Consider the following 288,358-nt stretch of genomic DNA (forward strand, 5'->3'; position numbering starts at 1 on the left):
GAGGCTATCCTCTTAACCTTTATGCTATAATACTCTCAAAATGACAAATGCAGTTTCCTTCTGTGAATGAAAGAGAACTCTTATTTTGAATTTCAGTCAACTGGATTTGCAGTTTAATCATTCGAATGCATATATTATCAGAACAAAAACGCTGTTTTACAGTGAATTACTCAACTCTTATTTGAAATTTATTATAGGATTTTTGTCTTTACTTGTTTTAATTCCACTCCCTGGTTACAGAAACTTTTTTTAAAAAACGTTTTACATGCCTCTATTAGAAATCGAACATTTTTAGAAAAGAATCAAATTTTCATGATTACCGTTTTAGCATTTGGAATATTTAGCATAGGGTCTAAACCAGGAGAAGGTATTCAAGAAATGTTTATTAACTGCTGCAATATTATTCAATGTTATCTTGCTTCGATAAATATTCATTATGAGTGAAAGGTACATCTATCAGAGATACTTACTGTACTATGTATATATCATAATAGGAAAATAAAGTCTATGAATTTTCTAAAATATGGAAAAATTTATAAGCTAAAATGTATCTTAATCATTAATGTATTTTTAAAAATCATTGACAATTCCTTAAGTTAGTATAACTAAGAAAAAATGGAGAAGTAGTGAAATTGTCAAAATGATAAATTCAGGATTCTTAAGGGAAGGGAGCTAGGCAATATGTTAGGCACCTTCATAATTACCTTATTTTAGCCTTCCAGAAATTCTAAGAGGCTATTTTGTTATTCCCATTTCACAGATGAGAAAACTGAGGGTTAGGGAAGTTGGGTAAATTTTCCAACTAGTCAGGATTTGAATATGTCTCGTTCCAAACACCACACATTATCTCAATCCAGAATGCATTCTACAGTAACAGAACTTGTGTGTGGTGGTTTATTTTCTCACGCAAAAGGCAGTCTGGAGGCACCTGGCCGCTGGCATTGGTCCAGTGGATCAGTGCTGTTGGGGGCAGCAGTGCTGTGATTGTCCTGGCTGATTCCTCGTGGCTGCAAGACTCAAACGAGGAAGGGGGAGTGGGAAGTAGGCAGCGCTTGCACCCCAAATCCAAAAGCTTTTCTAGGAATCCTGTGGCCAACTTCTATTCACATGCCATTGGCCAGCACAAGGGAGGAGGATGGTAAGAGTTGGAGAAGCCAGAGAACAGTGTCTACACAATCATGTTGTGTTATTTGATAGTAGATTCCTGTCCAGCCCCCTCAGCAGAGTCGTGGGGGTTAGCTGACCACGCAGCCGCTCAGAGCTCATCTCCAGGGATACGTGCCGGCTCAGAACAACTGAGTTGTCAAGTGCATTGGGCTACGTGGTTGCCCTTGTTCCCGCCAACACCACCTTGTCCTGGTGTCTCTAAGAGGACATGCTGGTAAATGCTGCCGCCAGCTTTCATGTGCTTCCTAACAAGTCCCCTGTCTGCAGCGCAACGCCATAAGGCTGTGGGCACTGAGCTCTTCCTTTTTCTGATTGTTGGTTTTCAGGTGGCCGTTGAACAAACATCAGACAAGGAGTCAGAAGACTTGCATTCAGTCCAGCTTTGTGCCCCCCACCCCCACCCCGCCCCGAGAGACTTGGACTAATTCCCTTACGCCCGATGAGACTTTATTTTTTCATCTGTACAGGGTGCTGGTAATTTTCTTGTGTATTCATCAAGCTTGCAGAACATCCCGGTAAACACTCTGAAATCCCTACGATCTTATGTAGAATAAGAAGCTGTTACTATTACTAGGTGCCAAGAAACCCTCTGGATCCAAGGACTGCTGTGACCCTCTGGGACATGAGGCTGTAAGATCCCACAGGGCAGAGCTGTGTTGTTGGCTCAGTCTCCCCAGAACTAGCACTATATTGCGCTTAGAAGGAACTCAGTAAATGTTTATTCCATGAGTGGCTGAGCAGTGAACGATGGGATGTGTGGAAGAGTGAAAGACGCATCATCCTACAACAACCCAATTTTGGCCTTTCACTCTGCCTTTGCTCTTGCACGTCACCCTGCCTGCTGGAGGTCATTGCCTAGATGTCCAGAAGCACCTCAAAACTCGATCCTACCCCCAAGGTGTGGTAGCTGTCATCTCTGCACAGAACTGTGAGCACTTCCTATTCCTGCTAACAACATCCCTCTCCTTCAGCCCCTTGGCGTGCAAATCCGGATTTATATTTTTCTCTTTATTTCCCCTTGTTCTCAACAGCCTATCATTTGAAATGTCTTTGAACCTATTTCTGTGATATTCAGGCATGAGGCAAACCTCAACCACCGCACAGTTTTGCAAAGAGCTGCTCTTGATTATGAGACTTGATCTGCGTTCAGGAAGTACTGACAATGGGCAGGGCCGGCGGCCTTATCGCTGCTCCTGGGAGGGTGGAGTCAGGATCTTGCTCTGAGGCAGGGCTTGGGCTGCATGTTCTCCCACAGTTCCCTCTTATCTTAGATGCTCCTGCCTACGTGGCTTTGGTGTTTTACAAGCAAGCATTGCCAGCAGCAGACTTGAGAGTTTATATTTTCTGAACGAAACAGCTGGTGGGTTAGACGATGATAGTGCGTGTTCAAATAAAGCACCAAAAATTATGCCCTCGGGTTGGATGGGAGATTCCTTTTCGCTTTCACAATGTTTGTTTCTGTATAGTCACTTTTAAGACAACATTTTAAGATACAATTCACATACCATTCAATTCACCCATTTAAAATGTACAGTTCAGTGGCTGTTAGTGTAGTCAGTTACGCAGCCATCAGCGCAATCAGTTTTAGAACATTGAAATCACCCCCCTCCAAAAACAGCCCTTACCCATTAGCAGTCACTCACCCTCCCTCCTCCTTCTCTCCCTGTCCTCTCCCCCCACCACCCTAGGAAACCACTAAGCTACTTTCCATCTCTATAGATTTGTCTACTCTGGACATTTAATACAAATGGAATCGTATATTATGTGGTCCTTTGTGACTGGCCTCTTCTACTCTGCATAATGTTTTCAAGCTTCTTCCATGTTGCAGCATGTATTAGTAATTCGTTCATTTTCATTGCTGAATAATATTCCATCAGATGGACGTATGGTATTTTATTTATCCACTCATCAGTTGGTGGATATTTGGGTTGTTTCTATTTTGGGGCCATTATGAATAATGCTGCTGTGAACATTTGTATACAAGTTTTATGTGGATGTATGTTTTCATTACTGTTGGGTAGCCACCTAAGAGTAGAATTGCTGTGTCATATGATAATTCTACACTTAAACTTTTGATGAACTCCAGACTGTTTTCCAAAGTGGATGTCCCATTGTAAAGTCACTTTAGCTTGGTGGCATTATTAGCATCATAACAGAGATGGGCGTTTAAAGTGGGAGTGTTAAGAGGCTTGAGATTTAGACGTGTCAAAAGAAACACAATTTTATTTTATTTTTAAGTACTGTGCATCTGTGCATTTAGAACTTGTGTCCATCAGAAAATCTTGCAGGAGACAAGATCGCATTGTGTTTGTCCATGGCCAGAGGTGAGATGCTGGGTTAAATATCCTTGCATTTAAAGTCACCTTCACTGGAATGTGGTCTTGAGCCAGCATCTTTCTCTGCACGCACACACACAGACACACACACACACACACACACACTCACACACACTCACACACACTCCACCGTGCTCCTTGTTAGGAGATCCAGGGACAGCTAGCCTCGGTCCTTCTGTATTATTCCAGCCCTGGAGCCAGTGCTCAGCACAATCTTGTGCGCACGGATTTTTTCCATAGTGGGCTATGGAAGAAAATTATGTCATGGAGACAACATCTTGACCTCTCCACAGAATGAGAGACAGAGAGAGGGAGAGAGCAGGCTGTAGTATGCCAGGAACAGGGCATTACTCCCAAAGCAGTTAAAGTGAGAAGAGAAGAAAAATCTATTTTCGTGACTTTAAGAGTCTAAAGTGTATGTTCCATAACTCTGAATGCATAATCTATAAATGCCATACTCTGGGTTTAATTATGTTGGCTTACTTTCACAACTGAAAAAACCAAAATGGAAAGAAAAGAAAGAAAAAGACCTCATGGTCCATTTGAGCTTAACCTTTATTTAGACTCCATATATCTCGCCTCTGGGGATGCTGAAATTAGATGAATTTCTTATTTTAGCAAAGAGGAGATGAAGCGTTTCGCTAACAGATCTGCATGTCTCCTTAAAACCGTATTGCCGTCACTCCCTGTTTCTTCTTGTCAAGAGTTGGGATTCAATGGACATAGTTTTAGGAAATTGATAATAACAATAAGTTTTTGAACCTACAGAATGCTAGAAGTAGAGACGAGGCAGCTAGGGAAATGGAAGCCCACAGAAATTAAACATGTTGCCCAAAGTCTCCTGGTCAGCAGTGGCCCTGGATGCACGCCCAAAGCCTTTGACTGGCAGTCCAGTGCTCCCCTCATGTACCACAGTGCCTTCCACTGCTCTGATGCCGTGACCCTGACCGTGGATGGGGGTCAGCAAGGAAGAGCCTTCTATCCAAGGTGGGCACAAGCTCCCTTCCCCCAGCGCTGATGTTACAGTTCTAGGAATGTCAGGCTCTCGTACTGACCCTTCAACTTTGGGGGCTGCTACTGGCACAGACAATGCCTTTGTGTGAATTAGAAAAATTCATCGTTCCTCAGGGTGGGTGAAGCCCTGTGCCAGCGATTGAGAGGGGTACAGAGGCTCTATCTCAGCCCCACTGTGCCTCTGCCTAGGAGCTCTTGTGCAGTCCCCAACCGACACAACCACACAGGGTGATCCCATTAATCTTCAAAGAAGCTTACTTTCATCATCTGTAAAATGAGGACAACATCAATAGTAAGACTTCTCTAGTAAGGATCTGTGATGACTGGGCGAGACTCTGTTCGTGAATGTGCTTCATAAATCAGAAAGGATCACCACAGGATAATTAGGAATACTTGTGCATGTGTGTGCACGTGTGGTCACACACACATACACACACACGTGGCTTTTGCCATTTTTAAATGTCTAGAATAGCATGTGCTTCAAGTCCTATAGCCTAGTAAATGCGCCTTTGTAACCAGTGAAATGCCCCTGGTTCTCAGTTTCAGAGAGATTCTGAGTAGATATCTCAGCAAAAGATGAAGAACAAAATGAAATTTATCCCCTAACCCCATGTTTCTCAGATCTGGCTGCGTATTAGAATAATTTGGAGAATTAAAAAAATACAGTGGCTGGCCTGGTGGTGTAGTGGTTAAGTTCACGCACTCCACTTCGACGGCCTGGGGTTCAGGGGTTCGGATGCTGGGCGTGGACCTACACACCGTTCATCAAGCCATGTTGTGGTGGCGTCCCACATACAAAATAGAGGAAGATTGACACAGATGTGAGCTCAGGGACAACCTTCCTCACCAATAAATACATACATACATACATACATACATACATACACACATACATACATACAGATACCCAGCCCTTACCCCCGGAGATTCTGATACAGTTTATTTTGGTAGATGTAGGGGGTGGGTAGAGGCAATCACAGGTAGTTTGTAAAGCTCCCGAGGTGACTCCAATGCACAGCCAGGATTGAGAAAAACTAGTCTATACCTGCTGTTCAGTAGTCATCTTAACTCCTGTTTCCCTCCCAGGCCCTGGGAGGCCAGGCAATGTTGCCATCGACAGCCAATCTCAGGCTTCCCTTGACACTGCTGGAAGTCCCATCGCCTGCTCTGTCACCTTGTGATTGAGGTGGGATAATATCACAAACTTAGACCCATGACTAAATAAGGGGCCGGGAGCCATTTTGGATTGTAGTCCTCCATATTTGAAGAGATCAGTGAAGTGACCCTACTAGTTTGCTGGGGCTGCCACAACCAAATGCCCGAGTGAGTGACTTAAACAACAGAAATTTATTTTCTCACAGTTCTGGAAGCTGGAAGTCCAAGGTCAAGGTGTCAGCAGGGTCATTTCCTCTGAGGCCCCTGACTGGCAGATGGCTGTCCCCTTGCTGACTCTTCACATGGTGGTCTCTCTGTGCATGTGTGCCCCTGGTGTCTCTTTCTCTGTGTCCGAATTTCCTCTTCTTACAAGGACACACCTCAGATTGGATTAGGACCCACCCCAATGGCCTCATCTTCACTCGGTTATCCCGTTACAGGCCCTATCTCCTATACAGCCACATTCTGAGGGACTGGGGGTTAGGGCTGCAACAGATGAATTTGGGGGGCACACAATTCAGCCCATAACAGTGACCCAATTAAGAAACCGAACGGTATCCCAGTGACAGGAGACCCCGTTGGTCCCCTGCAGAGTGCCAGCCTCTGGTAGCATGCAGGACTGGGAACAAAAAAGCGAGTGTGCTCGGGACACCCTAAAAGTCTAAGAAGCTGTCATCTTCTTTGAGGGGACTAATATTTCTTTTGGAATTAGTGTCCTTTCATTTAAAAGTATTACATGTCTTCTTTTGAAAGTTGTGGTGGCTGGGATTTTTAATCTTTGTTTTGGCAAAAGATAAAGAGGAAAAGTCAATTCTTACTGTCAGTATGAGAGGAAATAGGTTCAAACACTAAGATCAGGACCTAATCTGTTTGCACACTTTTGATCATGGCAGACTTTAGCGTTAGAGGCATTATGCCTATTGCCCTCTCCTTAGATGAATTCTGTGAACTAATATAAAAAAAATACTATTAGTTGGACTCCCCTGGTCGCCCTAAGGCGGGTTCTCCAGAGAGCTCCCTGCCCACTGCCTGGGACCAGTAGACAGTTTGGGCTCCCAACAACTGTGACAGCATTGGAAGTATAGGGGCAGTTATGGTAGAGAAGGGTTGGGGGTCAGGTCTCAACTTGAGGGAGGCCCCACCCCTTCAGAGCCCAGAATCAAACCACACTCTGTGTATGGCCTCAGGCAAGTGGCTTTCCCTCTCTGTGCCTCAGTCTCCTTGTCTGTAAAGTATGGATAATACTCCTGCCTTATGGCATTGTTCTGAAGATACTAATAGTCCCCCATAAAATTAATATAAGTAAAATGCTGAGCACAGTGCTTGGCACATAGGCAATGCTCAATGAATATTTATTAATATTTTTATCATTAATATCCAAAATGTTTTGTAATAACTGCCTTCTAGTTCAGCAGTGCTGCAAAAATCCTTTGCGAGTTTGGATTGATGTTATTGAGCATGGTACCTATAAAACAGAGTGAAAGTTCACCTCTCTAATTGACCTAAGCTGCTCAGAGAAGAGCGTTATCCCAAAGATTTAAGCATGAGTTAGGGGTTGAGATGGTGAATCCATCTCCACAATTATCTGCAATAATGGCTAAGAACCATCCTTCAAGGCAGGGGGCTTAGGCAGAGAGACCCCCTAGTCAGATGGGAGGATGGTTCTCCACTCAGGGTGGAGGGTGCAACACCTGGACTGAGGAGTCCTGAGAGTTTACTCACCGTGACCATAGCCAGATGACTTGCCTGTCAACTGAGTATCTGTAGGGCTTTCAATCATTCCTTCAACAAATATTTATTTTCTAAGCCCTGTGCTACACCGTGGGGATATGATAGAGAGCCCAAAGGAGGTATAGCCCCTGCCCTCATGGAATGCACGGCCTAGGGGTCCATCCTTGGAAAACCTCAAGTGAGGCAAGAGGCAAGAGAGTTCCCCACCTCTTTCCCTTTCCAATCACTTTTTACCCCCAGGGAAATGTCCTTTGTTTTTTAAAATTAAAAAAAAATTTTTTTTTTTTTTTTGAGGAAGATTAGCCCTGAGCTAACATCTGCTGCCAATCCTCCTCTTTTTGCTGAGGAAGACTTGTCCTGAGCTAACATCCATGCCCATCTTCCTCTACTTTATATGTGGGACGCCTGCCACAGCATGGCTTGTCAAGTGGTGCCACGTCCGCACCCGGGATCCGACCTGGTGAACCCTGAGCTGCTGAAGCAGAACGTGCACACTGAACCGCTGCGCCACTGGTTGGCCCTTTTTTTTTTTTTTAAAATATGTCCCAGGTCTCCGGCTTTGTTTGTCTTTAAATAACCTTGGAGCAAAACTTCCATCATGGAATAAAAGATAAGGAAACTTAGGGGCCAGCTGGGTGGTGCAGCACTTAAGTGCGCATATTCCGCTTCGGTGGCCAGGGGTTCGCCGGTTCGGATCCTGGGTGCGCACATGGCACCGCTTGGCAAGCCATGCTGTGGTAGGCATCCCACATATAAAGTAGAGGAAGATGGGCACGGATGTTAGCTCAGGGCCAGTCTTCCTCAGCAAAAAAAGAGGAAGATTGGCAGCAGTTAGCTCAGGGCTAATCTTCCTCAAAAAAAAGAAAGATAAGGAAACTTAATAGGATATTGAAACTAAAACTCTCAAAAGAAGTTCCAGCCAGACTTCCCTCCCCTAAAAAGCTTTGAGGCTGCTGGAAATACATCCCAACAGCTCTCTGTTCTCTGCTACCCCTTCATTCTCACAATTCTCCAAGCTGCCTCCTCTGGCTCACCTGTCCCCATCCACCCAAGGCTGCCCTCCTCCAGCATCAAATGTGTGATGCAGTGGGAGGAAGAGTCAGCAAACAAGCATATTCTAATCTAATCTCCCACCTTGAAAAATAAAACCCAATACTCATAGCAAGGAGCCCTCCATGACTCTCTGCATATCTGTCTTATTTTTCTGTTCTCATCCCTAATCAAAATTCTCAGGAGTAGTCTACGTACTCTCTCTCCAGTTTCGTACTACTCATTCACCCTGCAACCTACTGCAATCTGGCTTCTACCCCCTTATCTCCACCCACTGCAATTACCAAAGCTATCGATTACCTCCAGTGGTCAAATGAGGTGACTTTGTAAAAAGTGTTATTTTTCTTTTTAATTAAGTCTAATGATGTCTGTGAATGTTTGTGCCTCCCTGGAATTCATAAATTGAAACCTAATCCCCAGTGTGGTGGTATTATGAGGTGGGGTCTTCAGAGTTGACTAGGTCATGAGGGTGGAGCCCTCATAAATGGGATTAGTGCCTTTATAAAAGCGACCCCAGAGAGCTCTCTACTCTCTGCCATGTGAAGACACAGTGAGAAGGTGGCCATATATGAACCGGGAAGAGAGTTCTTACCAGATACGGTATCTGCTGGCACCTTGATCTTAGACTTCCCAACCTCCAAAACTATGAGAAATAAATGTTTGTATTTAAGCCCCTTAATCTATGGCATTTTTGTTATAGCATCCTGAACTGACCGAGACAAATGAACACAGAGAAGTGCAAAAAGCGTAAGCATGCAGCTTGATGAAGTTTTTGGAAATGATAAAATCCATTTAATCATCACTAAGCCCAAGAAACAGGACATTTTCAATACCTCAGAATTCTCCTTGCACCCCTCCCCAAGCTCACAGCTATTCTGATCTATTGACAGATTAGTATTGCCTCTTCTGGAACTTTAGGTAAATAAGAATAAATAGAATGTGCTTTTTTTGTGTTTGGCATATTTGTGAGATTCAGCTATTGTGAAATTGAAGTATATTCATACCTCAATTTATTAATTTATTCTATTCCTGATAAATTGGGTTGTTTTCCATCATTGTCTATTATAAATAGTATTGCTATGAACAGCCATGTGCATATGTGTGCATTTCTGTTAGTTGTATACTAAGGAGTAGAATCAACAGATCATAGGGTATGCATAAGGAGACTGACAATTTTCAAAAGTGGTAGTACCACTTCACACTCTCACCAGCAGTTCATGAGAGTTCCAAGTGCTACAAATATTCACTAAGGCATTTATTTTCACCCTTTTATATTTTTCCCATTCTGTGGATTTTAGTGGTATTTGACTGTATTTTCATTCCTCTAATAAATACCAAGGTTGAGCACCTTTTCCAAAGCTTATGTACCATTTGATTATCTTCATAGGTGATGAGCCCATTCAAGTCTTTTGCTCATTTTTTGAAATTGGGTTTTACTTCCTTTTCATATTTATTCATAGGATATCTTTATGTTCTCTAAATATGTCCTTTTTTGGATATATGAACTCCAGAATCTTCTACTTGTGGCTTGCCTTTTCTTTCTGTTAATGGTTTATTTTGTTAAATAAAAGTCTTCTTTAATTTCTCTCAACAGTGTTTATAGCTTTATTTGGAGGTTTTCCCATATCTTTCATTAGATTTATTCCCATGCATTTGATGATTTTTGGTGTTAGTGACTGTGGTATCTTTTTTCTTTTAGAATTTCATTGTTTTTTGCTGGTATATAAAACTGAAATTATTTTTGTATATTAACCTGGCACCATCCAATTTCTAAATTCACTTATTAATTCCAATATATTTTAATTTATCTGAAGACTATTTTTTGTTTTCTAGATATACAATAATGTCATATGTAAATAACCTTTTATTTCTTACTTTTCAATCTTTATTACCTTCTATTTTTTCATCTTGCCTTTTGTACTGGCCAGTAGGACCTTCAATAAAATGTTGAATAAGTGTAGTGATAGCAGAAATTCTTGTCACATTCTTCATCTCAAGGGAAACAATTTCCATATATCTTTATTAAATATAATATTTGCTCCACAGTTTTGTAGATATACTTTATTAGATTAAAAAGTTGCCTTCTATTCATAATTTGCCAATAATTTCTTATCTTAAAAGAATGTTAGGGTCAGCCCAGTGGCGCAGCAGTTAAGTGCGCAAGTTCCACTTCGTCGGCCTGGGGTTCGCCGGTTCAGATCCCGGGTGCAGACATGGCACTGCTTGGCAAGCCATGCTGTGGCAGGTGTCCCACATATAAAGTAGAAGAAGATGGGCACGGATGTTAGCTCAGGGCCAGTCTTCCTCAGCAAAAAGAGGAGGATTGGCAGCAGATGTTAGCTCAGGGTTAATCTTCCTAAAAAAAAAAAAATTAAAAAACCAAAAAGAATGTTAACCTTTTTTCTGTATTCATTAAAATAATCATATGATTTTTCTCCATTTTATCTGTTAATATGGTTAACTGGTTGATTTTTTAATGTTAAACCAACCTTACATTCCTGGAATAAACCCAACTTAATTAATTATCCTTTTTATTTGTAGTTAGATTTGATTTGCTAATATTTTGTCTAGGATTTTTTGCATTTATGTTCATGAGAGAGGTAGGTGAACCTGTAATTTCCCTTTCCTGAAAAGGTCTTATCAAGTTTCAATATCCAGGTCATTCTAGCCTTGTAATATTTGTTGGGAAATGTCCCCCCTGCCCTTTAAAAAATTTTCTGGATGAATTTGTGTAAGTTTAGAATAATTTACCAGCAATGACATAAGGACCTGAAGATTTCTCAGAGAGAAGGTTTTAATCAAAGATTCAATTTCTTTAAAAGGTGTAATACTCTTCATACCACTAGGCAAGGGAAAATGTGGAATATAACAACCTGATCAGGTCAGACTTTTAGAAATTCACTCTGGCCTTACTTCAGAGGTTGGATTGAAGGCAGCCAACACTGGACAGAGACACCAGTCAGGAAACTGTGACAACATTTGCTCGTTGACATCAGTGCTAGCCAGTGGCAAAGACGTGGAGAAGAGGGGAACAGGTGAAAATAAACATTTAAATTTTTTTCCAAAAGAAATTATTTAGAAAAGAGGGTAATAAGACAAGGATGGTCAATCTTAAAAGTCTGAATTAACTGTGTATTTTTTTTACTTCCATAACGAGAATCAGAGAGCTGGCACCATTTCACAAGGTTCTTGGCCAGCCTGAAAACTATGACCTTGGAGCATCATTTATTCAAGTTGCTAATCAAAACACAGGACATCAAAACTAGTCATTTTTCACCGGATGGAAAGTGATTCCCAAATATAATACAGTATTATTATTATTATTCCTTGACTGAGGTGTAGGCGTGGTCAGGGTGGACCTTACACCCGTGATATATCCTTCCCATCTCCCCGTTCCCTTCTCGAGTTTCTTTTTGACACTTCCCACCCATCCCCATCTGGGCCCTGCTCATGACTTGACAGGACACAGGGGTGATGGCCATTGGAAGCAAGTTGAGCTAGGAGGTATTACCTGGATGTTCCTCCTATAATTATCCAGGGGAGAAGGAGAAAGAGGAGAACAGGAGACTTCTTGACTAAGTCAAGCTAGGAACAGAGATACCGTTAAGCAGAAAGGGCTAATAAGTGAGTCTAGAGAAAATAACACAGGGTGTTAAGGAGGACACAGTGGGCAGTGAGGGGTGAGGAAAAGACTTAAGATTTAAATCTGCAGTGCTGGACTGCTATGCAGAGTACCTGTGTGTGTGGGCTCTGTCATGTCTCAGGCTCAGATTCTTTAAATAAAGAGCCCTAATGAGCCCGACAGTCCCCTCCCCAGTGTCTGCCTTTGTCGGGTTTTACTCTGGCTTTTCAGTTCCCCTCTATCTCACTTTATCTTTCCTTCTTCTAAGCCCTTAATCCATTTAAGCTTTTTTCTCAATTAGTTGATGTTGACTTCTTATTAAACAAAATGTGATCTCTACTCTTTTTTGGGGGTCAGGTGGGGGGAAGATTGACCGTAAGCTAACATCTGTTGCCAATATTCCTGTTTTTGCTTGAAGAAGATTGTCCTTGAGCTAACATCTGTGCCAATTTTTCCTCTATTTTGTATGTGGGACACTGGCTCAACATGGCTTGATGAGCAGTGGGTAGGTCCATGCCCGGCATCTGAACCTGCAAACTCTGGGCCACTGAAGCGGAGTCAAACTTAACCACTATGCCACAGGGCTGGCCCCGGTCTCTACTCTTAAGGAGTTAAAATTCTGATGGAGAAACAAGTATAGACACAAATGATGTCAAACTCTTCATGCTAATTAGAGAAGACCCAAGGGCTCTAACTTCGTACGGCAGGACAGCGGAGATACTGTGAGAAGGGGGTGTCCTTGATTGTGTGCCACAGGTACACACACTCACTGTAGCACAGAAACACATGGGGACGTTTGTTTCACACAAGACTTACAAAGGTGGTCTAATCAAGAATGTGTTAATGTGAAGGCCCCGTATTGACACTGTCCTTGGTAAGCATTTTGTAATTTATATAAAGCAGACCTTGGGTTTTCCAGACACTTCATCTGCTAAGTGTCAACAGAATACAGCTGAGGTTGCAATGTGTCAGCAAGGATGTCAAGGGAGAATTCAGAGGGTCAGATCTTCAGGGACTTGGCTTTCTTGGCTCACGTGGTGTTCTTAAAGTGTCAGTGGCTCATTCTGGCTGGCAGCTTGGAGAATTAGTCAGGATCAGAATTAAAAATGTACAGGCCACAAAGAAGGCAGCAAATGATTGGAGATAGCTTACTAATACCTTCCAAAAGTACCAATGCTGGTAATTGGAAGTCCGGAAGCTTCCACATGCATCCATTCCCATAGGTTGCTCTTGGCTAGATTAAAAAAAAAAAAACCATCTTTCCAGTGTTTCTCAAGTGTCATTTTGCCTAAGAATCACCTGGTTCCTGTTCAAGTGAACGTTCTGGGCCCCACACACAGACTTTCTACAGGACTTTCAGCGGTTAGGATGAGATATCTACATTCCTGCAAGCACACCAGGTATTCCAGGATCAGGTGGTCTGTGGACCACATTTTGAGAAATGCTGCCTTCAAGTCTTCCACGCTCCCCAGCTGTCAGATCACTGTGCGAGGGGCCGTAATTCAATCTATTTCCAAAGGGGTCTGGAAGTAGTTTTTCATTCTCCTCCCACATTCCATCTGTCATCTCCTTCTGCCACTCTGTTCTAACATTTTCTTTATGTTTGTACCCTCTTCTCAAGCACCTCACCCCAAACCATTATCTAAGCTCGAGGCATTTCACACGTGGGCTGCTGTTCCACTTAAGTCAGCCCACACCAGGGCGTGCAGCCGAGAAGTGCACTGAGTAATTTGGGCCACAACCTTCTTTTGACCCCATTACTGCATAACTCAATTTGCCAGAGGTGCCAAAGTGATGACCATAGGCTGAGTCTTATAAAGGGTTGCGTTTTTTTTTTTAATTTGAATTTCTTGTTAATATTTTAAAATGAGAGAAACTTCCCATAAGCATCCAGATTTCTGGCTATTTTTAAAATATCAGAAGATCTGGCCACTCTGGCTGGTTTCCCTAAGGGTAACAGTCAGCGGGAGTTGAGGAGAGGCTGTCCCCTTGAGACACGGAGCAGAGGTGCATATATTGTAAAGATAAGGAAACTCAAGCATCAGGGCCCAGCTACTTCAAGGCCCTTGACCTAATATTGTGTTTGTAATTTTGTATTTCTTTCTTAAAGAGGCCTCCACAATTGTACAAGTTTTAGACTTCACGAAACCTGGATCCACTCCTGCCGCTCTGCTGTATGTACTCCCCACACTGAGGCCAAGGATTGGGTATCATTTATCATCAGACTTGCCAGTAGCTTTTCTTAACATAGAGAAGTAGTTCTCTGAACTCATGGGTCTATAAAGACAAAAAGATCAACAGAGGGCCTCATACTTCAGGCTGAAAGGGAAAGAGCCTGTCTTTTCGCAGATGTGATCTGGCCTGTATCCCTGGCGTTTGATTTCATGACCCAGTTCGCCTTCTACAATTCATGATTTGGTAAATTCTCTGTAGCTGGGCCAACATTTTTGTACCGAATCATCAGGCTTGCTTTCTTTTCCATTTCTGCAAAGACACATTTAAATCTCATCAATTTAATTCTTATTTGGAGGGTGGCTGCTAAGAATTTCCACGTTGAAGAAAGGAAAATAAAAGTGATATCAGCCTATAGCAAGAGAATGAGCTGTATATCTTGCTCCTTTTGAATTAAATGTCCCAGCGGGAAAGGACTGGATCTTCTCTGTGTCTGTTACTGCAAATGTTTGTGGGCATGGCTAAATGTTCTCTGAGAACTCAATCAACATTCACTGATGCTGATGAGAACATGTATAGAAGAGATGACAGTGCATGTTCTGCAGTTACCTTCTCAGGTTTGATTTTTCTGTATTGGTCACGGCTGGGAGCAGATCCTTTTATCCCATGGCATTAGAGCTCTGTGGAAATTAAAATATTTTTGTTGTAACAACATGCTGTAATATTGGGAATTTAGTCACTGCATTTCCCCTTCCAAGATACTATTTGCTTTACTTCAATGTTTCTTGTGTTGTTCATAATGTTGTTTTAAAGCCTCATTTTTCACTCCAGATTGTTAAGGATTTGGTGATGTTATCTGTGAACATATTTATCACTCAGCAAGAACCTACCTCTGCTCCTCTGTGGAAATGGAGGAGAAGGGGCGTGCACTATAGATCAGCAGGCAGGGAGTCTTCCTGAGCAAGTTATTTGAAGCTTATTTTAACACTCTCTATTTGCATAGACTGCTTGTCATCTCTTCTTTTTAGATAACATCTTATTAAAAGGAAACCCCCTTTTGAAGGTGTAAAAATAAGACTAAACATGAACAAAAGGGCATTTTGTGAAATGTGGTAATTTGCCATATCTATTTTTTAATTTTTCCTGGCTGGAGGTGTAGTGGGGGATGTGACTTATTATTCTGAGTCTGAGCCATTAACTATTTTTTTTACAAAATAATGGGTTGAGGGGCTGGCCTGGTGGTGTAGTGGTTAAGTTCGCATGCTCCACTTTAGTGGCCCGGGGTTGGTAGGTTCAGGTTCTGTGCACAGACCTAGCACAGCTTGTCAAGCCATGATGTGGCAGCATCCCATACAAAATAGAGGAAGACTGGCAGATGTCAGCTCAGCAACAATATTCCTCAAGCAAAAAGAGGAAGATTGGCAATGGATGTTAACTCAGGGCCAATATTCTTCACCAAAAAAAAGGAGGAGGGGGGTTGAGAGTCAGTGCCCATGGGGTCAGTATGGACATTTGTGGATCATGACTATGGAACTCGTCAAGGAGTTGATTATTTTAATGATGTTATTAGTGGTACTAGCTTAATTGTTCAATAGTTTCTCATCTTAGTTATATTTGCTTGCATAAATGTCAATCTAACATTTTTTCCCATTTTTTAAAAATTTCTACATCTTCAATACTGTCGCTAGGCACTATAAACCCACTTCCTGATTACTTTCCAGTGATGAAGAGACTGATTTCTCTATTAAGAGAACTGTTTCATCCTGAATAAAATCATTCAATAGACAACTTAAATTCTTATTCAGCCATATCATCAATGGTATGTTGCAGTTTTCCAAACTTTGCTTTGAATCTACCAACCCTTGCCTCACGCTGGAGAGAGGCAGCTCTTTGCAATGTGAACATTTTGGTGACCACCAGTGAATCTCAGAACCTTATTTTATGCAATCACTGAATTACTTAAAAGCATCCTGGACCGTCTGATTCCAGCGATGGTGCACAAAGAAATTGGGTCAATGTTTTACTAAGGCCAACTACTAGTGCTGAGAAAGGTAGTTTTATAAACCTGCTTCAAGGCATTGGAGACTGAGGGCAATGAAAGATTACCAGACCATAATCCCAGAAAAAGATGGGAATCTACAGAGGTAAACACGGATTTTGGAGCTGCTTTTCCTCGGGGAGCTTTGCAAATTCTAGAAAAGGCAGCTGATAGACTGAGAGCTAAGCAACACTTCTTAAAGTTTCCAGAGTTGACAAAGACAAAATTTGAAGTCTAAGTCCTGCCAAGGCGATGGTGGTGGGTAAATCCAGTTGTGGCTTCACATCCAGAAGATCTGCCCCTGGGGATGAGAGCAAATAGGCAGTAGGCTGGTGGCCCCAGGGACTGCAGCTAGTTTGGAATCATCTCTAGTCTTGAAATTGTACTAAGATGATTCTAGAATGCTTGTGCCTTCAGACGTCTGAAAGAATCAAACAAAAATCCTGAAAATGATATTACAAGAAAGGAAAATGATAGGCCGATTACTCTTATGAACATAGATGCAAAAATCCTAAATAAAATATTAGCAAATGGAATCCATCAATATACAAAAAGTACAAATACAATATGGTTGTTTGTTTCCCAGAAATGCAAGGTTATTTCAATATTTGAAAATCAACCAATGTAATTCACCAAGAATAAAGGGGAAAAAAAGACTATTTGAATAGAGGCAGCCAAAATATTTGATAGAATTCAACTATGTTCATAAAAAACTCTTAGCAAACTAATAATAGATAAAATTTCTTAAATATAATAAAAGGTAACTACAAAAAAAGAATAAGCAGATATAGTACTTAATGAGGAAATATTAAAAACTTTCCCCTGAGATCAGGAAAAAGAAAGAACGCTTGCTATTACCACTGCTTTTCAACACTTCTCTGAAGATCCGACTCAGTGCAGTTAAGTCAAGGAAATGAAATAAAATATCGGAAAGGGAGAAGTAACTGCCATTCACACATCACATGCTTGCCTTCATAGACAAATTCAAGGAATCTTTAGATAAACTATTACAATTAATAAATGAATTTATCAAAGTCATTGAAGAAAAGCTCAGTACACAAAAAAACAAGTATATACTTATATACAAGCTCAAACAACTAAAGAATGAAAGTTTGAACATACTTAGGAATATAGCTAACAAAAGACAAATAAGAATGAGGCATGGAGAGAGAAAAAGGTGAAAAATACAAATGAGAAGTTAAAATATGTAGAAAATACAGTGAAAAGGTCTAAGACATGAGTAATTGTAGTCCCAGAAAGAATGTGGCAGAAGTGATCATTGAAGATGCAATGGCTAAGAAATTTACAACACTGGTGAAAGACACCAAGGCATAGATCACGAAGTCCTATAAACTACCAATAAGATAAATAAAAGGAAATCCACACCTATGCACATCACAATCAAACCGCTAAAAACAAACAGCAAATAGAAAATCTTAAATGCAGCCAGGGGTGGAGAAGAGCAAAGATATATTACCCTCAAATTACAAAAATTAGACCGTGAGCTGACTTTACATGAGAAACAATGGTCTCCATAAGAAAATGGGAAAATATACATAAAGTACTGAAACAAAACCATGCCAACTTAAAACTCTATTTTCATCCTTAAACAATGTAAATGAAATGAAGACATTTTCAGATGAACAAAAACTTAAAGGATTCAGCACTGGCATACCTATTCTTAAGAAAACACGAAGAGATATTTTTCAGGCAGAATAAAAATATTCCCAGATGGAAGGTGGGAGAAGCAGGAAGAAAGGAAGAGCAATAGAAAGGGACATTTATGAATAGATTTGAATGAATATTGGCTGTATAAAACAATAATAAAAATGTCTTATAGACTTAAATTAGGAGGCAGGTAAAAGGAATTAAAGTATTTTAGTATCCTTGCCTTGTCCGAGAGGCAGGCAAGAGTATCGATAAACATATTCTGATAAGTCAAGAATGCATGTTGTGGGGAGGGCAAAAAGGGTAAAGCGGCACATATATATGGTGATGGATGGAAACTAGACTTTTAGTAGTGAACATGATGCAGTCTATATAGAAGCCGAAATATGTTGTACACCTGAAATTTACACAATGTTATAAACCAATGTGACCTCAATAAAAAAAAAATGCATGTGATAGTCTCACAGGTATCCATTAAAAAGAATAGTAAAAGGGCTTATGACTTTGAAGCTAATAGCAGGAAAAAAATGGAAAACAAACTCTGAGTCAATCCAAACAAGTTAAGAAAATCAGGAATGAGGAAGACAAAACAGGTAAAATAAATGGAGATCACAGAGTAAGAGTATAGCTTTAAACCAAATACATCTGCAATTATATTAAATGTAAATAGACTAAATAATTCAATTAAAAGAAAAATTTCAGACTAGATTAAAAGTACTATATAAGGTTTATAAAAGATACTCCTAAAATATAAGGATACAGAAAGTCGGATACACAAAGACTAACCAAAAGAAAGCTAATGGATAATAGCCATCTTTTATCAGTATTAATATCAGATAAAGTATTTTTCATTAAAAAAGTATTTTAAATAAAAGACATGATTAATAAAGAATAAAGGGTTTTACTCACCAGAGATATATAATAAAGCTATATTGTATGCAGCTAATAAAAAAGCCTTAAAGTAAATGAAGCAAAATTTGACAGAAAGTACAAGAAGAAATAGATTCGCATTCATAGTAGGAAATTTTAATTCAGTTATTGATAAAATATATAGACAAAAACCAATAAGCACATAGAAGATTTAACAACATGATTAGCAAATAACCAATAGATATACATAGAAATATACAACAATTAAGAAATACACTTCTAAATAGAGAAATATACTTCTAAATAAATGGGTCAAGGCAGAAATCATAACAGAAATGAAAAAATATTTTGAACAGAATAATTAAGTAATTACATATTAAAATCTGTGGGATACAGTTAAAACTATGCTTAAAGGGAAATTTATAACTTTATATGCAATGAGGGATGTCTGAAAATCAATGAGCTAACCATTCATCTCAAGAAGCAAGAAAAGAATATCAAATTAAATGTAAATTAAAAGGAAAGAAAGATAAGGACAGAAATTAATGAAATAGAAAACAAATGTAAAATAGAGAAAATCAATGAACCGAAAATTGCTTCTTTGGAGAATTTAATAAAACTGGTAAACCCCTGCTGAGACTAATCAAGAAAAAGAAAGAGAAGGCAAAAATAATCAAGGTCAGGAATGAAGAAAGCAACATCATTATGAACTCAGGACATTAAATATATAACAGAATATAATGAGCAACTTTATGCTGATATATTTAAAAATTTAGATGAAATTTACTAATTCCTTGGAAAGCAGAATACATTTCATGCAAAAGAAATAGAATAGTTCTGCAAATATTCAAAACATAAAATCTATTGCTTAAAACCTCCCACAAAGAAAACTCTGGGCCTTGATGGTCTTAGTAATGAATTCCACCAATCATTTAAGAAAGAAATACCATTGATATTATGGAAACTCTCTCAGAGACTAGGAAAAAGAGAACACACCCAACATGATTCATGAGACCAGCATCACCTTGATACCCAAACCTGACAAGGACTCTAGGAAAAAGGAAAATTAAAGGCCAATCTCATTCTTGAACAAAGACAAATAGACTAATGGAATAGAGAAAAATTACCTGTGACATATATAACTGACAAAGGGATTGATTCTAGAATATATCGAGATTGTCTACAAATCAATAAGAAAAAGACAATCCATTAGGGGCAATAGATTTAAATGGGTATTTCACAAAAAGAATATTCCAATGGCCAATAAAAATGTAAAATGATGCTCACAACTTCATTAATAATCAGGAAAATGCAAATTAAAATCATGAGATACTGCAATATATCTACCAGAATGGCTAAACAGACGGATAATACCAAGTTCCAGTGAGGATGTGGAACAAAAGGAACTAGTCAAACATTGCTGGTGAAAGTGTAAATCAGTGCAACTCTTTTGTAAAACTATTTGGCATTATATAATAAAAGTGAACGTACACTATCCTGCAACTGAGCAAGTCTATTCCTGGGTAAATATATCCAACAGGTATGCTGGCATATGTGTACCAAGAGTGTTGCACACAAGAATGTTCTCAACTGCATTATTTGTAATAAAACAAAACTGAAAACAGCCCAAATGTTCACCAATTAAGAAAAAAAAAAGGGGGCCAGCCCGGTGGTGTAGTGGTTAAGTTTGCATGCTCTGCTTCAGTGGCCAGGGGTTCACAGGTTCAGATCCCGGGCGGAGGCCTAGCACCGCTTGTCAAGCCATGCTGTGGTCGCATCCCACATAAAATAGAGAAAGATTGGCACAGATGTTAGCTCAGGACCAATCTTCCTCACAAAAAAGAAAGAAAAAAAAATTCCTACAGGAGAATATTCCACAACAGGAGCCAGGGAACTTGAGCTGGTAAAAGAACAAGTCTGAGAGTGATTCATCCTCTAGTGTAGACAAGCTTGGGTGAGGGATCTTGATTCAAGATGGAGAGGATGGATTAGTCCACATCAGCACGTGTCTGCTCTTCACAAAAACCTATCTTATCTCTAAGAAGTGCCATTTAGTGAAAATCCCTTAAGGGACATGTGATCCTCGCCAGCCTGACCTTCCTCAGATTCCACTCTTCACCATGCAGGCCCATGAGAAAGCTTCATTTTCATACTTCATCAGTTTACCCTGAAAGAATTTCCTTTTCCAAGTTGTGTTTAGTGCTCTTCTCTCTGCAGGAAGACAAGCCTACGTCCTGGCACGTGGTTCTGGGGCAGGAGAAGCAGAGCTGGTAGAAGAGTCTATAGAGACTGACAGAGCTGGGTTTGAATTCCTGCTCCACTTCTTACCAAATTGTAACCATGGGCAAAATTACTTGATCTGTCCAAATTTCAATGTCCTCATGCATAAAACGGGGGTTAGAATCCACACAGCATAGAGTTACATGAAGATTACATGAGTAACATCTATAAAATGTCATGCACAGAAAGATGCTCAAATGGTAGCTATTGGTATTTTATGTTGACTGATTCTTACCAGCTTCCATTTTAGAATGTGTGGTTTGACCTTGACGCAGACCATGCCCTCTCTCCCCACTAACTACACTAAGAACTCCAAGAATGAGGTAAGTGGTTCAAACCAAGCCATATTGGACCAGAGAAGTTGGGCTCAAGCCTAGATGAGCTGACCAAGGAAGGCATTTGTGTGACACTTGAATGCAGGCAGATTTCCACGGACAACAGCTGGAGGGGGAAGGGAGGAAAGAAGAGAGCCGGGAGGCCATCCAGGCAGAAAGAACAAGATGAACCTCTGGACTTTCTTTTGAAAACCAGACTCTGATGGTGGGGACAGAACTACTATCCTGTAAATGTTTTATAGCCTTCCTGTACCTTGCTAGCCAGAGGGGATTTTCTTTGCCTGCTTTTTTCCATCCTTTTTAAGGAGCTTCTGTCTTTGCTAGCTCAGTTCCTAGGTTTCTATGTTGTAGTATCAGGCAATGTGCACAAAAACACAAACTGGATTCTGGGAAAGATAAAAGAATAGGGCAGACGGAAAAGAACAGTGAAAGGAGACAGCAGGCTGGGTGTCGAAGAGCGTTTTATTTGGAGTTGAGAATCGGAGAAGGGAGGGAGTTTGGGGGAAGCAATAGATGACAACTTCAGAGAATGCTGTAAGTGGCAGAGGTAATCATACAATGACAGAATGGCCAGTCCAGGACTTGGAACCACTTGTGCATCCTTCACCACAGTCCTTTTTAGAGCTTTTTCACTACCCCAAAACGAAGGTCCACTCTCTTTAGCCATCAACCCCAATCCCTCTATCCCCCCAGCCCAAAGTAACCACTGATCTACTTTCTGCCTTCATAGATTTGCCTATTTCAAAAATTTAAATAAATGGAATTATGCAATATGTAGCCCTTTGTGACAGGCTTATTTCATTTAGCATAATATTTTCAGGGTTCATCCATATTGTAGCATGTATCAGTACTTCATTTCTTTTGTTGCCCAATAATATTACACTGTAGGTCTACACCACATTTTATGTATCCACTCATCAGTTGACAGACATTTGGATTGTTTCCATTTTTGGCTATTTTGAAAAATACTGGTATGAAATTCACATACAAGTTAGTGTGCACATATGTTTTCATTTCTTTTGGGTATATACCTTGGAGTGGAAATGCTGGGTCATAAGCTAACTCTGTGTTTAACCATTTTAGGAACTGCCAGACTGTTTTCCAAAGTAGCTGCACCATTTTATATTCCCACAATTTGTGCAATGTATTGAGGGTTTCAATTTCTCCACATCTTCACCAACACTTACTATTGTCTACTATTTTTTATTATAGCCACACTAGTGGGTATGAAGTGTTATCTCATTGTGGTTTTGATTTGCATTTCCCACATGGCTAATTGACTGAATTTCTATTTAAGATACTTTTTGGATACAAAATTACTGAATTAAGGGTACAACTTTTAAGTTGATATGTAGTGCCATATTATATGTAATGCTTTTCATTAATTGTACCCATTTTACTCTGCCTACAAGTATATAGAACACTCATTTCATAATATCTTTATCAAAATAAATATTATATTTAAAATCTTTGCTGATTTAGTGAAATTGGAGTTATTTATTTTAACCTCATTTCTTATGATACTGCGTTTTTCCAAACACATAATAATTATTTATATAACTTCAGGGAGCTTATATTCTTTGTACATTTTCCTGTTGAGTCTTAGTTTTTGTTTTTGAAATTGTTCTTAAAATAGCTGACATTCATCTTGAATAGTTTGTTAGATAAACTTTTGAGTAAATTATTGCTATAAAATATTTTTAGAAAAAGCAGTATTTCAGAGTCCTTGCAAGAAAAAACCAGAGTAACCCTTTTCAAACTATTAAAAGAGATTTAGAAAATTTTTAAAGTTGATATCTGGTTGTTTACATAATGCAAAATATTAGACAAACGAAAATTAAATGAGAGAGAACACTTTGATTACATGAGACATATCAGTGCTTCTCCCTGAATGCAATTGAAAATTTGATGATAGTTTATGTTCAATGAAATGGAGGAAATTAGAAGTGGTAATTATTTTGGGTTTGATCCTTTCATTTAGCTTCTTAAGCACTTCAATTGCATTTATGGAAATAACTAGAGCTTTTAAAATATTTCCTGGTGTAGATCTCTCAACGTTTCCTTGTGTTTAAAAGAATTTCATGATAAAATCTAGGTCTGAGCCCTCCATTCCTTTTTGGCTAACAGCATTCTTAAACAGAAATCGCTGCCGTGTAACGTGCACCCTCAGGCTAACAGTGCTTCCAGAAGACTGAGTGTGAGAAGTGAGCTGGTGGACACTGAATCACCAGCTCCCTCTCTCCCTCTGATTGTTTAGTGCTTAAAGGTCAGAACTGCTCATAAAATAACGGAATTACAAATATCTCCAGTTTTTCTTTAGGAAGATCTGTGAGCCCAAAGGGCTCATCCAAAACTACAGAGTAGTTCTGAGTTTATAGTCTTCTGAATTTACGTTCTCTTTTTCCAGGCCTAATGAGTCTCCCTTCCTACCCAGAGCTGGTTGTTTCGTATGGCTAAAGCCAGAAGGAGCACAGAGTTATGTGGGATGGAGGATGGACATTATGTTCTTTTCTTTAAACTGTATCTTTAAATAGCTAGATATTGATCCAAGAAATAGGAGGAAACTTTTTATTATGTTTAAAGATACCATATATGGAATGGGGAAGAAAGGTCTCAGAAAACATCCTGAGTTAATGTATGAGAACATCATTGGTTTGGGGACACACTGTGTGAAGGGAGTAATTTAACTCTTTGTGACTTTTTCTCTGCCAGCGGCATTACATAAGGCAATTTGCCAAGTGTCTCTGTGTTCCTGGTTGGGGAGGTTATTCAAGAATGTTGAGGAATGACAAGTGTTCTCAACAGGATTCCTGAGTTGGGGCCCTGTTATGGGTTGAGTTGTTTACCCCAAAATGATCTGTGGCAGTCCTAACCCTCACCGTACTAGAGAATGTGACTTTATTTGGAAATAGGTCTTTTGCAGACGTAATTAGCTAAATTAAGATGAGGTCATACTGGAATAGAGTGGGCCTTTAATCCAATACGACTGATGTCTTGATAAGAGCAAAACTGAGACACAGATATACGTAGTCTGTAGAACACCATGGAGACAGCGGAGGAGACTGCAGTGAAGCATTTAGAAGCCAAGGAACACCAAAGATTGCCGGCCATCACCCGAAGCTGGGTGAGAGGCACAGAACAGATTCTCCCTCACAGCGCTCAGAAGGAACCAACCCTGTGGACACCTTGAGTTCATACTTCTGGCCTGCAGAACTGTGCGAGAATGAACTTCTGTTGTTTCAGGCCACAGTTTGTGGTAATTTGTTACAGCAGCCCTAGCAAATGGACACAGGCCCCAAATCTCCAGCCAAACTGCTTAATACTTTTGTTTCAATTTCATTTCTTGTAGAAAATAATAACGCCCACCTATTCAAGGACCCAATGGGCCTCTATAAGGGAAAGCTTTTATGTTTGGCTGACTGAGCCTTCTGGCCTTAGAGGAATTCCCAAGACTTCCACCTCTCTCTCTCGGCACTAACACTGCAGCTTGGAGACCAGTGGCTCTTAAACTGGAGCATGCATCAGAATCACCTGGGGGGCTTGTTAAATCAGATTGCATGGCCCCACCCCAGAGCTGTTCATCCAGTAGGTCAGGGGTAGGGCCTCAATAATTTGTTAATCTAACAAAGTTCCAGGTGATGCTGATGCTGCTGGTCTGGAGACCACATTTCAAGCACTACAGGATTAGACACTTAGGGAAGATTTATGGTGGAAAAATAACACAGTCAGCCTCAGAGGGAGTCCTGAAAGGGTGGGGGCTTTGCATCATGTGCAGATAAGCCTTAAATCGTATTATCACAAATGGGTCTCAATCACTTTGCCCTTGCTCCATGCCGTAGCACCCGAAAGTCTTGAACTATCTTACTGGTTACAGGTTCCTTTCCCAACTTCATTCTGAATTTGGAAGTTGTTTTCTTGTACCTCTGGGCTTGGGCTTGAATGTCTCCCTATTGTTCCATCTTGAGCTTCCCTGAGTGATGAGATTTGAGATCTGATTGAAAGTTAATTTCAGGATCCTTGTGCCACCTCCCCCATGAAGCCTGTTCACCATGACTCCGCCCTTCCTTGGGTTCATAACACATTCTACATATTGCTAGGTGCTGCATCGTACCTACATCAGTGGAACCAGTTTCATGTGATGGTCACTAAGTGACCTTCTTGTTGATTTGTGGGGCCACACATTCTGTCAAGCTAGGCCGCGGAAACTAAGCCATCATCGTTCTTCAGAAACATTTTAAATATCCTTTAAGTCTTAATAAATTTCCCCAATTTTTTCCACCCACTCATTCATTCGTTCATTTGTTCACTCATGAAATACCTTGTGAACACCTGCTGTGCACCAGGCCGTCAGCACTATGCTGGGCATGCAGTGGTGAACAAACCCCCACAGCACACGTGCTCCTGGAGTCTGCAGAGTAGTGAGGGCAGCGGGGAGAGAGACATAAAAAAGTCACATTAATACATGCAAAATCACAGCGGTGACAAGTGCAGCAAAGGAGAACAGTACTCAGCTATAAAGGACTATAAGGGTGAGGTTTGGCCCTTTTGAGGGGTCAGGGAAGGCTTTCGATTGATATCTGAAGTATGTGCAGGGAGTTATCCAGGTGTAAAGCAGAAAACAACTATTCCAGGCAGAGAACAGTGCATACAAAGACCTGGTCAGAGCAAGGAGCGTATCGGGGACTGATCTTTGAGTGCAGAGAAGTAGGGGCATCAGGTATGTTAGGGGTTCTGGGTGCCCAAGGCTGGAGAAGAGGGGAAGAAGCCAGATGGTGTAAGGCCCTCAATGCCGTGTGTTCTTAGTCTGGGCAGGTACTGGCCCTCGGGCATCTCCCTTGCTTCTACTGACTGCTCTCCCACCTGTCACCACAACTTCCCCCCCTCAGTGTTCCGGCTTCACCCCTCCACAGCTTCTCCCCACTGTTCCGTGTCAGGGAAGTCCTTCCTCCTGCTTTACCAGGTGACTTCTCCATTTGGACTTTTTTCTCTTCTGTCCTGTATCCTCCAGTGACTGAGCTCTGTGAGCCCTTTAAATTTCCGTGTGACTCATGTCTGCCGTTCAACTGACTCCTTCCCTCTGTGAGTGAACATGCCCAGATCTCCCAGCTTAAAAGAGAAAGTTAATCAGATCTCTTGGTATGCCCTGACTTAATGAACTATTCTCTCTTCATCCCTTGACTTCTATTGGGGTGGGTGGGGGGCAACGGGGACATCTGTCTTTGCTCCTCCCACTTCCTCTCCTCCACTGACTCCTCAGTCAATTATCTCTTGACCAAGAAAAGACTTTCCTCACTGTTACATGTGCTCATGGGTCTTATGCTTGCAGGCTGGGATGAGCTTACCCTCCCCCTGTAATACACCTTCAAAGTTAAGGGCATCTTAAGAATTGGTGTCAAAATTCTCCCAATTCAACTCAACAATATTCACAGGAAACAAAATGTTTTCAAGACCTTTGTTCTAAGGAATTTCCTACTTGGCAAACTTCTTGGGACTGGACCTTGAAAGACAACTGGCATTCTCCAAGAGGGTGGTGTTTTAATGTTAACTTAAATGTTTTAAAACAGTGCTTTATATTTGATTTTTTGTCTCGAAGTTAGCTTTATATGTGTGAGCCAGAGAACATATAAGCTGTACACATTTACTAAAACCACCAAAAATTTTTTAAAAGGCAGAAGAAAAAGGGTCCCAAACAAAGATAAATGATCAATTTTTTTTCATATATGAAGCTGATGCTGACAGAATATTGGAAAGTTGTACTCTGAGTTCTGAGTATTTTTGACGGGTTTTTGTTGAACTAAGTTCTCTCTCCTTTCTCACCTAGACTTTTCTGTAATCAAGAGAACACAAGCCGGAGATGACAGGGTAGAATGTGAACTGTGACTAAGGAATAGCGCTTCTCTGCCTGGCTAACTAGCTACTAACAGAACTTGGCCTCTTTAACACAATGCTTTACCAGGCTAACTAGCCAGATCCTATGTTCAGGGTTAACAACATGCCTTCAGAATCTCTAATGATAACATCCACCCAGGAATAGAATAAATCAGCCGGTGGTAAAGACGCTCTAACAATTTACACTTAATGAAGGTTGTTCTCATTCCAGGAGCAGGCACTGCTGTCTCAGCTTGGCATTTATTTACCAGCATTCAGCTGCCAATTCCCAGGGGCTGGGGAGGTTCAGGCCCTGGCAGCCTGACTCATACTAATCAAATAAACAAAAGGTTTGATTTGTAAAACAGAAAGTCAGTGTCTCACAGGGAGAATTGACACTTGCTAAAGGACTATACTCCTTGTCACTCAATCTGTCCACCCTCGTCTGAGAAGGAAGCCTAATGCAGTGCTTAGCAGGAACTGTAGTTGCCTAAATTGCTGTATTTGAGTGGCTAGGTCTGAACAAGAAATGGAACTGAGCTTTGAATATTATTGCAGGGGTTGAGAGTGGGGGAGGATAAATCACTTAGAGTTTGTTGATTGCAAGTAACAGACAGTGACATTGGCTGACTGAACAAAGGGGAATTTATGGGAAGGTCATCAGGACTCCCCAAATTGACAGAAAGTTGGAGGTCCAGGTGTGGACACGGCGAGGGAGCAGCAATGAGGACCATGTAAGCAGTCTGCTCAGATGGAGAGAAGTTCAGAGAGTTCCAGGCTTTCTGGCCTTCTGCTGGCTCTAGCTTTTAAAATTTCATCAGCCTTGTAAAATTTCAATTAGCCTATATCTAACGGGTGTTTATATTATCTGCTAAGCGTTGTAAAAGTAAAGATAAGACCCTGCACTCAAAGAGTTAAGAATCCAATACTATATATCGATATCTATAATACATGTTAGACCGTGTTCACAGCAGAGGTGTGTCATCAGGGCTTTGAGAGTCCACAAATGAAGAGAGGACACGGAAAGGATGGGGAAGACTTCAAAGGAAACGCACTAGAGATGGGATTGGAAATGACAGGATTTTGCTAGGGAAGTTGGAAGCATTTCAAACTGGGATGTAAATAACGAAAGGGGCCCAGATGTTAAGAGCCTAATGTAAGTCACCCACTTGGTTAAGATCCCTCCTCCGCCTCCTCCTCCTGTGATTGGATTAATAGGGTTTAGCTAAGCGAAGAGGAAGTTTTTTCAGGGAGAGGCCCCTGTGCTTTGGAGGGAGGAGGGCTCTTTGGGACAAGTGGAAAGCTGAGGTGGGGAGAGAAAGATCCATACATTCCCCCTCCAAGAGACAAAAAAGTGTGCTTCTCAGTGTATCTGTTGGAGGGTGAGTGGTAGGTGAAAGACCTGGAAGCAAGGAAATAAAGATGGTCTTTCCCTTGATTTCCCATCTCTAGGAAAGAGCTTGTGAGCCCTGTCCATGCTAGGTGGGGGCCCAATGCTACTGGCAGCATCCAAAGGCACAAAATCTTATGCTGAGCGCTATTCACACCAAAATGACTGTCTGGGTCCTGCACAATCCATATTTTAATACAAGGCTGTCTGGGGAAGGCCGTTGAACATCAGACCCAATGTGATGAGCATAGCATCAGTGGCAGTGATAAATTGTTCGAGCTTTCATTCATTCATTCCAATCTGTGTTTATTAACACTGCCCTAAATTGAAACTTAGAGGCTGGAGGAGAAAAAGTTATGATAAGTAAATCACTTCCTTTCATTGCTTTTGTTTTCTCATCTGTAAAATAAGAAGTTGGGATTTAATGCCTTTGATTTGCTATGTTTCCTGGGCTTAATGAGCTTACACAGAAAGTCAGTTTGCCCTCGTGTGGCCCAGAGGAGCAGCATTGGGCTGAAGGGCGAAAAGATGAGAGCTGCTGCTTGTCTTCTGCCTCCTTGGAATGAAGGGCCCTCTGAAAGCACCAGGGATGCAGTGGCTCTGTGCGAGCTAGAGGTCTGGTATTTGCCAGGAGCTTTGCCATAATGCAAGGAGAAATAGTGCATGAATGATGTGATGGAATTATTGCTGACCATGAATTTCCTGTCCAATTAGTGAGGTGAGGCTGTGTGGGGGTTTCATTTAATTGGAACTTTCCTGAGCAGATCTAGGTTTATTTACTATTTTGCATTGATTTGATCTCAGGAGATGAGAGGGCAGCATGTTGAATTACAACAGCCTTTTATTAAAGTTCTTCCTCACTGACCTTTGGTTCCCCTTTCCCTTGCATTGTGCTTCTGCATTTTTCCACAGAGCCTCTGTCGTGGCTTCAGTGCGACCGAAGGGGCACTCCTGTTTGAAATTTTTTCAGTGTCTGGTGCATTCGTCCCTCTCTATTCAAGTCACAATAGATGTCTCTAAGACGGGTTTTCTGAGTTGCTAGACTGGAAACTCCTCGGGGTTCAAGGTCCAGTCCACTTGGTATCTCACCTTTCCATCTCCCCACATGTTCCACCATCAGGCCTGCTAGTAGGAGGACCTCAGCAAATCTCTTTCAAAACATCTCAAAGGTCTTTACAGGTATAAAGTGTGGCCGTAATAGAAATACTGGATTTACATGAAATCCAGGGGATATCTGGGAGAGTTAACTATGGTTTCAAAAGGATTTAAAGTTCTTTCTCCCAAGGTAGTTCCTTTGAAGTATAGCAGGATGAATACTCTAAGTAGGTGGATGAAGAACCAGGGAAAGAGAGAGACTTGTTTGTGTAAAATGTAGGGCTCAGTTAAGTATGCAAAGTTCTAAGGAGACTCTTCAGGTCCCCGCTTCATACCTTTCATAGTTTCATAGAGACCAGAGCTCATGAATCCCAGGCCCTTCCGCTTTGTAGATTACTTGCTATCTGTTAGCAACTTCAACCAAGGCCCATCCTTCTGTGAAAATGTTCCATTGTTGAGATCAGGGACCAGGTAGGAAAAATTACCTATAAAATACTTTTTCTATTGTACAAGTAATGGGAAAACATTTTACAAATTGGGAGAAGAGAGAAAAAAGTTCACTCCTAATAGCTCTACTCTAGCCCAGGGGTTTTCAAAGTGTGGTCCCCAGACCAGGGCATTAACATCCCCTGGGAACTTGTTAGAAACGTACACTTTCAGGTCCCACCCAGACCTATTGAATTGGAAACTGGGAGGTGGTCCAGCAACGGGCGCTTTCACAAGTCCTCCAGGTGATTCTGATGCATGCTAAAGTTTGAGAACTGCTCTAGCTGCACAACCATTGTTAGCATTTTATGGTAATCTTTTCATGAGTGTGTTTGTGTGTTTGTGTGTGTGTGCATGCAGCCTTCACCAAACTGTCAGAGTACAAAAGCAGTCATTGTAACACTAACCCCCAAATCTCTCTAGCCTAGAGCCCCACCTACTCCTGTAGTGAGTCCAAACTCCTGCTTAGTGTCAAGCATCTTAGTGCTTTCTTAGTGTCAAGAATCTAGAAATCACCATGGTGGGCCTCATAGATGCGAGTAACTGTCCCTAGGCATACCACTTCATGGGGCCTTTAACGATTTGTCCTGGACTCATGGATCAGTAGCCCCATCTATCTATCAGCAGCTTTTGTCTTTCCCTGTCTGATGTTTCTCTGAGACACAGATTGTGCCTTGCTCTGACATTTCTTTAGAATTCCCTGTGGGTCGTCAGAGCTTACTGTTCACCCTCTCTAGCTGATAAGAGGTCAGGGTATGGTCAGTACATGGAGCCACCATTCCCTCTGACCTTCAGGCCTGGGGACTAATTCTGCCGACTGCTTGGGTGAGGTTGCACAAAAGAGAACACACCTCCCTAAACGTCACTGAGGCTTTTTGTCAGAAAAAGGAAGGCTACTTCATGGACATCTAATGACAAAAAATAAAATACATGTGGGCCAAGGCAAGAACTGGAAAACCTCTTTTCATCTTCTGAGAAATGGGAAGGCATTTTCTCAATGTGCTTCAGTCAGGATAGACTAGTTTTGCCACAGTTGCAATTCCAGACTCAGGGAATTAAAATTACTCGGTTTATTTCTCACTCATGCTAAACATCTGCTGAACATCAGCTGTGGACTTTGCCCCTCTTCGTCATCACTCTTGACTCTGGTTGACAGACCACAAATATCTAGAACACCGTTGCACAGGCAAAAGAGAGCTTTGCAGCATCTCATATCAACAGTTAAATTCTCTGCCAAGAAGTGACAGTCACTTTTCTTCCTAACCCACTAGTTAAAACTTGTTGCAACGTCCCACTTAACCACAAAGGGTTTGGAAAGTGCAATTCTTCCGTGATCTGGAAGGTACATGAATATAAATAATGACTACTACCTGGAGATTTTCTCCTTTTGTCTGCTTTTCTCTGCAGACGGTCCATGTCCTCCCACTGCTCCATTACCCACCACTATCGGCTTGAGTCTGCCTTTATGTGTTTCAGTTCACATCATCAACAAGGACTAGGATTGGTAGAACAGCCTATGGACAGGATACCTCGTATCAGATGTTCACCTTGTGCCCAAGCAGTCTGGCTACCCGGTGGGAGTGGGGTCTGTGGTTCCTCCCAGGCAGCAGGGGTTGTGGAGGAAGCTCCCATTCTGCCACGTGGTTTCCTTATTCATCCTTGGAAGTCTCTCTTATCTTGGCTTCTGCCACTGGTTTCTCCTCCTTGTATCTTTGGTCCCTAAGAGGGGACAGCGTTCAAGTTTTTTCCTATGTGCTCCTCAGTGCAAGAAAGACCATAGGAAGCGGCTCATTTCCAGAACCCAGAAGCCATGCTCTGCTCTCAATTCACCTAATTCCATCAGTTTCCTTTAGTCCAGCCATATACACTTTGTTACATATGTAGCATTTGTACAACTTAGTGACATGCTTTTTTTACATTATATAATGCTTATTTCAGATTGAAATTCCTAAGTCTGCTATCGTAAGTGAACAGCAAGTTCATATTCGTACTTTGCCATTTCTATAAACAAAGGATTAAATGCTATTTCTGTCTTAATATCCCGCTTCGATTCTGTTTACCTGACTGGCTTTAAGGGTTTAAAAAAATTTTTCGTCTGAAGTTGGTAAATTGTATCAGACCAGAAAAAAACAAAAAGAAAAAGAAGGCGTCAGTGGCTTTCCCTAACGTTAAGTAGGCTTAAGGGATATCGAAACGAGGGCAGAGAAATGTTTTCTGTGACCAGTGAAGCGGGGCCAGGGCAGAGAAGGAGCGCTGACTTAGTCATTACCCCAGAGAGCGCCGCTCCTCCAGTGCAGGCTGCGGAGAGCCTGCCTCAAAGGGCGGGCGGCCGGGCGCAGGCAGCGCCGCTGCGGCTACCTGGAAGCCGAGCAAGTCACCTGAGTCGCGCCGGTGCCTGGCCTGCCAAGCTGCAGCGACCGGTCCGCAGTCCGCGGGTGCACGACCGACACCCCAGCGGCGGGAGCCCGCCCTCGGCCCTCTGACGAGGGGGCCGGCCCGCCGGGACCGCGGAGCCAGTCGCCGCGGCAGCGGCCGGTGCCCAGGTAGCTCGTACCGCAGCACCTGCCCAGCCACCCCCGCGCCCGGGGCGGGGCTTCCCGCGTCCCCTTTAAGAGGCCGCATCACCCGCCCCTGACGTCAGGGTGTCTCTCCGCACGAGCCCGCGTCCCGCGCCGCTCCGCGTCCCCGCGCCCACAGCCCCGGCGGCGGCACGACGAGCGGCGGCCCGGCGAGCGCGCCGCCCCGCTCGGCCCTCCTGCCCCGTCCGCCGCCTCCTGCCCGCAGCCGCAGCCGCCCGCGCGTCCTCCCTCACCATGTCGGTGGCCGGGCTCAAGAAGCAATTCCACAAAGCCACTCAGGTAAGGCGCGTGACAGGTGCGCCGCGGGCCGGTCCCGGGCGGAGCGGCGAGGGGCGCGCTGGGCGCTTGCAGCCGGCGGGGGTCTTGGGGACCCCGGCCCGCGCCCAGCCCGCCCCGGCCGCGCCCCGCATCGCCTCCTGCCCTCCGCGGCGGCCCGGGGCATCCCGCGGCGGGGAGCCCGCCCTCCGTCCTCCGTCCCCCGCCCCACAGCGGCGCTGCGGGCGCCCGCAGGTCCCCGTGTCCCGCCTCCGAGCCCCGCGCGCCGCCCCCGCGCCGCCCCGCGTGGGCGCCGCAGGGAGGGGACGGCGGCGCTCAGGTGCCCGGGCGGCGCGGCGCGGCGGGAGATTATGTAAAGTCGCCGCTTCCCCGGTGACCTTGCGGTGTCGGTGCGCCGGCTGTCCCGGGATGTGCTGGCACGAGGGTGGCCCGCACTGGGGGTGGCTGCGGGGATGCCCGCCGTCTGCGCGCTTCGCCTGTGGCCCCTGCATCCCTCCTTCCGCCGCATTCGCAGGCTCCAGAGGAATGGGAATGGGGCGTTCTCCTGGGAAGCACATGCATTAACTTTTCCTTGGAGAGCTCGGTGGTGAAACTCCTCTGAGGCCAGGGCTTGACCAGCACTCTGCGTGTCTTTAAAAATTTCCCGTGGGTTTTGCAGCCTTAACGTAACCAAATTGTTGAAGACTTAAAATCATCATTTATTTTAATGTGTTATTTTTAGTGAGCCTTTTACGTCTTGATGTGTTCATCTTTCTCTGTGGGGTTAACAAGCTGTGATTATAATAAAACTTTAATTCAGATTCTAATACTTTAAATTTCACTGGGCTCGTTGAACAATTTTATATAGGGACAAATAAGTGAATACTTATAATGTGACCTATTTCTTATATAATAAGTATGGTTACTATTTTTTTATCTTTCTGAAACAGTTCTAGTTTAAGGGATCTTTAAGTAAGCACTTTGTTGGTTTCTTTAAATATTTCTCATAATTTAGCCTTAAATATTTTTTCATAGATTAGCCTTAATTAATACTGAGCTTTCTCGTAGTTTCTCAGAAGTGAGGTTTTTCCCAGGCTACCACAATAACAGTCCTATTATAAACCCCATACAGAAAAGGTGAGGGTTGTGTTATATCTTGGTTAAATTAGAGTGGCAGATGCAGCATGAAGTTCATCTTGTCTGTACCCACATGCCATCTTCATCACCACAGACTTGCCTTTGTAGAATCAGTTATATCTGTGAGTTTGGGAAATCAAGAATCCTAAGACGATTTCAGTAAAAAAAATGCCCATTAATTTTTGCTTTTCAAATTGGATCTAAGACCTCTCTGCCGGAAGTGTTTGTAACTCTAAGTGCCTTGTTAGTGTAATTTGGAAGACCTCTAGTGACTTTATACTTCAAATTCCTTCAGGTTTACAGAAGCGGCATGTGTGCTCCCCATAAATTCTCAGGCAGGACTTCATTGATGTCACCAGCCTTTTTTTATTTCAGGTACTTGTCACTTCTGTAAAGCAGACCTCAGCACTGAATTTACCAACAATACATCCTTTTTTTCTCTTTGATTCTGAGGACTTCCTTTGCAAGTCTTGGTGCCCTAAAAGGCAGTTAGGAACCTTGGCTATGGAGTGGGAAAAGCTAAGGCTTGACCCGCCTCTGCTGTCTGTGACTTTGAGCAAGTTATTTAACTTTTGAATCTGGCCTTGCTAAAATGAAGATAATATCCGTTTCTTGGAATCGATATGAGGATAAATAAATTTGTAGAGCAAATGTAAAAAGTGTTCAATAAATGGTATTAACGTGCAGGATAATTTTATAAATATAAAATACTGTCTGTTATGTTAGTAATAATGAGACAGGAGGAAATTGCAGAAGCAATAATTTTTAGCTTTGCTATCTTAACAGAAAATAATCAAGGGGCTCCACTGCAGCTAAATCCAGAAGTTTTACCCAGCTCTGAAGTTCACAATAAAACGTTTGAATTGTGATGTGAAAGAACTTAGATCCTTAGAGGAGGTCTACCTCTGTTAAGATGAGATTAGTATTTATCACACCAAAGCCAGATGCGGAATCACTGCGTCATTTTCTTCTTTTTACTGAAAAGCTTTTTATTTTAAAGGTGAAGCAACACACAATCTCTTCTTATCTGTAAGTTACGGTAGCTCACTCTTAGAAAGCCCAAGGCAAAGGTTATTCTTCCTGTGCCTGTACGTGTATTTTGAAGGGTGTGTAAAGCCAGTGCTAATGTTTGTTTGTATGTAGGGGAAAAAGCCATGTCCTACTTTTTTTTTTTTTTTTAAGGAAGATTAGCCTTGAGCTAACATCTGCTGCCAGTCCTTCTCTTTTTTGCTGAGGAAGATTGGCCCTGAGCTAACATTCATGCCCGTCTTCCTCTATTTTATGTGTGGGACACCTACCACAGCATGGCTTAATAAGCCGTGTGTAGGTCCACACCCGGGATCTGAACTGGTGAACCCTGGGCCACTAAAGCGGAACATATGACCTTAACCGCTGGGCGGCCGGCCCCCATGTCCTACTTTTTTTTTTTAATTGTTTTTTAAAGATTTTATTTTTTTGCTTTTCCCCCAAAGCCCCCCAGTACAGTACGTAGTTGTATATTCTTTGCTGTGGATCCTTCTAGTTGTGGCATGTGGGACACTGCCTCAGCGTGGTTTGATGAGCAGTGCCATGTCCAAGCCCAGGATTTGAACCAACGAAACACTGGGCTGCCTGCAGCAGAGCGTGCGAACTTAACCACTCGGCCACAGGGCCAGCCCCGCCGTGTCCTACTTTTTAAGCCATTTTTCCCCGTGCACCTCTATGAACCTGGTCTTATCTGTAGAGGAAGCTTTGGACTTAGAATTATTTCCTTTTGAGAATGGATATGCTAGATTAAATAGACTGAGTTTATAAGTGGAAGGCCCCTCTTCAGGCAAACATTTCTCTTTCTATGAAATTGAGTTTTTTGCTTGTATTTGTGAGGGATGATATTTGTGTTAATAAAGCAGTATACCTTTAGTGTTTACTACCGATTTGAAATCTCTGATTAGATATGTCACAACTGTTCTTTTGGTTTAGAACTGATTATGTCTACCTTGTTGCTGACAGTTATTTTCAACATCTTTGCTATCTGGAGGCTTAAAAAAATGCTTTGCCAAATAAATCTTATTAGAGGGGAAAATCCTTTCAGCTTGCGAATATATCAAAATAGTAAAAATTGATCATCTTTTTACTTTAATGTACTCTTATTAATTGCTCATAAAGATATAATGTACCATGCATTTAGAATAAATATCCTTCTTTTTTTACTGTAAAATAGGGCAAATCAGCATGTATTACTCTACTTTTAGTAAATTTTATTCATATTGGGATTTCATTTTGGCAAGAGTAATGTCACTTCTTTTCACTTGGTTTAAACTGGCAGAAGATTAGGTAAAAATAGCTCCTGGTTCCAGTTAACATGCTGTTCTTACAAAATCTACCCATTTTTTTTTTTCACTCTATCAAGCATTTGATGTGGACATCCCTTGCTTTATAGTAGCGTGAACGTTTGTTACAGAGTAAAATTTCTTAGGTCACTATTAGTTTGGTAGAGTTGCTGTAAAAAAGTATCACAAAATGAGTGCCTTAAACAACAGAAATTTATTGTCACGTATTTCTGGAGACTTGAAGTCTGCGGTCAAGGTGTCAGTGGGGCCATGCTCCCTCTGAAGGCATGAGGCAAGGATCTGTTCCAGGCCTCTCTCCTAGATTCTGGTGGTTTGTTTTCAGTCTGAGGCCTTTCTTGGTTTGTAGACACGTCACTCTGATCTCTGCCTTCATGTTCACACAGTATTCTCCCTGTCTGTCTGTGTCCACATTTCCTTTTATCTATGGACACCAGTCGTACTGGATTGGTGGCGTCCCACCCTATTCCAGTATGACCTCATCTTAACTAATTATATCGGCAATGACCCTATTTCCAAATAAAGTCACATTCTGAGGTACTGGGGGATAGAACTTCAACATATGAATTTTAGGAGGGCAAAAGTCAACCCATAACAGTCCTTATTGTGTAAAAGGATTCATTAAAGTATTGTATTTGATTCAACATTTAAAAGGACAATTCAGTCTGTAAATAATAATTTTCTGTTGCATTAAATGAGATATGTTTTCTTTTTTCAATGAGTTTGGTTAGGATATATACCAATTATAGACTATATCTTCTGATTTTTTTTAAATGATAAAACTCATATTTGATTAGGTTGTGTGTTATGATATAGTCTGTAATTATGTATAGTATGTAATTATTGTCACACAGATTCTTCAACTGGAAAAATTTAATTACATTGGTATTTTATGCCTTTCTGTTTTAGGTAATTTCTTCATGCTCTCATCGCATTTAAAATGTTGTGTTTTATATAGATGCTTTGCTCTGGAGAATGTTACATAAATCTGTTTATGCATTTGTTGATGTCGTGAGACTTAAAACTTGTTAAGGTATTTAATTAAATATTTTATTAGTTGTGACTTTATCCGAGTGAGGCTCTCAGTTCCTTAACTGCCTGCTCTAAGCAGTAAAGTCTCTGCTGCCTTGTAGACCTCCAGTGTAGTGTACTGGTTGATGCGGGCTTCCCATACCTGCACTCTTTGTCAGAGTCTTAGCCTGGGGTCCATAATAGGCTGCAGAGGGCCTTTATATTTTCTAAAATTGTGTGCCACATTTTATGTGTGCGTTTTTCGGAGGGAGAAGGTCCTTGGCCTATCACCAGCTTCTTAAAGAGATTCTTAATCTCTATCCCACCTGCCCCCTATAGTAAAAATGCCTTGTAAGAAACTGATCATGTCATTAGGAGAGAATGAAGTGGTTCTTACAATAACAGTCTCTCAATCCATTCTATTACTGGGCTTTAGAATGTATGATCAAAATGCAGCCTTCTCTGAACCAACTTTAGGGGTGGTCAAATATAAAAAGCCTCTCCGGGGGCTGGCCCTGTGGCCTGGTGGTTAAGTTTAGTTAGCTTAGCTTCTGTGGCCCGGGATCAGTTCCTGGGTGCCGGTCTACACCACTTGTCAGTGGCCATGCTGTGGTGGCAACCCACATAACAGAATAGAGGAACACTGGCACAGATGTTAGCTCAGGGCAGTTCTTCTTCACACACAAAAAAAGAAAAACAACCTTTCCGGAAGTGTCAGAATTGAATAAGATGATGTTTGCATAATAAGGATAACTTGAACCACATAAAAAAGAACAAAGTTGTTAATGAGCTCTAACTTACCAATGACCTTGGCAAATGGACCGATGGGGTGTTTGAAACGAAAGTGGCAACTGAAAATAATTCCCCTAAGACTGAGATTCTTCTTGATTAAAGTTTTTATTGTTGATGTGGTTATATTTTTGCAAGGTTTTTTCCCCATAGTGATTCTTTAATGTTTTAAATTGAGTTTATATGAATTTTGGTTTCAATTGACTTAGAAAATTTTAAAGTACCTCCCAAATTAATTAGCAATACTTATGAAAAAGGGATGACTTAGTTGGGGAAAATGGTGACTATTTTGAGGAGAAATGTCATTGGCAGGGGAGGAGCTTAATGTTGGGGGAGGAAGCTTGCAGAGCAGATTCCATTCTTTCAAGCCTCTTGTGCTGCGTACAGATTCCCAGGGCATCAGGCAACACTAGGGCTTTCTCTAGCGTGGGTAGCTTCAGGAAGTGAGAGAGAAGCGCAAGACCCATTGTTAAGAGAATAATGAGAATTGGCGAGGTGGAGTGCAAGACCAGCTCCAGGGTTGAAAGTAGTGGGAGCTTCCTGGGGATGAGCAGTCCTTCAGAAGTCGAGGCCAGATGGGCAAGATACTAGGGCTTTCCTTGACTTCTCTTTTTCTCCCTTTCTGTTCTTTGAATTCTCTGTATCCTTGTTCTGTATTTTATGTGATGACCAGTGGGGTGTGGCCACAAGAGAGAACAAATAGAGGTGCAGGAAAACAAAGTTTATTGTACTCATAGGTCTTAGAGAAACGGAGTCACTGCTCACCAAGAGGGGGCCACATGGGAGGAGCACCAAGGGAACAGGCTTAACCAAGCAGGCGGGGAGCCAGGAGAACACGCGGATCCTGGGGTCAAGGTGGAGTATGCAAAAAAAGGCGCAAGGGAATTTCCTTGATGTGTTTGAATGTTACCAGGTCATGGTCCGGGGCGGGCAGAGAAAGCAACTTGTGTGGAGGCACACCTTTTCACACTGGTGCCCTTGGTCACCAGGTGGGGTGCTCACCGTTTGTGTGTCTGGGGATATTGAGGCAGCAGGAGACAAAATATGAAGTTTAAAATTTCACAGTACAACCTTTCTGAATTTTTTTGGTTTAGATTTTGTCTGTTTGCCCAATCACTTTGGAGTCCAAATGTCTGAGAGTGATTTATGTGGTCTATAATGAATAATAAAGACTAAGAAGAGAGCTATAGCTATACCTATTAAGATGTCATTATTAAAATGTCATGATTGTGAGACCCTCTCAAGTGTTCCTGAAGACTATCAACAAAATATTTTCAGGTGGTACTAAATCATCAACTGCGTCTGATGCTTCAGGAAATCATTTTACTGTTTATGAAGCTTTTACATCTAGTATGACTTCTGAATTCAGAATGTGATGTTCTGGTTGCTTTGCTCTAACCTCCCCCTCTTTAGTCCCTGTCTCCCATCCCAGGTCAAATTGTGTCCGGTATGGATGACTATGGAGAAGCTGTGTATAGTTCTTGAAACCACCTGGCTTCTAGCAGGTTTGCTTAGATGCTTAGGTCTCTGAAAGCACTAGGCAATATTTTGTGGCCTATTCTGAATTATGATATCTGAAAGAAATATAAATATCTTCCCTATAATTCAAGCTGAGCTTCCCCCGTGGATCCTAATTGGAGCAGTTTGGTAATGCTAAAGGGCGTCTCAGTATCGAAGTACAGTGTCTGTTAGGCACATACGAATAGTCTGCTTATGCTTTTTAATGTACAAAAACATATCCTCCACAGTGAACACTCCCATTTGGGAAAGGGAAGAGTGGGAGTCATGGCAGTCATTGTCCATAATAGTGATGCCACCTTCTGGGTAAGCATTGTGAAGTCCCCAACCCCTACAGTAGAGGCAGTTCCTTGGTTTTATCCTGGTTCTGCAACCTGGGAAGAACTCTTTTGTTCTTTCTTCCCTTTGGTCAAATCTAAAGAGGGTGGCAGGGATTGTGGCCTCGTGGGGAGCTGCACAGCTTCTTTAGGTAGCTTCCTGTTTATTTAAATTTGGGGGTCATTTTACAGTCACAGGCTTTTAACTACTCATGGCTCATGGCTGATTTGGGCAATAAAATTCCTTCTGAAACTTATAAAAGTTCTCATCTGTTTTCTTCCTGCTAGTTCCATTTGCCAGTTACCACAACGGAAGTTCTTTTTTAGATCTAGTTTTCAACCAGTAGGTTCGGGTGTATTAATCTGAATTTTGCAAGAGGGCCTAATGCTTGTGTTTAACCAAGAAGTCTTAATGGGTCTTTGTTGCTCAAAGCTTGTTTCATTCTTATTTCCTGTTATTTGCTTCAGAGATCCAGGATGACTGGGGTTCTGCCATCTTTAACACATGGTTTTCAAGATTGCCAAAGGGAAACAGTATGTTGGAACAAACATGGGAGATATTTCATGGGCCAGGCTTGGAAGAGGAATGTGGCAGGCAGAATGCTAAGACCCTCAATGACCTTCCCTCTTGTGTAGTCCCCTCCCCTTTGAGTGTGGGTCAACCTGTCACTATCAAGATGTCACTCCCGGGATTGTTACTTCATATGGCTAAAGGGAGCTTATATTGTTGGGATTAATCTAGTCACATGAGCCCTTTACAAGCAGAGAATTTTCTCTGGCTGGTCGTGGAAGGGGAAGTCAGAAGGATTGGAAGTGTGAGGTGGACTAGACATGCTGTTGCTGTTTAAAGATAGAAGGGCCGGGTGAGATGGAATGCACTCAGCCTCTGGGAGCAGAGAGCAGCTCTGGGATGACAACTGACACAGAAGTGAGGACCTTAGACTCACAGCCTTAAAGAACTGGATTCTGTCAACAACCTGAATGTAAGGGAAGTCTTCCCCAGAGCCTGCAGATAGAAGCCCAGTGTAGCTGACATCTTGATTTTGGCCTTGGGAGACTCTGAGCAGAGAACCCAGTCAAGCTGGCCCAGACTTTTGACCTGTAGAACTGTAAGCTAATATGTGGCTATTGTTTTAAGCTGCTGAATTTGTGGTAATTTGTTATGCAACAACAGAAAACTAATAGAAGGAGCATTGGCTTCTGTTTATGTTCATTTGGCTGGAACTTGTAACATGGCCAAACCATGGTACGCCTAAGTGTGAGGGAAGAATGAAGGAGGCTGGGAACTGTAGTCTAGCAAGTACCCAGGATGTAGAAGTGGGTGTTGGTAAGAAGCTAGAAGTCTGTTCCACCCTGTGTCTATAACACATTCATTTGTATGTGTGTTTATGACTGTGTGTATGTGTATATACACATATATACATACACCTGTATAAATTTTAAGTCTAGTTTGCTCAATTAATCTTTTCTTATTAGGTTCAGTGTTCCATATGTCTTTTTGAATATATTTTCTATTTTACAGTTTTTTTCCTACAATGTTTGGGTTTTTTGATATTATGTATTTTTTTCCCCTAGTGAAACACAAGTTTCTTTTTGGGGTTCCTTATCAATTTTAAACAGTGAGGCCATTAACTACTTCCTGAGCAGCCTCTTAGCTTGGTGCGCTGGTAGTACATTGACAGCTTCATTAATCTTCAAGTGGAGAGACTGGAACTATGAAGGGATTCTTGAATTATTAGTCTCCAGCAAGGCACCAGGGATTTTTACCAGTGAGAGTAGAGTGCTTGACTGTTCTCCGTACATCTGTTTCTGTGCTTGTGGAAGGCAAATGCCAACACAGACACAGTGAAATGATCTTATCTAATATGGGCACATCCGACAGTTACATGGTAATTTGAAGTTGTTCATTAAGTTGTTGAGGGTTGCAGATGTGTGTAGCACACTTGGTGGTGTTTGTCTGGGATGTGTTAACTCCATGCTCTTTGATGTGGTTTGTGGATCCTTAGCTCTGAGTGGGTTTCGGGTTGCAGCTGGTGGACAGTGCCGGACATGTTTTGGAAAAGATGAGGTCTGGCGCCTTGAGATGTCCTGTAAGGACTTGGAGTCAGTTGAGCAGCTTGGTTGGGGAGAGAATAGTCAGGCATGGTTCTGTGTCTGAGTGATGCACTGACCTGAAGCTTACCCTGGTGTGCTTCTTTATTGTTGAGTGAAAACGTGTACAGTGATTTGCTGGCCATATTTATATTATTCATTAAACTGCTTAAGTGGCTACTTCTGGGCAAGAGGGACCTCCAGACCTTCTGCTGTGGCTATCCTCCGTCATGTTTGTAGACTGACTGAAGGAAGTGCTTTCTGGAGATATTCCTCATCAATACCATCGTCAAGGTTTTACTCATCAAAGTTAATATCCTATCATCCAGAGATTCTATTCTGCTTCCTTTTAAAAAAAATTTTATTATTATTTTTTTGAGGAAGATTGACCCTAAGGTAACATCTGTTGCCAATCTTCCTCTTTTTGCTTGAGGGAGATTATCACTGAGGTAACGTCTGTGCCACTCTTCCTCTGTTTTGTATGTGGGATGCTGCCACAGTGTGGCTTGACAGGCGGTGCCAGGTCTGCGCCTGGGATCTGAACCTGTGAACCCCAGGCCACAAAGCAGAGTGTGTGAACTTAACCACTATGCCACTGGGCCAGCCCCCCGCATTCTGCTGCTTATGCTCAGCCTTGTACTTAAGTCCTGTCTCCTGTTACACTTTTTAATTAAGTTTAGCAAACATAAAATTGTTTTCCGTTCAGCTCTCTTCTATTCATCTCATCTATTACCCTCTGGGCATCTTTGGTCCCTTTCAAACTCACAGATCTAAAATCTTGAGATTTTCCCTGCTTTTTTGGTTGTTACCTTCACCTGAAACCAAATTTTCCAGAGAGATGCTTATAGTGCTCATCACCCATTTCTTGATGTAGACATGGAAAACTCCTTTTTCCTAGCTCCAACAGGGAAAGCTTATCATTGCTGATGAAGTTTAAATTGTTTAACAAGTATTTTGTGATCATTTAGATCCATATAATTCATTTCTTACAAATTCTTTCAGCTACTTTCTGTGTCTCAAGATGTATACATTTAAAGCATTTTGATCCATTTTCACGTAAACCACCTTCTATGAAAGGATGTGTCCTAAATGGAAAGCTTATCATAAAATCTCAGTGCATTTGTCTAAATGTTATGACTGTTACTGTACTTCTATGAGGCAGTGGGTTATGCTGATATCATGTGATATGTATTGGCTTGCTCTTTATAACATCTCAATTCTTGATATCTGATGTCACTGCTGATTGCTGCCATGAATGATTCAGGTGAATTTAGGCAGTCAACTTCTGTAGACTCTTTGCATGTAGTTATGGTGGAATAATTTGACTGTTTCCCAAATTTGTCATTTGATTTTATCTTCATGACTTTCGGGCATCTGAATTCATCTTTAAATTACTGACTTTAAAAATGAATCATTGTATCACTTTCATAAATGGAAAAACCACTATCATTTATCATAAATAGAGGTGTCGGAAATTATCACACACAAAAACATTAAGTCCTATACTCTTGCTTAAGTAAATCTGTGAGCTTGAGATTTATTCTGCTTTTGTTAAAACAGGAGATTAACAAGTGTTAGACAAGCAGTAGAGGGTCTAACAATACACTGAGACTTTTTCCTTCACTAAATCAGAATGATTGAAAGAAGAATAAAGCGAATGACCCTCATTGAGGGAATCAGTGTTATTGAGGACACAAGTCAGCACCAACTGTATTTTTCAAAACTTGCCCCCTCCAACAATTTGACTGTATAGATGGTCAGCCATTTCCTGACCATCAAGGAATTTTCTGCCCCCCAAAGGGGATTTGATTATGTATCATAAAAGAGAAGATCATTTGTTTAAAGCAGCATTGAGTCATCTGTTCTGTGCCTAATGTTTGGAAGGGAGGCAGAGATGCAATTCAAGAGAAGCTCTTGAAATCCTTCAGAAAATGTTGAAAGACCACAGGTCATTAGGCTGTATAGAACATGATCACTAGGAGCCCAGGACTTCAGATCTCTTCCAAGTTTTCCCGTGCTGAGGCCCTGTGAGACCCCACACAAGTCACTGGTCGCTTGATTTTCAAACCCCTCTCCGAATTCCTAAGTTTCTCTGCTGAGGTATTAGGGTCTTGGGTGTGAGTTTCGGTTCTGACGTTTTATATTTCTGGTCTTGTTCCCCTCTGATTCATGTCTAAGTGTAGCGATAGTCGTCTCCGTAAAGAGCAAATCCAGTGTTGCTCCTCTGCTCAAAACTCTTCAGTGGCTCCTATGGCTCCCAGTATAAAGCCCTTATGAGTCCTGTTAAGGAGTTTGGAGAGTGTTCTGACCCTCGTGTACAGACCTAATCTCAACTCTCACAATTCTTATATGTGTGATTATCTTTTACCTCTTTCCTTTGTACCACACACACTTACCAGCCTTTGAGCCCTTGCACCATGCTTTCCTCTTTATGGAAATTCCCCTTCCCTCTCTTCCACTGTGTACTTGACTAATCACTACTACTCTTCAAGGTCTCAGCTTAATAATTTCTTAGGAGATTTACCCTTCCCTCATTTGGTGTGGGTTAAATGCTTTTCCATGTGCAATCAAAGTTGCCCATATAGGCAACTTTCCTATTATTTCCCTTAAGTATAGGGCTTGGCCACTGTACTGTAAGCACCTATTTCCTCGTTGGTATTCTCCAGGGTGAGTATAAAGAAAGGGACTCTAGGGGCCGGCCTGGTGTCACAGCGGTTAAGCACGCACGTTCTGCTTTGGCGGCCCGGGGTTCGCCAGTTCGGATCCCGGGTGCGGACCTGGCACCACTTGGCAAACCATACTGTGGTAGGCGTCCCACATATAAAGTAGAGGGAGATGGGCATGGATGTTAGCTCACGGCCAGTCTTCCTCAGCAAAAAGAGGAGGTTTGGCAGCAGATGTTACCTCAGGGCCAGTCTTCCTCAGCAAAAAGAGGAGGTTTGGCAGCAGATGTTAGCTCAGGGTTAATCTTCCTTAAAAAAACCCACAAAAAACAAAACAAACAAACAAAAAAAAGAAAAGGACTCTGTTCTGTCCTTCATTATGTCTCCAAGGCCTGACTCAGTGGGCGTCCAATAGATGTTTGTTGACTGAATCTCTCCTTCCTGTTTCTTTTCTGTTTATTCATATTTATATTTTGGGGTTATCTTGTGCATACATTTTAAAGTTTGTTTATTTCTGCTTAAGAATACATCACATATTCTTAAGAGTTAATTGAGAAGTTAAATTAAAACAAGCCCTCATAAAATTGTAAGTTTGTAAATTTAAAATAAACTTCCTTAATTGTAAAAATGGCTAGCATGGCTAGGCACTATTTTAACTACCCGTAATGACTCTATTAAGGACATTATTATCCCCATTGTACACATGAGGAAACTGAAGCACAGAGAGGTTAAGTAAGTTGCCCAAGGTTATGCAGCTTCAGTGGCAGAGCCAGGATTTTAATCCAGACCAGCTAGTTACAGAGCTGATAACTGCCAATAATTCTCAAGTATGAGTCCTATTCCTGCCTTAAATGTCAAACGAAGAAATATCTAAAAGCATTTAATAATCAGTAAGATAAAAATGAACACCTTAATAGAAAAATTAAAAAAGAATATGGAAAGGCAATATATGAAAGAACTACAAGTGGCCAAGATACAAATATAAGAATCATGGACATCAGACAGCAATCCGAGCCATTTTTCATTGTTTAGATCGGCATAGATTGGAAGGATGGTAGCATTCTGAGTTAGCAGTGGTGCAAGACCATGGCTCTCATTTGATGGTGGGAGTGTAAACTGTTGTAACACTCCTGCAGATCAGCAGTGCTCTTCCTTGTAATTCTGTTTTTAGGAATCTGTCCACAGAAGATAAATGTATAAGCATGTACAACTTGTGTACACAGTTCACTTTAATAGTTATTGTAGTGAAAAATTGGAAAGAACCTAAATGTCAAATGATAGGGCATAGGGAAGTAAATCATGGTGTGTCCACATTATGGAGTGTCTGTAGCCATTTTATCCATAGGGCAGTGTTTATTGGTGTAGGGGAATAGTCATGATTATTGCTAAGTGAAGAAAGCAGGCCATAAAGCAGATATGCATTAGGCCTGATGTTGGAAAAAAAGAGCTATAATAGTAGCTAAAGTACACTGAGAATTTATATGCCAAGCACTGCACTATATTGCTAAAAGATTATTTTTAAAATTGACGTTTAGACAATGAGTTTTCCTGGTCAGTGGGCTTATGGACAAGCAGTTTGTGTTTCCGCATTTTCTGCCTCATCTTTTGTAATTAGGTGTATCCAGCACTAAATTTTCTTTCCACTCCATCCTCGTTACCTTTTATTCCAATCCCTACTTCCTGAGGTTAAATTGAAAACAAGGGATAGAAGAATCTTACAAGTCATCACTGGGATTGGGTGCAAACCCAATTTTCAGCCAAGTTCTGGAACTATCAATCAATGCGGGTTTGCTCCATTAGGCATTTAGCATTAAGGCTGTTAGAACACCTGCCTCGCCCTCCATAGAGCCCTGAATTAAATTGTGCTGCTTGGGTTTCTTCTGAGTACACAGCTGCTTTTCTTGTTTCTCTAAGAAATGTAAAGGCATCACAAATCAGAAGGTTGCTAGTGGCTTTTGCTGGCGTTTGTTTTAAATATTTTTTTAAATCCCAGCTCCCTAGTCTTATTCTTAGCAAAGACAGGGTCATGGCTGTGATTCTGTGTTTTGCATAAAGGGAAGGAGGGCAGCTAGGAAATGTACTGATGGTGTAGAAGAGAGCTTCTGCAAGATGTTCTCAGTAACTTGGTGCAAAATGTTCAGCTTCGTTCTCCAGCCCTTGTAGCAGGAAATTCTGGGCATCTATCACTTTTTAGCTTCTCTGTAAAAGGCTTGTAGGCAATGCCATGCCAGCAACGAAGAATGAAGTGAGATGGAGATACCCTAAGAAGATAGGAGATATTCCCAGTGATTCCCTTTGAGCATGAATGCAGAATACTATCAGTAGCCTCTTGTGGGCTTCTATTTGGGGGACAGAAAATGCAAAGTTTAGGAAGCTGTGAATGGAAAAATAATACCCTGTTCTCTCCACCCCAAACAAAATAGAACAAAATGGAAGAACCACTACCATAAAACACAGCCTTGGTAATGAGATGGGCAGGCCACTCTCAGCTTCCTCCCAGAGAGGACGTGTCTGGCAGGATCAACCAGAGCACTGAGGGTGGCTGCTGGTTGGGCACAAGTGTGCCTTTATGGATGGTTTGGCTTTCTCTGGGGCCTGGCACTGTTTAATGGCATCAATGAAAAGTGCTTCGAGCTCTGAGACAAATAGGCTGTGAAGTCATTTCTGGAGGAAAGCTTGTTTTTCCAGCCTCTGCGGAATCTCTTTAAATTTCTGGAGCCGATTAACTTGTAAATTGAGAAACAGCGTTGAAGACTCTGCCTCAGAAATTTGTCTCCCTGCATTGTAATCTGGTGGAAGCATTTGCTAAACCGATGCTTTTATTTGCTGCAAAACTTCACATTTTGGCCCTAAGTTTTTTTAGATTTCAACATTTAAAAATATCACTATAAAAGAGTGATTTTTGAATTAAGGTAGATGTATCATAATGGAACTTTGTTATGTGTACATTCTGCACTGTCCTTCTTAGGGTGGCTCTCAAGAGCAGAAGGGGTTTGTGGGGCACTTCTCTCAATAATTGGGCATTACCAGTGGAAAGTGAGGTGTGAGTCTGTTTGGTTTGTAAGTTATTTTATTCAGGTTATTAAAATATGCTTTAATAGGCTACTCAATAATTTTTTGATTTAAAAACTCTCTTTATGCAAATAGATTCTTGTTCGTATCAGTACGTTAATCTCCTCTTGTTCCTGAGTGGAATGTTGTCCTAAAGTCTTGATTAGTACAGTACCCATGGACTGGAAAAAGGGCGTGCAGTTCTGTTTTTGTAAATTAAATCACTCTACTTTTCTTACATTAAAATTTGGAGGATGCTTTCCTTTTGCCTCATGCTTCGTTTAGTAGTGATTCTGACCCTGGCCTAGCATCTCTGCAAATTGTTTAAAACCGCTTAAGCTGATGCAGTGGTTCCAGAACTGGGCTGTGGGGCACACTTGGTTCCCACCACTTAGAGTCTGAATTGGGTCTGAGGAGGGGCACAGACATTCCTATTAAAAACTTGACTCAGAACCACTCCTCAGCTTTCGGGACTGCTGTCCACAATGTCTTCTATTAGTAGATAGAACGTGGGGGAAGATACATGCCGGGACCAAGTAAGTTTGAGAAATCATTAGATTAAACAAAGTTAAGCATGTTTCCACACTGCAGGACTTTCCAGAGCCTAATCCTCATGAAATACTCAGGATTCTTACAGCAGGGTATGGTTATGTACAGTTTCACAAACTTAATTGATTAGTACATCCTCCTGCCTGTCTCCCTCCTCCTCTCCCTCTCTTCCTCTTTCCTTTTTTTCTCTCCTTCGTTTAAAAAAAAAAGCTCAGAAAAAAGATTTGTTATAGATTACCCATACATCAAATAAATAATATTTCTCCTTCAAAAGTTCTTAAAGTTTGGTTTTGAAATGTGTTTCTTTAAGTGGAGCTGTTACTTATGTTTTGAAACAAGTGTTAGGGTCTTTTGAATAATCCCCCTGCCAAATACAAGTTCTTTTTCTTTTTTCCCTCATTAATTTTATTGAGATCATGCTGGTTTATAACATGTAATTTCAGGTGTATGTTATTATTTGTCAGTTTGTGAATATATTTCATTGTGCTTACCCCCAGTAGTCTACTTTTTGTCTGTCACCATGTATATGTGCCTCTTCACCCCTTTCACCTATGCCCAAGCCCCTTCCCCTTGGGTGACCACTAGTCTGTTCTCTTTATCCATGTATTTGTTGTCTTCCACATATGAGTGAAATCATGCAGTATTTGTCTTCGTCTGGCTTATTTCGCTTAACATCATATCATGTTGTTGCAAATGGGACGATTTTCTCTTTTTTATGGCTGAGTAGTATTCCATTGTGTGTGTGTGTGTGTGTGTGTGTGTGTGTATGTGTATACATATGTGTGTGTGTGTATATATATCACATCTTCTTTATCCATTCATCTGTTGTGGGCACTTGAGTTGCTTCCACATCTTGGCTATTGTGAATAATGCTACAATGAACATAGGGGTGCATAAATCTCTTTGGATCATTGATTTCAAGTTCTTTGGATAAATACCAAAGTATTTAGTGGGATAGCTGGATCGTATGGTATTTCTATTTTTAATTTTTTGAGAAATCTCCATACTGTTTTCCATAGTGGTTGCACTAGTTTGCATTCCCACCAGCAGTGTATGAGCATTCCCTTTTCTCTATATCCTCTCCAACATTTGTTGTCTTTTGTCTTGGTAATTACAGCTGTTCTGACTGGTGTAAGATGAAATCTGATTGTAGTTTTGATTTGCATTTCCCTAACAATTAGTGTTGTTGAACGTCGTCTCATGTGTCTGTTGGCCATCTGTATATCTTCTTTGGAAAAGTGTTCATATTCTCTGCCTATTTTGTAATCATGTTTTTTTGTTGTTGTTGAATTGTATGAATTCTTTATATATTTTGGAGATCAACCTCTTGTTGGATATATGATTTGAAAATATTTTCTCCCAGTTAGTGGGTTGTCTTTTTGTTTTGTTTCTGGTTTCCTTTGCCTTGCAGAAGCTTTTTAGTCTACTGTAGTCCCGTTTGTTAACTTTTTCTTTTGTTTACCTTGCCTGAATAGACATGGTTTTGGAAAAGATGCTGCTGATGCTAAGACCAATGTCAGATAGTGTACTGCCTATATTTTCTTCTAGGAGTTTTATGGTTTCAGGTGTTACATTCAAGTCTTTAATCTATTTTGAGTTAATTTTTGTATATGGTGCAAGATAATGGTCTACTTTCCTTCTTTTGCATGTGGCCGTCCAGTTTTCCCAGTATCATTTATTGAAGAGACTTTCCTTTCTCCATTGTATGGTCTTGGCTCCTTTGTTGAAGATTAACTGTCCATAGATGTGTGGTTTTATTTCTGGGGTTTCAATTCTGTTCCATTGATCTATATGTCTCTTTTTGTGCCAATACCATGCTGTTTTGATTACTGTAGCTTTGTAGTATATTTTGAAGTCAGGGTTGTGATGCCTCCAGCTTTGTTCTTTTTTCCCAGGATTGCTTTGGCTATTCAGGGTCTTTTTTTGTTCCATATACATTTTAGGATTCTTTGTTCTATTTCTGTGAAGAATGTCATTGGGATTTTGATTGGGATTGCATTAATCTGTAGATTGCTTTAGGTAGTATGAACATTTTAGCTATGTTTATTCTTCTGACCCATGAGCATGGAATATCTTTCCATTTCTTTATGTTGTCTTCAATTTCTTTCAGTAATGACTTGTAGTTTTCAGTGTACAGGTCTTTCACCTCTTTGGTTAAGTTTATTCCTAGATGTTTCTTTTTCTTATGGTTATAAATGGGATTATATTCTGGATTTCTTTCTGCTAGTTAATTGTTAGTGTATAGAAATGCAACTGATTTTTAAAAATTGATTTTGGTACCCTGCAACCTTGCTGTATTTGTTGATTATTTCTGATAGTTTTCTAGTGGATTCTTTAGGGTTTTCTACATATAGAATCATGTCATCTGCAAATAGCAAAAGTTTCACTTCTTCATTTCCAATTTGGATTCCTTTTATTTCTTTTTCTTGCCTAATTGTTCCAGCCAATACCTCCAGTACTATGTTGAATAGGAGTGGTGAGAGTGGGCACCCTTGTCTTCTTCCTGTTTTCAGAGGGATGGCTTTCAGTTTTTCACCATTAAGTATGATGTTGGCTGTTGGGTTTGTCATATATGGCTTTTATTATGTTGAGGTACTTTCCTTCTATACCCATTTTCTTGAGAGTTTTTATCATAAATGGATGTTGGATCTTGTCAAATGCTTTCTTTGCATCTATTGAGATGATCATGTGATTCTCATTCTTTGTTTTGTTAATGTGATGTATCACATCGATTGATCTGCGGATCTTGAACCATCCCTCTGTCCCTGGAATAAATCCCACTTGATCATGGTGTATGACCCTTTTAATGTATCGCTGTATTCAGTTTGCCAATATTTTGTTGAGGATTTCTGCATCTGTGTTCATCAGTGATATTGGCCTGTAATTTTCCTTCTTTGTCTTGTCCTTGTCTGGTTTTGGTATCAGGGTAATGTTGGCTTCATAGAATGAACAAATTCTTTACTTAAGTCAAATAATGAGATCATCATGATTTGACTCTTTAAGTAGTAACTACTCAGACACTTGCTTCTCTAACATTTGTCTCAAGTAGGAAGCTCTTTTCTCTCTGTTGATGAGTGTGGAGTGACACCTTAACATTTTATACTGTGTGTGTGCTTATTTTACTCCTCCAGCACCTCTCTAGAGAGAAGCTATCTTGATTGGTACCGAACCATTTGACATGGAAAATGGAGGCCAAGTACCTTGCTTGGAGTTTCTGCAGAAGGGATGGAAGTATGAGAGTCTGGCCCAAACTTCTTGTCCATTCTTCTTGCTGGTCAGCAGGCTTGTTGTGTCTAAACTACCACCAGCAGTGCCGGATGTGCTTATGGCAGCTGTGAGGGATGGGAGGAGAGAGAAGCAATGTACAAGCGTGGTAGGGATGCCTTATGACATTCCCAAAATGCCTCAAGAGGCATGGCTGTAGATGGCCTGCCCCTGCCTAAAAAGCCCATTCACAGATACAGAAACTCATTCCCTTCTCACATTTGAAAGAACTTAAAAATATGTTTCAGAAATGTTATGAGGATTGAGGAGTAAGCATTCAAAGATCTGTTTTTGGTAACATTATGGGAAAGAAGATTTACAATATATTATCTACTGGTTTTCTTAAGAGTAATGAACCATGGTGCTGTTGAGTTACACATATGGCAGTGCAAAGGCAGGGAGGCACTATGCTTTGTGACTTGATTTCACATTGTTTGTACGTTCAGTATATTTAATACACAGGAGCTGTCTTCCCATGGTTGATGATTAATGTCCCTCATGTGAGTGAAATGGCTCAGAACTGGACTCCTCTGTGGGGAATAAACTTTATTTCAGTTTACACTCCCATTTTGACTTTACAGCTTCCCTGATTACAATGACTTGTCTCTGCATGGTACAATCTCACATTTTCTACTGAGGTTACTACTCATGTAGAATTTATTTTTCTGATTCCAAATCTATGCCTATGAAATATTGGCACTTGTCATGATGTCAGTTTTGAAATGCTGAGGAAGTTCCTCAGATAGTCCACTGCTCACCTCTCTCCACCTCGCCATCCTAGTCCAGCCTCTGACCATCTCTCTGTCTCCCAGCATTCCCTCCTGCCACTAGTCAGGTCACGTTTTAGCCAGAGTAATAATTTCAAAACCTGAATATGTCCTTGCTGCTTGTGTGCTTAAAACCTTTCAGTGGTTTCTGGGTGCAATGGCAAAAATCCTCAATAGTGAACTGCAAGGGCTGCCTGATCTGACCCTTGCCTGTCCACCCTGATTTAGTGTGTTTTTCTCCCCCAGTGTGCTCTGGCCATCATCTGTCTTACAAACAGTATGTTTTAAATCGATTACCTGCCAGGCTCTGTGCTATGTTCTGAGTGTAGAAAGGTGAATAAAACACTCGTTCCTGCCCTCCTGGAACTGGGAGACAGATCAGTAGTAATCATGCAAATATATAATTAGACATTGTCACAGTGCATCAAAGAAACGCTAGGGTGCCATGACAGGAGGCCATGTCTGATGTCGTGTTGTGGAGAGAGACCACATTCTCTCCAGCATGTGGAAGGACTAATAGATGTTTATCAGGTACAGTGGGGAAGCCTAACCAGCAGAGAGAAGTCCAGATGTGAGAAAGGTACTATTATTTGCACCTAAAAAAGAGCAGATGATGATTTGACAGACACTTGCATATTTTATTCAGAAAGGACAGCCTTGAGGCTAAAGAACGCCTCCTTGTGTCCTCCTAAAGCTACTAGGGTCTTGGAATGTCTCCGGCTGGAATATCTTCTGTTGAACAAGTAAGATTGTGTGATATGATTTACATCATTATCTTTCTTACCAGAGACCATATCTCTGGCTTTTCAGAAGTGGGTGATCATGGAGTCTCTCTCTGAGGATGTAAATTTAAACTGAGTTGACGGTGAGAAGACACCAGCCCTTTGTGAGGTTCCCACCTGAGGGGACGGCACGCAGGAGCGTCCCCAGAACAGGCAGATGTGGGGCTGTGCCGTCAGGCCCATGTGGCTGGATCAAGTGCCCACCCTCCCATCACCCTGGGGCTCCTTCACTCCTGCTCATCCTTTAGCCCTTAATTCAGATGTTACTTCTGGGAAGCTCCTTCTCTGACCTGCTGGATTGAATGAGGTTCCCCAGAACCTTATCACTGTGGTTCGTCATTGTGCATTAATTTTGTGGCCGTTTGGTTAATCGTCTCCTTCATTGGTCTCTAAATTCCTGAAGGCAGGGGTCACATCTCTCTTGGCTTACTTTTGAGGATGATGGTAAAGATAAGTAACATTTATATAGTGCTTACCATTTAGGTCAACCCTATAAAAACCCTATGGGGTAGGTGCTGTAATATCCATTTTACTGATGAGGAAACTAAGGCACAGAGAGGTTCAGTGCCTTATCTAAAGGAGCACAGCCATTAGTTAATGTGGAGGCAGAATTTTACACCGGCAGTCTATCCTTTGGATGCTTGAATAGACTTTAAATCGATCATTTAATAATTCATTTCAATAAAACAGAATAGAAGGTCCAGTAGTAAGTAGTACAGGTATATTGTGGTGATTTGGTATGTGATAAAGGCAGCATTTCAAATCAGTGGAGAAAAGATTGGACTATTCAGTAAATGATATTTAGATAGTTATCTATCCATTTGGAAAATAAAATAAAACTGGATCCTTTATCACTTCTTATATTAAAATAAATTCTAGGCAGTTGGAGAGCATGAAGGTAAAAGAATGTAAAGTATAAAAGGAAGATATGAATTCTCTTGAGCTGGAGAAATACTTCCTGAACGTGATTGATAAGATGCAGAGACTGTAGAATTTTTTCAGTAATTTTTGCTACATAAGAATGAAGAACTTTTGAGCAGCAAAAGCATCCTAAACATGATTGAAATGATGAATGAAATTAAGATATGCATGCTACAACTAAAAAATAAAATGGACAAGCCAGCTTGGGCAAGGGTGTGGGGGCAAGGGTGTGGGGGCAAGGGTGTGGGGCCAAGGGTTACTCCTGTGTGGGAGCCAGTTAGGCAATGTGTGACGATACGTAGATTCACTTTGATTAAGGCACTTCTTGGGATTTATCACAAGTTGGAAAATTGGAGATGTGCAGAGACATATGTTAATTCATCACTCTGTTAATGGTAGTGAAATATTAATACAGGCGTACAATGGAGTTGTATGTAGCCCTTAAGAATGATGTAATCTGCATCTGTTCACATGGACACCTTTCCTTGATATGCTGAGGGTGGGGGCAGATTTTAGCAAGGCGTGTGTAGCATGAACCTAGATGTAAAATTGTGGCCATGGGCCATGTCCAAATATGTGGCTGGATGGAGATTTGGAACAAGGCTCACAATGTTAATAATTATCTCTAGATGTGAGTTTTTGAAAGTTTTCTTTTTCTTAAATTTTTTTGGATATTTCTTTTTCTAAAAAAATACAAACATTGAGCATATACCTTTTGATAATAAGAAAACTATCCAGGATATGAGAATAAATATTATTTTTTTGTAACCTGAACAGTTTTCTAGCTTATAAAGTAAAAAATTGAGACTTTTTTTTAATCCTTTTGTATTTCAACTTTTATATCATTTATTTTGGCTCCTATAAATGCTATTTCCACTTTGACCTTCCTAGCCATCGTAGAGGGCTGTTTGAATATTCAGGGTACCGAACAGAAGGTCAAACACAAAAAAGGAAATGGGTTCAGAAGCATTTTCATTAAAATTGCATGAGTACTGGAGTGTATCCTACAGCACAGAGCCTGCCTGGGTGAACTGGATCAATGTTTAGTAGAAACACAGCCTTGTAAGCCTCGCTGTTCTTAAACTCTTCTGTTTTTAATTAAATGTCCTATGTTCTTTAGCCTTAAAAGACAGAGTAACTAAGACAAAGGAGAGGGAAAAAAACCACCAGTGTTAAAAACAGGAGTATAATCTTGAAGGGAGAATTTCAAATAAATGCCTACACACACGCATGCACCTCCCTCAGACATGATATTGAACAGCACAGCTGGTCTTGATTCTGATCTTTTCTTGGTCAGATCTTCAGAGAAGAGTGTAATAAAGAATTAGTTATGTAGCAGCCCTGCCCATACTGTAGACAGGGATAATCTAGCTGCATAATTTTGCTAATAATATAGCTATAGAACACTACTTCTATCCTAGTGTAGGGTATCTGTTTTTTAGTTAGTAGGGGTTTGCTGATTTCAGAATTGCAAGCAGTATTTGATACTTAACACTCTGTCTGGTTCAATGAGTATGTCCCTCTATTTTGGATTTTGTGGGGAATGACTTTAAAGATTGGTTTCTTGATAATCCACAGTGTGGAGACACATTTGGATTTTTTTTTTTTTTTTGTGAGGAAGATTCATCCTGAGCTAACATTTGTGACACCTTCCTCCATTTTGTATGTGAGTCACTGCCTCAACTTGGCTGATGAGTGGTGTAGGTCCATTCTTGGGATCTGAACCCACAAACCCCGGGCTGCTGAAGCAGAGCATGCTGAACTTAACCACTACATCACAGGGCCAGCCCCACATTTGGGATTTTTAAAAAACTCCTTACCCATTGTCTTAGGCTGGGGGTCATTGGAAGGCAGAGCAGAGGGAAGAAAGGGATAAATTGTCTGTGCAGGTGAAAATGCCACGTGGATTTAAGGTTCAGAGTTTAGGACATGGAGATTGTCATGTATTGTTGGAGCCGCAGCAGCTAACAGATCTCTATAAATTTTTTTCTGCAATTTTTTCTTTTTCATTAGCTCTGCAATAACCATTGTGATTGTTTTCCCCTCATCAACATGTCCCTCAGCATTTTGTAGCCGTCGTATACATGTACACCAAGCTTTTCTGTGGATGCCTTGTGTATGTGCTCGTGTCTGCAGCTTTCTCGCACTGCTTCGCATCTTCAGCCGATAGCCCAGGCCCTGTTGGGGATGGTGTGTGTCTCATGCATAGGTTCGTTTCTTTTTGGTCGTTGAGGCTCATGTTGTCTTAGGTGGTCTATTATTCCTAATCTGAACTGATCTCTTACCAAAGGAAATATGCACGTGTAGCAAAATGGGCGAAAGGTGGAAGAAATAAACACAGGGCTTAATGTTCAGAGGATATTTTTAGACTTAGAAGCAGCTTGCTGCTTTCCATGAAATAGTCAAGTGTAATTAATGGCTCAGGTTTCTCTCTTTGGCAGTTTTTCTTTAAAGGATTAAATGCTGGTTTTAACTCCGTGTGTGTGTGTATGTTCTCTAGGTTCATGAGTGTGGTTATTTTGTCTAATGGCTATGTGGATAATACTTACTTTTACCCCTTGCAAAGTATCTTTTGTAGTTGTTACAGAAATCAAATCTTTTTCCCACGTAGGCTTCAGAAAAGAAGTTATGGATTAAAATAAATCATGACAGTAATTAATTTTTTTTTTTTTTTTTTAATATTTGGGGATAGTAGAGGAAGCCAGTGAGTAGTTAAATGGCGTTGTTAGTTTTCAGGTCCTCTAGGATGCTTGAGTAGAAGTAGAGGTAGTTTACTCAGGTCGTTGTGAGTGGTGCAGTTCCTTTGGTGACTGGTTGAATCCGCCCTTCAGAAGTCGGCATATGGTCTTTGGGGGAGAGAGCCTCATTGTGGGAAGACTTCATCTTCCTGTAGAGGATTTGATTCTGTCATAGTTCTAGCGGTTATGAAAGAGAAACGGTCAAGCCTGGGGGTCATGAGTTGGATTTTTGAGCTGAGGATCTTACAGATCATTTCACACATGGCGAGCTGAGACCTCATCATTTTAAGGGCATTGCGGAAAGCCTTTGGTTTAACTTGATGAAACCCAACTCTTACTTTGCAGACCGTTTTTCCCTGCTTTTGAAAACCAATTTGGCATTTGTTATATAAAGTGCTAAAAAATGAAGATCTCTGTTTATTGGATGATATGACTTAAAAGAGGAAAAGACTGAAGAATGACAGTTGGACATCGTTGATGTTGTCCTCTGGACTCAAGGCAGGATGCTCTTGGCACCCAGCACCTGTCCCTGAGATCAGGACAGCCGGAGACAGAAATGGTCTTAATTCATGGGACCATGACTTGAAATGGGGCTGCAGGGCTCCCAAGTTTTTTTTAGTTGCTTGCAGTAACCTCTGAATTTGTTCTCCGTGCACTATCTAAACAAGCCTGGTCAGTCCTGCCTCTCTCCTGCCCTGAAGCTTGGCTGCTTACAGGCTGCTTCAGCCCACTCGGTCCTTCAGAAGCGGTCGTGTACCTGATTGGTCCTTTGCTCCCGAAGATGCTGCATCACATGCAGGGACATTTCTTTAGCTTATTTACCTTGAAAACCCTGTCAGTGGAGTGTCAGTTTGATTGCTGTTGCCTGAACTCTATTGTTTTTTTGGGAATCAGTGGTGGGTCACAGTTGAAGTCAATACCAAGTGGCTAGGTTATGATGAAGCATACGAAACTGTCTCTGGTTTGGTACAGTTTAGCCAGAACTTTTTTGTGCAGTTTTTGCTTCTCTATTTCCAAGTGTTCTGTAGTATGTTCTGCTGTAGAGGCCACCAGCAGCCTTATCTCTTTCACCCCCACCTGCAGGAGGGTGGCAGGTCTGATGACTCACAAAATGGTGGATCTTACCTTCTAGGTGAGACTTGACGAGTCATACATGGGGGCTGGTCCCATACAGACCTAGTTGTGTAAAAATAACTTAAATATTACTGATTTGCAAAGGAAGGATTACAAACAACAGTAAAAAGACAGTTGATTGTCCTATTTTCTTCTTTATTCTTCCTTTTTTTTGGAAAATGTAGTGAGGAAGGTAGGAAACACCTGCACCAGAATGAAAGCACTTCTTGTTGGATTAACAAAGGATTTCTAGGACTGAATCACTCCTTTTGTTTTTTATGTTTGAGCTAACTGCAGGGTGGTTAAAAGAAATCCTCTGCTTATTCTGGAAGTTGATGTGCTGTCAAGAACACTTCACCTTAAATCTCCTGCAAAGTGCATTCAAATCCTCTCTCTTTAGTGGGTAAAGGAAGGTCGCTGTGGGCAGGAGGCCTCGCGTCTATGGAGTCCTGGTCTCCAGGAGCAGTACTGAGAGCAGACAGGCTAACTCTCATTCGGGCTGAGAATGGAGAGATGTTCTCTCGCGCCCGCTTTCCAACGCCTCCTGAGGAAGAGGTCACCCGACTCCTCTAGGTCAGTTGTCCCCAGAAGTTGGTCAGCCTGCGGTGGAGTTTGGCTTAGTTCAAGGCAGGGACAGAGGTATCATCTCACAAGTACTTTTGTTTCTGACCCTGGAGGATAAACATCCCCTCACTGCTGACTCATTGTCTTCTTAGCTCTTTTTATTTGCTCAGCCTTACCAGCTTACAGTGGAAGACTTCATTCAAATTAGGTATTGCCAGGGAGCTCATTTGTGCTCAAGGAATATTCATCTGACAAACAAGCATTGAGCACCTGTGTGCCTAGCAGGCGGTAAGCGGCTGGAGACATAAAAGGGAATGAAATGATCTGCCCCCGAGGCCCTCAGCACTCTGCAGTCAGTATACAGTCCAAGCTCCCGAGAGCTAGAAAAGAGCAGGCAGAGGTGTTTATCTTGGCCCAGGCAGCTCCTTGGTGAGGGGGACTGGGCCCAACATTGCAATCATACCATGTATTATTTAAGTGTGTGTGTATTTGTGTTCACTGTGTATGTAAATCTTCCCATCTAAGTGAAATATATATGATAAACTGCATATCATAAAATTCAAGGTGTGAGATTTGTCATAGTCTATGACATCCCTACTTAAAGAATTTCTCAATTTTATGGACATCCAAACTGGGTGAATCCAGAATGACTTTAAAACTCTGGTGCCAGAACAGGCAGAGGACATGGCTTCCTGTCTGGGTGTTTGCACACTCGCTCGTATCAGGCCCAGGCAGTTAATGGATTTATAGTTTTATCAAAGTCAACGAATTATTTTGTCTGCTCTAAAATTTCTACGCTTGACCACATGATCACCTTCACTAGTGGCTTATTTTTTTTTCAAGTAGTTTCACGCAGTGTGAGTTAGCATCACTTGGGTGAGCTTTAAAAAAAATATTCAGCCACCCCTCCCCAGACCAGTTAAACCAGAAGCTTCCCAAGCATGGGTTACCAGCTTGATACCAGCATGCAGCCTGAGTTGAGGACTATCAGCCTATCCTTTGCTTGCGTAGTGTCTGCTTTCCTGTTTGATTGATGTGAGCTATGCCTGTCGTCTTGCTTTAATCATCCATGGCCATACCCCTTGGACTTCTTCTTGTTAGCCATCCTAGAGGTTTGATCTAGGAAACAAAAAGCTAAAATCACTTTAAAATGTTTAGATCAGATTTAACTGATGCTGTCTGGTGAAGTGAAAGCTTGGTATTCTCCCAAAGTCTGAGCTGCCTAACATTTTCTGTTTGATGTTTTCCTTTTTCTTCATTAGGAGAATAAAGGAGGAATTTAGTGTGAGGTGTTCTCTGTCCTGCAGTGTTACCACAGCAGATAAGTAAAACTACCACAGCAGATAAGAACAATTATAAAATCCGAGATGGGTCTTGACTGCCTTCGCTTCTTGTCTAGGCAGCTTCTTGTCTGGCAGTGAATTGGCAATTTAGAAGTGGAGCATCAGCAGTTGAGAACGAGGCCTCACTGTGATGTCCCGTGAATTCTGTGTAAGACGGAAGCACTCCTGCAGACACACAGTGCTTCAGAGGAGCATGTACACCAGCTGATGCCCTTTCTTTCTCTTCTTTATAAGGGCTGATATAGGGAAAGAGGATTTGTGTGTCCAGGGAAAGAATAATGTTATAGTTCCTTAAAACGGTGACACATTTAGTTGGACAATTAAGTAGAGTAAATCATGTTGAGGCGTTTTCCAGGTTAATCTTTCACAGGCTCACACTTCATAGTCTTTATATACTTGCATCATGTTATAGCATGTGCAATTGCATTTTTGACTTATTTCTTCAAAATTTTAATGACTCCAACTTCGAACAGGCTCCAAGGGCTTATCTTCTGTGATTGTGTTTGTTTCAGTCCATAGCAGAATTGCCTCTGTTGAATTTACTTGAAAATAATAGTGTGAAACTTGGTACCATCACAGACTGATCATCTAAACTCATGGGTTAAATACAGTTCATTTCATGATTTCCTGAATGCTTTTCTGTCCCAAATGCTTGTGCTCACGTGCAAGTGCTAGACGTACCATGATAGGAAATGTTTATTACCCTGAAGAAATTCAAGATTTTTCTTTCCCTTTAGCTTATCTGTTGAATTAAAATGGAATCCTTGTGTTTGGGGACCTGACTTGCACTTATATACATAGCTGAGGAAATAAGATGTTAAGAAATCTTTTTTGAATTTGGAATTTGAACTCTTTGGGTCAAACCTTATTGTAGAAGCCTGTTCAAGGAAACTTTGATAAATAGGTTTGCTTCTCCCTCACCCAGATACGTGGGAAGCAACAAGTATGTTCATTTTGACTCATGCTTTCTCAAGTGCAGTGACAATTTGTTGAAGCATGAAGCACAGTGATATTTTAAGCTGCTTTGACATTCCCTAGGCAGAGGATTGTCAGGAACAGAGCCCTGAAGTTTGAGAGTTGTACATACTTTCATGACTCTTCACTCTCTCCTTACATAGACATTTCAAGAAAGCAAATAAAATTATTCAAGGCTCAAAGCAAAGGAATTGTCAGCTGGATTTGAGGTTGAAAATTAGATAGAGAGAAACATGAATTATTTTCAGTAACATAGAAGTGAAAACAATTTAACCAATCCTTAGTCCTAGTGAATGTAAGACACTTAAAATCCATGGAGGTGGCTGTATTGCTCTTAATTCATAATAATTTAAAAAATAGCAAATTTTTAGTAAAGCAGCTTTGTTTTGGTTGCTTGAGATCTCAGAGACCCAGTGACACGTAAAGGTGGTCTGTCCTTTCACTGTTCTTGTCCATGATGGTAAAGTGATCCCAGCATCTACTAGTTCTGCATCACACTGGGGCTGTGGGGATGCAGAGCTGATGAAGACTTGGTCCTTACCCTCAGTGGGCTTCAGTCCAGCAGGTGACAGTGTTAGTAAGCAACATTACAGAGCGCTTAATGAACAACAATTCTCACAGCCCAGGGAAGTAGTTACTGGTGGCATCCCCATTTATAGATGTGGCAGTGGAAGTGCAGAATGTAATAACTTGCTGAAGATCACAATTTATAACAAGGAGAGTTAGAGTTTTAATCCAGGTAGTAAGGGTTGTACAGCCCAAGCATCAAGTAAGTAGTTTAGTAAGTAAGAAATTTTTCGAGGGAGGGTTGGGACTGAAGAGAAAGAGTAAAGATGTTCAACTTTGTGTTTAAGCAGATCTTGAGCACTTTTTGGGTCAAAATCTCTACCTATAAAGCTCTGTCTAGTAAGGGGTTGCAAATCAAATGGCTGCAGAAGTCAGGCAGGTAGAGGAGTGAAGCCTGCAGATGGGGCAGTGATGGATGGAAGACTCTTGATGGGGCAGCCTCTGTGCACTGTAGCCATGGGAAAGTGAGCCTGGTATGGCTGATCTTTAGAGGGGCAACTGATTAAAGGTTTGAAAAACATCTGTGGGTCATAAAAATAGATCTTTGGGCCGTATCAAGTTTGCGAGTCTCTAATATGCAACCCTGGACATGTACTTAAAAGTAGTTTGGGGAGAATTATTGGGAATCTGGGAAAAACACTTAGTTCTCTAAAAGAAAGTTACAGATCACATTACAGAGCTACGGCTGAGCTCTGTAAGGCCACCCCTTGAGAATGTCATGGTCTTCCCAGCTCATCCCTGCCTGGGCTCCCATTCGTGGGGTGGGAGACTCTTGCAAGTCACAGCAAGATGCACCACCCCTGTGCTTCTCATGGAGTCGTTTTGCTGCTCCTGAGAGCACCAGGCCACTAACAAGGGTACTTTCTGATGCAAGTGTACTGCTCAGGTATTTCTTTGCTAAGTTAGGATGGAAGCCTTGGTACCACTAAATCAGATTTTTCCTAAGTTGGTCAGTGTGTATGCAGTTGTAACCTTATGAGTCTGGATTTGATTTGAAGCCTCACCTTATTGTAGCTATGCAACTGTGGGCAAGTTCCACCTTCTCAAAATTCAGCCTCCTCAGGGTATTGAAAGGATTAAATAATAAAATGCATATAAGGGTCTGCCATACAGCAAAAGCTAGTTTTCTTGCTTTTAATCCTTGGTCACTTGATTTATGGAAGTGCTAACAAATGAGCTTTCTGAAGCTCAGTGCTGTGTGTGAGCAGAGGGCTCTGATTCTATTTATGGTGTGTTCTGGCTGACAGGCACCTGTTAGGGCATTAGGGGAATTAAACATGGGAGTTAAAGTCCTGTTTCTGTTCTCAAGGAGTTTATGACTTAGGATGAAAGACACATGAAAGCTGATGTTTGTTGGATTGGTTTAAGTGGGTAGTGCACTTGGAGGTACCATGATGATTGTTTAATGGAGATGAGTGCATACTGTAATGGGAACTGAGAACTTTGGAGAACCCTCAAAATGTTAAAACATATACTTAAAAAAAAAACCAGGGTGGGCCTGGTGGTGTAGTGGTTAAGTTCGCACAGTCTGCTTCGGTGGCCCAGGGTTTGCGTGTTTGGATCCCAGGTGTGGACCTGCACACCACTTGTCGAGCCATGCTGTGGCAGCGTCCCACGTACAGAGTAGAGGAAGATTGGTGCAGATGTTGGCTCAGGGACAATCTTCCTCACTCCATACCCCCAAAAACCAGGGTGTATGCCTTGTGCTGGTTGAATAATGTCTAGATTTATTTTCTTTTTTTTGGGTGGAGAGAGAAAGGAACCTAAGTGTCACACTAAGCAAAGCCAATCTAAGAACTCTAGATTTTTTTTTTCTTTAAAGATTGGCACCTGAGCCAACAACTATTGCCAATCTTTTTTTTTTTTCCTGCTTTTTTACTCCCCAGCTCCTCCCAGTACATAGTTGTATATTTTAGTTGTGGGTCCTTCTAGTTGTGGCATGTGGGACGCCGCCTCACTGTGGCCTGATGAGTGGTGCTTTGTCCACGCCCAGGATCTGAACCGGCGAAACCCTGGGCCGCTGAAGCGGAGCGTGAGAACTTAACCACTCGGCCACGGGGCCGGCCCCTCTAGTAGATTTTTTAAAGCTTTATATTTTTAATTGTCTTCTGTAAACTAGTTTGCTCACTCACAGGTAGAATTGTAATAAAAATCTGGTAGTGCCTCTTCAAAATGAGGCCTTCTCTTATGTTCTAGGAATACTTTTTAAGATGAATACATTATAATTAATTATCTCTTTCTTTAGGTTGTAGACTCCTTACCCTAAAGTTAATGCGGTGAAAAAATTACTGTCTAATAAAGAGATGTTAATAATATCAGGGTATTAAATAAGGCTCTCCTTTCTTTTCAGTGAAAGTTCTTTCTTTAAATTGGCAATTGATTATTTCTTCCCTGCGCTTATTCATTATGACAAATTTCATTCCATGACAGATGGAAATAACTTCTTTAATTAGTTTTTGGTGTTCGTAGTGTAGATGTGTAATAAATATAACCATACAAATAGGAAGATAGGCTTTATCACTCTTTTACTTCATAAAGCTTGACAATTATTTTGCTATAAGGAAATACATGGGTAGAGTAACTCCATCTCATTTTAAGACTGTCTTGTAATAAGTGGATGAATAGTTTTTACAGGCCTTCTAAACTTGTGTTTGAAGCTGTTTTTAGAGAAATACACCGTAAGTTCTATATTTTATGAATATTTTCATGATTATGAAAGTAACTTCTGAGATTAATTTTTATGGGATAAATAGGGGTACGTGATAGACATATAGTAGGTTTTGGTTTCTTTTTTAATTTTTGCTTTTGGTTGAAATTTCTCATGAAAACTGAAATATATTCTACAGCAAAATACATTTTTTCTTATCCTCTCAGGGCACTACAATTTCATAGAAAGGAAAGCTCATTTAGAACTTTATTGGCCTCAGTTCCTTCTGGCTACAGCATAATCAGAGACCTTGAATTTTTGTGTCATTGCAGTGATGTGCTTGCAATGTGCATGAATTGAGTATGGGATGTCATATCTGAGACTCAGTGGTAACCAGAGCTCCCTGTTGTTAAGTTTATGACCTCACACTGACATTCTCACAGGAAGCTGGTGGATCCCTAAGACATGGACGAAAGCTTTTCCCGCCTCTCAGAGCATGTCTGGTTAACTTTGGTTGCTGAAGTCTTCCTTCTCTGGGTACTGGCCTTGCCCTCACTAAACCTTATTAGAAGGGGACAAGAGCGGGGCATTGCCTTGGCCTCTGTCATCAGTGCCCACAGAAGGAGGCAGCAGGAGTTGCTGGCCCCCAGACTCTGCCTGACTTCTCTTGTCTTTCATGTCCATCAGGGGAATCAGAATGAGAACTTGCCTGTCTCAACACTTTTCCGCCGCCGTAAGGTAATATAATAGTTCATGGTTCTTTAAACCCTTTTCACATGCATTATCTTACTTCACCCTGGACACAACTCTGTGAAATTAGTAGCTAGTATTATAGACTCCATTTGTACATAGGAGGAAATTATCTCAGAGGAGAAGGTGCCTGGTGGAAGGTCTTGCAGCAGCAGAGCTGGCATAGAAGGCAAGCCTGTGACCTGTCCATGTGTACGAAAGCCCAAGTGTTCAGTGGTGACATTGCTTCTCATTCTCTCTGTAGTACTGTGTATGGGAGGGACAGAGAGGAAAAGTCCTTTCTGGGATACTCTTGGGTGTGGCTTGTGGCTGGCCTTGTGGCAGTAGCTCTTGCCAGCGCTTAGTGCTTTAGGATATGTTGAGTCCGTATATGTGGTACTACATCTGTGATGTGGAGAAGGCACAACTCTCCTAACTGTGCCACAGCTGGGAGCTTGCTGTAAATGCAGAATCTCAGCCCCTCCCCCCCAAGGAATTGTAATCTGCACTTTAACAAGATCTGCAGGTGATTCTTATGTACACTGCGTTTGTGTAAAACCAGCTCTAGAATACAGAACACAAGAGATCCTATAGTTGAAAATAAGGTGTGGGGGGTTGGGGGCGCTGTATGTGTGTGGCTGAGAGGATGCATTTCATTTTTTGTATGTTTGTAAATATGAGTGTGTGTTCATCTCATTTACCTTTTTTAACATAACAGATTTAATGAGATATAATTCACAGGCAACATAATTCACTCATTTAAAGTGTGCAATTGAATGGTTTTTGGTATATTCACAGACTCGTGCAACCATCAACACAGTCAATTTTAGAACATGTTCATCATCCCCAAAAGAAACTCCATACCCATTTGCACCCACTGGCCATTTCCCCACAAAGCCTACTCCCCTTCCTGGAAGCCCCTGACAATCACTAACGTACTTTTGCCTTTATAGATTGGATTTATCTATTCTGTACATTTCATATATGAAAGAAATCATACAATATGTGGTCATTTGCATATCAGTACTCTGAACATATATTTTCATAATGATGTTTTCAAGCTCCATCCATGTTGTAGCATATATCAATACTTCTTTCTATTGCTATCATTTTACTTAAATTTATTTTTAGCAGGAGTGAGGAGATGCTGCCTTTTTTCTTAGCCTTGATGAAATTGAGACAGTCTTTTCATTGTCCAGTAAGAGTCAACAAAAGTAATTTCTTAGTGTAACCGTTGCTTTCTAATGCCATAAGCTCTAGGATCTGAGAATTCTGTGACAGTGCAATACTGGGAGCATTGTTATATGCTTTCAGTTGAAGAAATATAATATTGGTATTTTCCATGTTCTCTCCAAGTAAAGTTTTGCTTCCTTAATTTTCAGCCACTTTTTCCATGAAAGCAGTGGTTTCCCGTTTATACTCTGCTGGAAACTGTGCTTGTCTTTACAAAATATACAGCTGATGTTGGTGAAAATTAAAATGACAAAATATTGTGATCAGATAAATAACAACAATGGCTGTATTTTTGGCAAGAAACCACACAATTGTCCATCCCCCAAGCCGTCTGTTCCCTGCAGTCCTGAATATTCTGCAATTTTCAGCTTCCCAGAGGAAGACAGCATTTTCTCCTTTGTTGTCTATTTCGGGCTCCAAAATTTTTATTTGTCAAATAAAGGACAAATTTGTTTTCCTCTAGATATCTAAAGACCTTTTAAGAAATCTGTCCTGCAGACTACCTTCCTGACTGGGAAAACCTTTGCTGGGTCTTGGGTTTTCCAGTGATCATTTCATCATGCATGTGATGTGTGGAGACCGGGAAAAGAGCAGCTGGAAGATGTTTTTATACCTGCACAGACGTCGCTTTAGCATTTTACTGTTCTGATGCTGTTACACACTCATTTGGAAATGTTTATTTTGGTTTTAACAACGTGAAAAGCTTTTCCTTTCCCTCTTCTCCCTGACTAAGCTCATCTTAATGCCACTAAATTACTAGCGCCTTATTTGGCTGGCTGCCTGGTAAATCAAATGACTGACGACAATACTGGAGATCTTGTATGGTCACTTTCTAAGGGGTTTTGTACTTCCTTTATGTGCTTGTCTCCCTCTCTCTCTTTGGTGGGTAGACTCAATTATTTGACTCTGTTTGAGAAGGCTCTGGGCAAAATGCCATTTATCTTTTCAACTTTTGGGGACATGCTTTCTTAACAGACTTCTTTGGGATATAAGACTCTTTCTTTAACGTGACTACTCTTTTCCTTGGTGCTATAAAGTGCTGATCATTCTCAGCAACTCACAAACATCCTGTTCTTCCTCAATGTTCTGACAAAGTTGCTGTTGTGTGTCTGTGCATTTGTGTGTGTAATGCTGAGAAATGCATGGTTTCCGAGAAGAGGAACAAAATATAAAAATCCTTGCTTCTTTTAGACTGGGAAATTAACATGACTGGGTTAGCCAGGTCCCTCTGTTGGAGGAAATAGGAAAGATTGGATTGAACCCTTATGTCAAGGAAATTGACTTGGCTGTATTTCAGGGAGCAGGTTGGGCTGGCCCACTAAAGATCTGTGTCAGTATATTTAGTGGCCTTGGAATTGGGACAGATTAGCTATTTTTTGTAGTAAGTCAAATTCTGGGGAGAAAGGGCAGGCAACCAACATCAGCGAGAACCTCTTATGTGTCAGGGAGTATTCTATAAACACTATCTACTTTCCTGTGTAAAACAACAGCCTTGTGAGCAATGTATTACTATTATTATTGTATTATTACCATCAGTACTTCATAAATGGAGACACCAAGGCCACAAAGGTTAAGTAAGTTTCCTAAAAGTTCTACACCTTGGAAGTGGGCAGCAGAGTTGCTGTTCTCAAAGCCCATGTCTTTTCCTACTAAGAGAAGTTTGTCTTTGCTTTGTTTCTGCCCATACCCTTTAAAGGGTGTAGTTGTTACAAAGGTGATGCGGCTGATGGAAAAACTAACAGCTGTAGGACCAAAATACATGATCCCTTAACAGATTCAAATTTCCCTGCGCCCAGGTGGCTATACTGTAGCATTTCCAGGTACAGGGGAAATCCTCCTTGATCTCAGGGACCACCCCCCCAAGCCCCCCATTAGTGTGAGTGCCCCATCAGGTCCATCAGGGTAGAGAATGCCCCACCTTCCCTGCCCTAGGATCCCCTGTCCTTGTGGCCCCTCCCAGCTACTCTGGACACTTTGGCTGTGTGGTGGCTGCTCACAGGTGCTAAGTGACTGGTAGCAACCCACTGCTGAGTGTTTCTTGCACAGTTGGTGAATCAAAGGTTGACATCCTGGTGAGCACCCTCTAACAGGCTGAGGCTTAGATCTGCCCAAAGTTTGTTTTGCAGGAGGTGTTTTCCGGGACCTTTTAGCAATTGTCAAATAAAACCATGTAATTGACCAGTTATATTTTCCATGAATAAATTGGGACTTTTAAAAAACCTGTATAATCTTTCCATCTGTGAATTTTCTCCTTATAACACCTTATTTTTTATTCTCCCTCCATGAACACAAGCTTATTGTGAAAAACTTAGAACAAAAGTTAAATGAAAAAAAAGCCACTACCCCATTATGAAGAGATCCTCATTAAAATATTTTTATATTTCTTTTCTATAGAAAAATGTTAATGCTAACCTTGTCGAACTCAGTCAAATGGCAATGTAATCATTTTAATCGCTTGATAATTTGCTCTAGTAGTTTAAAAAAGTTTCCCACCATTTTGCTTTCTCTACTGCATGGCAGGTTGTAGTCCTGTGAATAAGAAAGTTGAAACTTGTGCTCAGTGGCAGGACCCCAAAGAGGCAGGTATGGGAATCGAGATTTTGAGGCAGTCGACATTTTGCTTCCTCCAGGTCTCCCTAATTAATGACACTTTTTTTCAGTAGTGGGGAGTTACTTATCGTTTTATTTATCCTTCATCAGACTTAATGTTTTGAGGAAAATTTATTTACTCAAGTATTTGGTATAAACCTGTATCACACAGTGGATGAAGCACTTAGGTTCCCGGAGAAAAGATAAACTAGGAAGGCTTAAGGTTTTTAAAAAAGAAAAATAATGCTAAAAGATGCACCATGACTTTCTGTAATATACACAGCGAGTCAGTGACCCATTTTTCAGGAAGAAGGCAGCTGCATTTTGTACTGTTAGCAGGGAAACATAATACATGGGTACAGCTTCAACTGTAGCTAATTGGTTGTAGTGATACTTTTTAAAAATTGGAACCAACAAGGAGAAATCTGCCAAAAGTAATTCCATATGCACTAAACTAATAAAAGCAGCTGTTGTATTTTTTTGTGCAGGTAGTGTTTGCATTTTTGTTTTTGTGAAGTGGTGCAGGAGAGAGGGAGGATGCTGCAAATGTTAGAGCAAAGTGAGGAGCTGATTATGAATCTTTGTGAAATCATGAAGGGGAATAAAATATTGTTACTGCCTTATCCAAAAGTATTTTCTCCTTATTTGTTCTTTAAAACACAACAAGGTGTCAGCCTTTGGCATCATATCACTGATAGAAGTTTCCTGTGCTGCTTCTTTACTAATCGAGTCTGCAATTTTAGTAGATTATTGCATTTTAACTTCTTTAATTTCTGTTCTAAAGAGACTGGTAAAATTGGTTCATATGCTTATTTTTAACTTTAGTTTCCTTTCTGAATATATAATGCAGTCAGCACAGTATAAAAGGTGAGACAGTGATGGCTCTATTCTGCTCCTCCCTCTGGCTCGTCTCCTTCCCCAGAGGCAGCCAGTGTTACTGTTACCGTGTGTTTCTCTACAGAGGTAGTCCATGCATATTTGACAAATTTGTATATTTCTCTTCCCCTCCCTCCCTTCCTTCCTTATACAAATGGTGGCACACAAAATACAATGTTCTGTGTCTGTCGGGTTTTTTTTCTCTTCGTGTACCTTGCAGATTATTCTATCAGTACACTAAGAACTTCCTCCTTGTTTCATGGTGGGCAGTATTGTGTTGTTGCCATGACTTACTTGACCTGTGTGCTGTTGGTGGATGTTTGCAGTTTGCTCTTTTGAGTAATACTGCAATTTATAAAATTGTACACCTAGGTAGATTTGTCTAGAAAGAAGTGGAAATGAATAGGTGAACAATGGTTTTAGAAATTCTCCCTGGAGGGTAGATCTCTGTCATTGTTTCCCAGACTGGTGCTCCTTGGAACCCTCATCAGGAAAGTAGATGTTATTGGAGCAGAAGGAAAATGGGATTTAATGGCCAAATAAGCTTGGGAAATGCAGGGTTCTCGATTTTCTCTTGGAGCTTCATAAAAGAATTTACATATTAAAGACTTAAAATACTCATGTAGTTTTAACAACAAAAAGAAAACCTGTCAAAGATAATTTTTCAGACTTATTTGAGCATCACGTATTTCAAGATGCTTATTAACGTTTGTCAAGACAGTTTCTGGGAAAAGCTAATTTGGGAAATGTTGACCTGTGTGATTCCTCCCTGTCTCCCCAGTTCTTTTTTTTCTTCTTCTTCTTGTCCCCAAAGCTCCCCCAGTACGTAGTTGTAGGTCCCCCCCAGTTCTGTAGATAGCAGTAACTAGCTAAACCCTTGATTTTTTTCAGCTAACAACTGGCTTGCTGTTGGAGTCACGTTTCTTGACACCTGTAGCTTGCTCACCTGTCTGGTCCTAATGCGTAATGTGAGAAACACCTTATTTGGCAAGCTGCATGTCTGGACCATCTTCTGTTGGTGGGCATGAAGCCTGGTGGATCAGATATTCTGGGTGGAGCCCAGTGTGAACTAAGGCCTGGAACTGTGAAATCATGTTGTACTGGTGAAATCTTCTAAAGCAAGAAGTTCATTCTGGCTGGGGTTTGGGGTATAGTAGTGGTTGAAGGAGAGTGGTGAGACTTTCTGAAATAAGCAGCACTCCAGCAGAAGTTGCAGTTTGGCGTTCTGTTGTGGAATAAAGAGAGGAAAGCAGTAGATATATTTTACTCTACTGCACTGGTTCTCAACCAGGGGTGATTTTACCTCCCAGGGGACATTTGGCAATGTCTGGAGACATTTTTGGTTATCATGACTGGGACGGTGCTGTTGGCATATAGTAGAGACCCGGCATACTGCTAAGCATCCTGCAATTATACAGGACAAAACACTACAATAATTGTCCAGTCCAAAACGTCAGTAGTACCCTGTTGATAAACCTGCTCTAGTGGGATCCTTCCAGGGTTGGGGATTTAGTAAATTGTCATTATTTCTTTGTCCAAGCATCTGAAGTGGCATAGATCGGCCGTGTGGCATTTTGGACTGCTGCTGCTGCTGTGATGCTAGCATTTGATAATTTAGATTCAGAGTTCCTTATTCACAGTTCAATTTAAAAATCTCTTAAAATGTAAAGTTTCTTAATAATTTATTTAGCAGTAAAACCTTACCTGCACTGACTTAGACTCTTGATTCACTTGATTTTGTGTGGATGTTAATGTATTTGATTGTAGGATGCTGACCCAGACCTGGCTTGGAGTTTTATATAGAATGGTCAATGCGCTATATAATCTTTTTAAAATCTGAAAAACTCTGTATTTGAAAACACTTTGAGCCCCAAAGGTTTCTGATAAGTGATTTTGGATTTATATATTGAACTAAATTTTTGCCTAATTTGATTTCTTTCAAGAAGGAACGTTAGTGATATTTATTGTGGGTTTTGTTTTGAGCTAACATCTGTGGCAGTCTTCCTCTATTTTTTAGTATGTGGGCCACCAGCACAGCATGGCCACTAACAGAGCGGTGTAGGTCCACACCCGGGAACAGGCCACTGGACCTGAACCAGGTCCAGGCCGCTGAAGTGGAGTGCTCCGAACTTAACCACTAGGCCACCGAGGCTGGCCCCTATTTATTTTTTTAATTCCAAAAATGATATAGGATCATTGTGAAGAATTTGATAAGTGCAAAAAGGTATAATATTATCAACCATCTGTGTGCAGTGCTTACTGTGTGCCATGGGCTGTTCTCAGTACTTTACCTGTATTAACTGATCCGTTCTTCAGAATTCTGTTGTTGTTGTTTACAAGAGAAGAAACTAACTTGCCCAAGATCTCATACCTAGTAAATGGCAGAGCTGGACTTTTGAACTGTGGGACAAAGAAGGAAATCGTCCATAATCTCAACAGTTACAGAGGTTAACTGCTTAAACAGTTAAAAGAATAGTTGAGTGCACCATAATTTATTTAAGCAGTCTTCTGTTATGCATTTAGACTGTTTTCAGTTTTTCACAATAGAACATTGGCGTGAACACGTTTGTGTGTAAATATTTGTCCACATATTTGATTATTTCTTGAGGGAATATTTTTAAAGGGAGTCACTTACTCAGAGTATATAACTCTCACAGACGCTTCATAGATGCTGCAAAACATGCCATTTTTACTCCCACTAGCATTCCACCCTCATCAGCATTGAGTGTTAAAGTTTTTCCCCCTGATTTCTGATTCTGAGATGTAGTATCTTGCTGTTTTCTGAGAAGATGGGACAGATGGCTGGACTTTTAGTAAGATTTGTTAATTTATCAAGATACTAGAGTTAAAAATAAAAAAGAAATTTCCCAGGAAAAAAGCTCCCAAATTAAGTATTTGGAACAACTTTCTTTTCAGGTTGATCCATGAAGTTAAATTGAGGCTCCATTTCAAATTATTATGAAGAGTTGGCAGAAATAAGGATGTCCAGTGTGAGGGGATGGTCCGGTCAGACTCTTATTGGTATGTGATCAGTGTATGACTGAAATAGCCATTCGGTGATTTATGGAGCGTCTACTGTGAACCACACACTGTACTGCACGTTGGGGACACAGTGAGGAATAAGTTTATATTAACAGTAATAAATGCTTGTAGTGCTTCTTAGGTGTCAGGCCCTGTTCTAACCGCTTACATATATTAACTCATTTAACCCTCTCAGCAGTCCTTTGAGGTAGGTACTGTTATGTTATCTCCACTTAACTGATGAGACTGAAGCACAGAGAAGGTAAATAACGTGATCATAGACATATAGCTACTAAGTGGCAGAGTTAGGATCTGAACCTAGGCAAAGCCTGACTGGACTAGTTTGAAGGGTGGTTATTAGGGGGTTGCTACAGTAATCTGCGCATGAGAAAATGGAGGCTTTAGCCAACAATCCAGCAATGGAATTTGGGAGAAATGGAAAGATCAGAAAGGTTTTTCAAGATGGAATTAATCAGATTTGGTGAATTCACCAGAATTGGATGTGAAGGAAGAGGACGAGCCTACGTTTTCTGGCTTGAGCGACTTACTAGGTGGTGGTACCATCAGTGGGTTGGAGAAGACCAGGGGAGAAAGAGACGCATGTTTTTGGGGAGGTGGAGATGATTTTAGTTTTGGATTGGTTGAATTCGAGGGGTCTGGAAGGTGGAGATGCCTAGAAGGCTATTATCTCCAAAATATTTGAGAGTTATGAGCTGTGAAGATCACCAGATCTGCCCTTTTAGGTATTTATCTGAAAATTATTTTCTTCAGATACTTACAATGTATAGTTTATGGGAACGTTTTACAGCTTTTAAAGATGTCAACAAATTGATGGCTGTGGTTGTCATGTATCAAACATGTAAAAATTTAGTTGTGTAATTTTAGTACCCCTTGAAGAACTCATTTTAATGCCTATAGACAACTTTATAATGTGGTTATATCATTATTTCCATAATTAACAGTCTGTGAATGCATAGGTTATTGCCATTTTTTCTTTATTGTAGATAATTTTGCAGTGAATGTCTGTGCATAAGACACTTTCAACATTCAGAATTATTTCTTTGGAGGTAGATCAGAACTAGAATTGCTGGATTTTAGGACATATTGCAAAATTACTTTCTTTTGCTAATTTATGTCCACCAAATATGTGCAAGACTTACCTCTTAATCTGCCAGTGGGTTGAATGTTTTCCTGCTGATTTTTTTGACACCATCATTCACTCCCTACTTTTTATAACACATCCTATAATCACAATCCTGTGCTGACTTTGTATACTGTCTTTATTTCACTTTGATCAATACCTGATTCCACAGAATATTGCGAAGAATTTTACAGATCTAATTAGATAAGAATGTGGAGATCATGATCATTGTTCTTTTACTCTGTCTAAAGTATTGATGCCGGGATGATACTTAAAGTCAGTTGAGATTGTCTGCCAAAGTCTGGCTCACGATGGTGGAAACACCTGGAATTCAGTAAAAGATGCCTTTTCTTCAGTATGCATTTTGTCTGCTTCTATGTGATATGTGGTGGAGAATTAAAGCCATTATGTGGGAAATTCAGGACAAAAAAGATTTTTACTATAAGTTATCCAGTTGTTTTGGGCAAGATTAGGATGACGTTTTGCCTGGAATTAGGCAGGTAATGGCCTCACTTTTCTACTTTGTTTTCCACTTTGCCCAGTAGAAATTTTACTCTCCAACCTTTACTTTCTGTAATTTTTCCACCTTAGTTTTCAACAGCCAATAGCTCTATTTTGTGTAATTTTCTTAAAGTTGCTAATTTCTGCCTCCAGAACCATGGGATCTGGCTTCTTTTGATTACTTCCAAATGAAATTTTGGGAAAACTAGAATCACACTATCATTTTGTAGTTTTCTGCATTGATAAACTGACCTTTTCCTTGTGACCTTTTAATGAATTTGCCTTATGAGTTGTTACGAAAGTTTATGGTTTATGGATTACTTATTAGCCTGGTTACTTGCCAGAGTGACACATTAAAAAAAAAAGTTTGTCCACCCATCTGCTTCTTCCCATGTCCCCCAAACAGTCATCAACTAGGAGAATTATAATATGCAAATAAGCCATCTGCAGTGTCCAAATGGGAGGATAGCTTCCAGTTCTTAGTCAGAGATCTGCCAGGGGCTGGGTAGTAATTTCGGTAGCTTTCTTAAGAGGGAGGGGATCTCTTAAGAAGTAGCTTGATTAAAAATGTTCCCATAATAATAGGGACATTTGGAATTGGGTGACCAGCCTCTGATGAAAAATCTCCTGTTTCCAGATGCAGCTTTTGCGATGCCTATGTTTCATCATAGGTGTCCTTAAGTTTACTTTTTTTTAATCCCTTTACAAAGACAAAAAAAAAAGTGATACCAACTGAAAAATGTGAAAGAATAATACCTGTGGTTTTCTACTGCAGTCCTGGGCCTGTTTTGTTCCCTGAGAAAGTGCGTTCCCTCAATGTCCTGAATTTCAAAATGAGGAAGTTGAGAGGCGGGGATGGTGAGTAAAGAATAATGGATCTCAAGCCTGGCCTGCTGGTCCCTCATCTCACAGGGTATGTGCTTGGGACAAGGGAGCAAAGACTTAACGTTGTGACATCCCTTGCTGTAGTTTTTGGAGTGAGGACTATACTGGCTGTAGTGTTGCAGAGTGATTTCATACCTACTCTTTTCTCAGTTCTTCTCTTTCTCTTGAGGTTTTTGGTAATCATTCTCCTTTAACTTGCTGTTATTTGCAAGTATGAGATAAAGTATTGGTTCTCTTCTTTCTCCCTTCCCTTCCATCTGAGTGGCCCCTTTAGTAGTACGAGTGAGGAATAAGAGGTTGGTGTTTGCTGGTGTTACTTTATCAGGCCCCAAGCTGCGTCTGAATGTTCCCCAGATGTCAAGCTGTGTCTCATCAGTCAGTGTTGGGTCGTGTTTGAGGAGGCTGTGGGGATCTAGGTGAAGAGGTTCAGTAAGTAGAGTGGTTTGCAAATAGGGACCTTGGTGGTGGTGTGTCTGTATGTTCAAATTTTGGATGTGAATGAGCTGGTATGTAGACTGAGAACAAGAGACCCACTGATTTTAGGGAAGAAATTGAAGAAGAGTTGCCTATAAAGGAGAAGTCAGAGAGGAAGTAGGAAATCCAGAAGAGAATGATGTTCTGGCAGCTAAGACGTGACAGTGTTTCAAGAAGAATGTAATCAGAGAATGAGAACACATGTGTTTTTGTTTTTACTTTTTATTTGGAAATAATTTCAAACTTACAGAAAAAAGGTACCAAGAATATCTATGTACTCTCTACCCAGATTCACCTGTTGTTAAAACTTAACCCTATTTACTTTATCTTTTCCTAAATACACAAGGTATTTTCTGAACCATTTTGAGGATATGTTACATAGCCTTTTACCTCTAAATATCTAAATATATATTTCCTAATAGTTGGGATATTCTCTTATATAACCACAGTACAGTTATCAACTTCAGTAAATGTAACATTGATGCAGTGTTGTTTTAATCAAATGTAACATTCTAACTTGACCAGTTAACCAAATGATGTCTTTCATAACATTTCCCCTCCATTACAGGAGCTAGTCTAGGATCAGATATTTCATTTCATTCTTTAGCTTCCTTTAATCTGAAACACTTCCACAGCCTTGTTTATCTTTTATGACTTTGGTAGTTTTCACCTATATACCCCCTAGTAATAGAATGCTCCTAAGTTTACAGTTGTTTCATGCTTCCTCATGATTAGATTCTGGTTGTACAGTCTCCGTTTGAATATTGCCTAGGTGATGCTGTGTCCTCATCAGGGTAACATCTGGAGGCAAATAGTGCCCATTGGTGCTGATAATTTTGTTCAGTACATCAAGTTGTCCAGTTTCTTGACCGTATTACTCTTTTCTTTTTCCTACCTTGCAACTAAGAAGCAGTCTATGAGGAGACATTTTAAGATCTTGCACCTATCTTTCTTCTCACCAAAATCAGTGCAATATTTAGCATTGATTGATTGATTGATTGATTCTTACCAGATCCAGTCTTTACTATGATAGGTGCGAAATCACAATTTCCCAGCTCGGTACTCCTCCCATGTTTACCGGTCAGCCTTCAGCATTCTACTGTAAGCAAGAGCCCTCCCTTCCTTCCTTCTTTCCTATCTATCTGTCTATCTATCTATCTTTTATTGATGTGGACTCATGAATTCCTGTTTTCCAGTCGTTTATAAGTCACTACTGAACTCAGTTATTTTAGGGTTCAGATTGTCCCAGAGTTTGCCTTTGGGAGTCCCTTCCACTTGCCTCTTGTGTCCAGGTGGTATGTGTTCTCATTTTTTTTTTCCCAGAGAAGTTTTTTTCTTTATGGCATACTGAGATGTTCCAGGCTCATCTTGTACCTACTCTGCCGCAGCCCTGGAGTCAGCCATTTCTCTCAGGAGCTCAGGTTCCTTTTAGTGGAGAAACCATCCAGCACTTTAAGGAGCATGCTTTCAGCCATCCTCTCTGCTGTGTGAAGTGTTGGGCCCAGGCTGTGGAAACTCAGTTTATTGGTTGATGAATTTTGGATCAAGTAGAAATCTTGGAGGTGTGAGGAAGGGCAGTTTTGATTCACATTTGTTAATCGAAGGTATGTATTCAGAGTATGTCTGAGATGAAGATCGTTCTTGTATTTAATTTATTTGTGAGCCTTGGCTAGAGTTAGCCTGACAGATGGTGTCCCTTTCCCTCTGGTCATCCCTTTTCGGGAGGGTCTGGCCTGCATTTTAATGAACATGCATATTCTGGTCCTCTCCCATGCCTGTATTTTTACTTATCTTGTTGTCTCTCCAAGCTCCGTAGGCTCTCCTTTAACATTGGATCATTGTGTGGCAATGAGCGGGCAGAGGAGGTGAGGCGGGGGGTGTGTTCTGGCTCCCTCATGGAGGCAGCCTGAGGGTGCTATTTAAGCCACATCTATTATTCACTGGATCCTGTTCTGGGAGCCCCACCTTATAATTCTATGTAGAATCAACAGAATTGTAATTGCAGGGCTGTGGGAATACATGGTGCCTTTTTTACAACCCACCTCCTCTCATTGTCCCTCATTTCCAATTCATGTGATGATTTCTGACATTTTCCTACCTGTTTGGAGCTGTTTAAAAAGTACATCCCATCATGGGATCCTCTTGACTGTAGCCTTGGTGATAACTGGGGAGAGATGAATTCCATTTTACAGGTGAAGAAGCTAGGGAAAGAGAGGAACTTTCCAAAGGGGAGACAACTAGTAAGTGGCAGAACCAGGACTTCAGCCAGCTTTTTTTGTCTCTCAATTCTGTGCTCCTTTGCCTTGGTCTTAAAAATTCAAAGAGTGAAGAAGGTAAGTGAGCCCTCTAGAAGTGGCCTAGATAACGGAAATTGGTGGGGGTGGGAGATGGGGTAGATTTCCTCTTTCTTAATTAGCTTCCTATATGGGGCTTCACATATCAAAGGTACAGAGAAGCCAAGGTCACTCTCTTTCTTCATGGAGAACCAGACGTAGGAAGTATGTCCAAACGCTAGGGCTACCCCAGGGCAATTAGGGAAAACCGTATAAAGGCGCCAGTCTCATTGCTTTGGGGTTGATGAAGCAGAGCAGAGAAGCTGTTCTGTTCTCCTTGTCTTTACTTTGGACTTCCTCGCCTGATCCTCCTTGTCTGAGCTGATGGGCTCTCTTGCGGGAGTGGGAGAGGTGTCCTGTTGTTTCTCTGGTTATGGTTCAGAGGGAAGCTCTGGCCCTAGGACATGGCAGATGGAGCCTGTGGGAGCCGGTGTTTGGATGTCTTGGCAGGTTCGGGTCTGGGATGGGATTTGACCTCTACCTGGCACCTGTTCCTTTTATTGCCTCCACATGTCAGGAGAATTACCCCCCATATGAGTATTAACAGATTTCACCTTATGAGTAGTAACAGATTTCTTCTGGTCTGAGGCCAAGTTTGGGGATGCCAGCAGTGATGTTGACGGGGAACTTTGTGGGGGCAGTTGAGGAGATGGCCTGAGGTTAGAGAACCACACAGCTGCCCCTTCTAGAAGCTTCACTGGGCCTAAGCCGTGGCTTCAGAAAGGCCATACTTGGGCTGTGTTCTCATCTCTCATTTTCTTGCATCAGTTTTGTTTTTCTTATTTTGTTAAAGGCTTCATGTGCTTGCATTTTTCAAATGGCAGTGATGATATATATATATATATATATATATATATATATATATGTATTTTTTTTTAAGAGAGTGAAACAATGGCAATCTAGTGCAGTGACTTTAAGACACACACCAGCTAACCTTCACCAGTAAATCGAAGGCCTTTAAATCAGGAGTTCTTAGGGAGGCTGTGGACACCCTGAAATTAAAATGCAAAATATTACATGTCTACATGAACATCTTTTTTCTGAGGAGAAGCTTCCATAGCTTTCTGCAGATTCTCATAAGTTTTTAACAGTCCTTCTCCACAGCACGGCCTCCAATATATCTTCCCCACCTTCTTTGGAGGACCGGCTTTGCCTGCTGTGTCCTTCATAGGTTTCTGAGCCCTTTAATTTGTGGAAGCGTCAGAGAAGAGGCCTTGAAAATGGCCCCTGGTTACTGCAGAATTTTGAGACTTGCCCTTCCTCCTGCCCATCTCCCCACCTGCTCACGTGAGCAGGTGTCTGAGCAAGGATGACTTACTTTCTCCTTAACTCTGTCAGGCCCTGGACTGCATGCTGTGTGCGCCTCCCCTCATTTAATTCTCCTGACTACACTGGAGGGTAGGTAGTGAAGATTAAATACCATGTTCAAGCTATTAACTAGAGGAGCTGGGACTACCAGTAAAATCTTCCAGATTCAAAAGCCAGTGTTCTTTCAATACGCTCGGGAACAAAAACACCAACTGTCTTTTTTCTTAGCACCCAACAACCAGGCATCCTGCAGTCCTGCTCCGTCTTGTCATTCTTGTGGTGCTGTAAGTCACCCAGAAGCTTAGATCGTGCCTGGGGGCCGCCTTCAGCTCATCGTCTCATGAGAGGCAGAGAACTAGCCTGCTCTTTGGGGAATAAGGGCAGTGCTCTCAGAAGGGGCTCAATCCCCAACTGCTTTGCTGGATGCCTCATTCCTGGCCCAGCTGAGAGCTTTTCTAGACGTAAAGGTGAGAAACTGTGGCCTTCTCACCTGTAGCGACTCAGCTGGAGAAAGAAAAATCACAGAAGTGAAGTGTTAGCAAGCAGACCCCATCTGTTGTCTCCGTTTTTAAATTAGAAATAATAATTAAAGTAATCATAGTTACAAGGTGTTTTTAATGTAGTCACATTGGCATAAAAAATATTAACCTGAAGCTCAGGGATTTTAATTCTAGGAATGTAATTTGTATGGAATGCTATGAATATTATCAGTTAATAAAATAAATAGCTGTGGCTGTGCTCTGATGGCGTTTGAGAAGGTGAAGATGTTTATCATCCTACCATGGCCCTTCACCCTTCTGTGATAACTGTGTAAATAAAGGATAAAACCCAGGTAAACCCCCTGAGATGGAGGTTCCAGATGGCATTAGCTGAAAAGACAACCGGCATCCAGAGTGGCGTGTGGCTCTTTATACCTGAACCGCGGGGGTGGTTTCCTTTCACTGCTCTGGTGACTCAGTTCTCTGCCTGTGGCCTGGAGAGGTTTGGTTTAGCCTCTCCTCTGCTGTATTTTAATGGCTTCGTACTTCAGTTCTTTTTCCAGCCATTGCACTGGTTGTGAGGATGATTACGTTGTTTAGAATTATGGGTGGTAGTCTAAGTGAGCCCCAATAGATCGAGTGGTTAGTGTCACTGGCACAGGGGTGTTCAAGGAGTTGGTGACTCTTCTCTCTCTGCCCTCACCTCCCTAAATGCCCACAACCCAAACAGAACCTTTTGACTGGCTGGAAGTACAGTAGGAACGTTAGTGTATTTCTCTCTCACCGTGCCAAGCTTAAAAATACATCTCCAGTTCTGAAGATGGCCAGGTAACTTTATTTTGATTTGTGTGTGTGTATTAATCTACGAGTGTAAGTGTGCCTGTGCATAAGTATGGGTCTCACATTAATGACATGCAGCTTGCCTTGGTGACTTTAGACCTTTTGACTCTGATTTGAAGATCTTAAGGTGGGAGAAGATAGAGTAACAACATATATTTGAAGCTAGAAGCCTCAGCAGCTTGTTTGGAGGCTTCTTTTTTTTTTTTGGTGGGTAGCCTTAATTTCCAGCCAAAAGTTCTGGATGGGTTTTGTCCAGCTAAAGAGAGACTTGCATATTGAGCACTAACTATTAATGGATGAAATCCAGCTACTCTCTTATAGATCTTCAGTGTGAAACAAGGCTTCCTGTAGGTTGCCAGCTAAGAATCGATCTTGGATCCAATTCCATGAGAGAAACTTTATTATTTTTAGAAGTAACATTCACCCTAGCACAGCATACGGTGATATGTAATACCAGCTGTTTATAAAAATCTGTTTTAATTAATTTCTAGAAAATTACATTGCCTTTCTTCCCCCTGATGCCTTCTGTCCAAACTGTGTGAAACTGCGTCAAAGTTCAGGATGTGGCCTTTGCAGAAGACTTAGAGGCAAATTGGGAAGGTGACCTTTAGAATATGAGGATCGCATGGTGTTTGGATGGCTGTCATTTCATAATAATCTTCCGAGAACAATATATCTGTGTTAGGATATTATTGAGTGGATATTGACTATTTCTGGATGCTGCTCTGGTTGTGCACAGGTGTCTTTGACCTTGTATTCAGAAACCCGCCATTCCTTTGGGGAGATCACACGCACACGGTTTCAGTGTTAGGCGGGCCATCAAGTGGACTGGGAACGGCAGAATGTGGTGGATGGGTAAAAAATGAAAGACACATGCTCTGGTTTATTGCTTTTTCTTGTTGTTTTAAGAACTTTGTGGTGGTTACATACCACCACTTGAGCTAGAGACTAGGCAAGGCCAAAGATGCACTGATTCAAGAAAGCAGTTACAGTAGTTCCCCCTTATCGCTGGTTTCAGTTACCTGCAGTCAACTGCAGTCTGAAAATATTGAATGGAAAATTCCAGAAATAATGCATAAATTTTAAATTGTGTGCCATTCTGAGTAGTGTGATGAAATCGTGCTTCATCCTGCCTGGGGTGTGAATCATCCCTTTGTCCAGCAGATCCACGCTCCATACACTGCCCACCCATTAGTCACTCAGTAGCCCTCATGGTTAACAGATCAACTGTCGTGGTGTTGCAGTACTTGTGTTCAAGTAACCCTTATTTTTCTTAATGACCCCACAGTACAAGAGTCATGATGTTGGCAATTCGGCTATGCCAAAGAGAAGCTGTAAAGTGCTTCCTTTATGTGAAAAGGTGAAAGTTCTCGACTTAATAAGGAAAGAATAAAAATCGTATGCTGAGGTTGCTAAGATCTATAGTAACTTTTATTACACTATATTGTTATAATAGTTCTATTTTACTATGAATTATTATTAGTCTCTTACTGTGCCTAATTTATAAATTAAACTATCACAGCTATGTGTGTATAGGAAAAAACATAGTATGTATGGGGTTCAGTACTATTTGCAGTTTCAGGCACCCACTGGGGGTCGTGGAAGTATCCCTCGAGGATAAGAGGGCACTACGTAATCTGGAAACCAGATATTTCCTTAGTTTATTGGATGATGATGATATACCCTGGGGGGCTTCCAAATCCCATTTGGCAGATGGGGGATAGGAGGTGGAGGTTGGTTCTGAGGTCCAGTCTCTGCCAGCTGTTTCAGGACAAGGCAGGGCTGGATGGATGAGAATTTCTTCAGTCATGGCCCCTTTTCCCCATAAAAGGATTAGGACCATCTAATTGTTTAGGAACTTGGGAATTCAGCATGTAGATCCAATCAGAATAATGGGAAGGAAAGGCAAGTAGCAGTTGATTGAATGTGTGATCTTTGATAGCTTAAAAAGAGTCCAGAGCCTGTGCATGCTGCAATTGCTTGATGGTCTAGTCTTAATTTGAGGTATGGCATAGAGATGGTGATTCTAAAAAGGGGTGGATAAGAGGAACAATTGAGCTGATCTCTTATTATTGAGCTGATCTTATTCTTGGAAACTGTTCTTTTAATAAAACAAGCCTGAAAAGGTGAAATGTACAAACTTAATACCTAATAATATACACATAGCAGACTCTTCACTGTTGTCACATTTCTTCTAAGTAGTTCTGTTTTGGCAGTACATTTTGTTTTTAAAAAATAAAACAGAAAAGTTAGTAATTTGTTTTTCAGAGAGCAAGATGGATGCTGTTCATTTCTAGTCCCCCTAGAATTCTCAATAAGCCTCTTCACACAATATTTATGATATTCCTAACATGAGTTATTTTTCTAGTCTTCAGCTCAGTTTTCTCATGTCTAAAATAAGAGTTTTGTACCACAAATTGATCTTGCAGGCCTTTTTGAGCTCTAATAGTTAGATTCTGGGTAAGAGACTGTGTTTCCAAATGGATAATCAATTTAATTAAGATCACACCTTACTTTCAATAGTTTATATCTCTTTACATCTGTAATCAATTCCCAGTTTTTTCCTGCTTCCATCCCCCTACCCCTTTTCCTGGATTTATTGAAAATGTATTCTGTAGTTAGATTGAATTGCTATAGAAAGGCTCTGAATGTCAGAAAGAACTTAGATTTTAGATAAACTATTTGTATTCCAGGGTTGGGCTGCAGTTTCATCAACTCCGTGAAAGCTGCCGATGGTGGATTTCTGTGCTGTGCCATCCCCTGCACGCTGTTGACCAGGTCCCTCTCAGGTTTCAGTGCAGTGATGATGACTATGTAAGGGACCCTGCGTGTGTAGAAGGTTGAAGAGAACCAGGAGTCTGTGCATAGAGACCTCTCAGAACTTTGGCCATAGCTTATTCCTTGTTTTCCCACAATGGCTTGTGTGACATTGGGGAGGCCATTATATCTGTCTTGGCCTTCATTTACCCATCAGTAAAATGAGAGGGTTATAGTAAATAAGCGTTAAAATACGTGACCTAAAAGTGACCTTGAGTGTTTCGGGTTACTAAAGTATCTTCTAAGTTATTAAAGAAATTGTACTACCTATAGTTTGAGTATAACACAAACTTATATTCTAATTTACCAAATATTGGTAATCCAAATATGGAGTAAAATAGATAGGTGGTTCCACATTGTGTATGTAAGATGGTATGTGGAGATATAGAAAAAAATATTAGAACTTAATATTTCTATATTTTTAAAACTTAATTTGTTTTTATATTTTGAATTAATACAGCAGGATGCATATAGTTTATAAGTAAAGATATTGAAGGCCTTCATGCTGAAATCTTTTACTGATTGAGGTTTGTACGCAGAGTTAGGAGACCACTGGAATAGATTATGTGTCTTTTTTGCCCAAAAGAATGTATTTCATTAGGACGTTCCAGTGTCTGATTGTTAAGCAACAGGATTTTCTACCTTTCCTTGGGAAAGATTATGGTGAAGAATAATTGGGTATGTCTAATTCAGCAAACCTTTGTGACTACTCTGTTTCTTGGGGTTTGTTGAGATGGAATAGATTTTAAGGATGCAGTTCTTGCCTTCATAGCATATAGTTAAAATAGAAATAACAGCTTAGGTGTTCTGACACCCTTCCCTGTTCACATCTTCATGTTCCCCTTGGCATGGGATATATTTGGTGAACCTTGGCCATTGTAACTGTTCATGCTGCTGTCTTTCTCCCTATTCTTTCCTGGGGTTTATTGTAATGTAAAACAAGCAAACAAGACTTCTGGCAGCTCTGTAAATGGAAAATACAAAGACTTAATTTAGTGTCCTAGTGAAAATGAAGCCCCACCTTGCTGGATGTTCACGTCATTTAGGCTGCACTGCAGTGCTGGTAAGTCAGTGCTTTGAAGGCACTAGAGTTAATTAAATGTTTTCACTACCACCGTAAGCATAGGGTCTTGGGTTCTGTGAGACCATAAAACATCCTTTATTCTATCCCTCTTTTCACTGACCTCTGCAAACATACTACACTTTTCTATACTTTTTTTGAAAATGAGCTTTTTTATTTCCCAGTGCAGACCTAGAGGAGACTTACTTTGGAAAGCAGAGGTTGGCTCATTGATGGCTTTAGGGCTGCTCTTTGCTTACATGCTTGTGTTTACACTTTTGAAATCAATCTAAGAAAGATCAATATTCTGTTTTAGTTTTGAAATTTATCTGATAATTCCTTTCTGGGCATATTAAATCTTAATTTTCTTAACAAAAACATTTCCTCTTAGATCTGAGCATCTTTTCAGCATTGTTTTTGGAAAGATTTTAGTAGAGCTTAAGGACTTTCTTAACCACATATACATTGGGCTTTTTAAGACAGTTTCCTTGTCTGTGTAGTGGAGACCACAATAGTACCCACCCCTCAGGGTTGTTGTGAAGATTACATTGGTTCATACTAGAGAAGCCCTGAGTGCAGTGGCTGCTCCACAGTGCTGTGCTGCAGTGGGGATGACGATGCTGCTATGAAGATTATGATAAATCTTCTAGGGTAGTTGAATTTTTATTTATGTCATTACTGATGTATTCCTTTTCTTTGTGGAAAAGCAGAAAACCCCAGAAAAGCACAAAGAAGAAAATTAAAATAATCCGTAATGCCACCATAGTTTCACTCTTTGTCTTCTCTGATGATGAAATAAAAGATGCTGGGGCCCACCCCATGGCTGAGTAGTTAAACCCCGGGCCACCAAAATGGAGCGCGTGAACTTCACTGGTTCAGATCCTGGGTGTGGACCTAGAACCACTCACCAACCATGCTGAGGTAGCATCCCACAGAGCAGAACTAGAAGGACCTACAACTAGAGTATACAACTGTGTAGTGGGGGGCTTTGGGGAGAAGAAAAAGAAGAAAAAACAAAAAAGATTGGCAACAGATGTTAGCTCAGGGCCAATCTTAAAAAAAAAAAAAGAAAGAAAAAATGTTGACCACGAGGAAGTAAAGATGTCTGTATTTTGCTCTTTGGCTTCTCTGATGATGAAATGAAAGATGTTGACATGAGAAAGTACAGATGTTTGTAAGTAAGGTGTTTCCAGCACTCCTGAAGTAGACCCCCTGTGCTACCTATGCCTAACACAGTACTGGGCTCATTCCCCCTCAGTAGAGACTTAGCTTCGTGTCTTGGTTCTGCTACCAACTTTGATGACTTGGGAAAATCATTTAAATGTTTCTAGGTGTTTTTTCTTTAAGGCTGAAAACTAAAGTTAGGCTGGCTTTGTCATTCTCTCTTTTCTTAACCTTTTAGTCAAGGTTTAACCTCTTAATCTCTAACCTCTTAACCAAGATAACTTGGTTGTTCTTTTATGTCATCACTGAAAGGAGCAGAGAAGATGACTGCAGAGTCATCTTTGGACGCCTCAGTTGGCTAACACATCATGAGCCCCATGTAAATGCTAAGCACTCTTCTAGCACTGGCTGTTGCAAAACCAAACAATACAGATGTGCTTTCTGCCTCCTGGAGCTTGCAGCAGGGTCCAGGATAGAGAAGGGTTGGCATCCTTTCACATCATGGTGGGATGAAAGCTTCTGTGGGGCAGCACAGGGTCTAATGTGAGTGTTTATTTGAGCATCTCTAATTAGGAAGAAGTAGAAAAAGAAAGGGCTGGTGAGATGAGCATCTGACTCTGAGTCAGGAGGCATGGGTTTGAACTCCTTCATCTTTAAGAGCTCAGTTTTATTTAGAATCATGTGCGTTCCTAAAACATATCCAGCACCTGCCTTCTAGGGGCTAGGGCTGGACAGTTCCTGCCTTCACAGAGCACCTAGTCAAGCTGAGAAGGCAGGTGCCTGCTGTGAAAGGGTACAGGGAACTCTGAGTGTACACAACAGGGGAACTGGCTGGTTTGCATTAGCTCCTTGGAATGTCTCTTGGTGTCAGCTGTGATGCCCACGGGAGTTCGAGAACAAGAGAGAAAAATGAGTGGTCCACTTAAGGCTTTCTGAGGATTTCTTGGTTGTTCTGGCCCCTAGTGGAGGAGTATTACTGAAAGCTTTGGAAGGATGAAAGTTGCTGTTTTCTCTAACTGCCATTTATCAACCAGGTAATGGCACCAGTAACCAGGTAAATAAAATGGCTAAACAGTATGTGGGCACATGGCTTGCCGAGGCATATTCAAGCACAGCAGCACTGAGGCTTTGCTTCCTTAGTGCAAAGTTTGGTTATTTTATCTGTTGTCTCTTTGCTGTTCTTTTCATAGAATATTTAAGTGGAGTCAGAACCTTGGGGTGGGGGATTGGGGGGGTGTGCCCACATATTCAGGTGCTTGCCTGTGGCATGTTAATGAAGGGGCTTTTAAACGATATTAGCTCTTTAAAAAGAGGTATCTAGCACAAGACAACCTTGGATTGAGAAGCTTAAACTACATTTTATCATTGTATTTCTAGATTCTAGCACAGAGCTTGCCACTGTGGTCAGCATGGAAATGTTAAAAAATAGATGGATGATATGTGTCATGGACAACCTGCCTAACCTGTCTAGAATTCCCAACATTTTATCCCACACCAAAACTCCTTCCATCTTTCCAAACAATATTGTATTTTCCTTGGAGCTAAACTACTTGTGTAGGAAAATGTTACAATGTATATCAGTATCCATCATTCCATTCTACATGTTGATCATAACTCTGAAAAATGACCTTCTTCACTACGGGAATCAGTACAGCTTCCTGTTAGCTCTTTTTATAATGTTAAAGGAAATTAGATGTTTTCTTTTGGTCCAGGAAGATTATTTTCCCATTGTGCTAGTTTACTAGCCATAGAGTTAACAACCCTTGCATCAAGTCAAATGTTTAACCTATACTGAAAAAGTTTAAAGTGGACACACTTACTTCATTTCTCTTGCATCCACTGAACTGGCGCTAGTTACCTCATGCTTGGCAAAGTCTTTAAAGCCAAAACCAAAATTAAGGCCAGCTGGCTCTGTTTTTTGTTGAAACAGTTACCTGTACTGCTTTTCCTGGGTGATTTTCTCTGTGGATTTAAATTCATAATAACTACTCTGGTGTATTGGACACTAGAGCAAAACGGAAGTCTTCAGTCACTTCATGTGAATGTGTTGTTACTGTTAGATTTCTTCCATTTTGTTTGCAGTAGAATACCTGCTCTAACCTGCTGATTGCCTGGAGGGGAAAAGGAATTCAAAAGATGAACTTGGTACATTTTGTATTTCTTGCTGAAATGGTCTCTTCTGTAGTAGGTGTGTCTCCTGAAAAGAGCTGAAGTTGTGTGGAGCTTGCAGTAAATTGTGGTGTTTCGATTTGATAGCTTTAGGGTATGAAAAGAAACACTTGGTGGTTAATTTAGCTTATGTTATATTTTAGCCCAACAGTTAAGACCGTAGCATACCATTAGCCACATATTTTATTAATGAAGATTACTACTTGAGAAAGCATTGCCGGTAAATGGAGAATGGTCAGGATATGGCCGTCAGATTCAGGCCCTAACAGATCATTGTCCAGTTCCCAGTCTTACATAAGAGTTGCTCTGGAACTCTCTTGAACTGCTGGGAGCCTCTTCTGAAGTCCCACAAGCCTCTGTATGTAGCTTCTGTGTAGTGCTTGTTGCACTGTTTATTATCTGTGCTCTTCACTCGGTTGTGAACTCCTAAAACCAGGAACTGTGTCGTAATGTCTCTGAAAGAACGAGTTCATATAAAAGACAGCATTCCACACAGGCCTTCATAAGGACAAAGGATTAGTGGAAATACTGTGATCTTTGGACACAGACGTATGGTTTGAGTTCTCTCTCCTTCCTTTACTAGCTATGCACCTTTCTGCAAGTGTCTTTTCTGAGCCTCAGCTTTCTTATCAGTTTAGGCTCAGAAGTTACTGTTGCTGTCTTCCAAACAACCTCAGTGGGTGTTTTGAGGGAGTCAGAGAATGTGATGAAGCACCTAGCACAGTACCTGTGGGTGCCCAGATGGTAGTTTATCTCATGTCATTAACACCAGTAAACTAGGTCAGATACTTAATTTCCATTCCTCCATGAAGTTTGCCTTTTGACCTTAAAACACTGATTTCATAGGACTGATGTTTTTCAAGGTATCCCAGAGAAGCCCTTACTATTTGCTTTTCCTAGCGCATTTTTCAACTCAGCGTAAAAGAAGTCATTGTGCTATTGGATGTTCATTTGTTTATTCATCCATTATACAAATATTGTATTGAGCGCTTGCTGCCTTTTAGGCCCAAGGCTGAGAGCTAGAGATATGAAAATGAACAAAAACACATTACTTCCCTGTCCTAATGGAGTCTCAGTAATAGTAGAGACAGACAAAAAAGTCAACAAGTAAGTGAAAACGTAGTCGTTTGTGAAAATTGCCATGCAGAAAACCAAATGAGGAGTGGAGAATCGTTGGAGTTGTTATTTATTTTAATTGTAATTAATTAGTGAAATTATAAAATGTACCTCATTAAAGCAAAAACATTTAAAAAATATATAGCCTCTGCCAGTTTATCTTATTTCCTGCTACCATTGAAGCATTCTGTGTTGTTTCTTAATTAAATGATAATAAAGGATTATTCTAAGCATTTTATACTCATTCTTTTACTAGTTATTATGTGAAGAGAATTTGGAGAGAGGTTACTTTTTTTCCCTTTCTTTTTTTAAAACCATATTAATCCAATTTGCTGACCCTTTATTTTTTTTTCCAAGAGCATTATTTCCAGTTACTATTAAAAGACTGGACAGGTTTATGGGACCCATTTTCTGTTTTGAACTAGAAAGCTTGCACTTCATAATATTAAAACCAACAACATTTGTATTTATTTAAAAGGACCTCTCTCACCTGGTTTTCTCCTCTGTGAACTAGGCCAACTATTGCCCACCTTGTAGGGCTACTGTGACCGCGAACCGAGACCATCTGTCAGATGTAGCAGCACCGTACTCAGGACCCGGCCCTCGGAGGGGCTGGCGCCTTTGCTGTGTTTCCCCATAAGACTTCTTACAATTTTCTCAGAGGCAAAGCCTTGGGACGTTCGAAAGGTTTACTTGAAATGTTTATGTACTGTGACTCTTTTATTTATTCATTTACTTACTGTGTCCTTGAAATGAAGACTTTATTATACAAATATTCAGATCACTTTTAACATATCATTTAGGTCTAATAGAATATCTTTGTCTTTCAGCATGTTGCCTGATGTAGCGTAATAGTTAACAGCATAGGATTTTAACTTTTTAAATTGAATTCCAGGGAAGAATGTAAATATAGAACAACCTGCCTTTAGAGATTGCCTAAGTTATGCATAAATTCTAAGTAAAATATCAGAATTAATTTGAGATATAGAATTATATAATCCTTTTGATTATAACAAAACAAAACTTCTGTTTGTCTTTTACCTGGATGAGTTCATTTTTAGTAATTATTATTAAGCTTTTATAATAGAGCCTTTTAGAGATAGATGCTGGTTATTTTATCAGTTTTCTCATATTACAGACTGTGCTTGAGTTGAATATTACATTTTAGCTTTCCAGCACGCAGTAGTGTTTCTAAGCAAATAGCTTTTCCAGGCCCTCTGAAGTTAAGCTCAGTCACCATCTCCCCACTGCTGCTGGGGTGAATGCTGCCCATGGGAGCAGATGAGAGGAAAGACGTGTCAATGAGATCAATCCATAGACAGTTTGAATTCAGATTCTTATTTTCTAGTGATCTGAAATTAACAGGGCACACACTGCTTCTCTAAATTGAGTTGTGAAAGAAATTTATTTTAAGAAAGGATGGAATATGCACTAATCACTAATGTGTTTTTTGTTTCTCCAATGTGCAAAACGCTATGTTAGATGTGGGGAAAGACTAAAATGAGTTATAGCTAACGTTCAGCAAGTTCTCACTGTGCGCCAGATACTATGCTCAATGCTTTATGTGGGTGATTTTGTTTAGTACGTACAACAGCTCTGTGAAAGAACTCTTGTTAGTTACACACACACACACACACACACACAGACACAGACACAGACACAGACACTTTAATGTTTGAGGAAATTGCTGCTTTAGGAAGATGCAAGTGGTGGAGCTGGGATTCAGACCACAGAGCTGGTGTTCTTAACTCCCGTAGTTAACGTCCAAAGTCTCACCTTCCTCATCTGTAGAATGAGGGATAACAAACTAGCATGTTGTAAGGTTAAATTCAGTTATGCTGAAAAACACTTAGTACCATATAGTATATGCTTAATGGTTAGTAGCTATTATGGCTACCATTGGGAAGGCATTGTAAAGATTAAAATAAGTAATGTATATAAAGCACTTAGCACACAGTATGGCACGTAAGGACTCAAAGAGGCATCCTTTAAACTGGACCTTGAAAATTAACAGGGTTTTTGTTTTTGTGTGTGTGTGTTTTGGTGAGGAAGGTTTGCTCTGAGCTAACATTGGTTGCTAATCTTTTTTTTTTTCTTTTGTGCTTGAGGGAAGATCAGCTTTGAGCTAACGTCTGTGCCAGTCTTTCTCCACTTTGTATGTGGGATGCCTTCACAGCATAGCTGAGGTGTGGACTATGTCCACGCCCGGGATCTGAACCCGTGAACCTGGGCTGTGAACCTGGGCCGCCGAAGTGGAGCACGCTAAACTTTAACCACTCGGCCACGGGGCTGGCCCCTTGACAGGGTTTTTATATTTGGAGATCAGTGCTTAGGGGAAAGAGAGTGGTCAAGATCAGGGGAATACATGTACAAAGGTATTGGGATGGGATTGAGGGCTGTTAAAAAGTCAGCTTGGGCTACCTTAAGGTAACCAGGAAGAGTAGGAAGCTGGATGGCAAAGGTAATTTGGGGCCAAATCATTAAAGATGAATGCCAGGCAAAGAAGTTTGGCTTTATACTTTTTTTGGAAAGTGAGTATGCTGATTTAACTTGCTAAAAAAATATGCAGTATTTATTTCTTAGCATTGGTAAAGTAATTAGACACTTGAGAAGGAGAGTTCCCTTGGGAGATTTTCTTGTTGCCATTATTATTTAACACATTCATTTTCCCAAATGTACTGAGAGAGTACCTGGATTGAATCAAAGCTGCTCGGAAAATCAGCCGTTGGCTGCTTTTAAGTAACTTCTTAGGATTCTAAGTTATTGTGTTGAAAGATCTCACATATTGTCTCAAGTCTGTCTGTTGGTATACCTGAAATGTTCAAGAGTTTCCTATGGTAGTTTGGTTCATTCAGGTTGAAATGATGAAAACAACTCCTAGAAAGAGCTGACAACATAAGGTTACAAAAGAGAACCCAGAAGCAAAGTACTACGGACTGTCCATCACGTCATCAGTCAGCTTTTCTTCAAATTATTAGGATGAAGTCTAGATACAAAAAGCACTATTTCATCAAGGATTTTATCTTACTCTAAGTATAGTTGTGTTTCCTGTGTGATGTTGTGTGTGTGAGTGTGTGTGTATAAAAATAAATCTGTCAGTGTGGGCTTTCATGCGTTTTTCTCTTCACTCAAGCATTCATCATAAAGTTCTACAGTACACATTTTTAAAGGCAGAATTACAACCATTTTTGAATTTAATAACTCACAAATACTGCATTCTGATTTGGTCAGAAGGTCTCTGCAGTAAGATTTAAATGAAAAAATAATGAATAATGGTATGATAAAGGTAACTCTAAAAATTACCAAATGTATAATATTTAAAAGGGCACTTGGGAATGCTATAAAACTTACTTTTTTTTTTGCTTCAAGTGAAAAATAAATTAGTTTGCTATGTGCCTAACTTACACAACTGAGTTTACTTCATTGGACTTAGCTTAAATGAGGCAATACAGTTTTTTTCACTAAAAACATATATAAGGCATCATTTGAAGCATGAGTAAAATAATGAATGTTTTTAGTTATTTTGAATAAAAAATTTATAGTATTCTTTTATTCAGAGAAATTTACGTACTTTCTCTGCTGTGCCTAAATTTTGAACAGATAAACATTTCAAACCAATTTATTATACATCAGTTGTAACAGAGAAATGAGGAAGAAAAATCACAGTTAACAGTTTTGACAGGTTTGTACCAAAATGACATTTAATATATCCAGATGTTCTACCCAGGAAAAATGTAGAATGACTCATACTGTATTTAATCTAAAATAAAGGCTTTCATATCCACCAGTTTTTATTTAATGCCCCACTCATTTCTAATATACTGACAATGACATCTTCCCTGGAGAGAGTAAAGTTGACTTCATACCAGTTCTGATTAGAATTCTAACTAAAAACAACAGTTGAGATGATGTAATTTTCATTCAGGTTCTCAACTTGGTTATGGAATAAAATATTGCATGTGTGTATTGATATAAAATAAGTAAAATGTGGTTACTGCCAGGACTTTACTTAAACTAGAAATAAATGACATCCTTGTAACAATTTGAAGTACACAAAAGAACGTGAAATCTGGTCTGTGTGTTCCTCAAACCTTAATAATCATGTTAGTCTTAGAGATTGGTTGAAAAGTATTTGAGGTGAGATCCACTTGATGATTTCATGGTTAACTAACTGAAGCATATTTTTGTAAAATCTTAGGTGAATGGTAATGTAAAGGATAGAACAGACCTTATTGCATTATAGAATCTGACCCTATTTGGAATATGAGATTGCTCATGGTAGTTCTTTGTTTTAGAGCATCTTGAGCCTTTCCTCTCTGCAGTGTGTTTCTTGTTCTGTGAATACAGGGTTTCCTCCCCTTCCCTGGTCACCCTGATGTCCTAATTATAGAACCGTAAGAATTTTCCCAAACCTGAATTCTGATGCTCTATCACTGACCCCAGGCCTTTTCTCTGATTCTCCTCTTTTCCCCTATTTGTGTGTGTGATATACATAGGTAGACAGATAGATAGAATGAGCATATATTCCGTTTCTTGATTTTGCTTCCTGATTCTTTTTTTTCCTTTTTTACTGTTCTTAATTACTATGATATAATTATTTTTAATATGTGGCAGGATAAGCCCCTTCAGCTTTTGCTTTATTTTCTTCCAAAAAATGTCTTAGCTATTTTCTTTTCTTTTTTTTTTTAAAGATTTTTAAATTTTTTTCCTTTTTTCTCCCCAAAGCCACCCAGTACATAGTTGTATATTCTTCGTTGTGGGTCCTTCTAGTTGTGGCATGTGGGACGCTGCCTCAGCGTGGTTTGATGAGCAGTGCATGTCTGCGCCCAGGATTCAAACCAACGAAACACTGGGCCACCTCAGCAGAGCGCCTGAACTTAACCACTTGACCAGCCCCCGCTATTTTCTTTTTTTCCTCTATATATGTTTTTAGAATTAGTTTGTCAAGCTCCCTACATTTCCTAATGGGATTTTATAAGAAATGCACTGATGTTATAAATTAATTTTAAGAATCTTGTGCAATATCTGTTAGGTTAATTCCTAGATATGTTGTTTTTGTTGCTGTCATAATTAGTAACTTGCTTTCCTATTTTGAAGTTGATTGTTACAATACAGAGGAACGTTCTTGATTTTGTGTATATTGGCTTTTTACCTGACAAGTTTGGAGAACTCTCCCTTAGTTCTCCATTATCTTGTTATGCCTTTTTGTTTTACTTTTAGTGGTCTGTAGGTGAATTCTTTTGGCTTTTGTCTCTCTTAAAAATCCTTATTTCACAAGGTATTTTTGTTGGGTAAAGATGGTTAACGATTTTTCTTTTTGGCATTTTCATGAGGTCATTTTCATAATTTGCAGTATTTTTGCATATTTAATATTGATATTACTTGTTTTAAATTCTTAATCTCTCTGTTCCCTCACTTGTTATTTCAGTAGTTATTTTCCCTCTATTTCTATTCCGTCTTTAAACTCCCTGGATTTTGCTTTTTCTGTTGTGTGAGGGAAGGGTCTTTGCCGTTTCTTTGTCCTCTCTCTCTTCACTCTTGCCTGAGGCTGTTCTAAATTATTAGTCCTTAAAAAACAGCACTTTGTGGTTTATTAATCAGCTCTACTTTTTTTTTTGTTTTTTGGTCTTCTTCCAATTCATTGATTTCTGCCCATATGTGTATTCCCTGCCTTCTCATTTCTGCCTTTATTTTCTTGGTTTTTGTCCTTGACGAATTCAGTTATTGGTTTCTTTTAAAATCTTTATTATTTTCTAGTAAAGGTATTTAAAGCTCAGAATTTCCCACTATTGCGGTTTTAGGTGCATCCCATAAATTTGGCATGAGTTCTTCTGTTGTCATAATGCTTTAAGGATTTTTAGTTCCCCTTATTATTTCTTCTGGATATGATACATTATTTTTCATTGTTATTTTTACATATATTATATTCCAGGCATGTGGGCTATCTTCTAGTTATGCTTTTATTATTTGTTTCTACTTTGTTATACTGAGGTAAGAATATAATTTGATGAACTTTTTGGTAATTTTTTGAGGAATCCATTGTGGCCTATGAAATGATCAGGGTCTGCGAATATTCCATGATTGCTTGAGAAGAACAGACAATCTGTGTTTCTAAAGTTCTGTGTGTTACTATTAATTAATATATTTATATTTTCTCTATCATTTTTGAGAGGGGTGTCTTAAATTATATGAAATATAGTGTTAATCATTTATTTAAATCTTCTACCAGTTTCAATGGGCAGTATCTTACATTAGCTGACAAAAATAGTTCATTTATCTGTTTATCCCATTATATCTGTCGCTTGTGTACTTGTGTATTTTGTGGTCACATTTTTAGGTACATAACACTTCTGTGATTGTTGTATTTTTGTTCTGCATCATTCCTTTTATATGTAAGCAAATACTTTCTTTGCCCATTATGATGTTTTAGCTTTAAATTCTATGCTGTCTGATAGTAAAATTGCTACACTGGCTTTCTTCCATTTTATGCTTCTCTGACACATATTTTCCATACCTTTAATGTTGACTGAGTCATGATTTTTAAAAAAATCTGACCTGAGTCTGTCTTTTGGTATTGAATCTCATCCATTTACTTTATTGTAATTACTATTCTATCAGGCTGTTTTTGCCATCTTATTTTGTTTTCTCTTTCCCATGCCTGTTTGCTTTCTTGCATTGCTTTTCTTTTCTATCTTCCAATAGAAACTTTCAACTGGACGTCTTATCCACCCCGCAAGTTCTTGGAAATTCTTGACTGTTATTTTTTCAGCTCTTTTCTCTCCTCTGTTTACTTTTCTGTGTTCTTCTGAGACTCCTCATACTTCTATTTCTATCCTCCAAATCTCTTACCTTGTATCTCGTTCTTTCTCCTTTCTAGATGCCGTCTAGAGAGTTCCTCGACCTGATTTTCTTGGATACTGTTTAGATTGTTTGGGCTGTTGACTTCCATTCATAGGGCTTGTGTTCCTCAGCTGCCTTAAAATGTCCTCTGGACTCGTTTTCAGTTTCCCTGGAATTATCACCGCCTTGGTAATGATGTCTACCTGAGACTAGAAAACTTCGATGGAAAAAAAGGGAGCAAAATAGAAGAAATCATAATTACAGTCCAGTGCACAGAGATGTAGAAAATCTGCACAAGATGTTAGCCTACAGAATCCAATGGTGTTAAAAATGGTAAAAATAAGAATATATTCTGACCGTATAGAGTCTCAGGGTGTGTTGCTATGTAGTGTTTTCTTATTAAATTTTTAACTGATGGCTTAGATTGAGAACTACTTAGCCTTTAACTGGGAAATTAAGACCTTCTCTGAAGTAAGAGTTGTGTGCCTCTATGGGAAAACTTGTTCAGAGTTAGGTCGGTCCAATAGGAAAAAAAAAAAAAGGAAGAAAGAGCATTCTCAAGAGTTAGTTCTTCCTGTGTATTAACCTCTATGTTAGGCAGTGTCCCACAGTGTTCTCATTTAATTCCAGCAGAAATCCTCTGAGGAATAAGTAGCTACCATTCCCCTTTTACAAATAAGCCTAGAGAGAAAAATGGACTGAAGGTGGTGAACAGGAAAGGTGAGTATATTGTCTGAAGGAGAGTCACTAGCTTTAGATACCCTGGGATGACACAATCGTGAAAAGGAGGAGCATGAAAAAAGTCATAGTGCTTGAGAGTATGCCTTCTGTTCATATGTATAGTGATGTGTGGGATGGGGTAAAGAAAGACCAATGTGTTGAAATGATTTGTTCCTCAGAGGAACTTAACTTTTTGAGGGAAGCCTGAAGGGAGAAAGCAGTTCAGTTGGTGGGCAGTTGAACTGGGCTGGTCTATAAAAGAAGAGGACAGATATTTCCTTGGAGAATGTTCATGGGCACCTTCACAAGAGGCTGACCTGGAGGATGATAACCTAGCTTCAAGTAGGTCAAAAACATCAAATTTATAACAAAGAAAAGGACGAGAAAGATTTTTTTTAACGCTGAGAAAAGTAGTTGTGTAATGTATTTACATAGCCAGGCTGCTGTCATTATTCATTCTGCATTCTAAGCTTTGACTTTTCCTTGACTCTAATTAGCAAGGAGCTGCTAGAAGGCGTCCAGCAAGGAGAGAGCCGGCTGGCTGCGGCAGGGCAAGAAATGGAGAGTCAAATGAGAATCCTCCCAGGGAGAGGGAGAAAACCAGGCTGGAAAATTAATACTTCCATGGCTGCTCCCTCTGCCGCCCTCTGACCCCTACTGCCCTGCTAAAGAATTAATCATCCTTTCTCTGTGACTTTATCGTATATCATTCATAATCTCTCTTTAGCATGGTGATTAGAACTTAGTTCTCTTATGTGGTTCTGTTCTGTTTTCCCTAAATAACCGCACTCTGAGAGAGAAGGGGGACTGTTGTGTTTTTTCCTGTGTGTTCCTTGTTATCCATATGAATGGATAAGCAGTAATTGAAAAAGTAGCAGTAGATACAAACCTTGCTTTTTTGCTAGGCAGTGGAGGCTTTTGATTTATTTATAGGAGAGCTCTGTCCCTGAGCTAGAATACCTTGCTGTAACGCTAGTCCAAAAGTGTAGATGAAGGCTCAGAATGAATAGAATTTTTTTTTTTGCGAGGAAGATTGGCCCTGAGCTAACATCTGTTCCCAATCTTCTTCTTTTTGCTTAATGAAGATTGTCCCTGAGCTAACGTCCTCCCCTATTTTCTATGTGGGACGCAGTGTGGCTTGATGAGCGGTTGTGTAGGTCTGTACCCGGGATCCGAACCTGTGAACCCTGGGCCCCTGAAAGTGGAGTGTGTGAACTTAACCACTATACCCCCGAAAGGATAGAATTTAATGATGAAAGTAATGTGCATTATGTCTAGGAATCTCATAAGAGAAAATAAGAAGAGATTTAAAAGAAAAATTTATGAAAATAAAGTTGTAGGTAAAAATGAGTTTAATCAGCACTGACTGTATTAACCAGTAGCTCGTGTGAACAAGAAATAGTATGCTAAGGGTGTGAGAACACATTGTGTTGTGACAAAAGTATAATACCCTATTGTAAGGGTGTTTTAAGAGTATAATAAGTAGAGAAGATGAGGTAATAGTACAAAAAGAAAAATAAGCAGCTGTGGCAACGTGGACATTTTCTGTCTAAATTGTTACCTTTAATGACAAAGACAGGCCGCTCTGGGAGGATGTGAGAGGAGCCCTACGGTGAGATTAAATGGGTCGGGAAGAAGCCGTGGTTCAGTGTTCTGCAGATGTTCAGAGATCAAACAGGTTTTTGCCATTCTGTGAAGAACCCCTCAGCAGAGGGAGGTGGTGAAGAGAGGAACTGAAGCGGCAGGCATTTTCCTTTCTCTCTGGAAATGCCTCGGACACCGAGGAGGCTTTAAGCCAGGGTCCGTGAGTGGAAAGCTGCAAAGGAAAAAGAAAAGTCACTGTTCAACAGGTCAGACGACTGTAATGTATTATAAAGCAAGTACCTGGATGGTGTTCGTTGTCCTGTCTTTCTGAATTTGCGTAGTTCTCCCTTTCTCAGATAGCTACAGAAAGATGACAGCAAGGAGCACACACACAGGCTTTCTTCGTCTGCCTCCAGCTCCATCTGCAAGAGGGAAATTGTGTGTTTTACTGCGTTGTCTTGCTCTGCCTCCCTGATCGTGCAGCTTGGGAGGTGGTGATATGAACTGAGTCCATTCTAATAAAACACTTGACAGCGTGATTTCGTATTTCACGGTGCTTTATATGATAGCTTGATTTACATACCTTGTAAGTTGAGTCTGAATAGTCACTTTTCAAAAGTGATTTAAGAAGTTTGTTTTATATTGTACCTTAATTACCTAAAACCATGAAACAAAAAACCCCAAAGTAGTATTTATGTAAACATATCACTTAAAAATTAAATGTTTTGAAGTGGTGATTGAAGCACTTTATTTTTCACATTGGCCGACGTAGTTGCTGTCTCATACTCTGGACCTACCTCCTCTGACCTTCCAGCCTCATGCACAGTTTTTGAGCACGTTGAACGGATCCAGTCTGTGGGGTCTGAACCTGATGATGTCTGAGGGTCGCTGTGATGCGGGATCGGTGAGCCAAGGAGTCGAAAGAAAGATTTCTTAGACTCTCAAGATCTGGCAGTAGTGCTCTTTTATTTAGAGAATAGTGTGGAATAGCATGGGGACAGGACCCATGGGCAGGCAGAGCTTCTGCTGCTGCCGCTTCTGCTGCCCCCGCTGGCATGGGGACAGGGCCCATGGGCAGGCAGAGCAGCTGCTGCTGCCCCCGCTGGCATGGGGACAGGACCTATGGGCAGGCAGAGCTGGTGCGTGGGGACAGGACCCACAGGCAGTCAGAGCTCCTGCTGCTGCCCCCGCTGGCATGGGGACAGGTCCCGTGGGCAGGTAGAGCTGGTGTGTGGGGACAAGACCCACAGGCAGTCAGAGCTCCTGCTGCTGCCGCTTCTGCTGCCCCCGCTGGCATGGGGACAGGGCCCATGGGCAGTCAGAGCTCCTGCTGCTGCCCTGAGTTGAGGGTTAGGGCTAATTTTATAAGGCATGGGTACGTGACTTATTTTTACTGGAAAAAAAGAAAAGATGATGTAAAAAGTCATTAAATGATTTCAGTGCAGATGGGGTCTGGTTATTGTGCGGTCATATAACTTTAGATACGAATCTGGCCATATAGATCGGCATGCAGGTGAGGATGCCCTGGGCTTCTCTCCCTGGGGCAGTCCTAATTCATACCATAAAAAAAGTCCACTGGGTCATATAGTTTGGCATGTAGGCCAGGTCACCTTGAGCTTCTCTAGCTGGGGCAGCCTTAATCCACATCAGCTGTACCATCCCTGAGCCTTGCCTTCAGCCAGAACATCCTCCCTATGTCAGTCCCAGGCTACGGTGTTCCAGGAAGCAGGTGGGGAGCAGGGTCCAGGCTGCTTTGCACAAAGATCTGCGTTTCTTGACCTGAAGAAAAGTACTGGTAAAAGTCCCCAGCCCGGCACATTGTAAGTCAGGAGTAGATTTGAGGTTGGCTCGTCTCTTAAGTTCTGTTTTAGTGCCCTGAAATCCTTTTTGGAATGAAGTGTGGGTGTGTATTAATAAGCTCTTTCCTCTGTCATCTATATGTGCTGGTTTCTAGTAATATGCTTTTATTCAGAAACAGTTTTGGTTTAGGTGCCACATAAAAAAACAATGCATGCTCTGACCGGGGCTAAAAGTATCCCTATTCAACATGTAAAACTTGGAATTGGTTTGGAGTATCTTCAGATAACCAGTTGGTTATAGTTTCAGCCTAATTTCGGAAGCAGTAAAATACTACAGCAATACTTTAAACTTTCAGCAGTGGCTTTGAGTGACTTTAGCCTTAATTTTATGGGCAAATGGACTCAGTACAAGGAAATGAATTCTAATGATGCTAATTTTATGCTGATTTGTTCCTTACTTGAAGTAAGCTTATACCGTAATTTCAGGGGAGAAAATGAATTAGAGAAAATTTGTGACCAGATTCTAGCTTCAGATAAAAAAGTTGAAAATGCCTCAAAGATAGCTTTAAAACTCCTGTTCTTTGGATAAATAGTTCTTGTGTTCCACCCAGAAGCTTTAGTCACATGACTTTTATGGTCATTAACCCAGTTTGCTTTTAAGAAATGTTGATACCTGCTGGTCATACATTGCCAACCAATCTCAAAGTTGCTGGAGTTTTTCTTTGTTTGGAAATAGACTACGTGGTAAAAACTCAACCTGATGATATTTAAAAGAGAAAATTTGAGGACTTCAAATGAAAAAGTGGCCTGAGGGGTTGGGGGAGGAATGGAGGGAAGAATGCAAAGCCATTCTTTCTTTTCCTCCGACAGCTTTTTAAGCTAAGTGGTTAGGTGGTGACTTCACTGAGAAGCGAGGTTTCATTTTTTGGAGTGAAAGAGCTAGACTAGTTTAGAAGTCAGTCTGTAGATTGGTTTTCTGAAAATGATTTATTTATTTGCTACTTAGACTAAATTTCTTTATTTCCTACGTAAGTGGTGTTGATGGATCTGTACATGATGTTATCTCATTAATTATTTCTGTTGGAATGTTTTTAATTTTAATTATTTTGGTGGACAGGTTTGCACTAAGAAAGTTACCCATGGATGGATATATTGGAGGAAATTTTAATATTCTTACTATGTAATATTTTTCAGAGGATAACTAACTGACTAATATATATAAAAATCAGTAGACTAGCTGACTTTATAAAATAACCAGTTTTTTGAGAGTTGAGTTTTTTGACTGAGTTCAGATATTGAGAATTCTGTAATTTAGGAAAAATAATCCCATGCCATTGCTTTGTAGATTGCAAGTAATGTGGATAGCCTTGCCCAGGGTACATAGGTGAAAAATTGTCTGTTGTATTTGCAATATCACAAGTACTCAATAATAAATAATAGATTGTTAAAGTAGATACCTATGATTGGTATCTTTTAACTTAATTCTGTTCATTCTCTTAGGCATGCGATGATGAAATAACTGCTAGTGATAGCTGTTTAAATTACATTCAAGTCTCTTGAGGAACATGTTTGAACATCTTTTATGCTTATAAAAAAGGCTTTTCAATGGATATTCTCTTGTTTGCTGAAAAAATATATATGATTACCTGACAAATAATACACAATTTAGGTTAGGAAAATAAAGTAAAAAAGGTGGAATAGCTTATCTTTTTTAAAAAACTATAGTGAGGATTGAATACTGATTTCATTTGATGACTTTCAGAAGAAAATCATTGGATGGTTCAATTGTTTGAAGCATAGATTAACAAAAGTACTCTCTGTTGCTATAGACTTATAAAAATTCTTAAATTATAAACAAAATGTGACTGTTCCTAGGGAATGGTTATGAAATACTGATTATCATCCACCTCAAAGAGGAGTATGATCTAATAAATTTATGCACACTGAATTAGTATTTTAGTTTCACCTTTTTGAAGTGCCTCCTAGTTGCCAGGCACTTTACATTGAGAATCAGTGTATTAGTGATGAATAACACATAATCTTGCCTTCTGGGTGCTTCTTGTCTAGTAGGAGAAAGAGATGTACGAACAGGCCATTTTAATATACCATAGAAAACACTGTGGTAAAAACATGTACACATGACCAGCTGTAAGATTTAGGGCGGGAGAGCAGAGAAGTTTAGGGGCAGGTGATCCTCTAGGTCTCCCTACTCTACACCATGTAGAGGTGAGATCTCCAGTCTGGGCAGTAGGTGGTCGTACAGCCAACGTGGGAGGCTGTTGTGGTTGACTGGGTTTTGATGGCAGCTCCTCTAATTCGTTGTGTCTTTAGGCAAGTTACTTATCTTGTCTATGAATTAGGGACAGAAGTAAAAATACTTGCCTCATCAGGCTGTTAGGACCAGGAGGGATGATATGCCTGAATGAGCTTTGTAGAGGGGAAGCAGCATATCCATGCTAATTGTTAACATTCCTGGCACTCACGTTGTGACTCTGAGCTGGTTACTTAACCCCTCTATGCTCTGGGTTTATTGTGTGGAAAAGGGGGACAAAAATGGTTTCTCTGATGTAGGGTAATTGTAAGAATTAAATGAGTTAAAATATGTAAAGCCTTCAAAGCAGTGTCCAGCACATAGTAAATGTTGGCTATTATTTTAGTTATTATTCTTGCAGCAGAAGAGGTTGACCCTACCTCTCTGTGATTTTGGTGGAAGATTTTTAACATGTTCATTTTAAAGTGCTCTGAACATTACGATTCCATGTAGTTTTAATGAGAATGAACTTTGTATGTTGTTGGACCCCTGTTATGGATGAGCATGTAGAATAGGATTAACTGATTAACTCCAGGTAGGAGCATCAGAGGTGAGCAGCTGCTCTGTAGTAGCTCACACTTAGGGCTGAATTGTTTTAAATGCCTCTTTCTGGTATTCAGATCATATATTTCTGCTCTGGCTGCAGAAAGTAAGTTGGTTTAATGAACAGTGATTAAGATGCTGCCCTTTTGACAGTCATTAATAAATCATTAATTAAAAACCTCAGCCTGGAGTGTCTACTGCTGTACCTTCAGATGGGTGACCGTTTATAAAACACTCCTTTTCTTGTGAGGTCTACAAAGTATTGGTGTCACTTTCCTCCAGGTACTTCTGCCTTTCCCAGGAAAAAGTAAAATCCAAATCTCTTTTGTTTAGACAGCTACAGCAAGCTCAGTAGCTGTTTCTGCTATCTTGTCTTTTTTTAGTATCGAATTATAATGCTTCCTCTTTGATTTCTTCTAGTGACGTTTTAATTCCCCTCCCCCTCAGGATGTCTAACAAAAAGCTTCATTTCATCTGAATTTCACTGGATCATCACATTGGATGTGTGAAAGACAATGGGTTTATAATAACAATAAAAAACAGTAACAAATAATATTACTTATTAAATGTTCACTGTATATACCAGCCACAGTGCTGCACATTTTGATACATAATCTCACGTTAATCACTTAAGAACATTGTGAAATATCCTCGTAGCAATTTTTTACTTAAACGGTGGCTTGAAGCTGCATTTGCATTGTAAGAGCTCTGTAGTGTGTTCATTGGGACCTGTTGGAAATTATGGGGAAGGGGTGCCCCTGAAGTCCTCTAAGCCATCCGTAGAGATCCCCACCCCTTGCCCTACTAAGGTACCAGAAAATTGACCATGACAAATGAATCCTTTGGATTAAGTCTTCCCATTTTTGGGAGCTCCTGTTTAAAATGCAAATGTTCCTGGAGTGTAACTGATTGAATAGGAACTCAGTTATGATCTCCTCCTCCTAGCAAGAATGGAGCTGAGTGAAGGCTCAAGTGACTTTTAAATGGGAGAAGGAAGAAAGGTAATGGAAATTTTCCTGCTAGCGGTACTTCCTAGGGAATTAACTGGAGGTAGAACTGGGGACCCAGGGAGGGAGTACAGGGTGGGAAGGAAGAATGGAAAAGGGGCATGAGGGTGAGCTAAGTGATCCCTAGGGCTCCTCCCTGTGTTTACATCGGGATCTCACATAATAAAGAAAGATCCTGTTTGGCTCTGAGCCCTCAGACAATGCTTTGGTTCTCTTTGGTCCTCCACTGTGTGTCCTGGAAGAACTCCTCAGACCCCCTGTGCAGGCTCAGCAGTAGATGCTGCAGCTCTAAGGAGAGGAGCCAGCAAAGCCATTCCTGAGATGCCTTGTAGGTGTAGGGGACGGGGACATAGAAGCTGTCCCTGGAATGTCAGCCCTTGAAGTGAGGTTTATGTGTATATTTTCACACCAGCGTGTTCCCTTATATTCCTGGGCTGGAGAGATGTTAATGAGTGAGCAGAGGTTACGAAAGTACAATAGTTAACCTTTGGCCTCTATCTTTTAGATTAAGGGAGAGAATGCAGTCCTTGTGACAGAAAGTATTGTATTTACATGTCCTCTGGAATCCACGTTAGAAACTGGTGGTAAAACACAGAATTGAGTTTATTCTCAGGGCTTACTGATTATTTCGTCAGATATAATTAAAAATTAGTCTTGTTTATTTGTTTGATTAAAGTTGGAATTGACTCACTTTAGAGGCACAGGAATCTCAACGATGATCTCTAAGCCACATAAAAAGCAGTTGAAAGTCAAGAAATATCTTCTACTTTAAGAGTTACCACTTGACAGTGCTTCTTCCCCATTAAGAGTGGAAGACAAAAATATTCTGATTTTCATAAAACTGGGTTTTTGATATGACTTCAGGTGAGAATCTACTGGTCTCTCTGACTGACTTTTCCCGATCTGTAAACATGGATAATGATAACCGCCTCTGAGGGTGGTTACAAGCATTAAATGGGCGATATAGTGGAGGTGTTAAGTAAACCGGCCTGAATTGTGACCCTCCCACTTGTTAGCTATGTGAGCAACTTTAATCTCTTTGAGTGATAGGTGCTTCATCTGTTAACACCCTGGTTGTGATAAGAACTTAATGAGAGGATGTATGCAAAAATGCCTGGTGTATTAAGTGGTTTGCCATTTGGATGTGGTTTCTTTGACCAGGATTGTCTTAAATTTGAAATAGTTGGCAACATTTAAGCAACAGAAGAAATCTGGATTTCAGAAATCACAAGATCTGGCATCCTTGCATCTGCATCTCTGGCTGGCTTCGCTCAGGCTGTGTGCCTCTGGGTCTCTTAGGGTGGGACTGCTGCTCTCTGCTGGCTTATACCTGGCCTGCTTGTTCCCTTATGCTGTCTAGCTGATCCTGTAGGCGTTTATTATTTTGCCAATAAATTGAGGTTTTGGTTAGAAAGTATGTAGCACTGGGTGTGATACTTGGCATACAACACATGCTCAGTAAATGTTTTCCTTTTTCTCTATTAGGCCACTGATGATGTAGTGAAGAGAGCCCAGGTTTCATCCAGATGATTGCAGCCCTGAACTGGATTCTGTTTCATTTGGGTGGGTGACCTGAGAGAACCACTTAATATCTCTGAATCTCAGTGTTTTCCCAGGGAAACTGGAGGGTTTGGACTAGCTGATTCTCACGATTTCTTCCAGTAGTGAACTAGTCTGGAAAGTAGTATATACTACACTTAAATTTCCACACGGTGTTTGAAAACATCTTGTATGATATCCTGTAAATAAAATGAAGTATAGATTATAAGAACAATTAGGTGACTTACAAAGTGGCTGAAAAATAATGTTCAAAGTTGTTGGTAATAGCAATCTGGTAAACTGAGTAATTAAGTCTTTCAGTCTGTGCTGTTGAGATTTCCGTTGTTTACGTGGATAAAGCTATCAGGGGCAGGTCCATCAATGTAGCAGCTCATGTGAAGCTGGGAGTGACAGTCATATGATGGATGACAGGCTCAGGGTGGAAAGATGTCTTTATAGAACGGAGCAGTGGACCATAATTGAACAAGGATAAATGTGCAGTGCTGTAATTTGGGTTTAAAAAATGAACGGCACAAGTAAAGATGGGAAAGAAAATATCTTTGGAGCAGAAGAAAACAAGCTAGGGTTTTAGATGGAATGCTCAACCTCAAGGGTTATCCATGACCATCACTGTGTTGCATAAAGAAAACATTAGGACTTCTATTCATGTTTATTTAGACAAGCATCTTTGAAAAGATATTTTGAAAAATATCTATTTTTTAATATGTTGACTTAATGTAGTAGGATAATAATACATGAATAAAAACAAAACGTGCATTTGGAGGACAGGCATTTTTAAATTATTTTTTTAAACAAATAGAGGAGGGTGTGATCAAAAATTTGGAGGCTGCTGGTTTGAAAGAGAATGTAACATAGTATCGTGGAAACTAGGCTTTGGAGTCAGAAATTCCTGAATAAAAATTTTGACTTTAACACTTACTGATTATGACCTTGCATAGCTAACATAGCTTCTTTGAGTCTGACTTTTTTTTGTTTTTGCTGAGGAAGATTTGCCCTGAGCTAACATCCATGCCAATCTTCCTCTGTTTTTAGTATGTGGGCTGCCAGCACAGCATGGCTGCTAACAAAGCGGTGTAGGTCCATGCCCAGGAACTGAATCCAGGCTGCCAAAGCAGAGTACACCAAACTTAACCACTAGGCCACTGGGGCTGGCCCAAGTGTGACTTTTTCATTGTGTAAAATGTGTGTTAGAATACTTTTCTTAAAAGTATGTTGGCATGGTGGCAATGAGGTGATTTTCCTTTTGTCTTTCGGCTGTTGATTTCTAGTTTGATACCATTCTGGTTGGAGAATACTCTGTATAATTTCAGTTATTTTAAATTTGTTGAATTTTGTTTTGAGAAGAGTTAATGTGTGCATAATATTAGGTCTTCAGGTATTTGCAGAGCTGCTTAAGGGTTCCCCCTGTTTATCATATCAGAAGATTGAACAAATGCAAAGAAGCTGGATGGGGAGAATATTTGGCTCCACACAAGGGAAGTATTCTTATCCTCTGGCTTCCCATGAATTCAGTATCTGAGTCTGTCATCATTAACTCTCTGGGGTTTATGGAAATACTGTCATGCCCTTGTCCCCCTCATGGTTATTGAGCATCTTGAATACGAGAATCTCCAATTCTTTCTTTATAAAATGAGTAGGTTAGACTTCTAGTTTTTAGTGACTCTCAGTCAGATGCAGACTCATATATGGCCCTCTTTTCCAGCATGTTAGCGCAAAGAATTACCTGTTTTCACATTTCACAGCAGCACATGTAAAATTATATGCTTTCTGTTCTTTGGCTAAATCCTTTCTTAATAAACCTCTTGTGGAGGATATATTCTAATAGAAAATAAAAGAGTTACATGTTAAGTGACAAAAACTAGCCTCAGGCTTTGTGCCTTTAATAAAGCAGTCATTCTTGAAAGTTATTTTATTTATCCACTCCTCATTTTCTGGACAAAGTTGTCAACTTCTTTGGGCTCTTTTTTTCTTCCAGTGGGACTAAGGGAAACCAAAGCACCCAAGCATCTATTGGTGTCAAAAAAGATAGATAAATGTGGTCTTTTCTGAAACATCAGTATTTATTAATAACCATAGTGGGGCAGTGCTGCTGTATTTTAGCTGTATCTCTTTTAAATAGCATATTGCTGGAATTTAAAAAAACAAAACAGAGTTGATCTTTTAGCTGGTGATTTTTGTATAGAACAGTTCCGTTGACTGTGATGACTGTTATAACATTGAGATTTATTTCCTCTACAGTTTTTTTCCAGTTTTGATTTACTTTTGCATTTTTTACTATGTACTAATGCTTTGTCTTTTTTTTTTCCTGCTTTCCCCCTATTTATTATACAGATTAAAATTTTCATTATTTCCTTTCCACTGGTTTGGATGTTATTAATTTTATTTCTTTTAGACTTAAATTTTAACATATATGCTCTGGTTAATTTTACAACAGAGGAATCTGGCTTTTAGCAAAGTTTTTGAATCAAAGAAGTAGAGTTTATTAAATTAAAAAACGTAATCACTCAGGGTTATGAAATATGGATTTGTTGTTCTGTGACTATAGTCTGACATTTTGTAGTTACGTGTTAGTTATATTGTTATTAATGGTTCTGGGGCTTGATCCATCATAGAGACGTGAAGGCTGATACAAATCTGCAGTGGGATGATTTAATCCATGCCTCAGCACTGCAGACTTATTGTTAATAGATCTGTAATTAAAGTGAAGTTGCTGCTCGTGGCCGAGCTTGAGTTAGAAAATAAAATAAGCAACAGCAAAAAATCAAAAACGAAAAGAAACCTCTCTTATGAAGCTAAAGAATATCTATTGGAATAATGTGAATTAAAGACACCATTTCATTAGGGAAATGAACTTTTTTTTTTTCAGGTATGGAGAGCAACAGTCCTCCAGTCGCCACCTCTTGGTTACCGTCACCACCAGTCGTAGTTTTAAAGGACAGAATGCTAAGGAAGAAAAAGACTGAAACAGAGAAATGTTGATGTCATTTTTTAAAAAATATTTGTCCTTTGGTGTTTAGTTTCAGCTTTACTATATTCATACCCGAAAGTTTTCACTGAGTATGACTAAATGAAGTTGCTGGCAGCTAAAGGAACAGCTGTTGGGTGTGTTATTAGATTTAAATCTCTGATTAAAACATTGAAATTGTTTTTCTAATCTCCTTTGGTAAAAATGAATTCCTATGAATATGTTAGCAACGTGGGCTTCCTATAACTATTTCTCTTACCATATGTAGTATCCAGACATGTGTTGATGCAAAACAAAATTAAATCGAGGCAATTGTGATGTGGAAATTGGATCAAGCTTCTGGAATTTTCAGTTCTTGGCTTGCTTTGTGTTAGTTACTCTGAGACGCATGCACAACTCTGTATGTCTTTGCTTTAGTTTATTGCTCTTTAAAAATAAAAATTATAGTCATCTTGAACTCATGTGGTTGTGAGTAAGTCAAGAGCTTTGAAAAAGGAAAAGTTTTGCATTTAAGTACATTACATATGAAAATATATTAATATCAAATTTATGAGAAACACTTTTCACAAAGAAAGGGAAAGACGTTGACTCTATGATTGTATAGAACATCCAGAAGTACTTTTTGGAGAGTCAGGAAGTATTTTCCAGCTATTTCCATGCATACTCTTTCTTTCCTAGCCCTCCTTCTTCTTTTCCCTTTAATTCCCTGAACTGTTTTAGAGAACAGTGACATTTCAGGGGGAGATTCATTCAAAACACCAGGGAGGACTTAAGAAGATTCTTTTTGCTTGAAAAAAAAATATGTTCGTATTTCTTTGCTTAAAGAAACCGGTCCTTTTTGAGTAACTTTTTATTTTGAAGTAATGTCAAACTTACAGAAAAGTTCCATGGTTAGTGTAAAAAACTTCCACAAATATGCTTTACCCAGATTCACCAAGGTTCAGCTGTCTGCACCATTGGCTTTATCATTAGCTCATTCCCTCTTGTGTACATACTGTTTTTTCCTAAACTGTTTGAGAGTTAGTTGTAGTCTAACCTTTAAATATTCCAATACATGTCTCCTTAGAACAAGGACATTTTCTTACATAACCTTACTACAGTGATAAAAATCAATAATTTTGTATCCAGTCCATAGTCTGATTGTAAATTTAGTCAGTTGTCTCAATAATGACTTTTATAGCATTTCCCCCCCTACGCTGGGTCCAGGATCCATTTGTATGGATTGTATTTGCCATTTCTCTTTAGTTTCTTTTCATTTGGAGCCATCCTTATTCTTTCATGACCTTGATGTTTTTGAAGAGTCCAGACAAATTATTTTGTAGAATGTACCTTAACTTAGATTTGTCTGATGTTTCTTCATATTCTATGTGGGTATTCATTTGCTTGTTTGTTTATTTGTTTACTTACTGATTTACGTTTATGGACTCATGTTATGGACTCCTATTCAGTAGATTATAAACTGTTACCGCTAGTATTTGTTTTGATGCTCACATTGTTGCAAATGTGGCCAATGGGAGCTCCTTTAGTCTGGCTCCCAAGCCCTTGACATGTCCCCATCAGAATTTGAGTATTTCCTTACTTTCCAGGCACAGCATGATGTTCTAAGCTCATTTTGTACTTTCTCTGCTTCAGTCGTAGAATCAGCCAATTCACCAATGAACCCTGGTTCCTTTTAGGGGAGAACAGTATTTAGATCTTGGTGCTGTGTGCTCATTAATACCAGGGTGTCAAAACTTTTAGGCCCTCTTGGGGCCCAAAGTCAGAAAAAAAAAGATATATATCACACACACAAACACATATAATATGTGTGTATCCGTATATACGTAATATATGTGTATACATCTGTCTGTCCATTCATCCGTCCATTAAAAACCATGAATTCATACAGATAACCTTCAATTTCAGTCCAGTTCCATACAGTTCATTCTAGGATTCCTCTTTTCCATATTTGTAACTCACTTCACCATCTGTGAAAAATCTGGCTTCTGTTATTCTCAATACACCTCCTTATTTACCCAATCCTAAAGAAAGAATTTTTAGAAGTTCTAACCTATACTACTGTGAAAAAGAAACCTAATTACTACAGTAAACTAATTACTAGAATTACAATATTTGTTTATGGTTCTTTTTGTCTTTATACTGAAGGTTTGTAGTCAAAGTACTGCATTCAAAAGTTCCTTTTTTCCTTTCTTGAATGTGATTATTATGTTCTTTATTTGAAATACGGTTGGTTTATATGTTTCTCCTGTATTCCATTTTAGGATCTCTTTACCCACGCTTTTTCATTTTATTGATCTGAATGTGCAAAAAGTTAATATGGTTTCAAAAATGAAAGCTATACCCAGGAAGTCACAACTCCAATTCTTTCAACTGTTTCCATCCTAGTTCCTAGTAGCTATATAGGTAACTCAGATTGTCGCAAATTTGGCCAATGGAAGCTCCTTCAATCTGGCTCCTTAGTCTTTTGACATGTCCCATCATAATTTGAGTATTTCTTTACCTTCAGATACATTATGATGTTCCTCTAGGTAACTAGTGTTATTAGTTTGTAGTTTATCTTTCTTTTGCAAAAATGTGCAAACACGTGCATATTTTCTTTTCCCATTCTTTCATACACAAAAGGTAACATACAATATGTATTTTTGAACTTTGCTTTTTTCATTTAACAGTAATTTCTGGGTGTTGTTACACATCAGTTCGTAGTGATCATTTCCGTTCTTCTTTATGGCTGCATAGTATTCTTCGTGTGAATATCACTTAGTCTATTCAGCCAATTTTCTAAGTGTCAGCATTTAGGTTTCCAGTATTTTGCAATCAGAAACAATGCTGCAGTGGATAATCTTTTACATATATATTTTCATAATGTTGGGGGTATATATTTAGGGTAGAGTCTTAGAAGGAGACTCCTAGATCAAAAGGTAAATACACAAGTAATTTTGTTAGAAGTTGTCAAATTCCCCTCCATAAGGGCTGTACCACTTTTCATTCCCACCGGCAAGTAATAGAGCCTTTTACATAGTCGGCTAATACCCTTGGTAATATTTCTCTTTCAGTGTTTTTCTAGCTTGGATGGGAAGAAACAATTGTATTATGTCAGTGACATGATTTTGTCTAATTTACCCAGCTTATTGAATTGCATATGGGCCATTAAGTAGCATTTCCTCTGTTTTCCCAACTTCAGCTCTCTCTTTGGTCCAGTTTAGCTTGGAAAGTAAAGTTATGGAATCAGGTTTTATTCCTCTCCAGTATATTGAAAACAGTGAGACTTTTATATACATCAATGGTTCTCTGACTTTAGTGGGCATCAGAATCACCTGGGGGCTCATTAAAACACAGATACGTGGGTCCCAACCCAGAGGTTCTGATTCAGCAGGTCTGGGGTGGGGCTGGATTATTGCATTTCTACAATCCCAAGTGATGCTCATGCTGATGGTCTGGGGACCGCACTTTGAGAACCACCAGTCTGTATTAGTATCTCAGGAGAGTTGTTAGATCTCATGATTGACACTCTGAGTGAGTGATTGTGTAGAACAGATGTCATCGTGTCTGTACTGCTGAAGGCACAAAATGTCTAATAGACCTTCAAATCTTAGTACTGAAAGGAGGTAGACTAGTCCAACTTTGTCATCCATTTATTCAATCATTCATATGTTCGTCAGATTTCTTTGGCTTCCAACTATATTTGCTAGGCAGTGCATAGGCTTCTGTTTTACATACTGAGGAATTTTATTTAAGAAAAGTTAAAAATCTTCTCCTAGATCTTGCGTTTAAAAAACACAAAAGCCCTTGGCTAAGGACCCTTTGAATAACCTTGGCAGTTCTCTGCCTCTTTCTGCACATAATTGACTGTTACTGTAGTGGAACTGAGAGTTAAAGCTGAAATTTAATTTCACAGACTTAATAATGGCATTTGTAACTGATAATGACATTTTGGTTGCCTTCAGATAACAAGGCCTTTGGTTGAAGCACTATTTCTTTAAGTATTTATCTTGCCTCATAACAACCGTGCTACCTCATCAAAGACTGTACCCATACCTTGACTGAAATCAAACTACACCAGTCACTTAATTCCATTTAAGTCAGTGTAGAATTGACTGGGGATGCCCATGGACTAAGGTCAAAGCCTAGTATGTCCCAAGAGACCTAATAGGAAACTGATCTCTGCAACCTGATGTTTTCTTTTGACCAAAATCTACTGTGTGAAATAAATACAGTTATTTAAAGACCCTTAAACATTCAGATATTGAATTTGCTTATTTTGTTCTTAAGGTGATACGTATAATTTTCTGGTTTGAAAATAGTTAAAATTGACAGCAGAGAAGGAAAATCTGAAAAATCTTGGTTTCCAAGCAACTGAATGCATAATGTTGGATCTGTGTGTCACTTGCTTATTGTTAAGATGTCCGAAGTGTAAACAATTAAACAGAGAAAACAGCCATTATAGTCAGCTGAATTCTAAGCCCCTTGACCTGAGCTCATTTATGGTTGGGTTAGTGAATAGGATGGCTAATTCTCTAAGAAAAGGAGCCCAGATACAGTCTCTGGCTTGTACATGGATCTTGAAAATTAGTTGGACTTAAATAAGCATTTAGTTCAAACTTTGACTTAGTGCATGTGGGACTCCTGAGGTACAGCCCCTTGGGAGGTGAATGAGCTGCAACAGAGCCTTGAACTGTCTCTCTTCACCTCCCCCAATACAGAGGACCTAAGGAGGGATTATTTTCAAAAAAGATGCGAAGGGTAATAATCAAACCCTATAATAACTTTCACTTCTAATTCTCTCTGAGATCCCTCTTTTCACTCTAGAAGCCTTCCCTGGTTGATTTCATCTGTGCTCTAGTTTTAATTCTTGTGCTTATACAGATGACTTCCAAATGTATACCTCCAGCTTTATTCTCTTTCTTGAGAATTCAGGCTTGTATATTCTAGTACATGCTGGGCATTTTAACTGTTCCACTCATTGGTCAAACTCACAATGTCCTACAAGGAATTTATCTCTTACCTACCTTCTCCTCCAGACAAGACTACTCTGCCTGTTCTGCTCTGTCCTGTCTGGGGGTGATACCTGGAAGAATTATTGGGCTCTTTGATTTCTCCCCTCTTACTCTTACATCCAGCCATTTGCCATGGCCTACCAATTCTGCCTCAATAGTCATCCTCCATAAATCTATGCTGTCTTATTGTCTCTCACTTTGACCTTAACTGGTCCATCTGTCTCTGGAGGTGGCCCTCTGAAGTCCCTCTTCTATACTGCAGCCATAATCTTTTAGAAACAAAATTCTGACCATGTTTCTCCCCTTTAAGCACTTGGATGATGCTTGATCACCAACAGGTTAAAGTCCAAACTCTGTGGTTTGGCCAATAGCCACCATAATCTCTTGTCTGCTTCCCTAGCTTGATATCTTGCCGTTCTCCACACGTACTTTAGAATGCAGCCGTTCAGAACTGCTTTTAGTTTCCTGAAAACACTATGTCTCGCACATCCTCAGCTGTGATTGTGCTAGTCTTTCTTACTGGCCTTTATGCCCTTTTCAATTCTTTTGCTTTCAAGACTTCAGTCTGGCTTCTCTAGTATACCCTCCTTGATTTCTCTTGCTCACCCACCCACTACCATCCCAGATGATGTCTGTTGTGCTTTCTCTAAGGTCTCCATAGAGCACACTGTGTATATCTCTATGGTAGAATCTTGTCCACACTATTGAATTCATCTTTAAGTTCCATGAGTGGAAAGTCTCTATTTTATTTCTCTTTGTATCCTTGTTGCCTACTATGGCTCCTGAAATTGTTATGAATTGATTTATGCTGAAGATACTCAGAATTAACTGCATAATGGTAGCAAGGAGTGTCTTTGCCTTTTGTTTTTGGTGCCAATGAGAAGCAGTGACATATTCTTTGTATTTATCTTGGGTATCTATTGCTCCATACCAAAACTCCCCAAAATTTAGTGGCTTAAAAAAACAAATATTTTCTTTATTCATGATTTTGTTAGGAAATCATGGACTCATAACTGGGCTAGGCTCAGCTTGTTGTTTCTTCTTTTGGACTTTTCTGGGGTCATCCATGTGTCTTCATTCCTCTGGTGGCTTAACCTCACTCACATGTCTAGCAGTTTGTTGCTGGCTGTCAGCTCTGCCTCTCTCTCATCCTCAAGGAAAGTAACCCAGGCTTCTTTACAAAGTGGTCTCAGGGCTTCAAGAAAGTGAGGACAGAAGCTGCATGTCTAGAAGTCACATGGTGGCAGTTCTGTCGCATTTCCTAGGTTAAAGAAAGTCAGCAGGCCAGCCCAGATGCAAGGCGTGGGAAAATAGTTTCTGCTTTTGATGGGAGGAACAGCCATTGTCACATTGCAAAGGAACGTGCAGACAGGGATGGGAGGATTTGTGACTTTTAACGGTCAGCACAGTATTCCTTGTTAGAACTGGATTGACTTCTCTACTTTTTGAGTTCTTTTTGCACATTTTTTGTGTTACTTCTATGGTCGTCATCTTACATGCTTTAAATTTTGTATGTCTTCCTTCTTTAGTAGGTCGTATTCCTTCTTTAGTAGGTCATCTTTTACTTGCATTTAGAAGTATAATAAACATATGTATGCCCTATAGTGCACAGCAGATTTTTAAGTTTCACAAGTTTTCAGTAAATACTTATGCAGTGAATTATCTTTTTTCAGTTAAGAAATATTTTAAGTGTACAGAAAAATAAGAGAATGATATAATAAATAGCTACCTACCACTCTGAACATCATTTCTGAGATAGAAATAGTGCTGTGAACTCTAAAACCTGTTCAGTTACATTGTGATTTATAGTAAGCTGTTGTTGGCTGACTTGAGCTTTTAATAACCATTTATGACCTTGTTTCAAGGGGAGAATGATTTTTAAATTTCAGGCACTCTGCCTTGCAAATTTAGTTGAGTCACAGTTTGAGGACTGCTTTTAAAGCCAAGGAACTACCCCTGCATGTGAATATTACAAGCATCTGGGTAATGTCAGTGTCTATCTGAAAAGAATGAGGTAATTGCAGAGCTCTGTAAGTTGTATAGAAGTTATTTTTTTCTCTAGAACTTCAAAATTCTTTGCTGCAAGAGAAGGAGGAGTAGATAAAGGTGCTTTAAGGATGTAGACATGCTGTGTCTAGTACTGTTATTTGTTGTTAGTAATACCCTGCTAAAAATCCTAGAACTTTCACTTGCGTATTGGATTTGTTTCATGGATGGCTTTTTCCAGAGTGCTTAGAAGCTGTGTGTATAACAAAGGGAGCTGGAGAGTGAGAGAAGATAATAGATTTGGTTGGAAGAAGGGAGAGAAATACTTCTGTTTAGGGGCAATGCACACTGTTCTGTTCATTTTGTCTTGTGTTATATCTGAAAAATGCAAATCCCATTTCTTAATTTCTGATCTTAGTCTCTGGTATCTCCACCTTTTTTTCTTTTCAATACTTAAGCATCTAGAATGGGGAGAATTGTTTTGCCAAAAATTTGGAAAGTGTATCACAGACCTCATTAATTTTCTTCATTCATACATAATTATGCATCTCTAAAAGTGACATTTTCCTACACAGTCTCAATATAGTTTTCTTTCACTGCTTAGTTTTGTCCTATTGCAATGAGAATGGGAGGCCAGCCCCATGGGTGAGTAGTTAAAGTTCTGCATGCTCTGCTTTGGCTGCCTGGGTTCGCTGGTTTGGATCCTGGGCTCGGACCTACTCCACTCATCAGCCATGCTGTGGCAGCATCCTACATACAAAATAGTGGAAGATTGGCACAGATGTTGGCTCAGGACTAATCTTCCTTAAGCAAAAAAAAAGGAAGATTGGCAATGGATGTTAGCTCCTGGTAAATCTTCCTCACCCAAAAAAGAAAAAAAAAATCCCTGTGTAAAAATGAAAAAGAAAAAAAAAAAGTGAGAATCATGATACTGTCTTCACTGAGTAAAGAAAGTTGTGGCCAGAAAGGTCTGAGACATAACAGGTGTTTCCCCAACTTGCTTTTCCCTCTTTCTTGAGTTTCCTTTCTGTCTTTTTTTTTTTCTGTTCTCTTTTCCGTACTTATGCCTCCCCATTTCTTCCCTGGGTTCTCTATTGACATTTCTGCCCTGCCTGCCAAATATCTTGACTGCTCCATCTTGGTTCCTGCTGAGGAGACTAAGGAAGCCACTGCAGCACCAGGCTGCTCAGAACAATCCCAGGCCAGTCCCCAAATGGGAGCTTTCAGAGAGGTCGTCCCCTTCCTCCTCCACTTTCAGTCATTCCTGGGGATTTAGGGATTTCTGCAGGGTGAGCACGATCTGTCTTTTGTCCTGAAAGAACCCACCTTTATATTCTGAGTTGTGGTCTGTGAAGATTTTAAAAACAATTTTTTTTTTTTCCTGAAAAGATAGAGCTGTGCCCGTTTGTGCAAGCACTGGAATCTGTTCATTGTTTTCCCCTTTTGCCCATCCCCATTGGGATTAGTCACTGAATAATCTTGTTTTTGGCTTATGTTTGACCTTTATCCCTACTACATGGATTGGATAATTCTCCAGTGATGCAGTGCCTTGACATTGAGAAGGTGGTATTTCAATATTGACTTTTCTAGTGAATGCTTTGAAATATTATCAATAAGAAGCTTTTAGCATTTTATAACCTTCCACCAAGCACTTATTTTGGAGTCTACTATGGTTCCCTTAATGTGTTAAATGAACACATTATTATTTCACACCACTCACCCCAAATCTTTTAGCCTCCCATGCTTCTATAAGCTGAGAAATCTAAAAGTGACTGTATTAAAATGAGGGGAAAATAGGAAGAAGCTTATGATGGAAAGTACCACAAATAAGTTTCAGAAAATGTGGTATTACCCTTAAGCATACAACTAAGGAGGAAGAGATAAGTGACAAAAATGTGTTAGTCTAATCAGTATAGGATCAGAAGCCTGTAGTATCGGAACAAAGAGTGGCACCCTTGTGATATCACCAACTAATGCTGTCTTTTTTTTCTCTTTTTCTTTATTCCCATTGTATTGTCTTCTCCTGACTTACCTGAAAAGATAGATGCACATTTCTAAACCTGTGTGTGTCACCAGGAAGTCTGCTGACTCTGAATTAAGGAAATATGCTGTCAAGTGGGAAATAAGATATGTTTCTCCTTTGCAAAATCCATTTGGTTTGGGTAAATTCTAGGAGGTAGCATTTGAACTTGAGTCCCAAGCACTTACTGACAGATTTCTAGTCAGCAAGTTGACATCATATATGTGCATTTGTGTATTTCAAGCTCCAGAACCTTTCATGTTAATAAAAGCAAAGAAAAACTCATGACAACAGGCTTCTGCCAGGAGATGGAAAGTTGGAAAGAGTATTGCTCCTATGCTTACAACAGTAAAAAGCCAGATAATCTACAAAATCACAACTTTTTTTGAATCCATCAGTGAATTAAAATTGCAGGGCAACAAACTAGCATGAAATCAAAGGAAAGTCTTGCTTCTCTAAATAGAGACAGGATGAGATGCTTGCTCACATAGGGAAGGTGCTGGGTGCTGTATAAGTTGGCATGGGAGCTGCTGCTGCCAGCCGAATTCACACTCACATGCAGGCTCTTCTGCAGAGGCTTCACCAGGTGCTCATGAGAGATTGCAGGCAGGACAAGTGAGCAAAGCAAGCCTCTTGTGTGGGGTGGGCCTGGGAGGGGTGAATAGCAACCCCTGAAAGGAGGGCATAAAGCTCTTTCTCCCATCCCTATCTCCATGATGGAACAAAAGCCTTAAGCTTCTGGGGGTAAGGGCAGCAGACCCTGTAGCATCAGGGCATCTGGGAGAAGGGAACGGAAAAAACCTGTCTAACCCTGAGGGTGGGGGTGGGGCAGGAAAATATTCTCCACTTGGATTAGTAGAGATTCCCTAACACTGAGAAAGCCCGACTCCCATACCAGACACACAGATTCTGCCAAAGACTGAGGCTGAACCAGGACAAGAGAATGCCTCTCCCTTTACTCACACGCCAGGTTCACAAGGATGGAGTAACAACTAACAGCAGTGTACTGCTGGGGAGGGGGAAGAACGTGGAATCAGGCCCTCTCTGAGGTGCAGGTGCAAAGGGAGGACTTAAAGCTGGGGATGGAACAGACGTTAAGAAAATCTCTCTGGCAAACCAGCCCACCTTAAGCATAGGTCATGCTAAAGCCATATGAAGCCTGTAATGTGCATTGGATGACCATAACAACAATAAAATTCAAACCCAGTCTCAACTCCTGACTAGGCTGAATCAGCTCTCCACACTTAGACCAGCAAAAGAAGAGACATGTTCATTTCCAGGCATAAATGCTATGTTTACCTTAGTCTCTACGGTGCTACACAAGGTGTCTGACTTTCATCCCAAAATTACTGAGACACACAAAGAAACCAGGAAAAACAACACATACAAGAAACAAAGCAGTCAATAGAACCAGACTCCGATAAGACCCGCATGTTAGAAGTATCAGACAGAGAATTTAAACTATGATCAATATGTTAAAGGTTCTAGTGGAGAAAGTGGGCAATGTTCATAAACAGATGAGGAATTTCAGTAGAGAGGTGGGAATTATAAGAAAGAATAAAATGAAAATACTACAAGTGAAAAACATAGTAATAGGAAAAATGCTTTGGACGGCTCATTGGTAAATTGATACAGCTGAGGAAATAGTGCAGTAAAAGATAGGTCAAGAGAAATTTACCAAACTGAAACGCAAAGAGGAAGGAAGGCTAAAACAAAAACAAAAAACTTAGAGCCTCCAAGAACTGTGGGACAATGTCAAAGTTTCTGACATTTGTGTAGTTAGAATCCCAGAGTAAGAAGAGAGTGAACAGGACAGAAAGAAAAATATTTGAAAAGATAATGGCAAAGGATTTCCTAAAATTATTAATGATAGATACCAAACAACAAATGCAAGAAGCTCAATAAATAGCAAGCAGGATGAATACAACATACACACATACCCCAGACACATCATATTAAAATTGTCAAGAAACAAAAACAAAACCTCAAAGGCAGCCAGAAAAAAAGGGGCATATTATATGCGGTAGAACAGAGATAAGAATGAAAGTAAACTTTTGATCAAAATTAGGCAGGACAGAAATGCTAAAAGAATGAACTGTCAACCCAGAATCTTATATCCAGTGAAAGTATCTTTTGAAATGAAAGAGAAAGAAAGAAAATCTATTGATGACCTTATTGCTCCTCGTTTCACTGCCAACATTTAAATGTCTCTGGAGAGGAAGGTAAGGATCTGTATCAGCCACACTGAAGTGAACTGACAGCTGTGATACACTCTCCATTCCTGAGTTTGCCTATGACTTTTGTGTTTTGCTTGATCCTAGTACATGGTTGAAGCTTTGATGGCTTAAAAGGGTAATGTGCTTGATGTCTGTATCAGTTAGGGTTCTCTACAGAACAACAGAATGTGTATATAGTGTATGTGTGTGTGTGTTAGGTAGATATCAAGAGATTTATTTCAAGGAATTGGCTACTGTGATTGTGTGGACTGACAAGTCCAAAATCCTCAGGATGGGAAAGAGTAGAAACTCTCAGGCAGGAGTTAATGCTACAATCTTGAGGCAGAATTTCTTCTTAGGGAACCGTTAGTGATTGCTTTTAAGGACTTTGAATTCATTGGATGAGACTCACCTACATTATAGAGAATAATCTTTGCTTAAAGTTAACTGAACATGGATGTTGACCACATCTACACAATACCTTCACAGCAATACCTAGATTAGTTTTGAATTAAATAATTGAGTATTAAAACCTAGCCAAGTTGACACATAAAACTAATCACCACATGATCCATTATTAGAATTGCAAAAAGATTGATAATGGAATCTTTGCAAAATGATGGAATTGCCACAGTAGACTACCTCACAATCGTTAGTATTTTTAGGGTGGTGATATGAATGATCCCAGACTGAAGATGCACATTAACTAAACTGGTAATAGTAAGAATTGATGATAGAAACTAGCATTAAAACTTCCAAAGCCTTTAATTATGCTCTCTTATATAGTAACCTAAGCTTTGATTTTCTTTTATTTTTTTCTAGCTTTATTGAGGTATAATTGACCTATAACATGGCATAAGTTTAAGGTATACAACATAATGATTTGATATATGTATATGTTGTGAAATGATTACTACAATAAGTTTAGTTAACACTGCTTTGATTTTTTTAAGAATCATTATAATGTCTAGAACCACTTAAATATATTTTGAGTTTTTTCAGTCCAATTTCACACCTTAAACTGGTTCCTTCATTGAAAGTCACCCTCTCTGGCTACAATTTTGCTACAGTTTAGTTTTTTTTACTCTGCTACCCCATGGAGGGTAGTTGAATTAAAAGTATGTTCTTCATAGCATAGACTTGAAGCCTTAATAATATAAATCAGATTGTAACAAGCTAACTATAACATGCTTATACTTATATTGCATATTGTGTTCCCTATAGGAAATATTGGTATTTCTCTGTTCTGATGATATGGAAAGTCTAAAATGAGGATTTATCTGTGCCCTGGAAACCATTGTTATGCTGAATATCTCTTATAATTACATTTATTAAACTAGAGAGAGAGAATGATATGAATCTTAAGGATACATGAGGAAAGGGTCTTAAAGATTACTTATTATCTGGGACCTATAATTTAGAATGTAACTTTCATATTTGAAACAATGGCAATTAGATGGGAATAAAGGAAGGTTCCTGCCTAAAGCCAGTTCTGTTATGTAACGAAATTCATTTAAGTTGATGATAGTATGTTTCTATAATTGTATGGTATTTAAAAAATAGGGACAGAGATTGCATTGCACAGTTTAGTATGTTAGCAGCAGTTTTTTGTAGTGTATGAGATTTAGTTTTCTGCTACCTGTACTCGCCTAAATTCCTATGTTCCAATCTCAGTCTACGTGGAAAATTCAGATGCTTCTGAACTTGTTTTGAACTTGTTATGCAATGAGATATCCATCTGTCTAATGTAAAGTGGTGCCAAGATTATCCTGTTCTGTCCACTGAGCCCAGTGTTATGAGGAGACTTAGAAGCATAATATGGCAGCATTTTTGACCTAATTTTACAACTGGTATAATTGTCTTTGCAGAAGTGATTTTCTATTGTATGTTGTATTTGATATAGCTTCCTTTGGTTAGCAGTTGAAAAAATGCAGTTTGGGATGGAAATTGGGTGAAAGGAGAATAATGGATATCAGCAGAGAAGTAGCATATTCCTCAACAGGTGAAACGCTATATAAATTATTTATCAGAGAAGAAAAAGGAAAATTAGTGCTAAAATATAGCAGGGATCATGAGCACCTGTGGTGCCCAGATCTGATTTCTAACACCATTCGCCAGTAAGAGGAACCAGGGCGCCTTGGAGAAATGGCTGATTCTAGGACTGGGGCAGGAAACATATAAGATGAGCTGGGAGTGTTTTGTAGTGCCAGAAAGTAAGGAGATGGTCCTCCCCAAACACACACATGTTGATAGAATATGTCAGAGGGGCACCGGAGCCAGCTCAACAAGCTCCTAATCCCCAAAGATGGAATAATTTGAGCAAAAAAATAAATTAAGTAGTATTGGATCATAACCTGAATTAAACAAATACTCATGAGTCCATACTGATATAAGTAAATGTTTGAATAAATTAATAAATGTGAGAGAAGAAGCAAATATCCCATGCAGAAGAATTTTGAATAATTTACATACTCTGCCCTAGAGGAGAGGGAGCCACCTCTCTCACTCCTCATTTGCAGGCTGCTTATAGAAACTTCTTTCCGTAGACTACAGTATGGAAAGGGGGGCATGGGGAAAAGGGTAACTTTACAGTGAGGAAACCTGACAAATATCACTCGAGGCAGGTGATCAAGGTCCACGTCAACAGTAATAAGTCACATTGATAGGATGTACCCTTCATAGGATGTGATCAAAATGGCACTTTATCTCTGTGGTAAACCGACAAAGCAAGGTTAATCATGAGAAAAACGTCAGACAAATTCCAGTAGAGGGGAGTTCTACAATATTCCTGACCAGTAATCCTCAAAACTGTCAAGGTCATCAAACCCAAAGAAAAGTTTGAGAAACTGTCACAGCCAAGAGGAGCCTAAGGGGACATGAAAATTAATGTGGTAATGTGGTATCCTGAATGGGATCCTGGAACAGAAGGGCCACTGGGTCACAAAAAGAAGGAAATCTGAATAAAACTACGTACTTGAGTTAATATGACCTATCAGTATTGGTTCATCAACTGTAATAAATGTGCTAATGTAAGGTGTTAATACGAGGAGACACCAACATGTTGAAGCCCAGTGCACATGGCCCTCCTTTAAAGCGCAGCTGACGAGGCCCTCATGATCTGGAGGTGCAAGTCTTCGTACCCTCCTTGCACTGCTCAAGCTACACTGGCCTTGCTGCTCTTCCTTGAGCCTGGAATCTGCCCCCCACGCCCCATCTTCACATGTACTGTTCATTTCATTCTGGCCTTTTGGCAAATACCGCCTCATTAGAAAGGCCTTTTCTGACCATCCTACTTAAATTGTATCTCCTGCAGTCTATAACCACAAAACCTGCATTCTTTTTCCTCATGGTACTCAGTCTTTCCTGAAACTATTTATCTTTAAACGTTTCTATCCACCCCACTAGAACTTAGGTCACATGGGGTCAGGATTGTTGTTGGTCGTGTTTATTCCTGCATCTGTGCAACTAGACCAGCCCTTGGAATGTAGTAGGCAGCCACCGAGTAAATATCAAATGAAGAATTCTCAAATTCTGCCTCCTTGCTTTTCTCTGAATGCTTACAGCGCATTGTCCGTGCCTCTGGTAAAAATTGTTCTCTGCTGTGCATTATCATTTTGTGTGTATGTGACACTGTTTCCCTTCTAGATGGCTACACTGCAGCAGTGTGAAGTCTCATTTATCCCTGTACCCCTTCAGTATCTGGCTTGGGGCCTGACAGGAAATTACTGCTCAATAGCAATTTATGGGATAAATATTTGTGTCTGCTTTGCATCTGTCATGTAACTGCTTTCAACATAGCCCAGTGGGACGCCTCAGGCATTGCATAAAAAGTTGGATACATCTGTTGGCTTAGGGACTCCTCTGCACCTTACCTCCCTACTGCCAGTCTGAACTTCTCCATGCTTCTGCTGCCTTGATTTTGACCTGTTTGACTTTGGTTTTGGTTGCCTCTGCATCATATGTCTTCTTTAGAATTGAAGACATTACTCTTAATTTTTTTTGAGGAAGATTTGCCTTGAGCTAACACCCATTGCCAATCTTCCTCATTTTTTGTTTTGTTTTGTTTTTTCCATTGAGAAAGATTTGCCTTGAGCTAACACCCATTGCCAATCTTCCTCATTTTTTGTTTTGTTTTGTTTTTTCCATTGAGAAAGATTAGCCCTGAGCTAACATCTGTGCCAGTCTTCCTCTATTTTGTATGTGGGTTGCTGCCACAGGATGGCTGATGAGTGGTGTAGGTCTGTGCCCAGGATCTGAAGCTGTGAACTCCGGCTGCTGAAGTGGAGCATGTTGAACTTAACCACTACACCACAGCGCTAGCCCCTACTCTTAATTTTTTTTATCAAAGACCTGGTGTAGAAATCCTGTAGGATGCCGTCTCATCTTGCCCAATAACTAGTTATGAGGCATCCAGCTCCTGTGGCCAGCTAAAGCCCAAGAGAGGTGTTGGGACACCTGTCTGGGAAGGAAGCCCAACATTGTGAATGTATGCTGTGGCTTGCATGAGGCAGCCTGCCCTCCTTTTCCCCCTTTCCCAGCCCCTCACATTTATTAAGAATGGCAAGCAAAGTGCTGGCTACCGGGGACTCCTAGATGAAGAAAATACAAAGACTGTGAAGAACTTAACCGTGCACACGAATGATCCTCAGATAATGTGGATTTTTACACCTATGAAAGGCCAGGGCATTTGTTCTAGAAGCTTGGCTGGGGGTCCCCTGTCCACCTAGAGCTTGCCTGAATGAATTATAAGCATAGCGATTATCTAGGAGTGAGCAAACTTCTGCATCATGACCTCCCAACACTTGCTCCTAAAGTGGGGGCAAATATTGTACTTTTAAGTAGCCCCCACTGTGAAGAAAGGGGCATGTTTTGCAGAGTGGAGACTTCTGCAGTAGTTCATAATGACAGTCTCTTAGCACACTAGTTACAGGAATGATGCGCCTGTCCCTGCAGGTGCCACCTGCCAGATGTTCCACCATTGACACTTGTAACGTTTGTATTTTTGTTTTCACTTTACTCTGCCAAGAAGTGACTAGTTCTTTTTCAGGTTTCCAAGGAAATAGTGACTAAATGACTAGGATTTCTATGCATTTGTCTTCTCTACTTTGGGAAGAATTTCCCCAGGAGCCACATTCCAGTTTCAATAACCTTAAACACTGTGTTTTCATAATCTTAGGACACAGGAGTTCTAGAGAACAGTTCCTTAAGTGATCTTCCAGACTGAGAGTCACTGTAGTTAAAGCCAATGCTGTATTTTAAAAGACTACTTTTATGACTGTTAGGTGTCAAGTGTGGTTCAAAATAATTTTGCAGTTCTGAACAGCTGGTTCGCTTGAACATAACTGCATTTTAAAGCAGGGAATTATGCTTGTGGAAAGGCACTGGATTCTGTTCAGCTCGTTACTAGATGATTTCTTTGTTGGAATAATTACTTATTCCCAATTTATGGTCTCAGTTCCTAATTTCTTATGGATCACATTCTTTATACAACATATGGAGGTAGCAAATTCGACCTTTAAAAGAAAGCGGTTTCTGCTCTCCTCATATCTTTAGTAAAGAAACAAAATCCTATTTCCTTTTGTCTCATCTCTCAATTCTTCTATTCTCATTTGTGATAAAACTATTTTCTTCTGACAACTTATGGTGAAATAGATCTAGAGCTTAAAGAGTCTATTTATAATCCATTTTCTTTAAGACAAAATGGAAGGCTGTTTGGGTAAGCAAGTCAAAATAGGCACTTTTAGTCCCTATACCCCTGTAGTTTCTTCCCAGGTACCTGAAATACCAGCTTTCGAACTTTATTTTTCAGGATTTATAGATATCCTTATTTGAATACATAAGGACAAGACTTTAAGCTGTTAGTAGTAGTCACTTGCATTTTAGCATGACGTGATCAGATTTATTGTCTGCAGCGACTGGGCACTGATATGGTAAAGTTCTGATGAGGAAGACTATGAAAGTATAATTGGGGCTGTGGAGTAATGCTTATACAGCAAGATCTGCTAGGGTGCTATAGCGGGCAGCCTTTGTGTTCTAAGAAGGTTCAGTTATTCATTCAGCAGTTATGTCTTGAGCCCCTACTGTGTGCCAGGTACTATTCTGGGTGCTGATCATATGCAATGAAGAAACCAAACCCCTAGATCTCATGGAACGTGGGCCCAGAGGAGGTGAGTTTGAGAAGAGGCTAGTTCCAGGAGGATGCCTTAAACTTTATAATGTGGCCTAAGATTCATGCTGTTCCCCTTTCTACCCAAGTAGTTTTGCACCTTGATGTTAATTGTTTTGCTGCACTCACTCCGTTGAATAGAGCTATGGACTGTTAAGCTCTTTGTCCATGGAATCACGTCTGGATATTTCTTCAGTTGTTCTTAATGTCCTGTTGTAGTTGTTGCTTTACAGCTTTTTGCACAGTTTTGACCCTTTCCTTTGAGAAAGGCTAAATTGCCCTTTTCATTCCTTCCTGAGGCTAAGCCCACTTATATTTTACCCTACCAATCAGAAAACGTTACCACCATTATCAGTATAAACAGTAGAAAGGTGTGTTTTGTTTACCTCTCTTTTTATTTGTTGGACAGATAATATAAAATTGGATATTGAAACATTGCTTAGAAAAATGTGAGTACTTAGTACATTTCTTGCTAACTTTTATTTTTTGGGGTAGTCTACAAGTAAGTCCCTATATAATTTATTGTTTTCAGAGTTTATACTATTTTAAGCCTCTTCTTAAATTTGTTTGCATATGATTCCTACATGTAAAACCAAATTCCTTTGTTTATTGAACATATGAGACATGACTGGATTTTTTAAATCTACAAATAAGCTGAGTCGCTTTCTCCTTAATTTGCTTTTATTGCTTTCAGGCAAAAATTGATGGGGTTTGCAGTTATGGAAGATTGTACACTAACAAAGTTGGTATTTTATTAAAAAACAAACGTACTATTTCAGTAACAATATGGATTGTAGATTTCCTCATTCTTGGCTGTTTAGACTTTGTTTTCTGGAGTATTGTTCTTTATCTTGTCAGTATTTGATTTTGACTGCAAAATTAATGATTTTAAATGCCTTTGACAGTTATTATATAGTACTACACACTCCATATAAACTGCTTGGTATTCTTTGAGGATTTCCTGAAGAGTTGTCTATTTCAGCCACCAGAAAAAATGGCCCTTTAAAATATCTATCAAAATTACAAATGCAATCAATTTCTGAGAATTTATTTCTGAGGTATAATTAGATGTGAAATAACATGTGCAAAATTACATTTTTGAAATGGCAAAGTATTGGAAAGAGACCACATAAGCATAGATTAATAGAGGATAGAATACTGATGGCACATCCACAATGGAATACTGTGCAGGTGTTAAAACAACAGAGGGGGCTTGCTATGTGTTGATATGGAGGAAAGCAGGGAGCATAACACTCATGATAGCTTTTATGTAAGAAGGGGGGTAGCATATTCTGATATTCTTACTTGCTTATTTTGCCTAAAGGAAACCTGGGAGGATATCCAAGAAACTAATAAATGTGATTGCTTGTAAATATTAGGTGGGGAAAGTAGGACAGTTGGAGGCAGAAATGGATAGGAAAAATTTTTCACATTTTTTCCTAAGTAGACTTTATTTTTTAGAGCAGGTTCACAAAAAATTGAGCAGAAAGTACAGAGTTCCCATACCCTCTTCATGTACACAGTCACAGCCTCTCTCACTATCAGCATCCCCTCCAGAGTGGAACATTTGTTACAATTGATGAACCTACATTGACACGTCATAATCACCCAAAGTGCACAGTCTATATTACAGTTCCCCCGTGGGGTTGCACATTCTATGGGGTTAGACAAAGGTAGATAAACGTGTATCCATAATTATGGTATTATACAGAGTATTTCTACTGCCCTAAAAATCCTCTGTGCTCTGCCTGCCTATTCATGCTTCCTTCCCCACCCTAACCCCTAACAACCACTGATCTTTTTATTGTCTGTGTAGTTTTCCCTTTTCCAGAATGTCATATAGTTGGAATTATACAGTGTGTAACCTTTTCCAGTTGGCTTCTTTCACATAGTAATATGCTTTTAAGATTCATCCAGGTCTCTTCATGGCTTGATAACTCAATTCTTTTTAGCCTTGAATAGTATTCCATAGTGTGGATGTACCACAGCTTATCCATTTACCTACTGAAGGATATCTTGGTTGCTTCCAAGTTTGAGCAATTATGAATAAAGCTGCTGTAAACATTTGTGTACAGGTCTTTTTGTGGACATAAGCTATTAACTCTTTTGGGTAAATAATAAGGAATGTGATTGCTGGATTGAATGGTAAGGGTATGGTTAGTATTGTAAGAAACTGCCAAACTGTCTTCCAAAGTGGCTGTACCATTTTGCATTCTCACCAGCAATTAATGAGATTCCTGTTGCTCTACATCCTTTCCAGCATTTGTGTTGTCAGTGTTTTGGATTTTGGCCATTCTAATAGGCATGTAGTGATATCTCGTTGTTTTAATTTGTATTGTATTTCTCTGATGACATATAATGTGGAGCATCTTTTCATATGCTTATTTGCCATCTGTATATCTTCTTTAGTGAGATGTTTGTTAAGGTCCTTGGCCCAGTTTTTAATTGGGTTGTTTGTTTTATTCTTGTTGAGTTTTAAGAGTTCTTTGTATATTTTCGATAACATTTATCAGATGTGTCTTTTGCAGATATTTTCTCCCAGTCTGTGGCTCATCTTTTCATTTTCTTGACAGTGTCTTTTGCAGAGCACAAGTTTTAAATTTTAATCAAGACCAGCTTATCAGTTATTTCTTTCGTTGAGCTTGCCTTTGGTCTTGTATCTAAAAAGTCATCACCATACTCAAGGTCATCTAGATTTTCTCTTATGTTATCATCTAGAAGTTTTATAGTTTTGCATTTTACATTCCGGTCTGTGATTCATTTTGAGTTAATTTTTGTGAAGGGTGTAAGGTGTGTGTCGAGACTCATCTTTTTTGCATGTGGATGTCCAGTTGTTCCATCACCATTTGTTGAAAAGTCTGTCTTTGCTCCTTTGTTAAAGATTAGTTGACTGTATTTATGTGGGTCTATTTCTGGGCCCTCTATTCTCTTCCACTGATCTGTTTGTTCTTTCACCAATATACTGTGCTGATTACTGTAGTTTATAGTAAATCTTGAAATTGAGTAGTGCCAGTCCTCTGACTTTGTTCTTCTCCTTCTATATTGTATTAGCTGTTCTGGATCTTTTGCCTCTTCATATAAACTTTAGAATCAGTTTGTCAATATCCACAAAATTTTGATTGGGATTGCACTGAATCTGTAGATCAAGTTGGGGAGAACTGACCTTGTAACAATGTTGGGTCTTCTAGTCCACGAACATGGAGTATCTCTTCATTTATTTAATTCTTCTTGGTTTCTTTCATCAGAGCTTTGTAGTTTTCCTCATATAGATCTTCTATATATTTTACTATAATTATACCTATTTCCTTTTTTCAGTGGGCTAATGTGTTTTTAATTTCACACTCCACTTGTTCATTGCTGGTATATAGGAAAGCAGTTGATTTTTGTGTATTAGCCTTGTATCTTACAATCTTGGTGTAACTGCTTATTAGTTCCAGGAGTTTCTTTGTTGATTCTTTTGAATTTTCTACAGAGACAATATGTCATCTTCAAACAAAGAGTTTTGTTTTTTCCTTCCCAATCTACCTACCTTTTATTTCCTTTTCTTATTGTATTAGCTATGACTTCCTGTATAATACTGAAAAGGAGTGCTAAGTGGGGATATCCTTGCTTTGTACTTGATCTTTAGAGGAAAGCTTCTAGTTTCTCACCATTGAGTATGATGTTAGCTGTAGGTTTTTTGTAGGTGTGCTTTATGCAGTTGAGGAAGTTCCCCTCTGTTCCTAGTCTGCTGAAAGTTTTCATTATGAATGGTTTGTCAGATGGTTTTTTTGCATCTATTGACATGATCACATGATTTTTCTTCTTTAGCCTGTTGATATGGTGTATTACATTAATTGATTTTCAAATGTTGACTTAGCCTTGCCTACCTAAGATTAATTTTTTTTACACATTGGTGGGTTTAATTTGCTGATATATTGAGAAGTTTTGCAGTGATGTTCATGAGGGCTGTGTAACACTGTTTAATACTGTTTTGGGTTTCTTTTTGAACCATGTTACTGTATTGCCGGTTAAAAATAAAACGTTTTTTTAAAAAAAGTCTTGGCCTCTTGGGACCTTACATGTATATCAACCAGTATTGATAATGGGTTTTGGAAATTTACTGAATGTCTCTGTGAGCGAAAAAAAAGGAGATGTTTGGACGTTGGAGTGAGGTCCTCTTTTTAAGAGTTTTGATTGGTGATCATTTTGCCTTTGGCAAGCACCTGAGCATTTCTCCTAGAACAGACATCCCAGCAGGTGGAAACCTAATGGATGCTCTTTTGGTTGCATTAGAAACAGGAGAAAACAAAGAGTCGATACATAATTTCTGTTTCCTAGGAGTTGCCATTGCTTCTGTGTGAAATGGGGATAGAGGTAATGTTTTTGTCGTTATTTTGTTTGGCACCATGGGAATGGTATAAAGGCTCTTCAAAGAGACGCAAATAAAAGAAAGGTTTCTTTTCATTTTACCGTTTTATACAAGTCTTTCCACACACATATAAAGGGACAGCAGAGTTGCTGGCTGAAAATTTATAGTTTTCTCTCTAGGTAATATTGTTTTGCAAGAATTAAATTGAAGTTGCTAAGAACTTGATACATTCCCTGCTGGGTGAAACAAGCAGGCAAGTGGAATGCATGGAAAAGTCATTGATGGGACAGGGGTCTCATTTTGCTCTCAGGATAGGTACTGAGCATCAGTATATTTGGGATAATATTAATCACGTGTATCTTGGTTGGAATTTCATGGTAATAATTTAATTTCTGTTGAAAGAAGAGTTTATTATTGAATGTATAATGGAAATTTAGAAAGCTTATTAATAGGAAGCTTAGTGAATTTACATGAAGTATATGCTAGACTTTATTTTATTACTTTCTTCTATACCTACGATTTTCTCCAGATTTTCGTTCGCAGTAGTTTTCTCTTTCTGCTAGTTGGAAACTTCCGTATTATTCAGAAAGGAAAAATCCTGGTAAGGAAATTGGAGACAGAAGCAGATCTTGGAACATACCAAGAGTCTGGTATTGACTGCCCATTTTTTATGCTAATAAGAAAACGTTGGTTCTTTTTCTCTGGGGGCTTTCTCAACTGTTTTCTTCTAAAAGCAACTCTTGCTTCTTATATAATCCTGGATTTGCTTTATAGTAGGCGTGATGTATCTCCTCCAGTGTAACAGTATTCACTATTATTTAGCCTTCAGAATTCATTTTATATAATGTTACCTTTTGTTTTTCTTTCCTGTCAGCTTAGATACTAGAGCTGAAGCCAGAAGAGGAAACAGCAAATATTTGCAGGTGTGAATATTATAAGTGTGTGACAGCTGGAAATGAAAATATCCACCTGTAGATAAAGTGAGAGTATTATTTCTAGATTTCTGTATGCCAGTGAAATGAAAATGATGATTTCCCTAACATGTTGCTTTGAGGAATTAAAATAATTGGGTTAAACAGCAAACTTAATATTTATAGAGCCTACTAAGATTTTTACAAATAGGAGTTTACAGACTGGACTCTTTTTTGTTTTTTTTTTTTTAAGTAGGGAATAGAGTAGTGGAGGTAACGCGTTAGTGATATCTTTCCCAGCAATCACGATGTTGAATTTTGAGGAAATCCAATAAAAATTATAAAATGTGGTAAAATGAATAAATAATTATGAAGAAATAGAAAAATAACCAGAGATTGCTACAGGGGAAAGAAGCAAATACTACTAGAGGGAATACAGAGGAAGAAAATAATTAGAAAACAGATAATAAGAAATGTCATGCTATTCTCTCCCCTGACTATTTTTTATGGCTTTATTCAGTATGTGCAAATTCTGAAATGTTCAATAGTATCTCTTAGCTCAACATCTTACCAAGATCTTTTCATTTTCTCAAAATGAAATGCAATCTGTCTGCCTTCCTAGGATGACAGGCACGTGATGAAGGAATTCAGGGACCCCATGAGCTTGTTTCTGTTTGATACACAGTAGACTAGATGCCTGAGCTGTCAGTAAATATTGGAGACTTTTATTTCCAAAAGGTTAGAAACTTTACCTAGCTCCTCTCCTCTGCACACTTAAGGAGTAATTGGATTATTTTCAGAGTCAGTAAGATTTCTGGTGTCACATAACCTCAGTGAAACCAATGCGATTGGTTGGGTCTCAGTACGCTCCTGCGAATGGAAACTTTCTGGAACCAGGAGGTATCTGAACTCCTTGTGTGCTCGCCTGGAGCCTTCTGACCTTCTCTGTAAAAAGCTGTTTCTGTGTTGATGCTCCCTGTGGTGGTGGTGCTGGGTCGAATGACAGTTATATAATCACAGTCCCTTTTTCAGTTAGGTTGGCCTTTTTGCCAAGAGCCAGGAGTAGATTTCTTCTTGGCAGGAATAAGCAAAGAAAAAGCTATTCAGATTTTTTTAATGGAAACATGATGAAAAAAAAAATCTTGATGGCTCTGGCATTGGAGAAGGGTATTTTATCAGAAGGAATTGGTAGGGAATATCAGGGTCACTTCTTAGATCTGACTTTTGTAATTAATAGAGGTCTTTTGAGTTGACGTTGCAATTTTAAAAGGCATCTTGACATATTGAGGGGAAAACATTAGACGAGGAGTAGGCGAGCCTGCTAGTTCTAGCTTGAGCTGTGGTGTTGTCTCAGTTGTTCAGCAATTTGATATGAATTATCTGACTTCTTCCCCTTTGGCGAAGGCCCTCTGTAATCCCTAATTTCCTTCAATTCTGAAGCGTGTTCTCGTTAGGGGCAGCTTGAGGACCTGGCGAGGCCCACATTACTGAAATTCTGACACCTTCTTTTTAAAAACAGATGACATCTTTTAAAGTTGGCTTTATAACTCAAAGAAGGACATTTTAACTACAAATTGTTGTTATATTTGTATTTTGTAAGGGTGATTTCAAATTTATATTTGTGCCCTGAAGCTAACTGTGAAGGAAGCTTCTGTAAACAAAAGCAGAGAAAGTACGCTTGCCTGGATTACTGCAGAAAAGCGACCACTTGATTCTCAGGGATGTGCCTCCCCTTCTGCTTTATTTGGTTCTTCTCACCACACACTTTGTGTTCAGAGACTGAACACAAAGAACCCTCTGTGTCTCTTACAGATAGAACAGTTGATTTTTAAAAAATTTATAGAAGCAGGGATGCGTTATTAGAGGGATGGACTAAGTGCAGTGTTGGAACCTTGATGCCATCACAGGCTGACATTTCCTCTGCAGTGGTCACCTACCCCACACAGATAGTAGAGAGGCCATGTGGGATGTGGACGCTCAGGAGTGGGCAGATACACTGCCAACAGCTGTATAGACAGTCTGCTCTCTTCCACGTTTGTAGCTGGCTTTACACTTTCAGCTTGGGCTCATCTTCAGATGAATTTCCATGTAAGCTCCAACAGGAGTAGTAGCCAGTTCCAGCTGTTGTGTTCATAATATGACCTGAGGAATTCAAAGCAACATTTAAAGTCATCTGGCATAAACAATTCTCTTATTAGCAACTTTATTAGAAATTCTCTGGTGCATAATTTCTGTAACTGACTTCATCAAGGAATCCCCATCACTGCTCCCAAACAGCCATTTACACTACTGAGCTTAGAATGTACCAAGGAGGTTTTATATATCCTACAGTTTTGTAGATACAGAAACTGCCAGAAGTATAACCCAGGTCTCCTGACTACGTGGCTTGGGTTGCTTCTCCTGCATTCTTCTTGTCTTCTCATTTGTTGTATTAATCTCCAGGATCTGGAAATAGGCTATTAGGCTTTGAAAGGCATATCCCTTCTATGCATTCTCTCTGTCCATGTGCTTACTCCTATTCACCCCTAATCTTGTCCCATAGCTGTTCTTCCAGGATCCTATTGTCAGCCTTAAATATATTTGACGAGATGTTCCCCTAGAGGATCCTAGAAGAACTTAAAGATGAATATTGTGTATTTTAATAGACTCTTGGATAGGAAGACTTGCAGGCCTGGACTCAACTCCAGATACAGCTTCTCACTTATAGCTTTGGTCAACACCTTAACCTCTCCAGGTTTCTGTGGTCTTGTCCAGACATGGTGCCTTCTAACCCTGAATTTCTAACTCATGAAATAATCCAAGCCATATTGTGAATAATTACTGCCCTCAGCATCAGCTTTGAAGGTAGATAGCTTTCCAGACCTTCTCTAAGTTCTGGGTTATATAAATATATGAGCTTCTCTGTATTCACTGGCCTCAGGAAAGTAAAGTATAGCTGGTGGCATTTTGAACTTTTTTAAAACTGGCCTCTGTTTTTGGTCCATACAACTCTGATTATTTTTCAGGCCTATCAATGAGTTCGTATCTCCTGGTTTTGCTTAAATCTTACAGATGGGCCCTTCTGTGTAAACGAGGAATAATGGAAGTTTGGACCTCATTATTTGCAGGGTTTATGGTCTTGAGCACAGAGATGAGGCCGCAGGAGTTAAATGAAACCAAGATTCATAATTCTCACATGGTGGTTCCATGGGCCTTTCAATCCAACTTCATTTCATCCTTTTGATTTTGTGGATCTCAACTAACTAAAAGCTCTATACCCCTTTACTTTTTATGTTGGACAGAAAAAGACAGGTTTTGTGCTCATTGACCTTTAAATTAGAACATTTGACAATATTTAAGGGGTAATATGGAGAAATTTATGTGGGGAAAGCAGTGCAGTTGTTGAAGAACCTTATGGTTTATAATTCTAGGAGGATAATAAAAGAGAAGGCTCTCATCTTTCAAGGCTATTGGCTGAGATTCTCTGTTCTGATAAATAAGAATACTCACAGTTATGAGTGAGAGAGAGAGAGAGAGAGAGAGAGAGAACACACAAAGGACAGATAGATTGGATAGATATCTGGAAAGTCTTAGTGAATGGGAGAGAACCAGAAGAAAGTCCTTGGGAATTTCTTTTTAAAAAATCTGTGAAAATGTGTTTCTATTGGAATGCTTCTGAATCCCAGGCTTTAGATAAACTTAGGAAATGTGACATAGTATCAAGAGGTAAAATTTCATCAACCAAAGTTGATAAGTAATCAATAACAGAGAGAGAAGAAAAGGAAGTAAAAGATTAAATTAGAGAGATTAAATGATGCTGGGCAGGTCATTGAACAAACTCTCCGGCTTTGTTTCAACATATGTAGAGGAGTTGGACTAAATTGTACTTTAAATTCCGGTTCTGTGTAGGTCACAAGTACAGTGGAAGATGTTTCTGACCTTAAAGGGAAGTTAGGTATTTCATCATTTTTTTTTCTTTTAGTTTTTGTTCTTTTCCTAAAGGTATAGTATAAGCAAATACGTAAAAAGAAAAAAAACATCAATACAGAATGGTATGGGGAAAAAAAGCCAAAATCCCCTGAAATATTTTCGTGTATATGACCATGATTGATTCACTGTCAATCATTTGGTGAAGATATTATTAGACTTCTGTGCAACCGGCATAACTTGTTTCATAACATTCAAGGTGAAGGAAACAAGTGGTCACATCTTATATTTCTCCAAACTAAATTAAAACCAGCTGAAATACATACTTGCTAGATTGACAGGAATTTCAGTATCATGGGGAATATCATCTCCCATCTCCCCCACCCCAGGTTTACACAGTCCAAAGAGAAGATTCACTGAAATTGGCTTTCAAGCAGAAGGAGCCTTAGTATCCACCTGTCTCTGGCTGCAGTCTCTGCCCCTTAGCCCTCCTGCCACACTGAACACTGGCCCCGCTGGCTGTCCAGCAGTGCTTGCCTGTGTTACTATGAAGCCTCATGAGCTTAAGCCCCCAGCAAAGACCATGTGGCTTTTTGAACAAGGGCAGTTCTGCTGATGCAGTGCCTAATCCATTTTGCGTGTTATATAGAATTTCCTTGATGACGTGCTGTCATTTATTTAGCCAGTCATCTCATGGTGAACTTTCGGTATTGTTGTAATTATGCCATGATGAATATCCTATTCAATTATTTCTTTAGACTTAATACCCCAGAGTCATGTTGGGTAATCTAGATCAAAAGATACACCTGTTAAATTTTGACAGCTTTGCATTCCAGAATAGAGGGACCAGTGTACATTCCCAGTGAGAGTGCTCTGCATTGTCACACATGCTGGTGATCTCTGTGAAAGAAGAAAATACTTCTGGCTACCACAGTCTCTGAAGGGGAACATATGGCCACACAGATAGGCAAAATTATCTTTGGAGAACTCCAGTTCCTCTGTGTGTTCAGGATCCATCTGCTAGGGGATTTATTGTTTTTCTTTCTTTCTTTTCTTTTTTTTTATGTTTGTTTTGAATTGGTTGTGTCAACCCATTTGGATTCAGAGGATGGGCTATTTATCTCATGTTCCATCACTGTGTTTGAAGAGATGGCCAGGTTTCTCTCAGCCTGCTGAACATTTATGACCTTTTTATTGTGTTTTTCTATATACATATGATTTACCCAGAAGAATAAATTTATAATTCAGGAACTCCAAGTTAAAATTTCCTAAAGCAATATCCTAAAACCCAGTTGTGAGTTAAAAGGGCTCTCTCCCTTGACCCTCTTTTTCTGTGGTTTCCTGATGGGTAGGGTATGGTAGGTTAGCCAGTACTAATTCCTGAGTCTGTCTTTGTTGTTTTCTGAAGATAACCAATTATTGTCTACTACTTGTTCTTTAGCCAGATTCACTTGCCATTCCAAATTTTTCATGTTTTCCCTTCATTTTACCCTTCTTCTTTGGAAAATTTCCTATAGTCTATGCTTTTGATTAATCTGAAGGGTCTCCTAAATATTACAAAGACCCATGTTAAAATCATGTCAGCAGTAAGGCCATATGGTTTCGTACATGTTCTGCAGACTAAAGAAAACACTTATTCTGATATTTTGAATCAAGCTCTGAGGACTTAAACATATGGTATAAAGATGCTAGGCAAATAGTTTTTAATATTAGAACCATGTCAAGCAGAGTGACAGATGAACTCATCTCAAAGGCCTGCCTTAAAGAGATGAAGCTTTCAGCTGTGTCTCATCATGCTAATATGGAGTGTGCCTGCCCTTGGGCAAGTCATTTCATATTGGGCCTTAGTCCCTCTTGGGTGAAATGAGCTGTAACCTTCCATCATTCTGTAACCTCTCCCCTTGAAGTGGGTCCACAGAAGCAGAGATGGAGGCAGTGAAAACAGTCACCAATCCAGCAAGGAGCACTCCTTCTGGTGTCTGAATGAGCACAGGAGAAATCTGTATACAGAATCTTCCCAGAGAGTAAGACAGACTGGAAAACTTGAAAAGAATTCTTGCTATGAAGCACCTGGAAATGCCGGACAAAATATAACAATTCTATGTTTTAATGAATAGCAAAGCTAACCAGAAAGGAAAGGAAATATCAGGGATCAAAAATGAAGAGGGAACTGAAGACCTGCACTGTCCCAGAAGAAGTGGAGGAGGGCGGCGGATGATAAGAGGTAGGGTGTGAGAGTAGAGCTTGAGTTTTATTTCCGCTTTGAGGAGAGAGGAGCAGGAAGTGAATCACCCTCTCTTAAACTCAGGGCACTCAAATAATAACTTTTTAAATTGTACATGTACGTGTCCTGACAATGCAAAGTAGAATAGCCAATGTGAAAAAAATTTTAAAAGCTTAAAAATAAAATGACCTAAAATATGACAGAATTAAGATCAAACCCATGCATAACCTAGGACTGCTGTAACGCCCATAAACTAGGTGGCTTAAGACGAATTATTCTCACAGTTCTGGAGGCTGGACGTCCAAAGTCCAGGTGCAGCAGCGTCGTACTCTCTGAAGACTCTAGGGGGAGAATCCGTTCCGTGTTTCTCCCAGCTTCTGGTGTTGCTGGCAGTCCTTGGTGTTTCTCGTGTTGTAGACACTCCAGTCTCTACCTCTGTCATCACATGGTGTTTTCCCCATGTGTCTGTTTCTTTGTCTCTTCTCTTCTTATAAGAACACAGTCATATTGGATTAAAGGCCCACCCTAATCCAGTATGACCTCTCTTAACTTGATGACATCTGCAATGGTATACCAAGTAAAGGCAGACCAAAAGAAAAAAAAAAAGGCAGGGCTATCAGGCAAGATCAAATTGAGGATAGAAAGCACTAAATGAAGCAAAGAATGGCTTGTTCTTTTACAGAAGAATGATACTTAGTAAATGTATAAGGAATGATCGAGTTAGAAAATCACAGTTCTGTAACCCCAGTGAAAAGAAATTGATTCCGATAAAGGCTGTTAAATGATGCTAGAGCCGTTAATATATTTCTGTGCTGCTAGCTTTTCACACCACGAACTTCTTCCTGAAAGGTGGAAGTTTATCATGGAGAAATCTAGAGCTCACCACTTTAACCAAGTGATCAGACTGAGCATCAGTAATAGTGGGACAACTTGAGTTGTATGCCTCTAGATGTGACATAATGTGAAGCACGTATCCTCAGTGAGGAAGCAGTTTTCAGAAAAGTAGTTAACCTAAATCTAATTAAGCCTTTGCCTCTAATTTTGAGATTTCAGGAAATACAGAGATAGAGGAAAAAGTTAAGTGACACCATCAGGAAACTATTAGATGAATCTGAAGTGTGGAACATTCTCCAAAACAATTGGCCTAGTCTGTTAAAAAGTCAGTGTCTTGGAGGAAAAAAAGGAAGGGGCGGGGGAAACATTTCAGAATTAAAAGACTGGAGAGATGTAACAACCAAATGTCATGCAGGAACCATGATTGGATTCTGGAAAAATGAGTTAAAAGATGTTTTGAGGATAACTAAGCAGATCACATATGGACAAGACATTGGATGATAGTAGGAAATTATTATTTTTTTAAAGTGTGGTATTGGTATGTGATTATTTGAGACAATGTATTTATTCCTCGGAAATGCTTAGTGAAATATTTGGGGATGAAGTGTCATGAAGTCGTAATTTGCTTTCATGCGGTTAACCAAAAATGTATGTGTGTTTGTTTGTAATATCACACATACATATAAAGCAAGTATGGAAAATTATTTTTTAATTAAGATGATAAGTATTTGGATAATCCTTGTAGTGTTACTATCAGATTTTTTAAACAAAATGTTGGGGGAGAATTGAGGTTGGACTTATTCCAGATTTGCAACGATGGTTTAATATTAGGGAAGGTGCTAACCCATTTTACCGTATTAGGTCTAAGGAGACATGTACAGTTATCTCCATAAGTGATGAAGGATTTGACACAATTCAATATTCATTCATTTCAATAATTCTTAATAGAAATAAACAAACGTTTCCATAGTCTGCCTCAGTCTCACAAACCAGCATCATGCCAAAACATTAAAATATTCCCATTAGAGTCAGGAACAAAACTACGTGTATTTTTACTTAACTTTGTTCTGGAGGTACTTAGTCATCAACACAATTCAACAAAGAAAAAAGAGCAGGGGTGTAGAAATGGGAAGAGAGAGTAAAATCATTACTGTTATCAGGTGATATGATTGTTTACCTAGAAAACTTTATGGGATCAAGTGGAAAAACATGACAAACAATAAGCATATTCATTTTAACCTACACAAATACTAACATACAGAAATAGCTTACATAGATAGAGACAATCACCAGTTAGAAGATGTAGTGGAAGAAAAGACCTTATTTTTAATAGCATCAAAAAAAGATAAAATGACTGAGAGTAAAATTTCTTACTTTGAAAATTGAAAAACAAAGTAAAATTCTTCTTAGAACAAGACATAAGAAATAGAAAGGCATGCTATGTTCTTTTTTGGATGAGAAAACTCAGCATCATAAAGGTATCAGTTTTACCTAAATTAAACTATAAATGTAATGTGATACTTTTAAAAAATACTATTTTAAACAAAATAAAATTAACATAAATTATGTGGAGAAATAATCAAGAATAGCCAGGGAAAATATAAAGATGGATCATAAGGAAGAACTAGCCCTGACAGATACTAAAACACATGTAAAAATCTTCAGTATTTAAAACAACGTGTTACTGGTTCCTGAAGAAAAGATCAGTAAACTAGAATGATGAGTCCATAGACCCAATGCGTATAGGAATTTAATGGAAGATACAGGTAGCATTTCAAATCAGTGAAGACAGGATAGATAATTTAATATCATTTATATTGAGACAAATTGGTAATCCTCTTGGAAAAAGTTTGAACCCATAGCTCATATCTTATACCAGGACAAATTCCCAATGGAATGAAGATTCAAGTGCTTGTAAATGAAACCGTAAAAGCACTAGAAGCAGCCATGGAAGAATTTAAAAAATAATCTTGGTTTGGTGAAAGCCTTTCTAATTATGGCTATAAATGCAGAAGCTATAAAAGAAAGAACCAACATATATATCTACGTAAAAAGAAATCGTGGTGCATGGCAAAAAACATCATAAGCAGCAGAGTCATGGAAAAATTTCGGCAAATGGAAAAAATAAGGAAAAAAGCGTAAGTGAACCCTCATGAGCCCATCCCCTAATTTCAACCATTATCAGCTCATGGCTAATCTTATTTATTTTGAGGCTGATTTTTGCTATCATATCATCTCATCCAAAAAATATCTGTTTGTGTATATATGTGCATATGTGTATGTATGCATAAAAGGCCTTGTAAAAAACACATTAAAATACCATTAGCACAACTGAAAAATTCCTTAATATCCATGATCATTTTTAAGGCATAGGAAAATGAATCTTTTGGTGATAATATCCACATAAATATATATAAAGACCCATCCTATGACTTTAGAACTGTCAGAAAAAATAAATTAAAAAGAGAGGAAATATGCTGCAGAAATTCCTATTAAACTAAATTTAGACACTTCCCCCTTGCAGTGGTCCAAATGCTCTGAATCTGTTAATACTCTGCAGTTGGCTGGTTATGTCACTTGATTATCCTTTTGTTAATCCTGGATCTTGCTCTGACCTGAATGAAGTCCATTGCTTTATCCTGCCCTTAGAAATCGCTTAGGACTGTGGCAGATGACAACCCAGCAGTCTCTAATAAATCTTTCAAGGTGTGTATGCATCAAGACATTGGCGGGAACCTCAAGGTCTTGAAAGAAGACTCACCTCAGATGAAATGTGGAGGTAGCCTAGGTGCCTCCAGAATTTCCAGCCCTTCACCAAATGAAAATCAGCCATGCTCTAGGGGTCGGCAAATATTTTAAGGATTTTGTGGCTCAGGAAAAAAGCAGTAAAAATGTATATTTTTTGACAACGAGACTAAGTGGACCTCTTTTTTTTTTTGTAATACAGGTTTACTCATGAGGAGAAGGGAATTTTTTTGTTTTTGTTGAGGTTAGAGTAGTTTATAACATTGTGAAATTTCAGTTGTATGTTATTATTTATCAGTTACCATGTAAGTGTGGCCCTTTACCCCTTGTGCCCACCCCCCAACCCCCTTCCCCCTAGTAACCACTAATTTGTTCTCTTCATCCATGTATTAGTTTATCTTCCACATATGAGTGAAATCATACTGTGTTTGTCTTTCTCTGTCTGGCTTATTTCACTTAACATAATGCCCTCAAGGTCCATCCATGTTGTTATGAATGGACCGATTTTGTCGTTTTTATGGCTGAGTAGTATTCCTTTGTGGGGGGTGTGTGTGTGTGTATGTGTGTGTGTGTACACACACACACCACACCTTCTTTATCCAATCATAAGTCAGTGGGCTCAGTGGACCTCTTTTAATGAAGATATTTAAGATGCTTGTGAGACTGACTAATTGTGAAATTGATCAAGGTTGACTTTTGATATTATAATCCTAAATTTGACTTTTCAAGTGAGTGTGACTGCTTAGAATAACGTGTCAGTTTCATCCAGTTTTTTTTATTAAGACTAATTTAATAAAAGTTTTTCTGAGAGCTAAAGACTAATCAAAGTAATAGATTTCAGATTTTAAGTAAAACTTAGAATTGTGTTATTTGAGAGTTTACCCCCTTTTATTCCAGAGTAGCTAAGGGTCTCACTCAAGGCCACTCAGTAGGACCTGGTTCCCAGGCCCCACTACCCCACACCCATGGCCTTTCCACGGGATCACACTTCTTTTCATAACTTTAAATTGGTTATCTTCATTCCCCTAGAATGTGTGTTGAAGTTTTCAGTAGGGCTTCATAGACGTGAATGTATTTTTATGCTCTCTTAATTTAGACTCTTTCTCCACATTGCCTGTGATTCTAGCACCTTTTGTGAACTTTCCTATCCTCTAAATTGCACCAGCCTTTCTCTTCTACCAGATGCAACAGGAGCAATTGCTATTCCTAAAAAAATCTGCAATTCACTTTATTTTCCTCTTATCTTTTCTTAACTCTGGTTCACTTTCATGGTCATTTATCTCTGTCATAAAATTGAATGAATGCAGTGCATTTAATCTTTGCTGCGTTAAATGATATGGTCTGCAGCGTTTATATCTTCATTCTTGTTTCTTTTGTGTGAAAGGAAAGTTTTGTTTCTGAAGGAAGATTTGCATCTTGTTTTCTTTCCTTCCAGCTTCACACGTCTCACAGGTGTGCAGCTCAGCTTCCTTGGTACTTCCTTGTTTGTTTCTCTCTTCCTGATGTGTAAGGCTAATCCCACACCATTAAAGTGAACACATAATGACATTTAAAAAACAGAATCCTGCTTCCCATATAGGAGAATCTTAATTAAGAGCCAGAGAAGGGTAGAGAAAGCTGCTCTAGGGCTTTGCCTCAACAAAGTACTCAGTGTTGAAAGGAGAAGCAGTGTGCTTTGGTAAGAGAATTGTAGCATCTCAGGGTAAAAAGGGATCTTTAGGTAACATCTGCGTATAAACTGCTTGACATGTAAAGTCCCTACCCTGCTAACCAGTGGTGAGTTAAGCCCTGCTGGACCCACCCAGAAGACCAGAAGCTTACGAGAGCTGCTAGAACCCTGGCTTTTGAATCTGGTAGATCTCTGTATCCTCACTGCAACACGTGCTCTGTTACCTTGGGCAAGACCCTTAATTCTCTGATCCTCGATTTCCTGATTGTAATCTCATTATGAGAATTAAATGAGACGGCAGTCGCTATTATTAGCCAGTCCATCACCTTATTCAGTACTCTGAAGCTGAGCTGAATATATCTTCTAGTTCTCACCTCTTGGGGCTATGCAGAGCGTGTTTGTAATCTCAGTAGTTATCCTCTAGGGGCATTTAATTTCAAGTCTCAACTCTTTCTCTAGGGTTATTTGTTGTCCTTTGTGTATTTGAAAGTAGTTTAATTGAAGGACAAATGCAGACAAAACGGTAAGCTGCAGGCACCTTACAGCATTCTCCATGACCCCTCTGTATTTTACTGCATTATACTGAGTTTATGCTACGTAAACAGTCTCATTTGTGAGCTTGGTGTGTTTATGAACAGATGCTCAAATTTAAATTTAAATGTTTTATTTCATCATCAACTGATGTGGAAAAGCCTTCACTTTCTGGATGAATATATATGTACGTTTCAGCAGAGGACGAGTGAGGGTTAGCACTGACACCAAACATTTACTTTACAGCTGTTAGAGCTTACCTCTAAATCCTCACCTCTAAGATAGAAAGCACAGCCTGTATGTAAGTCTGTTCCGCTTGCTCCTGATAATCAAAATCCTGTCCTAACCCAAACAGTAACCCCACCGGCATATCCTGTCTCATACACACTTCATCTCCCGTATTTACTCTTCACTTTCTGTCCTAAAGACAAGGTGAGACCTGGAGAGACATATTTTCACCTTGTCCTCTTGGAAACGTGGATTTTATGCATGATGTCCCCATTATATTAAACAGAGTGTAAAAAGAGAATTCAGCAAGTCTTTATCTCTGAGCATCTCCATTATGAATGTTCTGTGGTTCACTGCTGCCCTCCGGGCCTCTGAGATGGGTAGGGAACAGTGTGTCCCCAGAGTCTAGATCATTCTTGTCTTCTTTCCTCCCTTAATGGTCATCTTTGCTCTCCCCGGTTGCTGTGCCTGCTTCTTGACGTTCCTGTCATTACCTCTACTCCTTTCTTCTTTTTTCTGTTTTTTCTACAATTTCACTTGTACTTGAGTTTGGTTTTCACAGTCAGTGGTGCTAAATTTTGCTTCAGCTTAACTGATTGTCATGTTTCATACATTTTATTTTTTGAGTTTGATTCTTCTTGGCCCTGTTTCACGTGAGATGTTTGTTTCTAGAGAAACTCTACCTTGAGTGATTTAGGAACCCTGGAGTAAAACAATTCCAGTTTGAAAGTATTCTAACTTAGGCTTTTAAACATGTAAAATTTGAGGATCGAACCACGAAATCTTGACTTTCTTAGAAATTTGTCAACAAGTATATAGTTAACAAATATTTATGATTGCATCACATTCTGCTCATAATTAAATGTTCTTTACCCATGAGCACATGGTCAGGACTCCCTAGTAGCTTTCCAGACCACTTTACTTACTCTCATGGAGCTCAGATAATGAATGCCCTTTGTTGTGCTTCAAATATGCCAGGTGAAGGAGGGCCCCTTCTGAGATCAGTTCTAAAAGTGCTATTTAAAGGCTCTCCGCATGGCCCCATTTAAGAAATTAGGCTATCCAAATCCACCCTGATTACAAGATTCAGGCTTAAGGAAATTTGAAGTGTAGTCAAGGTTCTGGGTTACCATAGATCTTAGATTTTACTGCGACTGAAAAACGGAATTTTAGGCTTAAGTTTTATGTAGGAAGAATTTCCAGCACCAGTGTGCTTTCTTTAATTCTAGGTGACCAGGCTATAATTTTTCTCCATGTTCAGAAATTGATTCTGTAGGCTTGATACACTTTTGTTTATCTATCAGTTTATTTCCTGCTATCATGATTCTTACTCCTATCAAAACATTTCGTTTGCTTTAATGTAGGTCAAGTGTTGAGCCTAGAGGTTCTGTTGATCTGTAATGTTCCTGAATGTTCAGGTTGAAATGTTTCCTAGGGCTTGCTCATTTAGGGACCATGAAGAATACTTTTGGCCTAGAAGAAGCTTGTTTTGTTTATTTGTATCTTAGTTGTGAAAGAGGTCACTTCTTCGGTTACCTGGCATGGACTGAGGGCACCACTCCTCGTCTGGTAATTAATACCAGCTCATGAATGGAAAGCCCAATAATGTGGTCTGTGACAATATTTTTCTTGCAGCAGTGCAGTCTGGAAAGCCAAAACCTTTTTGGAAAATCTGACGTCTTCATTTACCAGAAAGATTGATAGTTAAAAAAAAAAATCCAACAATCACTTAGTGTGCACAGTTAGAAACTGTCATTTATTTTAGTTTGAATTATTGCTTTAGGAAAACCATTACCCATAATCTTTCATCAGGTTTAGCTCCATGCTGAAGTCTTCTTCTAATATCTTATTATTAGACAGTGAAACCATTTTTGGTCTCTGTATGAGTGTAAAACAGAAGCTTATTAAACCTTTAATCAAGAAGTCATATCAGATTCCTAGTCCAGATGTCAGAATGTATTTCTTGTGTGACATGTTCATAAAACCGAAGGCCCAGCCCATCCACAGATGCACAATACTCTTCAGCAGAGAGAGATGCCCCAGATATTAGCCTGTTTCTGGTACTGTATCTGACATGCAAGTGAGCTGTGTATCATTGGCCTCTTTTCCTCCACTGTGCTTACTGGGGCCCCCAGACTACATCGTAAGAGCTTAAGACTGAAAACGGAAACTAACATGTGAATGGCTACATGTTAGAAGTAAAGAAAAGAGGTTTTCTCATTACATATATGTATGTGTGTTTGTATATGTTTAACCTGTTTATGCATTACACACACATGCACACGCACACACACGTTTAACCCATATTCTGCCTCTTCTGTTACTTTGCTTACTTCACAGTGTGGCAATATTTTTATTCTTTGGGTGGCAAAGCTGGCATTCATTTAACAGATATGTATCAGGTTTCTGCTATGTTCTAGACACTGTGGAAGGTATTGAAGATACAAAGAGGAATAAAAATATGAATCTTGTTATCAGGTAGCTTACAGCCTCATGAAGGAGGTACAAAAATAAACCATTAGTAATAGAGTGAGGGAAGTGCTGATAGAAGTACTATATGTACAAGATGCTTTGGAACCTTAGAGGAAGGAGTGAGGTCCTTGAGATGGGGGACCTGGAGTAGGATGGACTTGTCTGGAGAAGGACCTGCTCTATTGAGGAATCTAAATTTCACCCTAAAATAATTAGGGAACCACTAATTTTAAGCCTCAGAGTGACATGGATAGACTTGCCTTCGAGGAAGTTCACTCTGTGGCCTACAGTTTAGGAATGAGTGGGTAAGGTTATTCCTCAAAATATTAAACATAAAATTGTCGTATGATCCAGCAAGTCCTCTTCTGGGTATATACCCAAAAGAACTGAAAGTAGGTTACACCGTGTTCACAGCAGTATAATTCACAATAGCCAAAAGGTGGGATGAGCCCAAATGTCCATTGACAGATGAGTGGATAAACAAGATGTGGTATATAGATATAATAGAATATTATTCAGCCTTAAAACAGAAGGAAATTCTGACACGTGTTACAGCATGGATAAACCTTCAGGATATTATACTGAGTGAAATAAGCCAGTTGTCATCTCTGAAGTGGGATAATAGTACCTGCTTCATAAAGCAACAGGGTGGTCCTGAGTAAGAAATGAGTTAACTCATCTGAAGTGCTTCAGAGATGCCTGATACGTAGTAACTCCTCAGTAAATGTTAGCTGCTGCTGCTGCTACTATTATTACTACTATTATTATTACTATTACCACCACTACTTTATTTGAAGGAATAATTTAAGGATATGGCATATTAATCTTACTTCTTTGACTTTGATGGGATGTCTTATTTTTCACAGCTTCACAGAGGTATAGTTGACATACAATAACTGTACATATTTAAAGTGCACAGTTTGATAAGTTTTGACATATGTCTACATCCATGAAACGATCCCTGAATCCAGAAAGGGAACATATCCGTCACCCCCCAAATTTTTCTCAGGCCACCTAGTAATCACTCCCTCACCCTTGGCTCTATCTCCCCAGGCAACCACTGATATTCTGTCTCTTACTGTAGATTAGTTTGCATTTTCTAGAGTTTTATTTGGATGGAATTATACAGTATGTATTCTTTTTTTGTCTGACTTCTTTCCATCAGCATAATTATTTTGAGATTCATCTGTGTTTATATATGAATACCTTTATATTGCCAAGTAGCATTCCATTGTATGGATATACAACAATTTATTTATCCATATACACCTGTTGATGGATATTTGGGTTGCTTTCAGTTTGGGGGTATTACAAATAAAGCTTCTATGAATATTCATCTACAAGTGTTTCCATGGATATATGCTTTCTTTTCTCCTGGATAAATCAGAGAGTGGAATAGCTGGATCATATAGTAGATATATGCTCAAGTTTTTAGGAAATTCCCAAACAGTTTTACAAAGTGGTGGTGTCATTTTACATCCCAGCAGCAGTGTATGCGAGATTCTGTCACTCCACATCCTCACCAACACTTGATATGGCAGGCTTTTTAATTTTAGCCACCTTTAGGTATGCAGTGGTATTTAGTTGTGGTTTTAATTTGTATTTCCCTAATGACTGATGATACTGAACATCTTCCTATGCACTTATGTGCCATTCTTGTATTTTCTTTGATGTGTATGTTCAATCCTTTTGCCCATTTCTTTATTGGGTGGTTTGTTTTCTTATTATTAAGAGTTTTGGGAATTGTTTATGTATTATGGATACAAGTCCTTGATCAGATATATGCTTTGTAAATATTTTCTCCCATTCTGCAGCTTGACTTTTCATTCTCCTAACAGTGACTTAGGAGCAGCAAAAGACTTTAATTTTGATGATGATCTCATTCATCGATTTTTCTTTTAAGGTTTATGCTTTTGGTGTCATATCTAAAAAATCTTTGCCAAATCCAAAGTTACAAAGATTTTGTCCTGTGTTTGCTTTGAGAAGTTTTGTAGTTTTAGGTGTTAGAGTTAGATCTATAATCAGTTTGAGTTAATTTTTGTATATGGTAGAAGGTATGAATTGAAGTTTTTTTTTTTTTTGAGGCAGATTATCCTTGTGCTAACATCTATCACCAATCCTCTTTTTTGCTGAAGAAGACTGGCCCTGAGCTAATATCCATGCCCGTCTTCCTCTACTTTATATGTGGGATGCCTGCCACAGCATGGCTTGACAAGTGGTGCATAGGTCTGCACCCAGGATCAGAACCAGCGAAGCAGAATGTGCGAACTTAACCGCTGTGCCACTGGGCTGGCCCCTTTTTTGTTTGTTTTTCTATGTGGATATCCAGTTATTCTAGCATCATTGGTTGAAAACTATTCTTTATTCACTGAATTGTCTCTCCACCTCTGTAAAAAGAAATTATTTGCCGTATAAATCTGGATTAATTTCTGGACCTCTGTTTTGTTACATTGATCTCTTTGTCTATCTTGATTCCCATGGCACACTGCCTTGATACTGTAGCTTTATAAGTTGAAATCAGATAGTGTTAGCCCTCCAACTTTGTTCTCCTTTTTCTCAGTTGTTTTGGCTATCTATGTCTTTCATATTTCCATATGGATTTTAGAATCTGCTTGTCATTTTCTGCACATGTTCGACAGACTGTTAGAATTTTAATTGGCATTGCGTTGAATCTATAGATCAATTTGGCGAGATAGAGATCTTAACAATATTGAGTCCTCTGACTCATGAACAAGGTATATCTCTCCATGTATTTAGATCTTTTAAAATTTCTCTCAAGACTGTTATAGTTTTCAGGGTACAAATCTTGTATCTTTTTGTCAGATTCATCTCAAAATATTTTATATTTTTGTTGCTATTTTAAATGGTATTTTTATTTCAATTTATGATTGTTCATTGATAGTATATAAAAATAAAATTGATTTTTGTATATTCTTCTTATATTCTACAACCTTGCTAAACTTGCTTATTAGTTCTAGTACCTTTTTTTGTAGATTACATTGAATTTTCTACACAGAGAGTTATGTCATCTATTTTCTTTCTTCTTAATCTGAATTCTTTTTATTTCTCTTTCTTGCTTTTAATATAATAATAAATGTCTTACTGGCTAGAACTTCCTTTACAGTGTTGAATAGAAATGTTAAGCATGAACATCCTTGTGAACATTCTTTCTTTGTTCCTGATCATAGGGGAAAAGTGTTCAGTTTTTTACCAAGTATCGTATTACCTGTAGATGCCCTTTTTAATTTTGAGGGCATTTATTTCCACTCTTAGTTTGCTGAGAGTTTTTATTAGACGTAGATGTTGGATTTTGTCAAATGATTTTTCTGCATCTATTCACATGTTTATATATATATATATTTTGATATATAATAATAAATTATATGTATTGTTTTAGTTTCCTAATATGGTAATTGATTTTTTGAATGTTAACCTAATTCTATTTTCTTGAGATAACCTCCACTTATTATTCCTTTAAAATTTGTAGAATCTGTAGTGATGTCATCTCTCTCATTCCTAATATTGGTAATTTGTGTCATCTTTCTTTTTTTCCTGATAGGCCTGCTTAGAAGTTTATTAATTTTATTGATCTTCTCCAAGAATGTGCTTTTGGTTTCATTGATTTTTCTCTATTGTGTTTTTTAAATTTGTTTTTTTTAATTTTTATTTTTTTCAGATGTACATCATATTTCAAATTCTGTACACATTACATCATGTTCACCACCTGAACACTAATTATAGTCCATCCCTTCACATGTGAGCCTAATCACCCCTTTTGCCCCCCCTGCCCCAAAGGTAACCACCAGTCCAATCTCCAATGCTATGTGTGTGGTTTTTTTGTTGTTTTTATCTTCTACTTATGAGTGAGATCATATGGTATTTGACTTTCTCCCTCTGACTTATTTTACTCAGCATAATACCCTCAAGGACCATCCATGTTGTCACAAATGGCCGGATTTCGTCATTTCTTATGGCTGAGTAGTAGTGCATCGTGTATAAATACCACATCTTCTTTATCCATTCGTCCCTTGATGGGCACCTAGGTTGCTTCCATGTCTTGGCTATTGTGCATAATGCCGCAGTGAACATAGGGGTGCAAGTATCTTTATGCCATTGTATTTTCAAGTTCTTTGGATAAATACCCAGCAGTGCAAACTGGTGCAGCTACTATGGAAAGCAGTATGGAGTATCCTCAGAAAATTAAGGATAGATCTAAATTTGTTTTTTTATTAGGAAGGTTAGCCCTGAGCTAACATCTGCCTCCAGTCCTCCTCTTTTTGCTGAGGAAGACTGGCCCTGAGCTAACATCCATGCCCATCTTCCTCTACTTTATTTGTGGGACGCCTGCCACAGCATGGCTTGACAAACGGTGTCATGTCCATGCCTGGGATCCAAACAGGCCAACCCCAGGCCGCTGAAGTGGAACTTTTGAACTTAACCGCTGTGCCACCCGGCCGGCCCCTCTTGTTTTTCTTCTTTTTATTTCATTGATTTTTGCTTTGAACTTTATTTTTTTTTCTACTTACTTTGGCTTTAATTTGCTTTTCTTCTGGTTTCTTAAGGTGGAAGCCAAAGTCGTTAATTTGAGACATTTTTTCTTTTTTAACATAGCTGTTTAGTGCTATGAATCTCTCCTTGAATACTGCTTAAGTGCTGCCCTATACATTTTGATATGTTGTATTTTTTTTTTAAGATTTTATTTTTCCTTTTTCTCCCCGAAGTCTCTTGGTACATAGTTGTGTATCTTTTTAGTTGTGGGTCCTTCTAGTTGTGGCATGTGGGACGCCGCCTCAGCATAGCTTGATGAGCGGTGTCATGTCCGTGCCCAGGATCCGAACCGGTGAAACCCTGGACTGGTGAAGCTGAGTGCGTGGATTTAACCACTTGGCCATGGGGCCACCCCCCCTAATATGTTATATTTTTATTCAGTTCAAAATACTTTCTAATTTCCCTTGGATTTCTTTTTTTTTTTTTTTTTTTATGGATTGGCAACTATTTACTTTACAAATATTGAGAGATTTTCCAGAGATCTTTCGCTTAGTGATTTCTAATTTGATTCCATTGTGGTCAGAGAATATAGTTTGTTTGACTTGAATCACTTTAAATGTAAACTGAGACTACTTTTATGGCCAACAGTATTGTCTGTCCTGGTAAATGTTTCATGTACACTTGAGAAGAATGTGTGTTTTGTTTTTGTTGGGTGGAGTGTTCTGTAAATGTTAGTCAGGCCAAGTTGGTTGATAGGGTAGTTAAAGTTTGCTATATGCCCGGTGATGTTCTGTCCATTTGTTCTATTAGTTATTGAGAAAAGGATACTGAATTCCCTAATTTTAATTTTGGATTTGTCTGTTTCTGCTTGTTTTTCTATTTTTGCTTCATACATCTGAAGATCCATTATCGGGGCATAAATATTTAGGATTGTTACAGCCTCATGATTAATTGACCCTTTAATATTCTGAAATAACCTTTTTATCTCTGGTAGTATTCTTTGCTCTGAAATCTGTGTTCTCTGCTGTTAGCAGAGCTTTCCATTTGTGTGGTGTATCTTTTCTATCCTTCAATTTTTAACCTGTTAGCGTCCTTATGTTTAAAGTGTGTTTCTTGTAAACGAATATTATGTTTTAGTCTTTTATCCAATCTGACCATCTCTACCTTTTAATTGGGGTTTAAATCTCTCATCTTGATCTTTGCTTTCTGTTTGTTCCATCTGTTCTTTCTTCTCTTTTCCTCTTTTTTCCTGCCTTTTTTGTGCCATTTTTATCATTCCACTTTATCTCCCTTGTTTTATTTGCCATAGTTATTTGTTTTGTAATTTCAGTAGTTTTAGGTAGTATACAGTATTCATTTTAACTTATCACAGTATACCTTCAAGTGATATTTACTATTCTACATATAGTATAAGAAACTTGTAGCAGTATACTTCCATTTCTCCCCCTCTTAGCCTTTATGTTATTATTGCCAAATATTTTACTTTTAGCTGTGTTATAAATCCCACAGCACATAATTATTTTTGTTTAAACAATTATCTTTTAAATAAATGTTACTAATTTAAAAATATTGTATATTTAACCGTGTAACATTTTCTTTGCTCTTCATTTTTTGTGTATATCCAGATTTCCATCTGGTATCATTTTTTCTTTTCCCTGAAAAATTTACTTTAACATTTCTTCTAGTGAGGTTCTTGTAGTGATGGATTATTTCAGTTTCCATATGTCTGAAAATGTCTTTATCTTGCCTTTCCTTTTGAAAGGTGTTTTCACTGGTTATAGAATTTTTGGTTGGTTTTTTTTTCTTTTAGTCCTTTAAAGATGTTGTTGCACAGTCTTTTTGTTTTGTATTATTTATGCTGTCAATGAGAATTTTTATTCCTTTAGTCCTCTGTATGTAGCATGCCGTTTTTCCTTTGGCCTGCTTGTAAGATGTTTTCCTTTATCACTGGTTTTGAGCAATTTGACTGTGATTTTCTTTGGTGCAATTTTCTTCACATTTTTGATGTTTATAGTTCATTGAGCTTCTTGGATTTATGGCTTTATGGTTTTCCTCAAGTTTGGAAAATTTTCAGCCATTATTCAAATCTTTTTTCTGCACCCCCCAACTCTCCTCCCTCTTTCAAACTCCAGTTATCCTTATATTAGTTCGCTTGACGTTGTCACTCTGCTCCATTGATGCTCATTTCTTTTATTTTTTTCTTTAGATTCATTTTTCTCTGTTTCGTTTTTGGATAGTTTCTATTGCTATATTTTAAATTTCAATAATCTTTTTTCCTGCAATATTTTCTGTTATTAATGCATCCAGTGTATTTTTTCATCTCAGACATTGTAGTTTTCATCTCCAGAAATTTGATTTGCATCATATATGTATCTTCTATGTCTTTATTTAACATTTTGAACATATGGAATACAATTATAATTGTTGCAATGTCCTTGTCAACTAATTCTATCATCTGTGTGAGTTCTGGGTTGGATTGAATTGGTTGATTTTTCTCATAATGGTTTGTTTCCCCCTTCTTTACATGTTTGATAATATTTGGTTGTGTTATTGTAAATTTTACCTTATTGGGTGTTTTTATATTCCTATAAAAATTCTTGACCTTAGTTCTGGGGCACAGCTGAATTACTTGGAAATGGTTTTATCCTTTTGGGTCTTGTGTTTAAGATTTGCTGGGGAGGACCAGTGCAGCATTTGGTCTGTAGCTAAATCAGCTCACTTCCTGTTGCTGAGGCGAGACCTCTCTGAGTTCTCCACTCAGTGCTGGGTCAGCTGTGGTTTTCCAATATATCTGGTGAGAATAGGCACTATTCCTGGTCCATGTGCATGTTGGGCGCTGTTCCCTCTAATCTTCTTGGATGATTCTTTCTGCCGTCCTGGTTAGTTTCCTCACATGCTTGCACTGATCAGTACTCTGTTGAATAGTCAAGCGGGCTCTCCAGACCTGTGAGGTTCTCTCTCTGTGCATCTGTACAGCTCTTTCCACTCTGGTACTCTGTCTTCTGAATTCTAGCCACCTTGCTGTCTTCAAACTCTGATCTCCGATACTTCAGATGTGTTTTCCCTCCTTGTGTTATGGCCTAGAAAATATCTCAAAGCAGTAAGTTGGGACGGTTTTAGGGTTCATCTCATTTGTTTCCTGCCAATCAGGGATCACTGTCTTTTGTTTTCTGATGCTCAATCTCAAACTTGTTTCTTACGCACATGCATACTTATGCATGCACACACATGAATCAGTCCTTCTTACTCCATCTTGCCCTGGAGGTGAAGTCCAATGGGATGCTTTTTGAATTGTCAGAACCTGTTAGCTAAGTGTTTTTCAAAGGCATCCATTGTGGTCCAGTGGAAACAGATACAAGGCTGAGAGTCTCGTCTTCTTTCTACCGATTACCAGCTGTGTAAGCTGTCTCAAGGGACAGATTCATGGAGCCTCCTAGTTGGACAGAACTTTACAGGTTATGTGGTTGATCCTGCAACTGATGCAAAAAACCCTTTCTGCACCATCTCTCCTATACTTTCACATGTTGGACAGCTTTCCCTTTTTTTTTGTTTTTTGTTTTTTGAGGAAGATTAGCCCTGAGCTAACATCTGCTACCAATCCTCCTCTTTTTGCTGAGGGAGATTGGCCCTGAGCTAACATTCGTGCCCATCTTCCTCTACTTTATATGTGGGATGCCTGCCACAGCATGGCTTGCCAAGCAGTGCCATGTCCACACCCAGGATCTGAACTGGCGAACCCTGGGCCGCTGAAGCAGAACGTGTGAACTTAACCGCTGCACCACTGAGCCGACCCTGGACAACTCTCCTTTTTAAAGACCATATTTTCTATTTTAGATATTTCTCATGGTTAGAAACTTCTTTCTTATATGAGCTGAAATTTCTCTCTTGCTAACTTCCATCTCAATTTGTCCAGTGAAGTCATTTGAAATTAGTCTAATCTCTTTTCCACAAAATAGCCCCACTCGTATTTGAGGGCTTATTGCCTGCTTCCTTCCAGGCATCTCTCCAGGGTGAATATCTCTTGATCTCTCTGAGTGTCAGTTGTCTCATCTCTGGAATGTGGTATTTGTTTAAAAAAAAGCATTTCTGTATCTGTGAATGCCTTCTTTTTTTTTTTTTTTTTTTTTTGAGGAAGATTGGCCCTGAGCTAACTGCTGCCAATCCTTCTCTTTTTGCTGAGGAAGACTGGCCCTGAGCTAACATCCATGCCCATCTTCCTCTCCTTTATATTCAGGATGCCTACCACAGCATGGCTTGCCAAGTGGTGCCATGTCTGCACCTGGGATCCGAACCAGCGAACCCTGGGCTGCCAAAGCAGAATGTGGGCACTTAACCGCTGCGCCACCGGGACAGCCCCTATGAGTGCCTTCTTTAATGAGTGAGACCCCAGGCCAGATGCTAAGATGCTGAAGAGAATATGCTGTCTCTGCCTCTCAGAAACTCATTGGGGAAGAGAAGTCAAATGATGCAGCAGAGAGAGAAAAATGCCTATTAATAGAAATCAAAGTGTGCTGGGCCCTTCACAGGATTTGAGAGAAGATCAAATTAATTAAGATATCTAAAGTGTAGCCTATACTACCATAAAGGACCATAAATGTGTTTGGTATTATTAGCTATAGTCAAAGATGTAGTAACAGCTGATCTGTCCCCATTATTTTTTCTGAAGCCTGTTGTGCCTCTGACCTTTTCAGTTTTAAGGTTCTGTTTGAAACCTCTGGGTTCCACATAATTAATGAGTTTTGATATGTGATGCTGTCCACAAGGGGGTAGAAACATGCCAGTAAGTTCATTTTTCCTCCTGCTATTGCCGGTTATTTGGGCTCAGCTCTTATAAAAGACATCTTGTACTCAGTGAATTTTTATATGAATTCAGATCTTCTTGTAAGCTAGGGGCACTGTAAATACTGATGCTTTATTGTTTAACACTTTAAAACTGCAGATGGCGATGATAATACTTCAGCATGTACCATATTCAGAAACAGAAAACAGCTTTTAGAACAAAGCAGTGGCAAAATTCAGAAATGATGATTTTGTAGCTCTGGGTTAGTGCCTCCCTCACAGGGTGTTGGAAATTTCTCATCGTGATTTTCAGGCGCTTCATTACGTTGCCAACAATATAATAAATGAAGTTAAGAGGAAGAACTAAAATCGATGTGACATGCTGCTGAGGTCGGGGTTTGGGAGGGCATGCAATGTGGCAGTGTTTCTTATATTTGGGGAGTGTTTTAAAAATGTGGCTTCCCAGACCCCATCTGCAAATATTCTGATTCAGCCATTTGGTGAGGATGGGGGAGCTGCAGTGCACTTGAAATTAGCTTCTGGATAATTCTAGTACAGGTGGGTTCTGCTTTGAGAAACATTGGTGGGAGAGTGGGCCTGCGATATGAGGGTAGTAGATTTTCTTGCCCTGCTTCTGAACCTGTATTTGTTCTTCCATCCTTGGCTCCACCAACTTCTGAGGGTCTGCTTTTTCTTTTTTTCCCCCTGAGGAAGATGCACCCAGAGCTAACATGAGTTGCCAATCTTCCTCTTTTGGTTGAAGAAGATTCCTCCTGAGCTAACATCTGTGCCAGTCTTCCTCTATTTTGTATGTGGGTCACTGCCACAGTATGGCCGCTGATGAGTGGTGTAGGTCCAGTCCTGGGAACTGAACCCTGGCCTCTGAAGTGGAGTGCGCCAAACTTAACTACTAGGCCATGGGGCCAGCCCCCAAGGGTCTGCTTTTACTAGGAATTTATAACATGAGGAGTCAAAAAGGATGAGTTAGATATTTCTGTTCTCAAAGAATCTTCAGTATAGCCTTAAGATACCTATCTACCCTGGTTTAGCCAGGGTGGCTCCATGGCTTTCAGTGGGTTACTTTTAAACGTACTAAGTACAATTTGGGTAATACAATCTCCTTATTCAAGGTTGTTGGTAAAACTAATTGAAAATCAATTTTGCCTTCCACAGTCATAGCAAATGTTATTTTGTCCTGTCTTAGCATTAAATATGTGGAATGTTATTTACTTTCCAAAGTGGCTAACCTAACTAAGATTCTAAACTTTAAGCGTTGTATATATGTTAACTTTTTTTTTTTTCCTGAGGAAGATTAGCCCTGAGCTAATATCTGCTGCCAATCCTCCTCTTTTTGCTGAGGAAGATCAACCCTGACCTAACATCCGTGCCCATCTTCCTCTGTTGTGTATATGGGATGCCTGCCACAGCATGGCTTGATAAACAGTGTGTAGGTCTGTGCCCAGGATCTGAACCAGCGAGCCCCCAAGCCACCAAAGTGGAGCGTGCAAACCTAACTACTACGCCACCCAGCCAGCCCCATGAGTTAACTATTTTTAGACTGTAGGAGCTGTTTCCAGGCCTATTTCCAATCAATGTTTTCATTATCTGCCAAATTTAGGGCAAATTAAAAATATGAAGAAAGAACAAGATCTTACCTGGAATATAAGTTAAGCTTTTGGAGCCAGACACCTGTCTTTCCCAGTATATTTGAAAGTTTTAATGCCCTTGTCCTTATAGATATTTGAAGTACGATGTGAAGAATCCTTTCTACACTTCTTTTCTTGTTTCACCTGTGTGTAATAAACTGTAAATCATATATATTTTTGATAAGTATAATTTCTTTTTATTTCTATTACTTATTTACAAGAGCTTCCATATATTTTTAGTTTGTTGAGTATCTTATTTGTAAAGTTGTCCAAAACAAACCAAATCATTGACAAAGTAGATAGGAATTTATAGTTTATCAACAGAAGGAAGGATATTTTAATTTATTCTGCTTGTCTCTCAAATTATAATTTTAGCAGCGTCTCTTCTCACAAAAAAATCAGCTGGGTATCAAGACATGATGCAGAAAAGTGATTAACCTGAATATGAATTAACTGTGTGGTGTTCTGCCTCTTTTGAGCGGGACGAGGACAAAAGAAACAAGAAATTGACTTTCCAGCAATCTTTTGATACTTTAGGTGAAACGGGGTGAGGAAATGTGAAAAATAAAAATAAAGGACTTAATACTCAGTTTTTAAAATTTAACTTAAAAAAAAAAAACCTGATGATCTTGGGGATTAAAGATGTGTAGCTATCTAAACTGGTAGTTCTTAGTTTATGAGCTGTGGTGTCCGTTTGTACTATGACCCCTTCGTAGGTGAGCCACCAAAATGTGATCACTGTATACGGTTAATGTTTGCTCCAGTAATCGCTACACTGTCTTCTAGAAGAGACATTTTGATGAGATTGAGTGGCAGTGTGTGGTTGAGCAGGGTAGAACTGTGTTAAATAAGAGGTGGGAATTTTTTCTGGAAGACTCGTAACAAAACGAGGTCTGTATCTCAGGCCACATTGGTACTCCTCTCTAAGTCCTCTGGCTCTCCTCTTTCTTTTTCACTTGCCTGGGTTCTGCACCTCAGTCTGTTCAGCCACCTGAGATTGGCACTTTGGTTAGACTGACCACATGGCTTTTAGTTTTGATTTTGGCCCTAGATGCTTATTTAATCTTTACAACCATCCTATGGAGGGCATGGCCCATCAAACACAGCAATATAAAGGATATTTCTAGTTACTACACCATAATTCAAACTTAACTGGAAAAAAGACAAAGCAAATTTTTATCTACTTTAAAAGTCTACAGTATGAAAATGGAAGGTCTTTTGAATAGGAATGGTGAACAGCCCTCCAAAAGTTAGCAGACCTTTTTGCATTGATGCATCTCTGATGCACTAATTGTCGCTGCAATGAACCCATCAAGGGAGGGTAGCAGTAGAGGAGGCAACCAGAAAAAGCACTGGGAAATAGAAATACTTGGTTAATGGTTATTTTTTAATGCTCTGCTTAGGAAGGGCCAGATTTCCTGACCCTTTAAAAGGAAAAAAGAAATTCTCATGAAGTGGTGGTCTTCATGAGGTTCTTAGTCAGTGGGGCTTTTTCCGCTGGTCAAATGAACAGTAGCCCAAGATGCATATAGAATGTTCATAATAGTAGCTAAGGATTCACTCTTCCCCAGTTTCCATATGCACTTGGAAGCGCAATCTGTAGATTCTGTTTTTTTAGATGAGGAATCTCAGAGAAGAGAGAAAGTGAAACATTTGCCCAAGACAACGTAACTGGGAAGTGGCAGGACCCGTATCTAGGAAGTGTGGCTTTTCAGGCTTCCTCTCTTTATTTCGTTTACCCTCAGATCTGACCCGTACCTGCCAAGAGAAGGCAAGTGTGATCATGAAAATCTTCTATTTAGTGAGGTTTCTTAGTCTCCACTTTTAAACAAATGACAGTTTTTCCTACATGCAATACCAACTTATGGGTTCTCATAGATATATGGCTGTTATCCTCTCTGTGTTGGACAAGAGCTTACTGAGTATAGTTAATATCCATTATTCAAGAAAAAACATTTTTCCATGCCATCATGAGCTTTCTTTCCTTTTGAAAATATTCTTTTGTTTTGTTTTGTATTTGTAATTTAACTGGTTGGCTTTTGAATGTGCAATGAAATGTTGGTTTACGAAAATTCCTTCTATTACCAAATGACTCATCAGAATTTACACACCTCTGGGTCACTTCCTTTCACTGTCTCATAGGGCTGCTACCATCGCCACTTATTTTCTTTGTAAATTAGCCGTTTTCTTTGGTCAGTAATATGTGTCCAAATCTGATGATAACAACTAGCTTCCAGTGGGAAGTGGTGGGTGTAGGTGAGAGAGGGTACGCAGGGCGCTCTAAATGTAATTAGCAGGTTCTGAGTTAGCTCATTAGCTGGGCTTCCCTGCTTGCCCCATGCCCTTTCCTCTCACAGATGTCTTTTATCTAAATCACCAGGGCCTGATTAGTAAATTTGCTTCAATGGTAAAAGATAAACAGCACAGTAAAACACATTTAAAATACACAGCAAAAAAGCCACAACCCAATGTTTTCCGAGAGCCAAAGCAAGCTTATTGCAGTGGTGTAAATAAATGGTCTCTGTGGATTTCGTTTTTGTTATTTCTGTATCAAAGTTTTCATAATGTACCTTCAAATTCTCACCTTATATATTTCTTATATTGCTGCTTTGCAGCACTAATAATCAGTGTTCAGGGAGCCTTCTAGCATTTCTCCTGACTGTGCCCACTAGTTTTACAAACTTTGAAATCTTATATTTTCAATAAAAAAATATGAATGAATAAATTCTCTGGATGTCTTAGGTGATTAATCTCACATTACTTTTGCCTTCAATATCACCCACATTATACATGTTTATAAGCTGTTAATAATAATTTAGTCGCTTCTTTCTGAGAATTAACAGATGATTCTATGCATCTTTCATACATCAACTTAAACACAGAATGGCTCACTGACAGGTCAGGTTGACAAATGTATCTGAACCATCTTTTGAGATGAAAGAGCTGTTAATTTATACACTTTCAAACCACCTACATGAGATATTTTCTCTAGTACCTTTCATGAAAAGGCAGGTTTTAGGTAAAATCTTTTAACAACTAAGATTTTTATTTTTCTTCATATTCTTCTGCATTCTTCCTCTGTTTGCCTGAGGATTCCTACTGCCTGTGAAGACTCTTCTACAATATTTTTTCTGGGTCTTTCTCTCTCCCACGATCAAAACTTGCATGTCTTTTCCTGAGTCTTTCTGCGCTTTGGCCTCCATTGTTTTTGATGAGAAGTCAGCTGTTAATTTTGTTGTAGTTCCGTTATACTACAATGAAACAAGTTGTTTTTCTGTTACCGATTTCAGCAGTTTATTTTTGGCGTTCAACATTTTGATGAGTCTGGACATGGTTCCCTTTGTATTTATCCTACTTGGACTTCATTGAGCTTCTTAGAAGCGTGGATTAGTGTTTTTCATCAAATTTGGGCAGTTTTCAGCCATTATTTCGTTGTATATATTTCTGTTTCTCTCTCCTCTCCTTCTGGTACTTTCATTATGCATATGTTGTACACTTAATAGGTCCCACCTTTCTGAGGCTGTTGATTTTTTCTTCATTCTGTTTTCTTTCTGTTCTTTGGATTGCACATTCTTTGTTCATCTCTTGTCAAATTAGCTTATTCTTCCTTGTGCTAGCTCCCATCTAGTGCAGAGCCACCCTAGTGAGTTCTTCATTTCACTCACTGGACTTTTTAACTTCAGAATTTCCATGTAGTATTTTTTGTTTTTTGTTTTACAATTTCTGTCTTTTTATTGATATCCTCTATTTGATAAGACACTGTCATCATACCTTCTTTTACTTCTGTAAGCATAGTTTCCTTTAGTTCTTTGAACATATTTATAATGGCTGCTTTCAGGTCTTTGTCTATTAATCTCACTTCTGGTCAGCTGTTAGTTTCTATTGCCTGTTTCTTTCCTGTGTATGGGTTATACTTTTCTGGGTTTTGGTTTGTCTTTTGTTTTTTACATGTTTTATAATTTTTTTTATTTTTTGTTTTTTATTTTTTTAAAGATTGGCACCTAGGCTAACAACTGTTGCCAATCTTCCTTTTTTTTTTCCTGCTTTATTTCCCAAACTGCCCCCCGGTACATAGTTGTATATCTTAGTTGCAGGTCCTTCTAGTTGTGAGATGTGGGATGCCGCCTCAACGTGGCCTGACCAGCGGTGCCATGTCCGCGCCCAGGATCCGAACCCTGGGCCGCTGCAGCAGAGCGCGCGAACTTAAACACTCAGCCACGGAGCTGGCCCCTACATGTTTTATAATTTTTTGTTGAAAACTCCACATTTTAGGTGAAATATTGTAGTCCTTCTGAATACTGACTCCCCCACCCCCAACTTTGGAGGCAGTTTGTTGAAGCTGCTGTTTGTTTGGTCACTTGTTTTTCTTTTTAGTGACTTGGCTGCACTAATTCTGTGAAGTCTGTTTTCCTCACATTATGTACTCTATGACTTTCCTGCTCAGATTTTATTTTTCTTGTTTTTATCTTTTAGCCTGGCTTCCTAGGGGTTTTCCCTGGATCTACATAAACGAGTTATTGATCAAAGTTTGTGCTTAAGCTGCCTTAGACAGTCGGTTGTGGGTGTGGCTTGTAGACTGCTTTCACAGTTCAGGGAATTTATGATTTGCCCCCATTTTTAGCCAGGGTCTAGCAATTCAGAGGTCCTCTCTCCGGTCTCTCCAGAGAGGGTGCAGCACTGGCTGTGCACACAGTCTTCCAGACCATGAGGGCTGAATGTGATTTTATTTTTATCTTTTTTTAAGATTTTAAAATTTTTCCTTCTTCTCCCCAAAGTCCTCCAGAACATAGTTGTATATTTTTTTACTTGTGGGTCCTTCTGGTTCTTCTTTGTGGGATGCTGCCTCAGCATGGCTTGAGGAGCGGTGCCAGGTCTGCACGCAGGATCCAAAGCCACAAAACCCTGGGCCATCAAAGCGGAGTGCAAACTTAACCACTCGGCCACAGGGCTGGCCCCTGAAGGTGATTTTATTTTTAAGCCTGACTTCCTGATTTCTTCCTAGGTTAGAATGGCTTATTGTTTGGCCAGTGTTTGGTCAAAAGTTGTGCTTAAACCCCTTGAGTCAGTAAGGCTTCAGCATTTTGCTGATGGATCTGTGTGTGACTTAGGGAATTTTTTTATGTCTGCCCTATGTCCCACTCTCGTTACTCTTGAGTGGGTGCAGCCTAGGGTGTGCGTTCTTAACCTTCCTGACCCTCAGAGATGAGTGTGATCCCAGGAGCACTCTCCTTGGATATCTCTCAGGCTGTCTCTGCTAAATTTATGGCTGGTCCATCATTTTACTTTTTCATACTGATATGACGAAGCTGCTAGCCCCCATGTAATTAATTGCTTGCCGCCAAAATCTTCATTGTTTTTGACAGTGTCCCTAGGCATGTACTTCTCCCTTCTTTGTCCCAAATAAAGTCCGTCTCCTCAAGCAGCATGGTGGAGCTCTCTGTCACTAGGGCCTGCCTCTCCTTCTGGGCAGAACTTCTGTGCTGTTGCACCAGGCTTTTGGCAGGGACAGTAGCCACTTCTCCCAGAGTGACAGCTCTTCTCTACAAGCAGGCACTGTGTGGCCTCTGGTCTTCTTAGCTTGCTCTTCTCAGTGGAATCTTGACCTTATGAGTGAGCTAGGGTTGGTGTGATTGGAGCCCCAGTATTTTCAGCCTGTTGCTTCTGGGGCAGAGCCCTGCGCTGCAAGTGCGAAGTGAGTTGGGGAAGAGAGATGTAGTCCTCTTGGCAGCACGTGCCCAAGTCTGCACTTCCGTGATGTGGGGTTAGAGGTAGCGGAATAAGAGGCACTGGCAGCCTGCGCCTCGCAGTGAAACTGTTGCCCTTGACTACAAGCTGTGAAGAGAGGGAGCCCCCGTGTCCTTGGCTGTATCTACCCAGAGTGAAGCTTCCATCATACCCTGTCTTCCTGATTTTTCAAGGTTTTGCTCCAAGCTAAGTGACATTTACCTCATCTGATGACTAATCCTCCATTGTAGTTGAATGTGCTCGTCAGGTTGTGATTTCTTATACCTTTATGTTCCCTGGTATTAGTACCATGAATACCACTTTGTAGTAACTACTCAAAGGTCTGTGAATGAATGAATGGATGGATGTCATATTTGTTAAGTGATGTGTTTATTTTTACCCAAAGAGAGTGATACCTACAGTGAGGATTTTGGGTCCTTTGGAGCTCTGCTGAGTGTGGAAGTAGGTCTCGACTCAGCTGACCCAGCCCCATCATAGCCAGCCAGAACTTTTAAAAATAAAAGGGGAATGAAGAACTACTACACAACACATGAATAAGAAAAGACAGCCCAAGAGCAGAGCGAACATCAGCACCAATGAAAAATAGGTGCGTGGTATGCACGGGCAGCCTATAGAATAGGAATCACGGAAGATCAACTAGTGTGAAAGGACATTCACCTTCTATAGCAGTCAGAAATACGGAAATTAAAACAGTGTTGTAATATAAATGCATAACCCTCAGGGTTGCAAAAATTAGGAAGTCTGACAAAACTAAATATTTAGGAAGATGGGGAGAAATGGGAATTTGGTACACTACAGGTGGAGGCTATAAATTGGTATAACTACTTTGGAGAGTAATGTGATAACCAAATTTGAAAGTTGAAGATTTATGTACATAATTCATGTACATTATGACACAGTAATTTCACTTCAAGGCATATATTCTAGAGAAAACTCTCACTCATGCAGCAGGAGACCCTCACAGAAGGATGCTTACTGCTGGACTGTTTGTAATAGTGAAAAATATAAAACACCCCAGACACACCCCTCTAAGGAAATGGATACACAAATGTTGATATAGTCTTACAGTGGAACACTGTATGGAGGTTAAAATGAATGGTTTGCCTGTACGTATAGCAACATGTATAAGTTTGATGTGTAACAAGTTATAGAAGGACATGTAGAGTATGATATTTATATATGTTAAAAAACAGAAAATAAGTCTTTATATTGTTTATGTATACTATAGTACAGGTGTCAGCAAACTGTGGCCTGTGGCCCATATCTGACCCATGGCCTGTGTTTGAACAAGTTGCAAGCTAAGAATGATGTTTACATTTTCAAAGTGTTGTAAAAACAAACAAACAAAAAAGAAAGCAAACAAGCTATGGCTTTTCTCCATAGCAGGTCAGATAGACACTCCAAGGGAAGCTTTGAACTCTGAAAGAAAATTTACTATGTAGAAGGAGAGTTCTTTAATTTAAAAAAAGAAAAAAAGAAAAGAATATGTGACATGGAATGTATCAGATTTTCTGAGTCCATGCAGGCTGTTGTAACAAAATACCATAGACTGGGTGGTTTATAAACAACAGAAACTTATTTCTCATAGTTCTGGAGGCTGGAAGCCCAAGATTTGGTGTCTGATGAGGGTCCTCTTCCTGGTTCATAGACGACCATCTCCTTGCTGTGTCCCTACATGGCAGAAGGGGCCAAGGAGCTCTTTGGGGTCTCTTTTCCAAGGTTGCTAATCCCATTCATGAGAGCTCCACTCTCATGATCTAATCACCTCCCAAAGGCCCTACCTCCTAATACCATCACATTGGGGGTTAGGATTTCAACATAGAGGTTTTGAGGGGCACACACATTCAGTCTATAGCACTGACCCTCAGGTCCTGAACTATTTCTACTTGCTCCTTTACTAAAAAAATTAACTAGCCCCTGCTGTACATACGCTCTGAGTGCCCAGAGTTGCTTCCCTCAGCCTAGCTGGCGAGGACAGCTCCAGCTCCCACCGCTAGCCTTTCTGCCCCATGAGTTTCTCCTACTCTTGGAATTTTAGCTTTTCCTGGGTGTTGCCTGACATATCAGGAGTTAAAGCACCTAGAGGCAACCTTCAACCAAGGGGAATATGAATCATGATTGCCCTGGCTTCCTGTTCGTCCAAGGAACGATACTGAGGTGCGTTCTACGTGGTTCCTCAGGGGGTCTTGTGCAGGATCAGGCCCACTGCCTCATGCAGTAAACGACTCCAGAACATGCTCCTTTTGGCTTTGCCTTTCTCTGACCCTCTTACTGCTCTTTCTGCTCCCTCTGCTTGCAGAGGCCACAACCCCAATAAACTGCTGCCCCTTCGTCTGTGTCCCAGGCTCTGCCTTAGGGAGCTCCCAACTAAGACACATGGGCAGAAGAACAGAACTGCCATTGGGAAGGAGAGTGCTGTCTCAGGGGAGCAGGGAGCATAAAAGGAGTGTTGATTATATTTTTACATTTTATTTATTTATAAAAGTACCCATAACAGGGGCTGGCCTGATGGCACAGAGGTTAAGTTTGCACGTTCCGCTTTGGTGGCCCAAGGTTCGCCAGTTCCAATCCCAGGTGCAGACCCATGCACCACTTGTCAAGCCATACTGTGGCAGGCGTCCCACATATAAAGTAGAGGAAGATGGGCATGGATGTTAGCTCAAGGCCAGTCTTCCTAAGCAAAAAAAAAAAAAAAAGGAAGAAGAAGATTGGCGGCAGATGTTAGCTCAGGGCTATTCTTCCTCAACAACAATAACAAAAAAGTATCCATAACAAATAGGGCAAAAAGTTAGCTTTTTGAAAACAGAGTGGTGCATAGATGAGTGTTTACATTTTGGAGTTTGAAATAATGTGTCAGATTTCTATGTGAAACTAGTCTTCCTCTTTGACTTTTCATTTTTCTTCAGGAGCCTGTTTCTTGTGCTGCTTAAATCCAGTTTCTGCCTTGGCATGTTCATCATCCCTATTTGGGTGAAATTAATTCTTTATGAGAATAAAGAAGGGTGCCTGATTTAACTAGTTAAGGAGGAGGTGCGCCACAGTCATTAGACTGAAAGAAACTTTCCCTCCATTTTTTCGCCCTGAGCTAACATCTGTTGCTAATCCTCCTCTTTTTCTTTTGCTTGAGGAAGATTAGCCCCGAGCTAACATCTGTGCCAGTCTTTCTCTACTTGGTGTATGGGATGCCTCCACAGCATGGCTGACGAGTAGAGTAGGTCCACACGCGGGATGCAAACCCGTGAAGCTGGGCCGCCTAACCAGAGCATGCAGAACCTTAACTACTTGGCCGCAGGGCCGGCCCCTCCTTTTTTTTGGGGGGGGGGGGTACTTCACAGTATAACTTTCTCCTCCAGCAGTAGTATGGTATCTAAAACCTACTCTACTAAAGATATTCTCCTGAGCTTTAAATGACAGGTTGAAGCATACCCTAAGTTAGGAAATATTATGCAAGAGTAAATGATAATTCGCTCAAGAGAAACACAGTTTGCAAGGAAACCATAAAATAATTCATTGGGAAAATTTCTTTTAGGTTCCGTCAAGTTCAGTCTCGCTGTGGGTTTTCATGTGCTGTTCAGGGAGGGAAACTAAAACCAAAACAAAAGGACAACAGCAATAAAAAACTATATGTATTGTGTTCTCTAAGCCTACTTAAAGAGCAGGATGTTTTCATTAGCAAATTTGGGATTTGATGCGTGCAGAACTTCTTCCAGAGAGAAGCCATATGTTCTCTTGTGCATGCCAGACTTGTGACAATCATGATTCTATGGTCCTGCTAATGAAAGCAAAATGTTGTGTAGCCCTTACGGCAGGAATGAAACCTCTTCCTAAAGCAGCATCTTTTTGTGATGCCAAGGTCTTATTTGGCTGAGTGGCTTTGCACTAAGCATATCTAGCATGCTGTTTTAAAATCATAAAACCTCTCATGTTTCACCCTCATTGCTCTTAGGATGAAGGCCTTCTTCTACTTCAAAAGGGCCTGCAGGGTCTGGCTCCTGCTATCATCTCCAGCTTTATCTTGGATGTTTTCTCCTTCCTTCTCTAATCTTTCGCGCTCTCTCTCTCTCTCTCTTTTTTTTTGCTGAGAAAGACTGACCCTGAGCTAACATTTATGCCCATTTTCCTCTACTTTATATGCGGGACACCTGCCACAGCATGGCTTGACAAGCAGTGCATAGGTCCACACGTGGGATCCAAACCGGCAAACCTTGGGCTGCTGAAACAGAATGTGCAAACTTAACCCCTGCACCACTGGCCCGGGCCCGGGCCCCCCGCCCCAATCTTTATTCATGCTGGCCTCTTGGAGAAGCTGTGCTTACCCCATATATCCCAGGGCCTTTGAACATCCTCCTCACGATATCTTCAGTGCCTGATGCGTAAAAGGCATTCAGTAAATATTTTCTAAATGAATGAATGACAGAGATTAGAAGGTAGCCAGGTTCTAACATGGTGATGGTGGTGGAGATATTGTGATGGGAAACAAGCATATAAAGAAGGTACCACCTTTGACTGCCTTGTCTAATAGCTAGAGTGTTAAATGGTGTTGAATAGGCCAGCTCTTGCTTTCACCCTGCTTTCTCTAACTTCTTTTCATCATATTCTTATCAACAGTCTTGCCAGCATATTACCTCAATAAAAAACCTGTTTAAGCTACTGCTGTTGGAGAATGTATCCAGAGCTGTTGCTGATTACCCTGTTTTCTATATCTACCTTTTGCCTTCGATCTTTGCCGCTGGCAGAGGGATATTTTGTGGGAAAAAAGAAAAGGCAAATGTAGTGATTGTTCAGGGGGATGGTATCATATAGAATTGAACAGAAAAAGGAAGTTAAAGGAAAAAATAAGCAGACTACATCAGTGCAGAAGTCGGTGTGCTGTTCCACTGACTTCTCATCTGCTCATACATTGCAGGCCGACCGTGTGCCAGGGCTGTGCTAGGCACTGGGAAACAGAGATGAACAAGACCAAAATCACTGCCTTCCAGGACCTCTGAGACATTGCAGAGACATTCAGATAGATGATATAGTACAAAATACAATCTAACAAGTGGGAGTAGAGAGGGGTCGGGACATCTTTACAAGGGGAGGGTACAATGCACCTGGTGACAATATGGTTCAGTAGGCATATAAGCAAAGGAAGGAAGTTACAGATTTACTATTGAAGGACAGTAAAACCTAATTGATTGCAATCAGTTCTTGTTAATTACTAAGAAAATGTTTAAAAACAATTTTAGCAATATAAAGAGTTATGGAAAGCAAGTTTAAAAATTTTAAAGAATTTTTGCACGTTGAAATATCATCTGATGCTACGGATTGATGTCTATTGATTACAGCTACCCTAGTCAAACCTTTCCTGGGAAATAGAAGTTTTAATGAGTATGGGAATCAGGCGACCTGGGTTTCAGTCCTGTCTCTGGTGCAACCTGGCTGTCTGGCCATAACACATCTGTTCATCTCGCCCCCACTTTCCCAGTGGTTTCTATCTCTGCTCTTTCCCTAGCCTTCAGCACACATAGATACCCATGGGATGGTCTATTACCATCAAACGCACATTTGTTCCTGCAGTGCTTCTCTTCTGATGGGTGACCAGACTTCTCTTTCCTACAGCCCTCACCCCAAATCAGAACTGGAATCTCTTATTTTGCAAAAAAACCCCCCCACCAAAACTCCTATACTGCATAGGCTTATGAATGTATTCCTTTCCTCTCACTCTCTCCTACTTAACCTCTACTCGTTAACTCATTGAACCAGTATACCACAGGACTCTGGTAACAGTTGATTTGATAAGACAACTTAAAAGATCACTTCTGAAAAATGTATTCTCAGTCTAGCATTGTGCGCTGAAATGTAAATCTCAAATTCATCTTTAACTAGTAACAAGTGCCTACAGGCACACCATTTTGCTCTTAAATACCTTCATCTGGAATGATGCCATGTATATTAATGGCCCTCAAACCTTTTATTGGCCTGGATTTTGGAAAGTGTCTGTCTTCCTTCTACCACAAGTTAGTCCTGGATAGAAGCATTTATAAGCCTCCACCTTAAAGTCACCGTGTCCATGATGTCGCCTTGTTACGCTTAGGTAACACTCTGGAGTAATGACGCTAATCCTTTGCATTGGTGAAGTACTTTACAGTTGACGGAGCGCTTACTCAGTTATCTTATATAATCTTCATAATTCCCATGTGACGTAGCTTTTAATTATTCACATGTCAGAAAACTTGAGAGGTAAAATGATTTGCCTGAGGTTATCAAACTAGAAAGTAGCACAAAATTTCCATCAAATTATGAGTGGTTAAACAAAATATATATTAAAAAAACCCCAAAATATAGTATATCTGTACAATGGAGTATTATTCAACCATAAAAAGGAATGAGGTACTGGTGCATGCTACAACATGGATGAGCCTTGAAAACATCATGCTAACTGAAAGAAGCCAGAAACAAAAGACTGCATAATATATGATTCTATTTATATGAAATGTCCAAAGTAGGTAAATCCATAGAGACAGAAAGTAGACTAGTGGTTGCTAGAGGGTGGGACATTGAATGGAGTTGGGGGAGGGGACTGGGAAATGACTGCTAATGGGTACAGGGTTTCTTTTTGGTATGTTGAAACTGCTCAAAAAATAGATTATGGTGATATTCACACAAATCTGTAAATGTACTAAAGATCATTGAACTGTATACTTTAAATGAGCGAACTTTGTGGCATGTAAATTATATCTCAATAAAGTTACAATTTTAATTCATTCTTCTTTTCCCTACATCCCAGAGCTTAAGGACAAGTGACTTAAAAACAGCTGCCACTGGACCCCTGTCTTGGTACATATTTGGCTTCACTTTTCCTCTGTCATAAGAAGAGGTACCCAGCCTCTTCTTGAAAGTCTGTCCCTTCTAAATATTCCTCCTTCTCTACCTCTCGTGTGCCAATTGAACAAATAAGACAGCCTCTCAGAGTCCCTGTATTCACCACCTACTACTCACTAGCAGATGCTGACATTAGCACATTAGTGGGCCCAAGCAGAATTAGAAAGAGAATATTCTTTCCTGTGTCTTCTCCGTATTTTATTTTTTGGCATATTTTCATTAGAGCTTTGCAAGCAGTCAACTCATTTGAGAGCAAGTCTCCCACGTGATTGAAAAGCATTGGGCAGAAACTTGAAAGGAAGCCATTAGTGCCAGTTTGGAATGCTGGAATAGTATTTAGAGCCTGTCCTCAATTTAATGCACAATCTGAGCAACTCTAAGCTTGTTGAAAAGCCAAATGTTTCCCTGTTGTTTATCAAAAGCTATACAGTCATGCTTTACTTAACAATGGGGACATGTTCTGAGAAATGCATCGTTGGCAACTTTGTCATCTTAGAGTGAGTTTCACAAACCTAGATGTTATAGCCTACTACACACCTACGGTACATGGTGCTAATCTTATGGGACCACCATCATAAATGTGGTCCATCATTGATTGAAACGTCATTATGCGGTGCATGACCGTATATGTATTTGTATAAGAATGTGAAATATGACTATTGGGACATGGTTTATTGAGGTAGTAGGAAATGGGATGATAAAGTGAGTAGCTTCTTTCCACACCTTGAAAGCATATTGGGAAAGAAGGAGTCAAGTTAGCTCTTAGAGGGTGTGGGATGTAGTGACGTTACTCTGAGTATGTTCTCCAGCTATTGTAGCAGCCTTTCCTGTTACAGATACCCTGCAGGGGCAAAGGACGCCTGAAGTTCTAATACTAGAAATTGTGGATAAAAAAGCAAACCATGAGCCAGCCCTCATGACCTAGTGGTTCAAGTTCAGCGCTCACCACTTCAGCAGCCCAGGTTCATTTCCTGGTCGCAGAACCACACCACCGATCTGTCAGTTGCCATGCTGTGGTGGGGCTCACATAGAAGAACTAGAATGACTTAAAACTGGAATGTACAACCATGCACTGGGGCTTTGGAAGGGAAACAAAAAAAAAGGAAGAAGATTGGCAGCAGATGTTAGCTTAGAGCAAATATTTCCCTGGAAAAGAAAAAAAAAGCAAACCAGGAATTTATATGATGAGGCAGAGCCTCCACCACGTCTCCTTCTCTGGCTTCAGCATGAGCCTGCAAGGTGTGCGTGTCCAGAGAGTCAGCTGCAGTGCAGGCAGCACACCTCGAAGCTTGGAGTGGAAGCAGAGGATCGTCTGTCACTGCACAGCCTTGTCAGGCAGTGACGGCCTGCTTAGCATTCAGGAAGTTCTGCCCAGGATTATAAATGAATCTCTCTATATATCTGCCCTGTCACTAAGGTGCTTTAAAAATGTTTGGTTTGAATGATGGAATTTCTGCAGATAGGAGTTATCAAACTTGGTATCTCAGGCAGGGATCCATCTTTCTGAGTTTTGTTTGGTTATTATTTGTTCCTAAGTTTAATTCTTTTGTCAGCAAGTCAGTGATTTTCTCTGTAAGATGGTGGATCTGGTATCTCCTCATTGAATGCCAAGTGGTTGTCCGTCCACTTTCATAACTATCTCTGAAGTCTCTTCATATTTCTTCCTTATTGTTATATAAGGTAAAGCTTATGATTTATTACTGCATCTGTGAGCATGGTGCTAGCTTCCTTTGGCTTAGGAAAGGAAGAGCATGTACCTCAGGATAGAGCTTGGCTGCCACATTTGGTGACATAAAATGCTATATGGAGAACTGAATATATTGATGTGTGAAATACTTGTAGGAAGTCTCTCATATGTTTTCAAATACCCATTGGTGTGCAGTCGGTCCCTGATGCTTGCTTTCTTCAAAGCAGAAGTACCTACCTTGAAGGGATGGAGGAGGGCTGTCCAAGCACAAGCTTTAGTGATGGAAATGGAGCGTATTCTGAGCTGCCTGCCCTGCAGCTGGGACCCAACAACTGTCACTTACTCTACTTTTCATGAGCATTTCCTACAGTTCTGAATGGTATTTCTATAGGCACAAATTGAGATGGAAGAAATTCTATATACAAAAAGATGAGGATGATTCCTGGTGTCTGATACCTGGTGTCCTTTAGATTACGTGTACTTTGCCTTGGCCCCATTGTATTAGCCTACAATATATACATCATGGATTGCAGGATCACAGAGCTATCAGACTCTTGAATTCTAATGGCTCTTGGAATGATTGTTTTAACTACCACCCCACCACCACCTCCATGTCCATCCTCTGGGCTTGCTTACACTCATTTGAGAAATTGCTTCCTTGGTTTCTTTGATCCTTCTCTTTCTTGATTCTCCCTCTACTTTGTTTTTTTCTTGGTCTTTTTTGTTAGTTTTTTCCCTCCTCTATGGCCCTTAATTGTTGGTGATGCTCAGTGTTCCTTCCTTGACCCATAACTGCTCTCTGAATATGTGGTCTCCCTGAGCAATCTCCCTGGGCAATGCTTTTCCGATTTTAAAAATCAAACATCTAGCGCTGACTCCATATATGTCTCTCTTGCCCTGACCTCTCCCTTGAAGCTCAGACTGATTGGATATATATACATATATATTGCCTGCTGGACATAGTTACTTGGACTTCAAACCCAGTGGATCTGTACCTGAATTCTGTTCATTTGTATTCATTTGCTGAAGCCTGAAACCTAGGAGTTATCCTAGAATTCTGTGCTTCACTTCTGTATCAAATCGGTCACAAAATCCTGTTTATTTCATGTCCTGAATATTTGCTGAGTCCATCCTTCCTCCCAGAGATCTTGGTTCAAGCCCTCATCTTCCACTTGGATCACTGCAGTAGCATTTTTTTTCAAGTCAATCTTCACTGTGGAATCAGATGATTAAAAATTAGCTGGATCATTCCCCAGCTTAAAACCTGTTATTGGCTGCCCATCAATGCTAAGATGAAATCTAAAGTCTTATGGTAAGCCACTTTGGAAAACATTTTGGCAATTTCTTAAAAAGTTAAATATACACTTTCCACAAGATCCAATGATTCCACTTCTAGGTTTCTACCCAAAAGAAATTAAAACATATGCCTGCACAGACTTCTATGTGAATATTCATGGCAGCATTATTCATGATAGCCCCAAACTGGAAGTAATCCAAATGTCTGTCAACTGGACATTTGAATGAAGAAGAGAAATGTGGCATAACCATGCAATGGAATACTGTTCAGCTATAAAAACTGAACTACAGATAGATGTAACAACATGGATGAATCTCAAATGTTGTATGCTAAGTAAAGAAGCCAGATATTTAAAACTACCTATTGTGTGATTCCACTTATAAGACATTTCTAGAAAAGGTAAAATAAAACTATAGAGATGGAAAGCAGATCAGTGGTTGCCTAAGGATGGGCGTGAGCTTTGATTAAAAATGGACACAGGAACATGTCTTGGGGTGACAGAAGTGTTTAAAACTGGATTGTAGTGATGATTGCACAACTATACAGCTAGGTAAATTCACTAAGACTGAAAAAATTAAAAGTAAAACCTAAGATCTTGAGCACAACATGGAAGGCCCACTGCCATTTGATGCTTCGTTCCTTCTGCATGCTCAGTTCTCATCATTCCCTGCCTTATGTTCTGAGCTCTGGAAGCACTGAAATATACGTACTTTCCTGCACATACTGTGTTTGTTTTGTTTTCTTTTTGTCATGTAGCATCTAATACCTGAGAAAGCTTCTTCCTATATCTTAGTCTATCCTTCTGGCCCACTTATATTCATTTGAGAATCAGCTGGGCTGCAGGAAGCTTTTCCTAGCCTTGTCTTCTTACCCAGCTAGGGCCAAATTGTCCATCTTAGGCTCTGATGGTAGTCTGTTCTTTAATTTTACATACTCACCCCATTATATTGAAATGATTTGTTTGCCTATCGATATATCCCACCAAACTAAGTTCCCAGAGAGCATGTGCCATGTCTTATTTGCCTGTGAAACCTCCAGTGCTAGCAGAGTTCCTGGTACGTAGTAGGCATTTAAATTGAGTTCTGTTGTATTCATCCCATTAGGTGAATTTAATCTAAAAATTATTTGTTGTGGGTTTTTTTTTTAAATTTTAGAATGCGATTTGATCAAAATAATCTGGGGCAGGGGTGGGAGGTGGAGGGGGATAGGGTTCCCTAGCATTTTCTCTTCAAACACATTGCATGGTATTTTTTCTTTTCCTCCTTTTCCTAATTTATCATCTGCCTTTGGTATACTATAAATAGCATTCCAACAGGTAGAAATTGTATCAGCTAGGGTTCTCCAGAGAAACAGAACCAGTAGAATATGCAGGCAGAATTTCTGCTTCATCAAGGTAACCTGTTTTGTTTGTAAGTCTTTTCTGTTGACTGGGTGAGGCACACTCACATTATCAAGGATAATCTCCATAAAGTCAGCTGATTGTGGATGTCAACCACAGCTGCAGAATATCTTCACAGCAGCACCTAGACTTTAGTTGTTTAAATAATTGGGCACTATTGCCTAGCCAAATTGACACATCAAATTAACCGTAACAGAAATAGGCCTCAAAGTTTTAATTGTAAGGCGTTTTAGAACTCTGCTGGTTATCTAACCACACCCTACCCCTGCCTCATTTTGGATGATGAAACAGAGGCCCAGGGAAGTTTGTGGTTTCAATTCACAAAACAGAAAAGGGCTTCCTAGCAGTTTCTTTTAACAAATGAAAGCAAGGCTACTTACTCTGGCCTTCTCAACTGAGTCATCTGGCATTAGATTCTAGGTCATTCATTAACCAGGACTGAAATCTCAAATGAGTCACTGGTACCTTTTGTTCTCTTGAGTTCTGTTTTTTTCTCAAGGGAATTTATGATGGAGCTTTAAATAGAATTAAAAAAAAAATACTACATGACATAATTCTAGCCCCAAGTTTTTGAGTCTATTTTTAGCAGACACTGTCTTTTTATGTTTTGTTTAATGTCAATGGCTTGTTGCAGTGGACTATGAAAATGTATACATTTTTTCCTATTACCTGGGGCAGGAAACTTTATGTAAATATTATCCCCCCTCTGTTGAACACCCCTGCCTAAATTACCCCTTATCTGGTGAGAAACTAGATTATTTGAGGGAGTTGAAAAATAAAGAAATCGTTAATTGATTTTTATTCTGCACATTTTACATATGTTCTTCTGTTTTCTGGTAGACAACAATAGGATCACTTGCAAATGAAACTTTAGGTGATCGTATAAACGATCTTTCCAGGGAGGGACTGAAACTCTACATAATACCTCTACAATAAATCCTACCTACTCCCTTTGAGAGTGTATGTAAGTAATTTGCCACATAGTCTATAGGAAATTCTCACGTGGGGAAATCGGGCTTAGAAAGTTAGTACTTTTTTTTTTTTTTTTTAAGATTTTATTTTTTCCTTTGTCTCCCTAAAGCCCCCCGGTACATAGCTGTATATTCTTCATTGTGGGTCCTTCTAGTTGTGGCATGTGGGACGCTGCCTCAGCGTGGCCCGATGAGCAGTGCCATGTCCGCGCCCAGGATTCGAACCAACGAAACACTGGGCCGCCTGCAGTGCAGCGCGCGAACTTAACCACTCGGCCACGGGGCCAGCCCCAGAAAGTTAGTACTTTTAACCCAGTGAACCACACCAGAAACAATGAAAACATCATGCAAGTCAATTTCTGCGTTTTCTATACAGTATTTGACAAGAAGCAAGATAGACTGGAAGCTGGGAAAAGGGCCAAGTGCTTAGTTCACCCAAACTCATTTTAAAGTTTTTAGCTCCAGATATTCAAAGAAAATCAGTCTGTATTCTCTTGAATTCTTGAGGGGAAAATTACTAGTTTCTATATTATATAAGAGGGAACTTCCCACTTTTCTTCAATATACATATTCTACTTGATAGTAAGATAGAGTCAATGAACTCAGTTTAGATAGATGAAAACGCATTTACTCATTTTCTAAGAAAACCTGAAGTTTCTGGATGGGGAAAAATATATATTTCTTGAAATCCACTTTAAAAACATCATGGCATTTAAGCATTCCAAGTTAATGACAGTTGAGAAAAACTAGTGTGAAACTTGTATCCCATGAAGTGAATCCGCCCTGCCTTTCATACATGGGAATGCCGCCATCTGGAAAAACAAGACTTACTTATATTTAGCCAAATACCAGGAAAATACTGCTGTGATTGTGACTCTCCTGTTTCCTTCTGAATACTTGATATATCATTAAGTATTATCATTATAATTTTTATTTTTAAGTACTATACTAATGAATAATGATTAAAGAACTTTCATGAAGAGTCAGACTGTGGGCTTCTTTTATTTATCATCATAGGTGACACCTTTCTACAAATCTTGGGAAAACAGTACAGCGTCCTATGGGGGTAGTTATTATAACTTCTTTCTAAAGAACTTGTACATCGAGTAATGTTGTTCTTTCATGCATTTAAAAAACCTCTACACTTAGAATGGTTTTGTCAAATGTAAGACAGCGACTTAAAATTCCACCTTTCATGTGAGTAAGGGCACTTATTAAGGCATAATAAACCCTTATGTTAATAATGATTTTTGAGTGTTTACAAAGTGCTCTTACATGTGTATGCTAATTTAATTCTCAAAAAATCCAGTAGTAGATGATATTGGCTTTCATTTCTTAGGTGAAGAAACTAAGGCACTAAGAGGTTATGCATTTTCTCTTTCACACAGCTATTTAATGTCATTGTCAGAGCTGGAATTCATATCTTTTGATTCTAAATACAGTTGTTTTTAAGCTTTACCTCAAGTGGCTCTCATTGACTTAATTAATTGTCAGTGAGATTTCATTATACATGTAAATAATTTGGTGGATTGTTCCATGGTGCAGATGGGCAGGATAATGTATGAGTTCTACTTTTTGCTCTTAGCAAACTAGCTGTGCTTAACTTATGGAATGTTAATTAAAGTAATTCTGCTTTTGTTTTCTTTTTTTGTGAGGAAGATTCTCCCTAAGCTGACATCTGCTGCCAGTCCTCCTCTTTTTTTTTTTTTTTTTTTTTGCTTGAGGAAGATTAGCCCCAAGCCAACATCTGTGTCAGTCTTCCTGCACTTTGTATGTGGGACGCCTCCACAGCATGGCTGATGAGTAGAGTAGGTCTGCACCCAGGATCCAAACCCATGAACCCAGGCTGCCCAAGTGGAGCACATGGAACTTTACTCAGCCATGGGGTGGCCCCATAAAGTAATTCTGTTTTAATTATGAGTAAACACATAGTGCAGTACTTAAAATTATTTTCGATGATTTTTTGTGTGTGTGTGAGGAGCATTGGCCCTGAGCTAACATCTGTTGCCAATCTTCCTCTCTTTGTGGAGGAAGATTATTGCTGAGCTGACATCTGTGCCAGTCTTCCTCTGTTTTATGTGGGATGCTGCCACAGTGTGGCTTGACAAGCAGTGCTGGTCAGTGCCTGGGATCTGAACCCATGAACCCTGGGCCACCAAAGTGGAGTACATGAACTTAACCACTATGCCACTGGGCTAGTCCCTTTCAATGATATTTTAAAGAGCACTTTGCAAAAGTATTATGTTGACTTTCTATCATATGTGTGTGGGTATAGATAACACACACAAACGTGTTTGCCCACATGTATGTTTATATACATGCATATGTGCATCTACATATAAACTAAAATACATATATATTTAGAATCAATATTAATGCCAAGAATGTATATCATTAATACTAATTGTAATTGTACTAAAAGTAATTGGGTGTATAAACGTAGAATGGGTACAATTAAGAGAGAATTTTCTTTAACCTTGGCTATCATAGTTTGTTGAGTTTTCTAATTTTTTACCTGTTGCTGATGCAGAAAAAGATATTACACTTTAGAGGGGAGATTAAACTCTCAGAAAAAAGATACAGAACTAGTGTTAACTCATTATTTATGTGCAATTTTTGGTCTTAGAATTGAAATACTTTTTTTGGAACTGCTAAGTGTTTGCTCTGCAAGCACTATATATATTGGGTACTGCAGTCTCAGATGTTTTCAAACAAAGAAGATGTGATATGATTCCTGCCGTTAGTATCTTACAATTCAGGTGAGCAAAGATCCTCGGCAATTTTACTCATCAGGTGATTAGTTCCAGGTAGTTGAACAGATGTTGTGTTTCATTAAGAGTGCAAAGGAAGTGTAATAACTTCCAGCTAGGGTTGCCAGTCAGGATGATGGAGGTTTAATCGGGGTGGGCATTTTAGATAATTGGTAGGATTGAAAAAATATAAAAGGGAAATAGGTCCAAGTATAAGGCAGAGGAAATAAACACAGTATGTTTGGTGGATGGTAAGAAACTTGGCTTTGTATGATGACTAATAGGAGATAAAGCTGAACAAAGAGAAGTTCGGAGGTAAATAATTTTGCAGGTGTGCGGGGTTTGAATGAATTTGGTCTTAAGTCTGTTGAATTTCACTGATGTGATTTTTCAAGGAGACCTTTATGAAAGACTCTTGGAGATACAGTAGTTGGATCTTTAGCAAATGAAATACAATGCGAGGAAAAATCAGAGCTGCAACTAGAGGATGGAGTGTCTTTTGCCTAGAGGTGACAATTAATGCGGGGGAGGATGAGTCACTGTTGGAAAGCAGTGCAGCATCCTTTGGGCTGTGAACAGTGGTCATTCATTTAAGCTGTCTCTTGCTGCTGGTTCCCTTGACATTTTTCTTGTTTGGTATATGGAGAAAAATGGCATGAGACAATACTAGTGCAGACTCAGAATTAAGACTTTTAATTTAAAATATGAGTTGACGGTATTATTTATTTTCGTTTTTTGAAAAGTTAGGCCTTTTGAAAGACCATCCCAGAGTGAGGTGATCAGTCTTATTTGCCTCACTTTATGCCTCCTCTCAGTCATCTTAACATTAATATTTACGAAAGTACTTTGTAGTTCAGTTTCACAAATCTTTACTGAGTACCTGTTGTGAGGAATACAATGCAGAATAAGAAAGAGGAAGGGGACATTTTTGGTTTGATTGGAATTCAGAGTATATGGAGAAGGTAACAGAAGCTGAGATTAGAAGCATAACCTCTCAGTGTTGTGCTCAGTGGATACAGTTGAGGATTTTGAACAGAGGAGATCTTTTTAGATGGTACAGGGAGCATATTGGCTCATTTTTACTGTTTTGTGTGATTCAAATAACTTTTGCTGATGGTCATTTAAATAGGGGATCAGTTTCTCAAATGGCAAGCATCTTAGCCGAAGTATACCAAACAGCGTCAGAAAATACTCAATACTGTGAATTCTTGGTTTCAGGAATCACTTCACTGGAAAATAGTAGGGCAAAACTATTCTTAAACAAATGGTGTTAAGTGAGGAAAACAAAACTCATTATTGGCCAGATGGGCTCAGGGAGCCTGTATTCCTCTCCTTGACTCTTAGGCATAAAACGATAGAAGTTTTAGTAATATTTTTTAAAGACCAGGAGGAGAAGATACTGGGCATACTCCCAAGGAATGAGTCACTTGTTATTTAGCCCACTGTTTAGTTCACTGCCTTCATATTTAGATCCTTTTTGACTTGAAAAAAAAATAGCCCAGAGAACAATGTAGATCTCATTTGGAATACTCTTTTTTTCCAAGAATCAAGTTAGATAAGAAATTTTTTTGTCAACCAACCAATCAGGCCAGTACCAGTATCTACCTCTTAGCCTCATTCACTGTGTTTGGTGAACTGTTTCTCTCAGAGCAGCTGAAATGTCAGCTTTTGTTGGGAAGAGGAAGAGAGATTCATATTCTCTCTCTCTCTCTCTCTCTCACAAACACACACACACACACACACACACACACACACACACACACAGTATTTAAACCAAATAGTTAAAGCCAATGGACTGATGAGTTGACCTCAATGTGAGTTACCAGGACTAGTTCTAAATTATTAATGGATGAAGTGATCCCATTTGGTATCCCATTTGAGATAGTGAGCCAGTGACTCTGATGCTAACCTGTTAATGGATGCAAAAAGGAGGAAAACTAAGATCACTCTCAGTTGAGCAATATGGAATTGAAAGTGTGATATAAGCCCTTGTGCTTTTGATGAGGGCTGTGTTTTATTCCCTAGAGATGGTCAAAGTGTGATTAACCCAAGTTTACCAGGATTCTCTAACGTTTCTATAAATGGAGACATTTCTCAGCTACCTGTTTTATGTGACAATTTTGCAAATAAAAATTAAATATCTTGTTCAGAGGTCATGGAAATGGTCTATCTGTAATGATCCTCTGTGACTAAAATGGGACCTTGAGATATAGTGAGTTCCCTGACATCGGAGGTACTCAGCTAGAACAGAGAGACAGTTGATTTGGGGATGTGTAGTATATTTCTTTATTGTGTAGGAATTTGACTAGATTAGAGTTTCCCAGCCCAAATTTAACTAAAAACCACATACTTCAATAATAAGACATGAAGGGTGAAAATAAGAGCTAAAACTGCCATCTCTGAGTGAAGTGAAAGGGAGGGAATCAGTGTGAAAATCTTAGTAAAAATTTGGTTGTAGGGAAAATTTGATAACCTTTAAGTTCCTGATTTTCTATAACATAAACATTTCTGAATATGCAGGTCAGCTCAGTGGCACTTGGAATCCCACTAGGACATTCTAAACTGAATTATGGAGCTTCGCTGTCCCCACTTCTGATTTGATAAACGTCTTCAGGAAAAGAGGCTGAGAAGCTGACTGCTGGGCCAAGGTCACAGTTGGTGCAGGCATTTGATTAGGTCATAGTGATGCCTGAGATAGCCTGGGTCTGTGCAGACTGTTGACGTAGTTGATAGCCAGCATCACCCAGGACACAGGTTAAATGAGAGAGCTGATGTCAGGGACCAAGGATTAAGGCCCTGAATCTACCTCGGGCCATCTGAATCCTAGTGGAACTTCAGGCAGAGGAGGCCAGCACCACGGACAGCTCTTCAAAGCTGTGTTTGGCATGCAAAGCCTAGGGTTTAGCTTGGGAAAATTGTGTTGAGGTTCTGGTTCTACTTCTTCCTAGCTAAAGGTCTCTACTATGGATAGCTAATTTTAATTTATGCACCCTTGGTTTTCTGATTTGCAACATAAGAATAATATCTTATCTACATAGTTCTTGTGTTTACACATATTAGATAATAAATTGCAAGTGAATGTGTCAGTTATACAAATTAAAGATGTTAATGTTGTTTTTATTAAATTTAATAGATAGATAGATAGAGGGATTGTCTTATGTATATAAAGATGTAGACAGCTACAGGCAGCTTTATAAGACTGTTATTCAGGTTCTTTTATCTGAAGATCAGCTGGGCTGATTTTTTTCTTACCAGTTTGATAGATGCTTGTGATTATTTGTTCAGTAGCCTGTTAAGGAATAGATTGAAGAAGTAGCAATTTTCTGCCTAGGTAGCATTTTAGATCCATTATCAGAGGGAAATGATTATTGTATGATGCTGTTGTCCCTCAGAACTTCCAAAAGGAAAATGTTAGTGATTAGATAGTTATATAATGATTTATATAATAGAGAGAGCACTGGGGTTGAAATCAGAAGATACAAGTTTGAATTCTTGCTTCAATACCTACCAGGTACATGGCCTTTGGTAAGTGTTGAAACCTTCTTAGCCACAGTTTCCTCTTATGAAAATGAGACTGCCCACCCATGTCGGGGAATGGTTGTGAGATTATATTAGATGATGTTTGTGAAAGTGCTTAAAACTTGTAACATATTTTTAAAAGAAATTTTATTTCTAATAATTCTCTTTTTTGGCTATTTTCTACAGAAAGTGAGTGAGAAGGTTGGAGGAGCTGAAGGAACCAAGCTAGATGATGACTTCAAGGAGATGGAGCGGGTAAGTCTTCACTACTTAGGGTTCCCTTTGACATAAAACTGCCCAACTAACTAGGAGGAGGGAGACATGGGAGGGAAACTGTTCTCCACTGGTACCTGAGAATACATTTTATTATTCTTAAAAATACTCTCCTTTGAGTGCGTATTTTAAAACAGAAAATGGAAAGTTTCCTGTCTTGCCTTTGTACTATCCTGAGAACTAAGCCTCAACAAAGGCAAAATGTTATAATGTACTTTTCCTGGTGGATTTTATCACCACTTTTTAAAATAGGGACCATGTGGAGCTGGTGTTTGAATTGGGATGAGGTGGAAAGAGGACAAGGTGGGGAATGATGTCCCCTACTTGTCTTTTGTAGCAAAGTAGCTAAAGCTACTTTTGCTCTTTGCATGAAGAGTCAAAGAAAATTCCTGGATACTTTCTGCCTTGTCTCTTTCAGTTTTTCTTCTGATGAATTCATTGATGAATTCAGTAAGTTCTCGTTTTGTGCCTCCTCTGAGCCAGGCAAGAAGTATATGGCAGTGAACAGGACAAGGTTCCTGACTGCATGAAGTTCACAGCCTGGTGGGGAAGGCACACTTTAGACAAATACTGACCAGTGTGGCAAGGGTAACGAAACATACGCTAGAGAAGCTTGAAAGAGAGGAAACTCACCCACACAGGGTGGTCAGGGAAGATTCTCATGATGAAAGTGAAGATGCGGAGGATGAGTAGGAGTTAGCAGAGCCTAGTGTGTTTATAGAAAGGAAACAGCAAGCAAGAGAGAATGGGACACATTTGAGTTCCTGAAAAGAAGGTGATTTGCCAAGAGACAGCAGTTTTGTAAAATGAGACTGTGTGGTGTGTACCTACATGATCATTCTAACTAAATTCACTGATAGGATAGGTACCCACTGGAGAGGAGATTGAATACAAGGGTCCTGAGTCCCAACCAGAAGTCTGGCATGGAATGCCTGGCAGCCACTTGCCCCCACTGGACCGAAGTCTGCATTGGTTCCTATTTCGCATCTCTGGACAGTTGTAAATACCACCTGATTTTCGGTCAAAGCTGGTAGCCACTGTTGTTCATAGTTTCTAGTGCCTATCCTTCTACAGCATCAGAGTCTCCAGACATTGACACATCTGCCCAGAATGACTTGACTTTGATTCCTCCACTCTCTGTGATTTTGGAGTTCCACACTCCTCTTTATGAGCAGCCCTGTGGTCTGTTAATTTGTACCAGCCTCTGTCTATACGCAGTCTTCCCTAGCTCCCCCTTATCCTTTGATGTTTACCCCCAACCTGGAGGAAATTTTTTGTATGGCACATGGCGTGTGCCATGTCATTAATGACAGATTAGGCACATATTTAGGGATTTAGAGCTAAGGAGTCAGAGTTTGAGTCCTGCTTTTAGCATCTGTCAAGACTAACGGTAATAAACTAGGTAGGTTACTGCCTAAGCTAAGACAGACTTTCTGTTTCTTAAATAAGACTAAAAAGAATAGGAAATTTGGAGAACAGAGTAGAGTTTATCACTGAACAACTAATTAAGCCTTTGAATCCATGACAATCTTGCAGACTAATTGGAATAAAAGAGGATCTTGCAAGTGTTTTACTTCAGGCAAAGACCCACAGGCATCCCTCTGAGTCTAAAGGCAAGGTTTATTTCTTCTATTTTCTAGAAAATAATGAGTTCTGAAGTTTCTCTTTCAAAATCTAAATATTCCTTCAATAAAGAAAACTTTTGCTGATTATTTGAAGAACACACCTATGGCTGTGTATTTGGGTTTATATTTAAGTAAATTGAAAGATTTAGATTTCAGGACAGTGTGGAAATTATTTTATTTCATTTTATTCCAAACAGCTTTTGTCCTATCTGTGGCTCTATTGCAAATTTTTCATTCCCTACCCATGCTAAATTTGCATTAAATTTAAAGATTTCTGGGGTAATTGGAAAGCATGTGCTTTGGATTTAGAGTCTCAAAATTTTTTCTTTCCTGTTCATTTATTACTCACAAAAATATTTTAGCTCAATGTTGCCAAGCCTACAGAAGAATCACCTTTCCACAGTTGGTTTTCTGATCATCAAGCATTTGGGATAGAGAGACCTTTGTTAGCTGTGTTCTCAGAGGTGCAATTAGACAACAAAATGAAATAAATTAGAGGTTTGCATCAAGCAGCCCTCCTGGGAGAGAGAAGTGGGTATTCTTAGAGGTGGTTTCTCTAATCAGCCACCCCCCCCCCCCCCCCCCCCGCTCTCCTGCTGAGATGCAGTGAGGTCTCTTAGCCCTGGCAGCCTTCCCCTCCCAGAGCTGATTGGGTGGGATCCTGTGGCTGTGTTGTCTCTGCAGGAACCCTGCCCATTAGCTGTCTCCCCTCCTAAGTGCTGTGCTCACAATTGTTTCTGTGTTAGTTTTAAAAGGTATCTGTTGCTTACAAGCTTTATTAAACACAGACTAAATTTCTCACCATGGTTCAGACATTGTATGAATTTGTTCTTTGAAAAGATGCAGATTTTTTTGTCAAGCGGAAGTTAAGGGACCTCTGGTTCCTTCTCAAGTTTTCATCAGTTGCCGCAGTGATTCTGTATTTTTTGTGTGTAGTTACATTCATTTGCTCACATGGAATATCTATAGATGCCTCCACGTGCCAGGCATTGTGCTGGGCACCAGGAATGCAAAGATGATTAAGGCATAGTTCCTGCCTTCAAGGAGCTTCCAGTGTTGATGGAAGAAAGCAGCACATAAATTAGTGCTTACAGGACTGCAGACTCACATGGCACTTGCTGTCCTGGGGATGATTCTCATGGAAGAACTAACACAGGTTGAGTTGATCAGTGGAAGCTTCCTAGAGGAGAGTGTGCCTGAGCTAAACCCTGAAATTTCCTCCTGTTCCTGCATACGTGGCTAATGCAGAAGTCCAAACCAAGAGGTGCAGTGTCTCTCATTGCAGCCTGAAGAGTATCCTGGGAAATCCCTTCTATTGAAACCGGAGGTGTTCTAAGGTTGGAAACATGGCTATAGACCAATTTAATGAGAATGAAATTCTTCTGAAGGGCCAGCCTCAAGTTTTAAGAAAACCAAGATGTTGGGAAAGAACAGAAAGAATGCCATTCCATATGAGAGTGAGAAACAGTGGGTTGTTTGCAGGGTGAGGCAGGAGAGAGGCTGATAGGAGAAGTCCATGGTCATTATCTTCATACGCTTAGTTTGTCATGAGTGGAGAGGGGTTTTATCCTTCCATTCAACCCCAAGTGGTAGAACTTGAATTGATGAGTAGAACCTATGGGGAGGTAGCTTCAGGCTCAATATAGGAAAGAACTTTTGGCTGCCAGAGCTGTTGTTGTTTTTCTTTTTTTAAAAAAAGAGCCTTAGGTGTTCTGCATTTCCCATCCCTGCCCATGTTTAAACAGAGGCTCCAACCAGAGTTCCCACTGCAGTGTAAAGCACTCTAGGCATCATCTCTTTTGAATTTTGTGGCAAGAAATTTGTTACTACTGTCACTTTCTAAAAATGTCATTCTTACTTGAATTCTAGTGATTTATCTTGAATGGAAGAGAAAGGAGTCAAGTCCCAGCCAGCGTGCTGAGAGTAACACACATCCTTGAGTGCACCCATGGGCGTCTGTCGTGCCCCTGAATGCCTTATTCCTGGGTGTGGTGGAAAAAGAGAAGATGTGGGTAACTGTACTGAGACACTCAGGCGTAGGTGTAGACATGTAAGATGGGTGAGAGCCCCAAACAAGATGGGCTTTGAAGACATCTCTCTGTTTATCCTGAAATTTAGTGAAGACAAATTTCTTCTCAGCTATGTGTTTACAGTATATTTCCAAACTAATATTCATTAAAGGTAATGCCCAGGAAGATTAGCAAGAAAATACATTGGGGCAATCTCAGCCTAATGCCTTGTTTATTTTTGTTTTCAACACTCTGTTTATTAATCAGGCTTTCTGGGTGCATAAGAAAGCTGCTATAAAGCAGAGCAATTTGGAGACAGGACATTAACTCTTCCAAGTCAGTAGGGAGCTATTTAAAAGCATCATTATTGGACCAGCTCGTATCTTACTGCCAGACAAACTTCCCCAGGATGCTGTTTTCATCATGTCTCTATGACTTGTTTAATTAGGTGTTCTCCTTCAGGGTTCTCATCACTTTAAGTGGATGTGTGGGCATTCTTAATAGGTAGATTTATTAAGAATTTGAAAAGATTTTAGTATTACATTTGTCTTTTCTTTTTTTTTTTTTTTTTTTTGCTGAGGAAGATTCACCCTGACCTAACATCTGTTGCCAGTCTTCCTCTTTTTTGTTTGTGAGCTGCTGCCACAGCATGGCCATTGACACGTGAGTGGTGTAGGTCTGTGCCTGGGAACTGAACCCTGGCCGCCAAAGTGAAGTGTGCCCAATTTAGTCAGTAGGCCATCAGGGCTGGCCCTCATTTGACGTTTTTAACATTTCTTTTGCATAACCACTGTGAGTTACCCCATATCCAAGTGGGTGCTTGATTCATCTATTTATTTTTGATCACTAAACCCGCAAACTTATCTGTGCTTCACTTTAAGCTGTCTAGTTTTTCTTAAACTCTGCTACTGCATCCCTGTGACAGCCTGTGGTATAATGCAGTATCTGACAGTATGCAGTCATATCTTCCAGTCCTTTCTTGCTCCACGATGGGTGCTGGGTTGTTCATGTGTGCTGCCACCTAAGTTCAGGAAACACTGACTACTCTTTTCTCCACTGGAAAAAGGAATATTCAGATGTGTCAAAACAATAACCCATTCTAGTCAATCCAGTACCTTGCAATTCTCTTGTTTCTTGTCTCTAAAGACTGGGACAGCTGGTGAAATGATCCTTATCATCTGTCAATCCAGCATGGCATAGTGAAAATAGAACCTCAGCCCAGGGGTTGGCAGACTTTTCCTGTAAGTATATTAGGTTTTTGGGCCAGAGTGCGTCTCTGGTCCCTGATCTATCCTCGCCTCTACTGTTGAAGAGCAAAAACACTGCCATTGACAGTGCTTAAATGAATGAGTGTGGTGGTGTTCCAGTCAAATTTGTTTCAGGACACTGGAATTGAATTTCACGTAATTATTATGTGCTCTAAAATAGTAGTCATCTTTTGAATTTTTCAAACCATTTAAAAATGTAAAAACAGGTAGTGGCCTGGATTTGGCTCATTGGCCATAGTTTGCCAACCCTTGCCTTAGCATGAAGAACAAAAATGTTAGAGTGAGTAAAGAAAATTGAGAGAGCTGTTTTTCTCCCTTCCCAGAGTTGTAAATTACAAGACTGGATGGTGGAGGAGGAACCTCCTGACCCTCAAGTATTGAGGATTGCTGAAATCTTGGTATTGAGAAAATGGAAGAAAAAAGACCAGAAGAATGTATACCTATGCATTTACCTTTAGAAAAAAACTTATTTCACGTAGAATTTTTATATCCTGAAAGCATGCCTATATTTGTATATGTTTACAGTTTCACCTTCTCTAAACATCCTTCCCTAGTGGCTCCCAACCCCCATCCAAACGAGATTAATTAAAGAAATGAAGGCTTAGGAGCTCACAAGACTTGAAGTTGTAATTGAGGGTGCATCAAACTTATTTTCAAGTAATAGTCAACTTTGGGCACTGAGGATGTCATTAGCTATATGTCATAAGTTCAAAGTTAAACTGTGCTGTTCTCAAATGGGAATAAGCTCTTGCTGGTTATAAGAAATGACTTATGTGGAAATCTTAGTTCATGCTAATTATATCAGGCCCGTCAATCAGAGAATATGTGTTTAGACATTGCTGGTTTCAGTATGTGAATAGCTTTCCTAGCAAATGCCTATCAAGGTGTGTTCGAGGTTCTCACAGGGTAGTGCACCTCAGCCGGTCCATGGCTGATGCAGTAGAGTTTAGTTTAGCAGAAAGAGCCCTAGACGTGATTAGTGAGGACAGAGATGGAGAGAAGTTAGAAATTGGTCAGCTTCCTACCTGCAGATGGTCATTGGAGAGGTCAGTTCCTCCACCTCTTTTTTAGGAACCATCTGATCCATGACCTTTGGAACTGCTTTCCTTCCCATCATAGCCACACTAGCTATGTGACCTCAGTGAGTTCATTTTCCTTCTTTAGGTTCAGATTTCCACATTTACAAAATCCAGGCTTTGGACTAGGTGCTCTACTGGTCTCTTTCTCTTATGTTCATTAGCTCTGTCAAGTGGATTATCTGTCAGTAAAATCAAGAGCAAGATCCTAGTGACTGAATTTGCTAATAGCTGTTCCCTGTTTGGGGTATGTCCTGATTTGTTTTCAGAGGTGGACCTCAAGTGAATGTTGTTTTATGCTCTCATCAAAAGAGTTTAGCTAGAGTTGGGGTTGTATGGGCTCTTTCCTGGGAGACTTGGGTCAACCGCAGGGGACATTGGGGTACTTTGTATTCCTGCTTCCCTTCTAAGATTGAATCCCACTCTGGGGACCAAAATTATTGCTCTAATATTGGTATCTTCACGGTCTCTGTAGCTCCCCTGAGATCACTAGCTTTAGTTAAGCTAGTGGCTTCTGTTTGTAGAGCCTAAGTAGTTGGGCTATCTATTTACAGAGCCCCGAGGGGAGGGGGGTTCCATAGCTTTCCACGCCTTCCTTGCTGACCTCCCTTTGGACACTCAAGATCTGCACTGCTGGTGCCCAGCCTCTGTAGAGAAGCTGTGTAACTGAGGGTGCTGGTCAGACAGCTTAGCACGGGGGAGGCCTCCTGTCTCAGAGGCCCACGGCAGGATAGTTCTTGTGGATGAAGTTCCCACAGACTTTGAGGACTTTCAAAATAAAAACAGAAAATGGATGGCAGGTGCTTTCCTCCTGGTCCTGTGTGGTTGTCTAGTCCCCAGCCCCATCTGACTTCGTGTCTCTTCAGTTTGGGAGTTGTCCCTGTTGCTTGTCTCTCTACAGGGAGCTTATGCTTTCAAGAAGTATAGGTTAGTGGTTAAGAACACAGATTCTGGAGGCAGAATTGGGCACGTTCATAGGGTTTCTGAGAATTAAATGTGTAAAGATGTTTAAAGCCCTTAGAACAATTTCTGAAAAATAGAAAGCACTTATGATGATGGTGGTTATCATTATTACTGAGGAAAGAGATGACGGAAAGTTAGAAATTGGTTAGTCTCCTAACATCAGATAACTTCCGAATCTCAAATGGTCATTGGACAATTCAGTTCCTTTGGCACTCTCAGATATTTTGACCTTGGAATTACTTTTTCTTCCCATCATGGCCACAAAGGACCTTTGGATACATTTGGTGCCAGATTCCTTAATCTTTGTCACATGGTCAGCAGGACACCTGTGTTTTCCTCCTATCACACATGTAACCTGGACTTCTAGCATGTTTGTTCTGCATACAGCCTTTGAAATCATTTCCATGACATTGAGTGCATAGTGGTTAGTTGGCATTCTGCTAATACTTCCAGGACCTCCATGTGTGGTTGCACAAGTCCTGCACTGCACAACTCCAGAAGATCACTGTTCACCTCAGTACTAAACTCTTAGTACATACCCAAATTTAAGACGTCTTAAAAACTCAGGTCAATCAAAAGAACATGGTACAGGGTTCATATGTAGGAGGGCACCTCTTAAATAGGACTGCTTTTTAAGGTAATTTTATTCCATGATGACCTCATAAGAACAAGTGTTTTCCTTTGTTAATTGCAGTAAAGGCAAACTCCTTACACACACAATACTATGACTACCATAGAATGGGAAATTATTAAGTACTGAAAACTCAAACTGAAAGATAAAATCTTCTGATGGGTCATGATTTTGGTTTCTCATTGTGAAAAAGAAGGCTTACCCATCCATGATACGCTGATTTGTATGTAGATGGAGTAGGTTATTGAAAACTTTCTTGGAATTGAGGGAGGGGCCATTGAACCCCAATTAAAATGAAAGTTCCCATGGACTTAATTGCTATCTGAAATTCCACCATCAAAAGTTAATTCTTTTCACTCATACTTATATATTCGATGTGCATACTTTGGATATTTATTTATTTGTTAGTCATTTACCCTCTAGAGTGAATGAATGGACCAGACATGCTGATAAGAAAAGGATTCCATGGTGAATGTAGAGAGGATCTAACTGTGCTGAGCAGCTTACACAGCCTCTCCATGTGTGGAGAAGGGCCCACAGAGAGAGGACATGCTGAGCTGCTGGACGCAAATACTGGCCATTCAAAATTGTGCAGGGATAGACTCTATTTAGAATTAACCAAAAGTTCAAGGACTGATTAGAACTGTTGGGTCAAGATTTTTATATACTTAGGAGTTCTCAGAAGTTAAATAAAAACTGTCCTTCTCTTACTTGAATAAACAGAATTGATGTTGCATTTTTCTTTTTTTGAGGAAGATTAGCCCTGAGCTAACATCTGCAGCCAATCCTCCTCTTTTTTGCGGAGGAAGACTCGCCCTGAGCTAACATCCATGCCCATCCTTCTCTACTTTATATGTGGGACGCCTGCCACACCATGGCTTGGCAAGCGGTGTGTAGGTCCGCACCCAGGATCCGAACTGATGAACCCTGGGCCACAGAAGTGGAATGTGCGCACTTACCCGCTGTACCACTGGGTTGGCCCCTGCACTTTTCTTTCTTTAGGGCAGTGAAATCCGCTACTGTGTCTGGCCCACTGCGGACATCCAGTCAGTGCCTCTGGGCAAAATATGATTTATTATCTCTACCTTACTATTATTATTATTTTTACTGTTATGTACATTTATTTTATGCTGAATTTATTCCTGGGCCATACATTTTTCTCTCTTCGGTTTCTTCTGGGGTATCTTTTTCTTCTATGCAACTTCTTCTTCTGGTTTAGGAACAGTTTGCTCTTTTCCAGTGAGGATCATCTCACTGTGTGAGACATGTCAGTGTGGCAGGGCAAGCTCATGGCAGGGATGATCCAACTATGAGCTCTGTAAGTCCGGGGCCCTCTTTGGAGGTTTTGTTCTCCTGGGTATGCTCAATGACCAGAATCTCTACATCAAAATCCTTACATTCAGCATTGCTTTCTGCATTTTTAAGCCTGTAGAGCAAAAATTCAGGATTCTTACTGGGTCATGGAACTTGTGTCTGGCCCTACTGTTTGGCCTGGGCACACCTACCAACTCCAGCCCTGTAATAATGGAATGGTACACATTGCTTCTGTAAAGTGACTCTTTCAGACACTTGGTGGCTTTCGGGATATGAATGCTCTCCATGGCCTGGGCAGTTTCACGAATGTTCTTAAAGTAAGTATGAAGATTTGAACCTCTTGATTTGCATGATTTCGTGGCATTTTCTGAGTCAAATGAATAGCGAACCATTTTCAGAGACCACCTCTGGCCACTTATGGGAAGAGGAAGCTATCTCCAATTTATTTTGCCAGAAGATAATAAAGTATATTTTGAAATAAATTTTAGGAAATTACCAGGTTCCTCTTTGGATAAACAGGTTTTCCAGATCTTGATGGAACACAGCTGCATGCAAAGCCGTCACTACTTCTGGAGCTCCTCCAGCCCCTCGCCTTCCCCCGCAGGACTGCTGCTCTGCTGCACCACCAGCGCTTGTCGATCTACTCAGGCAAAAACTGGAGTTCTAAAGCTGATAATTTTTGTCATTTAGAATATTTATTTTCTCATTTCAGAAAGTGGATGTCACCAGTAGGGCTGTGATGGAAATAATGACTAAGACAATTGAATACCTTCAACCCAATCCAGGTAAGGGATCACTTTCTGCATTCAGGGTATCCTCCAGGTGACTTGTAGTTTCTCCTTGATAGATAGTTAAGGTTTGGTGTGCTTCTGCTTCCTCAGCCCAGTGTTCTGGAGGTTCAGCGACTTCAGGTGTAGCACTTTGCCTGGGAACGGGGGCTTTTTAAGGCTCACATTGAAGTAACTGGAGGATTCTATGGTATTATATCTGACTGTGGTATATTTAACAAACAGCATTGTGTGGACAGCTTGGGTGGCACATAATATCAGGGTAGCTGCGAGCTGTTACTAATGGAACTTCAGTTTTCAAGGGATGATAAGAAAGAAAATTGGGATAATTTTAAGATAATACAGTAATTTCCAGAGGCGTGAAAAAGTAGGAAGTTGATTAGCTTTTGTGAAATATGGAGGATTTCTGTTTAAATAGCATCACTTGAATCTTTGGAGGGTTGTTCGTAATTCTGATTCTTCTCCAAGCACATCGCAGATCAGCGTTTGTTCCTGCTAACCTGTTACACTCTAAGAAGAAAGTTACGATAGAGATGATGGAGCTATTCCTTGAAAAGAGAACCAGGCAGAACTGGGGCAGTCTCTTAGGCATGAGGTATAACAGAGCAAAGCAGCCTGCATTGTGGACCTCCTCACTACTCTTCCTGTACAGAAGAAACTTGAAGCAAGGCTGAATGTATTTATGTGAGACATATGGTTATTTAGAAAACTGCCCACTCCTAAGACTTACTCTTTGGGAGTTGCAGGTTGAGATTCCAGTGTCTTTGGCAGTCGTAGGGAAGACGGTCCAGGCACTCTGTCAGCCCCAGTGTATTTGGATACTGAGCATTAGTGGGCAAGAGATAAGAAAAGGAGGTGTGGAATAAGAGGAAGTGGGTGCGTGTGATAGAAAGTGCTGACTGACTCTCTACTGCCTCCTCCTGGCTGCAGCTTGCATTTAACCTGTACAGCTGCTGTTTTGAAGATAAACTTTTTGGGAATAACCTTCTTGATTTTTCTTTTCTTTGTGTCTTAAAATACAGCAGAGATGGGATTATGTGAGGAAGGAACATATAGAAGTAAATATGGTAAGCTATCATAACCAGGAATTTAACTGACATGGACCAGATGGTTAGCAAATTAGGCAGAAAATAGCAAAATCAAGTTTCTAATATTTTACCTAGAGCCTTCTTCATGACCTTAATATTACAGAGATGAAAGGGTCTCTTAGATGTACGTCTGTTCGTTAGTGTTTGAACTGTAATAGGTCAAGTTCTGGAAAGAGAGCTGCTCACCCTGCCTCACCACGAGAAATCATTGTTTAGGGACAAGAATTTCTGTCTTCATCTTTGCATAGAACTCTGAAGTGCTCTCTGATTTCCTGGGATTTCCACATGAATTGTGTTAGTAACGCATTGCTGTGGGGCTAAGATAAATATAGGGAACGGGAGGGAAAATAGAGTATTTCATGAACACTAATACATTTTCAGTATGGTGCTAGTTATATGCACTGTCTCATCTTTAAAAGTTACCATTTTTTTCTGACTGTAAAAATAAAACACAGTTGAGCAATTCATAGTATAAAAAAGGGACTGAAAATCCAATGTAGCACAGACTGTCAGTGGGGACCCATGTGTTCCTGAGCATAAAGTAATGATGCTCTGTTGTAGTGCCTTGAATAGTATACCTCCCCAAAATATTTAGGGTCGCCCAGAACCTCAGACGGTGGCGTTATTTGGAAATAGAGTATTTTCAGAGGTAATTAGTTAGCGATCTTGAGATTAACTCATCCTGGAGTTAGAGTGAGCCCTAAATCCAAGGTCTGGTGTCTTTATAAGGAGAGGAGAAGATACAGAGAGACACAGGGAAGAAGACCATGGGAAGATGGAGGCAAAGGTTGTAGTGATGCTGCTCTATGCCGAGGGGCAGCTGGAAAAGGCAAGGAACAATTCTCCCAGAGAACCTCTGGAAAGAACCAACCCTGCTGACACCTTGATTTCAGGCTTTTGGCCTCTCGAGCTGTGAGAGAGTAAATTTCTCTCATTTTAAGCCACCCAGTTTGTGGTAATTTGTTCTGGCAGCCCTAGAAAACTAATACAGTAGGCCAGCCTCATTTTATGCAGGAAAAAACAAGGGCCAGAGAATTTAAGAAGCTTTCCTAAAATTACAGACCTAGGTGGGGCTGAAGCCGGGATTGGAACCCAGGTCTGACTGCCTCCTAAGCCTCTGCACTTTCTGTTGCACGATCCTGCTTCTGAGAAGAATGGGGTCAGCTTCACTGAGGTGCAGAAGGCCCTTCACCTTCAGAGCAGGTCCAACAGAAATTTGGAAAGGAAACAAATTGTGGGTTTGAGACTTATTTTTATTTTAATAAAGAAGATTACAGGAGGAGTTAATTGAGGGAGATAGGAATTTTTAGAAATGTCACATTTTTAATAAAATGCTAAATATGCTACTTAGCTGCCAACATATTGGTTTTATGGCTATTCAAAAATCAAGTGGACATCTGCCACCAAGAACAGTTAAGGCCATCACCAGGCAATCCCAGGTTGGTTTCAGAAAAGCATTTATTTATGGGCAGGCCACATACGTATACAAATAAGTGTCACCTAGAAGAGTCTAGAACACAACAAAACTTCATATAATCATTCTACAGAGTTTAGACAATTGGTGTTTAATTCATTTATGATAGAGTTCCTCCATGAATTTCTCGCCCTGAGAGCAGACACTGGCTCTAGCCCTCATGAAAAGGTAGCTGGTCAACTACACTTATTTAGAACTGAAGTGTCCTTGAGAAGGGATGCAGGTGTCTAGCAGACACCCAGAGGTGCCCAGTCCTTGGGCACAGAAGAGCAAAAAGAATATTCCCAAACTCATGCAGGCTGGTAAATGCTTTGACCACTCAGCCTCACAGTGAGCCCAGGAACTGGGTCAGTCAGTATGGATCACTGTATGCTCTTCCTGAATAAGCAAGATCTGGCTTAGGTCAGGACAGAGGCTGATGCCAACTAACAAATTTACATGGACAAGCCAGTAGAATCAGTAGACATTAATGCTTTGAGGGTACTTTGAGAGTATCTTGTATTAGACTAATACTCTAAGATGCTTTCTGGCTTTCCAATCTTGTGATTGTGGAGCATACACATCTTTTATTTTCTTGAAACTCAGTTCCGATTGAAATGATGACCAAAGGCAGTTTAATTTTCATGAATCTGCAGATATGCTCTGTGTAGGTCCCACATCCACTCTTGTCCACCCCCGGAGTGTTATTTTTAAAAGACAAATCTGATCATATCATTATCTTGCATAAAACCCTTCAGTGGCTTTTCATTGCTTTTAGGATTAAGTTTTAAATTTTTAACATGGCTTAAAGGGCGCTCCCTGCATAATTAGTCTGCCCCTTCCCCTCCACCTTGTCAAGCAAACAGTTCCTTCAGGTGAGCACAGAGGTCACTTAGAAGCCTTCCTTGACCCCCAACTATGTTAGGTTCCCCGTTAATGTTCCTCTCACACTCCCAGCTGCTTTTCCCAGGGGCACATGCTACACTTACTGTAATTGTGTGATGTGTGTGCTTTTGTTTGTCCTCCCCTGTAAGGACAGGACTGTTGCTGTCTTATTTACACCCAAACCCCAGCCCCCAGCTCAGTTCCAGGCAGCCAGTGGCGCTTGGATATTTGAATAAGTGAATTATGAAGCACAGTTGACAGTCAGTGTCTAATGTGTTAAAACTGTGGTAATGTAAAGGAGAGAAGGAAAACTCAACTCTACCCGTGTAACCAACATTTATCAAATGCGTTTACTTTTAACAAAGACTAATCCTAGATGCGGTAGGAGTAGACACAGGACCACGGTTGGGTCCCTGCTTTCTGGGACTTCACAGTCTAACAGTATAAGGTATGTACATTCTGAAGAGAGTGGCCCAGGGGGCATCACAGCTAATTCCTTCTGGAAGTTCCAGCTAACTGATGAGGTGAGGAAGGGAGAAAGGAGTCACAGGTCTACAGGTGTGTCCTATGAAGCAGGGCTTTTGAGAACAGAACAGAGAGCTGTAAAGTCTTTCAGCTTGGATGTGAAATTATTCTGACAGGAACATCCATAAACCAGTATCAGTTTCCAACCTGTTTAGATAAGAAATAATTTGAACATGAAAAGTGCTGTGCACTAATTCCATTCTACCAATTGTGAGGCCCTATTCTCATGGTATCTAAGAGCAAAGATCATCAGAGAAGATAGAAATCAGTTTTCTTATATGAGTATTCTGATGGCTTGTGGAGATAAAAAAAAAGAGCACTAAATCAGCATTGTCTCATAGAAATAAAATGCAAGTCATGTGTGTAATTTAGAATTTTCTAGTAGCCACATTAAAAAAGTAAAAAGGTAAAATTGATTTTAATCATATTTTATTTAGCCCAATATATCCAAAATTTTAACCAATGTTAAAAATCATTGATAAATTCTACATTCTTTTCTCTTTTTTTTGTACTAAGTTTTGAAATTTGATGTGTGTTTTATACTTCTAGCATGTCTTGGTTTGGACTAGTCACATTTCTAATGTTCAGTTGCCTTGTGTGGCCAGTGGTTCCCATAATGGACAGCACAGGTCTAGAGGGTTTGCCATTCAAACTGTTTATTATATTTTGACCTATGTTTGATGTTTAGCTTCTTGGTTTATGTATATTGGTGTTTATTTTTCAATAGAGAACTGGACTCTTGATTTTGGAACAGAATATCTTTATTTGTTTGTTGAACCTTCTGCCTATCTGCATCAGGGCTCCCTGGGTGAAAATCTCCCTTTTAAAGAGAAAAACAGATATGGCCAGATGGGACTGTGTTTCATTCCCAGCCTTAGCATACTGGTTATGACAGAGGCTTTTCAGTTTGCACTGAAAAGTCATTTTGACCCTAATGTCATAATCCTGTATAGAGTCCCAAGCTGTGTAGATAAAAAGCAGTTTTATCATGAAAACACTCAAGGTTTGGTTCTCTACAGAAAGGCTTTTCCCTTGAATGTCTATATGGTCCATCTTTCTCCAACATGCTGAGAGATGTGGGTACAAGATTGAGGTCATTAGATATCTATTCAGAATTTTGTGTGTGTGTGAGAGGAAGATTGGCCCTAAGCTAACCTCTCTTGTCTTTTTGCTTGAGGAAGATTGTTGCTGAGTTAACATCTGTGCCAGTCTTCCTCGATTTTGTATGTGGGATGCCACCACAGCATGGCTTAATAAACAGTGCCTAGGTCCACACCTGGGATCCGAACCTGCGAACCCTGGGCTGCTGAAGTGGAACATGCGAACTTAACCACTATGCAACCAGGATAGCCCTAGAATTTTTTAATGATAATTTCAGATCTCATTTGTGGAATGTTGCCTATGGAACTAAAATTAAGCTGTGTTAATTTTAAAATATCTTATTAATCTCTGGAAAGATATTATATCAACATTATTATACTTCTTTCCCACAGGCTGCCCTCTTAATTATTTCCTTCCAAAGATGAATAAATACAGTCACTATAAGATATTTGGTGGTATTAGAACTGAAGATCAATACATATATTATTTTGACATTCACATATTCAAATCCTTGGCTCCAAAAGAGACTGACTTTGCTGTTTCCTGGAGGGCAGGACCTGAGTCGTAATCATCATCTTCTTGTCTCCCACGGCACTTAGCACTGTGCCTGGTACATGATTTGCCCTCACTATGTCTACTGAATAGGTGACAAATGAATGTATGTACTCCTCACTTAAAGAATAAGGGATGTGTACTGAGTCTAGTACAGAGCTTTTACTTTTCAAAATCCTGACACTGAAAAATATTGAAAATGCATAAAAGACAGATTACAAAAGTAATTGTGAGGAAAAGGTTGCTAAACTTCAGAGGAATAGGGTCTTTCAAGGATGAACATATTAAAGAGGAAAATAGAAGTCAGATGATACGTGGTGTAATTGGTATACTATATGTACTGAAAAGGCTGGAGGGTTTTCCTATTTTTACTACATCTTTGGGAAAAAATATTGAAAACTAGTAGGTTCCTAATACAGTCAAGACACCTCAGGTAATCCAGAGTTTTAAGTCAGCTGAAACTGGTGGACTAATGATATCCATTTACTGTGTCTCTAAGGACTGCTAAAGCCAGACCTTATTTAAAATATAATTAAACATAACAGATATTATACATTTAAAAGTATGCACGTATATGGGAAATTAAGCTAATAGAGTCTCCATTCAATAGCCTTGAGCTACTAATGCGCTGCTTCCCTGTAGTGGTCCCTGCACTCGCTCTGTTTCTCCAAGTCTGGTCTCCCTCTTGTTCACCCTACTGCAGCCTCACTGGCCTTTTAGTTTTTCCAAGAGCCTCAAGCTCTTCCTCCATCAGGACTTGGCACTGGCTGTGCCCTCCTCCTGGAATGGCCCCCACCTGCCCCTTATGTGACACCTGTCTTACTCATCCTTCCTGCCTCAGCTTCAATATCACCTCTGAGAGGCATTCCCTGAGCCCCCAGTCTAAATCAGGTCCACTCCAGTGTTGAATTGTCATGCTGCCTTCACATGAGTCCCTTCCACAGATCTCTCCAGTGGTTCCCCATTTAGAATAAAATTGAAAGTCTTCATCATGGGTTACAAGGTCCGATGATCTGACTTCCTTTTCTACAGTCCTACCAATCTCCATCCTGCTCCCTCTCCACCAGCATCGCCGGCCTTCCCACTGTTCCTCAAACACGCAGGCACCCTCATTCATCTGGACTGTGCCAGTCCTTCTACCTGAATTCCTTTGTCTCCAGGTCTTCACTTCAGGTCTCTGCTCAAACAGCACCCTTACTTGTGCAGCTTTCCTAATCATCTTGTTTAAAGCATCACCCCTTGTCACTCTGTTTTGTTTCCGTTTCCCTGTTTTGTTTATCTCTGTGGTGTCACTACTTAAACCTTTATTAAATGTTTACTTGTTAAGGTGTGGCTTGTCTCTGCCACTATCATGCAAGTGACCTGAATGTGAGACTGTTGTTTGTACACTGCAATCAGAGAGCCCTGTTCTTGTCTTCTGTTGCACTTATCGTGATTTTTATTTTTCTAGGTTGTTTTTGTTTGTTCAATATCCTGCCCTCCTTCATTCTTACTCCCCTGGTTTACATTCTGCACATAGCAGCCTGCTCATTCCATTAAAGATATAAATCATATCTTGTCACTCCTCTGCTTATTAGTCTTAGTAGCTTCCCACTGAACTGACACTTCCTGGCTACAAGTCCCTGTGTGATTTGGCTCTTGCTCTGCCCCCAACACCATGTTGTCCTCTGTCCACTCTCACTGGCTTCTTTTTGGTCCTCAGCCATGCTCAGCTTGTTCCTACCTCAGGGTCTTTGCATAGGAAGTTCCTCTGCATGGGGCACTCTTCTCCAGACTCCTGTTGTGGCTGCTCCTTCTGGTTAGTCCATCTCCACCTCCCTCTGTGGTCCTTCCCTGCCCACTCTATCTAAAATAGCCTCTGCCCATCCTTCTCCCTTCTCATATCCCCTTTTGAACTTCTATCATCATTTGAAATTATCCTCTATTTTATCTTTTTTTTAAGTCATCTGCCTGTCACCCCCATTTCCCATCCAGAATGTAATCTGCACAAGGATAGGGACATTGTCCTGTTTACTATCCCTAAGATACAGACGGTGCCCTTAATAAATATTTATTGAATGCATACATCTCTCCCACTGTCTTATAAACTCATCAAAGACAAGGACTGTGTCTGTTTTGCTCATTTTTATATATCTAGTACCTAGTGACGTGGGCTCAGTGACCCAAGGAGTTGAAAGAAAGATTTCTTAGACTCTCAGAGTCTGGCAGTAGTGCTCCTTTATTCAAAGAATAGCATAGGGACAGGACCCATGGGCAGGGAAGAGCTGCAGTGGGTTGAGGGTAGGGCCAAATTTATAAGACATAGGTATGTGAGTTATTTCTTTACAAGACAAAGGAAAGATCATGTAAAAAAGTTGTTAAAATGGTATCAGTGCAGATGGGGTCTGGTTATCGGGTGGTGGTTGTATAACTTTGGATACGAATCAGGTTGAATCAGGTCAGGATGTCCTCTACTTCCCACAGGATGATATAGATCAGTATGTACGCCAGGATGCCTTGCCCTTCTCCTCCTAGGGCAGCCTTGATCCTCATCACCTAGCACAGTGATTGGTGCTTAGTCGGTGCTTAATTTGCTGACTGAATGAATCAAATCATGTTAAGCATATTTAAGCTCCATCTATAGGAGTAGCTAACCTTTAAGGTAGGGTTATGGTCTGCAGACTTGAACAGGCCAGGATCAGAACTGTTCCTCTGTCTATATAATTTCTACTTGGTGTGGTGCACAGTGAATACATTTCACAAATGCTTTGGAAAAAGTGTGGAAATACATACTTTCATGTTTAAATCATTAAGCTGAAGTTATTGACAGAACATTCATATTTACAGATATAGATAATAGTTGTTCCTATTTTCAGATTAGAAAACAGCAGTTTCAAGAGAAATTAAATAATTTTCCCAAAGCTATGCAACAAAAGAACCAGAATTCATGTTCAGATATGACTGTGTCCAGAGTCCATTTTGTTTTCACTGTTTTATGCTACAAAATATGAAGACACCTTCTGTCTTGGTATGTGTGGTGGATACACTCGAGAGTGACCCCCAGTGATTCTCACCTTGTATAATCCCTTCCTTTTGAGCAGTGGTGGGATCTATGACTTGCTTCTAACCAATAGAAAATGGCAAAGGTGATGGGATCAACCACTTGCCACTCTCTTGATTAGGTTATATTATATGGCAAAGTTGATAGGATGTCATTCCTGTGATCACGCTACATTATATAAAACTGTCTCAGGGGACTGGAGTGAGAGAGGTTCTCCTCCTGGCCTAGAAGCAGCAAACTGCCATGTTGTGACTGCTGTGTCAGGGAGCTGAGGGTGGCCTCGAGGACCGAAGGGCAGCCATTAGCCAACAGCCAGCAAGAAGCCAGGGCCTTCAGTCATACCACCACAAGGAAGTGAAATTTTGCCAACAACTTGAGTGGGCTTAGAAGCAGATTTTTTCCCACTTGAGCTTCCTGATAACATGGCAGCCTGGCTGACACCTTGATTGTAGCCTTGTGAGACCCTGAACAGAGGGTGCTGTTGAGTTGCGCTTGGACTTCTAACCTACAGAAACTGTGACATAGTAAATATGTGTAGTTTGAAGCCACTAAGTTTGTGGAACTTTGTTACTCAGTGTAGAAAACTAATACAATATGGCTGTTTGTTCCCAAACCAGAGCTCCTAGTTCAAGCATATCACTGTTTGCTGGGCCATCAGGCCATTTGCCTTTATCACTTTGGGCTTCCTGGATACCTTACATTGAAGCAGGACATGGATTGGGAAAACCTGTCACATCTTTTCAGCTCAGGATGAAGTCTCCTGACCCCCTAGGGAGTGGAAATATGGGTCCACTCTATGCTAAGACTGAAGATATCTTTGAAACATGAGACAGTGCAAAGCAGTTGGCACAGTGCCTGTCACTTCTGTAGGGGCTCAAGAAATGTCACTCACCTTCTCTTCCCAGGGGCCTCCAGCCCTACCTGAGGGCATCTCAGGTGCTTACTCAGCAGTTTCTCCACAGGCAAGGCCTCCAGGAAAAAGTCCCTCTGTAGGACCTTACCCACAACAATGTCACAGTGCCAAGAGGCCACCCTCTATCGTCTCCAAACACCAAAGAAGCAAAGGCTCATGCTGTTGGTACACAGCGGGCTGTGTATTTTTCAAATCATAGGAACCATTTTACGTTCCTGTGGTGTAACCACCTGCTTTCTCAGGGTGTGCTGTGAGACCTGTGTTGGTGCCTTGCAACACCCCATGTGGGGGGTGGGCAAGGTTTGCTCTCCCATCTCATGGGTTCTTAGGGCTGCTGACTCTGTACCACAGCACAGTGTCTTAAAACACCTCCCTGCCGCTTCCCACTCAACAGGGGCACAAGAGAGCTCTGTCGCCTGGGAGAGAGGGGTTATAGAAATACCATTGTTTGGGTGGAAGGTAGCATGATCCAGTGGTAAAGTTACGTATTTATATGTCAGCTGGCAAATCTTCCTCTTCTCTTTCCTTAATCCTTTCTAATATTTAACTTCAAGGGAAACTGCATAGGTTTGAGGAAATTTACCCAAGTCCTCATTACCGTGTAAATCTTTTGCATCCTTTATAATTGTTAGTGTGCAAGGCTGGGGAACACGTTTTTCACAGTGCAGGGAGCATCAGAGGGCTCATTTCAGACTTAGAGATGTTCTGAGATTTTACCCAGGAAAATTAGGTCATTATATGCAGTCATCACAGGTTGCCAACATGAAATATATGCTAAAATGTTATTTATTAAGTACATTTTGTTGCAAGTATTAAGCTCTAAATCTAAATTAGTATGACTTGGGGATTTATACTCATATTCCAATTACAGTTATACTAGACGTCACAAATTTAGTTAAGATAATTCAGAATTAATTTTTTCCTTCAACTAAAGACTCATTGAGTCTCCATAGATAATAAAGAGGTAAGTAGAATTTTAACTATTAGTTGCCATTTTGATGAAATGGCTATCAATTACAATTTTCTCCAGCCAAAAGGGGGAAAGAGGAGAAAAGAAGTAGCATTTGTTTAGGGCCTGCTTTGATTACGTATATCACTATTTCACTGTCACAGCAATTCTGTCACTAACTGTTATCATCTCTTACAACCAGGCACAGGGAGGCTAGGAGGGTATGCACCTTCTCGTCCCTGCAGAGCTGCAATTTGAACCCCGTCCTGTTTTGTTTCTGTGAAGGCACGTGCCCTTGTGTTAGTTAGTAGGAAGTTGTAATAGATTCTGTCATAGGAGAATGCAGTTCTAATTTTTTTTATCTTCAAAAAGAGGCTCTCTTTTCACATTTAAATGCCACTTTGGTCCTCTAAATTTTAACAATGCTTGTTCACAGTGTTTGTTGTATTTAGTAACTAAGTATCCCTATGAAATTTGATAATTTTCCACAAGAAAGGTGAATAAATTACCTTTTTGTTTTCTTTGATGTATTTATTTGATCTTGTAAAAAGATCTTCTTTTTGTAAAGACCATAAACAGAAACCAGATCATTAGGAAATGGTTTGGCTGTGTCATTCATTCTTATAGAAATAAAAACAAAAAAAGGAGAGATTAAGAAAAAGAATAAAGTTAAAATCTTTACATTAGAGTCTTAAAGTAAGGCCTATTGGTTTTGATCTCAGCAATGATTTTACAAAAATGAGTTTCATTGGTTTTGAAAAATTACAGTAAGGTTCTATGTACACTGGCATAGATACCATCTACTCATTTGCAAATGACCTGGTCCACTTATCCTAGTGGATTCTAATGCATGTATGCGAGATTTTTAGATTTGAAAGGCATTACAGAAATCAGATAAGCTGGCCCTCTTATGTTTGAAGTGAGGTAGCTCAGGTCCTGAGAGGTTAGGCAGCTTGCCCAAGGTCACGCAGATGGAAAGACCTCCAGGCTCCTAACTCCTGCGCCCCTTCTCTTGCTTCCTAAGTTGCAGCATCTATCACCTTTCCTCACCTCTGCATTTTTAAACACCTAACAAGTGTAAATATAGCTAAGGCTTTACACTTTGCTGCTGACAAGTCTTAATTTGCCCTATTTTAATGAAGATGTAATAAAGCAATGAGAGCCAGAGTGGCGTTCTGGAATGAGAACAGGCTTTTGAGACACAGTTAGGATTCAAAATCTGCTGAGCTTCGTGTTGCTCTGTGTCCTTGGGCAAGTTACATAATATCTTTGTGCTTCATTTTCTTTATCTGTAAAGTGGAGAAACAAAACCTGTCTCTTGTGTCATTGGGAGGATTAAAAAGATGATGTGTGTGAATTACGCATAGTAGATACTTCTGAAATGATAGCTATGGGATGAAACGTGGTCCTAATCGTTAACTTTTCAAAGATATTTTAGGGCTCATTCCAAGTTTTAGACCAGATGGTAATATTTATGAATACTAATACAAATCATTAAGCATTTGTCAGCTAAAGATCTCTGCTCTTTAGGGCAACTAGGTTTGGTTTCTGTAAGATAAGTAGAGATGACAAAGGAATTAAGTCCGTAAAAGCAGTGAAAGGCTTCTGGAAGATTTATTCCATCTCTTTGAATGGATGCTAAATCCATTAGGTTTCCCCTAACAGAAAATGGAGACGTGGCTTGGAATGCTGTGGCCACCTCTTTTGTCTAAATGTGTCAGCTGTGTTTACCAACACAGAGCAAGGGTGGGGTTGGCTTCCCTTCTTCCCCTTTGAGATGGACAGATGCCCTGTCAATATGTTTTCGTATTTGAAATTTCACAGTTGAACAGGGAAGGAAGCCACTCTTAAGAGCATAATACAGGAATTTAAAGCAGGTTGTAATTTTTTTATTTACAAAAGGTCTTTCCCCAAATGCTTCTGTCATAATCGTTTAAGTTGGGGAGGAAGATGGGGTGCAGAAGGGACGACTCACTGCTCGTACCTGCCCCCTCCAGCAGGGAACACCCATTTTCACCACCCCTGTGCCCCTTCACCTCCTGCTCTGTGCTTAGATTTGTGCTGAGCCTCTTCATTCCAACTTCCCGTTCCACAAAGACTATTGATTTCCGGCACTAAAGAAATCTCGTTTGCTATAAATCTTGATTTTGAATTATAGTAAATGAAACTAAAAAAAAAAAAAAGATAACATCAGGACTCCCTATTTTTTTTCCTTAGGAAAAAGAACATTCATTCTCTTCCATCGTTGTTCTTGGGACCAAACCCCCTTAGAAAACATCACTTTTGCCTTGTCCTCAGAGGCTTTGGATCCACGTGTCCTGACATTTCACAGAAGCTTACAAAAGGAATCTCAAGGATTTTCCTACAAATGTCTATCAGAACCTCAACGTCCCCTCCTATGAGTGTGTTACATCCTGTTTTAGAGGAGTACAAGGAAAACTATTTCTCTATACACTCCACCCATAGAACACTTCTGACACCAGATGTCTGGGTTTTACCCTACACCGACCAATTCTGCAACTCCAGTGTAGGATGTCCTATAATTCAATTCAGTTCCAATACTGTCTACCTAGAGTTAGAATCAGATCCCACAGTTAACCTACAAGACTGCCCCCACTTTAGATGCCAATCCCACATCTGAGCCTCTGGCACTTCTGACCCCCTCTTTGGTTTGATAATTTGCTAGGAAGTCTCCCAGAACTCAGAAAAACACTTTTTTTTTAACTTACTAATTTATTATAAAGGATACAACTTAGGAACAGTCAAATGAAAGATGTGTAGGGCAAGGTATGGGGAGGGACACAGAGCTTCCATGACCTCTCCAGGCCTGTCAGCCTTCTAGTACCTCCATGTGTTCACCACCTGGAGGCTCTCTGAACCCCTTCGGTTAGGATTTTTATGGAGGCTTCATTAGGTAGGATCATTAAATGGTTGGCGTTTGGTGATGTAATCAATCTCCAGCTCCCTTCTTCCCTCCCCTGAGTTCAGAGAAGGTCAAATGCTAATGAGATAGCCTCAGGATGAGGGCTGGTTACCAGGGGAACCAACTCTGTGGTTAGAGGGTGGGAAATTTCAGTCCTACTTCCTAACTTCCTCTGACCTCAGGGGAGGAGAAAGGGGCTGCAGCAGGGTGCAGTCTATACAGAAACTGATAAATGATAATGTCCACCTGAAATTACACAGTTATAAACCATTGTGATCTCAATGAAATAATTTAGGAAAAAAAGACACTTATCAACACTTAACCACTTTGGAGATTCAAAGGTTTTAGGAAGGATGTGCCAGGAAATGGGCAGAGACCAAATATATATTTTTTTATTATGTCACAAGATGCAATGGATGGAAATGCTAGTACAGAAATACCTTTTCAGATATTGTCAAGAACCAATGGCTTGGTCATCATATTTAACAATGATAAATCTGAGTGGTATATATATGTGTGTGTGTGTGTGTTATGTTATTCTCTATACTTCTTTATTTGAAATATTAAATTTTTTTTTACGTGAAGAAGTGTATTTTTCTTAGCCACCATAGATGAGAATTAAAGTGCAATAAAATTCCCCGCAAGCTGGGGGGTTAAGTAGTGGTGTTCTGACCAAGGTTTGACAACGATCTCCCTGGAAGAAAAGCCTTGATTTGTAGTGTTTTCCAGTTTCTGAGTTGCAATGTCTCCCATGACTTTTTTAAGGTACCAACATGACATCACTGAATGTAGACTTGGAAAGAGAAGCTCATGATTGGCTCCTATGAGCCAGTGCTGGCTGACTTCAGCACACCACTGGGTAACACTGTCAAAGGAAGAGTAGCAGTAAACGCTCAGTAAATTAGGACCTGTAGACAGGGGTGGGGAGAGCCCCAAAGAATGGAAGACGTTAGGGACCTGTCCTTCCTTTATTTCTGAAAATCTTAGATTACGCATTCGTCAGTGGATCTCATATTTATGTGCTTATGGAAATAAAGCGCTTCATCAATAAAACATCATCACCCAAGGGTTCAATAAATCATGCAGTCAGGAGACTTTCTATTTCTATTGAAGCTTTGTTCAAAGTTAGTTTTTTTCAGGTGACCTTATCCAAGAAGAATAAGCCCAGATGGAATCTTTATAAAGAGAGAAAGCTTCAGAAAACCATGCAAAATGAAAATTATTTAATAAATGATTTGCTCATAAGTGTAGGAATCCAGCTAGTTCTTAAAAGTTAGTTTAATGTAAAGTTGGTTGAAATAATCAAATGTAAAAGCATGGTATAGTGAGTTGAATAGTGTCCCCCAAATTCATGTCCACCCAGAACCTCCGATTGTGACCTAATTTGGAAACAGGGTCTTTGCAGATGGACTCAAGGTGAGGTGGTACTGAATTAGGGTAGATCCTAAATCCAGTGACTGGTATCCTCATAAGAAGTGAAAAAGACAGAGAGAGGTATAGAGAAAAGAACGCCATGGGAAAACGGAGGCAGAGCTTGGAGTGATGTAGCTAAAAGCCAAGGAATTCTAAAGATGGCTGGGAGCCAGCGAAGCTAGGAAGACACAAGGAAGGATTCTGCCCTAGAGCTCTCAGAGGGAGCGTGGCCCTGCTGACACCTTAATTTCAGACTCTGGCCTCCAGAACTGTGAAAGAGTAAGTTTCTATTGTTTTAAGCCACCTGGTTTATGGTACTCTGTTACAGCAATCCTAGAAAACTAATACAATATTAAAACACTGATTTCAAGTTACTCTAAAGCCCCTACATCACTCACTTTGGGGGTCTTCATAGGCTCCACCAGACAGTTCGTCCCACATGGTTGATTAGGCCGCCTCTGGCATTGCATCATCTTAGAAGACTATTAAAACAGGAAGCACAGCAGGGCAATGCCATGGATTTTCTTCAGTGGGGGTTCTCTCAGCAGTCCATACAGCAGTGAGAGGTTATTTCCTGCCCCCCCCCCCCCCCAAGGGACAGCTTAGCTTCTAGAGAATGAGAACAGAACAGGTTGCAGGAGGGGAAGGGGGTTAGAAGTCTCATGTCCTAAATAGGAATTGGTGTGTCTAACCACTCGTCACCACTCAGATCCCAGCAAGGGATACGCCCAGTTACCAGATTCACTGCACTTCAGGAAGCCCAGAATGGAGGCTTCCCACCAGGTGTTGATAAATCATTCGCATTCCTCCCAGTCCACATGTCGTGTGTGAATCGGGAGTCATTTCTACCATAAGCAATGTTGCCTGCTAACAGGTGATATTCTACCTTTATCAGGTTTCCAGGGAGACAGAGCTAGAAAGCTAACCCAAAGTCATACTTATTTATAAAGAGGGAGAAAGGATTTTTAACATCTTACTTATAGTCTTTGGGCCAGCAAAGTAAACCTAGACTAGCAGCTCATTTCTGTTAAGTCAACACTATAGCTTCTTTATATTTAATCCGCAGACACAGGGTGGTGGGAGAGTGAGGAAGGAGGTGGGAATGCAGAATTTTCTGAATGTTCTCTCATGCCGTCGACCCCTCTTACCTACTCTATTCCTTTAACCTAGATGGGACTTTCTTATCCTCACTCTTCGTGTTATACGAGAGGCAACATTTGATATTTGTATCTAGACCCACCAACTCTAAGAGCTTTTCTCTTGTCCTTGATAATCTGGGACTGCCATATTTGTTCAGTTCAATATAATTCTTGGTGACCCTACTTTCCATACAACAAAGAATTTATCATGTTGGTTATAGCCTCCGTTTTACTGAGTATTTCTTTGAATGTGAAGCACAGTGCCAAGTACTTTCCAGACATCATTTCTGATCCTCACAATAACCCAGCGAGGCACCTTTGGTTTTTCTCTGTTCTGTAGAAGAGGAAACCCGTTTGTTTTTTCCCTCAGTTATCTGCCACATTTATTCTAATGTGATGTTCTAAGTCCTAGGCACACATAAGTAAATGAAGCAGATCCAGACTGCCCTCGTGGAGCCCACTGTCTAGTGGGAAGAGATTGATGGTAATCAGTGCGTTGAAGAAAAGTCAAGGGTAAGGGAGACAGAGAGTGACTGGGTGCAGGATAGTGGTGCATTTGGTGTGCTCAGGGAACAGCAAAACACACGATGGGAGGGGGAGGTCACAAGAGCTGGAGCGTGTAAGACCTTGTCACGATTCTGAATGACAAGCACCATAGGACCTTGTCTCCTAGTCTGAATGATATGAGAACACATTAACGAGTTCTGAGAAGACAGACATGAAAAGAGCACTGAAAAGGACTCCTATACAGAATATATTATAGGGGGCAAGAGTGAAAGCAGGGAGGCCAATCCAAGCTAGAGATGGCGGTGGCTCCAAGTGAGAAGTAGTCTGATTTGGGATGTGTTTTGAGTACAGAGCTGACAGAACTTACTGACAGATTGGGTGTACAGTATGGGACAAAGAGAGGCATCAAAGATGGCTATCAGGTTTCAGGCCTGAGCAAATAGAATAGTGAGTTGCTTTCACTAATATGGGAAATACTTCAGGAGGAAGAGTTATGGGATGATTGTGGGAAATCTGGAGTTTAGCTTGAACGTGTTAAGTTTGAGATGCCTAAACATCCTGGTGGAGTTCAGTAGGTATTAGAATACATGAGTCTGTGACACAGTGGAAAGGTCTGGGCTGGAGAGAGAAATTGGAAAATCATCAACTGACTGACTTGAGGAGGTTAAGTGAGTGTTCAGAACCTGTAATAGGTGGGACCCCAGTGCCCACGTTTGCTTGTCCATGTATCCAGAGCACGCTCAGAGACATGTTCCGTGCTCTAACCCCCTGGATATTCTAAATCAGCAAGTCAGAGGTGGAGGCCTCAAATCTGGGTTTTAAAAAAGTTTTCTAAGTAATTCTGATAGACATCAGGTTGTCAGCCATTGGTAAAAGCCTGTAGACAAGGATTTTTTGTTTTTCCCTTGAGCCTTGTGGAGACATGGAGGGTTTCCATGTGCAACTTTTAGTCCCGGAGGAATTGATGGAGCGGGAAAGAGAACAGCTTTGGAATCACAGACCAGAGTCTGAATTCCTTCTTTGCCTCGTAGTAACTTAACGAGAACTCGGACAGATTTTCCACTCTCCCCGAGCCTCCGCGTCCTCACTCTATGGACGCAGCCCATCCTTCTCTCTGCTAATGGGAGTGATACAGCCAGCCCCACAAGGTACTGGTGGTTGTGAAAATTAAGTTAAAGCTCCTGGATTATAGTAACATTAATTAAAGGCTAATTACCACCTGTCAAATATAAAACCATCAGAAGAAAAAGAAAACTTCTGTAGAATTTTGTTTCGTTGATTTTGGGGGGAATTTTCTTCCCCTTCTTCCTGTTATCTGTTGACCTAGCCTTTAAGATTCCAGGTGTTTCCTTCCTTATTATGGTGAATAATGTTCCATAATGTTATAAGGTTATTATGGTGAATAATAATGTGTGTGTGTGTGTATATATGTGTGTGTGTATATATATATACATATAAATGTGATATATATGTATCACATTTGTGGCAATATATAAGGACCTCGAGGGCATTATGCTAAGTCAAATAAGTCAGAGAGAGAAAGACAAATGTTGTATGATCTCACTTATATGTGGAATCTAAAGAAACCAAACTCATAGAAACAGCAGATTGGTGGTTGCCAGAGGCTGGGGGAAGGGGGTGGGTGAAATGGGTGACGGTGGTCAAAAGGAACACACTTCCATTTTTAGATAAATAAGTGCTGGGGGTGTAATGTACATCACAGTGACTGTAGTTAACAATACCATATTGTGTATTCGAAATTTGCTAAGGGAGTAGATCTTAAAAGTTCTCATAACAAGAAAAAAAAGTTTTATAACTTTGTGAGTGATAGATCTTAATTTGTAATCATTTCACAATATATACATATATCAAATCATGTTCTACATCTAAGTAAACACAATGTTGTATGTCACTTATGTCTCAATAAAACTGGGGAAAAAATGATTCCAGGTGTTATCAAATAAGCTGCCTTTCTTTATTTAAACCACCATCTTTTCGGCTCAAGATCCATCTTGTATCTGTTTGGTACAACTCCATGGATATTCTCTTAGACTTTGTATTTACTGAAATTGGAACACTTCTACACTTCCTCTCCAAAATCTTCTCTTTCTCTTGTATTCTTCCTCTCAAATTTGTATCGTCACCTACCCAGGGGTCCTCAACCTTGGCTGCACTTTAGAATCACTTAGGGGACTTTAAAAACAATTGATGGCCAGACCACATGTCAGACCAGTTACATCAGGAATCTGGGAGTGGAACACTGGCATCAGTGTTCTTTTTTTGTTTTTTTCTGAACTCTTTATTGATCTATAACATACCAAAAAATGATGTTTCCAAATACACCAGGCACTTCCACATGACTTTGCTCATAATCTCCAGATACCTAGAATGTCCTTTCCCGTTGCTCTGTCTTTACAACTCACTTTCAAGCCCAGCTCAAGTGTCACCTGTTTCATGAGCCTTCCCAGCCGCACTCTTCCAGACAGAATTCATTATTCTTCTGTGACGTGGATACATTATAACCTTACCCGCAGTATGGCCCATGTCTGCCTCCTATCACAGTGAGTGGACTGCTCTCTGACTCTAGCTGGGCAGTAAGACCATTGAAAGCAGAGGCTGGGCCTCGCTTCTCTCAGAGTCTCCCTAGCATAGTCCCTTTGACATAGTAGGTGCTTAATAAATATTTGTTCATTTCATCATAGGAAAAAAGTTTAAGGAGCAGATTTTTGGTAAATACCAATTCAATCAGGCAGTGCAAATTCAGAATTTTTCTTCATGAGGGGGATACATAATTGTTTCCAGTGTAACTTACTTATATTGATTCTTATTAATTTAATCTTTTTTATGCCCTTAGCTAGGGCTCATAATTTAGATTAGGAACCCTCCTTTGTTGGGAGAAATGAGAGCCTATTTCTTGGTTCTGGGAGATTGTATGATCAGTTTCTTACCATTTTCACATAAAGCAGTTTTTCATGGCATCATGTAGAGACGAATTATTAATAACAGTGAATGGGAAGTGGGATTCCACCCTTCTGCACTTCAAGAAATGGACTCGGGAGAAATGGAACAGCCCCGCAACAGGGGAATTCTTAACATCTAGTCTGTGTAAGGGAAGCGCAGGCCAGATTGCCATCAGCATGACTTATTCTCGCAAATCATCCTGTCAGATCGCAGAGTTAATGTGTAATTAGATCTTAGCAGCAGCCTCTAGCTCCATTTCAGAGCACAGTAGGAGGTCGTTGTGCTTTTGAGCAGAAAAGTCTTTTTTTCCAAGGATTAGAAAAAACGAGGTACGCAGAAGAATTTTATAAAAAGTTAAAACTTTTAAATGAAATCATTCAGCCCACAATTAATAAGTAAGCACCTGCTGTATCCTCAGCCCTGTGCTAGAATTCAGTAGGACACAGTTTCTTGACTTGCAGCAGGAAACAGACATGCAGAAAAGAGAGAGAAAGTATCGTGTGAGATAAGATGAATATTTGTACAGGGCACGGGGGAGACATAAAATAAGGAAGGGGTCACCTGGAGGCAGTAGAAGTAAAGGGTGACAGAAAAGGCTTTGTAGAAAAGGTGTGCCTTGAATTGTGTTGGGTATATAGACAGAGGGAAGGCCATTCCAAGATGAGAACAGTTCTAGCAACTTCAGGAAACTGCCAGAAGTTTCCTGTGGCTGAAGGTCAGGGTGTGCTTTCTTTGAGAAGTCTTGTATCTAAGAATTACCTTAAGAAAGGGAACTTGGAAGAGTTTTAGGAATTATTCACCTGTCTCCTTTTTTCTCAACTTTTTATGGATGAAGAACCTAAGACTCAGAGAGGTTAAGTAAGTCATACACAATCACACAGCAAACTTGCTGGCATGTCTGGCACTCATAGAAATAGCCAACATTTACCATGTGCCAACATTGTGACGTACATCATATCATTTAATCCTTACATCAGCCTAACCCAGTGAAGGGAAGTTACCATTTTGCAGATGAGGTAACTGAGGCCCAAAATCACCCAGGAAGAAATAGAGCCAGGATTTGGACTCAGACACCCTGACTCCAGAGTCTGTGTCTTAATCCCACTTTGTTAAACTGGCTCTCCTTTCTCGTCTTCTTTCTACAATTAGCAGCTAACTCCTACTACAGTTATTCTCCTTTATGTCTGTCTGGGTAAATAAAGGCCCAAAACGTGGAGTTGAAGAATCAGAGAAAGGTTACCAAACTGCCCTGAGCCAGGTGAATGAACTTAGGAATCTAGAAGGTGGGCAGGTCCCGCTGCTGGAGCAGGACTGCAGAGAACACTGATGTGGAAGGGTCTGGAAGGTTGTTGGCTCTTCAAGCCTCCTACCTCTGAAAGTTTGCAGCAAAGGGTCTGTGGTGGGCCTGGGGTCACCGTTGGTCAGCAGAGGCAGCATTCGAGAAGAAGAGCTGGACACAGAGTAGGGAAGAGCGAGGACAAGCTGAAACCCATCTGCATGTCTGCATCTGTCCACCTCCTCTAACCAGTGACAGCCTTCAGAGGGCTGTGCCTGCTGCGTGGCCTTCGGCTCCCAAATCATGTAGCACCTCGCTTTGGACCGGTTCTAACTCAGAAGCCTGTGAGGAAGGTATTCTGGGAAACGTAGTTCCCCAAATAACCGAGCTGACAGAGCAGCCAGCACACTTTCGCAGAGAGAAGAGAACATGGAAGGAGAAGAAAGGAGTGCACTCCCGTCTCCAGGGCCTGTTGTGCGTGTCTGCGCTCGTTACTCTTGTTGCTGTTTATCACTGAGTACTGATAACCTTATGAATAAGAGATTTATCAGGCATACACAGCTAGCAAGACCTGCAGCCTGGATTTTTACCTATGTTTGTATGAGCCCAAAGCTAATGTTTATTTTAATGCACTGTGCTGCTTTCTGTGAAGGACAAGATGTAGTGGTTCGTTTTCCTGTTTGTTCATTTGGATGAAGAAATAAAAATTAAAAGAACTAAGACTTAGCTGGGATACTGAGATGTCCCAGTAGTTACCACACTAGTTAAATTCCCAGCAAGTTACCACTCTAGATAAGCAGTCTTGGGAGAGCCTGAGCCTGGCTCACCCGGACACTGCTCTTGGGTCAGAGGAAGCTCTGTGGGCGGGCAGGCGGGCGGGCGGGCAGAGCTTCTGGGTTACTCCCAGCAGAGCTCTGACCTCCCTTCACCTGTGCCCAGGCTTAGAAAGCTCGTCAGGGATGCTACAGATTATGCCTTAGAGTTGGGAGCTGGTTCAGATTGAGCCTTGGCTGCCCCTGTTCGTCTTCCTTAAAAGATAGCCTGGATTTTGAGGCCAAAAACCAAACTGCCATTTTTAGCAGAGGACAAAACAATAGGAGCCCTTTTTTGGAATAGATCAGCTCTTTTCTGGTCATCCTAATTTCATTTCCTGCTGTTTAAGTTCACCTGCTACATTTCCTTCCAGAAATCACCTAGATGTGGACTCATCAAGACCTTTCCTTTAATGGCATTTTCTGATGACCTTTCACCTGTTAATCCTTATTAACTTTTCTCCTCCCAGCCAATTCTCTTTACATCAGTGAACGTATTTTTTAATAGAGCTTTTCATTGAAAGACCTTGAGGTTAGAGCAGTGCCAAGATTATCAAGATATTGTGAGTGGTGGTTGTCTAGTTTAGCTGCCAAGTTAGGTGTCCTCAGGGAAGAAGAAGTAGGAAATATTTTAAATTTAGTTGTTTTTTTTTTTAAAGATTGGTACCTGAGCTAACAACTGTTGCCAACCTTTTTTTTCTTTCTTTCTGGTTTTTCTCCCCAAATCCCCCCAGTACATAGTTGTATGTTTTAGTTGTGGGTCCTTCTAGTTGTGGCATGTGGGACACTGCCTCTGCATGGCCTGATGAGCGGTGCCATGTCCATGTCCCGGCTCCGAATCAGCAAAACCCTGAGCCACCAAAGCAGAGCATGGGAACTTAACCACTTGGCCAGCCCCTAAATTTAGTTTTTTACAATGGAAGTAATACATGTACATATTATAAAAAATCATATAGTTTTACAAAGCTTTTTACAAAAAACAGCAGTCCCCCTGGAGTTGCAGCTCTTCCTCCATCTTCATTTCCCAGAAGCAACACTGTCAAGATCGTTTCAGCTGTTTCTTTGGTTTTTACTTCTAATCGTGAAACAGCATGCTGCTGTTGCTCCTGCTTGGTTTTCTGGTTTTAGATCTTTTCTCTTTGATTCCCTATTTGGAAGACGAGAATTGTTTGCTCTTTTCTTGTCTTCCCATTATTCCACAGCCTTTCCCTCTCTCTTCTCACCAGGATGTTTATAGCATGATTTTTGTTAGGTAGTGTTCAGTATTTACATTTCACGTCCTTGTAAACTTGCATAAAGCGGAGATGTATGGAATAAGATGACTAGATTTCCTTTCTTGTACAACCTTTTTGTTTTTCCTGGAGTTAATAATTGGGTTTTTAAAAATTTTCTTCACTCTTTGTGTACCTTTCACTGATTCTTTCCGAAACCCTCTGCCACACATGTGAATTTCCTCTCAATGCATTGAAATATGTCAGGTGTTAATCATCCTTGAGGTATCTGCTGCACTCTGAATTGGATGCTGTCTTAGTTTGGGTTCCCCCAGAGGCAAACCAGGAGGCAGGGATTTATGCACAATTGGTTGATTTAGGAGGTGATTCCAGGAAACCCTGTGGGGTAGTAGGAGAGGGAAGGAGACCAATGAAGGGTGTATTATAAAACACTGTATAGTGGTGGACAGCTGTGACCTGATCCCACTGGGGATCATCGGGAGCCTGTAGCTCCTTTGGAGCTCCTGGATCCCTGAGCTGCGTGCACCTGGTTATGTGTAGCGTCAGCTACAGTTGCCCTCAATGCCTGATGCACAACAACAGTCATGAGATCTCCCTTTGTCATTGTTTTCCACCTCTTCCCTTGCACTAGACGCCTTTTTCTAGATTACATACCTGTCTCTTTTCTTGAGTGACACCTTCATTTTGGTAGAATGCCTCTTCCATTAGCTTGGGAAGGAAAATAAATTGAGATCGTCTTTGTGTATTTGAAAAGTCATATACTAGCCTTAGACTTCATTGATAATTTGAATATAGAATTGTATGTTATTTTCCCTGAAAATTTGGAGTCAATTGCTCCACTGTTTTCTGAGGAAGTTTCTCATATTCATAGTTTTCTCATGTTCATTGACCTTCTAATTCTTGATGCTTTGTATGTAACCTCTTTTTTCTTCCCTGAAAAGGTTTTAGGAAGGTCTCTTTGTCCCCAGTGTTAAAAAATTTCATATTAATGCTCCCCAGTGTGGGCTCTTTTATCCATTGTGCTGGGCATTCAGTTGACCCTTTCAATCTGGAAACACACGTTTGTTAGTTCTGGGAAATTTTCTTGAACTTTTAAAAAGAATTTTTTCCCTTTCTGTTTCCACATTCATTCTTTTTGGAGCTTTCGTCATTCAGCTGCAAGGCCTCCTGGGCTGATCTTGATTTTGTGCTTTCTTTCTGATCTTTTATCTCTGTCTTTTTGTTCTGCTTTTGGGGGGATTTGCCTCAACGTTATCGTCTATGCTTCTACTGATTTTTTTAATGTTATGTTTTACTTAAATTCATATTTAAAGTTAAATTTTATTTTAATTTCTAAGAGTTCTTCTCTGTTTCTTTTTTGTTTCATGCGTAAGGTATCTTAGACACCTGAAAATATTAATGATAGTTATTCTTCTCTCCCTGCATTGTTTCCCATAATTTCCTTGTTGGTTTTTGCTCTGTCATATTGGACACTTTCTTCAAAGTCTGGTGTTAGTGGCTGACCTTTTCCACTTAGGCGTAGGACAGTAAAGCTGTGTGGGGGTGGGTAGGGCTTATTGACTGTAACAGCTTCATTCTAGGGTAGTCAGCCTGGGTTTCTGCATTTGGTGCTTCCAGCTGTGAGTCTCTTTAGGTCTTTCTCTTGGGTTGGTTGTATTCCTCAGAAAAGAATCTTCTAGTCCCCTGCCCAGAGGGTACAAACTTGGCTGCCAGTTCTCTGGGGGACCAGTAGGGGAAGTGAGCTGGTGAGTCTCACAGTTCACTCTGTGGACTGGTCCTAATCTGTTTTCCGTATGGAATCCTATCCTCAGCAGGGTCAGGTATCTACTCTTCTCTCTCAAAAAAATCTGTTAGATTGCTAAGCATTTTGTTTAACAAAAGAAACAAATTTTCCAGTTCTCATTCCCTGTTATGCTCCAGAAGGCTCTCAGTCACACGAGCCAAAGCATGTGAGCAGAGTCTGCTTATGAAAACCACTGCCAGGGTAGTCTACTAGTGTCGAAGATAGCCTGTTCATTCGTTTCTTCTTTCCTTCAGCAGATGTGTCAAACATCTACTGTGTGCATAGCTTTCTGCTGTTGCTCTCTGGGAGAACACAGAGCAACATGCTAGTGTTGATTAATGCTCTCATGGAGAGATTGCTATTAGGAAGCTGTTTCTGCAGTAAACCCCAGCCAGTAGGGGCAACTTAAACTAGGATAGTGAAGGTGGGAAAGTAAAGACAAGGGCATACATAGAGTGATCGTAACAACTTGTAAGAAAGGGTAAAGCCAAGGGGGAAAAAGAGATAATGGGAAGGAGAGGAGTTAGATCCCTTTAGAAGAGAAGAGAAGGACACAAGGGGCACATCCAACTTGGTGAAGCAATCCAGGCTGAGACCATATTATAGGAATTCTAGTGTCTTAAATTTGTATTTTCCTGGCTTACTCTCTGTTTCTTAAAGTACCACTTTCAAAAATCATTAAAAACAATTATGTTAACATTTTAAAATGGTTAATTCAGAGTACTGATGATTTTTTTCAAGAACACAGAATTTTTACTAATCTAAGACTCTTAATAAATATTTCTTAGTTTGTGAAAGCATTTAAAAGCCAGTCTTTTCAAATATGTGGATTAATAGGTATTTTAGATTGTTTGAAGAAATAAACTAATAGAGTATGGTTTTCTTCCCCCTTCTGATGAAAATGAACATATTCAAGATGTTCTTAAGTAATTAGAGGACTAGAAGGCTCTTCATAACTGAACAATGTTCAAAATGATGACTTTGAAAATCAGCCACTGTACGTTAAGCTGTTACAATTACTTACCAGAAGACAGCTCTTAAGAGAAACAAGATATAAGCGCAAATCAATAACCAGCTTTTGTAAAAGGAATAAATCTTTAGAGTGTAAACTGATCAAAACAGGATTTGAGGGGATTAACCACGGAGTGTGGTTTTGTTGCTCTGTCGCTGTGATCTCCGTTTGTCTTCTTTTCTTCTCTTCATTCGATACTTGTTGTCTGGTGTTTGCTTACGTCACTTATATTGTGCTGTTATCCCTCCTCTGTGTTCCCCCAGTACCCTGCGCGTATTAGCCATTCTTGCTCTTGTCACGTTTTTTGCCACTGTCTGCTTCTTTATCTGATGCCTCACCGTACTGTGAGCACCTTGAGGGCAGGGACTGTGTCTCAGGTATGGCTTATTGTAGGAAAGGCCTTAAAATAGACTCTAACAGTATCATCCCCTCAAAAGTGTGTGATCATGTGGCATTTTCAATTTTTAAAGTTTGACGTGTATGTGATACACTTTCCTATGAAAAGCAGAGTAAAGAAAATGTGAATTTTATACTTTTCCAGTTGTTACCAGGCTTTGCATGTTGCTCTCAGCCTGAGTAACTGCTACTCACTATATGATTCTAAACTTGAAGATACTTCTCTCTGGAATCCTTCTTTCCAGTGCCCCACACCAACAGACTAGGGTGATGCTATGCTTCTGTGACTTACTGTAATCCCCCCACGACACTTAGCATATACACTTCACTCTAATTGCTTTTAAAATAGCGGCTACCCTTGGTCCACGTAAACTTTGTAAAGGCAGGGACCAAAGCTGTCTCGTTCATTATAATATCCCCAGGGCACGGTTGGAAGGGGGTCCTCTCATGGTGACTCTCTCTGTCTCCAGTTTCAACCTTTGAAGGCCAGAGTTTAAATAAAAGCCTATTTGAAACAAATATTCAAGATTAACTGTCAGCCACTGAATGCTGGAAGTGCTTTAAGCTGTGATTGTATCAGGGGTTTCCATGTAGATGGGATCCTGGGCCCAGTCCTAGGTTAACGTACAGTCCCAGCTCTAGTAATAAACCTGATGATGAACTCTAACGATGAACCTGAGTATCCTAGCGTCAAGTACATCATTGGCTTTAATGGTGTGTAAATAAAACAGTTTCTTCCACAAAAACTGGAATTGCTTTCTAGGCATCTTCTTTTATAAAAATAAAAGCAAAAAAGAAATTGAAATGCCGTCTTTGTGACACAGAACTAATTTTGAGAAGCAGTTATGAGCTAGAGAAGTGATTGAGTCTTTTTAATGAACACAGTATTTCTGTTCTTCATGGGTCTGTTTACTGTTAGAATCTTAGCTGAGAAGTGATTTTGAAAATAGTTCTATTTTATACATGATGTAAGTGAAACATGGCATAAGGTCCACACTGCAAGAATTAATTAATTCCCTGCTTTAGTCCATAGACTCCTAGAGTTGAAATATAAAACTCGAATCTTAAAACTTGGAGATCACATAATCCCATAGTTCTCAAAATGCTTTCCATGAGGTCACCCAGCTAAACCGAGGCACTGCAGGGGCCACCACAATGGAGAGAGGACCCAAAAGAGCACAGGAAGGTGGAGAAGAGCACCCAAGGATGGGATCTTCTCCAGGAGAGCTTTGCCTTTTCTGTTCAGTTCCTCATAAGACTTTGAGAGAAAGGGAGAGTTTAGTTATTAAAAAAGTATGTCTGTATCTATACCTATGTATCTGTGGAACAACCTCCACATGCTATAGATGAAGACACTGAAGCTAGGTAGGTGAAAGGTGCAGTTTTCAGTAGCCAAGCTGGTGATAGACTGGTTAAGGCCTCATTCTCCATCCAGCCTTGTTTCTACTATATCACATTGCTTACTTTGAAAGTCTTTTATCACTTTGCCTCCAGCTTCCAGAGCTAAACTCAGCATGATCAACACCATGTCAAAAATCCGCGGCCAGGAGAAAGGGCCAGGCTATCCGCAGGCAGAGGCGCTGCTGGCAGAGGCTATGCTCAAGTTCGGAAGAGAGCTTGGAGATGATTGCAACTTTGGTAATGAGCGCTTTCTCACATTTTAATTCCTTCATTTGTCTGTGGGGATTTTAGTGCCAGTAAGAAAGTGTGTAGGAAATTATTCAACCATTTTCCATTTTGATTCTCAGTTCTAGGTCTCGTATACATGGGCCAAAAATTTGTTTTCAGAGTCATTTCATCATTTTTAGTGTGATTTGTCGTAGGAGCTTTATTTATTTTCTTTTTCCCTGATGAGATCCCAGTCTTTACAGTAGCTGGTTGACATATCCAGATGCCTGAACACTTGCTGTTGAGTGTGTCTGGCAGTAACTGAACGTTGGGGCAGAGATAACAGTCACAATCAGCGTGCTTCAACACCCTGCCCTGGGAGCTTTCTCTTAGCTGTCTGCTCTTCTCTATATGGTACCTAGGTGAATTCTGGAACCCCAGGGGAACTCCTTCACCCCTCTCTCCTCCAACACTTAGCTATGGTGCTAAACACCTTCTCTTTTCACTCCCTTGTGATGTGAGGTCTCAGCAAATGACTGTCTTTCCTGGTTGAACCCTGCTCTCTGTTCCTGGTATTTGCTCCTGCTGAATGCATTGGCCTTAAGGAAACCCCCTGTTAGGGAAAGCTGGCAATTACAAGGGAGGGCAGGGTGCTTGCATGTTCTTTATAATAAGGGATACCACCCCCTTGGGAACATTGAGTCAGTTGCACTGTATGAACTTTCGTAGGTGGAAGATAGAGTGTTCTCTGGAGGACGTTTTATACTGTCTCTCGTCTCAGGTGTCTTCAGAAGACAGGCCATATGGGTTTTCGTCTGTAATGGGCCCTATTATTGCAAATACATTCACCTTTGTTCTTTAACGTGCAAGTGCTTCCTTCTCGCTTCCAGGCCCAGCGCTTGGTGAGGTGGGGGAGGCCATGCGGGAGCTCTCAGAGGTGAAAGACTCTCTGGACATGGAAGTGAAGCAGAACTTCATTGACCCCCTTCAGAATCTTCATGACAAAGACCTGAGGGAAATTCAGGTATCTGCGACTAGTCCTTTGGGAAGTGGGGGGTTGAAATCGTACAGAGGCAGATGCCCTTTTCCTTTAGAAAACATTTTTTAAGCTTACTGAGCATGTGATCAGCACTGGGCATGTGAATTGCAAAACAATCCAGCAGGATAAATTGAAAGAAACCGGAAATGCCATGCTTTTTGCCCCATTCTTATGACTGTTACTCATGAGTGTTAGATTTGACTTCTCTGTGTTCAATTTTCAAGTTTTTCTAAGCTTTTTTTCCTCTAGGAGGATAATATTCATTCCCTGATCATACACAATTTTATTAATTATTCTATGCTTTTTGGCTGATTTCACCCTCCAAAATGCCAGCTGTGCCAGTTGTTAGCTTAAATACGTAGTTACCCTGTCACCCTGTAAACATGTTTTCATATTTTTGTAACGGTTGTTAGGACTGAGGAAGAATACCCAACTATCTTCTTTCTAAAGCATGTAGAACAGTTGAGCAATTCCAAATCAATGGAGTTCAACTGGCTTCACCTCTACTAGGTGTGTAGTGTTTGTTCATTCATTCCTTCAACAAATATTTGTTGAACCTGTCTGAAATTTAATTTTCTTTACTGTAAAATGGACTGCCATAACTTGAAGTCTCCTGATCTCCTTATTCTAGCTTAAATCTCCTTCAGCCCTACCACTTGCTCAAAGTTGTACGGTTAGTAAGTGGCAGACTCACTCTAAATCTGAAATGTACTCTACCAGTACTCTACCCTCCAGCTGACTGCAAGTTCACATGTTTTACAAGAATATTCCTTCCAAAAAACAAACATTTAGCTTGGATCAGGGCATGAATTGGAGGTTGGGTGTGCAGTGGGAGGGGGAATCTAGGATATTTTTCTTCCTCCTTTCCTTCTTATTTCTTCACCACTCCTAAGTCTGTTTTCATCTCCTTCCTTTTCACTCTATACACACCTAGGGGCAAGGGAAATCCAACATTTTCTCCCACACATTAGTATTGGAACACAGCGGCATTTAGGAAAAAAATCCTTTGTAGCTTTGGGAAACTACTTTCCCACTTGGTTACTGGAGGTGTTGAGTGAGGCTGGGCAGCCACATAGTGGGGATGTTGCAAGGAGGAGTCAAAGCACAGTGTGGGGCATCAGATCCCATCCGGGGGCCCTTCCAAGTTAGGCTTCTTGACTGAATTTCATCATCTGTCAAATGGGAGACTTAAACTGATCAATGGTTCCCCAAAAGCTACATCAGTCAACAAGGGTCAGTGTTAAGACATCAATTCCTAGACCCCAGCCTTGAATATTCTAATTCAGGTAATCAGGAATCCTTATTTTTAATAAGCAACCTAGGTGATTCTCACAGGCCAGATTACCTCAAAGATAAGTCCTTTCCAGCACTCATGTTCTATGATTCAAAAAAGATGCCATTGTTTCTCACTTTATTTCAAGGAAAGTGTTTTTCCTCTGCCTTCTCATGAGATAATGTTTCTCTTGAAGATGGGGACTGTGGGCGCTCTGCACCTGTGCTTTCCACATGTGTTGGGCATGGATACACATTCCCAGCTTCTATCATGGGACGGAAAGGCATGTTCCAGCTTGGCTTTGGCCCAGAAAGGGCAGAAAATAAAGGACACTGGTATTTCCCCCAATTTCCTTCTTGCTCTTAATTATTTTTAAAGACGTTTCCCCACATCCAGCCTTTGGATGCAGTTGCCCCACTGATGCATGTTTCTTTATTTTTCTAGTGACATGGTGTTTTAGAACTTAGCCTGTCTCATTTTGGGAGCTCATAGGCATTATGGGGAACTGAGCTCTAAATACGCCTTTCCCATGAATCCTTTCAAAGCATACTCCTGCCCTTGACTTTTTCAGCATCATCTAAAGAAGTTGGAGGGTCGACGCCTGGACTTTGATTATAAGAAGAAACGACAAGGAAAGATTCCAGATGAAGAGCTCCGTCAAGCTCTGGAGAAATTCGATGAGTCTAAAGAAATTGCTGAGTCAAGCATGTTCAATCTCTTGGAGATGGATGTGAGTGACTCTCCTGTGGTTTTTAGTTTAATCTTGCCATAGAGGCACAAGATTAATTTGTTAAAGGGTTATGTAATTAAAATCATTAATATCTGATTACAGTATGTGATGAGAACTTCAGTAGATTGTTATTTCTTTCAAATAATTTGAAATTATAAAGTAGATTGAGGGGCTTGGCCTCATGGCATATTGGTTAAGTTTGATGTGCTCTGCTTCAGTGGCCCGGGTTCATGGGTTTGGATCCTGGGTGTTGACCTGCACCACTCCTGAGCCATGCAGAGGTGGCAAACCACATACAAAATAGAGGAAGACTGGCACAGATGTTAGCTCAGGGTGAATCTTCCTCAAGGGAAAAAATAGGAGGATTAGCAACAGATGTTAGCTCAGGGTGAATCTTCCTCACCACAAAAATTAATAATAATAAATGGGGGCCGGCTCGGTGGCCGAGTGGTTAAGTTCGCGCACTCCGCTGCGGCAGTCCAGGGTTTGGATCCTGGGCGTGGACATGGCACCGCTTGTCAGGCCACGTTGAGGCAGCGTCCCACATCCCACAACTAGAAGGACCTGCAACTAAGAGATACAACTGTGTACAGGGGAGGGTTGGAGAGATAAAGCAGAAAAAAAATAAAAAAACATTGGCAACAGTTGTTAGCCCAGGTGCCAATCTTAAAAAAAAAATTAATAATAGTAAAGTAGATTGAGAAATGGTAAAAATTTTTCTGTATTCCTATGGTTTTATTTAACTATATTTTTTTCTACTAATGATCTTGAAGCATTACCAGTAGTGGGAAGATAATGTTTCTGGTGATCCATGTTTAAGTCCAATAGCTTAAAAAAAATATTCTCTTGAAATAAAGGGCAGATTGACTTCAGATTATAAAAGAACATCAACTAATGCTTTCAGAATTGGGTGTCCAACACAGGTTAAGATGGTTCATATTTTGAAGTAAAGTTGACATTTTCTTTCAAAAATTAATTTCAGTTGAGTTTGATGATTATAGCATAGATACTACATATGGGGCCTAGATGAGATAGTTTAAAAGCTGCTTTCACATTTCCAAAGTACGAAATCATTTTTCATGGCTTTAGAAGTTACATGCTGTTGAGTTCATTTAGCTTTGAAGCCAAGAGGACAGTCCCTCAGGGGGACAGACATCCCTACCTCCAACCCCATCAGTTGCTGACCATCTTCTGCCAAGATGTTTACAGAACCTTTATGAACTTATCGCTTAACTGCTGTGCCTTGATTGGTGACAGAGGACGCATGTTGAACATATCCAGACTTTTGCATCACCCAGGAACAGTGTAGGTTTATGTGTATATAAAACAAATTGTGTCCACCTAACTACTGAAGAGGACTACTGTGGGAGTGAGGGGTGACCTCAGTCACAGTGCTCCTTTTCTGTACCCAGTGCCCTGCCCCACCCTACCCCAAAACTCATGGGGCAGTATTGCCTCTGTTGACAAGGAGGCCACTATTCAGCTGGATGACAACAGAAGACACAAAATGAAAAGTAACCAAGGATGCTTAGGTTATTAGAGCTGGAATGAACCCAAGATATCACTTGACCCAACCCTTTTACGTTACAGATGAGGCTCAAAGAGGACAAAAGATTTTCCATCATACCACACTGCCCCCCATGGTTCCTCATGTGAGAAATCCATATTCACATTCTTATTAACAGCACTAATATATTGACTTGGCATGAAAAGTTCAGGGAGCAAAGAATCCTTTGGTCAATACTTTTTCCTATGAAAAATCAAAAAAAAAAAAACCGAATCCTCATCAGAAGATTGTAGCTAAGCATGAGACTGTTTAATGCGAGTTGTGTGATCTCCAGGAGGATTCTACTAATGTTGCTTCTCCTCGTGGTACTGGCATTTCCAAGCATGAGGATGCTTTCTTATCCTTCATTGATTTGGAACCTGCAAAACTAACTGTCTTAGCCTGGCTCACCACACAGTCATGGGCATCACGAAGCACTGGGCTGTGTGTCAGGGGCTGCTCTCTCATATGTACTGGGCAGTAGTAGTTGCTTAAGGACAGTAACCTGGTAACTAAGGTGTGATTCCCCCCATCGATCTGCAGATCGAACAGGTGAGCCAGCTCTCTGCACTCGTCCAAGCCCAGCTGGAGTACCATAAGCAGGCAGTCCAGATCCTGCAGCAGGTCACCGTCAGACTGGAAGAAAGGTATTTACAGTCCCCTGCATTTTACATTTCCATTTTCTTGCTCTGAAATGATGTGTAAAGAAATGGAAATAGTAGAGAGAATACATTTGAAGAAAAACTTCTGCAAAAATTCCTGCTGATCCTAGACAGGCACCTTGTGGGGTGTTTGTTTTGATTTTATTTTGTCTTGTGCTTTGTTTTACTTTGTTCTGTTGAGTCTAATCTTCTTTTTTGAGACCATGATACTTGGATTATATTTTGGCTGCCACACATGGGACACCAGGATGCTACCAATGATAATGGATGTGATTTGCTTATATTCTGTGTGGGTATATCATTATCAATCATACAACAGCCCTGTAAACTAAGTCTTCTTAGCTTCACCTAACAGGTGAGCAAAATGAGGCTTGGGGAGAAGTAGTATCTAGTGCAGGGTCACGCAGTGGTGCAACTGGGGTTCATGATCAAGCATAACCTATTGAACAGCCTGTGTCTTTTCACGCCTTGTGTTTTCCTGAATGGAGACAAAGTCTTCCACCATCGGATGGCACTGCTTTCTTATGCACCTCCTCAGATGTGCCCCACAGCGGGGCTCTCGTAGTTTTCTTTGTGAATGGTGTTCCCTGAGTTGTGGGGCACGGCCTGCACAGCTGTATGCAGTAGCTCTGCACTATCATATGCAATACTTTATTAGCCAGATATTAAGCTGGGTGATTTTGCTAAATGTACACACATCAAAGGATCACCTCAATAGCCGTTATTCTCAGCTCATGGCCAGGTTAGACTCTTAAAGCTGATGAGAAGCCTAAATGCGCAGTGAAGCCTCCTATCATTCTCCTGCACTATGGGAACCTCCTCACCTGTTCCCATTGTTTCCACCTGGCCAACCTCTTCCTCTCCTCAGTGTCTTCCTTGAGGAGTGCTTTGGTTGTGCATCTGCCCTCAGTGCACCCTTGTGGAAGTGTGTGTAACACACTGAAGCCTCTAGAAAAGTTTAAAACTGTATGCTTCAACATTCTAGAGAAATATATGTCTTTATGACATCTGTTGAGCATGAAGGGCCACTTTCCTTTTTTCCTCTGAAATATGTTTAAAGTCGGTCTCATTCTATAGTCACCATACCCTAAACTCTCCCACCTTTGCAAATCTGTTGTACCCTTTGCTTAGTGAACACCTGAAACTGTGGGAAAATACTTAGGGGTGTGTGGAATACCTTTATTGGCCATACCTTTCTACCTTCCTCCTGTCTTCTCTTGTTTTTTTCCCCCTTCCTATATCTCACACTGCTCAGTGGGAGCAGGGCCCACGGTTTCCTCCTGTCCTCGCTCCAAACCTTCTCAAGCTCTCCATGGAATAACTTTCTTCTGGATACACCTGTTCATCTAGAAGTGACTCCTCTTTATCTTTTACCTCCTTCCTTGTAAACCCTCTCCCGGGGTTGTAAACTTCCCCGGGGACAGTAGTCTCCTCCCCAACCACACCCCTTTGTTCTTGTAGCATTTTGCACATATATCCATCACACCACTTACTACAATTTACAGTAATCAAGTCATTTATATTCTGTCTCCCCTATAGACCATAAGCTTCTTGAGGGCAAGAACTGTGCCCTTTACATCTTTGTGTTCCTGGCACCTAACACAGTGCATATTTGCAAAGGGAGCTCTGAATAAATGAGGGAGGAAGGGAGAGATTGAGAAAAAAGATGAAGATAGTGAAAGTATGACCTCAGAGGGACACCACCAAAAGCAGAGACATCACAGATAAGAAAATTAAGGGTCCTTTTCAAATTCCCTGTGCTCCACAATGGTAGCTTGGTGGGTGACCTAAGGATTTCCTGGATTTATTGCTTTTCCTTTTGCTTTTTAATTGGCTACATACTCACTTTCCCCCCTCCCCCTCTTTTCTTTTCAATGCAGAATAAGACAAGCTTCATCTCAGCCTAGAAGGGAGTACCAGCCTAAACCACGAATGAGCCTGGAGTTTCCAACTGGAGACAGTACTCAGCCCAATGGGGGCTTGTCTCACACAGGCACTCCCAAACCTGCAGGTAAGGAGCTGCAGACCCCATTACACGGGCCTGGGCCACAGCCCGTTGACACTTTTCCAGAAATTCTAGGAGCAGTCCAATCTGGCTGTGTTAGAAACACACAGTAATATATCTCCTACAGGATGGTTTTGTCAGATAGAAACTCTTTTAAAGGACTCCTTTCTTCCTTTCTCATTGATCGTTTCTCTCTCTCCTTTTCCCTCTTCTCTTTCTTTGTGAGTCTTTTTTTTCCTCATTCTCCGTCATAGCACACACTAACCTCCTAACTAACACATTTGATTTTGACACTTGTTTATGGACATAAATCACCTTAACATGTCAGTTTGGTGCTGGGAGTGTCATCCTTTTGTGTGTGTGTGCACTTTTCCCTTTCTGTGATTCCATCACACATGAGAGCGAATGCCTCTGAGCAGTGTGTGCCCACATACACTCACATATAACCCACAGACAGCAGCTCCAGGAATGTGTTGAATTGGATTTTTTGAGTCACAGGAGCATATGAGTGAATATATTTGCAGATGAATCCATTTTGAATCTCAACATCTGCTAGATTTCCCTCCTCCCACCACCCTTCAACCAGTTCATCATGCTCTGGTAACTGAAGTTGGTACAATAAAAGCTAAAACTTACTTTCTATCAGGAATATTGATAAATACGCAATAATGTATTCTTTTGATTGGCACCATTGCTCTCTCCCCACTACACATAGATTAGGTAAAAGCCAGTGCTTCAGACATTTTCAACCTTCACATTTGCTTGGTTGAAGAAGTGGAAACTATCTTATACTAGATATGGATTTTAAAGATATGCAGCTTTCTCCAGTTTTCCCTGTATCCCCAGTTCTTCATGTTCTACAGTAGGAAACATTTTTATGAGATGCACTCAGGAGACTAGAAAGGAAAAAAGTGAAGTCTGTGATGACAGTTGGAGCTCTCTGCCCTTTGTGCTCACCTCTGCTGCTTGGAGCCCCCAGTGTAGGGTATAAACAGCAGTGGCTCTTACAAGTTAGCTGGCTGTAGGACTAGTCATATAAGTTATGTATAGCTTGCTTCTCCCGGCTACAAACCATGTATTTCATTCTTCCTTTGGAGACTTGTTAATTTTCTTCATTCTTTAAGTAAAAATATATATTACATTGTTTCCCTTTAAAGCTGTCTAGATGACTTGGGAGCTATATGCTTGTGTTTGAATTTATATGCATGTGTGTATGCATGCTGTATTGCTATATATGGTCATTGAAAATAGATCACTTTTAAGATATGATTCCATTCTTCATTTTTAAGATATGATTCCATCAAGAATAAGGTAGAGCACACTATTTTTTCTATGCCATGACTCCAATGCACTTCTCATATTTATATGTGTAACAATTTAAAAAGTGCAAATTAGATAATTTTTTACATAATCTCATTGAAAAGCCACAGCAGTACTGTGCAGTAAGTTCAACTGTTAGTTCTAATGTTAGAGGAACTGGAAGTGAAGTGCCTTGTGCAAGGTCTCACAGAGGAAGAAATTGAACCCAGGGTTTCGTATTGTTTTGTTTTCACCGCATTACAGCAGTGTTCCAGAGGCTGGAGTCTTTATTTTTAAATACTGAGAACTACACTATTATTCTGAGGTTGCAAAGCATTGTCCATGAAGTTAACTGGAGTATTTCACATGTGTGAAGATTTTAAAGTGTTAACATGGAAAGAATTCTGGCCGTGCTGTATTATTAGCCTAAATCTCATTAAAACTCCTTTATTCATTGGGTCTCCCCATCTTTGGGCATTGTCAGGAAGGCAAACCTTGATGAGCCTGTGTTGTATGTGTCATAAGAATAGATGTGGCCATTTTTCATACTGGAAATGGAAGCAGAAACCCAGCAACTTCCAGAAATCTGAGAAAGCTTCTCAAAACTGTTAGGGGGAGATGCCATGCAGCAGACATTGGGGACTAGTAGCCAGAGGAAGTTTCAGCAGGAAGAGGAGTGAGGGAGGAACCAAGGGGACAGCAAGTCAGGTGGGTGCAGCAAGTGGTAGATGTGTGAGTTAAATACCCCTTGTCTTTCTGTGTTCTTCTCTCCTGCTCTTACTCCCAGGTGCCCCAATGGATCAGCCCTGCTGCCGAGCTCTGTACGACTTTGAACCTGAAAATGAAGGGGAGTTGGGTTTTAAAGAGGGTGATATCATCACACTCACTAACCAGATTGATGAGAACTGGTATGAGGGGATGCTTCACGGCCAGTCAGGCTTCTTCCCCATCAATTATGTGGAGATTCTGGTTGCCCTGCCCCATTAGGATGTTATGCTGGCTGGCTCACCTCTTCTTGACCCAGATAGTTAAGTTTAACCACTGCTTTGGTAATGCTGCTTACAACACATCCCAAGTGCAGGCCGCAGTGGTCCAAGTCATCAAGCCCCACCAAGTATCTTTGGTTGACTTGTGCGATCCCACAAGAGTCATGGTGATGGGTGGTATCTTCTTAGCCTGATGGGCATGGCATGTGCTTTTTAAATACCATCTGAGACCAGCCAGTATTCATGGAACTGCTGTTGACGCAGTTCTCAGGAGGCTGTGGCTTCTTAGAATATGACCATGAGCCACCTCACAGAAAAACTATCCTACTGAAGATACTATCTGTCACCCAGGGGCCATCTCAAGGTCTCAGGTTCTCCATTTAAATAAGAGAAAGTTCTTGCTTTCACAGTGTCCCCTCCCAAATATGTAAGTCACAGAATTGTTGACAAAAGCCTCCCTCACCAGCAAATTGTCTTCTGATCTGAATGAGTTACTCCCTTGATGCTGTTAGTAGAAAAGTGTTAAGTGTGGATCCAAAGCCTTCTCTGAAAACAGTTACCTTTGTTCTTCCCACTTATACCTATTTCTGAGATACAGCCAGTTTTCTTCCCTCCCTGCTATTAAAGCCAGAGGGGGGCTCCCATTTTCTTTCTAAGTAAGACAGCAGTCAGCATATTGTGGGAGAGGCTGAGAAGAAGAGATACTTCATTATGAGGAATTGGGAAGAGACCTGGTTTCCAAGCTTAAATTTCTTGCTGTAGGGAAACCATGTATGTATTTAGGCCATTTCTGAAGGTACAGAGAAGGGGGAACAAATATCTTCACTTCGGTTTTATTTATGAGTTACATGTTTCATGAATCCATTTGACACAGAGACTCAAGGAGAAAAACTCTAGACACCATTTTCCCACTACTTCATAGCCAAGAAACAGTAACTGTCTTTTCTTTCCACTTTCACCTTGTGTTCTTTGAACATCATTTGTGCATATTCTGCCCTCAATGAGGACCAAATAAAGATGATTTTTGTGCATAGCTGTTTAAGACGTGTGGCTGCATATGCAAAACTTTCCCAACTCAGTCATTACTTTTATTTCTGTCCCTTCTATCTCGTCTTCATTTTGTGTGTACGGTGCTGTGCGTAAGCTTACGAGTGTTGTTTTCTTTTTTTATCAGTCATTAAAGTCCTGTTAGGTATCCAGAGTTCTATTTATCTAGCTGTACAGATTCTTTCAGAGGTTTAATGTGCTGCTTCGGATGTGCCACCTGCGGTAGTGGATCATGTGGAGTGAAAGGCAAATCTTATTGCTTAATGTATAAAACTCTTACCACGGGAAGCATCGCTGTTTCCAATAAATATTGCTGAAGACAGAACCAAAGGCTCTGGTCCTTTATTTTGTGTCAGTTCTTTGGGTCTGACAGTGAGTGGACAAGGGTTCGTTTCAGTCTCCATTGCCTTCTGATGCAACCAGACCTGGTTACAAGCTCAGATCTACTTTTCTGTAATCAGGAAAAGTTCCATTGTCAAGAAGCTAGGTACCAGGCTCTGGTAACTTCTTGGTAATCCAGGAAAGAGGAGATTTGGGAGAGAAGATAAGAAAGTGGGGAGAAGGAGATCTTCTAGAAGTAAAATGAAGTATCATCAATGGCAATATCATCAGAAGAATCTAATTCAGGGGGCAAATAAAGTATGTCATTTCAACCAGTCTTTTGTTTCCTTTCCTGCTTGAAGAGAAAGAAGTAGACATGGAAATACAGATAGGCCAAAAGCCAGCATCCTTTTCTCTTGGTGTGTACATGTGGGCTGGGGTGGGTGTGGATAGGGGAGCAGTACATACAGAATATGTATTTCCCGAGCTCCTGAGAAAATATTCTTTGTATATTGTGAGGCCTTTGTATTCTTCAGTGCTGAGGCGAATAGTCCAGATGTTCTAATCTAGTGTGAATAGTTTAATATACTAAGTTCTATGTGTGAACTGCTCTAACATGAAAATACATTTTTGCTAGCTATGTGAGTTACAGTATTAAAGATCAGGTTTGTTTGGTTGTTTTTGGCTGAGGAAGATTCGCCCTGAGCTAACATCTGTGCCCATCTTCCTCTATTTTTTAGTATGTGGGCCTCCAGCACAGCATGGCTGCTAACACTGGTGTGGGTTGACGCCCAGAACCAGCCTGGGCTGCGGAAGCAGAGCATACTAAACTTAAGCACTGGGCAACTGGAGCTAGCCAGATCAATTTTTAAAATCAGTTTTAAAAAGAAATTGCCAATGACATTATCAAGAAAGGAAAAAATCCAGAAAAATCACAGATGAGCTATTAGAATCGATAATTTAATAGGGTTACTGAATCAATATTCAAAAATTATTTTATTTCTATATACCAGTAACAATCAGAAAAAAGGAATTAAATATCATTTACAAAGGCATCAAAAAATCAAACCCATAGATAAAAATCTAACAAGAATTAAACAAGATCTCTACATAGAAAATTATGAAATATGTTTGAGAAAAAAATAAAGACCTTAGTAAGTGAAGAGATACTCTACGTTTATGCATTGGAAAACTGAGCATTGTAAAGATGTTATTTCTCCCCAAATTAACCTATAGATTTACTACAGTTTCAATGAAAATCTCAGGACATTTTTTCTGTGCATCTGAAGATTGACAAGCATGTTATAAAATTCATGTGGAAAGGATATTTTCTCCTTGAAGAACAACAACAAAGTTGGAGGACTTACTCTTTCTAGGTATAAAACAAAGTTGTAGTAATTAGGATAGTGTGGTATTGATGCCATGGTAGGAGAGGGCATGATCTGTACAGAAGAGCAAGTCCAGAAAGAGACATAAATGCATTCAGCCATATTTGAACCGATAAGTCGTCCCATTGTCTTTAATGCCACACATTCCGATATGACCATACCTGTGCAATAGTAGTTCTGTAACCCCAGAGGGAAACCAATAGCAAGACCCTTCACCAAACAGAGTAATCTCGTTATGAGTCAACATCAAAAATGAAATGAATGTGCCATGACCACAGTTTCAGGAAGAACTCGATATTTATTTAAGAGAGTCTTTTGGAGAATATTAGTAATACAGTCATTCAGAACCCTCTGAATTCCTTATTTTTACTGAAGTATAATAAATTCCTTTTGACAAAACTTTAAGTATAGAAAAGAGCAGGCAACTCTGTAGACCACCACTGGGGAAGTTGAACCTACCCGAGATGCTTGTCCTTCTGGGACTAATCACAGAATGAACTGTCTCGGTGGAAACAGAAGCAGAACTAAGCTAAGCTGAACTAAAATGGAAAACAAGTGCAGTGAGGAAGTGGTTTCATTTTATTCTTCTAATAGGTCTAACAGGTCTTAAAGAGAAAACTTCATGGGAAAATAATTATTTTCCCTTAGTTTCTCTTTGGTATAAAAAGACACCAAGAATTGACATTTCCCTGAGACTGTATGGTAACATATATCCTGGGCTGTGCCAAGTCTGCATAGGCTTAGCAATGGCTTAGGAAATCAGGATTATCCCAAGGCTCTATTTTCAAGACAGCCTCTAGTGTTCTGGATGGAACCATGTGGGCACTTTTAAGGCTTGTATTTCAAGACCCCCTTATTAACTGGATTAAGTACTGCCATGCAGACTGCTTTTCATTCCATGGGGAAGGGGATGGTGATGTAGGAAGGACTTAATGTTGAAGAAAGTAGCAGCCTAGAAGCTTCCATTTGAAACTCTGTATGATGGTTGGTGAAGACTTTCTGGGTTACGTGGAGGGGTGGCCACACCAGCAATTTCTAGGCCTAGCTGTTGGGGACCTCTTATGAACTCCCATGTTAAAAGAGATGTCCAAGAAAAGAACACAGCTATTTTTTCTTTTTTTTTTTTTTGAGGAAGATTAGCCCTGAGCTAACATCCATGCCCATCTTCCTCTACTTTATATGTGGGATGCCTGTCACGGCATGGCTTGATAAGTGGTGCTCAGGTCCACATCTGGGATCTGAACCGGTGAACCCTGGACCGCCGAAGTGGAACGTGCAAACTCAACTGTTGTGCCACTGGGCCAGCCTCCAGAACTATTTTTTTTTTAAAGGGCCCAGTGAATGCTAACCACTTAAAGGTCAGGCCATGACATGTCACTCAGCTATCCTTACGCCTAGGTGTTGGTGACCTTCTACTTGGGGCAGGAAGAGCTGTGATTCCTGACAGGAGTGGAGCAGGTTGTCGGGTTTGGAGGCAAAAGAATGGAGAGCAGCATCACAATATCCTTTTCTTGAAAAGAAACCCTGGACTTTTTTGTACCACCCTTTGTGATTAGATGCTGATATTCACCTAAAGCTAATATTTTGGGAACTCTCTCTGTACAAGAAATAACAAAGGTGTCCACAGTAGGGAGGTGAAGAATAAAGTGTGAATATCAGGAGATATTTGAAGATACTTGTAGTCCTCTCTGTCATCTGGGTTATTTTTTCCTCGTGGCAAATGTGGTCTCAGATAAAAGGGTTTCATGCATACTTCTGTATGTCATTTGAAAAGAATGTTTGCAACATTCACTAAATAAGGAATTTTCCTTTTTGTTTCCTTTTTGTTTATTCCAGGCAAACAAAATGTAGATTCTTCACCTGGCAGAGTCTATCCTGATTATAGTGGTCTTTGAGCAATAAAAATAGATTTATATTTCAGCTGTGTTTGAATGTCCTAGACCATTCTTTTCACACCAGAGAATCAAATACATTCAACACTTTTATAAGATGGTATTTGTAATTGGAGGGGGAGGAAATGGGAACCACTGTTATTTATTAATCAGTGTCAAGCACTTTGTTAAGCTCCATGTATGTGATTTTGATTGAAGACTAAGGCTTTAAACCTTAAACACTCAGCTCTTAGGGTTGATACACTGGAAGAAAGAGAGCTTTGTAAACGGCTTGTTTACCCACTGTAGTGTCTGATGTTTGCTGGTATTTCGAACTTAGAAAAGGAAAAAGAATTTACCAATGTTCTGAAATACCTTAACAAGACAAAGAAACGGTGAGCTGCTTGATGGTGAAATAAAGAAACTATAAGGTCTTCTAAAAGGCTGACTTTATAGAATTTCAGATGTTGGACATAAAGCAGAAGGTAAAGTGAGAGAAATTTTGAAAGCAGTATTTGTCACACTTTATTTCCCTGCCAGTGTTTTGGTTTCCTTAAAATTTTTCTGTGTGTGGCTGGTAAAAGAAACATCAATTCCTTTATTTTTCTAAACCAAATTAAGTATGGCTTCCATCCCAGTCCCATCAGAATTGGCAGGCATTTCTCTCGCTCCTGTCTGTGGAGAAGGGCCTCTGGGTCTCGGCCCTGGTGGTGGTAGCGCTGCCAGGTTTTCTCACCTAAGCCCTTGTGGTGCCCTAGAAAGTGCTGCTCCAGCCCTCTGTGCCTGGACTTGATGATGCTGGGTCTTTGCTGAGAATCCCAAGATGTAGCACCAGCACGCAGCATCCCTAGGCACAGAGCCATCCCCATGGAAAAGTTACCGCTTTTCACTTAAATCCCTTACCGCAGGAGAACAAAACACATCATTTACTGCTCTACCACCTGTCCCAGATAACTGTGATTGACTGGAGTTTGGGTAAAGGCCAGAGAATCTGTATTTTTAAGAAGCTCCACGAGTGATTCTTACCTGCATCTCTTATCAAAACAAGTGCCTCCATCAGGACTCATGGAGATGAAGAAATCAGGGAGGCACCTGGAGTTTCCTAACATAGTAGATGATGAGTCACCTGGGAGGACTTGCACAAATTGGATTCCCAGGTTCTCATTGCAGCTGCTCAGAATCGCAGTTGCCCTTCGAGGGGCCTAGGAAGATGTATTTGCCCTCAGAATCTACTACAGTGCTTCTGAAACCATAACATGCATCAGAATCATCACAGCTTGTTAAAACAGACATCTAGGCCCCACCTGCAGAGATTCTGATTCAGTAGGTCTGGGGTGGGGCCTGAGAGTTTGCATTTCTTTTATTTTTTTTTATTGCTGAGGAGGATTCTCCCTGAGCTAACATCCATTGCCAGTCTTCCTCTTTCTGCTTGGGGAAGATTCACCCTGAGCTAACATCCATACAAATCTTCCTCTGTCTTCTACGTGGGTTGCTGCCACTGCACGGCTGCTAAGTGTCGTAGGTCTGCTCCCAGGAACCGAACCTGGGCCACCAAAGTGGACTGCACTGAACTTGGCCACTAGGCCTGGGGGTCAGCCCTGAGAGTTTGCATTTCTAATAGGCTCCCTAATAATGTATTTCTTGATTCCTGGACCACACTTGGAGTAGTACTGATATATTAGATAAGCTCCTTAGGAAGAGCCAGCTGCTCCTGATACTTAGGCCCTACCTTTGGTGTTGTGAAAGATGACAAAAACGTAGATGCATTAATCAGTTATTTTGCCTAACTAAATTCTCCTTTGTGTTCACAAACTGAATTGAACTTTCTATGGAGGATGATGGCTTGGGGAAATTCAGGCATTTTGTTGCAGACCTGAGAAGTCCCACTTGAGTTCTGCAATGGTGGCTGCTTAGATATGCCCTGGACAGTCTGTGTCAATATTTTTTTTGATGGGGGTAAGATTGTCACTGAGCTAACATCTGTTGCCAGTCTTCCTCTGTTTTATGTGGGATGCCTCCACAGTGTGGCTTGATTAGTGGTGCCAGGTCCCCGCCCAGGATCTGAACCTGCAAACCCCAGACTGCAGAAGTGGAGCACGTGAACTTAACTGCTATGCCACTGGCCCGGCTCCTGTGTCTGTATTTTTAGCAAGTTCCCCAAGCGATTCTCAGATTCAGACAAATTTGGGAAGCGCTAGTCTATGTGAAAGTGTTTTAGATAAGCAGTCAGCTGTTTGATGACTTTTCCTTATTTTCCATTTTTGCTTTGATTTTTTAAGACACCACATTTATTGGTTTTAAATTTAAGTAACGTTTGACACATATTTCCACCCCTACTCAGAGCGACCTTGAAAATTCACAGCATCCCAGTGTTTTTCCCACATGTGCGGATGACTGGAAAGACATGTTAGGGCTGAGTGTGTGCTCACGTGGAACTCCCACCTCTTCCTGGTGGTTCCTTCATGCTTTCCTGCTCACCTCGTGTCCTGTGAGGGAATCAGAGAAGTATGTCTATAGTTAGAAGGGGATAATATCAGGTCTCTTGCTTTTCTTGTTTAGATCAGTGGGTCACACACTTCAGCTCCTATCAGAATCAGGATGGGGGTAGTGTATGCTGAAATGCAGGTTTCTGGGTCCTGACGCTAAAGTTTGGGATTCAGGTGTCTAGAGCAGGCCAGGTATCTGCATATTTAACAGGTGTCTTGCCCCGCCTCAGAGTTCTTATGTAGGCAGTCTTCAGGCCACACTGGAGAAACCAGATTCAGACTTGGGAATTCTTAGATTTGTGAGTGCTATGGGAGAGGATCAGCTGGTAGACATGGGCTGGCAGCTAAGAAGGGGGTGGGAGGAGCCAGCTTCCTCTCCCGGTAGAGCGAGTGCCTCCCGTGAGAAGAGACAGTTAGAAGTATTGCAGAATGCACAGCTTCATCCCTGCCATTAGCAGTAACACCCTGTTCTCTTGACTTGAGTTTTCTTTTAAGCAACATCAAAGCACCTGAGTTGATTAGGTAGGAAATAGAGATGGGAGGAGGAAGGCGGAGAATAGCAAGGAGGAAAATGGGTCATGAGTCTGAGGAAACCTGGACTGACTGACTTAACATACCCAATCACGGAAATTTTGGTGCCATCTGATGATTATGTATTGTCTTTTATGTTCTTCTCTCTTTTTCCCCAAAGTAGTTTCATGGGACCTAGGTTGCCCTCTGCTGGCCAAAAAGAATATTTTAATCAGTTAAAAATCTTGACAAATTCCTCTGGTGGTTTTATCATGATGTGTGAACAGAGTTTAACTTCTCCATCTTTCCAGTGGCATGATGCTTAAGCTATTGCTCTTTTAATCAGCTGGTCATTTTTAGCACATCTGGGTATCAAATTGATACCCATAAAATACATAATGTGTGATCTTCAGGAAGAGAACTGAGTTGCTGCTCTTGTAACAAAAAGCATCGTTGTGGATCAGGCAGCATAGTGATCCACTTAAGACACAGGTGACTGGTGATTTACAATGGCTAGATGTTTGTAGAATAGGGTTACACTGTGGTCTCCAGCTTTCTGAAGCCAGGCTGAAAAGAAGTGGTAGGTCATGGTATTTCACCTTGGACAGCAGCCTTCAAGAAATGCCATCTCCAGAGGCAATGTTGAAAGTTACAAAGTGTAAATGATAGAGTAATTTTTTAAAAGGTATGGTTTTTTTGTTGTCGTTGTCTTTTTCATGAGGAAGATTGGCCCTGAGCTAACATCTGTCGCCCATCTTCCTCTTTTTCTTATTTCCTCCCCAAAGCCCCAGTACATAGTTGTATATCCTAGTTGTAAGTCATTCTAGTTCTTCCGTGTGGGATGCTGCCACAGCGTGGTTTGATGAGCAGTGTGTAGGTCCGCACCCAGGATCCAAACCAACGAACCCCAGGCCGCTGAAGTGGAGCACACAAACTTAACCACTCGGCCACGGGGCCAGCCCTCTTAGAGTAATTTTTAAAGTAACTTTACTGAGGTTTAATTTACATACCATAAAATTTACCTGTTTGAGATGTACAGTTTAATGATTTTTAGTAAATTTATAGACTTGTGTGTCATCACTGAAATCCAGTCTTAGAACATTTCTGTCACCCCAGAAAGATTGTTTGTGCCCATTCGCAGTCAATCCTTGCTTCTACCCTTACCCCTAGGCAACCTCTAATGTCAGTCTAGTGTCGTTTTAAAATATAAAAATTGAGACATTTTAGTTAAGTGGAAAATATAGTGGTTTAATTGATAAATGGTACTGGCATAACTGGCTGTTCATCTGGAAAAATATCTAACATGCTCACCTCCGTGAATCTCCTCATCTTTTCCTTACCACTATGCTAAGCAGCTCTGGGGTCTCCACCTCGTCTACTGTAGGCCATCACCATATCCAAGCATCAAGGAGCTATCCCAGTGACATATTGGGGGAGAGGGGGCTCCAGGTGTTGAATGCTGAGTCACAGGAGAGCCCTCCCAGGCCCATAAATGCTCCCGCAGTTAGCCTTACATTTCTCACACCACCCCCAGTTCAGTACTCTCGAGATCCACTCCCATGCATCTTCCCCTGGTTCCTGCCGGTACATGTTAGACTCTTCTTCCTTCAGTGTGTAGACTGCTTCTCCCAGAGCGGGGACTGCATTTCTCTACTTTGGGTGAACTGAGCTATGACCCTGTTTATCAGCCGAGAGGCAGTGAGAAGCAGCAGCCTCAGGTGAAGTCTTTGCAGTGTCTCCAAAAAGGGAGGCTGCTCTCCTCTGGCAAAGTGGAGGGAGGCAGGGCCACTCCCAGATGGAGTGATTTAGGGGACCTTGGAGTTCAGGATTCTGAGCCTTGTCCACCTAGATGGCTCCATTCCAGTCCTCTGGGTCCCACTCTCCCTAATTTTGACGTAAAGGAACTGTCAAGACTGTATAATCATTTTTCTTCGTAGCTTTGCCTCCTTGACAGCTTTTAAGCTTGATTTCCAGTACAGTCTGCCCTATGGATGCAGAAGATAAGGGTCGCCTAAGTGGTTTCCTAGAGGCCCTGTGGTTTTCCCAGTTTATGGTTGGCAGACCTCTAGCTATTTTTTCCCCGAGATATTCAAGACAGTTACCAAAGCCAGTGAATGCCACAGTCCTCGTAACTACCATTGCACTGTACTGGTCAAATGCCACTCTTCGCATTCCACCTGAACCTAATCCTAATCCCCCACAGGAGAGAGTTCATTGTGATCCTTTGTTCCTCAATGGCCACCATAAGTGGGGACCTTGCCATCTGACTGGTGGGTAATCAGCTCCAAAATCCCATAACAGTTTGCTTTCTAGGGCCATATCTGATACTTTCTTACCTGGTACCCCAACAGGCAGAGCATGAGATGCATCTTGCATGTGGGTTGATTTTGGGGGACTGTGATCCTAGGAAACGGGAAATTGGGACAGGGAAGCCACAAAAGCCAATACAAAGGTGCACTATTGAGGTGTCCTACTGCTTGGCAACTAGCGTTTGATCCCACTGGAATCTACCAAGGAGAAATATTCACCTGGGGAAGGAAAGGGAGAAGCATTTATCTATTACCTCCTACCCCCCATGCTTCTGGGTTTCTCATGGCTGAATACAGGTCCCCCAGGAAGTGAGAGGTAGGCAGCCTGTAACCCAAGGCAAGGCTCTAACCACCTGCATCTGTGCAAAGCCAGTCAAAGCACACATGGAAGTGGATTCTGCAGCCTTGGCTCGAGTAAGAAGTAGGGCCAAGAGGATTTTGAAGGAGTGCACACTATACCCACCCTCCTCCCCATGCAGCTTCTGCTCAATCCATTTCTGCCCTTCTTTCCCCAGATCTTGCAGCTCTTGTTGTATTCAAGGGATATTTATCACATCAGGACAAGCCCCTTATCTGGAGGAAGTGTATTCTTGCTGGCATCTGTTGAGTCCCTGGGCTGGCTCATTAAGCATTCCACCCTACATAGCTTCTTCCTAAGTAGCTTCTGCACCTGATTTGGCTATTTTGGACAGCCCTTAGATGTTTTTTGAGGATGAGGATTATATATGTCTCCTAGTTTTGCTCAAAATGGCATTACTCATACTGCTATTGTTTCCATAAATCTTTTTTACGTGACATCCTGAAGGAGAGCTGGGAAGTTTCTGTCTCATGCTGCCATGTTTAGACTGGAATTTCTATTCCTACCTTAATCAAGAGGAAATGGAAATGTCAGGTTCCTGAGTGAGAGACAAGTCAGAGGGTTCACTCTGTCCTGTGTTACTGTCCACGCAGGGCCAGACAATATTCAGATACGAACTTTGTGAGTTTAGCCCCTGCTGAAGGCAGGATGTTTCAATTGTCTTCACAATCCTGACCCCAGAGCCAACGTGGCTCCCCTGGTGATGACCGGGGACATAGAGGGATTTGTCTGCACACGTAGCCAAGCCTCTGTGGTGGCCACCAGGGGAGTATTCCCTAGGGAGGGAGTACATGTTCTGACACGTTTTATTCCTTTTCCTCAGGGTGGAAATTGTAGGCTCATGGTGATGTCTACTTGCAACTCTGTCAGCTCATTTGTGGAAGATATCTCCCTGTGCTTTTTTGAAACAAAAATCAAGTGAGCATGATTTCTAACCAAAGAGGGACTTTTCAACATTTTGTCTTCCATTGCTGCATATGAGTGGCCTATTTCCTAGGAAAGAACTCAAATGCTTCAAGTATTTTGTTTAGAAGTCCATAGGCAGTAGTTTGTCAATCCCTTCTATTTCACAGGAGGAAAGATTTCCCAAGAGTTTCCCATAGCTACTGACACATTCAATCCATACAACAAACTCAAGAGGAAGTCAATGTAGTCAATTTTACATATGAAGGAATGGAAGCTCAGAATTCTAACTCAAATTTTTCTAACTCCAAAGCCCGTTCTCTCCTTGCAACATAGCACACGGCGTTTCAAATAACTTGTATTTTGAAGATGAGAAACATAAGTCCCCAAAGTCACAGCACATGACACCCCCCTATTTACTAGCTTTGTTATGTTGGATAGATTACTTAAACTCTCTGTTTCTCAGTTTATTTGTTTCTAAAATGGGAATATAATGATACCTACCTCATCGTTGTGGTAGGTTGTTGAAGATTAAATGAGTTAACATATGGGAAGTGTTTAAAATAGTGCATGACCCAGAGTTGGCAAGCCATGTGGTTTAATAAAATCAAACCAAATCAAGGTTCACAGATTCTGAGACTAGAATCAGTTCAGACTCCTGCTCTAAAGTCTGCCTCTATGAAACATTTCTGAAATGGTAATTAAAGTCAGTGGGAAAATGAGTTGTATTTTCCAAATGCTCTATGCATCTCTTTTCAGTAAACTTTTATAACATTAAACAGTGACAGTTTATGCCTTTGGTTATTTGGGAACCTCATCTGGTATAGAATAATTCAAATCCATTTATTAAGAGACCATTTATTTTTCATGCCAGGGAGAGAGCAGGAGCTCGTAAGGTTGGAGCCAATGGATCTTTGAAGAATGGAGCTGGCAAAATGGGGAGACAGGTAAACGGAGGCTGAGCAGGCAGGACCTGCCACCCTCTGGGAGGCTTTGGAGTGAACTCATCCTTGTTCTACACATTGGAGTGAAACCCTTAGTTGCAAGTGTCAACAACCTAACATGCACTAAAACAAAACCAAGAAAGGAATGCATCAGTACATGTAATTGGTAAGTTCAAGGATGGCACTCATGTGGATGGCAAGGCTCAATCTAGGGGCTCAAGCAATGTCATTTGGGACTCATCATCTTTTTTTTTTTTCCCTCAGCTCTTCTTGTTTCTACTCCTATTAATGTGTTGCCTTCCTTCTTTCCTGCGACAGACAACTGTTTGCACAACATGGGAAAAGTGATTGCTAACAGATCCACATCTTCACCTTTACAGGAGGAGGGCCTCCTCTCCAGTTTCTCAATAGAACAAAATCATGGAAGGACTCCGATTGGCCCTGCTTGCATCTGTGCCCACCCTTGGACCAGTCACTATGGTCCAATCACTATGGTTAGTTGAATAGGGTCCCATGAGAGGCCCAACCTTGGTCATTGCCCTGTAGAGTAAGAGAAGAAGGGTTGAAGAAGAAACAGCTCTCCAATTGAGAGGAGAATGCTGGACAAAGAAAAATCAATTAACGTCCACTCCGCCCCTTATATCCAATGCCGGGCTCTCTCAATTGTTCTCTTCCTCATTCCCCTCCAGTCTAGTTACCAACTGGTTTCTGGCTTTGGGCTTAATTTCCCTTTTCTAATCTCACCTGCCCTTAGATTTAATGTTTCCATCTGATCCCATTGACTTCTGACTCTTGTCTGCACCTCAAGGATTGTGGCTCAGGTGTGCTCTACCACTCTTTCTGCTTTGGACAACTACCTTGAGTAAGATTTCTTTCTTTGGCAAGTCCTACGGAGCCCAGCTTTGGGCACCAGTTTTGTCTTTTTGATCCCATTGAGCTCCTGTGAACCAGAGATCTTGTGTGACACCAGGAGTATATTTAGGGGGTGTGTGACTCATAGTAGTAAGACTTCAGTTGATGTAAACGCACTGAAGAGAATGAGGGGTGGTGCCGGGGTCCAGCCCCAGCATGAACAGGATCTCCTGAGGGATGGACGGCGTCGGCGAGGGAGGAGGCAGTGAGACAAGGAGTTTGGTGTCCAAGTCTAACTTTATTTTGTGTATGTATGATTTATATAGGGCTCAGGGTATACAAAGATGATTTCATGAAACAGTCCCAGTACATATTTTTGGCTCATGTAAGCGGGTTTTTGCAAGGTAGACAATAGTCCTAAGAGTAATTGATTGTGTGTAAGCCCGGGGGGGAGTCAAGCTTCTGTAATTCTTTACTTCAAGGAGGCTACCCCCAGCGGCCTCCTGACTCAATGGGCTGTGGCAACCACTGTTCTCCCAGAGAGATCTGTGGGGGCTACAGATTTCTTTGTTCCCTCTTCACTCCCATCGCTTTACCCGACCAAAGGACGGGTCAGAATGTTCTTTCCCTAGAAGATGTTTTTCCCCAGAACTTTCCCTAGAATATTGCATTGTTTCATTCTCATTCCCAGGGCCAGGCTGACTTCCCCTGAAATAACCCCAGGTGTAGAACAGAGTGAGCAGAAGCAGAAAAGTCAGAAGTACCAGGGAGACTCGTTGCAGGGGCAGCCTGGTAGAATCCCTTGAGGGTCGCCGTGCGTCCCCTCATCTCTTTCCCAGACCGTGTCACAAGGCAGAGGCTTAACTTGTAGGCTGACGGCTCCCGGCAGGGTGGGATCTCAAGAACATTGGGAAAGGAGGGACCTGAGGATTAACAGTGCATCAGAGTAAGAGCATTGCTATAGCTCAGATCCTGGGAAAACTGGGACTTTGAGACTGAAAGGGATGAGGATCACTGCAGGGTCAATAAGAAACATGGGGATGCCAATATACCTTCCTTTTCTTTGTGGGAGGGATTGCTGTGTCTCTTAAGACACAAACTGAAGGTTTCCTCTCCATATATTTCTTTTCTTGCAATTTGTTGAAGACGAGATCATTCATTTTGTAGTGTCCTCTATGTTTCCATAATTTCATAGTTGGATCTGGAGAGTGGCTTGATCAAATTCAACCATGAGCTTTTAGCAAGACTGCATCTTTGGTAGTGTGTTCTTTCATCAGGAGGCATGTAATCTTTGATCATTTATCTTTTTGTGATTTTGGCAGCCATTGATAATCATTCCTTGGAAACATTAATAGGAGTTGCAAAAGTAATGATATTCTAGATCTCTTGTTCCTCCTTCATTTATTTTCTATAATACTTTTATAAAGAGAAACTTCTTTTTATCTATTTGTTTCCCAGTGGTACAGTGAATATAGAAAGACAGATAAATTCTTGAATTTTAAAAAATGTTTTCCTGTTTTCAAAATAGTGAGTTAATTTGTTAGTATCTCCAATAGTGACCAATAGTTTTTTGTAAGTATTGTTATGAACTCATGGATCTAAACATATTTAATATGTTCCAATTTGTTGAAGTTATCCTTATTGATACTCAAATTACTCCTGTTTTGGCCAGTAGAATCCCTTCAAGTTGGCTTCTGGGTCCTTTTGATACAACCCTAGGAGTCTCTCCTTGCTTCCTTGCTTTCTGGTGAGGTGAGATGCACAGGCTCATCTGGTAGGTTTCTTGCCCCAGAACTGGAATCAGCCATTTCTTCAAGGAGCCCTGCTTCCCTTGAGCAGGAGATAGAATCTCAAGACCACAGCCTAGGTGCTAGGGAGTTATTTTATCTTCCGAATTAACAAGAATGCTAAATTATTCAATTACAGTCTACATAAGTAATATATAAGCTCTGATAGTGACTAATTCCATGAAAAGACTCTACACATTTTCAGAAATTTTGGAGTGTCTATTAGTTAGAGTTCTTCAGAGAAACAGAATCAATTGTCTGTCTATCTATCTCTACATATACATAAAAAGGATTTTTTTTTTATGAGGAATTGGCTCGTGTGATTATGGAGCCTGAGAAGTTCCACAGTCTGCAGTCCACAAACTGGGAACCCAGGAAAACCAGTGGTGTAGTTCTAGTCTAAGGTCGAAGGCCTGAGAACCACAGGAGCTGTTGGTGTGAATCTCAGTCCAAGGGCGGGGAAACTGATGTCCAGTTTAAGCAGATAGGCAGGAAGGAAGTGGGCCCTCCTTCCTCTGCTTTTTGTTGTATTGAGGCCCTCAAGGGATTGGACGATGCCCGCCCACACTGGGGAGGGCTGTCTACTGTAATAAATCCATAGATTCAAACGTTAGTCTCGTCAGGAAACACCCTCACAGACACAGCCGGAAATGATGTTTAATCTGGCCCGGTGGCCCAGTCAAGTTGATACACAAAATTAACATCACAGAGGGTATGTTTGACAATATGGGTATGTGTAAATAGTTTTTTGGAATGCGCCCTTATTCTCTCTCAGCAAGGTCCTCAGGGTCTTCTTAGAGATACAGGCTGTTTTCCTCCAGAGGGACTGAAGCTGAGGTGTGATGAGAGGCCTGTGGGACTCCTGATCAGGTGAGATGTGCTGAATGAACAGAGAAATCAAACCGTGGTTTCAAATGTAAGCCTAAAATTGAAGTCACTGGACCAGATACTTCACATTTCAGGCACTGATTTGTGTGAGCAAGCTGTTTCTCACATGGGCAGCCCTATGGAATAGGCCTCAGGAGGACTGGCAGCTAGGATTTATTTGTTTAATAATGATTAAACATTCACCCAAGCAATGTGGGATGCCAGCTGGTGGGGAAACTAACTATCACGGAGGCTGGAAAGGCTGTATCATCAAATCTGCATACATTTTTGTATAGGTGAGCTCTGCAGAAAGCTGGAATTTAATCTCAGTGTGCTTAATCCGACTTTAGTTAGTTGTTGATTGTAATGTTCAGCTTCACTGTGCTCTGAGAGCCTGAGGCCATCATTTCTACCATGGGGCCATTCCTACCAGGAGATCTGGAATGCATCTTTTCACTAGTCAAGTTCCCACTTCCCTGGACATTGCTGGAGATTGTTCAAGTTGTGTAAACAACAAAACTCCCCTTTATAAATGAGTTAATACCACCACCACCTCCTCTTTTCTCTTAAAATTATGGCATTTTGTGTTTCCTGATGCAGGTGAACTAGAGGGTTCTGGAATCTTTAGCTGGGGGAATTCTAGGCTTTGCACTCAGCATTTGTTTAAGTGCGTGAAGACTTTGAGTGGCCCTTGTCCACTATTGGAAGAGGGTCCTTAGCTTTGTTTTCCAAAAACGATTCACTTCATTCTTCCAACCCGAAGATGGACAGTGGAATCTTCAGAATGAATATCAGATGCACAGCGCTGGTTGGCTTCTGGGTGAGAACGTCAAATCTCAGTTGCATGTTTGGGGCTATCACCAGGGTCGACTAAGGATGTGGAGTGACTAAATCAAACAGATGGTCAGACTCCGAGATAGTGTGATGTCATGTCGTTTTCCAGCTAATGTTAAAGCAGTGAAATCTTAAGTGGGGCCTCTGCCATGTTTTAAAGTCTCTGTGGCTAGCACAATCATGAGAAAGCATATCCCTATGATATTTTTATTGAGGAAGTTGGCTACATGCTTTTCTTCCGGGGCAGCACAGAGTTTTCTTTCACCTTCAGCTCACATCAGTTTATGGAGGAGTAGGAGCTTATTTGGGTCAAAAAATTGACACCATTAGACAAGCAAATGTAGGAATAGAATTTCTGATGCTCAGAAAAATGAATTATAAACAACGTTAATTCGGTGCATATTGTGTGCCAGAAACAGTGCTAAACATTCTACATGGATGGTTTCTCGCAGTTCCTCATAACAACCCAATTAGGTAAGAGTTATTATTGATCCCCGTCTTAGTCTGTTTAGGCTGCTATAAAAAAGTACCATGGTCTGGGGGGCTTAAACAACAAACATTTATTTCTTACAGTTCTGGAGCCTAGGAAGTCCAAGATCAAAGTGCCACCAGATTTGGTGTCTGGTAAGGGCCCTCTGCCTCATTAATAGATGGCCATCTTCTCGCTGTGTCCTCACATGGTAGAAGGGGCAACAGAGCTCTCTAGAATCTCTCTTATAAGGGCACTAATCCCATTCTTGAAGGCTTTATCTTTGGGACCTAATCATCTTCCAAAGGCCCCACCTCCTAATACCATCACACTGAAAGTTAGAACTTCGACATATGAATTTTGGGGGGACACAAACATTCAATCCATAACAATCCCCATCTTACTGATGAGGAAACTGAGGCTCAGAGAGATTATGTTGAGTGCATGTTGTGTGCCAGAAACTGTGCTAAGCATGTTACTTGGATTGTTTCACATAATCCCTTACAATGACCTTACAATGAGGTAAGACCTATTAGTAACCCCCATTTTATGTATGAGGAAGTTGAAGCACAGAGATTCAATAATTTCCTAAGGTCAGACAGCAATGAGTGATATCTTCCACATAAGCTATGTTTGGGAGTAAGGAACATTATCTTTAAAAGGCTATATAAAAGAAGGGTAGGCCTCAGGGCAATAGAAGCAAGAATTGACACCTGTCCTGCCTCTGCCTCCAGCCTAGGCAGAGTCCTTGAGGTCCCACTGTGGCTGGGAGCTCACCCTTAGGGATGCAAGAGAGCCACGTGGAGAATCCAGCTCTGCGTTCAGGCCTCCCTGACAATTTCCACCCAGTAAGCCCTTTCAAAACCCACTTAACCCACAAAGTCTCCATTGCTTCATGCTTCTGACAGGCTATTAGTAGTGATAGTAACAATTTATACCTCGGTAACTTTTTGAAAGAAATGGTATCTTCTTTTTTTGCTTAGTGTTAATGCAACTATAAAATAAAAGAGCCCAAACTGAGCACCAGGAAGGTGTAGTGGAAAGACCGCTGGGTGGGTGTCTGGGGAGAGGAGACCTTGGATAAGTCATTTCCTTTTTCTTGGATCTTGGTTTCCTCAACTAAAATGATGGATTAGGTTAGACCAGAGTCCCAGTCAGAATCTCTGAGATGTGATCCTAGAATCATTTGCAGACACTCCATAGGTGAGAGGCAATGTCGAGAACCCTTACTGAGAGGAGTAAGGTCACTGTCCTCCAAGTGTTCCATTGCTGCTTCCAAACCACAACTCTTCCCTTCTCTTGTAACCAACCCTCTGACTCTGAGGCTCCTGCTGTCTGGCTCTACGCATCTTTATGGTGCCTTTCCGTTACTCACCATGCACCACATTCACTGAGACTTTGACAGGGGGCTCAGAGACTTCTTTCCACTGTCTCACTGTCATCCTGATTACTTTCGCTGTCTGCATGAATGGCCAGTTCAACTTCCCAGCCTCTCAGTTCCTTGGTATTTTCACCTCCATGATCTTCACTTCTACTCCACTACCACCAGCCAGAACTGCGTTGCCTCAGAGATCTTAAGCTACAGTGGTCTACTCTCTGCCTACATTCCACGCTCCCCTACTCTAACCAGTCTCTAGGCAGTACCCTTGTCTCCTTGCCCTTTTGTCTTTCTGCCATGTCTCTGGCAGCATCCAATGCCATTCCATGATGCATCCAACTGTGTGCCGCCTTCTCTCCTGCTCTAGGGCTGCCAAGAAATGCCAAGCACTGGTGAAGAAAATCACACGACGCAGATACATGCCATAACAATGTGTGTTTTCTGACTCTAGCCAAGGGCTTAACATCGCCCAGCAATACTTCTACATTCCTGCTCTCCTTCCTCACAGCAGCTGTCTCAGATGTGCACCACAGTCCTCAGGGTACATGTCCCTCCACTATGCCATCTCTCTCATTTTCAGTAGACAGCCTTTCCAGTAAGCTGGAAAGCTCTTAAATTCCTGCCCTCTCCCTCCTGCCAACTGCCACCTTAGCAATATACAGTGGAAGAGATTTTCTCTTCTTGTGAAAGATCCATTTCTCCACCTGAATTTTGGATTCTATCCCTATGACAGAAAAATTTACTATGATATTAATTTGTGCTTGCCCTATGTTCCTCACCCATCCCCACCCCCATCACCCCTTGTCTCAAAGATGGTTTGTGGCAAAGAGAAAAACAGAGGTTGCTGGAAGTTCTGTTCTCTGTAAATACCTAAGCATATTGAAGAGGATCCAGATGTTTTGAGGCTTTGCAAGGACCTTAGCATGATACTTTGGAGGTAAGAGGGAGCCCATATTGACTGCAATTGAGTTTTCCACCAAAGAGTTAGTTTACTTTAGAAGGACCTGTTATCTGAATTGATTTGCAAGCTTTATGCCTCCAACTCCCTCCTGAAACCTCAGGAACCTCACCCCTTCACTTATCACCTCTTTCTCTCTCATACCTCTGTTCCACCTCCTCTGCTGGTTCTTTTCCCTCAACATGTACACACATTCAAACCTCCCACATTTTGAAAAGATGCCATTTTGAAAAGAATCCCTGGGCCCCATGCGTTCCCTCTCTATCCTTCCATCCCTCTCCTTCTTTTCACAGGTGTCTTCTTGAAAGAAAAGTCTACCTGGGTCATGTCCATTTCATCTCTTCAGCTTCACTAACTGGCTTCTTCTCTCAGTGCTCCACAGATCCACTCTGGGTAAGGTCGCGAAGGGTGTCCTTTTCTGACCCTGTCACTTGTCTCCTCTGAAGCAGAAATTCTGGAAACTTTCTTGTCCACTGGAGACACTTTGTTCTCTTTGCTTTCTCCCTTTGCTGTTTCTTAGAATCAATGTGGCTTTTCTTTCTATCTGTCTCTGAATGCTGGTCACCATGAGGGCTCATCCCTGACCCTCTTCTCCTGTCTTCCTCACTCTGTACATGCTCCAAAAGGAGTAAAAGATCTACTTCCGTGCCTTCAGTTACCGTGTCCATGTGGATATGTCAAAGATCTTTGTCTTAAATCCAGATTTTCTGAGCTCCAGATGTAAGATTCAACTGCTCCCTAGATTCTACCTGGCTCCTGAAACCCAGTGTGTCCCCAACAGATTTCATCATTGCCATCCCATCATTGACCTGCGCTTTCTCCTAAATTCTGTATATCAAGGAGTGACCTATCCATCTACCTTATTATCTAAGCCCCAAACCTGAGATTCACTCTTCACTCTTCCCTTCATCTCATCTTCTAGTCACCCCACCATGAATGACCAAATCCTGTCCATTTTACTTTCCGAATATTTTTTTATGTCTCTCTTCTGTTTCGTTCTTAGCAGTGCAGAGGCCAGGCGCTAATCTCTGCCTTCCTCCTCCATCCACACTTAAACTTTTACAGGTATCCTAATTGGCCTTCTGGCTCCTCATCTTGGCCTCCTCCATTCATTCTTTGCTTGTTATCCTGATCTTTCTGAAATGCAAATTTCATTGTGTTACAGCTCTTAGAAACTTCCACTATTCCTCATGTCATAGAATAACAGTGTTATCAATGAGCATGCTTTGGCTATAAATAACAGACTATGTAATCAAGAGTGGCTTAAGCCGTAAGGGTTATTTTTTCTCTGATAAGAAGAAGTCCAGTGATGGGTGGTCCCAGGGGTGGTTCAGCAGCTCTGTAATGTCATCAAGGGTGGCCATCCTCCTTGCGTTGGTGATGTCTCCATTCATATCTACCAGATGGCTGCAACAGCTCCAAGGATCACATCTTTACATAACAACTTCAACAAGCAGATTGAGAACAGTGGGCTCTCTTCATGGGTGTCTCCTCTCTTATGAAAGAAACTATGTCTCAGCCATCCCTCTGGCACATGATCCCTTACATCTCTTGGCCAGGATTGGGTCAACATGACCATCTCTAGCCGTTAAGAACAGTTAGGAAAATCAGTAGCTGGTACTTTCTGCCACCAAGATGAAAGCAGACCAGCAAAGAAAAACAGATCAAGGATTGGCTAGTGAGTAGGCAACCAAGAGTAGTTGTCACAGTTTTCAACTCCTGGAGTCCTTAGACATGTTCTCTCTCACCTCCATGCCCCTGGATCCATGACCTGGGATATAACTCCCCATATACACAGCACTCCCTCCCTCGGGCTAACTCCTCCTCCCTTCCGAAGGCTCAGCTCAAGATTCACCCTAGTCCCCTGAGTGATTGTTTCAATGTCCATTTTGTGTTCTAGACTGCATCATTTATCCTACTCTGTTGTAACTCCAAATTTCTGTTTCTCATAGTAATCTTCAACCCCCTTGAAAACAGGGACTGAGTTTTTAAACCTATTATAGCCACAGTCCATTTTTTTGGAAGGGACTGAAATATTTTTTAATAATCCCATTTATGAATTTGATTGTAAAGCTGCTTCCTTTTTGTGATTTTTCCCCGATGGGTTTTTTAGCTGCCAATAACCAGTAGAGGGCACTGTGGCCTTTGCCTTTGAAGTAGTTTGATTCCTTTAGCCTTGAGCTTGCTTTTGTTTTTATTTTCCCCAAAAGAGGTACTGATTTTGAGTTTCTTAATCAAAAACTGAAATCATACATTAGTTACTTAAAGTTAGCTTTTGTTTGTATAATACATCCATGTAATATATTGAGGTCACTCAGAGTTACGGCATGCCTTCACTTAATCTTCTGAAGTTTATTGCTAAAATGATGCACACTCTAAATTCCCCTCCTTAGGCAGAGGGGGTGCAGCTGCTGAGTTCTTGACAGTAGCCGAAGAGGGCTGAAGAACATAATCTGGCATCTTGAAAATGTACTGACCTTTCACCAGCTCCAAAGCTCACACCCTCCCCTCACTTTGTGGGAAGTCACTTAGGCCAGGTTGGTGTAAGGTGGTTTTGATAAGTTGTAAGAGTAAAGGTGAATATTATTTTATGACTGTAGGGGGAATGAGTCTGTGTTAGGGAATGAGGATAGTGTATCATTCATTCATCTTTTGTGCATTTAATAAATATTTGAGAACCTACTATAGGTCTTGTCTGACATTCTAGTCACTGAGACACAGCAGTAAATGAAACAGATTAAATCCTTGGCCTCACAGAGCTTACATTTCAGGGAGGGAGATAAACAAACAAATGAATAATAAAATATCAGGAAACATTCCATGGGAAAAAATAAAGCATGCTATAGGGTTAGAGACAGGGGGAGGGTGCTCTTTTAGATACATGTCATAGAGGGAAGAACATTCTAGACCAAGGGAATTCAGCAAGTACAGAGACCCCAAAGTGGGAGAGGGCCTGGTGTGTTTAAAGGATTGAAAAGAGGCCAAAGGAGCCGGAGCAGCCTTATGAGGGGAAGGTGATGGGGGATGAAGTTGGACAAGGAGCCGGGGTAGGGCAGAGACGGCCTGGGAGGGCCTGGAAAGGAAGGGGATTTTCTTCTCAGGGTGATGAAAAGCCGTAGGAGGGAATGGTCAACTTGGAAGCAGAGGGACCAGCCAGGAGGTTATTGCAGAGACCAGGAAAGAAGGGCTGGTTGCTGGACCATGGTGGCAGTGGCAAAGGTGGCATGTAGTGGTCAAATTAGAGACAGTGTTTGAAAGATTTTAAAGATAGACTTCCTGGGATGTGTAATGGATTGATCCCCTGAAGGGTGTATAAGAGAGAGAGAGTTGCTGAATCCAGGGCCTCATTTTTTCCTTTCTTTGCTGAGGATGCAATTTAAACTGAGGCCAAACTAGTCATTGATCTTAAACTCTGGTACCCCTAACACCAAGCCCAGCACAACAACAACTGTTGTTTATGCTGCTGTTAACAATGAGTATCTCTGATTTCAAATAACAGGACCACAGCATGGGGGCTTCCTTCATTGTTCTATGATTGACAGCAGTCTGTTCATCTGATTTGCAAGACCTGTGAGATATAACACAAGCACCAGGGGTCTTACCCTTACTGGCCTCTCTTTCCCCCTCACCCACTTTCTGCTCTTTCATCTGAATTGCAGTATTTTCTGTTGGCTGAAGCAAGCCTCCTTATAAATGTTCATCCCTATAACCCACGAAAGAACATGTTCTATTCCCTTTGAAAAAATTCAGTGAAACCACAGTGCGGCATTTGTCATTACAGTCATGCACTGCATAATGATGTTTCAGTCAACCACAAACCAGGTTACGACAGTGGTCCCCTAAGATTAGTACCATATAGTCTAGGTTTATAGTAAGCATACCATCTAGGTTTGTGTAAGTACTATAGGGGAGGAAGAAATTTTCCTCCACCCTTCTAGATTCTTCTGGCGGGTCTAAGAATTAAATTGACGTGAGACAGATTAGTAGGAGAAAAAGAAACAAAAGTTTAATAACATTTATACTTGGGAAAAACCCAGGAAAACCAAGTAACTTGCCAAAATGGCCAAAGCCCTCACCTTAAATACCATCCTCAGCTACAGACAAAAGAAGATGCTGGGAGTGGGGAGAGTCAGGGCCTTCAAAAGGAAAGAAGGCAATTCACAGGTAGGTGAAAAGGAGCAAACATTTGGAAAACAAGCGTTTGTTTGGCCACGTAGAAACAGAAGAACACAGAGGGAGCCCAAGAAACAGGCTTTTCTAGGTTCTTCCCTGTCTACCGCCTACTTTTTGTTAAGCTAAGGTGATAGCTGGCTTCCAAAGACAGGTTTTTTTATCTGAATTCTTTCAGGCAGTTAAGGGGGAGGTCACAAGAAAAGCTTTCTGAGTCTTTTGTTTCTTAAAAATAATCAACCCAGGAGCCAGTCCCATGGTGTTGTGGTTAAATTTGGTGTGCTCTGCTTTGGTGGCCCAGGTTCAAGTGTTTGGATTCTGGACACGGACCTACACTACTCATCAGCCATGCTGTGGCAGCGTCCCACATACAAAATAGAGGAAGACTGGCACACATGTTAGCTCAGGGCTAATCTTCCTCAGCAATAATCATCATCATCATCCTCATCAACCTAAAGTAATTCTCATGTTAAAGAGATACATTTTGGGGTGTCAAATTTTGTTCCCCTTCAGTACACTCTATGATAGTCACACGATGACACATTTCTCAGAAAGTATTCCCATCGTTAAGTAACACATGACTGTACTTCAAAATAGGTTGGCAAAACCCCTTGGTGAGGGCTGACTATAATACTTTTGGGTCCTGTGCCTTTAATTCAGAGAGATGCCACCAAGTGGCACCTGCAAACTCTAACAGACAAGTCCTCTGCAGGCACATGTACAGAGCTAGTAGGAATAGAGTGCAAAATCCAGTCTTTTTTTCTTTTTTTCCAAAGAACTTGCAGTTCATAGAAATGAATCTCAAAAAACTATACTCGATAACTTGGAAAGAATAATAGCATAGTAATTCATAATGAAAAAAGCCTGTTTTAAATGCTTCCCCATCTCTCACCTTCTCTACAGCTCATTGCCTCTTATATATCTCCTTCTCATCATATCTCCCCCGTTCCCACGACACCAGCCTCTGAACACAAGCCTTGCGTTCCCTGCCCCTCACCTATCCCACCCAATCTCTTTTTTTTTTTTTTACCACACAGTGATCTTTCTAAATCACAAGTTTGATCACATCCCTCTCCCCCTCAAAGTTTTGGCCCCCCACTATCTACAGAATAAAGCTGAACTTTAAGGTCCTTCATGATCTGGGCCCAACTTGCCTTTGGCATTTTCTCCCAACCTATCTTCTCAACTCTATGTTCCACTGACACTGGCCACGTTCCGGTTCCCTTTGTAAGATGTAAATCAAGTCTTTGCTTTTCTCTGTGCTCTTCCTTCTGCCTGGAATGGCTTCCTTTTCCCCTGGAAACTCCATACTGATCCTTCAGTGCTTGGCTCAAAGCACCTCCTCTGTAAGATCTTACACAGCTTCCCCACGTCAGGTCCTCTTGGTGCTGCCGTGGCAATTTTTAAAACCTCCTATGTCTCTATTATAGTGCAGAAGATGGTAGCCAAAACTACTATTTGTTAGAGACTTTCTATGTGCCAGGGACTCCTTGAGGCCCTTTCTCTGTAATAATGTGAATATATGTCTCCCATACAAGACTACTGGAGGATGGAGTTTTTTACATTCTGTAACATTTCAGATTTTAGTAATCTGCCAGAGGCATAGCAGACGCTTATGAATTGCCCATTGATTAAAGACCCAAAGATTTTGGTTTTGACCTTGTTGGTTCTCAAGAACCTCCTGATGATTGTAAGAATTCCTGTAAGATTCTATAAGAAATCTGAAAAGACTAAAATATGCCCCCTTTCACGGGCATGAGGTTTGGGAAATGGCTCACTTTGTAAACCACGGGTCATGCCACAATTTACCACAGAGGGAAAACCAAGTCACCCCTCTCTCCTGTTAAGAGCATATCCAACTTTCTGGCCTTAATTGTAGTTTTAATGTGCTTTGGATACTAAGACGAAATGTTATTAAGTTACCCAATGTGTTGTGAGGTTCTATTCACGTGTGCTAAATAAATAATTCATTTATTGTCTTTCCTTGCCCTTCTCTCTTGCACAGTTTAAAATGTTTTAGGAGTTCTGGTATAAAAATAGCAAGTAAAATATTTTCCCTTCACTCTGAAAAGTTTCAAGGGTTACTAGGAGTTTCTCTGCAGTTTGTTGGAATTAAGAATGCCACAGATATAAGGAATTGGGTGTATTCAGCTTCCTCTCATGCTGCTTTGGACTCAGAGAGATGGAACATCTACAAACACGTACTCATTCATGTAACTGAAGGAGGAAGAGGTTAATTTAAATGCCCACCGTGGGAACTTGGGGGTGTGAAGGAATATTCTTTCCATGAGAAGAAGAGAAGGAAAGAAAATATGGAGATAGTTAGGTAAGAGATGGATTTGTACATGTGTAGTTGGGCCCCGAATCAGATGCCTTAATCAGATACCTGGATTAAGACTCTTAGACAATATAGGGAGAACAAAAGTAATGCCTGCCTCTGGAAAGAGAGGCCTGAATATGCAGATTGCTGAAAAACAAAGCAGGATGACCTAGTTCAGGGTCAGAGAGGAAAAGTAATTTTTAGGCTAAAACTAGATAGTATGTTCAAATGTCTTCCAAACAAATCCCAGGAATCTTGGACCTAAATTCTTCAAGACAGGAGACTAAAATACCTGCAGGGCATGTTTCTGTCCTGGGGCCTCATAAGGAATCACAAATACTGGAGTGAAATGAAACTTTCCCCAGAAACTTCAGAAAAGGACAATAGTGATGGAAGGGAATCAGTAGCAGCTACCAAAGGAAGCCCCCCAGTGGGCGAGCAAAGCCTGTCATCAGTGGTGACTGGAGAACCTTGATTGCCACTGCAGGGGAAGTGAGCCATGTAACTAAGCTGGGAGGACAGGAACTTCATGGGGCTTGGATTTCCACTCATTTTACTGGATGTCCAAGGGAAGCTGGAGTTAGATTTCTTATTTAAGGATTAAGGAAGCGTAAGAAATGTAGAAAAGCACAAAATGCTGAAAAACTTACCCATCAGGTGTGCTGCCGAGCCATTTTGCCCAGACTTGGTTCCTATTGACTAATTTGGTGCGTGCATGCACTGGGGAAAGTAGCTCAGAAGCATTTCCTTATATCGTGTGCTATGTTGTACTATGATTTGTTGTTTGTCTGTCTGTCTCTCTTCTCAGATTGTGAACTATTTGGTAGAAAACAGCATGCATTATTCATTTTTTTTTAAAGATTGGCTCTTGAGCTAACAACTGTTGCCAATCTTCTTCATTTTTTTTTCCTTCTCCCCAAAGCCCCTCAGTACATAGTTGTATATTTTAGCTGTAGGTCCTTCTGGTTGTGCTATGTAGGACACCACCTCAGCATGGCTCGATGAGCGATGCCATGTGTACACCCAAGATCCAAACCAGCAAAACCCTGGGCCGCCAAATGGAGCACGCGAACTTAACCGCTGGGCCACAGGGCCGGCCCTGCATTATTCATTTTTTTAACCTCTAGAACCTAACTCAGGATCTGGACTCTTGGTTGATCAACAAATCCTGGTGAATGAATGAATTTATAAGTGAATCAATGGGGAATGGATGAGGATATCGTTTGGCCCTTTCTTTGCACCTGAAGCCTGACTCCACATGCTGCTTTCTAAAATGTATTTCAGTGATCGCTGAGAAAGTTTACCACTAGCACAATCCTTTGCATTTTAAAAGTACAGGATTGAGAACAATTGCTTATCTATTCAGATGGGGCTGGAAAGGACTGATTTATGGTTGACAGTCTCCTTCAGTGGGCATGAGACAAAGACTATTTTTTGACTTTGCCTCCAGATGCTCTCTGAAGACTCAGCCCAGCTTCCCATGGCTCTGATATTGGACCAAAGCACCACTCACTTGTAATTGAACTCTTTCAGCCAATGGTTTTCAGGCTCTGGGGATGGGTGGACCAAAGGGAGCCTAGAAGGAATGCATGTACATGTATGGGGACCATGCAATGGCTTCCTGTGTGGAACCATGGGCATCTATATGAAATTCTGCACAGAGTAGGCAAGTTACCAGTGTATTTTTTTTGTTTGTTTATTTGCTTTGTTTTGTTTTATTATGAGCTTGTTATCATCATCTTCATCATCATCATCAAAATGATGATGAGGGCAATTCAGGTTTCAAATGAGCAAACCACAAATGCAGGCAAGCACATAAGAGTATTCAAGAGCAGACAGTTGGTGAAGATAGTTTACACTCTTGGAGCCAGCCTCTCTGTGGATGGATACCAGAGGAAGAGTTTGGGACATGTATCTTTTCATGTTAAACATCTTTAATTTCATGAGGAGTTTGGAGATAACTTGCCCCTACAGATGGGCTGTGGAGAATCCCTGAATGGGACTACTGTTAGCAAAAAATCCACCCTGGTTTCTAGAATAATTATAAATTAGTTGACAAGTTTTTGTGATTCCAAAATGATGAGAACATTTTTTCATGATGCAGTTGTTTTACCCTGTGCATGTGCTAGGGTGAAACTGTTTGGTCCACAGCTGTCTTTCAGCACTTAATAATTACCCTACTAAGTTAAATTGCTTTAAAAGTAATTAGATTTGAATGATTTAATTATGGTGTTAAGATTTCTGTAAAGTTTGCAAGTCTTTAACATTTAAGCTTCTACAAAACTCTGTGGCACGTGCATCCTGTGGAAAGAAATTTATCGGTGGTTTGGTGACCCAGGAAGTTCAGAACCTGTCTTGCCCTAGCCTCCAACCCCTGGAACCTGAGGGAGAAGAGGATGAGTGCAGGCAAAGGGCCTACAGACCGACAGGCCTAACCTGGTGTCTGCTTGGCCAACTTGTGACGCAGAGAGTCTCTCTCACCTGGAGTGTGCTGTGCTAAGGTCTGGCTCCCCAGCAGAAGGGGAAATTTCCTGGGCTCCATTTTGCCCCCTCCACACTAAAATCTCAGGTCTCTGAAACTTACCCTTAAGGGGAAAGGAGCGCAGGCCTAAGGAAAAGTATTCTAAGAAGGAGAAGAGGCTGAATGCTGCAGCAAGCTTTCTAAGCAAGAGATCCTTGTTCACCTGAAGAAGACTGTTGAGTGAGTTCACAATCAAGGAAGTCCATGGGGCTGCCAGGGCGGTGGGAGCTAATGGTGACACAAAAGGAAGCAAAAGCTGCCACTAGACAACAAACCAAAAATATCTATATATTGTGTCTTCATATAAGACTTTTTCATAAACATGATGCTGCCCCTGGGCTTACTTTTATGTAAATGGAGAAATGATTCATATCATCTAATCCTATCCAAAGCTGGTGTTGTACTCACGATGGGCTTTATAGTCTTTGGGTTAAATCTGCTTTATAGGAATCAAATAATTATAAGCAAACAGCCAAATGTTTCGCAGTTACTGAAGCAGTGCACATGTGTTCAACATGTTTTTTACTGTAGCTACCCAACCCTGGCTAATCATTGGAAACACCTGGGGACCTTTCCAGTTGGCCCGTAGAAATCTGCATTTTTCAGAGTCACCCAGTCTTTCTGATAGTCAGCCAGGTTTGAGAACCGCAATGTGCTGTGCCATCCTGCCTCCCCAAATAGGTGTTTTGTTTATGCTCCTAATTTCAGTGCCTTCCTCTGTGTCCTCCTTCTAAATTCCAACTATTCTTCAGCCCTATTTCATGGATGAGACCTTCTCTGAATACTTGGCCAAGCAAAGTACTCCCTGTTATCTGAATACTTACAGAATCGATTTCTACTTTATACATGTAGTAAACTTTTAAGGTCTATTAATCTGGTTCCCCGACACCAGGAGGCATTCAAGTGTATAACTATATAAGATCTCCAAGAGATTAAATGCTATATAAACAGATATTCAATGTACATTTTCTAATTTTTTTTGTAAAAATAGAATTCCAAACCTAAATTGGTTAATGTTAAATACTACAACTTTGAGCCTACTTAGAAATTTGTCTGTTGCTAAAGAGAACATGAAATTATGGTGAAATTGATGGTCCAAGTGGCAGTGATGGGGATTCTTTTAGAAAAGAAGCTTTCCAAGCCTAGGACTTGATAACAGTGAAAGGAATTGTAGGCTGTCTCTGCGCAGATCTCAAAGACAAAACAGTCTCTGGGGTAGCTATGTACATTAAGGGGCTGAATGAGAAGGTCTGTATGAAGGCTCCTATATTTTCCATGCAGTACTACAGTACAAGCCAGACCTGGTAGTCTAGTGGTTAAGATTCAGTACTCTCACCACCATGGCCCAGGTTCCTTTCCCTGTCAGGGTACCACACCGCCTGTCTGTTGGTTGTCACACTGTGGTGGCTGCATGTTGCTGTGATGCTGAAAAGAGAGGATGGTGCAAAAAGACCAGGCAGGGTTCAGCTTTGCTGTACATAGGGTCACTAGGAGATGGCACTAACAACCAGTACAATACGGGCAGTCCTCCCTATACATGGCTCTAATATGCATGAATTTCAGTTACCAATATTTAGTTAAATAACACCAGTCTCACAAAAATACAATTCAAATTTCATTCCCATAGTACACTGTAATTGTATAATATATAATTCACTGCTAGCTCTTCAGGCAACAAATATCTCTGTAAATAACACAGGCACATCACGATCAGCAACTAGTCATGGCATTTATCTCAAAGTCTGCCAGCAAGTGGTCAATACACATCTGTTTTTTAGTTCACACAGTCAACAAAGCATGTAGTTGTGTTACCTCCTTGTCTCCCACTGATAAATCTCATGACGTTTTACAAAAATGGATAATCAAAAGAGGGAATTGACAAACAAAGATGTAAGTGCAACAAGGAAACAAAAAAGTGATAACCCTAGAAGTGAAAGTTGAATCAAACATAAATGGGGTTATAGGAGAATTGTTGATGTGGGAATGCTGACACTGCTGCTCTTTGAGAGATTCTTGATATGCAGCTGGAGGAACTTAGGGAAGGTGAAATTATGGATGTAAATTAAAGAAGTGATTGTGACAAAAAGGATGAAGATACCCCGGAGAAAGTGGGGATATCTGGCAAAGAACTTCACATTAAAGGAACTCTCAAAGATATTTCATAACATTGAAAGTGCAAAGGATAAAATATTGGAAGTAGATCCTAACATAGAAAGGGGTATGACAGTTCATCAACACATAAACAGTGCTTGCTCTGTGCCGTAAATGACATGATGACAAGGGGAAGGTAAACACTGCTCAAACTGCTCTTGACAAGTTTTTATCTGAACAAATAAAACATATACAACCTAAATGAGAGAATTCAAAATAGCTGTCATAACGAAACTCAATGACTTACAAGAAAACACAGAAAGACAATTCAAGGAGCTCAGCAATAAATGAATCTCCTCACCAAAGAGATTGAAACTATAAAAAAAAAAAAAGCAGAAATTATGGATATGAAAAACTCAATTAATGAAATAAATAATAATCTAGAATCATTAAGAAATAGAAATGATCTTATGGAGGAAAGAATTGTCTTCTTGAGGATAAAAACGTAGAAATTCTACGGGTGGAGGAGGAGACAGAACTAAGATTTTTTTAAAATGAAAGAATTCTTTGAGAAACATCCAACTCAATTAGAAAAAGCAACATAAGTATTATAGGTATTCCAGAGAGAGAAGAGCGGGAGAAAAGAGCAAAGAGTTTATTCAAAGAAACAATTGCTGAGAACTTCCCAAACATGGGGATCGTTTCAGATTTATAGATAAATGAAGCTAATCTAATGCCAAACTTTATTAACATGAAAAGACACTCTCCAAGGCATATAATAGTAAAAATGGCAAAAGTTTTGGATAAACAAAGAATATTAGGAGCAGCAAGGCAGAAGAAAATAACCTACAAAGGAAACCCTATTAGGCTTTCAGCAGAAACCCTACAGGCTAGGAGAGAATGGAATGATATATTCAAAATACTGAAAAACAGGAACTTTCAGCCAAGAGTACTCTATCCAGCAAAATTTTCCTTCATATACAGTGGAGAAATGAAAGCTTTCCCAGATAAACAAAAGCTGAGGGAGTACATCGCCACTACACCTCCCCTACAAGAAATAATTAAAGATGCCCTCACATTGGCAACCAAAAAGGCAAAAGTCTACAAAGCGCTAAGCAAGAAGACAAATAAACAGACGTGCTCAGAAACCTGCAGCTCTCTGCTAGAACAGGGAGGCAAAAGCTCAATACAACTTAAAAGAGAAAGGAAAAGAACACATCAAAAGTAACGGTAAACACTTCAACTTAGCCACAAACTAACAAAATTAAAAATGGAACAATGTGTAAGAGCGATTACTCAGAAGAGGAGAGGAAAGGGAAGGAACCTGCTTAGGTTAATGGAGATAAGAGGCTATGAGAAAATGGACTATCTCATCTCCAATATCTTTCATACAATCCTCATGGTAAACACTAAGCAAAAAATCAGAGCAGAGCCACAATTCACAAAAAGAGAGAGTACTGAGAAATCCCTCTCAGAAAACTAACAAAATGAAATGGCAGTCAGAAATACAAAGAAAGAAAACAGTGGAAACGTAGAACACCCAGAAAAAAAGAGATAAAATGGCAGCATCAAGCCTTCATATAACAATAATCTCTCTAAATGTAAATGGACTGAACTCACCAATCAAAAGAGACAGAGTAGCTGGATGGATTAAAAACTAAGACCCAACAATATGCTGCCTCCAGAATACACACCTCAGCTCCAAAGACAAACATAGGCTTAGAGTAAACGGATGGAAGACAATACTCCAAGCTAATGGCCAACAAAAGAAAGCAGGTGTTGCCATACTTTTATCAGACAAAGCAGACTTCAAGTTAAAAAAGACAATGAGAGACAAAGAGGGGCAGTATATAATGATAAAAGGGACACTCCACTAAGAGGACATAACACTTATTAATATGTGTGCACCTAACACAGGGGCACCAAAGAACATAAAGCAATTATTAACAGACCAAAAGGGAGAAATTAACAGCAATGCAATACTAATAGGGGACCTCAACACCCCACTTACTTTAATGGACAGATCATCCAGACAAAAAGTCAACAAGGAAATAGTAGATTTAAATGAAACACTTGAACAGATGGACTTAATAGACATATATAGAGAATTCCATCACAAAACAGCAGAATATACATTCTTTTCAAGTGCCCATGGAACATTTTCAAAGATAGACCATACGCTGGGTAGCAAGGCAAGCCTCAATAAATTCAAGAAGATTGAAATCATCTCAACTATCTTTTCTGACCACAATGCTATGAAGCTAGAAATCAACCACAAGAACAAAACCGGGAAAGTCAGAAATATGTGGAGACTAAACAACATTCTATTGAACAACCATTGGATCATTGAAGAAATCAAAGAGGAAATTAAAAAATACCTGGAGACAAATGAAAATGAAAATACAACATACCAACTCTTATGGGATGTGGCAAAAGCAGTCATAAGAGGGAAATTCGTAGCAATACAGGCCCACCTCAACAACCAAGAAAAATCTCAAGTAATCTTAAAATGCACCTAACAGAGCTAGAAAAAGAACAGACAAAGCCCAAAGTCAGCAAAAGAAGGGAAATAATAAAAATCAGAGCAGAAATAAATGAAATAGAGACTTAAAAAGCAGTAAAAAAAGATCAATGAAACTAAGAGCTGGTTCTTGGAGAAGCTAAACAAAATTGACAAACCCTTAGCCAGACTCACCAAGGATAAAAGAAAGAAGGCTCAGACAAATAAAATTAGAAATGAAAGAGGAGAAATTACAACAGATACTGCAGAAATATGAAGGATTATAAGAGAATACTATGAAAAACTATATACCAACAAATTCAATAACCTAGAAGAAATGGATGAATTCCTAGACTCATATAACCTCCCCAAACTGAATCAAGAAGAATCAGAGAATGTGAACAGACAAATCACAAACACAGAGACTGAAACAGCAATCAGAAACCTCCCAAAAAACAAAAGTCCAGGACCAGATGGCTTCTCTGGAGAATTCTACCAAACATTCAAAGATGATTTAGTACCTATCTTTCTCAAACTATTCCAGAAAGTTGAAAAAGATGGAAGACTTCCTAACACATTCTATGAGGCCAACATTATGTTGATACCACAACCAGACAAGGCCAACATGAAGAAGGAAAACTACAGGCCAACATCATTGATGAACTTAGATGCAAAAATCCTCAACAAAATATTGGCAAACCGAGTACAGCAATACATTAAAAGAGTCATACACCACAATCAAGTGGGATTCATTCCAGGGACACAGGGATGGTTCAACATCTGCAAATCAATCAATGTGATACCCACATTAACAAAATGAGAAATAAAAATCACATGATCTCAATAGATGCAGAGAAAGCATTTGACAAGATCCAACATCCATTTATGAGAAAAACTCTCAACAAAATGGGTATATAAGGAAAATACCTCAACATAATAAAGGCCATATACGACAAAGCCACAGCCAACATCATACTTAATGGCGAATAACTGAAAGCCATCCCTCTGAGAACAGGAACAAGACAAGGGTGCCCACTCTTGTCACTCCTATTCAAAATAGTACTGGAGGTATTGGCCAGAGCAGTTAGGCAAGAAAAAGGAATAAAAGGAATCCAAATTGAAAAGGAAGAATTGAAACTTTCGCTATTTGCAGATGATGTGATTCTATATATAGAAAACCCTAAAGAATCCACCAGAAAACTAGAAATAATCAACAACTACAGCAAAGTTGTGGGGTACAAAATCATTTGAAAAAAATAAGTTGCATTCCTATACACTAACAATGAACTAGAAGAAAAAGAAATCAAGAATACAATCCTATTTACAACTGCAACAAAAAGAATAATATACATAGGAATAAACTTAACTAAAGAGGTGAAAGGCCTGTACACTGAAAACTATAAGTCACTCTTGAAATAAATTGAGGAAGACATAAAAATGTGGAAATATATTCCCTGTTCATGGGTCAGAAGAATAAACATAGCCAAAATGTCCATACTACCTAAAGCAATCTGCAGATTCAATGCAATCCCAATCAGAATCCCAATGACATTCTTCACAGAAATAGAACAAAGAATCACAAATTTATATGGAACAACAAAAGACCCAAAATAACCAGAGCAATCTTCAGAAAAAAGAACAAAGCTGGAGGTGTTATAATCCCTGACTTCAAAACATACTACAAAGCTATAGTAACCAAAACAGCACGGTATTGGCACAAAAACAGACAAACAGATCAATTGATCAGAATTGAAAGCCCAGAAATAAAACCACACATCTATGGACAGTTCATCTTTGACAGAGGAGCCAAGAACATACAATGGAGAAAGGAAAATCTCTTCAATAAGTGATGTTGGGAAAACTGGACAGCTACATGGAAAAGAATGAAAGTAGATCATTATCTTGCACCATATACAAAACTTCACTCCAAATGCATTAAAGATTTGAATGTAGAAACTGAAAGCGTAGAAATCCTAGAAGAAAACCTAAGCAGTACACTCTTTGACATTGGTCTTAGCCGCATCTTTTCAAATACTGTGTTTACTCGGGTAAGGGAAACAAAAGAAAAAGTTAACAAATGGGACTACATCAGACTAAAAATCTTCTACAAAGCAAAGGAAATCATCCACAAAATGGAAAGACAGCCCATCAACTGGGAGAAAATATTTGCAAATCATTTATCAGACAAGGGGTTGATCTCCAAAGTATATAAAGAACTCACACAACTCAACAAAAAAACCCAAACAACCTGATCAAAAAATGGGCAGAGGAAATGAACAGACATTTTTCCAAGGAAGATATACAAATGGCCAACAGAAACATAAATAGATGCTCAACATCACTAATCATTAGGGAAATGCAAATCAAAACTACAATGACATATCACCTTACACCTGTTAGAATGGCTGTAATTACCAAGACCAAAAACAACAAATGTTGGAGAGGATGTGGAGAAAAGGGAACCCTCATACACTACTGGTGGGAATACAAACTGGTGCAGCCACTGTGGAAAAACAGTATGGAGATTCCTCAAAAAACTAAAAATAGGAATACCGCATGACCCAGCTATCCCACTACTGGGATATCAACAACTTGAAATCAACAATCCAAAGTAACATATGTACCCTTATGTTCATCGCAGCACTATTCACAATAGCCAAGACATGGAAAGAATGCAAGTGCCCATCAACTGATGATTGGATAAAGTAAATATACAGTGGAATACTACTCAGCCATAAAAAAAGACAAAATCATCCCATTTGCAACAACATGGATGGACCTGGAAGGTAAGCCAGACTGAGGAAGACAAATACCAGATCATTTCACTTATATGCAAAATATAAAGAAACACATGGACAAAGAAAATAGTTCAGTGGTTACCAGGGGAAGGGGGATGGAGGGTGGGCACAGGGGGTGAAGGAGAGCATTTATGTGGTGACAGACAAGAAATAATGTACAACTGAAATTTCACAATGATGTAAACTATTATGAATCTCAATTAAAAAAATAAATACAAATAAAAATAAAGAAATAAAATTATTTAACTCAAAGCAAGGTAGGAAATGTGAAATAGTGAAACGAAAACATCTTTTTAGATGGAGCAAGATGATAAACTTAAAGCCAACTGTATTGATGGTTACATTATGTGTACATTTACTACATGATTTGATTAAATGTCAGAGATTGTCAGAATGAGTAAAAAATTGTTTCAATTTTATGTTGACTACAAAAGACACAATTTAATGTAAAAAACAAGTTGATAAAGTTATAAGTATAAAAAAAGATATTCCATTCAAACAGAGGTATAAGCAAGGTGGTATAGATTTTTTTCTTCTGGTGAGGAAGATTGGCCCTGAGCTAACATCTGTTGCCAATATTCCTGTTTTTGCTTGAGGAAGACTGTCCCTGAGCTAACAGCTGTGCCAATCTTCCTCTATTTTGTATGTGGGATGCTGCCACAGCATGGGGTGATGAGCGACGCATAGGTCTGTGCCTGGGATCCGAACCCATGAACCCTGGGCCACCGAAGCAGAGCACACAAACTTAACCACTTTGCCAGTTGGTGAGCCCCTATTTAGCTTTTTTATTGACTACTTCAGATAATATACTATATATATGTATATATATGTGCTATATCACAGTCTACTGGTGCCAACATGTTACCAGTTAGAATGAAGTATGGAAACTTTATTTCACTTTATATCCCTTTGTTGGCCTCTGTTTGTAATACAGGTGTATCTCGCCTTAGTGCAGTTTGCCCATTGTGCTTCACAGATGTTGTGTTTCTTACAAGACCTTCCACCAGCAAAAAGATTATAATTCATTGAAGGCTCAGATGATGGCTAGCATTTTTTAGCAAGAAAATATTTTTTTAATTAAGGTATGTACATTTTCTAACATATGAAATTGCACGCTTAATGTACTACAGTATAGTATAAATGTAACTTTTATTTGCCCTGGGAAACCAAAAAATTCATGTGACTCACTTTATTGCGATGGTCTGGAAACAAACCCACAGTGTTTCTGAGGTATGCCTGTATAATTGTCTTAAATAAATATTAAATTAAAAAAGTTTCCCTACGTATACTGAGAACCAAATCAGACAGACAGTGTTATAAATTTTGCTTCAACTGTCAAACATAATTTAAAAAACTCAAGAGGAAAAGTAAAGTTTTCTTTACTCATATTTTCGCTCTTTCCATTGTTCTTTCTTCCTTCCTGATGTTCCGAGATTCTTTCTTTTATCATTTCTTTCTGTTGAGAGAACTTTCTTTAGCCATTCTTTTTTTAAATTTATTTTATTTTTTTTAATATGTATATTTTTTTCTTCTTCTTCTCCCCAAAGCCCCCCAGTGCATAGTTTTATATTCTAGTTGTGAGTGCCTCTGGTTGTGCTATGTGCGATGCTGCCTCAGCCTGGCCTGATGAGCGGTGCCATGTCCACGCCCAGGATCCAAACCAGCAAAACGCCAGGCCGCAGAAGCTGGAGCATGCGAACTTAACCACTCGGCCATGGGGTCAGCCAGCCATTCTTTTAAGAAAGGTCTGCTGGTGACAAATTCTCTTGCTTTTCTTTCAGCTGAGAATGTCCTTATTTCCTCTTCATTCCTGGCAGATATTTTTTAATGAATATAGAATTCTTGGCTGACAGCTCCTTTCTTTCAGCACTTGAAAATTGTGTGCCACTTTCTTCTGGCCTGGTTTTGATGAGAATCCACTGTCATTTGAATGGTTTTCCCCCAACTGGTAAAGTGTTATTTCTCTCTCACTCTTTCAAGAATTTTTCTTTGTCTTCAGCTTACACAGGTTTTCCGTGACGTGCTTTTTAGCTTGGGATTGTTTTAGTTTATCCTGTTTGGGAATTCATTCTGCTTCTTGAATCTGTAGGTTTATGCCTTTTGCAAAATTGGGGAATCTTCAGCCATTATTTCTTTGAATACTTGTTTTAGCCCCACCATCTTTCTCCTCTCCTTCTGGGATTCCAGTGATATGAATATTAGATGTTTTGTTTTAGTCCCAAAAGTCCTCAAGTCTCTTTTGTTCCACTCTGTTTTCTCTCTGTTTTTCAGGTTGAGTAATTTCTTTTGTTTGATCTTAAAGTTCACTTATTAATTTCTCTATCACCTCCATTCTGCTGTTGAGCCCATTCATTGAGTTCTTTATTTCAGTTATTCTATTTTGAATTCTAGAATTTTGATTTGGTTCTTCTTGTATGTGATAGGTATTTTTGCTGAGGCTTTCTCTTTGCTGAGACTTTATATTTTTTTCACTTGTTTCCAGTGTTCATAATTGCTACTTTATAATCCTTGGCAGATAATTCTAACATCTGTGTCATTTTTGTGTTGGCATCTGTTTTAGTCTGCTCAGGCTGCCATAACAAGATACTGTAGACTGGGTAACTTAGAAATTTATTGTCTCACAGTTCTGGAGTCTAGAAGTCTAAGATCAGGGTGCCAGCAAGGTTGGGTTTTGGTGAGAACGCCCTCCCTGGCTTGTAGACGGCTGCTTTCTCACTGAGTGTTCTCATGGCCTTCCCCTGGTTTTGTGCTTGTGGAAAGAGAAAGCAATCTCTCTCTCTCTTTTTCTTCTTATAAAGACACTCCTCCCACAATGAAGGCCCTATCCTCATGATTTCATCTAAACCTAATAAATACCATCCCATTGGGTGTTAGGGCTTCAACGTGACTTTTGAGACAAAATTCTGACAAACTTCAGTCCCTAGCAGCATCTATTGATTGTCTTTTCTTATTCAAGTTGAGATTTTCCTGGTTCTTGGCACGATAAGTCATTTTCAATTGAAATATGCACTTTTTTGTATATTACAAGATTTTAGACCTTATTTAGACCATATGTTTTAGGAGGAAAGAAGGCATGGCTTGTTGCTGACAGGTGGGGATGGAACTCCAGGTTCCCCAGATGGCCTCCAATGACACTTAGCAAGGAGTGACTCCTCATTACTGCTGGGTGGAGGGTGGGAGTTCAGGATGCCCACTAAGCCTTGCTGACATCGCCCTGGTACCCTATCATTCCTCTCATCTGAAGGTCCATAGCCTGTCTGCCTCTTGTTCTCCACCTTTCACGGTCTTCTTCTATTTCTTTTGTATATAATGTTTAAGAGTTTTAGCTGTACTTAATAGAAAGAATAGGGAAAAGTATATCTACTCCATCTTTGCAGATGTGAAAATCTTATAAAATATTTTTAATGCAATGATAATGAAAACATAACATATCAGAACTTGTGAGATGCAGTTGAAGTATTAGTTAGTGAGAAATATGTAACTCCGAAGAAAACATTTATATTAGAAAATAAAAATGATCTACAATTGATGATGTAAACCTCAACCTTGGAAAGCAAGAAAAAGAGCAAATTAAACTCAAAGGAACTAGAAAAAGGAACTAATAAAGGTAAGAGGACAATAAATGAACTAGAGAACAGAAGAATAGAAAAATTCAATGAAACCAACAGCTCAACCTTTAGCACTATAACAAAATTGATGAACTTCTGGCTAGATTGATCAAGAAAAGAAGAGACAAGATGTAAATTACCAATACAGTCAGTTCTGATATAACACTTGTTTTGAAATGTAAATTCTTTCCAACATGATTGATATATAGGGAACACTTGGAGCATAAGGCACTTTTGCATTTACTTATGTGTGATTCTGTCTACAAGAATCACTAGGTGAATGCAGAAAACTGCACCCAGCGGAACCAAGTCACATAGGAATACATCTCAAACATCTACCAGCTACCTCATTTCACCACCTGTGTGATGAGCCACACGCATCCACATCTGGTGTGGGAACTTTCTGTCCAATTTTAGATCACTCTTCTTCCATTGCTTGATAATAACTCAGAAGCTGCAACCCTTCTGATGCCCACTTCCACAAGCAAGCTTCAGGTCATTTTTCAAGGTGAACTGCCATAATTGTTGTAGTATTTATGTATTTCTTAACCTTTTCACATATGTAAAACTGCTACTGTTTTTAATAGATTCCTATTTTTTGTTTTGTTTTGTGTCACTGACAAAGTTTTTGAATATTGTACCCCTATTCCCATTTTTCCCATAAGCCTTGTGGTTTTTAATGTGTAATTTTACTATGTAACTTTTAATAATATAGATGTAGGTGCTGGCCCCGTGGCATAGTGGTTAAGTTCAGCACACTCTGCTTTGGCAACCCAGGTTCATGGGTCTGGATTCCCAGTGCAGGCCTACACCACTCATCAGCCATGCTGTGGTGGCCACCCACATACAAAGTAGAGGAAGATTGGCACAGATGTCAACTCAGGGTGAACCTTCCTCAAGCAAAAAGAGGAAGATTGGCAACAGATGTTAGATGAGGGTGAATCTTCCTCGACAACAACGACGAAAAGAATATAGATGTAGTACTGCAGTAAAACTGACTGTACTTTACTGAGTGATGAAATTTAGTGTCCCAAATACAACCAGACATTACATGCCTCCTGATATGTTGCAATGTGAACTATACAGCATCACTTATGAAGACGTTCTACGAAAAATCTTGAACCTGAAACTAATCAAGACTTTAGATCCAACCTCCAGTGTAGAGAAAAACAGGGGAGAGAAAAATAAGTTAAATGACACCATGAGGAAACAATTAAATGAATGTGAAATGTTACAGTCAACCAGATAGTTGGCTTGTCCAGATAGTTGGCTTGGTCTGATTGAATCCTATTTTGAAAAAATCAGCATTAGCTACCATCAAATGAAGAATACATTTTTGGTACTAGTGGGACAACTTACTAGAGACAGGGTGTTACATGATAATATGGAGTTATCTTTAATTTTAAGAATAATAATGTTATTGCCATTAAATAAAAAAATGTCCTTTTATTTTTGAGGAAGATTAGCCCTGAGCTAACATCCACTGCCAATCCTCCTCTCTCTGCTGAGGAAGATTGGCCCTAACTAACATCCATGCCCATCTTCCTCTATTTTTCATATGTGGGATACCTACCACAGCATGGCTTGATAAGTGGTGCACAAGCCTGCGCCTGGGATCTGAACCTGCAAACCCCAGGCTGCCGAAGTGGAGGACGTGAACTTAACTGCTGTGTCACCAGGCCAGCCCCACAAAATGTCCTTATTTTGGGGGAAACGAAAAGCTTAAGTATTTAGAAGTGAAGTGTCCTGATGTCTGTAATTCCTTAAAATGCTTCAGCAATTTATATATGTATGTGTGTGTATATATATATATACATATATATATACACACACACAGTATATATATACACACACACAATTTATATATGTATGTGTATATACACACACACGTATATACACATATATGTATATTGAAATACATCTGAAAATATAAGAAAGCAAATATGGTAAAATGTTATGGGTGTTCATTATGCTAATCTTTTCACTTTTTGTATGTTTGACATTATTCATATTTGTTATTTTTATAATTTTACAAAATTGACATGTAAGAGGAATTAAATTATTTCTTACCTGCCCTTTTTCACAGAAACTTCATGACTTCAGGGGTCCCTCTAGGTCTCAGGGTCAATTTATCCTGCCTGCACCAAGTGGCCACAGTCCACTCTCTCGTTGCTCTTGTATCTTCTGTTATACAAAGCACTCAGCATAGGCGGCCTGTGCCCATCTTCAGGATTCCTTGCATTCCGCCTGGATGTAAGTCTCCCATTGTATTCCCTTGTCTGGCCCTACAAGGGAAATTTAGTATAACTTTCTCTCATTAACTTGGATGTTTTTCTTTGAGAAAGAGAACAATCAGATCAGAGCAAAATCTGAAAAAGTAAATGGAGTTGTGCTTTATAGTCACTGGGAAAAGAGACAATGTACTAGAAGCTTGGGACTTAGAGGAAAAGTCCTTTATGCCTTTAGCAAAGATTTTAGCATGGATGAGCGCCCAAGGGGGAGGGCAGAGCCTGGAGAATGATTGTAAAATGTGTACACCTGAGTCCTGCTTTCATGCAAAACTGGGTACAGCTCATCTCTCTCTCCCAATTCCTTGACAACTCAGAGCTGTTGAATCTGCGCCAGGCCTGAAAGAAATGGATACCTGAGCATACCAGACACAGGGCGACGGCTCATGTGCATGCTGTTGCAGTGATTACAGAGAAATCTCAGAGATGAAGGGCAGGGGGCAGGGGGATCCAGGAGAAGAGTTAGGGATATTTAGGAGTGATTATAGGACTTTTTTACTTTGCATTTTCTTCTCCTTTAATTTTTCATTGAAAGAGGTGATTAACTGTTGTGCATCCAGAAATAGTTTAAGCTAAACATAGCATAGCTGGCAGAGGTTGTTATAAAATAGAACTTGGATGTAGGAATGCTGCCTCTCAGCTGTAATCCTTCCCCTGGGTAAAGTGATGTCAATGCTATGAACTCAAACCAAGGTCAACCTTGAGAATCGAGGGTGAGATCTTCTTTCCTTGATTCAGGGGAGGAAAGCTCATTCTCCTGGGTATGCAAACTATCTAAAGCTGGAGGGACCTTTCCTTTAATAACTATCATCTTGTTTTAGAAGTGGAAGAGACCACTATGAAGATTTAGTTCAGATTACTGATTTTATGGATGAGGACTATAGAAGTGATCTACCCAGGCTCACATAGCTAGTTGGTGGTAGAGATAAGACTCCAGGTTCAGTGCTTTTCTCACTATAGGATGTGGTTTCTCCCAATTTAGGATCCTTTCCCTACTGGATTATGATGAAACATAAACAAGTAGAATACGATTAAAACAGATGAGATTGTGCATGGCCTTATTGAAACCTTGTAAACTTTGATTAGGTTCTTGGAATACGATTAAAACAGATGAGATTGTGCATGGCCTTATTGAAACCTCGTAAACTTTGATTAGGTTCTTGGAGGCTGGAGAAGACTGCAGTGTGAGAAGGGACGCAATAAGCAACATAATCAGAGCTGCTAGCTAGAGGCAGGTGGTGCTCTTTAGGTGGTCTAATCCCAGGGATGCTCAGAGATGACTCCAGGTGTGCCATCTGAAGAGCTACCTGGGCAGTGAATGTGTGGGTGCCTGTGTGGGAGTGGAGAACCAGTATTGCCCGACTAGATGCATTATGGAATTAGATCAATAACCATTAGGAAATAGGAAATGTGGCTCTGGACACGCACTGGGTACAAGTCGAAGAAATCTCTTCCTGCCTCCAGCCTTACTCCAGTACATCCTGCTTGGGATTCCATGCAACACTTTTTTTTTTTTTCCAGTAGAAACTCCTTTAAAAATTCTATTATTTATTTATTTACCTAATCTTTAAAAAAAAATCTTTTATTTTGAAATAATTTCAGATATGCAAAACGGTTGCAAAAATACTGTGTAGAATTCCCTTCACCCAGAGCCCCAATATGTTAACATTTTACCGATTTGATTTGCTCTTTCTTGTAGAATCATTTGAAAGCACATTGAAGATATAATGCCTCTTTATGACTAAATTCTTCAATGTGTATTTCTTGAAACAAGGACATTCTTTTATATAACTACGGTACAGTTATCAAAACCAGGAAATTAACATTCATACAGCTATTCTCTAATCTACAGACATTCACATTTCATCAATTGTCACACTAATGTGCTTTGTAGGAAAAGAACAGTATATTTTTCTGATGTAGGATCCAATCTAGGATCACAAGATGTATCACAGGTTGTCAAGTCTCTATAGCCTCCTTCAGTTCCTCAGTCTTTTTCATGACCTAGACATTTTTGAAGATTACTGGCCAGTTAAATTGTAGAATGTATTTCATTTTTGGTTTATCTGATATTTCTCCATGATTAGATTCAGGTTATACCTTTTTGGAATGAAAACTACAGAAATAATGATGTGTTTTTCTCAGTACATCATCTCAAAAGTTAAATGATATCTATTGCCCATTATAGGTTATATTAACTTTGAACACTTGGGTAAAGTGGTGTCTATGAGATTCCTGTGCTGTAAGGTAGCTATTTTTTTTTTCATTTGTAATGAATGAGTCTTGTGGGAGATACTTCCAGACTATATACAAACTCTATTTATTTCTTATCACTTTCACCCTTTGGTTTTAGCATCATAGTGATTCCTACCCAAAACAAGTACTACTATGGTTGTTGCCAAAAGGTAATTATTTTCTAATTCCACCATTCCTTCCACATTTATTCTCATCATTTCTTCCATATCTATTTGTTGCCCTTTTGATGCAAGGAGGAGATTTCTCTTCTTTCTCATTTATTTATTTATGTTTTTACCTAAGTATGGACCCATGAATTCTTATTGTATTCTGTGGGTTATAATCCGTACTATCAATATTTATTTTGAGGCTCAAATGGTCCCAGACTGAGTCTCTTCAAGCTGCCTCCTTATCCTTTTGATATGTCCGATATTCTTTTAGCACATCTCTACTTTCTGGCTCAGCAAGATGTTCCAGGTTCATCTTGTACTTTCCCAGCACCACCCCTGAAGTCAGCCATTTCTTCAAAGAACTTTGATTCCTTTCAGTGGAGAATGGTATGTAGAATCCAAGATCTGGGGGCCGGCTCTGTGGCCAAGTGGTTAAGTTCATGCGCTCCGCTGCGGCGGCCCAGGGTTCGGATCCTGGGCGAGAACATGGCACCACTCGTCAGGCCACTTTGAGGCGGCGTCCCATATGCCACAACTAGAAGGACCTGCAACTAAGATATACAACTGTGTACAGTGGGGGTTGGGGAGATAAAGCAGAAAAAAAAAAAAAGGGAATCCAAGATCTGGGTGCTAAGTTTGCTTATTTGTACTGGGATGTCCCAAACAACATTTTTACTAGCACTGCTTTCATCATTTCTCTTCCACAACACTTCCTGGTCCTTTCTGCTAGATAAAACTCATGGTCCATTTTTCCAATCCCAGGCCAGTCCTGGCGCTGCCTCTGGGAAGAAGCTCCCACCTGCTTGTTCTTTTTCATACTAACATCTCTTTTCCCAGTGGCTAAAAATTTGGATGCAAGCTCCCCAGAACCTTTCTGTCCAACCAATTATTACAGCAACCATGTATTCTGAACCCAAAACTAGGTAATTGCAACCCATGATGTCCCAAGCTTAAATATACTTATAGGTAGAATGGAACAAGGCATTTGAAGTCAGGGAAGTCCTGGAAATTCTATTCATCAACAAGTGCAAAGTCCTCACTCCTCTTCTTTAAATGGTGGGGGAGCACAGATGTGAAGAAACAAAATTGGCAAATGTAGGTAGAGCTCAGCCTTTCCAAACACTGCTCATGTACCTGTAGCCCGTTCCCTGTTCTGTATTTTCTGACCATTTTTCTGAGAAGGTTCAGGGAGGGTCTTTGCCTCTGACGCCTCTTTAATTCCTGGGAGTGAAGCTCATAATCCTTCTCTCTCTGTAATCATGGGTATCTCAGAACTGAATTGGGCTCCTGTCAAAGCATTTGCTCTCCATACAAATTCCTAAATGCTCTAAACATCAACCTTTCAAAAAGAAGACCAAATACAGTGAGTGATGGTGGATAGGAAAAGTAACTAACATAACATATGCATTTCTTTTTCACAGTCCTGAAAGTTTTCTGTGGCTAAGTCTGGCATTTTTATTATGTCTTAAATTTGTGCTTTGTTATCATTTCATTTGAAAACACACATCTTTGTTTAAAAATGTGTGTTAGTTGATGCCAGTTGTATATCCTGAAATGTCTTCCTGGAGTGATAGTAATTTTCATTAATCTCAGAAACCACGGCCTTTTCTGATGCAGGGGAGGCAGAAGCACAAAGGAGGCTTGTCAGAGCTGAGTCCTGGCTCAGGGCTCAATTTCAGGGTAATCTTAGCAAGTCATGCATCTTGTGTACCATTTCCACTACTGCCTAGAGCCCAGGTGGTACCTTTGCACGGATTAGAAAAAAGTGCCTAGAAGCTCTCACACTCACAAGTAATTAGTTGGTCACTTCCAGTCCCAACTCATTAGCCAGAATTAGTCACATGACTTCTCTTAACCACAAAGCTATCAGGCAGTGTCGCCCCACCACGTACCCAGATTTAGAAGAGAACAGGAAATATTTGGCAACAAGCCTAATGATAACTAAATGCCTTACAAGTGGTTGTGTCTTATAATTAATCAGTAATATTTTACCTTATTAGAGATAGGTAAACTAGTCATGCTTCTTACGATATGTGCCCTCTTCAAGTCTATGAAATATGTTTGCTTTTATGGATAGTATGAGACTATTAACAGGATTTCTTCCTAACACCACCAACACGAAAGGGTAAAAATGAAAGTCCATGGTCATAAAAACACTCATAGCCAAGAAACGAATCCAGAAGCTCACAGGATACTCTGTGGGACCTTCTTTGCCAAGGCTGCACCATTTACGTGTGCGTGGGAGGAGCTGCATCCTTGGCCATCACTGCTCTGCTGTTGTACCCTCTCTCTTTGTCCTGTGTTCTTCCCTATCTTGTGGCCATTGTAACTGCTGTGACTATGCCTGGGCCCAAAGTCTCTCTGCTTATCTGAGTCCTGGTGGTCCTGTGGCTCTTGCCATGACTACTGTTTCTCCTGGGACCCTGGTCACCTTGTCATGTCCACCAGAGTTAATGAACCCTATTTCAGGCAGGAATTGCACTTGGGCCAAGGTGGGGGATCTGGGTCTGATTGACTCTCACCTCAGCCTGAGGCCTGGTACTGCTCTGAGGCAGGTCTCCTCCTGCTGTCTGCAGGCCAAGCTGGTGCTGGCATCTGGGCCCAATTCTGGTTGCCACCTGGCTAGACTATCCCAGGAATGTCACACCTTGACTGCACAACCTGTTTTGCTTTAGCTGCAAAGACCCTCACTAACCAGCAAAATGTCCTTTTCCTGAGCACCTCATGATGCTGCTGAGGAGGCTGTGTTTCTCCCACTCCAGACTGTTTATGAGCTTCTCCTAGGGGAGAAAGTCCAAATGAGAGAAAGGCTGTCCCTATTGCCCCGTGAAGCTTTAAACACCGTGCAAGGCTTAGCACTTGCTCTAGGAACAAAACATTTACTCTCCCTACAGACAGACCATGAAAATTCTTGTCCTTGCACATTACGCTCCAGCCACGCTAAGCTGTCTGCAACCACCTGCTCTCCCACACACCAGGCTCTCTCACACCTCAGGACTTTACACAGGTCTTTTGTTTAGAATATCTGCCGCATCTTGCTCTATCCAGCTGATTCTTTTACACTCTTCAATGTCAGGCCAAAGGCTACCACCTCTCGACACCTTCCCTGATTTATGCAGCCTTGCCCACCCCCCTCTCTTCCTCCAAAACCTCACTGAATTTCAGCCGTGCCCATATCAACCTAATCATTGTATCACATGACGTTGTATGTCTGTCTCTTCACAGTGAGGTCCTAGAAGGGAGGAGCCATGCCCTGCATTTCCATGTATCTTGTTTCTGGCACAAAGCCTGGCACGTTATAAAGCTCAACAAACGTGAAATGGATGCGGGTCTGTGCTCTTATGAAGATAATGGGGAGTCAGTCATCAGACTTGCAAACCTGAAGGCTCTAATAGGCTCCCTCCCTGGAAATGAGGGTGATATCAAACCGTGAGACAGAACAAATGAGAGGTGGGAGAGGGAGATGCCATCCATTTCAGCTTTCCTCTAGTATAGTGAGGAGCGAGGAAGGACCAGCAGTGATGCCAGGGAGGAAAGCTGGGGCTTTTCTCATACACCAATGGGTACTAAGGAAGAGTTGCAGCACCGAGGCCAGTAAGGCAAAAGCCTCAGACTAGAGAGGACACCTGGGGAGCCCATTCTGCAGCCATGATTTCACTGTTAAGCGCCAGAACCGTATTCCCAGCTGCCCACTGGAGATCTCCTGGACACCTCAGGTTTGGGATGACCAAAGCTAGATGCAATGTCACCCTCTCCATCTCCTGGAATTCCTTCTTGGTAAGGGTCCTCCCAGGCACCCAGCTGCCTGAGCCAGGAATCTGGGTATCATTCATGTCCTCACTTCCCATATCTGATCCACCAGCAAGACCTGTCTGTTTTTGCCTGAACATCTTTGGATTCTGTTCGCTAAGTGCCTCTTAATTCTGTCTCTTTACCTCCACTCCACTGTCACTGTCTTCATTGAGGCCACCATCCTCTTCCAGACTTCAAACTGATCACCCTTCCTTTAGGCCCTGCACAATGCTATTAGGTACTTCTCTCCCTTTTTTGAGAGACTTTCGAAGCTACTCATTGTCAATAGGATAAAAATCTTATTTCCTTAGCATGAGATATAATCACATTCATGATCTGGCCCCTTCCTCAATGTCAAGCTTTATCAGTTAAGCTTCTTTTCTCATCAAGTGGCAGAAAATCCTGATGCGAAGGACTTAAACTGGTGGTCTCCTAGGTGACAGACACATATCTAGAGTGTGTGCAAGATGACCCATTAGAGTATAAGAAAAAAATATTAGAACTTTTTAAAAGTAAGAAATCAAGGGGCTGGGCCGGTGGTGCAGTTGTTAAGTTCACAGGTTCCGCTTCTCAGTGGCCCGGGGTTCACGGGTTCAGATCCCAGGTGCGGACATGGCACCACGTGGCAAAAGCTATGCTGTGGCAGGCGTCCCACATATAAAATAGAGGAAGATGGGCATGGATGTTAGCTCAGGGCCAGTCTTCCTCAGCAAAAAGAGGAGGATTGGCAGCGGATGTTAGCTCAGGGCTAATAGTCCTCAAAAAGAAAGAAAGAAAGAAAGAAAAATCAAAGTTTACTAATATTTAATATAAGAATTGCCACTGGTGGATTCAATCAGTCTTTATGCCACATGGTAGCAATCAAATCTCCCATATATATAAGAACCTGAGGGAAAAAGTAGAATTCCAAATTGGGGAAAAGTTGACCAAGTGCAATTCATGTGTGTCTGGTTAGCGAATTTATAGATCATATTATCTGGGTTTTTGGATAATGAAGATAATGAGATAATTTTCCTTTTAATTTGTTATTGAAGTATAATTTGTAAAACTGAAATGCACCATGGATTAGTTTTGCCTTCTATAGAACTTCTAGAACTAATGGAATCAAACAGAATATAATCTTTTGTGTTGGGCTTTTCTTTTGCTTACCATGATGTTCCCAAGAAGCTGAGAATTTGTTTTCCAAAATGTTTGCACTAGTTTATACTCCCACCGGTGGTATATGAGAGTTCAGATTGCTTCATATTCTTGCCAACATCTGATATTGTTAGACTTTTTCATTTTAATCATTCTAGTGAGATGGTATTCCATTAGGGCCTACATTTGCATTTCCCTGATGACTAATGATATTAATCACCTTTTCGTATGCTTATTATCTGTTTGTATATCTGCTTTTGTGAAGTGTCTAAGTCTTTTCTCTATTTAACAATATTTGATTGACTTTTGTTGCTAGTCTTTGAAAGCTCTTTATATATTCTACAAATAAGTACGACATCAGATACATTTATTACAAATATTTTCTTCTAATTTATGACTTGCCTTGTCATCCTTTTAGTAGTGTCATTGGATGAGCAGAAGTTTTTAAAATTTTGGTAAAGTAGAATTTATATATTTTTGTCTTGTAGGGTTAGTACTTTCCATATCCTATCTAAGACACTTTGGCCTGATTGTCAAGATACTCTCTCGTGCTTTATTCCAGTATAGAATTACAGCAAAAAGGGCAATAACCTCTTAGTATTATTATGAAATTAGCTTTGAGTTTATAGAGTCCCTGAAAGGGTCTTAAGACCCCCAGTGGTAGCTAGACCACACTTGAGAACCTATACTCTGTATCTTTACTGATTTTTTTTGTCTACCTGTTCTATCAGGAATACGAAAATCTCCAACGCTAATTGCGGATTTTTTTTCTCTCTCTCAGATTTTGCTTCATGCATTTTAAAGCTCTGTTATTTTGTGCATGCACGTTTAGGATTTTTATGTTTCTCAATGAATTGGCCCTTTCATACATCCCTCTTTATCGCTGGCAATGCACTTTGTCTTGAAGTCTAATTTGCTGATATTAATAGTCATTCTAGCTTTTAAAAAAACATATAAATAATAATTACATAGTATATCTTTTTTCACCCTTTTACTTTTAACCTATCTGTGGCTTTATATTTAAAGTGCATTTCTTGCAGACAGTATATAGTTATTCTTGCTTTTCTTGAACTCCAGTATGATAATCATGTTTTAAAATTAGAATGTTTAGTCCATTTATATTAAATGTAATTATTGACGTGGTTGGTTGAAGTTCACTGTCTTGCTATTAATGTCCCATCTGGTTTTGGTTTACTTTCCTTCCTTTACTGATTTCTTTTGGATTAATTGAATATTGTTTAGTGTTCCATTTTATATGCTCAATTAGATTTTAGTTTTACCTCCTTGTTTTATTTTTTAGTGGTTGTTTTAGGGATTAAAATATTAATGCCTAACTAATCATAGGCTACCATAAATGAATATATATACCACTTCAGATACAACTGAGGATCCTTAATGGGATACTTCCATTTACCCCCTCTTTCCTTTGTGCTATTGTTCTCTTACCTTTTACTTTTATGTACATTATACACCACACACTGCGTTCATATAGTTATATGAATCCTTTTACTATGAAGACACAGATCCATCTTCATCTCAGGAATGTTTTCTTCTATGACTTATTTAATTATATTTAATGATGCCCTTACTTCCTTCTTTTTTCTCCTTTTGGGACTCACTTTTTTCTCAAGTTGCCTCAGTATATTCTCCAAGAGATATATTCTCTTTTAACCTTTTACCTCATGGTTTTCATCTTTTTGTGTTGTTGCTCAGCTCTTTAAAATATTTCTTCCATTTGTCTGGCTTGTGATTTGAATCTCAGTAGTGATTCTGTTGCCAATGCCTTTATTGACTTTATTAATCCTAAATCCTATTTTTCAGTACCGAGAGCCATCTTTGTGTTCTTCAATTTCTTTAATAACTGCTTTTCCTGTCCAATTTGTTGTTAGTCTCCTCCAGCCCGTCTGATTCACTAGGGGCCTGTTCAGAGTGTTCTACTTGTTCTCCCGCTCTCTGACTGCCAGGCACCCTCGTTTGTAATTGCTTTTTGATTTGACTCTCTTCTCACTTAGGCTTAGATTCAGCTGTTCATGCACCTTAAGTGGGACTGTCCCATGGGCCATGGAAAGCTTGGTGATCTTTGCTCCTTTGAGCCAGTGGTGGAGCAACAGTCACTTTATCATCCTCTACTGAGGTGTCAGCCTCAGGAAGAAACCTTTCTGTTTCTCAGCCTCCTTGAGTTCTCCTACCTTAGGAGTGAAGAGAAGAAAATCTCCCTTTTCAGCTCCTTCTCAGCATCTCAGGGGCACTGAGCCCAGACACGCATACCTAGACCTCGTTGCCCTGCCCTTAGTAGAGTTATTAGAGTGAGAGATGGGGATCCATGGATCTCAGTGGACTAAGTTCTCCTCCTGGATCCATATATTCTAATCCTTGACCTTAAGGTCTCCAGCATGGTTTCCAGGTTCTCATCTGAGTCAGGTGGAAAAAGTCCTACACACATAGTCATCTCCACCTTTACCATTGTCAACTGCAGCCATGGCTGGAGAAATAGCTGGATTGGAATGAAGGGAGTTAGGATATAGTCAAGCAGCCATCCTTCCAGAATTTTCTACTCTAGGAACTATAGTTAAGCAAAAGATAACTGACCACAGAGATTACCAAGGTAGCCATCGTGTTCTCCACTGAGTGGTGTATGAAGCAGTGTGGTGTAAGGAGGAGGCTTTGAGGTCATCCAGCCCTAGATTGGAAGCCCAGCTCTGCCACATACTCGTAGTGGGCTAGTCATTTAGGGTCTATGAGCCTCAGTTTCTCCCTGTGTAAAAAATAGGGAAGATGAGAGCTCTTTTATGGAATTGCAAAATTTAAATCAAATAATAAACCTAAAGCTCTTATCACGTCTGAGTGGTATTTTGTAGGTACCCTTCTCCTTTTCTTTAAACTTCTTTCTGTTAATGTTCTCCCCTTTTCATGCCTTCTTCACCAGCTCATAGACATGTCTCATAGCCCAGTAAAAGGATACCCACAGGATCTCAGCTTCAGCCCAAGTTTTCCTGTTTCAGCATTTTCCCAGTTGTGGGGCTATATAACGTTACAACATGTTCTTGCACTGTAAACAGCAAAGCACCACACCCAGGATGTCCTGAAACAGGAAGAATTGATGTTTTATGTAAGAAGTAGGATATGAGGTGGAGAAAGAATATTTCCTATAGCCCTGGACTGAGCTCTGGATGTAGCCCAGAAAATGTAATGTGTGAGAGAGAAACTGGGTCTGGACTGAGGGAGAGGGATTAAAAGGGTGAAGGCAAATAAAAGACAAATGGGGACTGTAGAAGGACAGGGACAGGATAGGGATTAAAGGGGGAGAGGGCCTGGAATCACAGAAGGGGCTGTGGAGCTGAGCTGCCTTCCTCCAGACAGACCCTTTAGAGCATGCGTGTGCCTCACACAGAGACCGGACACAGCACCTGCCTTGTGTGCAGCTGATGGCAGATTATCTGTAACCAGAAGCCCGCCAGACCACTGACATACCCTACATGCCTGGAGAACCCAGAAAGGCAACCTGCCAAATAATTGGAAGGATCCTCCACCCAGGGCCCTCTTTACTTAGTCCCAAATGCTGCCCTGTTCCTCAGCTTCATCCAGTCTCCTGTTGTCGGTTCTGCTCCTGACCTTGGTGCTCATTGACTGAATTTGGCTTGGCTCTAATGCTTGACACGGAAGCTTAAAGTCATTCCCTCCCTTTAGTTCCTGGCATTTACCTCATCCCAGCTTTAGCACTTCCTTTTGGAATGGAGTCTAGCCGCTAAACTAAGTCTTCCTTTCTAGTGTGTGCCTGATTATATCTCCTCTGTCCTTCCATGACATGAAAATGTCCTTGTTTTAAAGTCTGATTTTTCCAAAAGTTACTTCCTTTATTGTCTACATCATCATCATTATAGTAGTGATTACATTAGCAGCTACTTTTTATTGACCTTTTACATGTACCACTCATTATTTGTAGCACTTAGAAAAGATAATATTCCCTTATGTGATCAGCAGCAATTGATCAATCTTAGCTAATCTATCAATGTGATGAATGAAAAGAGATCAGGATGTAGATGAGAGGTGAAAAGAAGTTTCAAGAAAAGGCTAACAATTCATGTCATTTAGGAAAGCCAGGGTTATTGGGTAAGAGGGCTGGCTAGAAGTTCACCACAGCTGTTTCTTTTATGTGGTATTTTGCTTAGGGAAGGAAAGATTGAGGGCTGTGGGGAAGCTTTTTTTTTTTAAACACCATTTTCTGTTTATTAATATACAAACAATTCTTCTAAGAGGCTAGGTTTACTAAAATCCAACTGTTGAAAATACAATTTGTCTTAAAATCACCTTGTTTACCCCATATTAATAACCTAAACTCCCACCTTAAGAAACTGGAAAAAGAAAGAGTGAATTAAACCCAAAGAAAGTAGAAGGTAGGAAATTAAATATTAGAGCAGACACCAATGAAAAGCAAAACAAAGAAAAGATAGATAAAAATCAGTGAAAACAAAAGTTGATTCTTTCAAAAGATGAACAAAATTAAAACTTTATCTCGCCCAGTGGTTCTCAACCAGGGATGATTTTACCCTCCAAGGGATGCTTTTCAATGTCTGGAGAAATTTCTTTTTCCTTTTTTTTGGGGGGGGAGGGGGGGTGAGGAAGATTGGCCCTGAGCTAAGATTTGTTGCCAATATTCCTCTTTTTGCTTGAGATTATATATTTGGGAGGACAGAGGAGATATAATCAAGATGATCCCTGAGTTAACATCTGTGCCAATCCTCCTCCACTCTGTATGTGGGATGCCACCACAGCATGGCTTGATGAGTGGCATGTAGGTCCATGCCTGGGGTCTGAACCTGTGAACCCTGGGCCACCAAAGTGGAGCACACAAACTTAACCACTATGCCACTGGGCCAGCCCCTGGAGGAATTTCTAATTGTCGAACCTTAGTGTGTGTGTTTGTCTGTGTGTGTGTGCGCACAGACATGTGTGCCATTGCAGCTAGTGGGTAGAGGCCAGAGATGCTGCTAAACATACTACAAAGGCATGACAGCCCCTTCCATAATAAAAATTATTGGACCCAAATATCAGTGGTGCTGAGGTTGAGAAACCTGACTTAGTCTGACGAACAGAAAAAGAGAGAAGACACAAATTACCAAATCAGGAATGAAAGAGGAGACATCATTACCAACCTTACAGAAATTAAAAGGATTACAAGGGCATACTATGAACAACTTTATGCTAACAAACTAGACAATTTAGATGAAATAGGAACATTCATAGAAAGACACAACTTAATGAAGCTGTCTGAAGAAGAAATAGGAAATCTGAATAGACCCATAACAAATAAAGAATTTGATTAGTAATTGAAAATCTTCCCTCAAACAAATGTCTTGGCCCAGATATCTTCACTGGTGAGTTTGATAAAACATTCAAAGGAAAAATAATACCAATTCTTCAAAAACTCTTCGACAAAACACACTTCTCAACTAATCCCATAAGGCCAATATTACCCTAATATCAAAGCCAGACAAAGACATTATGAGAAAATGACAGACCAGTATTCTTCATGAGTCTAGACGCAAAAATCCTCAACAAAACATTAGCAAAATGAATCCATCTACATATAAAAAAGATTATACACCGTGACCAAGTAGGATTTCTTTCAGGAATACAAAGTTGGTTTAATATCTCAAAATCAATGTCATATTATATTAATATATGAATCAATAAATAAATTAATGAATAAAGGACAAAACCCACATGATCATCTCAATAGATACACAAAAAGCATTTGATAAAATCTAACACCTATTCATGATAAAAAATTTTAATAAACTAGAAGTTGAAAAGAATTTTCTCAACTTGATAAAGGGATTCTATGAAAAATCTACAGCTAGGATCATACTTAGTTGTGAAAGACTGACTGCTTTTCCCTCTAAAATTGGAGGGAAAACCCACACAGTATATGATCCCATTTATATAAGTCCAGAGAAATAAATCCATAGAGACACAAAGTGGATTGCCTGTGGTGGGAATGGGGAATGACTGCAAATGGGCACAGAAATCTTTAGGGGGTGATGAAAATGTTGCAAAATTGGATTGTGGTGATCATGTCACAATTCTGTAAATTTACTAAAATTTATTGGGTTGTACAATTAATATGTGTAGATTTTATGGTATCTAAGTTATATTCAACAAAGCCTTTAAAATATCACCGTGTGGGGTGTCTGTGTATACACACATGCGGGAATGATCATCAGAATTTCTGAGGGCTTGGGCTCTAGTCCTGGCCTGATATCTAATTAGCTTTCCATCCTTGGTAAAGTTACTTTACCCTTCCAGTTCTTAGTTTCTTTATCTTTAAACTGAAGGGACAAGGCTACTCGATTTCCAAGGTTTCTTCCAGTTCTTCTCATACTATATACATCTGGATGCTTTCATGTGTATTGTGGCACATGAGCCAGGTAACTAAGGATTAGATGCCCAGCTTCAGAGAAAGGTGTTACTCTCTGCCTTTGAGAGTAAGAGACTATTAGGATGGGAAAACCTCTTGGAAGTGAATTAGGACTACATTGCACCCTTCACCATGTGAGTGAGAACACTGACAGATTAAGTGACTTGTCCAAACCAAACCACCTACTTAAGTCACCCTGCTGGGACTAGAATCCACTCATTTGGCTCCCAAGTCAATGTTCTTACTCAAAAGCCAATTTCCTTATCCCAGGGGATAGTTGTCCTTTTATATTTCTTTTATTAGGAGTCGGGGGAGGGGAAGCGTGGAGGAAGGGTAGGCAAGGAAGGACTCTTAGGTGCCTGTATGCGTGGGTTATATCTTCATGCAAGTAGATGCGAGGCAGGGTCTGAGCCCGGGTCTGAGGATGGGTGGGAAGGGCGTTGCTATATACACATGTCCAGTATCTTCCTCACACAACATGTACTTCCCTCTTCTAACTATCTTTTCTCACTTGTCTCCCTTTCACTGAGTAAAATCACCATGAGCATCAGCTTTCAGGAAAACCCCTATTTATTATTCAACAAATATTTTATCCCTACCAAAGCCAAACAAAAAAGTAATCATATAAAAGTCAAAGTATAGTAAACTCCCTGCAGATTTGTGGCCTGATTTCATGGGGCCCACCCTGTTTTATTTCTGGCTGTGAGCATGTGGGTCCAGGTTCATTTCTTGCTTCCCTTTCATTATTCACTGCTTTCTTACTGCTTCTCACCTCCAAGCTAGATTCCCAGAGCATAAAATGGGGTGCCAATCTGTCTGCCACCTTGTGGTTGGAAACATAAGTGTTGTAGGTTAAGTTTCTTGAATCTAGATAATTTAGCAAGTTTACATTTGACTATCAGGGTAATAAAAACCCTAATACTCATGACTAATGGGAAGAATAGCTTCCATTTATTAAGCACTATGTGCCAAGCAGAATGTGAAACTCTCTGTAAGCGTTACTGCATGTACTTTGCAAAACAACCTTATGAGTCAGGCACTGTTGTCTCCATTTCTTGATGAAGAAACTGAAGCTCAGAGAAGTTAAGCAGAGTGTTCAGGGTCATAGGAAATAAGTGGGTGAGGCCCCCAAATCTGTCTGTTTCTAGAGCTGAGGTCTTCGTGTAACCATTGCCCCACCCTGCCTGTAAATCCATCTCATCCTAGTCTAGTTTCGTCCAATGCTCAAATCCTTCTACTACACCATTGTCAGCAGACTGTCCATCCTTACTGTGGCAGGGAACTCACTACCGCCAGGGCACCCCATTCCGTACTTGAGTGACTTTCTGCAGCGTATACCCAGTATTTGTCCTGGAACTTCTATACAAACAAGGTAAAACCTTGGTAAAACCAAGTTAAAACATGACCGCCTTTCAAATTAAAAACCAAAAAAAAAGTATCACGTCCCTTTGTCCCTTGAGCCACCTCCCCAAACCCCAAATCGTCTCAGTTCTTCAACAGTCTCTAAGTGACAGGTTTTGCATCTCCCTGCCGCCCTGGTTTCTCTCCTTTGAACATGCCCCAGGTTATGACTTACTCCCTTTTAGAATGTGGTGTTTGGAACCCATAGCACAGAAAGGAAAAATAGCAGCACCTTCCTCTTCCTACTTTCTGTACTTCTTTTAATGCTGCCTAAGTCTTGCTTAGTTTTTGGTGGTCATGTTATTTTGGTTTATTACCTTGGGAAAACCATTTTCATCTCTATATGGTTCAAATAAAATAGATTTAGAAATCACAGGTAAGTACACAGTTCTAGCTTAAAGAAATACTGGTTAATGATCTTATATAAATTCACTTCATTTAATTTCAGATTAATTGATTGTGTCTATGTCTATTTCTACCTAAGCTTGCTGATGATTTTCTTTCTTTCTTTCTTTCTTTTTTTTTTTTGGAGGAAGATTAGCCCTGAGCTAACTGTTGCCAATCCTTCTCTTTTGCTGAGGAAGACTGGCCCTGAGCTAACATCCATGTCCATCTTCCTCTACTTTATATGTGGGACACCTGCCACAGCATGGCTTGACAAGTGGTGCCATGTCCGCACCCGGGATCCAAACCGGCAAACCTCGGGCCGCTGAAGTGGAACGTGTGCACTTAACTGCTGCACCACTGGGCCGGCCACTGACGATTTTATTTCTTGATCTCATGATCCAAACGTTGCCAAGGATTTTTGCTAGTCCTCTTTTAAAAATGTCCTTTCCCTTGGAGGAAGAAGAGCCAAACAGACCCTTCTTGTTGCAAAGAACCTGGCTGAGCTGAAGGGGACACAGCCGCTGTGCTCATTCCTCTCCTGACTGATCACCAAGCTGCATATTTGACCACAGAAGATGCTGAGGAACGCTGCCCACTCCAAATTTAGCCTTGATCGTGTTGAGCAGCAAAAATGTCTCCATGTCAATGGCTAAAATTACCTAGTCAGGCTCTCTCCACCCCCGGCCTGCATTTTCCATCATCTGTTTATTTGTGGTGGGAAGAGATCATCTTCCAAAGTGGGCCAAAAGCAGAGAGATTCAACTCTACCCCCCGTTGAGGCATAATAATTTTCTAAATCTGCCCCAGGACTCAAATTAGTTCTGGATGCTTTCCTGTCACTTAGGTGGAGGGCTCGTCCCCAGTATTAATATTGATGGAGATATAAATTGTTGCTGCCTATCCGGTTTTTAACCAGCACTTAAAGCTGAGTTTTAAAGCTCCACAAAGATTCAAAAATGACAAAAGTGCAAAACGCTTGCCAATTTCTGTAGTTCTCAAAGCACTCTAGCAGTAGGGTCCTCTCTGATGCTCTTAAGTCCTAGGCACATTTCCCCAGCCAGGCCCCTGTCCTGTAATTCTACCTGAAAGCAGCTTAATCTGTGTTTGAGGTGTTGCCTTCTTCCTAAGGACCAACACAGAAGGTGAGTCAGTGAGATGAAATCTGAGCTGGGTCTGGCATGCCTGATTTTTAACACATGTCTGAAGCGTGTATTTAGCTGTCATCGAGAGATCTGACAGTTTACGGGAGAGGTGCTGTGTACAAAGGACCAGCAGTGGGCATTCCCAGCACACACCCACTTAGAGCATGCTGTGATCCCAGCTTCCTCTTCCCCTAGAGCCAAACGCAACTGCTGTAATAAAAAACAACCCCATTTACAAGGCACCAGAATCAGCCACAACCATGGCTTTCTTTCGGGGACATCCCACAAGGACAGTGATGCAGGTAGAAACAAGTATCCAAAAGCAAGTTTGCTCATCAAAAGTACATTTTTCCTTCTTGGATTAAACTAGTAAAGGGGATGTTTGCTTCTAGCCATTGCCAGAGATCCTGGAACCTACCAAGTTTCTTAGCATTGGGCTTTCTCATTTGTTGGGTTGCGTCTAGGCCTGGCTCCTGAAATACTTCCCCCATGCCATCACCAAACACTTAACAAGCCTCCTTTAAATACAGGGCCTTGCACTTTATTGTCTTTTTTCAGTTTTCACAAATACCCTGCAAGGTAGGCATATGGGTCCCTTTTAGAGATGGGGAAAGTGAAGCTCAGAGAGGATAAGGATCTTCTCCAAGGCCACACAGCTAGTGAGTTGGAGAACCGACAAGGTGGCAAACAACCAATAGAGCCTCAAGTCTCCATCTCCAAAGCCTGTGTTCCTAACCACTATGCTCTATTGCCTCCATTGGGCCTTCTCAGGCCTCTGCCCTATCCCTGCCTCACCCCTCTCCCATCCAAATTAAGTGTTAGGATCCCAAATGAGCCTATGCTACCTCCAGGAAAAGGAATTCTTGAGCTTTAAAAAAAAAAAAAACTTACCATTTTCCCTGAGAAAGAAGAGGCCCCATCTGGGGAGAGGTGCTCACCCAATCACCAGACATTCCCACGCAGGTACCCCCGAAGCCTCAGATGATCCCAGCTCCAGCCTGCCTTCTGACCATGACTGCGTGGACAGACCCGCCCATCTGAGCCCACCAACCCCAGAACCATGAGAAAGGAAGCTAGGTTGTTGTTTTAAGTGTTGGGAAGGTTGCTAGGCGGCAAAAGACAAGCAGAATACTACTGTTAGTGAATCAGTGTTCTCTCTAATTCGCTCAATATCTCATGGGACCTAATGCCTAATGCGGAAATATCTCCCACTACTCATACGTGGAAAAGCTAGAAAAGGTTCCAACCCACAGAGGACCATTGGACACTTAATTCAATTTTGTTGTCATTGGACTGAAGGGCCCAATTGTCCAGATGTAGCTGTAAAAACATTCCTCATCAACCTTTTATGTTGTCACATAATGCAACAGAACAAGTGCTGCTAGGGAGGGGGCAGAAAGGATCGTCAAAGCTCACCTACTGTTTGCGTAGTTTATTCCACGACATTTAAACGTCTGACATGCCCACTGTGCCTTTGAATTTGATTTTCCAAATTATTTACCAGGACTGCTAAAGAATACTTCACATCAACAAGGAAGGCAGAGTGTACAGTCTCTGAATGAACAGATGGGTAACCAGAGACAAAGACTGGAGTGAGAAATCATCTCTCACAGATGCTTCCTTGTGCCAGGGAATATCCAGGAATTATCTTATTTGATCCTCATTTAACACTCAAGGGAGTCACTTCTCCCCATTTTGTAGGCAGGAAAACTGACTCAGAGAGGTTGTTGTTTGGAGGTAGTTAGAACAGCTGGGACTTGAACCTCGGGCTGATTCCAACATCTGTTCTCTTCTCACCACTAGAGTCAGGCACACACAGCCAACCCATCTGACATCTTCACTGCCGATGTGAAAGCAACATGAAATGGGATCTTTGCTGTCTCCCTCTGCTCCCTCTGAGGCAGGAGCCTTTCTTTGACTTCTCTCCAGGCGTGTGTGGCCACCATTGACCCAAACGTGTGCTGGGTGGGTAAGAGCTTGTGCTACACTCTGTTGCCCCTGAATCCAGGCCCAGGATGCCGCCTTCCTGCCCTGGGGGGACACGGGTACCTTCTAGTTTGGTCCTTCCTGGGGTGGACATCACTCACAATTACTGGCTTTTGGGCCACCATCATGTTTCCAGGGGTTTGGGCGTTCAGAGCAGAGTCCTAGATGACTTATTTCTTCATTCACGGAGAAAATAGAGGCCTTTGCGCCTGAATGTCCTGATCTTTATGGTGCCACTAATCTCCATCCCCTCCCACCCCGCCACACATTTACTCATCATAGTAGAAAAGTCCCAGGCACAGCTTAGATGTGCGGTCATGTATCCCTCATTATTTATTACTCCATAACTG

At 40.4% G+C, this 288,358-nt stretch overlaps 1 protein-coding gene and 1 long non-coding RNA gene across 8 annotated transcripts; one reads left to right on the plus strand and one right to left on the minus strand.

Moving 5' to 3' along the window:
* Positions 1–10,446: 10,446 nt before the first annotated feature.
* On the minus strand, positions 10,447–33,230 carry LOC111770183 (uncharacterized). Its single transcript, XR_002803271.2, has 3 exons — positions 33,090–33,230; positions 25,757–25,846; positions 10,447–10,809 (listed from the first exon to the last, which is right to left on the minus strand). It is a non-coding gene; the product is annotated as an uncharacterized lncRNA (long non-coding RNA).
* On the plus strand, positions 32,458–229,134 carry SH3GL2 (SH3 domain containing GRB2 like 2, endophilin A1). 7 transcript variants are annotated; one of them, XM_070248234.1, is made up of 10 exons: positions 32,930–33,135; positions 72,589–72,693; positions 180,894–180,962; positions 190,579–190,651; positions 218,109–218,252; positions 219,113–219,246; positions 221,106–221,264; positions 223,354–223,457; positions 225,353–225,483; positions 227,564–229,134. In XM_070248234.1, the coding sequence occupies exons 3-10, from the start codon at positions 180,954–180,956 to the stop codon at positions 227,761–227,763; spliced, it is 954 nt and encodes a 317-aa protein (XP_070104335.1). In that variant the 5' UTR covers positions 32,930–33,135; positions 72,589–72,693; positions 180,894–180,953; the 3' UTR covers positions 227,764–229,134. The 7 variants fall into 7 exon arrangements, with proteins under 7 accessions (XP_023483175.1, XP_070104335.1, XP_070104336.1 ...); XM_070248235.1 differs by lacking the exon at positions 32,930–33,135 and adding an exon at positions 40,955–41,193; XM_023627407.2 differs by lacking the exon at positions 72,589–72,693 and having other exon boundaries at positions 32,458–33,135.
* Positions 229,135–288,358: the final 59,224 nt, after the last annotated feature.

This window comes from Equus caballus, chromosome 23, assembly GCF_041296265.1.
Source record: "Equus caballus isolate H_3958 breed thoroughbred chromosome 23, TB-T2T, whole genome shotgun sequence".
Classification (NCBI taxonomy): domain Eukaryota; kingdom Metazoa; phylum Chordata; class Mammalia; order Perissodactyla; family Equidae; genus Equus; species Equus caballus.

What these genes read in the sequence shown, in the direction of transcription:
- SH3GL2 (XM_023627407.2), top strand. Translation starts at nt 33,091, where the DNA reads ATGTCGGTGGCCGGGCTCAAGAAGCAATTCCACAAAGCCACTCAG. An exon ending in ACTTCAAGGAGATGGAGCGG is followed by an intron (nt 180,963 to 190,578) that starts GTAAGTCTTCAC and finishes TTCTCATTTCAG; the next exon opens with AAAGTGGATGTCACCAGTAG. An exon ending in AGGCACTCCCAAACCTGCAG is followed by an intron (nt 225,484 to 227,563) that starts GTAAGGAGCTGC and finishes TCTTACTCCCAG; the next exon opens with GTGCCCCAATGGATCAGCCC.